This window comes from Cydia splendana, chromosome 16, assembly GCF_910591565.1.
Source record: "Cydia splendana chromosome 16, ilCydSple1.2, whole genome shotgun sequence".
NCBI lineage: Eukaryota > Metazoa > Arthropoda > Insecta > Lepidoptera > Tortricidae > Cydia > Cydia splendana.
Window position 1 is genome coordinate 3,028,003 of NC_085975.1, and position 285,753 is coordinate 3,313,755.

The 285,753-nt window shown below is 37.9% G+C and overlaps 5 protein-coding genes across 5 annotated transcripts; 2 read left to right on the top strand and 3 right to left on the bottom strand.

Moving 5' to 3' along the window:
• Window positions 1–21,059: 21,059 nt before the first annotated feature.
• Window positions 21,060–80,078, bottom strand: LOC134798125 (oxysterol-binding protein-related protein 9-like). The gene is made up of 10 exons (XM_063770467.1): window positions 79,976–80,078; window positions 39,106–39,203; window positions 29,483–29,589; window positions 26,913–26,998; window positions 26,289–26,466; window positions 25,537–25,665; window positions 24,966–25,099; window positions 22,670–22,892; window positions 21,614–21,841; window positions 21,060–21,274 (listed from the first exon to the last, which is right to left on the bottom strand). Exons 1-10 carry the CDS (start codon window positions 80,074–80,076, stop codon window positions 21,188–21,190), a joined length of 1,371 nt encoding a protein of 456 aa, XP_063626537.1. The 5' UTR covers window positions 80,077–80,078; the 3' UTR covers window positions 21,060–21,187.
• Window positions 80,079–80,528: 450 nt separating this feature from the next.
• Window positions 80,529–149,749, bottom strand: LOC134798110 (oxysterol-binding protein-related protein 9-like). The gene is made up of 8 exons (XM_063770450.1): window positions 149,504–149,749; window positions 88,122–88,250; window positions 87,459–87,638; window positions 86,151–86,228; window positions 84,912–84,962; window positions 83,842–83,911; window positions 81,073–81,171; window positions 80,529–80,656 (listed from the first exon to the last, which is right to left on the bottom strand). Exons 1-8 carry the CDS (start codon window positions 149,603–149,605, stop codon window positions 80,544–80,546), a joined length of 822 nt encoding a protein of 273 aa, XP_063626520.1. The 5' UTR covers window positions 149,606–149,749; the 3' UTR covers window positions 80,529–80,543.
• Window positions 93,403–148,442, top strand: LOC134797976 (very long chain fatty acid elongase 7-like). Its single transcript, XM_063770312.1, has 5 exons — window positions 93,403–93,527; window positions 98,896–99,086; window positions 111,897–112,140; window positions 147,172–147,314; window positions 148,212–148,442. The coding sequence occupies exons 1-5, from the start codon at window positions 93,416–93,418 to the stop codon at window positions 148,404–148,406; spliced, it is 885 nt and encodes a 294-aa protein (XP_063626382.1). The 5' UTR covers window positions 93,403–93,415; the 3' UTR covers window positions 148,407–148,442.
• LOC134797975 (uncharacterized) lies at window positions 129,396–133,188 on the top strand. The gene is made up of 2 exons (XM_063770311.1): window positions 129,396–131,913; window positions 133,124–133,188. Exon 1 carries the CDS (start codon window positions 129,489–129,491, stop codon window positions 131,685–131,687), a length of 2,199 nt encoding a protein of 732 aa, XP_063626381.1. The 5' UTR covers window positions 129,396–129,488; the 3' UTR covers window positions 131,688–131,913; window positions 133,124–133,188.
• Window positions 149,750–151,129: 1,380 nt separating the features above from the next.
• On the bottom strand, window positions 151,130–202,165 carry LOC134798069 (alpha-protein kinase 1-like). The gene is made up of 3 exons (XM_063770402.1): window positions 202,043–202,165; window positions 152,083–155,672; window positions 151,130–151,693 (listed from the first exon to the last, which is right to left on the bottom strand). Exons 1-3 carry the CDS (start codon window positions 202,058–202,060, stop codon window positions 151,357–151,359), a joined length of 3,945 nt encoding a protein of 1,314 aa, XP_063626472.1. The 5' UTR covers window positions 202,061–202,165; the 3' UTR covers window positions 151,130–151,356.
• Window positions 202,166–285,753: the final 83,588 nt, after the last annotated feature.

Here is a 285,753-nt window from a genome sequence, read left to right on the forward strand (position 1 = left end):
TTGTTTGTCCTTGTCACAGTCTCACATTTTATTTGTTCCCCACCTTTTTTTTAGTATGGATAATCGTGGGCAACAAATGAATTCGACCAATCACAGTGTCGCATTTGCGTATGTTTTGTCCCTCACGGAGGCACGCGTATACCACTTCTATACGATCCTACCTTCTATGGTTCTACTAGAGTTTTGTATTTGTACTTGCAACACCGCGTATTCCACCAATGTCGGTTTTTTTTATGACTGTATTTTAAAATTTTGTGAAAACAAACAAAACAAGACGTGACTCCTAATATTTTAACTTTATATCTTTTCTGGATGAGCAAGTAGTTATGTACATGAAATATAAAGAATAAAGCCATTGACTTATTTAGTCAGATGTCCACGTAAGTACCACTAAGTAAAAGTCTTATTATCTGTATAAATATTATATTTATTTAATGTAGTTACATATTTATTTTGGGTCTAAAATTGTACAACGTTGATGCCAAATATATCAAACACAATGAACTTTGAAGTAAATATGGGATCATATATTGTTTTAAGCCGTTGTTGTCAATGTGATAAGCTAGAAAAAACATTAGAGAACTAACGGATTAAGATCGAAGGTCATTGGGGCATAGGATCCCCTTAAGGATAATTGCCATACCTTACCAGGGTGCCATGTGATCTTTTTCCATTGTAACATCTGTTGTATTGTACCATGGTTTGTAGTAAACAATTACTTACTTCCTAAAGTCACACAAAAGATTTAGAATCTGGGCACAGCGCAGCATCTAATCTATTACTTACTTATTAATATTTCACTCTTATTCTATCACTAAATAATAAATAATTTTATATCTTGTTGCTCATTCTTTCATTATAAAAAAAAAAGATCCGTGTTGTTTGTAGTTTTATAGTTATAATTAATTAGTATAATTCTTAGATTTAATTGTATAGTTTTAGGTTAAGTTTGATCTCACTGTAACACTTTATCAATGTTATGTACTCCATAATTGTCATATGTATCAGTATTTATTACCTTGTAAATGTTTTAGCGTAAGTTATAATATGTATGATGTGGTTGTACTTTAATAAATAAACATAAACATAAACATCACTAGATAGTCTAACAAAAATTTCATTTGCAGAATACTGGTTCGTGTTATTCAAAACAATAATTTGATGTCAACAGTAGCATTATTTTTTTAATTGCATCAGTCTACCTACTCCATAACAAGATGACTGCTGTAAGGTAAGAACATCTTTCCTTATGTTTTATACGTCTTAGGTACCAATATACTGTATATTTGTGACTTTTCTAGTGCCCTAACCTAGGTTGGTTTCTAAGAAGCTTCTGATCTGGGATAGTCATGGAATTGATTAATACATTTTTCCAGTTTGTAAATTTCAGTAATTGTTAGGTAATTAAAAAGTTAGGGAGAAATGGAAATCAATGGGATGGGAATGGAAATGGATGGAGGGGGAAATGGAGTCTCCTGTCTCCATTTTGTTGCAGTGTGCCACATTTAGAAAATCCACCCTGTATTACATATATAATCTCAGTAATAATTGACTTGTTTGTTTACAGTATAATTTATCGAAGAGAGGGGCCTTCAGCCTTAAAGCTGGTCTACTCAATGACCTGCACAGGTAGAGATGGGTAACTACCCGGGTAAATACCCGAGAGCGGGTATTTACCCGGTAAATACCCGATATTTACCTACCCGCGGGTAAATACGCGGGTATTTTCGTTTTTCTTCTAAATTTCAATTGTTAAATGGTATGTGAGTATAAATAAGATTAATTTAAGTACTTTTTTATAATGTTACATAAAATGCATGTTCAAACTAAGTATGAAAAGGTTGCTATGAGATGAAGTTCGATTTTAACATATCAGTACAATTATGAAAATCGTGTAAAATCATTCCCTGGCTTCCGGAAATGTTTTAAAACGCTTTTAATATACATTAAAAAGCTGAAAATAAAGACTACTTATAAATGATAATAAAAAAAAATTGTGCCGTATCACAACTTGGGAAGCTCATAAGTCAAATACAGTTAGTTTTAGGACAAAAATGTATATAACCTTTTTTGTAGAAAATTATGTCTACTTTAGTTTGTACATACAACACTTTTCGATATTAATGACAGATTCCAAGAAATATGAAAAAGTTCACTTCTACCCCCCTCCCCCCAACCACACCCCCCGCCGACCGCAGTTGGAATGTGTATTATCAACGTATAAGTACGATAATTTACTCGAATCTAAAAAAATACTCTTATGACGGCCTTTTTTTAATATTTATCAAAATTGTACTAAAAATTCCTTAGTTACAACTGCAAGTTTCACTAAACCATTTCATTTTAAATAACACACAATAATTACAACCATTAACTCGGTTTATATCTCCACTTTAACACAAATCGACATGTGCAACAAGAAATGAATCTACCCGTCCATTTGGGTAGATACGGGTAAATACCGGGTAGATGGGTATTTACCGGGTATTTACCTGGGTGGGTAAATTGGGTAAATACCCGCGACCCATCTCTATGCACAGGTGAATCTGAAACCGAAGCCATACAACAGACCATTGATAATTTGGTTGTGCTGAAATTTAAATCCAGAGCCAAATTGTTTCAAGGTAAACTGATGATTTCTGTCAGTTTCTCATCATCAAAACATGACTCAGCTAAGGAACGTCAAAATAAATGTAAACAGTCTAGACTTAAAATATTCTGCATTGAATACTGGCGTGCATAAAAATTGGTCTAAATGGCAAGAAATGGGACTTGGGCAACTATATGACAAAAACAATCAATTCTATTACGCTTCAGTAGGCATTGTTGTCACTGTATATGAGTGTAAAAAAGCAACACTACTTTTAAAATTATATGCTGACAGCGACTTCACTGATTTCAATCTAGTGACATCCGAAGCTGCTGTTCCTGTACACAAGGCGTGCCTGGCCGCTCACAGTGACGTATTTAAAGCAATGTTGAGCAACGAGTGGAAAGAAACGATCAACGGTGAAATAACAATGAAGGGAGTCACTGTAAAGACACTTCAACAGTTAAAGGAATACATGTATTTGGACACTGTGCCTGAGGATGGACTCCGTCCGTTGCTTTTGATTGCCAGGTACTACCTTATTGAGGATTTAAAAGAACATTGCATTAGAAAGCTAGCTGAGAATGTTACAGGGGAAACCTTGTTCTCGCTCCTTGAATTTGCATGTGACAACAATATTCCAGAACTGTCATATGCTATGCTAGTCATAACACAAGAAAATGTTGTCAATGAAGCTAAAAGTATAAAAACAGCTGTTTTGAATAGACAAAAATCGAAAGAATCTCTACAGTAAGGTTTTTCTCATTATGGGACCATTGACTTGAGGCAAGGTGGGCCCTGGTTGATTAGATATAATTTTAATACAATTTTCTATTTCAACTTTAATTAAAAATATCTTTAATTATTTGTCATTGTTACTGGTTAAAATCTCAAACTAGTGACATAATTGGAATTGTTACATGATTACCTACATAAATTTGCCTAAGAGAAACAATTTTTTGTTTAAGGATGGATGGATGATACATTATTTTATTATATTTTGTATTATATTTAAATGGGTTGGTATGGGAAAGCCTGAAATAAGAGAGACACCTATTTAACCCTTTATAAGGCATAGGGTGTCAGAAATTATGCAGAATTGAACCCTATCGCTTTGAAATAAAGTTCAAAATCATGTGGGAAATATATTCCCCATGCTTTATATTATAAAGGCTGAAAGTTCTAAAACCACATTTGTTTCGGAGCAGTACAAAATTTATTTTACTCATTATTGTATTGCCATTGCCACCCATTGAATTGTCTACCCTGTATTGTATTGTAATTGTACCGAGTTTTACTCAGTTATATTAATTAACATAATTTGTACTCAATTCTAACGTCATAAGAATTTTAATAAATAAAACAATTCAAACTAGTTTAAATTTTATTTTCAATATATAACATGAAACATGATAGTAATCACTATTCAATTAAATATTTACTTCTATGTGATTGAATGAATAATATTTGCATGTGTCTTCGCCCGTGGTCGCTCTCGTTTTTAATTTGCGTTAGAACAATCTGTCTTTCAGTAACTAGATATCGTCGTGAAATAAAAAATAATGTCAAATAATTTACATAAGGACCGTGCGCGTTGGAGGGTCTGTCATCTTGTGGCCTGAATCGGAAACATATGTGTACATTACATGTATCAGAGATATATATAACTCCGTATAAGATAAATAAAGTCTAAGAAAAAAACGTGCCTCGGACGGCCAAGAAAAGTCATTCTCGAATGGATGGCGCCATTACCTTTGGCCTATTCTCGGCTAGATGGCGTTAACGACACCGTTTGGTATTTAACAATTTTAACACATATCAGTGAAAGAACATGGGTCAGTATGGAACAATAAAAATTAAGAATCATTTATCCGTAAACATATTTTGATTATTTTATACATTTTCAATTTTATTTTAAGTTTTAATCGTGTGTCGATAGATGGCAGTAAATGTACCGTGACTACAAAATTGACAATGACAGGACCCCTCTATACTATCTATTCTTTTTGCATGTATACATTGCCAAAGCAAGTTCTCGGGACTGGCCTTACGGGTAGTAAAAATGGTACTAGTTCAGCGGTGTCACTCACAATTTCGAGCCAATCGTGCAGCCTAACGCAACTAGTTGCGACCAATCGCGCGCGTGATGCGAACTCATCAACCATTCGCGTGCGTGATGTGAACTCATCAACCAATTGCGTTGTAGCGGTGTCACACCGCTGTACTGGCCCCATTCATGCCCCATTCTTATTGCCCGTAAGACCAGTCCTGAGATATTATACGTCAATGGCACGGGGCCTATAGCAACATTGTCAGGGGTGCGAAACTCCTGACATCGGGCAAACTCGGCTCCGTTCGGCCCAGCATTGCTCCGAGCAATTATTAGGGTTGACACAACTTGACGTCCCTTTGTGTGCACGACCACAGTGGCTTGAATTTTGACAATCCTAAATAGCCGAAAGGGATAGTGCCATATATTAGAAAGGGATAGCATGATTCGACCCTGAACCGCTGTCAAACTTCGGTCAAACTATGGCCGGCTTAGATTCGCGGCTCGTGGCTCGTCTCGCCTCGAGCGCGTAAGCTCGTCGAGCTAATGACTAGACTCTCGCCTCGTGGCTCGTAAGATCATCGAGCTAATATATTTTAAACACTAACGCCACGGCATAAGGTTTATAACCGAATGACAAGCCGAACGCGAGTGTAAACGCAAGCGCGCGTCCCGCGCGAACCCCTTTGGCTCGTGCCCAAAAAACCGCTCCCCCACGCGAGCGCGAGTCGAGCCGCGAGACGAGCCACGACCCCACTGCTTAAAGCGTTAACAGACTATCGCACCGCACCGCGACCTTGGAGCGGTTCTAGGAATAGCTCGTACTGGCGTGGGCTTCCACACTATAGCACCGAACCGTCAAAACGGTGCGATCCTAGCTTACAGACTGCCGCACACGTGCGCCAGTGTTGCCAAGTGTCCCATGTTTCCGTGTTTTTCAATGAATTTTTGCAATGGAATCCTTTAAGATTGAATTTCAATTAATGTGGTTCCGCTTTTTTAGAGGTAGATGAAGGGCGTGAGGTAATATTATGCACCTTTTTCCATGAAAATCTTAAAAAATGTGTGTCTTTTTAAAGCACTGCTTCCGCATTTTTGTTATTTCATCGCCTGGCTACATTGCCGTCCACTGTCATAATTTGAAAATGACAGCTGTCAATCGGTGCGATGGAGCTTACACACTAGGGAAATTGGTACGGAGCGCACCAGTATTATTATTCCACTGTGATAATTTGAAGATGACAGCTGTCAAACGGTGCGATGCAGCTTACACACTAGGGAAATTGGTGCGGAGCGCACCAGTATTATTATTACCTGTCAGTTGGTGCGACGTGCATGCCCACCGCACCGCTATTAATAATAATTATGTGCGATGGAAGCTTACACACTATCGATAAATGCTCCGCACCGCACCAAGGTCGCGGTGCGGTGCGATAGTCTGTTAACGCTTTTACACTCGCGTCTGGTGGCGCGGCTCGCGGCTCGGCTCGTGGCTCGCGCGAGATAGTTGAGTGTGCTCAGAGCATAAAAAGGTCAACCACGGCGTTGCATGAACAAGAGATTTCCTTTGGCAGGATTGGTCCTTAGGACCCAAGGATGGATTTAAGAAGTGGAGCCACCCAGATTTTTGATGCAGGTGGGGGGTGGGGGGGTTTTTAAGCGTCTGCGACGTCTGAGGTTAATAATTCTTTAAGTTTATGTTCGAAGTCAAGTTTAGTATAATTTTCAACTAAATCAAAGATGTAGACATAGATTTCATCCAAATCGGTTCAGCTTTTATTGATTTCCCATACAATCCTACCTTACCTTTCATTTTTAAGGGAGTTTTTTTTGGAATAAAAACTATCCTATGTTCTTCCCCGGGACTCAAACCATCTCTATACCAAATTTCAACTAAATTGGTTCAGCAGTTTAAGCGTGAAGAGGAATAAAAAAAAGTATTTTTTCATATTTTATGTGTTTTTACTTCGGAATGGTGCCGGAATGATATCATAAATGAATTCGGCATCCCCGATTTATACGAAAACGATACCAAACTTGGCCTAGTAACTAAAATGATATAGATATCAAGATAAAGTTGAGAGCCCCCCCCCCCTAAAAATTTACATCAAAAATATCAGTGGCTCCACTTCTTAAATCCATCCTTGGGTCTTAAGGACCAATCCTGCCAAAGGAAATCTCTTGTTCATGCAACGCCGTCGTTTATTAGGGCTTCCATCCTCGACTAAGAATGTAAACCGCTTGTAGGAAGTTTCCTTTTTGTACGGTACCAGGGCTATAACCGCGAAAATCGAAGTTCGCAAATTGCGGGCATTTTTCTCTGTCACTCTTATTACGCCTTCCTTGGAGTAAAAGAGGGATCTTTCTCTTTTACGAATATCGGTGTTCGCGGTAGCCCCTCTGTACCCATGAAACTGTAACTGGATCTGGCATGAGCGGTGGGGGGAAATGACCGAACGGGATAGTCTTACGTATCTTTCAGTAGGAGTAGCAGCGAAAGCGCTATTATTGTTTGTCCTTGTCAGTCTCACATTTGTTTTAATTCCCCACCGTAAATTTAGTATGTATTATGGTCACAAAAGTGACGTTTTTGTTTGAACAAACGTCAATTTTGACACTTGTTTGACACTGACATGTCTAATCCATATCGTTTCAATATATATTTTTAGATTTTTTTAGTATTTGACGTATACGGCTGTGTGACATTGTTAAAAAATCGATATCGATTGAACACTCCCTTCGTAGTTTTGTACTTGCAACACCGCACTTTAAAGAAATTTTTGTTTTCAACAATTACGTTACGACGAAATCGCATCACAAATATCGCAATCGCAAATTTTATTTTGTGAAACAATTTCTCAAGTGCCCTAATAAGATGACTGCCGTAAGGTAAGTAACGACAAAGATATGTAACGAAAACTTTATATATTGATATAATACGAATACTATGGTTTGCGACAAATAAATGATTATAATTACCGTACCATGTCTGGGCAATTTCGTTAACAAAGCACTAGTTGTGTCGTGTTTTTTTTAACCAATAGTTGTCATCGTTTATCGTTACTACATCCATGGTTTATCGTTTATTTGCGTGAAGTGTTCCTTAGTGTAGCTGTAGCATGAACTACATATATTATTAAAATTATGAAAAAGTCTGTCTATTCAGTGGCATAGCGTGAACTAATTTCTTTCTAAGACCCAAGTGTATCCTCAATATAATAAAAAGGGTGCGCTCGCGCGGGGCCCCCTTAAGTGTGAGTCCGTGGCCGAGGCCTACACCCTGTTTAACTCAAATCATGAAAATTGTAGAAGAGAGCTCCTTGCATTTTATGCGCAACACTCACACATTCACTAGCGATAAATGAATATAATATGTGTACCAACCTGTGAATTTGGCTTGTCTGGAAGTCAGCATTTGTCTTACAGATCCTCTCACTCTTACTTATATCTTATACCTTTAACCCAGCAATTCTTGTATATATATTTATATATGTATTTCGGGGATCCCGGAAACGGCTCTAACGATTTCGATGAAATTTAGGTTATTTAGCTAGGTCTTATCTCTGGGAAAACGCACATTTTTGAGTTTTTATATGTTATCCAAGCAAAGCTCGGTCTCCCAGATATTTTATCTTTATATTGACATTAGTTGGAATTGGAAACATAATAATATAATATAACTGATATAATTGCGGTACAACTTTATCTCTTTGTTTACAGTGTTTGGACTACAAGAAGGGGTCCTTCTGCCTTAAAGATTTATGTCTCAATGACTTGCACAGGCGAATCTGAAAACTTCAAAGAATTCAGCATTGATAATTTGGTTACAATGAAATTTAAAAGCAGTGCTAAATTGTTAGATGGTAAAATGAACTTTTCTGTCAGTTTTTCACCATCAAAACATGACTTGGCTAAGGATAAAAAAGTCAAAATAAATGTACACAGTAAAGATTTGGAATATTCTGCATTGAATATTGATGTACCAAATCTAAAAGGGTCTGAATGGCAAGAAATGGGGTTCAAGAAATCATATGCAAGAGACAATCATTTCTATGTTACAATAAGCTTTGTTGTTATTGCATATGAGTGTAAAAAGGAAACGGTACTTTCAAAATTATATACTGACAGCGATTTCACTGACTTCAACCTAGTGACATCCGAAGGATCTGTTCCTGTCCACAAGGCATACGGCAGCACACAGTGATGTATTTAAAGCTATGTTGAACAACGAGTGGAAAGAAACAATCAACGGTGAAATAACAATGAAAGGAGTCACTGTTAAGACACTTCAACAGTTAAAGGAATTCATGTATTTGGGCACAGTGCCTGATGGTGGACTCCGTCCGTTGCTTTTGATCGCCAGGTGCTACCTTATTGAAGATTTAGAAAAACAGTGCATTCTAAAGCTAGCTGAGAATGTTTCAGGGGAAAACTTATTCTCACTTTTGAATTTGCATGTGACAATAATATTCCAGAACTCTCATTTGCAATGCTAGTCATGACAGAAGATGATGATGTAAATGAAGCTACAGATTTAAAAATAGCTTTTATGGGTAGTCAAAAATCTAAAGCATCTCTATAGTAAGGTTTTTTGCCATTATGGGAACCATTGTCTTAAGGCAAGGTGGGTCCAGGTTGATTAGATATATATTATTTTTTGATACAATTAATAATCTTAATTTGTTTTAGTCCGTGGCGCTCACGACAAAAAAGTGTGATATACGGCAAATGATGATGATGGAATTTCCTTTTGCAGAGTTGCTCCTTTCGACTCACAGATTGATTTAGGAAGGGGAGCCAACCGGATTTTTGATGCAAAATTTTGACTTAAGGGGTTAAGAGCAACACACGGATTGTGGAGGATGCGGGTTCAAGTCCTGCCGGAAGCGTAACTTTTTCCATTTTTTCCTTTAATATAAAATTTGGAATATCGCTCGCAGACGTATCTGCTTGTTAAAAAATTGATTTATTTTTATATATACACAAAAAATAAAAATTTCATGATAAAGCCCTACTATTCCTCGTTATAAAAAGTATACACATGGCATATTTATGTCTAAAATATACAAAAAAAAAATTGAATGTAGACCTACTTTCGACCACCAGCTCACTGAATAGTATACAAAGATATGAGTTACAGCTATGAGAATTACGGCGTTTGGTGATGATGAGATACCATTTAGCATAGTGAGTCCTTATAACCCTTAGATCATTTCAGGAACGGGAGCCACCTTGATTTTTGGTGCGGTGTGGTTGAAAGGGTGGGGATGATTTGTCCCATACAATCATAAATTTATGAAAGCATCTGTTTAGGTTTCTGCATTAAGTTTGTATTTTGAATATTTAATTACCTAAATGATCTCTGTCTTTTGATTTACTCGAAAATGTCATCAAACTTATTGCAGAAACCTAAACAGGTGCTTGCGTAAATTCATGATTCTATGGGACAAATCACCCCACCTTTCATCCCGACTGTATCAAAAAGCAAGGTGGATCTCCTTCTTAAAATGATCTAAGGGTTCTAAGGACTCACTATGTAAAATAATTGGCCAAGCACGAAGTCAAGACTACGGTGTTCAGAGCACCGTTCCCTTTCTCTATACGCCTGACTAACTTGTGCTCTATTGTGAAAAAAAAACACACAACGACAGTGAAGAACGGAATTCTTAATTTGAATTTTTTCAGATAAACTGCAATAATAAATATGATTCTTACTGGGCACATTGAGATAGTCAATTGGTTGGAAAGCCTGTTCGAAATTTAAACTTATTTGCAATATAATAAGGTTGTATTTTGTAGATCTCTCTCATACTTATAGTAGGCTATTCAGAAAAAAAAATATCGCACAAAAATAAGCAAGCAGAATTAAACTTTGTATCAAAGACATAAGTCATAAATTTCAATGCCAAAGTTTTAACTAAGGATCTTTCTCGCTAAAACTACTTCCTAATATGAAATGACCAGTGTAAGCGTCAGTTAGCTAGCCCTAAGCAACCAAAGATCAGGCTGCAGTTGAAAAACTAATAAAGATAAAGTTAAGCTGATAATTTTCCCGCCGTCTCCATGCTTCTTTAAGTTGGGTATTGACTGGTCAGCTGCCTGTTAGCTATAGTTTTCACGAAAATCGCCAGGACAGAGGTGAAAATTTTTGTATGAAAACTTGCAACTTTAAATGCATTTTTTATCGAAACTATTGCACTCTAAAATGAAGTCAAAATCAGTCCATCAACTCAATTTTTTGCAAGCTTTCTAATGGTACCCCACACGATTCTTACAAATAAAAAAAAATTCAAGCTACCCCTCTCAACCCCCTAAATTTCCTCCTAAAATCAGAAATAAGCAGTTTTGACTTATTCACAGTGTTAGTGATGGTACTTGCCATAACTATTCCAAATTTTAGGTACCTACATCAAACGGTCTTTGAGAAAAACGCATTTAACCGATTTGCAAGACCGAAGTGATTCCATAAGAGCACTGTGAACAAAGTTTTGTACGGTGCTCTAATAAAAAGGGATCTCATCATCATAAGCTGTAGCTCACATCGTTGTATCTTGTTCAATGAGTAGTCGAAAGTAGGTCTACATTTAATTTTTTTTTGGTCACATTAATGTAAAATAAATATGCCATATGTATACTCAGGGCCGGATTAAGCATGTCGGGGCCCCTAGGCAGTGCAAGGCTCGGGGCCCCCTTACAATCAATTCTGCGTACAGCATGTTCAGTTGTTCAGTACAGGGAAATAAGTTTGCGTTTTTAATTTCAATCTACAGCCGAGACGATCCGAGTCTAGTCAGAACGATGTCTTTTTCGCTCTTATTGCTTGGACATAAAACTTTTTTCTATCGGTTTTTGCCGAATCCGCGTTGCGTCAAGTGTGGGGAGAGCCCTTTAGGCTTAAGGCCAATTCCCAGTGGAATAACAAAGCTTTGAGCTTGAGCGTCACTTTTCTATCTAGAGTCGGACCAAGTAAAGTTTGCAGCGGATTTGATAGCCCACGCAGTGCAAGTGTCATTTATACGTCATAACTTTATAGAAGATTGACGTTTAAAATAACACGTGCACTGCGTGGGCTATCAAATCCGCTGCAGACTTTTCATGGACTGACTCTACCTCTAATGGCAAATTTTAAGCTAGGCTACGCTCAATTAGTGCCGCAAAGTTGTTTTTCTCAATAGTTAATAATATTTTGCGAGGCTGAACAGCCATTGTCCGACCATAAGACAAAACGCCGAGCCACATGATTAGCATCAACCTAGTAATAAAGAATGTCTATATGTTAAAATTATTAGAGTTAGACCAAGATAAGTCTGCAACTGCGAAATTTTTTGTTAACAATATCGCAAATTGTGAAAGCCTGTAAAAGGCCAGGCCGGGTACCGATCTTCACCTGGTCCTAAAAATCCGAAGTACCCCAGTGAGGCGAGCTTTCATGCGAAGTCAAAGCCGTGCTTCAGGCTTCAGGAAAAGTAGTTGAGCACAGACACGAACCAAATTCCATTGTATTAAAAACCGAGACCGCAGGCCGAGCTAGGCGCAGCGAGGCCAAAGGCTAAGCTGAAGTAGAGGAGATGAGGAACACAAACCAATGGTAAATTAAGGTAAAAAGTGAGGCTGAAGTGAAGGTCGAGCTCAGCAATCTCCGCATTGCTTGACAAGCCCGAAGCGTCTTTTAGCGAAGTGAGCTTTCATGCGAGGCAAAAGGCCAAGCTACTGAAATCAATGTTGATATTTGTTAAAAAGCGACGCCGAAGGCCGAGCTGTAACGAAGCAGCGCTCTGACATGAACCAATCGTCGAAAAAAGGTCACCTTTGTGACGCATTTTTAGATTTTTACATACATACATTTTGCATGGACCGTCACTAAACTGACACCCAACTTGGGACACTATTTTTCTTTGTTTTAATCAATAGTCCTCGTGGTTCTGAGTCGAAATAACCCAGAAGTTGTTGATGTTCGAAAAAAAACAAAATGTTAACATTTTTTCAGAAAACCTTTACAACGGGGCCCGATTCTCAAAAGCTTGTAACTTGTAATACCAGCTGATGTCACTTTTGACAGCTTTTGTTAGAAAGGGACTTCCACTTGTATTACAAGTTACAAGCTTTTGAGAAGCGGGCCCCAAGTACGCATATACGCCCCGAAAACTATAACGTATTGCTTCAATTTTATTACAGTTTCATTAAATTAAAGAATTGATCTAAAAAAAAACAATAACAAAACATACTCATTATTTTGTTTCTCCGTTCTGGATTTCACGGGCCTATACATCCCATTTCTAATTTCACTTATTAAATAAGGAGTTCCGCTTGTAATATTAGTTGTAGTTTGTTATGCAATCGGCCCCCGGTCTTTTGATAGGCTTGCGTGGGGATACAGATCCAACACGTAGAAGCCCTTTGGAGAGCTTTAATGTCATGTAGAACGCCTGCTGGAACCCGTTCACAGGCGCAACAATAGACACCCATGAACCGGTCGCAGCAGGCATTGGGACTATTGTAGAACAAGTGCGAGTCGGACTCGCGCACGAAAGGTTCCGTACCATAATGCAAAAAAAAAACGGAAAAAAATGCAAAAAGAAAACGGTCACCCATCCAAGTACTGACCACGCCCGACGTTGCTTAACTTTGGTCAAAAATCACGTTTGCTGTATGGGAGCCCCACTTAAATATTTATTTTATTCTGTTTTTAGTATGTGATTATTATATAAAGCCGCAATCCGATGATTAATTGAAATGATTGTTCTCCCAGAAGGAGGTTCGTGGGGTATTTGACTTTGGTAGGGTCGTATAGGGGGTGGTCTCATGACCTCCAGAAAAATCCGACTTTTGGTCTACCGCTTCCGGTCAGAAAAATGTTGGACGGCCTGACTAAACGGTGGGAGGTAGGCCCGGAGCCTCCACCCCGACTCCCAAAACGCGAGGCCGAAAGCCGAGCTGCGTGAATGCAGTGCTTCCAAGCGTTCTACAAAGTCAACTGTCTTGATAAGCGAAGCCGGCGGGCCGAAGGCCCGACGGCGAAGCGTCGAGGCTGGCGAAGGCCGTAGGCCGAGCTCCGCGTAGGGCCGAAGGCCCGAAGCGTCACACGAGAGGGGGAAGTTGGAGCTTAAACACGACCCAATAGGAAAAGTGTCTTAGACAAGCGAAACGGCGGGCCGAAGGCCGAAGGCCGTAGGCCCGACGTGAGCTTGTCAAGACACTTTTACTATTGGGTCGTGTTTAAACTCCAACTTCCCGCTTAAGCCCCGAAGCAAAACCAACCCTCCCAAGTGTTTTAATAAGCGAAGCGGCGGGCCGAAGGCCCGACGCTGAGCTTCGAAACCCAGCAAAGGCCGAAGGCCGAGCTCCGCGTAAAGCCGAAGGCCCGGAGCGTCCCCTACGATTTCCCAAACACGCGAGGCCGAAGGCCGAGCTGCGGGAATGAAGTTCTCGCATGCGGATCTTTTCTTTCTAGCAAAAGTACAACTTCATTTCCTTTTCCCTCTGGAAAACAAACTACTACACAAAGACTACAGCACCAACAACAGCACAAACAACAGCACCAACAACAACAACAACAACACCACCAACAACAACACAAACAACAACACGCGCACCGCGGGGCCCTCGGGCCCCGCGCACAGGGCAAAATCTAGTTTGTTGTTATAGCGGCAACAGAAATACATCATCTGTGAAAATTTCAACTGTCTAGCTATCACGGTTCGTGAGATACAGCCTGGTGACAGACAGATGGACGGACGGACGGACGGACGGACGGACAGCGAAGTCTTAGTAATAGGGTCCCGTTTTACCCTTTGGGTACGGAACCCTAAAAAGTGAACAGTATATGTGGATATATATGGATTGATGTTTGGGTGGACAACCATCATCGAGGCAGGTGGTGACTCGCCGCTGACTAGATGGGCCCCTGAAACTGCCGTCGTAAAGACGACCAGGAGCAACATCGGTGTGAGCGGCTCAGGGGTGTCGAGAGGTGTGCGCCGCTTTCTACCCAGTGACTGTTACCAGCCACTGTGCCAACTCGCGTCTTATGCATCTTTCACTTCCACCCCTGGAGCATATAGCTCTAGCGACTCCTCTCTGGACGGCCAATGAAGGCAAGCCAGAGCTGAGAGTCCTGCGGGTCCCCTTGGGGTCCACTCCGACCGAAGAAGACACGCCGGAGACGGAGACCCTGTCCGACTCTCGGGAGCACTCGGGTCCGTGGGGTCGTTACTCCCCAACAGCTCGCCACAAGCTGCCCTGCCCACAGTTTCATTAAATTAAAGAATTGATCTAAAAAAAAAACAATAATAAAGCATACTCATTATTATTAAGAATAAAAAATTGACTTGTGAATTTTGACCCTATGAAACAAAATTTTTTTTGGTGCGCGTCAAGCCGCCGGGGCCCCCTAGCCGAGGCGGGGCCCCTAGGCAGTTGCCTACTTTGACTTAGGGTTAATCCGGCCCTGTGTATACTTTTTATAACGGGAAATAGTAGGGCTTTTTCATGAAATTTTTATTTTTTGTGTGCATATTAAAATAAGAAAAATATCTGCTTTTATTTGGAAAAAAATAATTTAGAATTTTTTTTTTTTTCAAAATATTTATATGAAACCGTATAAATTAAATATCAGAAACGAATTTAGCATCCTTGAGTTACACGAAAATGATACCAAACTTGACCACATAGCAAAACTTTATTTTTTACAAATTTCGGGGGGCACCGGGCATTAAGTCAAAATTTTGCATCAAAAATTCGATTGGCTCCCCTTCGTAAATCAATCTGTGAGTCAAAAGAAGCAACTCTGCAAAAGGAAATTCCATCATCATCATTTGCCGTATAATTAAGGGACTATTTATGAATGGATGGATGTTATACAATATACATTATTTTAATTGGTATTAAATTGTTAAGTTAAATAGATAAGTAAGCTCCTCAGTGTTCACTCCTTATAAAGCTAAAAAACCCATTTATAATATTTTTGTTAGCAAGCTTTGCAAAAACTTAGCAAGTTTGAAACTTATACTCTCATACAACATATTATTATTAGAAAATTCATGTATGGAGTGAGCACTCTTAAGTTTACTTATCTGTCTATGGTTCAATTAAGTAATCAGTTAAGAATATTGTTTGTTTGCAAGGGCTTAAATTGTCTAGAGTAAGTTAGTTTTAAGTTTGAAGTAGATTTTGTCAGTGGGGAGACACTCCTGACTTCGGTCGAACTCGGCTCCGTTCGGCACAGCATTGCTCCGAGCAATTATTAGGGTTGGCACTACTTGACTTCCTTGTGCGTGCACGACCACAGATAAGATAATCACTTGAATTTTGACAACCCTAAATAGCCGAAAGGGATAGTGCTATATATTAGAAAGGGATAGCATGATTCGACCCTGAATCGCTGTCAAACTTCGGGTTTGTAGGAAGTGTCCTTTCTGTACGGTAGTACTATAATTTCTTCTGTGATTTTGTTACGGGTGACGTTGCAATCAAAACATCAGAAGGCCAAAATACCTAATGTCTCAACCATCAGATCTACAGTCTAGTCCTATAGTCTGTATTTTTAGGTATTTAAATAAAAGTAAACAAATAATATTACATTTTCGGATAGTTATAACATTTATTGGTTAACCAACCAAATACAAAACCACCTGGATACGTCACTGAACGACCTGACTTTATTTGATCATGTAATACTTTCATCTACCCTCAACTGGCTTAAGGAGCCATTCATGGGTAGATTTTGTTTACTTTTATTTAAATACCTTAAGATATAGACTATAGTTTCAACCATTCAGATCTGCATCAATAGCACATTAAGGGGATGTAAACAATCCAAACCGCGTGGCTCAGTTATTCCGCCAATGAAATACAACTTTTTGTATCTGTGGAATGATGTCATTGGCTAAGCTAACGTAAGTACGACATGGTATTGTTTGTTTAAATTGCTAATGAAATAGAGTATACTGTTGTACTAGTTAATTAAGGGGGCCATCAAAGGGCCTGCAGTAAGTATCGAAAATTTATTTCACTGGCTATCGCTCTTGCATGCCTATTCGAGCGATAGGGATAGTAACGAGATTTCAATTTTCGATGTTTGCAAGCCGGCAGTACTAAGAAAGATTATTTAGTTTAGCCGAACAAAGATTTTTAGTAAATAGATCACAAATGATTATGCATTCAGTATAAGCATTGTGCCTTGTTTTTGTCTTACTGTAATTTCCACGCTCGGACATGTATTATCGTTCCCCTTGACTTTAAATAAAACATTTATTAGGGTAAGTATACGTATGTTAGCAAATTAAATGAGCTGGTAAGGGAAAGCCTAAAATACCTATAAGAGACACCTATTCAAAGCTCTAAAACCACATTTGTTTCGAGGACAGTAGGTACTACATTTTTTACCCACCTTTACCTCTAGCCGCCCATACGTCAAACCTTGCCAAGCAAAATAAAATTTTATTTTGTCACATAGTTCAAATTAGAATGGAACAGGAGACCTTTTTATAGGTCTCTGGACGGCTAGAGGTTAAGTATGCCATATGTTATTAACCCATGTGGATTGTCCAGGCTGTCCACCCTGTATTGTATTGATAATTAGATTGTAATTGTACCGAGTTATACTCAGTTATATTAATTTGTAATTCTAATTTCATAAGGACCAATAAATAAAACAATTCAAACTAGTTTAAATTTAAATTTTATTTTAAATATATAACATGATAGTAATCACTATGCAATTAAATATTTACTTCTATGTGATTGAATGATATAATATTTTCACGTGTGTTCGCCCGTCGTCGCCCTCGTTTTAAATTTTCGTTAGAACAATCTCAGTCTTTTTCACTAAATTAGATTTCGTCGTGAAATAAAACGTTACAATTTCCATATTTTAAATAATTCACATAGCAACATTGTAAAAAAATCGATATCGATTAAACAGTGTTGCTATGTTCACAAAATTACCTGTGCTCGTGTTTGATTTTATTACAAAAGCGTTGTGATTTTTACGATTTAAGGAATATTTACACGATTATTGCTCTTTTTTTTATCATAGATAGGCCTTCTATCGCACCGCACCGCGACCTTGGTGCGTCGCACCCATAAGTGAGAGCAAGAAACAGATGTCTCTTCCTCACTCTCAAGGTCGCGTTGCGGTGCGATAGTGTGTTACTACTTTTAGAGGTCGAGAATATACAAAGGAGGTTAAGAGTAGACTATAGAGTATTAAAAAAAGAGGCCCCTGTCATTGAACGCGATGAAATGCGACTAGAACCAGTGCGGAGGCAAAACATGTGGGATGTAACTTGTGTTGTACCCGTAAAAAGGGACTTACAGCTCCTCGTTAACAAGGTGATAGCGCAGATTACAAGTCCTATTTCCCACTTTTTCGCAATAAGGCCCTTTTTACCGGACGACATAACATGGCCATCTTCAATACAATCTAACGTTAGAAAGAGGATTTAAAAAAATAACCCATTTCTTTGTCAAATTAAGTTTTTCAAGTACTCAAAAATTCAAAACAATATGTATGTAGAAATCGGGACAATATTTACGACAATAGATTTCTTATGCAGAATAAAGGGCTTCACACACCTTACTTAATTCAGTAGCTGATTTAGAAGTGAGATGCAGATATTTCTATCGTGTCTAACGCATAGTTGTGTCCCTGTCGTCAGTTACTGAATTAAATCAAGCGTAAGATGCGCTTTAATCTGAAACGATAAGAGTGACAATAAAATGGGATCACATTAAAACCTGTCTTCTTCATCACAAGCTTAGTGTCAAGTCTACGAGTCTTCATGAAACTGAAGATCATTTACGTCTAACCTTCTACAGCTCTACTAGTCCGGCCTCTAGTCTAAAAGTTGAAGGAACAACAAATAATACTTTATTTATAGTACAAAATTACATATGTGAAGTACCAAGGGGCCTGGCCAAGCTGACAATCGTTGATAGGAAACGTCATTCGTCAACTAAAATGTATGGAAATATAGTCTGTATCTTTAGGTATTTAAAAAAAACCGGGCAAGTACGAGTCGGACTCGCGCACGAAGGGTTCCGTACCATAATGCAAAAAAAAACGAAAAAAATACAAAAAAAAACGGTCACCCATCCAAGTACTGACCACTCCCGACGTTGCTTAACTTTGGTCAAAAATCACGTTTGTTGTATGGGAGCCCCATTTAAATCTTTATTTTATTCTGTTTTTAGTATTTGTTGTTATAACGGCAACAGAAATACATCATCTGTGAAAATTTCAACTGTCTAGCTATCACGGTTCGTGAGATACAGCCTGGTGACAGACGGACGGACGGACGGACGGACGGACGGACAGCGAAGTCTTAGTAATAGGGTCCCGTTTTACCCTTTGGGTACGGAACCCTAAAAAGAGTAAACAAAATCTACCATCAATAGGCTTCTTAAGCCAGTTGAGGGTAGATGAAAACATTACATGATCAAATAATGTAGGTTAAAGTCAGGTCGTTCAGTGACAGATCCAGGTGGTTTTGTATTTGATTGGTTAATCCATAAATGTCATAACTACCCGAAAATATACAAATTATTTGTTTACTTTTATTTAAGTACCTAAAGATACAGAGTAGGTATAGTAACGGAAATTTCGTAGCATCTGTTATTTCGATATATTTCTTCTTTTCTAGAGTTTGTGGATGTACGATTGAGTCGCATAACTTCAAACTCGGGTAAATCCATCTGTCAGATTATGCGATTTTGGTATTAAGAAAAGGTAATAGGGTAGATATTTGATGAGAGGGTCGAATGGATTTACCCGAGTTTGAAGTTAAGCGACACGATTGTAACCTTGGCTAGGCTTTTTTTAGGTCATTTGTAGATACATTAATATAAGATGATATTGCGCATATTAATGAATTAATTCATCTATGGCTACATATGAAAAAAAAATTACATTAGCTCATTCTATTTTATTGAAATTTCATACGTATTATTAAATACTTCGGCTATAAATCTCCTTGTAAGTATACAGTTAAAGCTAGTCGCAGTGAAAATATACAAACATTTTTCGCTTTTTTGCACCATAAAACAAGTATTATTCATTATTCTCATTCATAGAGTATAATAACAGTAGATGTTCATAGAGATACAAAATAATTGCCACATTACTGGTCGGATAATAACATCAGTAGAATATGTTTTACACCATATGGCGCCATACCTTGAGCCTACTGTCGAGTAGATGGCGTTACATTTTGACATTTAACACATATCACTGAAAGAATAAGGATCAAAGTCAAATGGCGTTCTAAAGGTTTTATTCTTCTGTCGAAAGATGGCAGTAAATGTACTGTGGCTACATAATTTACCATGATAGTACTCTATACACTCTATTCTCTTTGCTTATGTCAAATTCTTGTTTTTTTATTAATTTTATGGCCTGGATGCCTATTCTTTTCAGCCAAATCTCAGAACAAAACTAGAGATAGGGAAAACCTATGCTAGCGCCATCTATGCAAACCTTAGACAGTTGCCGACCTCATTATGGTAATCGAACTGTCGTTTTAGTGTCTTAGATGTAAAAACAGGGATTAATTTGACATATTATTGGGCATATATTAAAATAACAGTCAGTTGATGTATATTAAAAATCTAGAATAGGTACTTTATCTTTATGACCAAGTAATGTGGCGGTAAATTCGTTAAAATTATGGCAAATATTAGAACAGCTAAACCCGTATAACCTAAAGCCCAAACTACTTAGATACGTCGGTCTCAGTCAAAAATACGTAACATATTTTGTTGGGGGGCTTTTTTATCTGAATAATAAATAATCTAACATCATTCCTGAAGTACGAGTATTCTACAAAAGTGTAGTAACTTAACGTTACTCTATTACTTTTAAAAATGCTAGAAGTGATTTTTTTGACTGACGATATTTTTATATTCGACGAGCCGAAACCCGATGAGGTTCCGTTATTTTATTACAGTCTCTATGGCCACTCTCGGTATCCATCAAACTAGTTTCATAATACTAGTTATATTAAGCCATTTTTATTATTACTGAAGTAACGAGTGTGTTAACTTTTCGTATGTCTTGTTCCCCAGACAATTTGGGCTGCCATTTATAATTTTAAGGTTATTAATTTAATAACAAATTTTTGACATGATGGGTTGTATTTCAGCTTACACGAACATCGAAAACTCACCATCAGGTCATCAGAGTTTGGGTTAAACAAACCAACACACTGTGAACAATAAAAACAAATCGCCTAAATATTGAACAATTTCAGACCTTTTGGTCCTTGCCTTCTTTAAAAGTATTAAGGTGCTGATGGACTCGAGCATTCACTCGAGCACAGCATCGAGCATTCGCAGTTTTTAAGCAGATTGTTCGACAAACGCTAGTACATTATGTTCGCAGGAAAGCTCATCACAAGTAAATGCTTAAGTCTATCAGCACCTTTAAGAGTATCATTCGTACGAAACTAGTGGAACGCCCTTGAAACAGGCCCAGTCTCCGAGCAACGCGCTGGCAACACGGCGGCAACCTGACGGCAACACGGCGGCAACGCAACAGCGACGTGGCGACATTACCGCTCGCTGTCGTCGCGGCGCTCGCGGCGCTTGCGTAGCGGCGCGTTGAACTCCCACGCGTCCTCCCCCACCGGGCTGAATAGCTGGAATGAAAATGTCACAATAAATACTAGAAAATTTAACACATTTCATACTACAGGTATGAAAACATTTTGCCGCGCTAGGTAGGAAGACATTTAATACATACCCGGATCGGCAATAGCCTACAGAATAAACTTTATGTCTGCGTAATAAGTGTGAAAAAGACGTCGTTTGGCTCTGCTGACGACTTACGACTCGCATTATCAGCTTACTTAAGCATTTGTAGCGTACCTGCGTGTTCCACTTGTCCCCGTTGGCCGCCCTCTGTTTAGCCTGATCCCGCTGCGCCTGCTCGACCCTGCTCTTGGCCAATGTTGCCTGCTCTGTCCTGTGCTACATACCTGCGTGTTCCACTTGTCCCCGTTGGCCGCCCTCTGTTTGGCCTGATCCCGCTGCGCCTGCTCGACCCTGCTCTTGGCCAGCGTGGCCTGCTCGCAGTCCTGCGCGCGCAGCGCGGCGGTGACGTGTCGCCAGACGCGGCGCGCCTCGTGCGGCTGCTGGCGCGACACGGGCGCGACGCGTTTACGACGCGGCTTCATGTTTGATACCTCGAAGAGGACTTCGGCGCGCTGGAATAGGAGACGCTTCTTTGAGTATGGGATGGTTTAATATAAGATAGACTGTAATCAGGCTAAAAAATCGTTAAAATTGTTCGAAATGTCTATGTTTTGCTCTAATTTTACAGGGGTTTCGTGAATGTTAAGTTTAACGAAAACCCCTACGTAAACAGCTCTGTAAGTCCTGCCTCTGTGGTATCGTACATCCCAATCGGACGAACGAATTTGAATGACTGAATGAATGTTTGTTTTTACTCGTAAATGCAACCATTCTTAGACTTCTTAACTATTGATGACACACACAGAACGATTTAGTGAAAACCCCGTTTGTCTTCCTACATACAGTACATACACTAGTAACTTACCCATGATTCTGTACATTACCCATCTACCCTCGTATTCCACTTCCACTGCGCCGTATACAGTTTTTCGCAGTCCCAGCGAAGACTTCGCACGTCACACTATGTTGCCTTCCCAGTTTAGTAAGGAATGTTTTCATTACATACATCCATATACTAGACTTACCCCTGACTCCGTCCACCGTCCGTCCACCCTAGTATTCCACTCCCCCTGCGCCGTATAATACGGTTTCCTCTCCGTCCCGGCGAACACTTCGCACGTCACACTGTGTTGCCTCCCACAAGTTTAATAAGGAACGTTTTCATTACATACATCCATATACTAGACTTACCCCTGACTCGGTCCACCCTAGTATTCCACTCCCCTACGCCGTATACGGTTTCTTCTCAGCCCCAGCGAACACTTCGCACGTCACACTATGTTGCCTCCCCAGTTTAGTAAGGAACGTTCTCATTACATACATCCATATACTAGACTTACCCCTGACTCCGTCCACCGTCCGTCCACCCTAGTATTCCACTCCCCCTGCGCCGTATAATACGGTTTCTTCTCCGTCCCGGCGAACACTTCGCACGTCACGCGGTGTTTCTTGCCTCCGTAGAAGGGCTTGGTGAGGAATTCCACATTTGCCTTGTGGCCGGTTTGTACGCACTCTATGCATACTGAGCCGCCGAGCTCGATCCACGGAACCGTCAGTATTGATCTGTAAAATAAGAGACAGATTTCATTTGTGGGATCAAGCCGAATGCCATTTTTTTAATTTATTAGCAAGGTAATTTTACTGTTGTTTTGAGAAGCGAGTGAACAACTTTAATTGTTTCATACTGTCATGAGTCCTCCTAGGCTCTTAACCCAAACAAACACTGGTTTCAATTTTAACGTCTATAATATATTTAATGGTTTACTAATATGTGGCCGAAAATTGTATGGCAAATTATCACTACCCAAACTATTTTTCCCATAGTATCATTTGGCAAAACTATCAGACGGCAGACCAATGTTTCGCATATATAACATGTCGCAAATGATTATTTACAATATTATTGTATGGCAAAATATTTAGTTGGTCATGTTTCAAAATGTCTTTTATTGTTATGTCGAATGTATTGATAGGCATAAATTATTTTTCGCCTAATATTGTGAATAACCTACCTATCTCTGGGAGCAGATTCGTTTTTAGGGTCACCAAAAAAAAAATAACCCTAACCGACCTATCTCTGGGCGCAGATTCGTTTTTAGGGTCATCAAAAAAAAAAATAACCCTAACCTACCTATCTCTGGGAGCAGATTCGTTTTTAGGGTCACCAAAAAAAAATAACCCTAACCGACCTATCTCTGGGCGCAGATTCGTTTTTAGGGTCATCAAAAAAAAAATAACCCTAACCTACCTATCTCTGGGAGCAGATTCGTTTTTAGGGTCACCAAAAAAAAATAACCCTAACCGACCTATCTCTGGGAGCAGTTTCGTATTTAGGGTCATCAAAAAAAAATAACCCTAACCTACCTATCTCTGGGAGCAGTTTCGTTTTACGGGTCATAAAAAAAATAACCATAACCTACCTATCTCTAGGAGCAATTTCGTTTTTAGGGTCTTAAAAAAATAACCATAACCTACTTATCTCTGGGAGCAGTTTCGTTTTACGGGTCATAAAAAAAATGCTAAATATAGTTGTGATCCAATAATAAGTATGCGAAATTTCAATTTGGGCAAACGTTATTTAACAATAAATAGTTAGGTATAAGAAAACATTTGCTTAGTAACTATTTTTCTAAATAAATCGTGGTAAAATGAACATCTGCTAAATAAAATTGTGTTCAAATAAAAATTATGCTAAATAATAATATGCTAAGCATTGGTTTGCCAACTAAAAGTACTGCAATAAGTTGGTTGGGAAGTGAAATTAGGCGAAAAATATTTCGGCGAGATGGCAGTACACCATATTTAATATGAAGTCTATTTTTATTTTTTAGTACAAAGTTCTGATTTACCGTGAAAGAGGGGAAGGTAAATACTCTTGACAGGACATTATGTAAGTCCATATTAACTTTGTTTATTAATGACATAGATCTACAGTACAGATCTATATGTTGTGGACACCGATCGACAGCCCTAGGAACTTGCTTTTCTAATGTGAACCTTACGCAATACGCTATAAAGTCTAACCTGCCGTATCCGTTAGGGAAGGTGAGCGTATACTCTTATACTCTTCGCCAGTGTCTAGCAGAGTAACTGTACCCTTGCCGATGTTGTGGACACCGATCGACAGCCCTAGGAACTTGCTTTTCTAATGTGAACCTTACACAATATGCTATAAAGTCTAACCTGCCGTATCCGTTAGGGAAGGTGAGCGTATACTCTTCGCCAGTGTCTAGCAGCGTAACTGTACCCTTGCCGATGTTGTGGACACCGATCGACAGCCCTAGGAACTTGCTTTTCTAATGTGAACCTTACACAATATGCTATAAAGCCTAACCTGCCGTATCCGTTAGGGAAGGTGAGCGTATACTCTTCGCCAGTGTCTAGCAGCGTAACTGTACCCTTGCCGATGTTGTGGACACCGATCGACAGCCCTAGGAACTTGCTTTTCTAATGTGAACCTTACACAATATGCTATAAAGTCTAACCTGCCGTATCCGTTAGGGAAGGTGAGCGTATACTCTTCGCCAGTGTCTAGCAGCGTAACTGTACCCTTGCCGATGTTGTGGACACCGATCGACAGCCCTAGGAACTTGCTTTTCTAATGTGAACCTTACACAATACGCTATAAAGTCTAACCTGCCGTATCCGTTAGGGAAGGTGAGCGTATACTCTTCGCCAGTGTCTAGCAGCGTAACTGTACCCTTGCCGATGTTGTGGACACCGATCGACAGCCCTAGGAACTTGCTTTTTGTCCAAACCCACGCCTCGAACTGAAAATAAAATAATAAATATAAAAAGATTCTACAGAATTGTGATAAAGTTGTATGTATACGAATGTGTGGAGGCCCTACCGCTATGAACGAAAATAAATATTTATTTATCGTTGGAATATGCAAGAGTGAGCGAGGCAGATAGCGAAATTTCTATTTTTGTTTCTCGTGGTAAGCCCTCTGCTGATGTGTGTTTTGGGAGTTTTGGGTATACATATACTGCATAGGTAATGTAAATACCTAAGTGGAACTCGTATTCGGATAAAAGCTTAAGTCAAAATAAAGTCAGTACTTTAGCTTTTATGACTACATAACGTTCTGACACTGCTCACTGGACAGAAAGGGCAGCAAGCATATGATGCGTGAAGTTTTGTGACTTGACTGGATCTATAGAATGAAAGAATGATAATTAATGAATCAATAGAATGAGGACAAACCTGTATACGTTTGTTAACATGTTCCGCGTAGAACGCAGAGATGGGCGGATGGTGTGAAACTTGTTCGGCCACGAATGAGAGCTGCTCAGGGGTACACCAGGGCACCGGCCCGTCACCGACTTCTTGTAGCTGAGGAAAATAAATATATTAATATAACTGTTTAACTCACGTATTTGGGCCATTTTGTTAAATTTTTTATGTGAATCAGTTCTACTTAGGGGATCCCAAGCTCTTATTATCCTTATATAACAAAGCTCTCGCGTTTTGTACACATATTTAATTACCATATTCCGTGATCACAGCTGGTGCAATTCAGCTGAAACGTCGGAATTTAAGGTAAAAACAATGAAATTATATCGCGGTAGACCCGTTTGTGTAATTAAATATGACTTATTATTTATTATCCTATTAGGAAATTAAGTGTCCCCAATTCACTATTTTCAAAATCTTATATCTCAAGAACTTATAGACTTTTATTGCCTCCTTTGAGTTTAGATCCCACCAAGGATTGGGTTGTAAGGTTTCTCGGCTACTTGCCACCACCTAATCAGTTGAATCACTGGTCAGTGACCAATCTCTAACCATTGTCCTGGGGTTGTGATTCATTAGCGTCCAGGTCCCAGTAGCATAGGAACACCTCGCCCAGGATGGGGTTGTAAGGTTTCTTGGCCACTTGGGACTTGCGACCGGCGTGGTATGAGTTGAGGTACCACCAGACCACTTGGATCTAGTCATCTGGTCTTATATCTCACCTTGTCTTGGGGTTGTGATTCATTAGCGTCCAGGTCCCAGTAGCATCGGAAGACCTCCCCCAGGATGGGGTTGTAAGGTTTCTTGGCCACTTGGGACTTGCGGCCGGCGTGGTATGAGCTGAGGTACCACCGGACCACTTGGATCATGCGGTCGCGGGGCGTTGGCTGGTCTACTATCCTGGAACAATTAATGAAAGAGTTAAGTCTCAATCTCTACTCTTCGTATACTATCACACCACGCATTACAGCCATAACAGCAACCCTATAGTCTGTATCTTTTGGTATTTAAATAAAAGTAAAACAACATCTACCTTCAAATATCTCCTAAAGCCAGTTGAGGGTAGATGAAAACATTACATGATCAAATAATGTAGGTTAAAGTCAGGTCGTTCAGTGACAGATTCAGGTGGTTTTGTATTTGGTTGGTTAACCAATAAATGTTATAACTACCCGAAAATGTACAACTTCTTTGTTTACTTTTATTTAAATACCTAAAGCAGAGTATTTTAATTTGGGGATTTAGGATAAAACAGCATTTGAACTCGTAATAATCTTCGTAGTAATCTTTAATAGCTATCATTTATTTACGGAAGCCAAACTTCTTTTTATATGATAGGTGCTTACTTGACAAACTGGTCGGGATGTGCGAAAGAGTCCGCGTACATTTCTAGCAACGATCGCCTTTCTAGTATAAATGTGGGGAGGACGACCTGAAACCAAACATTTACATAGTTAATGAAGATAAATATTAAAAATACGCGGTGCTGATGATGAAATAAAACCCAGTGACCCAGTTAGTAAATAATAGAGAGGCACAAATTTACATAGCTTCTTAAAAAACAAGTTTATGAATAACCGCAAAATTGCATTTTTTTCTTGAACTGTTTAGGTATGGCTAAGTTTTTAGTAGTAAAAGCAGGAGCAGCTTCATTCTTCTTCCTCGCGTTATCCCGGCATTTTGCCATAGCTCATGGGAGCCTGGGGTCCGCTTGGCAACTAATCCCAAGAATTGACGTAGACACTAGTTTTTACGAAAGCGACTGCCATCTGACCTTCCAACTCAAGAGGGGAAACTAGGATTAGTCCGGTTTCCTCACGACGTTTTCCTTCACCAAAAAGCGACTGGTAAATATCAAATAATATTTCGTACATAAGTTCCGAAAAACTCATTGGTACGAGCCGGGGTTTGAACCCGCGACCTCCGTCGCACGTTCTTACCGCTAGGCCACCAGCGCTCCCAGGAGCAGCTTCATTATCGAGTCATTAACAAGTTCATTCATGTGTTTTACTTTTCACAGTCACAATAAAGCAACAGTAGTCCCCATTCATCACAGGAACACGAAAGGCTTTTTATATTACCCAAGAGCATACTTTTTATTCCTACAAATTGGTCTCACCGCCAAGGACACAAAAAACGCTAAGATGTTCGGGAAAAGACAAAAATGCTTATTGCGCTAATTGAACCGCGGCCAAATAGGAATCACGTGATAAATTATTGAGTTGAAGATATTTTTCTTGCTAAGGAAATTTATAATGAATATGATATAGTATCTGCTGAAGTTTACTCAAGATGCTATTAAATGGGGTTCTTTAAAAAATGAGTAAGTACAGTAACAGTTTTTAGGAGCGACAACGCGTATGATTTATCCTAGGAGTTGCAAAAATGTATAGGCCACGGTGTCCGACTGCCAGTAATAAGGTAGCTTGTATGCGGATAAATTTATATCATAATAAATGAGCTGTGTATAAAATGCAGAGTTGACGATTGACTCAAGATACGTAACCCTAGCAAATGGATCACAGTACCCTGTACGGCTACCACCAGTTTTGACATTGACAGATACGCTCACGTTTACGTAACTTACTTTCTATGCATCTCGCTCGTACTCGCATATTAGTGCAAGCGAGATGTACAGAAAGTAAATTACGTAGACGTGAGCGTTATGTCAATGTAAAAACTGGTGGTAGACGTACTGTCCAAGATACGTACAGCTTGGCAAAAAAGAGTAGAAATTAAAAAATGGCAACACTGTAGTGTCGTCTCGTTTTCTTATAAATTGGTTTGAAAGGGACGACACTACAGTGTTGCTACTTTTTAATTTCTACTCTTTTTTGCCAAGGTGTAACCCTCGAGTACATGGTTTAAAACTTAAAAAAAACTGAAACTGACGACACTCCCTGACGGCTTTCGTCTTTTTCAGTAACTTCAGTGTCGAAGTTTCGAGAAATATAACAGTGTCGCTGAAGGATTATTTGGAAACTTTGTCGAAGCTCAATATTGTTATTGGACCCGGAGCGGTCGTTTGCCGTCTTTTATAACAATTCTAAAAAGGAATTTAAAATAAACATTTTTTGAGCCAACAAAAAGTTTACTATAAATTTCTATTACGCGATAGTCTTTTGCTATAGCAACATCTCAGTTTATATACGCTATAAATATGTATACTGATTATATAAACCGGTTAAGTGCGAGTCGGACTCAGGTTCAAAGGGTTCCGTACATTATTAAATTTTTAACAATGTATTTTTTTAAGTGGAATGTGAATGAAATGTTTTTAAAAAGCCCGTAGGGGTCGGATCAAAAACTAAGTAATGAAGTCCTGCTGCACTAAATGCTTGTTTCTTAATTAATTTATTGTAAAAATGTAAAAGTAATTCTGTTTAGTATTTTCTCTTCATATAGGCTTTACATAAGTTTCAATTGTATAAACTCACTTGGGTCTAGGTACTTACCCTTATTCATAAACGTCTGCTGAAGTTGACAAGCCGATAATAATCGTTTGTCCCTTTCCATCATACCAATACGTCGGAAAGGGACAAACGATTATTATCGGCTTGTCAACTTTACTTTATACATTTATGAATAAGGGGGTTAGTCTACGAGACAGGCTGAGCCTAGTGTAGGAACCAGAGCAAACAGATTAGTATCTTTCTTAGCCAAGGTTTTTTGATTTTTGTCAATTGTATTTAATTAGGTTAATCTTAACACCCATGAAAATGTTTTTGTGTACCTATAATACATTCTTGAAGTTTGATGTTTTAAATTCATAGACGTGTGTAAAATCTAAGAAACTGATAAAATTATTTTGTTGTTGACTGTCATTTTGATAGAATATTTCAGTTTATTAGAAGGGGACAAAATTTAACGGAGGTTAGTTTTATGAATAAGAGGATTAAACAATGTATAACCATACCTTGGTAAGGTCCATTCCAATCTTGACCTGTGAGAGCAGATGCGTGACCACGGACCCATGGTTCTCCATCGAACCGAGTTCGCTGTCTGACTCCTCCTCGTATAACGCTGCAACAATTACGATTGGTTAATTATTGGATAAAACCGTTTAACCAATAGGGAGCGTGAATAAAGGCACATTTAGGGCTGATTTAGATGGCGCGCGAACTCGCATGCGATTTTAGTTACATTGCGCACTGTTGGTTACGTCCAATTCAACTTATTCAACCGACCGATCAAAACCCGCAATGTAACTAAAATCGCATACGAGTTCGCGCGCCGTCTAAATCAGCCCTTAGGCTTAGTAGGTAAAGGAGCGCCGCGACAGTATTACACCCGTAAGATAGATAGATAACTCGTCCTTCTCTAATTAATACAATTAGAAAAAGACGTCGCGTAGAGTTACACTCGCGGTGCTCTTAAGTTTCCGATTTAGGGAACGAGGTAGAGTTAGACCAAGAACAGTCTGCAGCGATTTAGATAGCCCACGCAGTGCAAGTGTTATTTTAAACGTCAAAGTTCTATAAAATTATGACGTATTATACCTAACGCTTGCACTGCGTGGGCTATCAATATCGCTGCAGACTTTTCTTGGTCTAATTCTAGAAGATCGCGTAAGGCTATTTACGTACACTATGTGGTACATACAGCACCTACTGCGTAGCATGAAATGTTAAATGGCTTTTTTATGTTTCTTTACGCCACAAGGTGGCAGGCCCTCTAAAGGTGACAGTCCATTTCCAACCGCAGCTGCACTACTGTCAATTTTACTATGGAAAATTACAGTAACAGCGACGCGTTCAGTACTAGTAGTGCAGCTGCGGTCAGAAATGGAATGTTACCCTAATGCGCACGATATCATAGATAAATGATCACGGACAAGACAATGGACCGATCACTTTGTTTAATGGTTCAATAAGGTATTGTATGAGACAAATACATAAATATTAGCATTTGCGAGTGGTTCAGGTGTACGACAAATGACGACAATCACACATAAGCCCTCTGTAAAATGGGCCTACATTTCTGCAACCTACTCGTACCTCCAATAGATACAAATCTAGTTAAAACATACCCCGTTATTGATAATTTATTTTCACCTCACCAACTGGTAAAGGCTCTCTTGATTGTTCAAAAACCGATAGCAAAGTTGCATTTTATTCACATACATACATCAAATGCAAATTTTGAGTTGTTTTCTTATATTTGCTGATGAATTGACTTTTAAATGATGATTTTGAATGATAAATATTTAATAACATTCATTTGCTTTTGATTTGGTTTGTTTTTGTTTGATATCTTACAGTTAATATTTTCTTCGGGTTGGTGTGGTGAAAAATATTGTTATTCACTCGAGGGCAAATTTTGTTTAACCCATCCCTCCCCGTGAAACTCTCGTAAAGCCAAAGATCTTTCGCTTGCTCGGGTATCAATATTATCACGAGCGGTTAAACAACAACTTTGCCCCCTTGTAAAACAAATAACGATTTTACTTTTAGCATTTAGCCATTCTTTATTTTGAAACCCAATAGATAGAGCTATATGCATCAAGTGTACGTTAAACCCAATACTCGTAGATAGAGCTATAACCAGTCATAACATTATTAACACCCTGCCTTTCTCGTAAGTCGAAGGCCAAGGCCGCCAATAGTGCCCTGTCATGTTATGTCGATTCTATATAGGGTGATTCAGGAGACGTGACGTGAGCAAGACGAACACTGCGCATTTCGTAAATTATAAGCAATTGTTTCGTACCAGTGTTAGTGAGGTTAACGTTAATTTTCCAGTCGTGTTGAAAAAACGTTATTAATTTATTTACGATATGCATGGTCACCCTACAATTAGAATACTAAACTACCGATATTCTGTGTCAAATTGAATGTCATCATTCATCACGGTCTGGTCTCTTTTGAAAACTCGTATCTCACTCAAGTTTGACAGTTTATTTTCTTCGTAATCAAAATGCTGTCATTACGGTTAAAGAGGTTTTATGTTTATTAATTAGGTCTCTTAGGGTGACCATGATTGTAGAGAATTAAATTTGCCCTCACCAAAAAGTTAAAAAATAGGAAAAAGTGTGGTTGTTTCACCTAAATACGACGGTGATCGATCAATTATTAGTTACTGAGTGTGCAGGATTAGTCCTGCTCACGTCTCATGAATCACCTGTATAGTTATAACAACCCCATCATCATTAATAGATGCTCACTTATACATGTTATGTATACTGGTCGTTTTATAGTTATTACTTAAGTATTGTATAAAATGAGTTTCGATTTTTTAATTTATAGTCACTTTACAGTACTTACAGGTCTTTTTCTCGAAGGTTATCCAGGCACAATAGACAAATTACACATCGATTCGTCACTAATGACCCAGTCTAGATCGTATTGGGTTTAAATACTACAAAGGACAAAAAAAAGTCTCGTGTGGACGAATAAGTGCCAAAGTTAGGGATATTCACATACCACACAAGCCTTATTGAGCTTACTTTAGGCACATGGCAATGTAATAATAGTCTGATTTGTTTGACAAAGTTGAAAGATTGCTGCGACCACGAGCGAAGCGATGACAAGCGGGTTCCGTACCCAAAGGGTGAAAACGGGACCCTATTACTAAGACTCCGCTGTCCGTCTGTCTGTCTGTGTTTCCGTCTGTCTCTCTGTCACCTGGTTGTATCTCATGAACCGTGATAGCTAGGCAGTTGAAATTTTCACAGATGATGTATTTATGTTGCTGCTGTAACAACAAATACTAAAAACACAAATAATAAATATTTAAGTGGGGCTCCCATACAATAAATTGCCGTTTTTTGCGTAAATGGCACGGAACCCTTCGTGCGCGAGTCCGACTCGCACTTGACCGGTTTTTATTCATTACGGTTAAAACGTACATCTATTCTGACGATAAATAGAAACTTAAGAAGAGTTAACAAGGAAAAGTAGAAGCAATTTGAGCCGTCAAACCAATGGAACTGTGCCAAAATTATTGTTTGACCTACGCTTCGACAATTATTGGTCGAAAGGGTTACATAAATATAGAACACTCAAGAAACCTAAGTGGAAGGAAAGGAGTGTATTTTCACATGGCTGTCATGTTCACTCGAGTGTGGAATATTTTAGGCACGTATCGGGGTAACACATGTTGTGTTAAGCCAAATTGGCACATGCCAATTTTGGAAGGATTCGCTTTCAAAGGTGTTAGGTGAATAGAATATATTACGCATCTTCTTTGCTTTGTAAATGTAGACTAGGTATGTATATGATGTTCTAACTCATTCATTTTGAATGTCATAGTGTTGTAATATCATTTGATAAATAGGTTTTGCTTATTAACCCTTCAACAGGCCCCAGATTAAAAAAAAACAATATTTCAAGCCAGATTGCCTCTTCATAGTCGGTGATGTTACAAGGTGCTAAGTTTTGTCTTACAATTACAGATTGAGCCCTATCACTACTCCTTATAAAACGTCCCTCGCCGCGTCTGTATGTTTGCGATAAACTTAGATGCGGTTTTCACCTATTAATAGAGTGATTCTTGAGAAAGGTTTACTGTGTATAATAAGGTTTACTGTGTATAATTTGTGAAGGTTTACCCGTGCGAAGCCGGGGCGGGTCGCTAGTCTCATATAAAAGATACCTAAATAACTACAGGTTTTTTGATCGATGCCGACAGTTAAAAGTCCCTAATTGACTATGGTGTGGTTGAAAATTTGGTCTTAATATAATTTAAAGCTTATCAGATTAAAAGTACCAAGCTAACTGACCGACTAAGTAGTAAGTTTTAAGCATTGACATAGATATCTAGAGACTGGCTTTACGCAGGGGCGTATTTTGAAATTTGGCGCCCCGGGCCAATACGTTTTGCCGCCCCAGAAGTCAAGGAAGAAAAACAAAACGCAATCCGCCAAGGGCGGCATATGCCCCTGGGGGTTGGCGCCCCGGGCCATGGCCCGGATGGCCCTAGGGTAAATACGTCCCTGGCTTTACGGGCAATAATAATGAGGCATGACAGGGGCCAGTACAGCGGTGTGACACCGCTACAACGCGTTTGGTTGATGAGTTCGCATTACGCGCGCTATTGGTCGCAACTTAGACTGCACGATTGGCTGGAATTCGTGAGTAACACCGCTGAACTAGTACCATTTTTAGTGCCCGTAAGGCCCGTCCTGATATTTATACGTCAATGGTTTTAAGGTTATCAAGAAACAGTGCTAGTTCAAGGTCTACTGAATTAATCGGGTCCGATTCAGGCTGACCTCTAGACTTGCGTGTTAGGTTCGGGCCCTCAAGGCTGACACGTAACTTGACCTGTTGGGCTTAATCACACATTATGTTAATGTCATACTGTTATTTTATTGTCCACACTGTTACCTGAATCTAATACCTTTAAACGAGCAAATCTTGTTTATTTATTTATATGTATATTTATATATCGGGGATCTCGGAAACGGCTCTAACGATTTCGATGAAGTTTGCTATATGGGGGTTTTCGGGGGCGATAAATCGATCTAGCTAGGTCTTATCTCTGGGAAATCGCGCATTTTTGAGTTTTTTCTATGTTTTCCGTCTCCCAGATATTATTCCTAATATCATAAGAAAATTAGCTCAAAAATCGTCGATCAGACCGAATAGGTACCTAATTCGTATAGTTTTGAAAATTGCTACAGTTATTCTTTGAGGTGTCCAGATAAACAAACGAGTCCCCAAGGGTGGGAGACCAGTGGGTGGGGGAGGGGGAGAAAGGTATCTCCTAATGTATTGACCCTATAGTAAATATGTATACTTATAAAATTATTTATAAAAGTCACAAATAGCAGTAACCTTGTCATCCGAACATCGTCTTTAAGCAAAATCATCTTGCGGCCCGGGGACAAGGCAAAACCGTCTTTGTGGCCCTCATAAAAAAAGTTTGAGTACAACTGGTCTAACCATACTTAAGATGGTTGGCTCCGAGAGCAACCACGAACCACGTTTGACGTGTTGCCTCCCTGTCACACTAACGTACGAATTTACAAGTGCGACAGAGAGGCAACACATCGAACGTGGTTCGTGGTAGGCCCTCAGGTCTGACGTGCGTCAGACGTTATGAAGGTTGCCATTAGGGCTCAAACAATTTGCATACATTGTTCCCAACAGTTGATCCCGGGCTTATGTTTCCTTTGCGATATGATAAAATGGCGGTGGCTTTGTGTAAGGACATGTAAACATTTTTCGCTTGTTATTTTTGAGAGCAATAATTGTGAATGTGACGAAAAATTCACAGTCGTATGGCTGTACGGTATGGCACTGATTTGCTGCTACATTATACTTTGAGTTAGTGTGGTAGAGATATGTATGCTTAGAGCATTTAGTAACTGGAGACGTCATGGCTGTCATTTTCTGTACGAAACAGTCTGCCGATTTTTGCGGGGGAGGGGCACGTGGCACGTCAGAAAGAAGCGCTGGTGGCCTAGCGGTAAGAGTGTGCGACTTGCAATCTGGAGGTCGCGGGTTCAAACCCCGGCTCGTACCAATGAGTTTTTCGGAACTTTATGTACGAAATATCATTTGATATTGACCAGCAGTCGCTTTTCGGTGAAGGAAAACATCGTGAGGAAACCGGACTAGTCCCAATAAGGCCTAGTTTACCCTCTGGGTTGGAAGGTCCGATGGCAGTCGCTTTCGTAAAAATTTGTGCCTATGCCAATTCTTGGGATTAGCTGCCAAGCGGACCCCAGGCTCCCATGAGCTGTGGCAAAAATGCCGGGTCAACGCGAGGCAGAAGAAGAAGAAGGGCACGTGGCACGTCAAATGTATAACTATTTCGACATGATTGGTATGTAACGTACCAATAGCCATGTCAGATAAACGTCAGTCCATACAAAAGTTTGCACAATTGCTCTTAAAAGCGACTTCAATTATTAAATGCTCTAAGTATGTATTTAAATGTTCAATACAAATGGCGTAATAAACAATCTTCAAACTCTAATGAAACATGCCCTTGCTAGGATATCGTAAGGCAACCCTTAGCATTTTTTGTCGGAAAAAGTTATATGAAAGTAATTATAATTATATTAGTCAGCACAGTCTCTTAGGCTATCTGCGAATGGTATGTCTTACCTTATTTACGTGATACCAGCTTAACGATAACACACAATAATGGCAAGTCAAGTGTAACAACACGAAGCCTTACACACGCCATCACACACGCTCTAGCGGCGTGTCTTCGACCTAATTTATGCAATACGAGTATATCCCTTGATTTGCGGTATACAACGTCATACGGCGCGATTCGGGAAATGATTTACTAGATACGATATAGTAAAGATATGTGGTAAAGGTACCTTATGGCGGTTGGCGCTTACGCTATTATTAACGCCGCTCCAATATTATCGCCACGTAAGCGCCAGCCGCCATAAGGTACCTTTTGCCGTGGAACGTCACATATCTTTACTATTTCATATCTAGTGAATCTCTAATTCATTTCCCGAATCGAGCCGAAATTCGTGAATACACTGTTTGAAATACGTACACTGTCTAATATCTCCAGTGGTTGTGTTTGAATAATGTACATAGTTTACTCCAATCCCAAGTGGTTGTGACTAACGTCACATATGAGTACCTACTTAAGCGAATTTCAGATTCAAGCGAGGGTTTAAGTTGCTAAATGGGTGCACAGTTACAAACTGCTCACTTACGGGACTGCACAGTAACGGAAAGTTTCTTGTAAACCGACACAAATTAAGGAATAAAGTTTCAGTGCCGAAAAGCCAACTATATTTTATGATTTCGTTCCCAGGCCGGACGACCCGATAGTCGGGATCGTGGTACTACCAGCTTTATATGACGAAATTGTTGTGGCCTGGCGCGGATGTCTTGTTTGGTTCTGTATAAAGTCAGAATAGCCAGTGATTTAAGTACATAACAGTGTCGCAGTAAAGCCCAGCCCTGTTCGATAACAAACACGCGACGTCTACTTTATACTGTTTCCATAACTTTTTCCTTTCTAAATTTCTAAATTAAATGTAAGGTATGTAGTAATGTGAATTTGGCGATGAAGGGTACTCGAGGGTAATTTACTTTTGAAAGTTTTGAACCGTAAAGGATATTTTGGAGGGGTAAGGAATTATTTAAGCTTGGTATGAAGTAGTATTAATAAGGTCTTATGATTGTATTTCGATTATAAATAATTTTCTACAATAAATAAAATAAATAAATATTTTTTTCTATGGATTGTGTTTAAGGATTGCTGCTTCAATTAGCAGTAGAAGTAAAAATATACACAACCATATTATATCGTGGTTAATCTTTGTCATTGATAATTACTCTAATAGCCCAGGGGTCTTCAAAATCATTTGACTCAAGGGCCATGACCAGCACTTTGGCTCTCGCGCTACCTTTCCACGGGCTCAAAAGTAAGAGCTCGCATTTCGGACCCGGCCCGTGGGCCTTGAGACCCCTTCTATAACCTAATAATAACAGACTAATATAAATAGTGAATAGAATCAGGCGTTACTTTGCGGAAATCCATACTAATTAAAACCAAAATATTACTTTGCTAATCCGCGAAAAGATAACGTGCTAGTCAATCAGTGCTAACCCGTTATACTTACTTGCGTATTTTTACATGCAATTAATATTCCCACCCTCCCACCGCAAAAATAAATACGCAAATAAATATAACAAACCACCACCAAAAGAATAAACCTCGACACGTGTTTCGCCTCTCTACGAGGCATCCTCAGGAGTTGTTGACGGTCTGACGCCCGGCAACGGAATGACCTGTCTAGAATGGTCGGCCATATTTATACCTTGACCAACTTGCTTGCTTGCTTGTTGATTACGAATTTTTCCATCTCACTCACACTTGCACGGTAGGGGGAGTGGTCAAGGTATAAATATGGCCGACCATTCTAGACAGGTCATTCCGTTGCCGGGCGTCAGACCGTCAACAACTCCTGAGGATGCCTCGTAGAGAGGCGAAACACGTGTCGAGGTTTATTCTTTTGGTGGTGGTTTGTTATATTTATTTGCGTATTTATTTTTGCGGTGGGAGGGTGGGAATATTAATTGCATGTAAAAATACGCAAGTAAGTATAACGGGTTAGCACTGATTGACTAGCACGTTATCTTTTCGCGGATTAGCAAAGTAATATTTTGGTTTTAATTAGACTAATATAATACGTTCACATCCGTGTTATAGCCCTATTATAGACCTATAAGGTGATACGGATCGTTGCTTAACCGATCGTTAACACGTCAGCTGAAATTCGCGGCATTAGTTTATTGACCTATCGTTCGCGGCATTGTTTTCCAAAGTTATTTGCAAATGAAGGACGTTGAATAATAACGAAGTGTATAGTTGTGTTGTGTACCTACTCATGCGGCCGTTTATACCAAACTCAATTAATGTTTGATCTGATAAAAGGGATTGGACGCGGTATATCAGAGATACCTGTTAGGTACTTGAGACCAGATAGATTGGAATAAACGTAGATTATATTAGGCGTTGCATCATCATCATAAGTTAAGAGCATGGCTCTTGTCGGTGGAGTATGTGCCAGTTTTCGCGGTCCTCGGCCAGGTTCTTTAGGTCCCTGTAAGACACGACATTTGCTTTTGCTTTTAGTTGTTGTGTATAGCTTGCTCGTGGTTTTCCTCTTCCTCTCCAAGCTTCGATCTTGCCTTCTAATATAGTTTTAAAGAAAGTGTCGTGTCTTATCAAGTGACCTATCATTTTGCCTCGTCTATTCTCTATGGTCCTCAGTAGGTTTCTCTTCGCTCCAACAATTTGCAGCACTTCCTCGTTCGTTTTTTTTGCGTTGCATCTACTCTCTTAGTTAGGATGAGCATTTCACATTAACTTTGAAATCATAAATATGTAAGCCATCGATTATGGCTTCATATTTGAGCAGTTTAAGGTAAAGAAACTAGGATCCTGGGGGCCCAGAAACCCATACAATGTTTAAGGAGCTAGCAAAGTTAACGCTACGGGTGACCAATTACCAAATTGCTGGGTCTTTCCTTGCTTAGTGCATTAGGAATCATCGTCGGCCCGATGTTATAAAGCTACAATTCACAATTTTAACTGACAATATGGCTCTAAAAACCACCCGTCTTAGTCAAGCAAGTGTTAATCGCACCAAATTTGCCGATCACAACCTGTCAAATGGTAACTAATCTTTTTATCGTGTCCAGCCTGTGCAGGACGGCATCGTCGCCAGTCTTCTTGGCACCCTTTAGTATTGTGACGCATTAGGGCCGTATTTCACCGGGACACCATGGCGCAACCAGGCGGACACCAGAAGAGATACCCTCCATAGAGCTGTACACATTTTGTTGGTGGCCGGCGACTGGTTGCGCCGCCGTGGTGTCCCGTTGAGATATGCCCCTTATTAGGATCACTTGCACCATTCCACTAACCCGAGGATAAGCGGTTAAACCGTTAGCCCAGTGTCAAATTGTACTGGTAACCATGGTTACTGCAGTTTTAACCGGTTAACCCGGGTTAGTGGAATGGTGCAAGTGGGCCTTAGTGTAGTTACTTTGCTGACTTAGTGTAGTTATCCAAGACATCCTGTGGCCCTTAGTGTTAGTTACTTACCGTCATAGTCGATCTCTCCATCTCTCGTCCGCGGCAGGTCGACGGGCGGCGCCGAGTCCGGCTCGGGCGCGCCCTCTGCCGGGCAATTCCGACTTGCACTGTAACAATACAAACAATATGATGAATATGGCATACACCTCATTTTCAAGCGAAGAATTGATTCCTTCAGGTCCTCAGGGCCCTGTTGAAAGGTTCTTTGAGACAAGTTCGGAACAAAAGCAAACTCTAATGGATAACTTTCTGTTACCGTTAGAAGCACTCAGGTCAATTTCAAAGTTGGGTTTCAAATAACAAGAGGGGTCTAGAAGTCAAACACCTTATCTGTGATAGTATAAGGACGTATATTCTCTAAATGCCTGCCTATATATACACGTTAGGTTGCGCTGACACAAGCAATATGCGTTTATGTTACAATAAACCATTGTGTTACTGTTAAACACTAAAAGTGGACATTTACCACATTACAGGTCTTATTCCAAACTATCTTGGCATCAGTTTCATTTGTTGTTAACCCTTTGAACGCCACGCCTCTTGTGCGGCGCGTCATAGTGACCCTTGTCGTAATGCATGAAGTTTGATATTGGAATGTAGCCGCGCGCGTCTTCTGCAGCCAGAGGGTAAAGGCTCAGACGGTGCGAGTTTTTAATCAATTCAACCGATTAATCATGTAACACAAGGTATTGAAACTCGCATACCAATCTTTAAATTAAATTAAAAATGGAAAAGTCACTGCTTCGGGCAAACTTCGAAAGTTCGAACTCGTGACCTTTTAGAACACTGCTCCGATCGCTCTAACCAACTAAGCTACCGAAGTTTGTCGGACAAGTGTGATCATTAGCAGACTTCTTTGGTTAATAGTACCTAATATACACACATTAACTCACATACATTCTCGCACAAACTAACTGAGGCTTTAGATATGTTGTTATGTACAACAACGTTAGAATATAACTATGTGTGTCTTAAGTGTCCTTAAAGGCCTTTAAAGTCCAAATGTCCCAATGAAAAGGTAATACAAATTTGCTTCGTTTTAAGTACGATATAAAATACGTTATCGCTGTTTTCCTTTGAGAGTAACATAAACGTTGGGAAATAAAAAGGGAAATGATGAGAATTAAACGTCTAATTATTGAAGCCATAGCTGTGAGTTTCATTTGATTACTTTGTCTCACATGTGGATAAAATGCAACTTTCTTATCAGTTTTTGAACAATCAAGAGAGCCAGCTGGTGTGGTGAAAAAAATTTAGTAGGTTGGTTAATTTTGTTTTCACAATATTGTTATAGGTATAAATATTACTTTATAACAACTGGGTGCCTAGTGTAGTTTTTCATCAGGTAAAATATGAATTTGCGCAACGTTTAAAGCCAATACACATATGACGTATGCAACACAACTCCTGCTCCCTTTCTAGACACACGCACGTGCAATTTTAAGCCAGTTGTAATGTATAGGATTTTAGGTTTGCTGTTACATGTGAAAACTGACATATCGCTGGCCCGTACAGGGTTCTATGTTCCACTTTTATCGAACAAAAATTGGAACATTGTCATAGTGACATTAAGTCGAATTTCAACTATGTATCTAACTTCAAGTAACTAAATATAACATAGAACTTTGTAATATTGAGCCAGGGTTATATCAGACACTACATATAACGTGAACACGAGCTTGTTTACGGTTTGTAGACACGTTTAAAAACATCAAAGAAAAGTTGAAAACATCGTCTGCATTAAACAGCAGCAGCTAACTATAGACGCCATTTTCAAAAGTGATCAATCGTAAACGAGTAATATCCGGCTCACTCGTCACAGGGCGCACACGATCGGAAAAACTGGATAGCTCGCAAATCAACCTGAACAAGTACTTACATAGAAATTTAATTACACAAACGGGTCTACCGCGATATAATTTCATTGTTTTTACCTTAAATTCCGGCGTTTCAGCTGAGTTGCACCTGCTGTGGTCATGTGGTGGTTCGGAATTTAAGGTAAAAACATGAAATTATATCGCGGTAGACCCGTTTTTTGTAATTAAATATGTGTACAAAACGCGAGAGTTTAAAGTGTTAAACTACATAGATGACAATCTAGCTCTTTCACTAAACGGCGGTTACGATACGAGCGAGCGAGACGCCCCGGGTCGTAAGTCGGTTCAATTTCGAATGGCAAAAATATACAAGCAAGCGGTGGTGGCCGAGTGGATATGACATCCGACTTTCAATCCGGAGGTCGTGGGTTCAAATCCTGGCTCGTACCAATGAGAAATTCAAAGGTCTATGTGAAATCCCCAATCCGCATTGGGCTATCGTGGGGACTATAGGCCAAGCCAGCAGTGGGACGTATATAGGCTGAATTATTTATTTATTTAAAAATATACCTGTACGCTCGTGCTGTGAATACAGCCATTTTGGTGATGTATTGCGTTGTATTTTCAGCCGTTTATCAGTGACCTGAAACTTTCGGCTTATTTACGGTAGCCGATTAATTTCAGACGATACGGCTTTACTTTTGTTTTTATAACAGGGATTTTTGGCTTTCAATTAAGTTTTTAGGGTTCCGAAAAAAGTATAATTACGGCAATTTTTATTGTCTAAGGAAAGACATTCTAAATTCTAAACGTATGATTTAATCGCTACATACCTATTCGCATTATTAACTACTTGCTTCTATCTTCGTAGATAACTACCTACATAATGACAATTTAATAGCCCGTTTTCCCTTACTTACTAAGTAGATGTTGTGAATATCTCTTGCCTTTTTATGCAGGTTATTCAGCTTCTTTAATACCCTACAGTCCTATATAGGTATTCGCTTTTTTACCTAGTATAACATAAATAAAACGGTTAAATGTGTCGCCCCACGCAAAAAAGAGGGTTCCGTACGATAATACAAAGTATCAGACAAGAAATTATAGAAAATAAATGAGGGCACCACTTTCTATGTAACTGTCACATTTTTAACCTAAAATGCTTAAATATGGCAACAACTTAGTATGGAACTGAAATAAATGTCATATACTAAGAAAAAGTGACCAAGGCCTCCAGTGCCCCAGGCTGGAATCGAACCAGCGTCCGCGTTTATAATTTATATAGTAGTGTTTCTACTTGATAAAAACAAATTAAAATATTTTCTGAAAAATAATTTAATTTGTTCAAATACTTCATAGAACTTAGTATGGAATTTTTTCAGTTCCATTTTATTTAATTTCTACTATTTTATGTCCCTCTAGACGTATGATGTATTTAAACAAGTAATCAGTTGTCCATGAGAAAAGCATCACATTTGATCTTCTTGTGAAGAGCGCCATTAACAAATTTTTAAATGTGAATGATATACCTATTATGACAATTGGAACACATACATGAACGAAACGAAACAAGCAATTAATACCCAAGTATAACGAATTGCGTTTTCGCCATTACTTACGCAACGACAGGATATTACTGCCAAGAAAAAAGAATCTGTTCTAAACCACACAATGTTTCCGTTGATTACAAATATAACCTTTATTTCACTCTCATTAAAGTTCATTTTAACGGTTATGCCCCCAAAATTGCAGGGAAGTAAAGGAAATGTAGTGACATAAGATTTGCCGCAGTGCAGGGTCCAGAAACAAAGGAAAGCTTAGTGGGCACATTGATCTCGACCTACATTAGGTTTGCGTAAGTTAAATCGGGATTTATACTCTGTCCCCCTTATTCATAAACGTTTACTAAAGTTAACAAGCCGATAATAATCGTTTGTCCCTTTCCGACGTATTAGTATGATGGAAAGGAACAAACGATTATTATCGGCTTGTCAACTTTAGTAAACGTTTATGAATAAGGGGGTGTATCTTTAGGTATTTAAATAAAAGTAAACAAAATCTAGCCTCAAATGGCTCCTTAAACCAGTTGAGGGTAGATGAAAACATTACATGCTCAAATAATGTAGGTTAAAGTCAGGTCGTTCAGTAACAGATCTAAGCGGTTTTGTATTTGGTTGGTTAACCAATAAATGTTATAACCACCCGAAAATGTAAAAATTGATTGTTTACTTTGATTTAAATACCTAAAAATACAGACTTATAGGTTATAATATGTGACATTTTCAACCAAAAGGTACTACATTGTCGGTTGTCGATAAGGTTGATTTCAAATTGAAACTATATGGAAGTAGCGCCTTATTGACAACCGACAATAAGTACTCTTTTGGTTGAAAATGGCACAAATGTATTTGCGATTCCTGAAAGCAACTTATCGCATGTTTTAAAAATAAAATATATAAAGTTTGAATTTATACAGCTTTGAATATCTCCCAATACACAATTTCCCGCGATTAAAAAAAAGTTAGAGTTAGACCAATATAAGTCTGCAACGATTTTGATAGCACACGCAGTGCAAGTGTTATTTCAAACGTCAAACCTCTATGATAATTATTATTGGTCAAGAAAAGTTGTTTGACTAAAATAAAATTCTATATATCTATGTGTAAAATAAAAACTGTAGCAGCGCATTACAATATTTGACGTTGTCTGACTGCGCTGACTTGAATCGATCGCGGCCTTTTCTGCCATTTTCTGTAAAAACAGTCTGCCGGTTTTTGCGGGGGAGGGGTACGTCAAATGTATGGCTATTTCTACATGATTTGTACGTAACGTACAAAGCCATGTCAGATAAACGTCAGTCCATACGAAATTTTGCACAATTGTGCAAGGTTTTCGGCAGAGGGAAAAGCTCTTAAAGGAGACTCCGGCTATAAAATGCTCTAAGCTCGCGGCACAATACACGTTCGGGTCATTTTTGAGCCCTAGCCATACTTCTATATTTATTCTTGTTCGTTGCTTAATAAATATACGTAGCTGGGCTGTTATCCCTTTCTTCAAACTCATCCAATCTCAAGATTCTGAATAATTACACCAGTACGAATGCCGGCATCATTCCGCCAACCACAATTGAGATCACTTTCACTTCAGTACGAGGCACAAAAACTTCCAACTACTCAGGCATTCGATTTTATCTCGTGCCCTATACCCCAGCAATATCATCAAAGGAATTATTGTGTAGTAAGTCTCAAGGATTCCTTTGAATTATAATAAAAATCCATCCAAGGAAGGCGATAGAAAATACACAAACTTATACGACTTAACCTAACCCTTATTGCAAAGATATATAGTCCACCTACGATCAATTCAGTGTTGCTGTAATATGAAGGGTTTCAAACAAAGGCATTCAGATCAAAGAGATGGTATCGGTAGATAACTAGATAGTGATCGCGAAATCAATAGAGCCATGTCGGAGTGACCGATGCTTGTGTTATAGAGTCTGTTCGGAAAGAGAAGAGTCGTGGAATGTATTGGGCCCCATACATTTCACGACTCTTCTCTTTCCGCACAGACTCTAGCTGGAAACACTGATGTACTAACATAATAGTGATTTTTCCTCCGGCCCGCCGCCGCTTAATAATCTACTAAAAGACATTCAAACATATCAACCAATTTACAAATACTTACATTAAAAACACAAGTGTTAAAAATTTAATAGTAGTGCAGTGTAATAAAAATAAAGACTTGGCTTAAATATCTCGTATGACCAGGCCATAAAATCCACAAAAAAAAACAGTAAACTGACATTGTTAGTACTTATACCGTTGCAACCGTTGTTAACACGAATGGTCTGTTGACTGGGTTGGTAGAGCAAAAAAATTTTAAGTCATTTTTTGTTTGCTTTTCTCGAGTTTTTTCCGCTCTATCCCGCACGATTGAGGATCTAATCTAACCCACGATATTTGATCACCACACACATACGAAAAGGCTAAGTTAAATAACATGTCTATGTAGTAGTATGTGTAGTAGCTTTTCCATATTATTATTATATTCTCCAAAGGCTAGAGTCAGGGGTCACCAACCTACAAAGAGTAAGCAAACTAACCACTGAATGCGTTATGAGCCCCAAGTAAATGTTAAGGTTCAGTGGCTGTGACTTTGAAGTCGCCTTGGTACTTGGAAGCGTTTGCGTTAGTATAAAGGTGCGTTCACTAGTTGCATTCGTGCATGACGAACATTCACTAATCAGTATGCAGCTGAGCGAATGCTTACCAGCGTTGAAAAGGAAAAATAGGAAGAATACTACCTAATTGTATCATCTTTACTACATAATACTACACGATTATGCTCTGCCCACAACTTATCTGCTTTGCCTAAAGGTTGACTGGTAGAGAATGCCTTATGGCATTAAGTTCGCCTTTTATACAATGTGTTTTATTATGTACAATAAAGAAATCGGCTTAAAGGCATAAGGATAAAGTTCAAACTTTAAGATTTTTTTCCAATACATATATCATTTGCAAAACTTTAATTTGTTTTAATGCGTCTTTTCATAAACGATCGACTTTCAGACGGTATTCTCGTACAAAGGTATCGTTAAAACGGTTAATGATTTTGAAAAAAATGATTAGGATTAAGTGTTCCGGTTAACGACAAAGCGGTAGAAAAAGATATTTCGAAACATTGAAAAGTTACTAAAAAGCAAATAATAAATAATAATAGAGACGGGACAACCCTTTAAAATATCTTCAAACTCTTATGACAGTTATGACCTAAAGCGGAATTCACAAGCGCGTCGAAGTTTTCAAAGCAGCTCCTCAAATTTTCTTGATAAAAATATTACCAAGAAATAAAAGCTAAACCGACTGATCTATTATAAAATGCCAACCAAATGATTTCCAAGCGTATCTTTTCAATTGAATGCCTTCAGCTTTCTATTGAAACGATTTCACAGAAAGTCCGCTGTTTGCCATGCGATGACCTTACACAATAATATCGGTCACTGCCAGCCGTCTGACTCAGACCACTTTGTATTCTATATGATATAAAAGTCATAAAGTCAAAGGATATAGCTAGGTACCCTGGCGTTCAAAAGTGCATGGAGATGTTTCAACCGTAATATTAAGGCATTACGGTCGACATCCATGCACTTTTGAACGGCACTGTACAGTCGACGCCAAAGATATGTTAACATTTTTCGCCTTATTACAAAGGAGTAAGGTGTAAAAGTGTAAACATATCTTTGACGTCGACTGTACATAAAATACTAAAAATGTACCTGTAGATTTTCATGCTTCGTCAAAAGGTTTATATGATTGTTATAAGTTTTCTTTTCAGCCCACTATTTTATTAAATAAGATACTGTACAGACTGATGTAGTGCATAATTGTTTTCCATCATATTTTCTCGTTCGTATTTGTCATGCTAGTTCAGTCAATGTCAGTACTTTTTGTACCGAGACTGACTGAAATAGCAAGACCCGTTTGTAAGTCGTAAGTTTCCGTGAAAATACGATGGAAAATAATTACACACTACCTACATCTGTAGCAATTCGGTAGCAATTACAGGGTTCTATGTTTCACTTTTATCGAACTGAAATTAGAACATTGTCATAGTTCATAGTGACATTAAGTCGAATTTAAACTATCTTGAAAATGTAACATGAAACTTTGTAATATTGAGCCAGCGAATTATCGCGACGAGAATCGAATTGTCATTTGTTTCAGTAATATAGGCATTGCATAAAGTCCCATCCACAGATAAAACATCCTCCAGACTTAGCATAGTCGCGCTACCTCCTCTGCCACGCATACGGTAATTTTACTCCATGTTCGAGTCGAAAGTGTCTTTGTGTGACGTCCGTGTCTTTGATCGGACCAATCACGGCACGGGACTTCGCTCACCTCGTCCCGCGCACCCCCGTATTTTTGGCATCATCGGTTGCATGAAATAATGGCTCTAAACTCGGTCTAGAGGATTCCTAGTCTATGGTCCCATCTAAGCACATTACATTTCACTTAACAAACCCTTTCCTATCTCGTTAAGCGATAAACCACTATATGTGTTCAGTGGTTCCCTAAGCACATTTAGTAGGTAACGTTTTAAGAGTCCCCAGCAAGCTCGGTTATCCATACTAACGTAGTTATGCTATCATTTTTTAAAGACTAGCTAGATTGCTCTGAAACTTTGTACTTACAATAGGATAAGGTATATCTAGTCCTGTAATTAGTTTATGTAGCTTCAGATACCATAGTTAAAAAATATAGCAAATTTAAGTTTTTCATACAAAACTTGTTTTTGCTCTATTTCGTTTGTTTTTTTAAACTGGAGCTATATACTTCAACTAATTACAGGACTAGATATACCTCATGTCATTGTATGTGCAAAGTTTCATTACAATCCAACACGTAGATTTAAAATGAGAACGAGAACGAGAATCTCCGTTTGTATGGGAAGGCGAAATTCGGCCGAGCTTGCTGGGGACTCTTAAGTTATCCTAACTAAGAACTACTAAAAGTGTTTTAAACTTTCCCAGCGATTCTATGAAACTTATACGAATTTGATATTATCTCGGGCCGGGAGCAGTTTTTCTCGGTTTACTCTTCGAACGTCAACGAGAACATTAATTTGAAGTATAAAAACTTAAAAAGACACGAAGCATAGGTACTTTTTAACGTCTAGTCGAGTAAAACTTACAATTTTTTTTATAATGTGGACAAAAGAAAAGCAAAAAATATTAGATACACATAAAAAATTATAGCATAAATATTATAAAACATGGCCAATTTCCAAATTAAATATTCTTCAAAATCATGAATAATAAGCCTGTCCAGTGTCCATCATCAAAACGAAAAAAAAAAACAACAACAAAATAAAAATCGGTCCTTTAATGGCCCGTCCATTAAAGGACCTCTTAACTACGACATATTTAACTGACGGACACAGATAGGAGCCCTAACGGACGATGGGAATCAGACGGGTGTTCGGTCAATGCCAGGGTGACTACAAGGCCCTATCGATTTATTGTGCCCTTGGCGACACTTCTCCGGGCACACTGACGTGTACCAGCAAATATGCAGTCAAGGTCAAATTTTTATTAGTCTCTACCGCGACTTCATCCGAATAAAAGTTGTTAAAAACTTTCAACCCCTTTTACACCTCTTTAGGAGTTTCATTTCGAAAAACCCTTTCTTAAGGGAGCTTTGCTAAATTTGAAGAATATAATATAGGTAAGGTCAATATGGAGAAGACCGTCTACAAGCTCTTTCGTTGCTTTCGACTCTTGCGTTTGCTCCACTTATAGAAGGTTATGTATAAAATCCGAGTTGCACGCCTAAGTGACTTAGGAGTACAGAGCCATGGAGCGCGCCATGTTCGGCATCAATCCCCAGTGAGGAATGTAGAGATAAGACGCGACACTACGATGCAATTTGGGATTCCTCATTACCAAACTAAAATGGAGTTGGGCCGGTTGGGCGGTACATGTTGCCAGGCAAAGTGATGGCAATTGGACCAAAAAGTTAGGTAACGAAATGGTGCATGATCGCTTTTGGACGAAAAAAGCGCCAGGCGTCCGTTGGCTCGTTGGGTAGACGGTGGACTACGTTCGGATGATTGCGTATCACTTCTGGATTCTATGCTCAGCAGTGGGCGATAAAAAGCTGATATGATGATGATGAGATTACCTACTCACTACCGAATCTAAAGAGCGATGCAATTGCGTGGCATGCCATTATAATTAAGTTTCATATAAATAGCGATTGTGATTGTAAACAAGTATCTGTTTACATTCGACCACGTGTCCCACGTTACTAACCACACAGGAATTAATTCTTGCAGACGTGAGACGATTCCAAAACCGGAAAAGAACGTAAGGAACATCATTTACTCAAAAATATATGACGTTTTCTATACGTGAAGACACAGATAATTGATGGAGCTTATCCACTTGTATTAAAGTATTTTTTGGCGTGAACAGGGTAGCGTGGGTGTGAATGGGAAGCTGCCAAATTCATCTGATTGTGCCAGACAGTATACTAGTCAATTTTCTGTATGCAAAAACGCGACGCAATTTGTGTAAACATGAAGGTTTTGTTTAAGTTTTCTACAATTATTTCTCTTCTGCAATACTAGGGGGGTTACAACTGCAGAGTCTAGCCGGCCGGCCCCCAAAAGAAGTAGAATTCGTATACTGAATCTGCTTCCGCTTTATATACTACAACCCTAACTTTGTAAGAACAATTTTGTTTCTAGTTAAGAAACCAGCTGATTTTGGTTTTTTTTTTATGTAAAGCTGTCTACATGTATTACTTTATGTTACGAGCGTGCGTTTTATGCCTAGATTTCCTACTGTTCTACATGTACTGTGGCCAGACATTCTGCATCATACATCATGTGAGACTATAACGAAAGTGCTTTAATTCGCCCAAGGTCGAAATGGTTGTCTATTCTACGAAACTATGGCAAAAAATTAATGGACTCCTATGTATTGTTATTTTATTTGTAACACATTATTTTCTCTGATGGATGGACTTAACAGATGAAGTTTACTCGGATATTTGAGATGAATTTAATTTAGCTATTCACAATACAATACCATGCCATAATGAGAGAATAGATACAATTTATTACGAAACATATGTACAGCTATTTGATAGAGAATCACTATTTTTTCAAGCCACGGAATGTTTGTCATAGTAGTGAAAAGTTGAGCAAATTTACTCTCTATCAAAATAGAAGGCTTTGTAAAGTTGTAAGACATACTTGATATGCATGAAGGTGAAGCGTTTGGTAGAACCTAGCCCCAGGTCACCTTACAATATGAGTACCTCTAAGTATTCCCGAAGCTTATAGGGTGCATAATAAAATTGTACTCCATGACTTATTCAAAGGCATAATAAGGAACGGGTGCGTATTATAAGCTTATGAGACGATTTGATAAAGCTCCTTATTTTCCACGAATCGAAATTTCGTTATCTGCCTCTCTGTCAATATTTGTGCGATAGAGAGACAGATAACGAAAATTCCAATTTTCGTTTTTCGCGGTCGGGCGTCTGTCCCTCAGACTAGGTCGATCTGTGTAAAATTGTCATAATCTTTATTTATTGAATTGCACAGAAGAACAACTAAGGCCCACTTGCACCATTCCACTAACCTGGGGTTAACCGGTTAAACCAATAAACCTGGAGTTACCATGGTTACCATTACAATTTGACACTGGGTTAACGGTTTAACCGCTTAACCCCGGGTTATTGGGATGGTGCAAGTATTTAACGTCGTTACGATATTTACGCTTATTATAAATTTTACGATATTAACCAGTTCGGTATTGACCATTATTGTTACGTATATCACATTAATATCAGATAACGCAAAAATGATTATGATTAAAATTAATTACTATTCGATTAAATTGAATACTCGTGCAATCTGGATATCCAACACACAGTTTTATAAATAAAAACCAGCATTTTAACGACGTAAATATTAATTGTCAAATTAAATGAAGATAGTAATTAGTCTAAATTGTAAGCAATTTGAATTCAATTTGAGTTTAAATTGATTCTAAGGCTGTTAGCCCCTGTTAAATAGAATTTGATCGATTGAGAAACTAAACTCCTATATTTACCTTAAATAAATAAATAAACCTCATGCCATTAAGTTCGCCCTTTGTACATTAATTTGTATTCTTATGATACGCAATATTAGTTTTTCAAATAAGTAATCACAAATGATCAGTATACTGTCGTGTCATGTAATTAAATATTTTAGCGTTATACAAGGTGCTCACGAGGAATGCGAAAGATTTTAACGACGCATTTCTGAGGTCAAAAGAAGGAAAAAAAAAGAGTTTAAGTCAATTTCGTCAAAAAAAAAATTCTTTTTTGTTTTGTTATTTCAATTTTTTTAATGTATTTGTACATAAAAAAGTAAATGTTATTCGTAAACTGGTCACTTAAAATGGTTTTTTACTTTTTTTTTCGTAAAACCTAGTTTTTGTAAAGTGTTACTCGTCACTTTTTGACATCTATCAATAAGGATATTTAGACTACGTCCCATAGTAGAAACATCGCCATTAAAAAGGCGTTTTGCACTATACTATAAAAACTAATTTTTTTTTTCATTGGTAATAAATAATAATAACTCTGAAACTAGGCGAATTTCAAAAAAGTTTATAGGTCATTTTTGTCTCTAAATATGATCAGGAATACGCTGTTAAAATTATTCGGTTTCCTCATGTTACACCGCGTATAGCCAACCGATAGTTTCACGAAAATGGTGTCCTAGAACGAGGATGTCTGAAGTAGTGTTTTTTGTTTGTTTTCTCAAAGACGGCCAGCAGGCGTATTATAGATCGCATTATCCACATTTATCCACGTGATAAAATAACTGTCACTTTTTAACTCCGCGGGAAAGTGACGGACACCATTTTATCACGCTGTCACGTAGACAAGAACGACCATCATATCCGTACAGGTCTATTTGAAAAATATTTTTTTTTAGTTTGAAACCATTACCATACTTTAAAGTTAGCTCCATGGTCATTTGGTCAGGATCTGATGATGCGATTCGGAAGAATTAAGGGGAATTTTTCGAATATTGTAGGCACACGGCACAGCTATTATGTATGTTATAAGTATTTTTTAATAATAACTCGTGCATTTTCTCTCAGCGAGCAACATTTAATAAAGTGGAACTGATAATGACAATTAAACACTGGCATACCTACTGTTTTTTGTTAAAAAATATAACTGAAAATAATCCTTACCCATTACCCAATCATTCATATAAATTAGCAAACCTTTGTTAAATTGTGTCCTTTTCTAACAAACACAAATATCAAACTGACGGATAAGGACAAACGATTATCCAGGGCTTCTTAGACTTGACAAGTGTTTATGAAGCAGCTACGAGTAGACTAGTTACTGCCATTGTTCAAAGACTGCACCGAGCTGAATAGGATGCCCTATAAAGTCGCGAAGCGCGATTCCGTTTGCTGCCTCGCTGCGCATTCGATTGTTCGCTGTGAAGGAAGCTTCGGTGACTTAGAATTGTGGTAAAGTTTAATAACCTTTTCACCACACCAACTGGTAAAGGCTCTTTTGATTGTTCAAAAACCGATAGCAAAGTTGCATTTTATTCACATGTGAGGCAAAGTAATCAAATGCAAATTTTGAGTTGACTTTTAAATGATGATTTTGAATGATAAATATTTAATAACATTCATTTGGACTTGATTTGGTTTGTTTTTGTTTGATATCTTAGTTAATATTTTCTTCAGGTTGGTGTGGGGAAATAACCTTTTAACCGCCGTGGACTGATATATAAGACAAACAAAATCGGGCTCATTTCGCCGCGATCTGATAAATAAGACAAAATTTCATGTAATTAACCTTTTAACCGCCGTGGACTGATATATAAGACAAACAAAATCGGGCTCATTTCGCCGCGATCTGATAAATAAGACAAAATGTCATGTAATTAACCTTTTAACCGCCGTGGACTGATATATAAGACAAACAAAATCGGGCTCATTTCGCCGCGATCTAAATAAGACAAAACTTCATGTAACTTCGTACCGCCGGCGACACGAGTACACTAGATGAAAAATTCTATGGCGGTTAAAAGATTAAGTGGAAAAGACCGGCATATACAATTTATTGCTGGGAAGACCGTCATAGGGTAAGAACTCTCGTATTTGTAGACGTACGTGGCTTAGACAAATAGACATAGTCAGTATTCCTATTGTAAATTTCATTCGAGAGCGTGACGTGACGTACCCGTTTGCGTTAAGAGCCAACGGGAGTGGTCATTTCTCCATACAAACGTACTCCTCGTTTTCCTCCGTGGTTTTTGAAGCTAGAGCAATGATTTTTTCAACACAGATTAATATTGTCAATATCTGTGTCGGACCGTTTTGCTTTTTTTGATATTTTTGTTTTTTAAGGCGCTAGAGCCCTTCAAAAATGGCCAAAATGGCCTAATTGACTATGCCGCAATGAGAGGCGTGGCATTCAAAACGGATATCAATTAGCCAAAAAAGCAAAACGGTCCGACACAGATAATTTCATAATCATTTAGATTTCCAAATTTGGTTACGATTGGTTAAGTTTTGGAGGAGGAAACAGAGGAGTACGAAACCTCGATTTTTGAGATTTTTACGCAGGATTTTTCGCCTTGTCCTTATCGCACTACTTTTAGGTGCCGCTTTCGTTAGCGAGACGGGTATATTTACCTAAAATATTTAAAACTCAGCTCCTGTTTCGTCTTAAGTCTAATTTTGTATGGGATTTTGAGTTGCCAAAACGTCCCGCTTGGAGCGTTTTTCAAAATTCCATACAAAATGAAACTTTACGCAAACGTCTCGTCACGCTCTCGAATGAAATTTACAGTAGGAGTTCAGAAAGAAAGAACTTCACCTAGAAATGATAGAGTTAAAAGCGACAAAACTTGTAGACGGTCTTGAAAGAAGTCGGTCTTGAAGACCTTATCATCCTTATCACCTATATAACCAATTAAAACAAAGTCCCCTGCCGCGTCTGTCTGTTTGTGTATGTTCTGTATGTTCGCGATAAACTCAAAACCTACTGAACGGATTTTCATGCGGTTTTCACCTATCAATAGAGTGAATCTTGAAGAAGGTTTTTAGGTGTATAATTTGTTACGGTTTTGTGTAGCCCGTGTGAAGCCGGGGCGGGTTGCTAGTCCCGTATAAACCCTCAAGTTGATAATCGAAGTGATATTCGATTTTAGCAGGCCACTTTTCCCCTCGAGTGTAAACGCGCCTTTATAACACTGAATTCGTAACGTATTAAATGGTGGTGGGTTATTACTGTTTTGTGTTGTCGTAAATATCGTCGTAAACGCCGATAAGGACCATAACCACGACAATTAACATATTAATGTGCGAATGAACTTTCATGTGCCGTTTGAGGGCTTTCCATTTTTACGATAGCATTTTAGTTTCCGGAGAATATGTGAATGTTCACTGAAAGCGCCGAGCGCAGAGGAAGGATGTTTAAATACTTATATTTTGGTGACAATTGAGAATGTCAATACGGTCAAGATATTTAATTTCAGTACCATTTCGTACAATACAACAATACAAATACTCTTTATTGCACACCTCATTACAGAAAACAATACAAATAATACAAGAGGAAGAGGTTAAACAACATTTTATCGCTAAAAAGCGATCTCTTCCAGACAACCTTTAGGTAGCGAAAATTAATAAATTTATGTCATGTCAGTAGGTGTTTTACACGTGTACCTTGTCACAGTGACAATAGTATACTACTTTAAACGACGTAGATTTCTGACCAGCAACAAGTATCTAATAAGTCTAATAACACTTATACCGTAGTTTAAGACAATTTATCTAAATGGCGCCAAGTTCATCAACTGTGAAATGTATCATCGTCAGCAAAGAACTAAGCGTGAAGCGATACCGTTATACCGGCAATACTCTTAATTGATCGCCGGTGGACCTTATGTCTTAGGAATAAGGTTTAACAATTGTCAGTTAACAGTGTGGTGGACCATGGTACCGTCATCCGTGCTCTTTGGTAGACAATGTAATATAAATATAGAATCATTATTATCGTGGGATCTTATTATTATGCGGCATTATTAATATGAGATCGAGTCGTTCTATGCATTTATAATAAGAATTTACTATCATTTTAATGGGATTAGTACAGTCTATAGTCTATAGTGTATATCAATTTTTTAAACATGCAGATATGTCTGCGAGCGATATTCCAAATTTTATATTAAAGGAAAAAATGGAATGGATGAAAGCGTAATTTTTCCATTTTTTTCCTTTAATATAAAATTTATAGTGTATATTTAAATACACCTGTATTTGATTGCCAGTAAAAATTAGGAACCCGGCAGTTGGCAGTATTTTAAGACGAAACAGGAGCTGAGTTTTAAATATTTTAGGTAAATATACCCGTCTCGCTAACGGAAGCGGCACCTAAAAGTAGTGCGATAAGGACAAGGCGAAAAATCCTGCGTAAAAATCTCAAAAATCGAGGTTTCGTACTCCTCTGTTTCCTCCTCCAAAACTTAACCAATCGTAACCAAATTTGGAAATCTAAATGATTATGAAATTATCTGTGTCGGACCGTTTTGCTTTTTTGGCTAATTGATATCAGTTTTGAATGCCATGCCTCTCATTGCGGCATAGTCAATTAGGCCATTTTGGCCATTTTTGAAGGGCGCCTTAAAAAACAAAAATATCAAAAAAAGCAAAACGGTCCGACACGGATATTGACAATATTAATCTGTGTTGAAAAAATCATTGCTCTAGCTTCAAAAACCACGGAGGAAAACGAGGAGTACGTTTGTATGGAGAAATGACCACTCCCGTTGGCTCTTAACCAATAAACTGTAATAAACAAATGAAATTTGTTTATAGATGATCATAACTCATGTCATGACCTTCTTTTGACAATATTTCTGGTACAAACAGCAACACTCCTGACTGTACATCGATGGACCTTATTACAAAAGGCATAAGGCCCACCGATGTACAGTTAACAGTGTGGCCGATGGTACGGTCGGTGCCCTAACATAAAGCAAGTAAGGTCAATGTGGCTAATTCCGTCATAAGGACTATTCCGTCCACTAGCGTTTTTCTCGAACAACGAACAGCATTGATAATTTCGTCGACAAAGCAGCGAGTGCTTTTAGTTTCAGCAATCAAAAGCAAATGTTTTTTTTCCTACGATTGAAAATCAAAGAAATATACGCTCGTAGACGGAATTAAACCCTATGACGGAATTAGCCACATTGATCTTATCCACTTTTCTATACAGCTAGTAAAAGTCCATATCTATATATACAGCGCCATCGATGTGGGTAGCTATTTAAATTGGGGTTGTAGGTACTTACTGTACCTACAACTAAACGTGTAACTTGAGTAGTTATGATACTAAAAGTAATGTATGAACAATGCTCAAAAATAAACACCATGAATGGAACTAACGAGAATGTAGTATTATTGTCAAACAACATAATAAACCGCGAGCTACGAACAGATTTCCATGACCAATCGCCTCCCGGGCGATAACTGATATATTGGTTAACGGCTATATGTATGATGATCCCTCATGGACGTCAGCTGCCGCTCCGTTGGTGGGTTGAGGAATGGCAGCCACCGAAACATGTAAAAAATAAAGCTAACAATTTTTTTTTAATTCATGATAGCATCAATCTATTTGCTCCTGGCCCGCGGTCTATAACGTATGGACGTAACAAAAACATTAGTGAGCCAAAATCACTATGTACTAACGCAGTTATAAATAAGACATGGTAGAGAAATATTTCACTTGGCGAGTAAATGGAATTTTGTATTCAGTAAATACAAGGTCTTCCCAAACAAAATGCCGAAGCATATCCTTACGACGCAAATAATATATACAATATAAATTATATACCTACAGAAATCCAGCCCATGATATACGTATATGAATAAATTGAATCTTAAGACGGAGCCAGAATAATTTTAATACAATAAGTGTGTTACAGATATTACAAGTATTTGTTGTGGTACTCGAACATTAATTATTTTCCTGTTTAAAATCTGTCAATTGTTATTAAACATCTGCGAAAATTTCAATTGCCTAGCTATCACGGTTCATGAGATACAGCCTGGTGACAGACAGACAGCGGAGTCTTATAGTAATAGGGTCCCGTTTTTACCCTTTGGGTATGGAACCCTAATAAGTTTATGTTTCCGATTTAGGCCACAAGATGGCAGACCCACCAACGTGCACGCCGCACGGTCCCTATAGCCACAGGGAACTAAACGTAGTTCCCTCACCAGTCACAGCTAATGGAATAAACAAACGTAGGTGTAACTACGCCGAGTAATCCCTGAGAGGTACTACAGACCAATTTAGTATTTAGCTAAATATAGCTCTCTCATAACCAACTTGCGGAATGACGAGATCAAGGGGCCGCTTTTTCTGTGTGAATGTTATAACGATAAGTAGAAACAAAACACTCCCAGCATTTACAGTACATGTGGTGCAACTTTACCGCCCTAGTGCCGAATATTTAAAGGGCCATATGTACAGTAAAACCTTGTACGATACATGTGCGAATAGGTAATTCGCAACTCGTGTCAATTTAAAACACTCCCTTCGGTCGCGTTTTAATTAATTGTCACTCGTTGCGAATATCCTATTATTCGGACTTGTATCGCAAATATCGTAATGTACTATTTTGCTAAGACTGCTGAATAAATATATCACTTTAGAATTCACAAACGTCTCATAAACCAACTATCATTAACATTAAACTTGAGCTTCAAATCAAGCCTCGTTTAATTTCTTATTAAGAGAATAGATGATAAAAAAACTGCTAAGTAAGCTTTATAATTATGAAAGCACTTTAACTGGCCATTACATGAGTCATAGTCGGTAAAAATTTGAGTCAAAGCGCTAACACAAATTAGTGCGGAATTTAGACCAAATTATGGAACGATATTTATGACTTATACTGCTGAGTGCGAGGGTGACCCCATATTTTGGGAGTGGTATAGTCAACAGAAAAAGTGGCAGTTGAAATTTTTTAAGCTGACCGTTTAGTTTAGGACATATATATAGTAAGTTAGTACAGTGTATATGAGCTCTCATAGTCCTAAAATTTCAACTTTAGGTAAAGAGTCTCCCTTGCTAAGGGCAGTTAGCATCAATAGTAGCGTATGAAACAACGCTCCAAAAGCATCTGCCAACCAGGACACTAGGTATTCCAAATTGGGATATTTCACTATAATTCGTGCTCAAAAGGATCTGTCACATTCTAATTGTTCTACTAGTACATACATATAGAGTTAAATCTATTTACAAAATGGTAGATACTTTTGACGCATAGTCTGATCCGCTACTTTTGATGACTTCGATTGTTGTGTTGTTCGGTTTGTTTTGTTCCTAACGAGCGATATTGTTACCTATATATTTACATTTACCGGTTTTTATTTCACGTGGACTGTGGACTTCTAAAAATCATAGGTACCATTTTTTTATGTTGACCTTTCCATCTCTTTGTCTGTGTAACGTAATTTTACACGAGCGACCGCCTGAAATACTCACGTAAAGGGAATATAAATGGTAGAGCAACCTAACAAAGAATAAAAAGTAAAGGACGTAATCGGATCCCTTTTTAAAAGCACTAAAACATCTCCACTTCTATTGTCCTTATAAAAATAGTAGGAGCGAACAAAATGAATTTAGTAACATCATATGTATGTATACGGCCCTTGGTCGTCAGACACCAAAAAACTAGTAAAAGAAATTTCTACCAAACTAGTCTGAGTGTCTGGCGACCTACGAGCTGGCGCATTTTTTGCGCAAAAACTCAGCCTCACTGTGCAGAGGGGGAACGCGGCCAGTGTCCTGGGAACAATGCCTCAGGCTAATTTAGGTTTAGACTTGTGATCATTTGTTTAATCTCTGTTTTAATAAATTAAAAAATTACATTATACGAGTTGTATACGTTTATTTTATACCACTGTTACTATTGTAAGTATTATGTGAACACCAGATTCACAATGCTAACTAAGCTTCATCTTAGAACGTCAATATAAGTGTGATATCACATTACATACATTATTAGTTATTACGGCCCTCGAGCTCAAGTTAAATTGGAAATGTCATGTCCATTCATTTTGTAAAGTTGGTAGCTGTATCAATTTTTAGGGGACTAAAAGCGAGATTTAATACTGGCAAACTTTGGCGACACCAAAAACTCCAGATTTATTCCTACCTGGTGGCAAATTCAGTAGGTATATTTTTTTTTAGAACACATTGCTATTCAGCACTAAAAACATTGACCCAGAACCTGTGTAGATGTGAGGGATACTTGAAGTTCTTTGTTCGACCTTTGACATTTTCCAAATACAAAGCAGTTATAAATAACGGAGAGCAGGTACTGGGAACAATTGGATCACGGTAGGAGATAAGAAAATACGGTGATATTTAACAGAATTCAAATTGGAAATGGAATCCTAAACGGTATCATCGATCTTTGTCGGCGATAATGTTATAATGAAGTACTTTAGCACTGGTGCTTATTTAAAAAGGCAGTAAAACTAAATTGCAGCCTTTTAGTGTGTATTAGCCGATTTTCTATAAAAAGGAGGGATTCTAAATCGTTGGAATCTGTAAATACATAAATTTCCCAATTACTGAATGGACTTTTGACCCAATTTTAATTGCAGCATCAGCCTTTTGGTGTGAAGTATCAGTGCCAACTTGTCTTATCGATTTACCCCGTTATTCCTAAAACTTAGCAACCTCTTCAACCTCTGTTAAATTTTGTCTCTTTCTAACTAAACTGAAATGTCAAAATGAACTATTATCAACGGTTTGGTAGACAAACGATTATGAATAACGCCATTATGCCACAAATTGTCGGACTACGAGTATCTAAGTAATCAACGCTCACGGTCCCAAATAGGAACATCAATATATGCTGAGGATATATGAAAATGTTAAACAAGTAAAAGCGCTACATAGCCAAAGGTCTATATTTTCTTATTTCAGGACAGAACATATTCCGTTGCAAGCTTTAATCTCACTTATAGCGACCCACGGGGACCGTTTGGACAGTTAGTCTTTATAAACGCCCTGCTACGCGACTCTGGAACTACCACTTTCCTGCATTTCTGCAAGCATTTATAATTATCATATATATAAAATTGAAAAACCAGAACGGGATAAAAAACGAGGGAAGAAGCGAGATGGCGCCTTACAAATTTCGAAAAAAGTTTTTGTCACGTTTCTCAAATACGACGCACGTATGATAAGAAAAAACTGTTCTAATCTATTATCTAAGTATGAGAATATAACTAGAGCATAAAAACTATCGCTTTCGATGCGTATTTAATTTACAATAAGCAAAAGAAATTTTCATAACATTCTTCATTTTACGACTATCGGCTATTTTCGGAAACTCTCGGTTGGTTTCGTTTCGAACTTCAAATAACCAAAATTATGTTTGTTATGTTGGTATGCAGTGATTTCGGCCTTTTTTACTCGAAGTAAAATAAAAAGTGCTGTCAACCTCAACCTTTTACTTTAGTTTATGCCCATACGAGTGACATGCCATATAATGACTTATCAATATCAATAGTAATTTGTATTTTGTTGTTTTAAATTTCTTTTTGAGTTATGTTATTCAGATTTACTTTCACAGCTTCGGCAAACAAATTCGTCCGGGGACCGGGCTGCCGAGATGGGCCAAAAATACAAAGTTGATAGCAAGTTATAATGTAGGTAGATAAAATTTAAGTGCATGTTCAGATATTTTTGAGCGAAACGACCTGGTGAAAATAAGCAAACGTACAGTCAGCAGTCGGCCAAATATCGTAATATAACTCTGTTGCTATAGAAATAAGGATGTGTTCCGATATACTGGCGGAATACTGAGAGACAAAAGCTTACATTGGCTCGGACATTTAGAGAGAATGGGAGAGGATCGTGCCGTGACGAGAGCGTACTCGGGACAACGAAATGGGAGACGCCCAATTGGACGTCATAGGTACCTACCGCTGGAACGACTTAGTTGCTCGAGATCTGCTTATCCTCGGCCATGGGGACTGGCGAGAGCTATCGCAAGACCGAGAAACATGGTGTGTTTTGTTTTGTCTTTTCTCGGAGGCCAGGATTCACATAACCGTAGTAAGTAATGTTAGTATTCAGAAAGGGAAATGGGGAGTACGTACGTTTGTACCAAAAGGCGATTTATGGGCGGTGGTCGTCCATATTCGTCTTAAGGCGGATATTAATCTAATGAACGTTTTTGCAATTAGGCTTATAAAAATAAATAATAATTTTATGTTGAAACGAGTTTTAAATAAATAACTACGTAGATGAAAAAGTATAATTTTGCCTTTTATCAAATCACATAATTTTTTTCAGATATTTTGTGTATTAAGTTATCCAAATAACGGGTACAAATAAGAAATCCCTATCACCGTTATGAACCTTGGCAGGGTTGACACACTCTTTATTTCATTTACGCGAGCGAAGCTGCGGGCCCGTCTAGTTATTATATAATTTTCACATTTTTTTATTTACAGTAATAATATGACGGTACAAAAATACGTACTAGGTTATGTATTTAACTTTTTGTAAATGTTCAATTCATTATCTCGATAATGCATGTGCATTATCTAACAGTTGACAACTGTCAGTGGTAGGGATAAGACCCAGATGGGATATTTGTAGTTACTCGAGCGTGTCACATTAAGTTATTTGTGATAGGCATCTTGCTACTCGTAGTCTACCTAAACCATATTTAGCCGTCTATGTTGGCCCGTCCTCTTAGGCTGCGTTTCGACCTGCGTGCGAGGATGCGTAGCGATCCCATGAACATTTTCCTCAATGCTGTGTCGTTGTATTTCCCCCGCACACACTTCGCACATGGCTACACGCTCACAGCTGAATCTGCATCGACAAAGTGAGGAATTGCCACGAAAAACATAATATCTTCATAAGCATTTGACGTAAATATATGGGAGCACGTTACACTCTCGTAGAGTTAGTTTAGACTCTAGATTTTATTTATTTTGCCTGAAAAGAAATATTTACATTTGATTTTATTAAAAAAAAAATCCGTGCGAAGTCCGTTTCAGCTAGTGGTAAAATTATTTCGTATGTCCGGATGTTCTCCTCTACAGGTCATTTCCCAACAGATTCTTGTGCAACTTGGTGAGCAGATTTGATAATTATATCGATTTTTTTGTCGGATAAGTTTATGGAAATTTTTCAAAATGGCGGTGCCAAGGGGTTCGGGGGGTATACACCTCACAGAGCCAATAGTTATAAAATAGTCCATACCTGCCGCTGTCGCGCCGCAACCATCTCCTGGAAGTCAGCGCTCGAATCATGGTCTCTTCTTAAAACATCACAGACTAGTTCACGCCTTTGGTCATAAGATCGGCAACGCGCAATCGCGCATGTAACACACCTGGAATTGCAGGCGTCCATAAATTACGGTGGCCGCTTACCATCCGGCAGGCATGCTTGTTTGTATTAAAAAAAAAACTTTTTTTTTACCTGCCGCTGTCTCGCCGCAACGACCATCTCCTGGAAGTCAGCGCTCGGATCATGGTCACTTCTTAAAACTTCACTTAAAACATCACAGTCTAGTTCACGCCTGCACCGGCTCAGTCATTGTACGTAAATGCACTTGGTTTTTGTTATTGTTTAGTATCACGTTTTGGTTTTTTGCTTAGTTTATGAAATGCGCCATGTTTGTTTTGTCTGTAGCGATGAAAATGTCACGTTTCTGAAGATAATAGGTTCTTAATTGCTTTAATTTGCGATACCTAATAATAATAGAAAATTACTTCAAATGGTTTTTAAAATAAATACGTGCACAGTGAATAAATTATCCCTAATACCTAATAGGTAGAGTAATTTAATGATTGTTTGCCACCACTGCCAAAAAAAAGCACTTTATCTTTTTTTTTTCTGACTTACTCCTTGCAATTTTGCACAGGGTGAATTTGCCAATGTCGGTGTGTTGACTTTCACACGTGAGGAGAATGTTCGGTCACTTTAAAATTAGAACGAGCTTAAAAATCCTGAAGGGCCCGAAGTATGACAGCAATCTTTATTAAAATTCTTCTGTCTCATAGTTCAAAAAAGGTTTGTTTTATTATATGCGTGTACCTACAATCCTACCTATACTATATACTATATCTATAGAATTACCTATATAATACCTCGAATTTTCTATATTTTCGGGTAGAGCAGGTACTATTGATATTATTTATTTTACGAGTAAGATATAGGCAATCACACTTTAAAAGTTAGCCCACTACGAAATAATATAATGTTATATATCAATTCAGTTAAATAAACTCTTCTGCCTCTATTTCTACTTTAATCCCTACAAATATTATAAATGCGAATGTAACTTTGTCTGTCTGTTTATAAACCGCTGAACCGATTAAGATGAAATCAGTGGGCGCAGCACGGTTCCATTTTTATCGTCTATCACTATGCGCGTCCCTTTCGCACTTACGTACTTGTTAGAACGTGACAGGCATGGTGACAAGGGATAAAAACGCGACCGTGCTAAGCCGCCTGGCCTACATATGGAGATAGTCCCGGGGCGACATAGGATAGTTTTTATTACGGAAATTATCATTCTAATTACTGTAGTTAGTTTTTTTAGCATTAGAAAAAAGGTAAACTACCTTGACGTGTCTTTTTATTGAAAAACACTTTCGAAAAGTAAGTCACGGCAAATATGTAACAATTATGAATCATATGCGATTATTTACATTCTTTTGCTTTCATAAGTAATAGTTACCGATTTTTAAAAAGGGTTTTTCAATTAAAAGGCACGTCGAGATCACGTAGTCTTTATCTAATGCTAAAAATAACGTATGATAGACGTAGTCGCAGTCAAAAGCTAGTTTCTATTACTTTAATAACGAATAAGCATAGCTTTAACCTGGAAACAGAATAATTGGTCCACTCGAATGATCCATGTCCAATCACTAATTATAAAAATAGTATTACGCTGAGTGGGGGTCCTTTTAACGTCCATCTGACCTATATCTTGTTTTAATTTAACTGGTTTTATAACTATGATGACGTGAATAAATGTATTTTCTTTCTTTCTTTCAAATCGGTCCAAGTATCCGAAAGTCAAGAGAGGCCACGAGAGCTCTCGCTCCTCTTTCTGTTGTTGTTCGGCCTAAATGAGGATTCCATACAAATGATATACCCCGGTGACAGTCATAGCCCACCTTACCTTATTAGGGATATCTTATATTTTTCAAATATTGTAGAGGTTCCTTTTAGTTGTTTTTTTTTTTAATTCATCCCCTAAGGAGGTGAAATCGGTTAGAAATGTTTTAACGACCTACACGGACGAACGGCTCGATTCGGAAAATGAATTAGATTTCTACTAGATTTTAACAAGTTACGATACGGATCATTTAAAGATATTTGTAAGATAGATATGTCAAATTTGACGTTTCCGCGATTCTGGGGGTCCTCTTGAAGGATTTCGACAAGTTATGACTTTGATATCCAAGTCACATCTAGTCGATATCTAATGTAGATCTAGTTGATCTATAAATCGTCTCAAGATCTTGTGATTATCTCGAAATCCGAATAGGCCTGGAAGTCGCGGGTAAAGGCTACTAAATAAATAAAAATAATTAAATAGAATATGTTCCATTTAAAGTATTAATACGACTTGGTGCAGTCTGTTGTCAACTCGTCATAGATCGATCACCGTGGTTGACCAAATTATTTCATCAATCATTTTGTTTACCAATCACACAGTAAACACAGTTCCCGTTACTAAATAGAAGGCGAGAAGTAATTCAAGTATTCATAGTAGGTTATTACGTTGAATTTGGTTCGAATTAATAAAATTAATTGATCGTGTATAAGATGTGTAAAGTCTAAGGAAAACTCGAGGTACGGAGTTTGACAGCTAAAGAAGATGGCGCTGAACGTCACCATGTTTTTTTCTGTGATAGCTAAATTGTCAAATGTTAACTTTTGACAGACCCCTAAGTCCCCTGACTCAAGTAGACTTAGTGCCACTTGCACCATCCCACTAAGCCGGGGTTAACCGGTTAAACCGTTAACCCAGTATCAAATTGTACTAGTAACCATGGTAACTCCAGGTTTAACCGGTTAACTCCGGGTTACATACAATGCGTAAAGATACATAATTACGTAATATCACAGAGTGCTATTTTTTATAACCTTCTATTTGAAAACCGCATTACAGCGACATAATATCGGTTTCATTTGTATCTTTAGCCATGTAATTTTGTACTTATACTTCAACAGATTCTTCGCAAAAAACTAGACGATGCATTTTCCGCTACACCTCACACCGCTAGTTTTATAACGTTTAATAGCTCTATAACGGCTTTTCCCGCTTAAACTTAAAACGTCGTAAGTGCACACGTTTATATAGCATACATGTCGTATAGTAGCTGTGTAGACGCGATATGAGTACACAATCGATTGCAGTGAGAAAACGGCATCGGCTGTTCTCAGGGTGACGAGGCCAGAACTTTTATAAGAAACTAATCGTGTGTGGCTCACACAGTAAAATATGATACTTTTATTAGATATGTAGGTATATAAGATGCTAACAAACTAGCCACCAATATTTTTACAGCTGATAGTACTCGGCTCCTGGAGTATGTTTCAGTGTGAAATATTATAGGTTTTATGTTTTTTTGGTGAAAATTGGAAAACAAATTTGCTACGCAAAAACAGCCTGTAAATGAGATAATTAAATGAGACCTCATTGAACAGATTCTAGATCCTCTTTTACCTAAAACTTAACTGGTCACTTCACGTTGATAAATCAAATAACACGTTGGTAATGACATTTAAGACAAAATATTGTTGACATGACAGAAAGTGTCACCTTGTCAGTCAAATGGACATGATGATTATTTTTAGATAAAATCATAATTATTTTTTTTGTCGGTAAATGAAAACAGAAAAATTATAAGAATGAAAAGTATTCTAAATTTCTATTTAAAGTTAATTGTTATAATGTATATGTAATTAGAGTTGCCGCAAATCGTGCTCAATGGCGTGCAATAGGAGAGGCCTATGTCCAGCAGTGGACGAGAGTAGGCTGATGATGATGATGATGATGATGTTATAATGTAGAGTACCATAATTGTATGGAAGAAACGACCGCTCATATTTTCGCTGTAAAGTAATTTACTAGCAGAGTAAGTGAGATATTAAGAATAACTGTTATTATTGTTTTTCTATTCTAAACAATAGACACCAACATCAATAGTCGTTAAAAGCGCATTTTCTTCCACTGCAGTATATTCCTTCACAAAACAAAATACAACTGGCTGGAAACCCCGACTAAGGTGTCAAAATAGATCTATTTTCGACTAACGAGACCAAACACCATGTAACACCATTAAAAAAACAACGTTAACACAATACTCATAGAGTTGCAATTAGAAAAAAATGCACTCCCACCGGCTCTCTACAAAAACAGTTGAAACTAGATTAGACGCTCGATTATAGCTCTTATCGACAAAGATTACAAACACGGACGTTGTGCACACAAACAAAAACAAAGACATGCGTTCCTATTCCAAATTTCTAACGATTAGTACAGAATACGGAAAGTACTCGATTTGATGACGGTTAGTATAAAACACGGAAAGTACAGGACGTACGTAATTTTGCCGGGTTGTACGGGGGTTGGTTCGGTACGGTTGGTGCGGTAGGCGCGTGGTATCGATCGGTCCGGGGAGTGCGCGCAGCGAAGGTGCGCCGTGCGGCACGGTCGGTCGTGCACTAGCGCTGAACGGGAGAGATGGGCAAAGAATCGGAATGTGCAGATGGGGTATTTGTTTTTGCAGTGTAACTTGTTAATTGTCTCAAATAGACGATTTACTTTCGCATTAAAACGACGATTTGTAAATATACTGTCTACCCATTTAGGGCCTTATAAGTGGCAAAAACTTATTGTCAAAGAGCTTTCTCCGGAAAAAGGAGTGAGGGAACTAATACAACTATCGAAAAGACCACGACCACTCGGCCAAGAATAGTCTGTATGTGTGTGAAAGAAGGAAAGCTTTTCCAGTTTGCCAAGAGTCTCCATCTTGCTAGCCATGTCCTTGCTTTTTGCCGCGTCTTACTAAGGCCCTCCTGCACCATTCCACTAATCCGGGATTAAGCGGTTAAACCGTTAACCTAGTGGTCAAACTGTACTGGTAACCATGGTAACGCCAGGTTTAACAGGTTAACCCCGGGTTAGTGGAATGGTGCAAGTGGCACTAAGAGAGCCTCGTGTCCGTTCGGAAAAACCATGAACAATTTTTTCCGAAAGCAAGTGCTATCTGACCATCCAACCCAAAGAGGGAACTAAGCTTTATTGGGTTTGTCAAGTCTGTAAACCATTAAGGCGTATCCAGACTAGTAAATTTTTCGCCAATCTGATTAAATTGTCCGATCTAATCAGGACGTGCGGACGCAAACGCCAATTTGGCTCGCCGAATTCAACCGCCGATAATGACCGATATTACCGATAAAATGAGGTGCGGCCGCAAGAATACCAATTTGTGAGGCCAGTATTTTCGTTCTGGGGCATTTTTTCAATTTAGCGGGTTCTAATATCACCATAAATCTAAAATTGGAGATTGACGCCAATTTTATTTCTGATCATATCGACCGATTTGATCAGTCCCGTCTAGATACCACTTTAGTCTGTGATGGAACGCACCGCGGCGCCCGCTGCGACTGCGCCGAGCCGCGGCGCGCGTCCAATTGTTTATTTATAAACACCATGTATCACCGGTCAGCAAGGCGAAGGACCACAGAGTGCAGGTGAAGGGTGAGGTTGATTGACTTAGGCCCACTTGCACCATCCTACTAACCCGGGGTTAACCGGTTAAACCTGGAGTTGCCATGGTTACCAGTACAATTTGACACTAGGTTAACGGTTTAACCGCTTAACCCCAGGTTAGTGGGATGGTGCAAGTGGGCCTTACCGGATTACAGACTCGGTTATCTCTATAAAAGATAATGATAAGCATGTATCCTATTAATATACGGATGCTGCGGATGACGCTAGCAAAAATGTGTCAACCCACATTAATTTTTCAATAAAATGTCAACTTTAAGCGTCAAAGTTTTGAGTTGACATCTTATTGCAAAATGGATGTGGGTTGACACATTATTGCGTATCAGCAGCATCCAATTTATTACACGTAGGTATATTATGAATGTTTGTAAGTTTGGTATGTTGTTCACATAAAACCACCGGACAGTACGTTGAAATTTGGCACCGAATTTAACCCCTAAGGGCGAGAAATGTTGGTTGCAATTTACTACGAGACTATTAAAGAGGAGGGTTGGGACAGATTAACGACTACACAGACGAAGTCGCGGGTAAATGTGTATCTTAATCATTTCCGGGAAAAACTAACGAGAAAGTGAAGTTATATTCTAGAATGTCTGATATTACAATTTATCTTTCCTAGTGGTTTAAGCTCTTATGAGTAAGTACTTATATACTTTTACTGAACCAGCCTTAGGGTCGGTTGCACCAAACCGTCTGTCACCTAAAGCGTTCGCTAAATTTTATTGTATGGGAAGTTTCATATTACACTGCTGATTGACGTTAATCAGTCCGTTAAATGTGGTTGGTGCAACTGGCCCTAAAGGGGCCCACTGATTAACAGGCCGCCGGACGGTATCGGCCTGTCAGTTAGAACAAAATTTTTACAGTTCCGGACAACTGACAGGCCGATACCGTCCGGCGGACTGTTAATCATTGGGCCCCTTTAGTCTTTATTTAAATAAACATAAACGAAAACCTGACTGTGATTGCTATAGGAAATTGGGCAGTGAAATGGCCATGGGGTATACGTAATGGGTTTTATATGTCAACTGACGGCCTTCCGCGGTCAAGGTTTACGTATGACCTCCTAATATTGTGGAACTTATTCCACAACATTAATTCTGTCTTAACAGCTGTCTGACAGCTGACGGACAGGCTCTGCCTAGTGTCAGAGTCTGTCCTGCCGAGATTTACATCGAACTTAAGGGGCCCACTGATTACCAGTCCGCCGGACGATACCGGCCTGTCAGTTGTTCGGAACTGTCAATTTTTTCTAACTGACAGGCCGACATCATTCACCGTTAGTTAGTCAGCTTTACAAAAAGCATGCGAAAGAATATAAATAAATACATACATACTTAGTCAACAAATTTCCCGTAATATTTATTCATTCATTATAATAATTATACTAACAACATAACCCGTACGGTCCCAGTCGGTCGGAAACTCGATTAAAAAACACCAAACGAATCGTAAAATAAAATACGAGTAAATCCGAGATGGACAATAGATAATGGAGAGTGAAAGCTGTCGGGGGTACAGAATACGCGCTTTCAGGTCATGCGAATTGTATCGAATCGTTTTATTGCGAGATTGCTTTGTGCAGTATGGTGGTTTATTTAAAAACAGATGGAATTATGCCGCGGTTTTAATTTTTATCAGGCTACAATTAGTAGGATTATTTAACGTGTAGCCCCCGATTTTACAACTAGACCGATTTAGAAAATACTTTTCACCACACCAGCTCGGAAAGGCTTACTTTGCACTTCAAAAACTGATAGCAAAGTTGCATTTTATTCACAAATGCAAATTTTGAGTTGTTTTCTTATGTTTGCTGGTAGAATTGACTTTTAAATGATGATATCATCCAACATAAATATTTAATAACATTCATTTGGATTTGATTTTGTTTAATTATGTTTGATTTTTTGGGTTGGTGTGGTGAAAAATTCGGTGTTTTACTCGGGGGCAAATTTTGTTAACCCTCGTGCTTTGAAACCCTCGCAACTCTCAAGATTCCATTTTTCGAACCACTCGCTACGCTCGTGGTTCAATTTTGGAATCTTTCGCTTGCTCGGGTATCAATATTAGCACGAGCGGTTAAACAACAACTTTGCCCCCTTGTAAAACAAATAACTATTATTTTATACAAACAAAGCTGATGGTCCTGGCTGACCTGGGTCTGGGTTCGAATCTCGTCAACTTTGCCTGTGTCAGGGGCATTCATGTTATCTCTTGTGCCTCCCCTTCATTTTAGCATGTTCTTGGTCGCATCCTAAAGGAGTCTAAGGGTCCGGTTTCATTAGGTCTTTATTACGCTCCATTAGGTCTAGTTACCCATAGTGATAATCCTACTTAAATGGATGACCTAATGAAGGTTTGTCCATCAGTTTCTTCATGATGTTTTCCTTCACCAATAACCGACCGAAAATAGGGCTGGATTCGAACCAACGAACTCCGATCTCCGGTTTGTTGTTGCACCTCACGTCTGATTACCGCTAGGCTATCAACGTTTCACGATGGAATAAGATACTTAGTCGCCATTAAATATATCGGAGCAGTCAAGGTGTTCCCAAATATTTGAACGGAACTACTGTTAAAAATACGTTAAATCGCTTAATTGTTCAGATATTTTTGAGCACCTTGCTCGCTCCAATATATCCGAGGGCCTACCGCGAAAACCGAAATTCGGAAATTGCGAGGATCTTTCTCTTTTACTCCAATTAAGGAGTAATTAGAGTGACAGAGAAAGATGCCCGCAATATGCGAACTTCAATTTTCTCATAGCCCTGATAGCGACTGTACATAAACAATAAATCAGATTCGACATTTCCCCGTACAACTTATTTCCTGCATCGTTACTTGGAAGTTACGTTACTTCCTCGCTGACGTAACGGAACTCAATGTGGAACAATACCTTCGGAACCAGGTCAAGGGGCATGTTTGTACGAAAATCGTAATACGGTTACGATTTCACACGTATTTGATTGCAAATAAGTCGAATTAAATCATATTGTCTTCGGTTACCGCGATAGTTACTCATGAAACGGGTAAAGGTTATCTTACGTATAATGAATCAAAAATACATCCTGAGGTTTCGACCCCTTTACAGCTTTCGTGGTCACCGGGACACCGGAAAACGGGAGTCGAGAATTAAATATGTCAACGGATTATATCACGCATAATTATACTGAGTGGAACATTTCTAATAGGGACTGAGCTGAAAGGATAGTGTTATCTAAGCGATCGACAATCGAGTTATTATAATCGTAAAGATGGATTAATAAAAACTTTTTAACAAAAAAAATAACCGCCGAAAAAAACTAAAAGGAAATAAAAAAACCGACACTAACACGAAACGAGTCGACCAACAAAAACAATAGCACACTGAAAAGAAAAAAATAATTATTTTGTCTTCAATAACGCAAGTGAATACCTATGAACTATGTATATACATACTTCTGAAATCAATCACACAAATCTGCGTATTTATATATTTACAATCTGTTATTTTTGGAGTCGGTGCAGGTGCTTCACTAAGGTGCTCAAGTTTGTTTGAGGCTGGCACCGACTCCAAAAATAACAGATTGTAAATATATAAATACGCAGATTTGTGTGATTGATTTCAGAAGTATGTATATACATAGTTCATAGGTATTCACTTGCGTTATTGAAGACAAAATAATTATTTTTTTCTTTTCAGTGTGCTATTGTTTTTGTTGGTCGACTCGTTTCGTGTTAGTGCCGGTTTTTTTATTTCCTTTTAGTTTTTTTCGGCGGTTATTTTTTTTGTTAAAAAGTTTTTATTTTATAATTTTCTGTGGCTATAATTTATACAAATTATTACATGCTTAATTTTTGATTACTTTTAAAATAGCTACCTACCTTGCTTTAGCTATTAACTGTTATATTAATAATCCTACTTTAACTATTATTTTGTTCTGTAATATAAATAAATTACCCCTATTTTCCCACCCTTAGGGTAGGATTTTTTTCCAATTTTTTATTATTATTACGACTACTCTGTAAAAGATTATGCGTGGTCATACGTTACAATCGGTGAGTGAAAAAATCAATCATCCCCTATTTTCCTACCCTTAAGGTTGGTTTTTTTTTCCAAATTTATATGGGACCAACTTCAGGGTATACCCTTTCCAATAAAAAAATAATTATCAAAATCGAACATCTCTGTAAAAAGTTATGCGTGGTCATACATAAAAAAAAAAAATATACGCGTCGACTTGAGAACCTCCTCCGTTTTTTTTTTTCGTCGGTTGAAAAGTAAAACAAAATGAAATATTATTATATTAGTGACAACTCTACAAAGTTATTTACATTTTAAATTGACACATGTCATATCATTCAATAGGATTTTCTTGCTAGGTTTGATACATACAGATTTTTGCACGAATGTTTAACTGTAACTCAAAAACGGTTAGAAATATTAACGTGATTAATAAGTGAATAATGAACGTAGCCTAAACAATTCCCCGTTTGCATTAAAGTCCCTCGTCGTTTTGTTCCACTTCCACCCGATATATCCGTTTTCTAGTTTAAATTCGAATCACTATTGTTAGAAACCATATAGTGAGCGCTTATTTGGGGTTCTCCTGTCGTTTAGAATTTCGAAGTCAGTATGTCGGTAAGCACATGTCTCCGTGACTCATTTCCTTCCCGGGAGTAATGCCCGCTCTTACGACACCGGTTATGTGACATAATGACTCACACAAACACGGTAACAATATGGAGAGCCATTTTTAGGGTTCCGTACCCAAAGGGTAAAAACGGGACCCTATTACTAAGACTCCGCTGTCCGTCCGTCCGTCCGTCCGTCTGTCACCAGGCTGTATCTCATGAACCGTGATAGCTAGACAGTTGAAATTTTCACAGATGATGTATTTCTGTTGCCGCTATAACAACAAATACAAAAAACTGAATATAATAAATATATATGTGGGTCTCCCATACAACAAACGTGATTGTTTTGCCGTTTTTTGCGTAATGGTACGGAACCCTTCGTGCGCGAGTCCGTCTCACACTTGGTCGGTTTTTGTCGTGTTGCTTTATCTAAGCGTAATCTTGTAGTATTCACTGACTTTTCAGGCTTTTTTTTAAGTAAACGCGTAGGTACGTGCAGTAGGTATATACAGATTACTAGTTGGTTAGCTGTTTCTACATATCTGACACCAAACCTTATAACTAGACCAGGTTGCAAACACTCGTAAAAATCGGTACTAGAAGACCGCATTATAATCTGCAGACGCATTGGAATAGAACCATGAATCCAAAATAGTGCCATGATAATAGTGCTCTGAGTCTAACGTCGGCCGCGGCGCGGCGGACATGTCGCTATACACGGTGGCTAAAAAATAAGTGCATTCCCGTTGCCAGGGAGGTTTTGGGATTATACTGAGCAACTTTTACTATGGGGCCAACGCAGAAATCGCGACCCTTTTCTACCCTAAAATTTTCAATGTATATTTGCCTATGTATTATTATACTTATATTAAAATGTTTTATTTGCCAATAGATCGGAAAACTGCGAGAGTTAAAAGTCGGATATTAAGAATATCGCCGACTTTCGATATTAAGAGTAAATCGTTCCCATATGAAACATATTCCACAGTAAGTAATCGTAATAAATGTAGACTTTGGCAAGACACGATGATTTTAATTTCCATATAATTTGGCAAGCTGACAGTGCCGATGTTCTTTGCTGCGTACATTATATTTATCACGAAAATACACAATGTGCAATATATATGCCGGATAAGCCAGACATAAGATTCCCTTTTCTTCTTCTTCCTCGCGTTATCCCGGCATTTTGCCACGGCTCATGGGAGCCTGGGGTCCGCTTGACAACTAATCACACTCATTTTAACAGATTTTAAGAAAACGACTGCCATCTGACAGTTATTTGTATATTGTTGTACAGCCGACTACAAAGAGATATATCCACTTCACCTTACTGCATTGTAATTAAGTGAAAATGTGGATACATCTCTTTGTAGTTGACTGTACCTACTCGTGGTTTCCTTTTCAAAAGCGACCGTTGTATTGCAGTTGAAATCTAGAAAACAATGGTACGAGTATATGTAGTGTATTGTGAAACGGCTTTTTTTTAACTTATGTACAATTTTACCAGCATTATATGTTGAGGTTTGCGTATATTCGCCGTCCGACCTTCAGCCTTGAGGATAACCGTGGCTTCGTGACAAACACGCAACTTTCGGACAATGTTTCGAGGTAACAAATGACGGTGCGTGATTTTGTACCCTAATTTATGGCATGACAACTTTCACTGAGGTAACACTCCTGCGTTCAGTAGGTTCTGTTTATGGTGATCAAATCATGTTGAAGTGGCACTATTATGACTTAAGATATATGTAAGTAATAAAATAGTATTTTATACAATCGTGATATAATAGAGAGCTTCTCAGTCGATTACCGTGTTTGTGTTTAGGCAACGACGCTTGCTGAGTTGCCTAAGTGAGGTACGAGATTGAAAAGCTTGATTATATCACTATTGTATACAATACTTTTTTCACCTCAGCAACTAGAACAAGGGTACTTTGCTTCTTAAAAACAGTGAGCAAAATGCGATTTTGCTCACTGAGTGAGAAAAAATGACATTCAAGTGACCTTTATAGGCAAATGTCATTTCAACATGCGGGGTCTGAGTTCGAAATTCTTGGGTTCTATTATCTCTGTCCCCTTTCACACTGTTAGCAAAAAGAAACAGACAAAAAAAGTTAAAACGACATTTAACGTTATATCGAGGGTTTATAATAGACCCCCGAAAACTTCAGACCGCATCGTTCCAAAACACGTACCTACGAGTATGAATTCTTAATAATTAATTAATAAAAATAAAGGTTAAGATTTGATAAAAACTGATAAAATACTATATTTTAGATATTTTATGGTACAATTAAAATAATGAACTCAAAAAATACACAGATTATCACGCAAAATTAATTATTTTACGTTTAAGAATTTCTACCATAGTTGACAAATAGTACGTATCCGCAATTCGGACCGTATCCTACAAAGTTTTTTTTTACAAAAAAAAGTTGTCGATTGAACTGTCAGTTGATGTTCGTTATTTCCATATTATTTTACTGAAATTTATTATTATGTTTTGTTTTTGTGTCCGATTGCGGTAATTAAACTTAATTGTTTGTAAATCTTAAGAAAACATGAGTGCAGGTATTAAGTGATGAAGAAGGATTACATTTTTCAAGTTGTCTAATAGGTATGTTCTCACTGTTCAGGTGAACAATTTTGTGTACTACACGAGATCAAAGTTATTTACATCTCGTGCGCTTTTGAGTCCCTAACTACGCTCAAGATTCTATATTAGATTCACTCGCTAGAATCTTTTGCTTGCACGGGACTCAAAATAAGCACTCGAAGAAATATCAAACTTTGATCTCTTATTGTACAAATAACTATTCTACGAGTTAACAAACTAATACTTTAAACTAGTAGAATCATACAAACAAACCAAACCAAAAGTATACAGCTAAGATACGCGAGCAGCCGCGATAGTTTCATACTGCTACGCGCCCCGGCCACCGCGGCCCGGCGGGCTGGCCAACGACACCTTCTCGTAACTCATGAGGCCCTGGTACGTGCTCCGCCCTAAATTAAATTTTTAGACAGTTGTTTTCTCGATTTTGGCCACCGACTATGGAGACTAACAAGCAACGCTAAGTGGTTTTCGTAGTCTATGGATGTTGCTATCCTAAGGGTGTCACATGCGCGTTTCTGTCTTATGAAGCAATTGTTTCTACTATACAACCTAAAATAAATAATTAATTTGAGCTATGATTTTGTTTCGTTCTCTTGATCGCGGCGAGCTGTGATTGGTCAATTTCATTATAGTTGACTAAACCGTATCGAAATGAATATTATAGTTGAGTTGGGAGCCCATACATTAAAAATACCCAACTGCAGTTTGGTATACGAAATCTTAATTCAAGAATTACAGTCGACGAGTAGAAAAATACAAATACCCAATCTACCCATTTTGTACTTTAATCGGACTAAATGTAGGTCCGCGAGCATTTGGCAGAGATAAGCATGCTATAAAACCTACGCCGTAACCTAAAGACCTACTTTTCTGTATAAATTCGGTCAATCCGAAAAACGTGTCTGTAAATTGATTCTTCTAACTTTATATTAAAGTCCATAATGTGTAAGTACTTATTGTATGCTAAATGTATGCCTTATAATACTATAATACCTTTAAATACTTCATTATAATCATAAAGTAATTAATCAGTGTTTATTTGCAGTGTTCCATATTTTGGTTTTAATTTGAAAGAAAAAGATAGTTCATTTTCCAAGTAGGCATATTACAATGCGGTTATGAACGTCAAATAAAGCTACGCCGGCTCTAACTCTGCACTTTTGACCCGAGAAGATTTAAACCCCCGCCATGTTTATTAAATTCAATAATGCTAAAAAAAACAGGTATAGTATAGTAGAGGTTATCTTATACCGAACAGAATAATTGGTGAATCCGATATGCAGTGGAACAATTAACCCTTTAGCTGAGGGTTGAACAGCCGAGAAGCGCATTCAGAATGAGAAAATCTATACTTGTGTTGATATTGATTTGACGTTATCGCAGTGCATCTCGTTCTTACTTATACTCGTACAAACGTGCATATGAGGATCACGAAGGATTTGAATTGTTTATTCCCGATAAAATGGGATAAAATGTCATATAAAAACAAAAACACACTTCAAAGTTTTTTTTAATATGAGATATTTTGTGAAATATTTATTATAAGTTATATAAGTTTGAGCCAAAATATCAAAACACGTGTCCATTACTTTTTCATATTCTCCAACATATAATCAAACCTGTAGCCAACTAGCAATTAGCTCGAACAAAACTCTCTACAGAAGTTAGAGGGTTTGGTCACTTTTCAGTACTTTGGAGGACAATTTCTCCCAGTAGGATGAGTTTAGACAGTAAAAAAAAAAAAACGTGTCTGTTATTTTATGCTACTCTATAACATGTATAAAAATAAATCAAATCGGAGCCGGACAATTGGATATGTTTGCTTGTCAGTGAAATACGAATTTTTGATTGCAATAGGCCTGATGACAAATTTTGAAAACCCTTTTAATATTGTCGGTACACTTGTATTAGTTCCGAAAAACACTATATTTCAGTTATACTCATAAGATTTAACATAGATAATTGCATTTTATTATGGCTAGTTTAAACTTCGCGCGAAAACGCCTTGCATGCCATTTGTGACGTCATCATTTAGTTGGTGGTAGGGTGGTAGATATTGTTTACATACTTACAGTTACGAATTTCCCTTGAATCCGAATGATATTGTTAATTCAGCACCATATATTACGATTAGGGATAATAAATACATTACAAAAATTTATCACAATAACTCATTTTACACAAAAACTTTTAAGATGAATTATTTAGATACATGTAAATTTTGAGTGAAAATCACCGAACGCCGGTTTTACTTTTTAATTTTTAATTTTTTCTAGTTACGACAGCCAACATGGCAATGATAGTTCCATTCAGCCAAATAATTAAAAATGTTTGTTGTTGAAATATCGTATTATTTAGCATTTTATTTAAATAATAACAAATAGATATCTACTTTATATCGTGTAATAATATTTTTTGGACGTAATAAATGTTTAGTGGCGAAATAACATTTTTTTTGCACCTTTCGAACTACTTGGTGCCCACGTATAGATTTCGGTCAATGAGGTTGTCTATGTTGCTCTAAGAAATATGTTATGGATTGATGACGTCACTGTTTGGAACGTTTCTGATTGGCGTTTCAGTAAAAATGGCCGATTGGAGAATTATGCACTTTTATTTTATTGAATATATTAATAATCCTTCAGTTTATACTGAGATTGGGCCATGTTTTAGAATCATATTAACATATATGTTTCGTTAAAACCATTATTTCCATGATTCTTTGTTACTTGCAACAGGCCTATTTACCACTATGTGGTCGAGTTTAAACATTCTTATTTAAAGATATTTGAGTGACCAGGAACAATCAGTTATGTTTTTACTTATAAATGTTGCTTTTTACGTACAAGTGTTTACATTTTTTTTTGAGAAATTGACTTGAAGTATTATGATATTTTTTGCTTCCTTTATGCCCTTTATGGCACAGAAATGTATGGTTCTATTCGTGGAGACACAGCGCGAATAATACATATCCAATCAAAATACGGTTATTTTTAAGTTGGTTGCGGCTCGGGTATTTCGGTAGACCCGAGAGAGCCGGAATTAGGACAATATCGATCTGTGGTGCTGCTGTTATTCACTTTTGCCAACCGCACCATAAGTGGACCAATATAACTCTGGACCAGAAATGGCGATAAACTATAAGACGCAGCATATCCGCTCCGTGCATGACCGTGGCGTCGCATGGCGTGGGTGTGGGACATAACTATTGCTTATATCCATTTCCCAAACTATGGGTCGCGAGCGAATATTGAATGGGCCCTGGCCACAGAATAAATAATAGTACTAGGTACAGAAGACTCACTCTCTAACAAAATGCGTCTGTTACGATCAGGACAGATATGGCCGCTAGGTGGCGACAGCGCCACGAGCGGCTTATGGCTAGACACCAAAATTGGTGTGGAACGAATGTACTGTAGCTACCTGTTGCAAAGCGACGAAATCGCGGAGTGAGCCACGCCTGCCCTGGCCGCGTAGCCAACACGCCAATCGCTTACGCTCCATAGCGATCGAAACGCAACTGTCGCTGTCGCACTAATATGGAAGAGTACTCGACACAAAGCGTTTCATTTTCAAAGCGATAGCCGATAGCGATTGACAGCTTGGCTAGGCCGGCTGAAACTACTAGGGCATCTGAGCGTTACAAATAGTTATTGACGATACAAGTGCGGAAAAGAGGAAATTCGAAACGAGTGGCGATAAATTAATCTCGTAATCGTAATCGAAGTGCATCTCGTAATCGAGTGGCGATAAAATAACTCCCTTTGGTCGTGTATTACATCGACACGAGTTGCGAATTACCTATTCGCACGTGTATCGTACGTTTTACAGTACATATGGCCCTTTAAACTTTTGACATACGCACGAAAAGTGCTATTTTCGCACTAGTGCGGGAAAATAGGACCATATGTACTGCAATAATATTTTATGCCCCCTTTTTAAGACGGCCAAGAGGTGGGTTCCGAATTTGGCGGGTTTTGTTAGGTGGGTCGGAGCCCAGTCAACTTTGGGAACCACTGGCTTATATGACAGTTTGCAGTTAGGGTTGTCAGTGTCACCTAGCCGCACGTCACGGTGTTTACATTTTACATGTAGTCGATCGTAGGTAAACATCCAAAAATAAATTATACACAGAAGTGCAGGCGATTTGGCGTAACTGGAGGTCGTTGACCTAAATATAGGGCTGCCACCTGCACCTGCTATGGGTCATTGTGTTAACTGCAGTTTCAGAATGCGAATAACAAGCTAATTGGAATAGCGCTCAAGTTTCAGACAGTTTATACATAGTGTAACATGCAAGTCAGCGTTCAGTGTAACGGTGTAATGCGGGGTTGTTCACCTGGATATAGGGCTGGCACATGGTTATTGTTAAGAAATCACAATCATATCACTATACGATCTACGATGGGATCACTATCCCATCTCAGTTCATGTGAACTTGGGTAAAACTTAAATCATTTTCGCGACAAGTCACCCCAAATTATAATATAACATAGCATTTTAACGTTCGAGTGAGATATTTTTTACCCTCCTTCTCATTTTTAAACGCTGTTTACTGATATTATTATATCGAGACAAACGGTAAAATATTGTAATTTAGGAGCTCCATTTTTTGACAACCCTATAGCTGACCCATTTCAGCCGCTCTCGATGTTTGCATGCACACGGCCTCTCAGGCCAATTCGAGTTTTAGTCATTCGATGTTTCCGATATGATACTGAGCCGTAGGAGCTTTATGCGGTGTACTGCAGCCATCCGGATTCTTCCGCCCCAAAACCGACTAGTCCAATAGGAAAGTACCCGCGCCCCTCCTGACGACTACGTTCGCCCCGCTGAAACGCTTCCCGCCGGGCATAAACAACCGTGGCCGATCTGGAAAGCCTTGAACAGATTGCGCTCCCGGGTCGGCCGCAGCAAGGAGAACATGCTGAGGTGGGGTGCTCTAAGCGGCTCAGACACCCAATGCCCATGTGGGACGGCTCCACAAACGATGGAGCACCTGATATCCTGTCCAGCGTGCCCGCATGCCTGCTCGGAGCAGGATCTCCGTGATGCGACAGACAGGGTGATAAATGTCGCTACCTTCTGGTCCCGCACAGTTTGAAACCATCGACACGAGATGAAGAAGAAGATATGATACTGATCTGTCAATGGCAAAAGTGACATTTCTTCAACCAAAAACGTCACTTTTGACACTGACAGATCAGTATCATATCGCAAACAGATCGAATAACTAAAACTCGAATTGACCTGTCTGTAGCCGCCAGCGAATCACTTTGCAGCCTATTATTTCAGTATGCAATATGCAGTCACTCCCCAGCTATTATTCATCGTTTTCTCTTTCTGACGACGAGTACGACGTGTCGGGGACTAGTAGCGCCATGGCTTGCCCGAACTATAATAAACACTACAGTCTAGCACTTACCTAGGTCCCGGCAGCGTGTGCTCCACCCCGTCGTCCGCGTCGTAGAAGTCATCTTCTCCTTCTGACGACGAGTACGACGTGTCGGGCACTAGTAGCGACATGGCTTGCCCGAACTATAATAAACACTACAGTCTAGCACTTACCTAGGTCCCGGCAGCGTGTGCTCCACCCCGTCGTCCGCGTCGTAGAAGTCATCTTCTCCTTCTGACGACGAGTACGACGTGTCGGGCACTAGTAGCGACATGGCTTGCCCGAACTATAATAAACACTACAGTCTAGCACTTACCTAGGTCCCGGCAGCGTGGCCTCCACCCCGTCGTCCGCATCGTAGAAGTCATCTTCTCCTTCTGACGACGAGTACGACGTGTCGGGGACTAGTAGCGACATGGCTTGCCCGAACTATAATAAACACTACAGTCTAGCACTTACGTAGGTCCCGGCAGCGTGTGCTCCACCCCGTCGTCCGCGTCGTAGAAGTCGTCTTCTCCTTCTGACGACGAGTACGACGTGTCGGGCACTAGTAGCGACATGGCTTGAACGAACTATAATAAACACTAGAGTCTAGCACTTACCTAGGTCCCGGCAGCGTGGCCTCCACCCCGTCGTCCGCGTCGTAGAAGTCATCTTCTCCTTCTGATGACGAGTACGACGTGTCGGGGACTAGTAGCGACATGGCTTGCCCTGCGAAACGCAACTTTGTTAATATGGCGCTCAAATTACAACGGTAAAAACAGCAGCATGTTCCAAACATAACTGTGACTGCGTGTGTGTGTGTGTGTGTGTGTGTGTGTGTGTGTGTGTGTGTGTGTGTGTGTGTGTGTGTGTGTGTGGGTGGTAATAAAGGCGCCGCAGTAACATTGCTTGCTATGCGAAACACTACTCTGTTAGTATGATGATAAAGTTCAAATTACAACAAGAGCAGTGGCGTACATTGTTATAAACAGACCCCTTGGCATGACTTGTGTTGTGGCTTGTATAGAATAGTAATGTATAAATATACATATAGCAGCGATGTCTTCGAAACGCCGATGGCTTTTTGACTTTCCGTGACAATCTGAACTAAACCTTATTTCAATAGGAATAGAGTATCCACTCACTTGTCGCGTCGATGGCTTCCAATGGCAGTGAGTGTGTAGAAGTAGACAGTTCCCGGCATTCGGAGCCCAGCTCCACGTGCGGAGAGACGTCTGATGAACCTGGATGTGGAAACCAATGTATTAAGAGGACTTATCTTAAAAACCGGACAAGTGCGAGCCGGACTCGCCCGCCGAGGGTTCCGTACTGTTTAGTATTTGTTGTTATAGCGGCAACAGAAATACATCATCTGTGAAAATTTCAACTGTAGTAGCTATCACGGTTCATGAGATACAGCCTGGTGACAGACAGACAGACAGACGGACAGTGCAGTCTTAGTAATAGGGCCCCGTTTTTACCCTTTCGGTACAGAACCCTAAAAACAGAAAACGGGTAAATACAAATAATACCGTTGGCAGTGGTATGGGGATCGTGAATGAACTGTAGCGGGCAGCACAGGCGCCCTGATGGACGTGAAGTATAATGGCAAATTTTAGTACTTATTTAGGTCACGAGATGGCAGACCTTGCAACGTGCAAGGAAGCGTGCGTGAATTATAGGGGGCAGCACTAGAGGTGTTAAGCGTTAAATTTTCCATTCTGGTCACAAGATGCTAGGGCCTTCAACGCGCACGGTCCTTAAGATTTAATTGTTAGAGCGTGCTTGGCTCAAGACTGCTTGTAGAGCAACATTTCCCAGTGGATCTGAGAGTTACCAATAATGTGTTCACATCACCTATTCGGAAAAGGTATTTTTCTTTCCCGCTAAGAGGGATCAAAGTGGCACTTTTCTTCCCTACTAGGAGGGATCAAAGTTGTACTTTGCATACTATTTTTTTTTAGTCAAATAATACATATTTTGGAACATAACAATTTCCTCATAGTTGATGTGAAAAGCAGTATGTGTCACACGGTATCAAAATTATTTCGTCTTGGGCGTTAACACTTGAATCCCTCATTACGCTCAGGATTCTACTTTAGAATACCTCATTACGTTCGGAATTCTATTGTAGAATCCATCGCTTCATTCAGGATTCAATGTACGCCCTTGACGGAAATATATCATTTTGATCCCTTGTAACACAAACTACTATTTATGCCCTCTTTTTAAGCGGCCAAGAGTTGGGCCCCAAAAATGGCAGTTTTTGTTGGGTGGGTCGGAGCTCAATGCTAGTACTCTACAACAGTCACTGTTGTTAAGGCATATTCTATTGAGATAAATGTGTTAAGCGTTCGGGAGTGACAGCACGATTCGTAACATTCAGTGGTCGATTATGGGGTTTAGATAATTGTGGGCCAGAATTTGTGTTATAAAATGACCTGACTCACTCACCGAGGCAGCGCAAAACTCAGTGAAGTGGACTTTTGTTTACGTTGGAGGGTCTGCCATCTTGTGGCCTGAATCGGAAACATACGTGCACATGTACATTGTCAAAGCAAGTGCTACCATCTACCGTTCTCGTCGGTAAGTTTCCTTGTGCATAGTAGGTTCTGCCATCTTGTGGGCTACATCGGAAGCATAAACGACATATTTATGTACGCCTCGCGCCAAAAATGTGACGGCTCCTATGCTGTTCCCTATAGTTCATGCACGGGGCCTATTTGTACAGAGAGCCGTATTGAGTTCCAAGAAGCAATGGAAGCACCAGTTACAAACAACGCAACATATGATGCAGTGTTCCCTGTGTCCAACTATGTGCACTACAGAAGACCTCATAAGAGCTACCCCCCGGGGGTTCTTCTTAGTCGGTACACTCTTGCCAGAGTGGTCGTGGTCATCATTGTGAATCTCGATGAGTGATGATCTTGCTAATACGGCGCCATTCGTCGCGGACTGCAGCTTTCCGGGTACATTCGTAAACCGAGCACTTAGTTGCGGCCTTGATCTGGTCTGTCCATCTCATCTATCACGTGGCCTGGTGCCTTCGACCTTTCCCTGCACTACGAGACGCTCTATGGAGTCATTACCACGACGAGAAACATGGCCGAAGAAAGTCAGAATGCGTGACTCCACTGTGGTTGATAGGCGCTGTCTGATGCCGAGTTCTTTTAATATGGAGTCATTTGTACGAAACTCTGTCCACGATACTCCTAGCATCCGTCTCCAGCACCACATCTCCAAACCCCCCCGGGGTTAGAGGTGGCAAAATATTGGCAAAATACAATTTAGTTATGATCCCTTCACACGATAAGAAGAAGACAGGCTGGTGGCCTAGTATCGAGAGTTGCAAACTTGCAAAGTCAGCTGCAGAGAAAAGGTACCACCCCTGCAAAGAAATTTGTATGCAGGGGTGGTACCTTCTCTCGGCAGCGGCTGTACATGAGTTTGCCAGAAAACCTCATCATCATATCATACTGTCCTGGCCGGTTTCGACCACGGTGACTGTTGCACTGATTAATGGGAGCGACGTTCGTGAGTTCGCAGGTGGCTGACATAACCGATTTTAGCAGCAAATAATATGTAACCCAGTATGGTTCCTAAATGATTGTAGTACATAAGGTCCACCGATGTACCTACAGTTAGGAGTGTCGCTGTTTGTATAGGCTCTCATTGTACGGGAAAACAACTTTTCCATAGAACCTTGCGCTGTATGAAGTCTCGGCTAGAACCTTACGCTTTAGGGTGGTATTCTATCCGTCCAATATCTTGGTTCAATGTCATTGCGTCTCACTCTCTCATTAAGAATAATGTGAGACAAAACGCATTGGAGAGGTGGAATACCACCCTTATGACGTCTCGTCACGGAGCGTATTTTAGGCCTTCGGGTTAGAGACAGGAGTGTGATGTTATACCTTGTTTGATATGTGTTTGTGAGGTACTTGTTGGTCCTTGGTAGACACCGTTTACGGGATTTACTGTATTCTGAAAGAAAATAAATGCCATTACAAAGCGAACTTAATACAATAACAGACCAAACAAAATTATGTATCAGTGTATCTCATAGATGGGTGGATCAACTATTACTTGTTATTTTTTGTCTTTAGCCAGAAGAAAATAATAAAATATATATAAAGAGAAAATTACAACAAAAAACCTTTCTAATGGATTATGATGAATTGAATCGTCTTGTTCGCATACCTTTATATGTTTATGTCAATGATATTATATAACAATAGATATATAATATTCATACATAAGGAGCACAAAAAATACTTCCATATTTATTTCTATACCTACAAAGAAATCTGTTATTTTTGCTTTGTTTTCGCATTACATTCATCTCTGTCATAATCGTTGTTAAACATGAGCTTTTTTCTTTCGGTGAGCGGGAGCTCGTTAGCACGTGCACATTTCTCGCTTGCCCAGGTGCGACTAAAGGCAACTTGTACAATTTGTCACAAGATAAGCGCTTCAATTTTGGAACGCCTATAACATATCTTGATTGTTATATACATCATTGGTTTATGTCAATAAGTTTTAATGAAAAGTGGACTAATATACTGTAACAAGCTTATACGTCAGCATCAAAGGGGTCGTTAAGAAATCATGTGATCGTTTAGAGGGGGGGTGGGGGTAAGAAAAATATCACGAATGATCACGATAGGGGAGGGGAGTCAGAGAAGATAACACGTGTAATTTTTTTTTCAAAGCGGGAATCCCAAAAAAAAACAATATTACTCAAAAATTTAATCAGATCAAATAATCAATAAAAAACATTTATCGCACCAACTTTAAAACATTAATAAAAGCTCGCATCGGCGCCATGGCCTTGATTGCTTAGCGTCTAAGGGTAAGGCATCATAATTATCACGTGATATTGTGGCAGTGTGTTAAAATCACCAAATATCACCAAGGGGGAGGGGGGGTCAAATATAGGCCAAATATGATCACATGATTTCTCGACGACCCCAAACTACAGTACCTTAGCTATTTGTAGAAGCACTATGGAATGTTTTATGTTATCCAACATTGCCTGCAAAGAAAAAACATTGAAAATTATAAAAAAAACATAAAATTTGTGTTAAACCAAGCGCGCTGCTGGCGTTCTTGTATTTACGCTTTATAAGCATAACCTATACTTTTATAGTTTTTAAAGTGTAAATAATGTATGTGTTTGGTACTTAGAGCATTTAGTAACTGGAGATGCCTTGGCTGTCATTTTCTGTACAAAACAGTCTGCCGATTTTTGCGGGGGAGGGGAACGTCAAATGTAGGTATGGCTATTTGTACATGATTTGTAGGTAACGTACAAATAGCCGTGTCAGATCAAAACGTCAGTCCAAAGTTTGCACAATTGTGAAAGGTTTCGGCAGACGGGTAAGCTCTTAAAGGCGATTCCGGTTATTAAATGCTCTAAGGTTTGGTAGTAATTGGTATTGATGAGATTCCACCTGTACAATTTCTTTGTCCAATGTGCATTGCGTCTAACTCTCTCATTAAGCAAAATGTGAGACGCAAATACACATTGGACTAAGGTATTGGACGGATGGAATACCACCCATAGTCACAAACGGGAACTAATTACTTTAAACTCAACGTAGATGAACCATTTTCTAAATTATGAAGGTGATGACTTTATTTTTAAATCTGGTACGAATTTTCAAGATACTTCGCTATTAAAAGTGTCAAAATATAATATATAATCTCATCACAGCTTCATGTTAAAGAATATTTACATTAAGTTTACTGTGTATGCTTAGCGATGTGAAGTAAATGGGTTTGGCACTTTGGCTAAAAATTGAGCCCGGTCAATTTGCAACCCTAGGCGTCATGGTATTACTGTAGTGTTTTTCAACCTGAGGTTTATTTTTTTTATTACAAGAGAGGTTAGAGAGGGTTGTTACCGCCAAATTGTTACCATTGGTAACAGCTGGGATTTTTTTCATTAACCTCGTAACACCCAGGGGAATTTTAGTACAGTCAACGTCAAAGATATGTTTACACTTTTGCACCTTGTTCCTTTGTAATAACGCGAAAAATGTAAACATATCTTTGGCGTCGACTGTACTTTAGAATTTAAAACTTTCTTTTATTCCTATAACAGTTCAATTTTGAATTCAATTATACAAGTACCTACACGAAGACTTACGAGAGTGTTCCCATTCGGAAAAGGTTGAAAAACACTGGATATTAGATGTATAGAAAATACGAGGTTACTCACATTGGAATGGTCTAATATAACTTGTCCTTTCGCCTTCTCATGCGGGTCACCCAGCTCTGATACCCTCAGTGTCGTTTTCTGCAAAGAAACAAATTGCACATTCAATTATTATTGAAATGTTGTGTGGCAATTATTAACTACAAACTTGGTTTATACAATTCAGATTTCTTCTGATCTCATTCATAGGTTAAATTAGCAATGTTGAAAAAAGAAAGCTTCTGAGCATTAGGTCCAAACTCGGCCTTCTGGCACAGAATAAATAATAGTACTAGGTACAGAAGACTCACTCTCTAACAAAACGCGTCTGTTACGATGAGGACAGATATGGCCGCTAGGTGGCGACAGCGCCACGCGCGGCTTATGGCTAGCCACCAAAATTGGTGTGGGACGGATGTACTTGTAGCTACCTGTTGCAAAGCGACGAAATCGCGGAGTGAGCCACGCCTGCTTCTGGAGTGAGTAATTAACAACATTGGGAAACATTGCAGACTTTTTAAAATAACATACAGCGCTGAAACAACCCAGGACTTACGAGATTGACGACCGTGGCGCGATACCGAGTGGACCTAGTGTGAGAGAAACAGCTAAAGTGTGCGAGCAGTACCTCCACCAGCTCGATCATGATCTGCAGGTACGCGTCCGCCGCTCAAGGTCGCCGTGCCGCGCGCTCGGCGCTGGAACGATATCGTGTGTAGCGGCTAGTGTGAGAGAGACAGCTATAGTGTGCGAGCAGTACCTCCATCAGCTCGATCATGATCTGCAGGTACGCGTTCGCCTCCGCGATCCGCCGCTCGAGGTCGCCGTGCCGCGCTCGGCGCTGGAACGATATCGTGTGTAGCGGCTAGTGTGAGAGAGACAGCTGTAGTGTGCGAGCAGTACCTCCACCAGCTCGATCATGATCTGCAGGTACGCGTCCGCCTCCGCGATCCGCCGCTCGAGGTCGCCGTGCCGCGCTCGGCGCTGGAACGATATCGTGTGTAGCGGCTAGTGTGAGAGAGACAGCTGTAGTGTGCGAGCAGTACCTCCACCAGCTCGATCATGATCTGCAGGTACGCGTCCGCCTCCGCGATCCGCCGCTCAAGGTCGCCGTGCCGCGCTCGGCTCTGGATCGATATCGTGTGTAGCGTCTAGTGTGAGAGAGACATCTGTAGTGTGCGAGCAGTACCTCCACCAGCTCGATCATGATCTGCAGGTACGCGTCCGCCTCCGCGATCCGCCGCTCAAGGTCGCCGTGCCGCGCTCGGCGCTGGATCGATATCGTGTGTAGCGTCTAGTGTGAGAGAGACATCTGTAGTGTGCGAGCAGTACCTCCACCAGCTCGATCATGATCTGCAGGTACGCGTCCGCCTCCGCGATCCGCCGCTCGAGGTCGCCGTGCCGCGCGCTGGGTGCGGGGACGCTCCGCGACCAGCGCGACCGACGACCGTGGCGGGATATCGTGTCTTCTAGGGCGCGGACCCAGCGCTCGCGTTCTGAGCCGTCTCGGGCCTGGAATTGAAAAGTATTGCGATTATTATTTAAATCGTGCCATTATCAAGACTGAGACCTAAGAAAATTCTCAATAGGTCTGCTACTTTCACAACAAATCTAACCAAATTAAAAATGTTAGTAACTTTTTCTACTACCGTGCCATAATGGATGTGTACTCAGAGGTATCCGAGGGAGGTGTAGAGGAGAGATAGGAGAGGTATATCTTGAGTCCTAAAATATATACCTATCGATCATCACAAATCCTGTTGAGAAGATTAAAGGTGACAGTCCATTTCCAACGACAGCAGCACTACCATTCATTTTACTATGGAAATTGACAATAACACCGACGCGTTCGTACTAGTAGTGCAAGTGCAGCTGCGGTCAGAAATGGAATGTTACCCTAATACTGTTTTGTTGTGAATTTGACACTTGTTCAAAATCAATAAGGCGTAGTCTTATTACAAAGGCATAAGGTCCATGGTGTTGTTAGTACATTACCTGGAAATGAAAAGTCTTGTGATCCACTGTGATGGTGAACGTTGAATCGTCTTCATCGTCTATACCTATGACGGCGGCGCGTAGACGCACGCAGCCTCGCCGAACACCGCGTGTCATCTTCTCTTTAGACTGAAATGAAAGAGATAAAAGATGAGAGAAATTGAGGTTAGCCACATGACCAATGATCACTCCACATTGTACATTCTTTACACTGTTTTTTTTATATTGTTCTAATTTGAATGCCTGTCACAGCAGCAGAAATAGCTAAGTGGGCGCGGTGTCCCTGATCTTAACAACAACGTACTCGTAGGGTGACTGCTATAGTAATTGGCCACTCCATAGTAACTAGCCACTCTACTGGAGACTAGCTTACACTTACTAGCAGAATGTACTAAATATGTAAGCGGCACCGCGATATAATACATCCGGTAGAGACACACTAAAAGAAAACGAACTAAAGGACGTCGAACTCAAAGATGTCCTTCTGTTCTGCAGGAAAACAAGAAGACTTGGGGAGAATAGTGTGGGAATGCCGCCGGGACAGTAACCTGCAGCTCCAACTTCAGGGAACAGGGCTGAATGAACGCGACAAGCGATCGACAGCCCGCCTGCTTCCGGCCGGGCGTCCCTACACTACATCTACATCTACAACTAGCCACTCTTAACAATTAGACTTCTATTAGCTTGTTTTTTTTCTGATTTGTTAAGAGTGGCTTAACTATGGATGGGCAAATAACTATAGTCTCCGAAAATTTACGAAAACTACCTACGTTGTTTTCGTATATTTTGGTCATTTCTTAAAGTAAGATGCTTCTATTGCTGACTTGACGTGTACGTATGTGAAGTGAACCTTGACAGATTTCCATATATTCAAAGACTAGCTTTTGCCCGCGACTTCGTCTGCGTGGAATCAGTAACAGCAGCTAGAGTAAGTATAGCGCCTGGATAAAGTGTAATAGCAATCATATATTTTGAGCATAAGCTTAAGCTTACATCAATTATCAGGCAATTCATTAACTCTCTCAATTTCATCCCTCCCTCATTCATCCCTCTTTAGGGATGACTTCCGACATAAAAACTATCTTAGGTCCTTCCCCGGAACTCAAACTATCTCTATGCCAAATTTAAACTAAATCCGTTCAGCGGCTTAAGCGTGAAGAGGTGACAGACAGACACACTTTCGCATTTATAATATTAAAATAAGTATGGATATATATCTTGTCGTGTCAGTGTAAAAGTTAATGGTCAACCTATCCAATAAGATATCTTGTCGATTTCATCTAATATCCCAAGATTTTTATGAAAACAAATGTGATAACTTGAAAACAATCATGCTGTTCATTTTGCGAACATTAGTCTACTATTTCCAGAAAATGATTGGTTTTTACTGAAACGTTCCCAACAACCTCGAACGTTTCCAGCAACTCGAGGACCATTAATCTTACTCAACGGCCAGAAAAATTGATATTTCCAACCGGATTTCAACGTGAAATTAGTTTTCCTGCCAACCTCAAGCTTACAACTGGATGCTGTTAAGCAATAATGTGTCAATCGACATTAATTTTTCAATAAGATGTCAATAACTCAAAAAATTTACGTACTGACGTAATTTACGTACCATCAGCCGCAAACGTGCATGGTGACTTTATCAAAGAATTCATTCATAATTTCTCCATGCAATTTCGCAGCTCACTGTACAATTCTCAAACTACAAGCAAAGCAAAACTATAAGTTAAAATTTCACAACTCTAAACCGGTAACAAATAACGTCAACGTTCGCGTTTGTGTTATGTCTACTTTTGTGTGGGATTTTGAACAGCGCGCCAAGCGGGACGTTTTGGAAACTCTAAATCCCATATAAAGAATGACAGTTAACGCAAACGCCTCGCTATCGAATGAAATTTACTAGGGGTGTAGTCAACTAATGTATTGACATAATTTAACTTCGATATACTCTGTGTCTGTCTGTGGAAAGAAAAGACTCGTAAAATGTAGGGGACCCTATACATTCTATGACTCTTCTCTTTCCGCACAGACCCTAACTGACAATGACAAGACTGATAAATGCTCCAATGAAACACGATAGAATCACGAGCATTCAAACTGAGCGCTAACTTTGTGCATAGAAGCCAATGCAATACAACTAAGCTGAATGAAATGCGCCAACTTCTCTATTGAGTTTCAAAGGTATTTTGCCGTATACCCCTGACGGAATGGAGGCGGTAGGTATTTGCGTTTAAGGTCAGAGGCTGTTAGAAATGTATATTTATTGTCACACACAAGACAAGAATTTACCCTCGAAATAACCCTTATGGGGCCCACTGATTAACAGTCCGCCGGGCGGTATCGGCCTGTCAGTTAGAACAAAATTTTGACAGTTCCGGACAACTGACAGGCCGATACCGTCCGGCGGACTGTTAATCAGTGGGCCCCTTTAGAACGGATCGACATATGTAGATGCAATTTTGCTGCAAAGGATTAAAGTTCTCAAATGTATAAATAGGTTTAGCTCACAAAAAAGTGCGGTTTTAATTTTTGCGTGATACTTTTAATTATATGTAGGTATATATCGCAAATTTATTGCGATGTTTTTTAATGTAATCATAGTCTGATACCTACTTTGATGATGTTTTTTCGATTAGATAGATTTCAAAACTTTTGCTTCGCCAGATGGTGCTGTTTTCATATTGTCGAAAATATTGACAATTCAAACATCGAATCGAAAATTTGCCAGTGAAATTTGAAATTTGAATCCTATTTCAACGTATTGTCCACCGCGACCCCGCGGTAACCGTATGCGCTCATGAAATTGCAAATTAATAATGCTCAGGAACGCATGCTCGACTTCACGTAATCGTGGCTAGAACTGCATAAATACAGGGCTGTATTAAACTGCCGATCACTTCGTTAATTTAGTCCAACAAATAAAAATAGATCGAATGTTTGCTGGGACTGCATGGGACATGAGTTATCTGCGACCTAGGATGGATGGACGTCTTTCGATACCTCTCGAAAGAGGTATGAGCGGCCGTGCCCGCCTTTCGGCTGCGACGGCTGTGGCGGGTCGCTCCCCACCGCGTGGGGAGGTCAATCGTCATCGATTTGTGGATGATGGTGCTGCTGGTGTGAGCCAGCTCTTCGCTACCGATTGTTTACCCAACCCCACGACCCCTAGCCTGGTGATACCGTTTGTGCGGGTCCAGGTTTGGGGGCCGCGTGGAAGGCGACCGGTAGCTTAGCTGGCGTGTGTGGCGTCTTCGACCAAGATGCGTCGAAATGTCATGTCATTCTCGGCTGTACACACTCGTCGAGAGCCTCTCGCCGAGAGTCTCGGCACCGCTCCGATCCAATCGGAGAAGCGCGAGACGAGACAAGGAACAGCGAGACGAGAAGGTAGCAGCAAGTACACACTCGTTCTCGACCTGTCTCGGGTCTCTCGACGAGTGTGTATAGCCCGCATGAAAAGATACCTAAACAAAAGTTTTCCAAAACTCTCTCCCCACGATCTCTGTAATTACACCTAATATTACGCTTTTAGAAGTTAGTTTGAGGTGTCTTAAAAACCCTGACACTCGCCAAGTCCTCCCGCAATCCTGACAAAGTACCAAAAAATCCTGACATGTCATCACGTCCTAACGTACGGCAACCTTAACATCATCATCATATCAGCCCTTTATCGCCCACTGTTGAGCATAGACCTATCTTTTAGTTTAGTACTCCACTTGTTCCGGTCCTGAGCTAATCTCATCCAGAAGTGACCCGCAATCCGCAATCTTCCGGAAGTCGTCCATCCGACGAGCCAACGGACGCCAGGGGCAACAGTGAACCACTTAGGTGGAGGAGGGTGGACTCAAATCAAAATATTTTAAAAGCGTAATTTCGACTCCTTGTACAGTCTGACCCTTGACCTATGACTCCAACATTGAAATATTAAACAACCAGCCCATATTTCTAGCTACAAGATGCTCCACTAATGATTAAACTCATTAATCAACATCATAACGTATTGCAAAATGAATCGATTTTACGAAGGTTAAATCGATTTTCAGCATCGATCGTAAACGGCCTCGATTACCATAATACACCTAATGAATCTAATGATTGCAAAACGAATCTAAGTCAATTATTGTGATTAAATACTCACTTGAGTGGTTTAATTGATAATTTTAACGGAAATACATTAAGAATGGTTTTAAGTGACGGCACTGATGGCTTAAGGAGTATGTGAATTCGGTCACAAACAATTGAGTTGATTATAAATGATTAATTTAATGTTTAGCTAGTAGGTATAATGCTACTTGTAAAGGTAACTTTTTTATAGTTTTGTATAGTATTTATATAATAATTGATGGGGTGGATCTCTATGTTTTTCGGTACCTGTGTCAATATGTTTCACGTACGTGTCTTGCTATTTCAGTAAGGCTCGGTACACAAAGTACTGAGATTGACTGAAGTAGCATGACATACGAACGTTCCCGAGAAAATACGATGGAAAACAATTCTGCATTACATCTGTATTACTACATTTAGAATTGCAATGTCCAAAGAGGCATCATAAACTGACGTCAGTTTCTTTCCATCTAGCACTGGAGGGCGCTTTAAGCGCGAGGTCTGCCTCATTAGCAAAGCTTTTCACCACTACACGTTGTTTCTAACAGTTATGCAGTGTTGAAATTTGTTGAAAACGGTTGAACATTCTAATGTTATTTCGTTTCAGTTGATATAAGGTAAGAATGGATCATTTTACATCATTACGTAAATTGTAACCTCTTGTATGTGTATGATAAGAATACTGACCGATTTTTTTGTCATTATGCGTATTTCTCGAGGACGATTTCTTCTGCTCTATACTCCACCACCAAGGTCTGAACTACCACATAAAATATGAAAGGTTAATCCTATTTCCAGAATTTACTAATAGCGATAATAGTGCAAAATCGGAGTTATAGATAATTTCTAATATTATTGATAATCAAATAATAAAAAAGGTGGTAACCCCGTTATGTATAAGAACTTTAAACATTTTTATATCACCTATTGGAAAATCGAAATGAAAAATCACCAAAATGTATTCCGTAGAAAATGTTTGAATGTTTTTGTTTTTGACGAATTAAAATATTTTGTCCAGTAAATAAATACAAAAAAAGACGTTGTTTTTTTAAAGCTCTTTTACTTTTCCAAAGCTCGCTTATATGGTACCTGTATTGCCTGAATCGACACTACTATGTTATAACACTTATAACAATATTATTTATAAAACGTCCTGTACACAAAACGAATTCACCATCCACATAATGTACAAGGTCCAAACTCCAAAACATTTGTGCAAAGCAATAGTGCAGTGTGGTCGTGACACAATGGATTATGTCGTGAGAGCGTACGACATAGTGTTCTATGAAAGAGCAGGTAACTACACTAATAAGCAGTTTAATATGCATTGTTTTTTTGAAACTGGGCTGTGGGTCTCACGAGTCCTTTTAGCACCGGCTATCTAGATTAAAAGAATGCGCTGTACATGTGAATTAGTTTGTGCTGTGTGCAATGAACATACATACATCACTGGCTCAGTGACCCAAAAAGGATCTTGGCCTCTGACACAAGAGAGCGCCACTGTGACCTATTCTGCGCCACTTCACGCCAGTTGCGTATTCCGAGGGCGGACAGGTCTTTTTGGGCAAATAGAACGAATACTTTTCGCAAACCAAACTGACGAGCGGTCATATAACTTCCCATTCACACTTGCATAGATGAAGCAAGAGTGAAAGAGGTGGTAATATGATTTCGGTCATCCGTTTGGTTTGCGAGTTTGGAGGCGGATCTGCGGGAACTTCACGTCAACAATTGGCGAGAGGTCGGACAGGAACGAGAAAAGTGGCGCTGTCTTGTGTCGGAGGCCAAGTCTCATTTTGGGTCGCTGAGCCAACGGAGTAAGTAAGTTTGGTTTGCGAATAGTACAAAATATCTATAGAAGTCTGACTGGAGCTCAACAGACCCCATGTAAATTGTGCCGCGAGCGACACAACAGTGTACTGCGCGAAAGCTCGACAACGTCAAATATTAGGTATAATGCCGCGCAAGATTTTTGGCATGATAGAATTAGCTTTTAGCCGATCATAACTTTTAGTGATCTATCACAACTTTTTTTTAAAGAAGGATATTGTTTATTGGGTAATATTCAAAGCAGCGGGCGGGGTATATTAATGAACAAGGGATAACTATTACAATACAATACTCTTTATTGCACACCTCACATACTCGTAGTTTACAATAAATGCTTCCAGACAACCTTTGGGTATTAGTGATACGTGTCAAAATAAGATAAAATTAGTAACAAATTGTTAAATTTGAATGGGCTCCAAGTTGCATGCTTTGTCATTGACAATGAGGAGCCGTACTCGACATACTCGTATAGTTGGTTACTACTCGTATATCATTCGTTTCATACTAAGGCCACACATACTCCTCGCGTTGCCGCGATGTTGCCCGCTCCAGCCACACAGCCACACACTGACCTACTCGCGACGCTCTTTTCCTCCGTCGGTCCTTTGACTCGCGCCAAAAAACCGACAAAATAGGGAGCGGTGGGCACAACGAGGAGCATGACAAGCGGCATGACGTTGACGAGTATAGCGCGGCCACACTCTGTCTACTTCCCTTGGGGGTTGTGCACAAATCACGCGAGATGTTTTCGGCTATTTTTTGACCCGGTCCCCCTTGGTGATATTTGGTGAGGTTTTTGGCTACCCCCCCCCCCCCCCCATAACATAATGTATTTTTTTGAAATTTTTCCATCCAACCGGTCAATGCCACGCGTTCCAAAATGTCGTAAAATAGACTCGCTATTTTGAAGTGCGGAGTGAAGATTTTATGTTTAACGAAACCGAGAAAAAGTATCTACTCATGTGGTTGGTATTTTTTCTTAGTTTCGTTCACTGTAGAAAAATACACGTGAGGTCTCCTTATACCCTTCCCCAACGTGATTTTTTCGTGACCCCCCCACCCCCTATCGAACCTCGCGTGATTTGTGCACAAGCCCTTGCTACAGTGGTATCCAGACGGGCGTCAATCTCCAATTTTAAATTTATGGTGATATTAGAGCCCTCTAAATTGAAAAAATGCCCCAGAACGAAAATACTGGCCTCACAAATTGGTATTCTTGCGTCCGCACCTCATTTTATCAGTAATATCGGTCATTATCGGCGGTTGAATTCGGCGAGCCAAATTGGTATTTGCGTCCGCATCTCCTGATTCGACCGGGCAATTGAATCAGATTGGCGAAAAATTGACTAATCTGGATACGCCTTACTTCCCATGCCACTCGTCGAGTACATACTCGGCCACATGGCCGGGGTATCACACAGAACTACGTAATTGCATCAAATTGAAAAGATAGGGACCCCCGCGGCTGCAGTGGCGTGATGTCGGCATCCTCAAAGAGCAATTGTATAATTAATTCCTGCTGCATTCAGACTATTACCATTTTCGTAATATCGGTACAAATGTCGAGACATTGTTATGAATAAACGGATATTGTTCTGTACAGTCAGCGTCAATTGCTTATGCACTTTAGTACAGAGACAAATGTGTTGTGTGGTACTTGTAATGTACTGTATTTAACTATTTACCTCAGTAAATTATACGATATAATGTATTTCCAACGGTTCGCCAACACAAACATCACTCAGTCCGACCGACTCTGTTCGTAGTCTGACATACGCCCTTATTCATAAAATTTAGCAACCTGGTACAAACCTCTGTGAAATTTGTTCTCTTTATAACAAACACTAATGCCAAAATAACAGATATGGACCATAGTCTAATAAAACATGGTCTTCCATTCCCAGAGTGACACGGGCCTACGTCACAACAACATGGCCGCTATATATAGCGCTATCGCATATTATCATATAGCGCTGTCGCATGATGACGTAAGCCCGTGTCAGTTAGGTGACCTAGAAAAGACGGGAATGGAGTACCAGGCGGAGTATATTATTATACCATGATATGGACATAGGATTATCAATGGCCTGTTAGATTTGACAGACGTTTATGAATATCGCTATAGTGATTCAGGTTGTCTTTGTGGTTGACTTATGCCTTTTGGCGGGGTCGAAGCCGCGAGGCATGCATTTTGCATTTGTTTTTTTCTATTCGTCATTTAAGCCAATTCCAAAAACCCAACTGCACTGCCAACGAAATCCCATGTAAAAATGATGGCGTAGTTGCAGTAAAGTGCAGTAGCTTCTCCTACAGTCAGCAGCAGAAGTTGCTAAGCGGGCGAGGTGTTCAGAATTACCTTGACGCGCTCTTATTCTCTTTACAATAAAGTCGCGTCAACATCATTTTGAACACCTCGCCCGCTTAGCAACTATTGCTGCTGACTGTACATACTACTGGTCGTCAGAAAGTTTCCTGTGAAATTTCCGAGAACATTTTCAACTTATTGGAAACTTTCTGGAACTTGCACATCTACATACAAATCTAATGCTGACTGTACTTTCTTCCATATCATTCTCAGGTCTTACTTTCAAACACTACACGGAACATGTAGGCAGGCTAACATCGCAGGCTGAATATAAACGAGGTAGAAAACGTACTTCATCAACAAACGCTGACCCGCCTTTCTCTGTTTTGCAATGAAACTTAGTCATATTTTAGGTCTAGATTAATCGTCTTACAAAATCTAGGCAACTGCGGTTTCCGGGCTTAAGTCCGTTCACCAGATCAGATGCGCAGAAAATGTAAATCAGAAGATTGACTTACTCGGCAAAATGAAAAAATAGATCATGACCGACGAAAATCACATTTTTTATCTTTCTTCATTAGTTTTTAACTCTATGCCATTTGGGGTTAGTTTATTGAGGATAGTACGAGTATATAGAGAATAGGAGGATAGTTACCAATAGTGTATTGTTTAGTGTTGCGCGTGTAAATAAACTAGGTCGTTTAATGGAAATCTAGACGTGATACCATTTAAAAGGTGGTACAATATACAAGACCGACGAATACGAGTATACCGACTTTGCCCTATATCATCGTGTAAACTTACCCCCTTATTCATAAACTTGCTACAAACCTCAATTAGCTAATAATGTTTGTCCTTATCTGTCATTTTGACTTAAGTATTTGTAAGAAAGGGATAAAACATAATTTATTAAACACGCCCGTAAAGTTTTATGAATAAGGGGGAAACTACCTACTTACAAGTTACAAGCGATTCAGGCCCTATCCGCAGACCTGTTTGAATGACATACGTGACATATCCTTCTTTTAAGCAATGACATTACTATTGACAGTGTAGTGATTTAGTGAATGGCATGAAATGAAGTACTTTGAAACTGGTATACAACGAAGCAACATGCTATTTTCTGTTAGGTACATTTAAAAATTTGAGACAAACGTCTGCGCTATTATATTCTCATGCAAATTCCTTTCACCGTGTGGCAACATCTTCAGAATGTTGTAAACAATTCAATTTTTTAGAGTCCGATCTGAGATAAGAGGCATTAATACGATTACAAATAAGCCATTCTGATTGAATGCGTGAATAATATGAATGATGGCTGCATATTGCCTTAGATAATGCAATTTGGAGTTTTTGTGCAATATGTAAACGAATTGTTTCCTATCAAATGTTATTATGCTTTATGGTTTAATTTTTTATTGTTTATTTTCAGTGCCGTGTCAGAATCAGAAGAAAATAATTAGGTATTTAGATCTGCGGGATTTCAAAAAACGTCAATTAAAAACGATCGTTTATTTTTGACGAGGACCCTAAGACATCAGTCCGATAACAAAAATAATAGTTTACCTTACTCTTCATTATTTCTCGCCAAATTCAAAAATTTACCAAGAACTTTTCTAACCCTATTTAAATCCTTTCGTAACTTGCACACAAATACGTAACAATTAAATCAGATCGCTTCTGCAATCATTTCTCAAATGAACGTGATCTTTTCGAAACTCATTCAAAACTGATGGCTCGCGTCAATCCGTCAGTAATATCAGTATCATGTCAGGTCATCAAGCTTCGCTCTTCTATTGTTTACGATATTACGATCATCATTTGTTTCTTGACCATTAAAATGTAAAAGCTGTTACGATATTTTAGATTGCAGAGATGTATAGAGATTAATATTTTAGATTTGAAAGAAAAATATCAAGTCAACAACGTAAAGATGCATTTGCTCCCCACACAACAAGTGTTTATTCGAAAGTCTTCCCTCTTTCATTTTCAGTACCTACACTACATCATACTATTATAATTATACTTCAAGCCAAATCGCTGGGCCAATATTACAGGGGTCTATCTTACATTTTCAAGATACATAGTTGAAATTCGACTTAATTGCACTATGACAATGTTCAAATATCAGCTCGATAAAAGTGAAACATAGAACCCTGAAATATTGGGTCAGCGAAATATTGCCTGGCTTGTTCTACTGACAGTTCGTCAGTGACAAATGACTGTCGCCATCTTGTTGGTTTATAACAGACAAAATATATGTAAGTGTGCATTCTTGTATTGTTATATTGCTATTTATGTATATTTGTAGTAATGTGTACCTATTCAAAACTTGCATATCATTAATTTTAGTGATTGTACACTTTTGCTTTTGTTTGTCGTTCATCGTTACTTCTGTCCTACTCATTTCCTCAAAGAAGAACAGATCCCATACAGGGACAAGTACTCTGTTTCTCGTGTTTTTATTTCTATGTACAATAAAGTATATATGTACATACATATTTTAATACACCAAAATTCTCTTCTCAGATCCCCGCGTCCTAGACTGGCCGCTCATGGGCTCACCATGGCCCCTCTTCTTCATCATAACCACGTATCTGGCAGTCATCAAGATTATATTGCCGGCCTATATGAAGAATAGGCCACCCTATGAACTGCGAAGCGTCATGAAGTGGTATAACGTGGTGCAAATTATCGCTAACGCCGTTGTTACTTGGGGGGTAAGCATTTATTCTCTATTATTACTTGGCTATCAAGATTATATCAGCGGCCTACATTTAAAAACCGACCGCCTTACGATTTGCTTCTTCTTTCCGTGCCTCTTCCCATTATTTGGGGTCGGCCCTCCTCGTTCTCAAGCGCCAGGTCGGGCGATCCTGGGTTGTCTCTTTGTTCAACTGGGTCTGTTTCAAATCCATTGTGGTGGACCACCACGTAGCAGGCGGGCGACCTCTGCCTCTCTTTATTATTCGGTAATGCAAGGGCTTTCCTCACGACATGGTCTTCGTCGCGTCTCATGATATGCCCGTACCATCTTACGATTACCGCCTTACGATTTGCGATGTATAATAATGTGGTAGGTACGATGTGATCCAAATTATCGGTAGGTAACGCTGTCGTTACTTAAAGTATTCCCTCTTTGACATCATATGCTAGCCGTCATCAGAATTCACCCTCACCACTTTCTTACAGTCTAACTTTACCTGGCCAAATGAATTCAAAAACGAATAACTGCCTGAGGCTGTAATTTTGAAAGCGGTTTTGAAGGTACCTATGCGATTCCATTAAATAAAAGATGGTAGGTATCAGTGGCGGCGCGTCAAACATATCCATAGGCAAGCCGGGGCTAATTTGGCTTAGGTACATATTTCCTTTACAACTCTGCTCACACGTCCAAAAACAGGCAAGCCGGTGGGAATCGGCTTTTATGGACGCGCCGCCACTGGTAGGTATGGGTGGCGTCTTGTGAGTTTAAGCATTATAAAATGTCTACAATCAAATAACAGGCCTGGAGTTCTAAGGGTTCATATAGATACTACAGTAACCGCTTTTTATCATGCGAGCCGTAATTATGTTTGCCATAAACTATAAAATAAGTAATGGAGAATGAGAATAATGATTTATTTTCATTGTCAAATAATTAAAAAGCTTATTTCCAATTTTATCGTCAAAATCAGTGCCTTATTGACAATTTGCGTCCCACAGAGTCGTAAAGTCGGCGGCATAATCTCATATTCCAGTCGCTCGGGCCGATCCGCTGCTAAAATATATCAGAATATATTGCATATCGACAAGTTTCACACAAGACGGCTGGTATGTAATGTAAAATAACCTATCCCGTATGAAGTTTATATGACGAATACCTGTGCACCATATTTTTAATGTCAGACATCTAGAGGAAAAGCCATTAGGCACACAGGTACCTACAGTTGGATACATAGTATAAAAAATATGCGTACAGTTTTTCAATTGCTCAAATTGAATTTTCATAAGCATAATAAAAAAAAAAACAACGGGTTGCACTCCGGGAGTGCCGGCAGAAGTGAAAACTCAACGACATTGTAACTCAAAATATTAATAACAGGGCAATATTGTGCAAAATGTCTGCAGCACTATGTACAGTTGAGGTTAACGCCATCTATCGTTGTATCGTCGCATTACTTGAAACACTTAAGCACATCACTGTTCGGGGCGAACTACTAGTATTAATACCAGTTTGAGGGAAACTCACTAGATGGCATTTAAATCAAAAAACAATGACATTGTCCGTCACACATAACATAAGTCACGCAAGCGCCCTGCGCCGCCTATATGAAACAGCAGGCTCAGGCATACATTTTCGCCGTGCGGTAGAAAGAGAGGAGAGACGCCTTACGCGTTACGCCTTACGCTGTCTCGAGTTTATCCTTTTTGCCCCACCTCAAAAAGTGCACAGCGCCGCTAAAGAAGTTTTCACTTCAAAAACTCAAGTAGTTTTACAGTGACACCTAATTATCTCTGGATTTACCAAAAGTAATCGACGTATAACCTCCTCACTTCTTCACGACTTAATGGCACAATTGAAAACAAAATAAAAACAACGGGTTGCACTTCGGGAGTGCCGGCTGAAGTGAAAACTCAATGACACTGTAACAGTTTTTCGATAAGTACGGTTACCATCAGTTTGTCACTGACATAAACGCCGTCGAGAACGTAATTTACTTTCTATACATCTCGCTCGCACTCGCATATTAGTGCAAACGGGATGTATAGAAAGTAAATTACGTTCTCGACGGCGTTTATGTCAGTGACAAACTGATGGTAACCGTACAGGTCACGTGTCCGTCTTACGAAGCGTCTTACGTCTTACGCTGTCGCGAGGTTAACATTTTTTCACCATCACGAAATCTAACGTCTTACGAATCTTACGTCTTACGGACACGTGTCCTGTCGCGAGTTTAACATTTTTTCCCCAACCCAAAAAGTGCACAGCGCCGCTAAAGAAGTTTTCACTTCAAAAACTTAGTTTTGTCAAGAAATTAATACCTAACTCTTTACACTTCCATGTGGGATAACCCCGTTCCTCGTTTAAGGACGGTTTGATAAAAATTACTAGATTAAGACGAGAATATACTCATAAGAAGCTTAACTAGCTATAACGAGTGCGTACTTTGTGGTTCACTTTAGCAACATGCATAATGATGGATTCTACGAAGAAGCGCTTGTAAACTATCAGTCGTATTAGCCCAATGACAGCAGTAATGTACAACGTACAATAATCATCATCAATCACGCCACGCATTTACCTAACTCACATCGATTTATATTACCACCAACAAAAAATGTCTACGGCATGAGAACCAACTATTATTTGCTTCCAAAAATATTAAACACCCTTCCGAAACATTTACAAGATTTATACCTAACCAATCCTGAATCAACTAAAGATGTAAAAAAATACCTGTTATCATCTAGTAATTATGAATATATTTTATAAAACGTAACTTTAATGTAACATGTGTACAATTTCATAACATACCTATGTAGTGCATTTAGTCCGAACTCTAGCTGTAAACAAGCCATTTTTGGCTTAGCAGTTAAGAAACATGAAACTCTGCGATTCATTTAATTGTTTAGAACTTTAATAAATGAAAAAAAAAAAAAAAAAAAAAAATTCAGGTACTAGTGTAATGGCGTGTTACGAGACTCTTTTTCAATCTTAGATGTCTATGGATGTGGACAGGAAAAATAACTTTATCACATAGTATAAGGTCGTGATTGAAATGGTAGGAACAGTAAGATTCGGTATCCTCGAGAAATGCATGTCGAATAAACGACTCTTAGTTTTGATAATTGAAGCCATTGACGTATACTCAGGACTGGTCTTACGAGCATGTGATGCGAACTCATTAACCAATCGCGTTGTGGCGGTGTCACACTCACACCGCTGTACTGGCCCCACGGCCCCAGTCATGCCCCATTATTATTGCCCGTAAGGCCAGTCCTGACGAGATATGGTCAATGGTAGGAACAGTAACATTCGGTATCCTCGAGAAATACATATCGAATAAACGGTTCTTAGTTTTGATAATTGAAGCCATTGACGTATACTCAGGACTGGTCTTACGAGCATGTGATGCGAACTCATCAACCAATCGCGTTGTAGCGGTGTCACACACCGCTGTACTGGCCCCAGTCATACCCCATTCTTACTGCCCGTAAGGCCAGTCCTGAGATATGGTCAATGGTAGGAACAGTAAGATTCGGTATCCTCGAGAAATACATATCGAATAAACGATTCTAAGTTTTGATAATTGAAGCAAAAGAGGTCTGAATGATGTATGAGGTATGATGTCGATCGAAAACCGGACAAGTTCGAATCGGACCCGCCCACCGAGGTTTTCGTACTTTTTAGTATTTGTTGTTATAGCGGCAACAGAACATAACTATCACGGTTCGTGAGATACAGCCTGGTGACAGACAAACGGACAGACGGATAGTAGAGTCTTAGTAATAGGGTCCCGTTTTACACTTTGGATACGGAAGTACGGAACCCTAAAAATGAGCAATATAAGGTACTAAAACGTCTATCCATGATATACATTACCAGTGACCCCCGCTAACCCGCGATACTATTATCTATATCATGTCATAATAGTTGAGTGTGCTCAGAGCATAAAAAGGTCAACCACGGCGTTGCATGAACAAGAGATTTCCTTCGGTAGGATTGGTCCTTAGGACCCAAGGATGGATTTAAGAAGTGGAGCCACCCAGATTTTTGATGCAGGTGGGGGGTGGGGGGGTTTTAAGCGTCGGCGACGTCTGATGTTAATAATTGTTTAAGTTAAGGTTCTATGTCAAGTTTAGTATCATTTTCAAGTAAATCTAAGATGTAGACATAGATTTCATCTAAATTCAGCCGTTATTGATTTCCCATACAATCTTACCCCTTCCTTTTCACTTTTAAGATATTTTTTTGAATAAAAACTATCCTATGTTCTTCCCCGGGACTCAAAATATCTCTATACCATGAATCTAGTATTAAACTGGATTGGGCATGAGTGGTGGGGATAACTGACAGAACGGGATAGTCTTTCGTATCTTTCAGTAGGAGTAGCAGAGAAAGCGCTAGTATTGTTTGTCCTTATCACAGTCTCACATATTTTTTGTTCCCCACCATTTTTTTTGTATGGATAATGGTGGGCAACAAATAAATTTGACCAATCACAGTGTCGCATTTGCGTATGTTTTGTCCCTCACGGAGGCACGCGTATACCACTTCTATACGATCCTACCTTCTATGCTCTATACCAAATTTTATCTAAATTGGTTCAGCGGTTATTGAATCACCATACAAATTTCCACCTCCCTTTTCACACCCTTAAAGGATGATTTTTGGGATTTAAAGTAGGCTATGTTATTCCCTGAAACTCGAACTATCTCTGTACCAAATTTTAACTAAATTGGTTTAGCGGTTTAAGCGTGAAGAGGAATTAAAAACGCCGCCGCGCAACGCCGTATTTTAGGCCCAGCACCATCCGCTATAAAAGCATGCAAGTAAAACAAGACCTATTATATCACCCAGGAACGAGCCTCGGAAAGATAATAGACCATCAACTATACTGAATTGCTTATAGGTAGTCCTTATTTCATCGAATTAAGGTTCAGGAATGGTCAATTTACTGTGTCAATTATAATAGACATATTAGGCACGGCTATTAGGTACTCTAAACGTCTGTTAACTGTGAAGTGCATGTCAGATCTTCGATTTGAATGTTTTCATCACACTCGCTCAGTAAATGTGGAATTGCACGCAGGTTTAGCGGGAGTTATAGAAAAAGCGTTCTCCCTAGGGAGTTATGAAGTTTCTAGTGCCATAATTAACAGTTTTTTGTCTTTATACTTAAATTTTGTATTGCAAGTGTGATGAAAAACATTGTGTGTAACTCGGGGCGTAATAATATTGCAATCTCGAGTCTATAAATCGCTCCGGCAAGCCGTCGCGATTTAACTTACTCTCGTTTGCAATATTCAACTTACGCCCCATGTTGCACAATGTACTATAACACATTCAGCGCCAAGAACCCGACTGTCGGGTACACTGTCCATAGCGACTACGCGCTCCATACGACAAAGACGTGGCTACGCGCTACGAGCGTAACCTGTAGCACTTAGGAGCAATGAATGTGTTAATAGAGTGTATGTATATTGCAGCGTAGACTATTCTTGTCCCGTGAGACAGAAATAACAGGTTGAAATGTCAAATGTAAAACTATTAATGCAACAATACCAGTATATTCATTGTATGTGTTGAATCGATTAAAGTCAATCGAATCCAAATTTAAATTTCAAAATGATTTAATATAGAAAAACTTAAGAACCTAAAATTAGCCTAAAACCCGGCAAATTTAATTAATTCATTAAAATAGACATTTTATTTGATTATAATTTAGCTTGTTCATACATATTGGCTGGCCCATTTTCTATGGGAGGGTAATTTTTTTTTTTGCGATTTCGGGGTTGGTCCTATAGTAAAGGCCTGGCCAAACAGCCGGCGCGACGCAGCGCCGCGTCCGCGCCGCGATGCCTGTTCAAACAGGGCGCGCGCGGATCGCGCCGGCCTCACGCTCTCAACACGCCCTCATCGCGCGCGCGAACGAGTCCGGCCCCGCGGGAACGCGGCGCACCGCTCGCTGCCTAACGTCCGATCCGACTGATGTGACCTTGCGCGACGCGGCGGGCCGCCGCGTCCGCGCGGCGCAGCGCTGCGCAGTTGCGCACGCGCCGCGTGGACGCAAGGGGCCGCGCGGCGCGGGGCGCGACAGAAGCGGGGCGTGATACCGGCGGGCAGTGTTGCCAACTTGGCATAAATGATGCCAGATCTGGCATATTTTCAGTCGCTTTGGCACCAAAATTTTCCATTTAGCATCTGGCATATTTTTTTGCATAATTTAGTCTAAACAAAATTTGCACCAACTTGGCAGCAACAATATGCGCCATCGCCTTATGTGGTTCATATTATCATATGAATTTAGACTTTTGTACGCGGATGGACGTCGACGGACTATATAGTATATGTATAATTTTTTTTAATGGCAAATAAATTCAGTTAAATTGACCTCTGATTTTTTTGTGGATTGACATATTTGAGTTCCGTTTTGCAGATTTGATAAGACAATTGTATCAGGTTGGGCGAAAATTATCCTATCTGCACTGGCCTTCACTGATCTTGTAGGTACTTACATAAATTTAGCCAAATCTCTGTTTTGCTATTCAGCTGGGATGGGACAGCAGTCGGCATTTTAGTCCTAGCAAAGGTACGTACGGTGTTTTATACTGAATATTTTTAGACACCATATTATTTAAATGTCTATTTTCAAGTGACATTTTAGCATTTTTTTTAGCATAAATCAAAAATCTTTGGCATAATTTTGGCATAATCTAGACATTAGTTCAGCATTTTTTCAAAATACGAGTTGGCAACACTGCCGGCGGGACGCAGTCTGTTTGACGTCGGTAACCTGTTAGCATGTGCGCTGCGTCGCGCCGGCTGTTTGGCCAGGCCTTAAAAGTTGCTCAGTATAACCCCAAAACCTCCCTGCATGGCAACGGGAATGCACTTATTGTTTGGCCACCGTATAAACGCGACTGTACTCGTTACTACCGCCGACAACGCGCATAATCCAACACTGCAATATCAGTGAATTATACTTCACTCCTGGGAATTAAACAAATCTTGTAGGTGTATTCCTATTTTTGGCACTGTTCCATTAAGCCTATTCAGCTTAACAACGAATAATCACATGTTAACTTTCCCGATATCGGATAACCGAAAGTCCACTGCCGCAATATAGGTACAGTCGCCCACACTGTTAACTGTACATCGGTGGACCTTATGCCTTTTGTAATAAGGTCCACTGATGTATAGTCAGGAGTGTTGCTGTGTGTACCTCATTTTCATATTCACCGTGAAATATGAAATATGTAGCACTTTGAAAGCATACATATAGCCTCATTAAATATTTACGGTCAGTGTGCAAGCCTCTTAGCGCCCACGTCACCTCTGTGCGTATGAGGGTTGCGCTTTTGTCGTGTTATCGTGGCTGTCAGGTTCTAAGTCACCCCACACTAGCGTCTCCCAAGCGTCCGCGTCTAGCCAACTTTATGGCTGCTGCTCGACGCCACGTTGGCGCAATTGCTCAGCGACGCCATTTTCCATAGACTGACTAGACGCCGCCGGTCAAAAGACGCTAATGTGGGGTCTCCTAAAGTGCGAGTGTGACGCATAACGCAATATACAAACGCGCAACCATCATATCGCTACAGAAGAGCATCTTTAAACAAGACACGCGACACGTTCATCTCTAGTTAAGGTATACAGTACTTAACATCTAAATAGGTAGTGCCAAAATGCACTAAAACTACTTCATTCCAGATTTTAAAATACTCTAAAAGAACAGCGATTCTAAACCTTTTCTATGAAGTTGTATAGCAACTACGATTTTGATAAAACGTGAACGAATACTAAACCAAATAGTAGACATTGACAGTAATATAAATACCTAATGCCTGACATCAAGCGTTCTTGACCCCTGCCTCTTTAGGTGTTTATACGGAAACTTTCTCTATTTATTGTAAACTACAGAATATTGTACATATTATTTACAAATTATGATATGACAGTCGCTAAAACGATTTGTGGATAACTTGAATGGAAATATTTTTTTTATTAGATTTGGAGCGTATAGTTGAAAAATGTGACTTACTGAACGTGGCCTATTTAAATAACATCTTAAAATGAGTGTACTGTGCTATAAAGAACCATTTTTCCTTCTGTCCAACGCTATATGGAATGGAATATAAGTAACTATGTAGTTGCTCCCCCAATCAGTCACTATCTGACACCAAAAAGGATTGAAAAGACAGGCGGACATACGTTTCAGCACTTTACTATATTTTTTGTGGGGGTAGTGTGCGTATAACTACAACTCATTTCCTTTGAGATCTTTCCCGTCGTTTTTCTGGTACATTATTGACGGGCCGTACAAAGCTGTACATCTCACAAAAGCACAAAAATCCCACCCGCGTCGGGCTTTGTACGGATCTTATTGACAGCGAAGGTTCTGAAGCCTTTGCGAAATAGAATACTTTCAACATAATTAGAGATACTAGTTCAACAATGCTTTATAGTTCAATCGAAATGTTTTTGATAGATCTGTGTATTGTATCTTTATATTTATAGTATAATTTAACCTCCACTCTTGACGTAACTGATACGCATTTTCTTGTAATGAATGAAAAAACAGTAGGAAATGAACTCTTGGAAAGATAAAACATATTAATATGTGTGAGACTATGAGTATTGAATGTGGGATTATTCTAGATTACCTTACATATGATATAGGTAACTTAGTATAACAATTGTAATATCAAATCAATATGCACAGGCACAGGCACATCTGAAGAATGTTTGAGAACTCTGAGAGAAGAAATATGTGTAAAAAAATGTCCTATAATATTTTATAATACATAAAAGCACTATGCTATCTCCATTCCTCCCGCAACGGACGCCAACGTCTGTATTTTCAAACAAACCATTGTCACGGTGAACCTCGACGTAGAATCGCGATACGTCTATCGGCTTCTATTTTTATCGTTATTTTATCGCCTGTCTGTGACATGACAGTGACTTCAAAGGGAATTGTTTATCGAGCTTCGCAGTTCAAGTGGGTGGGGCTTTGTTTTGTATGAAATTTATTTGTTTTTGTATGGACAATGCTTCTAAAGAACTTGCAACAAATGGCATACGATTTTAGATAATCGCTGGCTAAATAGGAGCAACGAATTCATTCGATCGATCAAATACTGTTAATGGATTGCAAATCGCTTCCGATTATTGGTGACGTTGCAAAGGGGTCATCCATTAATTACGTCACACGTTTAGGGGGAGGGAGGGGGTCAAGAAAATGTGACATATTGTGACATGGGGGAGGGGGGAGGAACAAACTTTGTGACGTCACTTTAACTTCATCAGTAACCGAAATTTTTTTTAAATTATTTTATTCGCTGTACATTTAAATAACAAGTTTTTAAAACGATAATCGTTTTTATTCTTTTAATTTTCTTTCCTAAGCAGTTTTGGGTTATAAAATTACTAATATTTATATCGTCAAAAATATTTTGATAAAATATTAATAATACTTAGGTACTTACTTAATTCGATTTGGCGATTTCGTAGAAAAAATGTGACGTCACACTAGGGGGGAGGGGTTTGCCAAATGTGACCAAATGTGACAAGGGGGGGGGAGGGGTCAAAAAACCTAGAAATTCGTGTGACGTAATTAATGGATGACCCCAAAGGCCATTTTTTTACATTGGCGGGTTTAAACTGTTTTTCTTTTTTAAGGTTCCGTACCAAAAGGGTAAAAATGGGACCCTATGTGTCTATATCTCATGGACCGTGACATACAGTTGAAATTTTCACAGATGATGTATTTCTGTTGTCGCTATAACAACAAATACTAAAAAGTACGGAACCCTCGGTGGGCGACCCCGACTCGCACTTGTCCGGTTTTATTAATCACATTGAATTTCAGGAATCGGTTGTAGACAGCTGATTCACGTTTGGTAGAGAATTTTTTTTTTAGATTATTGTTTGACATGTTAGGCAAGAATTAGCACGTTAACAGTATGTGTTTGTAATAATAAATATATTTCATCTATGATAAATGATAATTAAGGAGTTTACAATCTTTAATTAACCATGTAAACTTGGGTAGTAAATTTTCTTTACCCTAGTGTTACGAACAGAGTTGAAGTAAGTATCTTAACACTGTAACATTTCTCAACTGGTATAAATGCTAAAAGTCTAGACCGAGAATTGCATAAGTAACAAACCGCTAATTAAATCAGTCACAGTGACTCAATAGGATGTAACCAACCCGCATCCGCGAGTCGTGTGTCTGAATTAACTTTAAAATCGTTGAACGAAAGCTATGATTCAACTCTGACACGGATAGTGAAGAATGGGTTAAGTACGCGTAGTCAGTAGTCACAGTGAGTGAGTCAAGAGTTCAAATTTTTCCTTTTGAGGTACAGAACCCTAAGGGGCCCACTGATTAACAGTCCGCCGGACGGTGTCGGCCTGTCAGTTAGAACAAAATTTTGACAGTTCCGAACAACTGACAGGCCGATAACGTCCGGCGGACTGTTAATCAGTGGGGCCCTTAAAAACGAGCAGTACGGATATGATGGTCGTTCTTGTCTACGTGACAGCGTGATAAAACGGTATCCGTCACTTTCATTCGCGCTCTGTTAAAAAGTGACGGATATTGTGTCACGTGGATAAAGCCGTTCATAATAAGCCTGCTGGACACGCAAGTGAGAGGACAATACAAATTTAGCCTAGATTGACTTCGTTTACTGTTTGTCCGCCGCTAAGAAGTAGAATTTGTATATATAGATACCTATTACTGTATATAATCTGTAACATTCGGTGATGTTCTGTCGAAAATATAATTTTCTGAACAAAGTCAATAGTAGTCGGCAGTTAAATAGAAGTGCCAAATCCAAGGAAACAAGAATGGACTGTGAGCGAAGTGCGCGCTGGTGAGCTGGTGAGGAATCTAAAAGCGATAATCGATGGCAAAACTTTTGTGATCAAAATATTTGACATCTATCTTGAACGACTGTACAGAAAACCAAACAGCTTATCTAATCACGGATATTTTAATATCCCCATCTGCATCCGCGGATGTAAAAACCCCTGACCTGATATAGTTCCACTAAGACATCAAACTGAAGGCCGCTCTCCGGAAGAGCAGTTTTGCAGTAGTGCATCAAAGGAATAAATGGATTTCAACACAGATTACTGGTCTACTTCTACTAGATGGAGCACTAATCTTGTGGTTACTACGCATTAGTGCTCCGTAATAACTTGTCATGAGAACTCAAAAAATACAAATCGAATACCTTTAAATGAGCAATTCTTGTTTATTTATATATTATTTCGGAGATCTCGGAAACCTGACGATTTCGATGAAATTTGCTATATGGGGGTTTTCGGGGGCGATAAATCGATCTAGCTCACAGATATTACTGTGTAAACGTTTTCCATGAAAACGCTTCCCTATGCGAAGTTTGTAGGAAGTAGTCCGTAATTTAAGCACAGTCGAGCGATCCGCCTAATGCACTACGAACGATTACCTAAAGAGAATTAATTAAACTGCTGAAGACGGCGGACTACAAAGGTTTGCTAATGAACATTCTTCTTATTCAGAAGTTATCTTTATTCTGGCTCTGTATTTCTAGTGGTGGGATATTTGTAACTTAGAATTGTTCGACGATACTTTATTTGTACCGCTATCTTCTTTATTTTTTGAAACCGTCATTTCCTTTTGAGCATTAGAAGTAAATATAATCAATTTACTGTAATGAATGGACGCGTTCACTCGATATGGAAGAAATTATCCCGGTTATTGCACTAATTTCGTCCAGATACATGGCAAAAAAACCGCACTGAATAGTTGTGCTTGTGCAAACAGCAACAGCAACGGTTGTCTATTGTTTGTCCGAAAATTATATAAAATAATACTCATATGCCCGAATTTTATTTGCCCGAATTTCATTTGCCCGAATTGTTTGTTTACCATAAAAATGATGTGACATACTCTTTGTTTACCCGATTATTAGATTCCAGAACGTACGAGTGCCATACGTGTTGTTGTCCATATTATTAATTGTAATAATATTATTTAATAGAATATTTAAACCTCACCTAACCCACTTTTCCAGTAGTATTTCTTTTCTGTAAGGGTCGCAGTTCAAACCTAACCTAACCCATTTTTCTGATAGCATTTCTTTTCTGTAAGGGTCGCAGTTTAAACCTAACCTAACCTACTTTTCTAGTAGCATTTATTTTCTGTGTGGGGTGCAGTTCAAACCTAACCTAACCCACTTTTCCAATAGCATTTCTTTTCTGTAAGGGTCGCAGTTCAAACCTAACCTAACCCATTTTTCTAGTAGCATTCGGTTTCTGTAAGGGTCGCAGTTCAAACCTAACCTAACCCACTTTTCCAGTAGCATTACTTTTCTGTAAGGGTCGCAGTTCAAACCTAACCTAACCCATTTTTCTAGTAGCATTTGGTTTCTGTAAAAAAATTATATTATGGCTAGGGATAATTATGGCTTACAATGATGATGACAAATGATATTATTGAAATTGATTTTATGGGAAACAAAGTTTCTGGCACGTGACTAATATAGTAAACAATAAGTATTGCATATGTAATTATGGGAAACAATATAATGGCTGTTGACTATTATGGCAAATGAAATTATGGCAAATGAAATTCTGGCAAGTGGGTGTATACCAACAGCAACATATCTAACTGGACCGATGTGGACCTTATTATAAAAGGCATAAGGTCCACCGATGTACAGTTAACAGTGTGGGCGATGGTGCATATAATACATGTGCCAGCGTAAAAAAGACTACAATAAAGAGGCATTAACACTTAGTTGGTTTTACATGGACCCTACTCTTCTTCCAGATCATGACCTCTGGCTGGACAACGACGTACCACTTCGGCTGCGTGCTCCCCGACTACTCCCTCAACCCTGAACCGCTAAGGATGCTCCGGTTCCTATGGTGGACCATCATACTGAAGCTCTTGGAGTTGCTGGAGACGGTGTTCTTCCTGATGAGGAAGAAGGACGGACAGGCGTCGTTCTTGCATGTCTACCATCATTGCAGCACGCTCACTATTATTTGGGCGGGGACCAAGTATGTTGGAGGTAAGTAAAATAATGAGAGGTGACGGAGAGATAGACCAAGAAAAGTCTGTGCAAGTGTTATTTTTTACGTCATAATTTCATATAAGTTTGACGTTTAATATGACACTTGCCCTGCGTGGGCTATCAAAATCGCTGCAAACTTTTCTTAGTTTAACTCTATAGGATTTAACCAATAGCATTGGAGTGTAAAAACCGACCAAGTGCGTTATCCAAACTGGAGTTGCCGTAACATTACTGGAGTTTATAAACATCCAAACCAGAGATTATTAATGTTACGAAAAGATAAACTGGATTGAGAGACAAACTTGTCCTTCTCGTTTGAACGCTGTTACTCCCAACCCCTCCTACCCTCGTCGTTTTAGCCCTTTCACGGATTGCATTCTAAAAAAGCCCGAGGTGTGCTTTGTAAGACAATTTTAACAAAAGCCACTGCTATCTTATCTTTCTCTGTGGAAAATACGTAAACATTCCGACTAATTGTCAAACTCTTCCATTTTGAACTATACTCAAAATGACTCGGACTACTTACTTCAAAGAAAATGAAGACTATGGAAGAGTAATTCAGTAATCTTACACAATCTCTGACATTTACAATCATATGACTCAATACAAGTTTACTACAACATTAACGGCCGGGTATTTCATAGCCGAATTCAGTTCTACTGCTTTTACGGCCGCCTGTAACTCCAAGTTAACTGTTAAACGATTCCACTGAATGTATGCTCTGAGTATAGCCGTCTTGTTCCTCCTTATAAAGTATACGTACTCGTAATTGAAGTATTTTTTTCGCATTAAATATCTGTTACCTATACTCTCAGAGAGCGCAAGATCGCCACACCACACATTACTTAATGCAATTTTACATAAAATACTACGCTGCGAGCGGTAGTACACAGTTGCATCCTATATAGTAGAAGAGCCGGCCGCAAATTTTCTAACCGACTTGATACCACGATGAAATGCACAATGGTTTCCCATAAAAGTGATGCTAAGTCCGAATTCGATAGTCTGCCACGGCGGAACTTGCCGAAAGTACGAAAAAGAAGGCCACTTCCGGTGCGAAAAAAGGGGGCTGATTTAACCCATCTGATACCGAAATAATAGTTATGGCAGCAGTTAGAAATTTACATGTAGACACAGAAAAGCGAAGTCTGCCAGTATTTTTTTTGCCGGAAGTGCTTGGCAGACGCTCTCAAAGGTGGCCACCAGGACCCCTAATTTAACCCATCTGATACCACCATGAAACCAATTCCAGTCGGTAGGTATGAACCCTCATGTCAGGAATATATAAGTCTGCCAAGGCTTTTCCTGCCGAAACACCTTGGCAGACGTGATTATGTGAGCAAGGTAACCATCGGTTACCCTACACTAACCCATCTGATACCACCATGAAACCAATTCCAGTCGGTAGGTATGAACCCCCATTTTAGGAATATATAAGTCTGCCAAGGTTTTTCCTGCCGAAACACCTTGGCAGACGAGATTATAAGCAAGATGACCATCGGTTACCGTACACTAACCCATCTGATACCACCATGAAACCAATTCCAGTCGGTAGGTATGAACCCTCATGTCAGGAATATATAAGTCTGCCAAGGCTTTTCCTGCCGAAACACCTTGGCAGACGTGATTATGTGAGCACGGTAACCATCGGTTACCCTACACTAACCCATCTGATACCACCATGAAACCAATTCCAGTCGGTAGGTATGAACCCCCATTTTAGGAATATGTAAATCTGCCAAGGTTTTTCCTGCCGAAACACCTTGGCAGACGAGATCACGCTAAGATAATTTATTTATTAGTAATTTTACTCCTACTATTTAAAAAAAGTACTTTTATTTACTCAATTTTACTTAAATACAAGACACGCTAGTAAAAAGTGGCAACATTTTCTTACCTTTTTGGTCTTGAATTATTTGGAGTTTATGATCCAAAATTGTCTTAAATATCTTCGTTCAGGTGTGACTATTATTGCAATGTCATAGTTCATTCACATAAACACAAATCATAACATGACTTCACAAAATACACAAAGATTACCAGGCACCTTGGTTCCTTAACATATAAGTGTCGCAGTGTCAAATATATGTATACATTTCTCGCCTTATTGCAATGGCACAACGTTCAAAATCGTACGTCTGTGACGTCGACCGTGCATAATGGAACAAGCCCTACGCCTAGTAACCTCAACGCCATATTTGCCCTATTAAACGCTGGGCATACCCACTGTAGGCAAATATTTGTATACAGGCAACAGTTTCACTTGTAGCTGTAGAGGTGGGAAATAATAGTCAATGCTAGTTATTTACTATGCGCGTTACAGGTGTTTCAAGTTGAACAACGACAAATTTTAAGTTCGAATGTTGTATGCTTCCAAAAGTTCTTAAGGAATTCATGCCCATAGATAGATAGCTATACTCTATTTTGTACGCCGATAGACAAAGCATGAAGGATAACTTTGTACAGTAACATATCTGTATTACTTTACCCATGTTTGACAAATAAATTATTTTTACAGTGGCTACTTTAATTCTCTATCCGATATTTTTCATAAAATCAGAGATGCAAATTTAGTCCGCTTAGTAGGAAAAAATAACAAAATAAAAGTGATCTGAATATTTATGTAGGTATTTAACCATGGTTTTTCAATGTGCTATATACAAGGGCTGTTGTAGTATTAAATAGTATTAGTAGAAGAGCCGGCCGCAAATTTTCTAACCGACTTGATACCACGATGAAATGCACAATGGTTTCCCATAAAAGTGATGCTAAGTCCGAATTCGATAGTCTGCCACGGCGGAACTTGCCGAAAGTACGAAAAAGAAGGCCACTTCCGGTGCGAAAAAAGGCGGCTGATTTAACCCATCTGATACCGAAATAATAGTTATGGCAGCAGTTAGAAATTTACATGTAGGCACAGAAAAGCGAAATCTGCCAGTATTTTGTTTGCCGGAAGTGCTTGGCAGACGCTCTCAAAGGTGGCCACCAGGACCCCTAATTTAACCCATCTGATACCACCATGAAACCAATTCCAGTCGGTAGGTATGAACCCTCATGTCAGGAATATATAAGTCTGCCAAGGCTTTTCCTGCCGAAACACCTTGGCAGACGAGATTATGTGAGCAAGGTAACCATCGGTTACCCTACACTAACCCATCTGATACCACCATGAAACCAATTCCAGTCGGTAGGTATAAACCCCCATTTTAGGAATATATAAGTCTGCCATGGTTTTTCCTGCCGAAACACCTTGGCAGACGAGATTTTAAGCAAGATGACCATCGGTTACCGTACACTAACCCATCTGATACCACGATGAAACCAATTCCAGTCGGTAGGTATGAACCCTCATTTCAGGAATATAGAAGTCTGCCAGGGCTTTTCCTGCCGAAACACCTTGGCAGACGAGATTATAAGCAAGATGACCATCGGTTACCGTACACTAACCCATCTGATACCACGATGAAACCAATTCCAGTCGGTAGGTATGAACCCTCATTTCAGGAATATAGAAGTCTGCCAGGGCTTTTCCTGCCGAAACACCTTGGCAGACGAGATTATGTTAGCAAGGTGTACATCAGTTACCCTACATAGTGGCGAGGAAGAAACAAACCGTTGATATGTATAGGTGTGTCCTACGTGAGCGATGTAGACGCGAAGCGGCGCGGCGCGGCGCGGCGCGGCGCGATGCGGCGCGGCGCGGCGCGATGCGACGGCCTTGTCCGACTAGGGAGCCAGTGTTGCCAACTTGGCATAAATGATGCCAGATCTGGCATATTTTCACTCGGTTTGGCACCAAAATTTTCCATTTAGCATCTGGCATATTTTTTAGCATAATTTAGTCTGAGCCAAGTTTGCACCAACTTGGCAGCAACAATTTGCGCCATCGCCTTATGTGGTTCATATTTTCACATGAATTTTGACTGTCGTGGGCGGATGGACGTCGACGGACTATATATGTTTTTTTATGGCAAATAAATTTAGTTAAATTGACCTCTGATTTTTTCGTGGATTGACATACTTATTTGAGTTCCGTTTTGCAGATTTGATGAGACAATTTAATCAGGTTGGGTGAAAATTGTCCCATCTGGACTGGCCTCACTGATCTTGTAGGTACTTACATAAATTTAGCCAAATCTCTGTTTTGCTATTTAGCTGGGATGGGACAGCAGCCGGCATTTTAGTCCTAGCAGAGCGCTTACCACGAACGTTGATAACGAGAATTTAGAGCAACTACCTCTTAATGCGTAATTAGATTATAGTTGCTGGAAATTTTAAATTTTCGATGATCGCGGTTATACGCCTGAAACGGAGAAGCTTTTTGCTCGCATTTTGAGCTCACTTGGTCAATAATAAGGCTGGCCACTGACGCACGGAATTTTCCGAATGAAATGACAGGTGCAAACGAGACATGTATAGTTATGTGTATAGCGACGTCCCGTTCACACCTGACCGTCCGGGAAACTGAATGAAAATTCCGTGCGTCTGCCTGCGGCCAGCCTATATTGCCAAACAACAGCAGACTTGCCTCGTAACCGTCGTAACAATAGTCTGTCAAGCCATTTCCATTAGTAAACAAAATTCCTATAGAAAAATGGAATTTCGCGCCTTTTTCTACTGACAAAGTACGGTGTTTTTTACTGAATATTTTTAGACACCATATTATTTTTAAGTGTCTATTTTCAAGTGACATTTTAGCATTTTTTTTAGCATATTTCCAAAAACTTTAGCATAATTTTGGCATAATGTAGACATTAGTCTAGCATTTTTACAAAATCCGAGTTGGCAACACTGTAGGGAGCGTCAGTAGGCCAGTGTTGCCAACTTGGCATAATTGATGCCAGATCTGGCATATTTTCACTCGCTTTGGCACCAAAATTTTCCATTTAGCATCTGGCATATTTTTTAGCATAATTTAGTCTAAGCCAAGTTTGCACCAACTTGGCAGCAACAATATGCGCCATCGCCTTATGCGGTTCATATTTTCATATTAATTTTGACTTTTGTGGGCGGATGGCCGTCGACGGACTATATATGTATAATTATTTATAAATGGCAAATAAATTCCGTTAAATTGACCTGATTTTTTCGTGGATTGACATATTTGAGTTTTGAGAGACAATTTAATCAGGTTGGGCGAAAATTGTCCCATCTGGACTGGCCTTCACTGATCTTGTAGGTACTTACATAAATTTACCCAAATCTATGTTTTGCTATTTGCTGGCATGGGACAGCAGTCGGCATTTTAGTCCTAGCAGAGGGCCTGCTCCGAACGTCGATAACGAAAATTTCGAGCAACTACCTCTTTTACTCTAATTAAGGCGTAATTAGATTGACAGAGATAGTTGCTGGAAATTTTCGATTTTTGATGTTCGCGGTTATACGCCTGAAACAGAGAAGCTTTGCTCGCATTTTGAGCTCACTAGGTCAATAATAAGGCTGGCCACAGACGCACGGAATTTTCCTTACGGAATGACAGGTGCAAACGAGACATGAGACGTTCACACCTGACCGTCCGGAAACCGAATGAAAATTCTGCGGCCAGCCTATATTGCCAAACAACAGCAGACTCGTAACCGTCGTAACTACAGTCTGTGAAGCCATTTCCGTCAGTAATCAAAAGCGGCAAATTTAAAAAAAAGTAGGCACGAAAAATTATCAGCCCATAGAAAATTTCAATTTCGCGCCTTTTTCTACTGACAAAATACGGTGTTTTTTACTGAATATTTTTAGATACAGTATTATTTTAAGTGTCTATTTTCAAGTGACATTTGAGCATTTTTTTTAGCATATTTCAAAAAATTTGGCATAATTTTGGCATAATCTAGACATTAGTCTAGCATTTTTACAAAATCCGAGTTGGCAACACTGTAGGGAGCGTCAGTAGGCCAGTGTTGCCAACTTGGCATAATTGATGCCAGATCTGGCATATTTTCACCCGTAACTTAAGCACAGTTCGCTAAATTTAACGCTGACGTGGGGGTCTTATCCATTGCTAAATAAAATTCGTTGCACCAACTATAAAATAACAAATAACTATTATAGATGGTCAAGCAAATCTTTTTAGTAGAAAAAGGCGCGAAATTCAAATTTTCTGAGACGATATCCCTTCGCGCCTACATTTTTCAAATTTGCCGCCTTTTTCTACTGACAAGATCTGCTTGACCAACTATATAATAGACAATCATGTTGCCGTATTATGGCTCCTCTACACGATGCGCCAATGTCGGCCAATCCAAGGGACGTAGCTATGCGGTAGAATGAGATAGCAATATCACTTGCTCCCTCTAACGCATAAATGCGTCCCTTGGATTGGCCGACGTTGGCCCATCGTGTAGAGGAGCCATTATGAACGCAATCCTTCCAATTTTTTTTTGAGGGATATATTTATTTATATAGCAACCCAGTCATAAATGCCAAAGTAAGTTGTCAACTTGTCGAAATTCTCAACAACCGACAACGAGATAAGTTTGTAGGCGCGAACTAAACTTTCTGTGCAGATTTTAAATCAACAATTCCTGAATGTTTATCTTAAAAACAATGTAAATCATCTGTAAAGATGCACAAGGGCTAATGTTGATGATGATCACGGGCTTCACGCTTCGAACAACACCGGCTTCTGACAAGGCTTCACGGCACTTTAAAGCGAAATTTCTGACGATTATTTAAAGTCCAAGTACTTTCCAAGCTATAGCCACACTGAAGAAGGCAGTTGGCAACCTGAAGACCAAGAAGCTGGGTTGGTTAGAGTAGGGCTACCTCGTTTCACGCAAAATAGGCACCGTAGATGTCGATTTGCGGAAAATGTCCAGCAAAACTAACTAAGCTATAGCCGGAATCAGACAACGAGCTACATGGCTGGTAAGTTATCTTGTTTGTTTAATACTTATCACTTACTACTTCGCCATGCCTTTAGCTTTATTTACCTTTGAGCTGTGAACTGGCTCTGAAGCAAAATTCATATCCTTTCTGTTTCTGCAGCATTTTTTCTTTCTCACCCAGGCAGTTCAGGCTCAATTTGCAATAACATTTCTGACATAATTGTGCATACCTAACTAGTAGTATAACATTCAGGTTACTTTTGTACTTTAATTTAAAGCTGCTTGTTCTAAGCATTTTCTACCTAGGCGAAGAGAAACACAAAATATTTTTACATAATAATAACATGATGTTGCTTTCTTTTCAGGATTGATTTTAATACAAGATGAAAGGAATGTACAAGTGAATCAACTCAAGAATATGAATGTCAAATGCATATAGGCAGAATTAAATTTTAGTTGTTTAAAGTAAATGGAAGAAACTTATTGTATAATTAAAAATAAAGTATTATAAATATTATCTTATTTTCATTTTTGATAATAAAATATGTTTCTAAGTACCTTATCTAACTTTATTTATCTCACACTGGTATAAGTATTCTCTTTAGACTGCAAATTGACTAATGAAGGTAAGAGATTATCCGGAGAGCTTATTTCAATAACCAATTTATATCAAAATCATAAGTATTTATATTTTGTATCATAGCATATATTTAATGTAATTATTTCCTTTCTTTCTTGGGTGGAGACAAATAATCTATATAAACATTGGTTATTGTGAAGTTTCATAGCATAGTAAGTACAGGTCTACCACTTATGTCATATTGTTGGTTAGGAAGTTGCATGGTGATTTTCTAGCAGAAGACAGTTTTGAGACTGAAACTAGTATAAGCTACTTTATTTATCTTAGGTTAGGGTTATATAATATGAATATAAAAGTAAAATACAAAAAACACTTACTTACAAAACAATAAAAAATACATACATATAAAAACCCTAACCTAGGGTGCCGCCGGCAGCGGGGCAAGGCCCAAGCTGCCGGTGGTCAGGGCTGCAGAGAGAGGAACTGGACTGTCTTGGGGTGAAGATAAATTATCTATGTAAACATGCATGGCCTATTGCTATTGCAGTTTCTGACATGAGGATGGTAAACTAAATAAAATAAATATTTTTTTTTTCTTTTTTAACAATTATGGCCTGGAAATAAAATAAATATAACAAAGGGGTTTTTCTTGTGACTGTACTCATTGAAGTAGGTTAGGTTTTTTAGTGTTTAAGGAATTGTATAGACAAGTGAAAAATATGGGTGCATACATCTTACTCAAAAATATGTCCCTAAAGCTCTTTTATTAGCATATTAAGAACTTTGGAATATTCCTGAATAAGATGTACACATACACACCCATATTTTTACACTATAGTACAGTCAATGTCAAAGATATGTTTACACTTTTGCACCTTGCTCTTTTGTAATACTTAAGGCAAAAAATGTAAACATATCTTTGACGTCGACTGTACATATATCTACATGGCCTGGGTTACATAGGTAGATAATTATGTTACAGTGTATTTTATTCATTTGATTTATATGTAACTTACAAGTCATATTCTATTTAATTTGTAAGTAAGTAAGTAGACATGCTTGTAGTGTGTAGATAGGGAAATTGTTTGCCTAGGTCAAACCTACCAACCTACTCAACTTATCTCATGTATATTCCATATTTCTAGAAATAAGATTGATACCTGCCTCCGCACTTCCGCAGTCAAACTATGTAGTTTTGTGGGCTTAATTGCTACATCTAACTGTTTATTGTTATTCTTATAAATAAAATAATAAGATCATGACTATAAGTAAGTATTAGCTATTGTAAGATCTTAACCCTCTGGTATATTTTGCAATAGACTACAACCATTGTACACTGTAGATGTCTTTCATTTAGAAGCAGCACATGATTAAAACCCCACTACTTTTGTAATGAAATGATTTAGGTATTAGTAATATTGGGTAAAGTCTTAGTATGAAACAAGTTGTTTTAAAATTTGTTTCATGTATTCAGATGTACTTGCAGAGAGTATAGTTATTGTTTCATAGGCTTATGAATAACATATGTTGTAAAAGCAAATAAAACACAAATAAGTAGGTATGAACTGAAACATTATACTTAATCATTTTTGCATCACACATTTTTCTAACCTATTTGGCCGCACTAAGTCTGTAGTTGTCCCAATACTCTTCACACTGAAATACTTGATTTAATATTTCGCACCTTGTTTTATGTATGTTCTGAATTAGGTAGTTCGCTTTTGTTGCGGGTTCCGATTTTGAGAGGTCAACTTTGGGACCATCGTTCACGATTCGTGCCCGAATATAGTTGTCATCTTGCTGTTTTCGATTAGTTCACCAGTGTTTCCAAAGGATTTATCATTTGTATCTTGATTCCAATAAACAGAGAGCCAATTTTAATGACCATTCTGCAGACAAGTAAGTATTGTTCATTACATGCCCTTGGGTTACAATATCTTATGGGACGTATTTGTTAAGCTGCGATAGCATCAATCTGGTCTTATCTTCAACTGAAACTCAATTCTGTTCGCGATTTAGACTTAATAAAAGCACGTTTCTTTTAATATCTGAATAAATTAAGGTATTCATGAAACACAAGTCACACATTTTTGCGTTTAGAAACTTCCACATTATTATAAAGCCGGTAATTCTATATACGCCACGCCTCTAGCCGCGTCATATTCGCGTCTAAAAATCAAATGGATTGATCGCGCCCGTTCCGCGCCGCGCCGCGCCGCCGCCGCGCCGCTTCGCCATCGCGTCAAATTCGCTCACCTAGGACACTTCCATATGCAACAACGGTTTGTTTTCTCCGTGCCGCGTCTCGCCGCGCCGCCGCCGCGCCGCGCCGCGCCGCGCCGCCCGACATTCGCGTGCAAATCGCGCCGCGCCGCGTTGGCAACGAGATCGCTTACGTAGGACACTTCTATGGGTATCAAAGGATTGATTTAGCCGCGCCGCGCCGCGCCGCGCCGCGTTCGCGCGTTGTTCGCCTACGTAAGACGTAGCGTTAGGGTTGACACAACTTGACGTCCCTTTGCGTGCACGCCCAAGTAGCATGGAAGTGTCGGCAACATCAATATAGCAGCCAATTAAGAACTTAGAGTGATTTAAGGGACGTATAAGAGTGTCAGAAAAGATTTAAGCTGTATAAAAGGTACTTTACAGACATTATACAGCTCAAGCTGTATAAAATCATTATAAAGGATTCTGCGGAAGCATGGGGTGCTTTATCAGAATATAAAAAATCTACTATAAAACTAAAAGTGTTGTGAGAGACTACAAGCTAATTCTATCGTAAAAGCTGTATACAGGCTGTATTGTAGTAACACTTGGCACTTTTAGCTGTACAAAAGTATCTGTCAACTCCGTTTTAAATATTAAGTGTTGTGAAACACTACAAGCTAATTTTATCGTAAAAGCTGTATACAGGCTGTATTGTAGTATCACTTGGCTCTTGTAGCTGTACAAATGTATCTGTCAACCCCGTTTTAAAGCTATTTCTTATGGCGTAATCTTACTCTCCTATAAGAATAGTAGTTGTATAACTTCTGTCTGTAAGGGTATTATAAAACCAAATGAATAAATGGCAGCTATAGTACAGCTTTTTTCTGTATTACTGATAGAGTCGCTTATAACAATCTTTTGGCGTAATTTTACACTCGTATAAGTATAGTAGTGTAATGATTTCTGAAAATAAGTGTATTATAAAACTAAAGGAATATATGACAGTTACAGTACAGGTTTTTTATATGTTATACGGATCTCTAAAGAGAATTATAACTTATGTACGGAGAACCGAAATACAGCCAAACGAATACAAATATTCTATTATAAAGCTGTTTTAATTACAAAAGCTGTAAAAGACACTCCATTTATTACACAGCACAGCTACTAAGATTATAATGCTCTCCAACTATCCTGTAGGCTGTTTAAAAATTGTCGCCATTTTACAATAATAAAAAAAACGTATTTGTAAATATAATTAAAGAAATACTTGCAAATATTTAGCAGACTAACGCCGTGTTATGATTACCAGCTAAAATAAATTGTTTAGCCTTAGAATGAATATTTATAAATATTTTTAATACTCTAACCTTAAAAACAAACAGTAACTTTACCGATTTTTGATATTTTCCTTATGGTTTCTCTTTGTTATTTTGCAGGCGCGTAAATATTTTGCCAGAAAAGATACACAGGTTCACAATAAATAATAATCCGCACTTACCAATAATGTAATATTCCATTCAAGTCCTGTATAATATTTACTTTTACTTTTACCATCCACTATAACACTTTATTGTCGCCATTACTATATTACGAATGAACAAGATTAAGACATTTTAGTTTCTTAAATGATTATTATTCTCTTGTAATTCTTTCTTATAACTCATTTAAAACTTATATTCTTATATCGTACTTATAAGAGATTATCTGTAGTGTTAAGGTTTCCTGTTACACCGAAATATAGCTGTAATGCAGCTATTATGCAGCTTATGTATTGCTTATACAGCTACTCTACAGCTCTAATAACGCCAAAGGCTGTATAATTTGGGCCCTTTTTTTTACTTATAAGGGCTGTATAAGCGCTTATACAGCCTTTGTACAGCCTAACTGTACAGCTTATAGTATACAAATAAACTTTAATACAGCTTATATACAGCTTGCAATGCTACTTGGGCGACCACAGATAAGATAATGGCTTGAATGTTGACAACCCTAAATAGCCGAAAGGGATAGTGCCATATATTAGAAAGGGGCAGCATGATTCGACCCTGAACCGTTGTCAAACCTCGGTTTTGTAAGAAGTTTCCTTTCTGTACGGTAGTACTATTATTTATTCTGTGCCTGAAGACCACTTACGCTATTTGGCGCATGCGTGGTGAAACTCGTGTGAGATGCGCACCAATCACCATTGACTATGATCCTGAGATATAAATCTCAAGATATGTTATACACGCTCCAAAGTTGAAGCACTCACCTTGTGACAAATTGTACAAGTTGCCTTTAGTCGCGCCCAGGCGAGCGAGAAATGTACACGTGCTAGCGAGCTCCCGCATACCGAAAGAGAAAGTGACAGGCTTATGTGACGAAGACTTGTTGTTAAAAAAAATTCTCATCCTATTCATCTTACACTTAGCATGACCAAGATGAATAGAATGAGAAAAATAATCAAAAATTGTTATTTCTTCGTATGTACAGAAATAAATATGGAAGAATTTTTTTGTGCGACTTACGTATGAGTATAACCTCTATCTATAGTTATATAATATCATTGCAAGACGATCGTCAAGTTCGTATCATAACCTATTCAAAACGATAAACACTAGAGCCGACCTCCTAGAATCTAATGGGATTGGCACCGGCATGCCGTTTTTGCTTTCTGCCCGGCTCAATGTGATTTCCTCCCTCCGCGCTTCGACAATAACCACCCCCACACCCCTCCCCCTAAGCACTCGTAATCAACGATTGCCATTAATTTAAATGGAGTTCTTACAGCTAGCATGGTACGAGTACACAGACTTCAATGTTACTTATACGAAATATTCAATTTGAATTTTCACTAAGAGACAGGGTAATTTTATGTGGCAAACGCAGTGGAAACCTCGAGGGCTTCACTCCGTCGTCATCACAAGGATATACCTAATCATTATAATTTCACAACATCACCTTATTATGTTATAATGTGTAAACCCGACGAAATCGCGTGTGTCGGATGGTGATTTTCATAAAACCAGTGTTGCACGCGACGTAAGAGGTAATGGCCTGGTAATGGCTTATAACGTAGCTTCATCGTAAATAGGTTTCGTGACAGTTTTGGGCGGTGATGGCACTTGCTATAATATTGACTATCTTTTGGTAGGATCCGTAGGATTGATAGAGCAGTATTGTATCTTTTATTAAAAAGTAAAATATGAAATATTGAAGAATTTCTAATTTCACTTTTCTTTCTCTACAGAGTGCTTGATTCAAACAAGCCTGACCATTAATATATGAGATCATGCGCAATGTTGCGGAATTTCATTGGAACTAATTTCTTACACTGGCAATAATTTTAATGATAGGTTGTCACTGTTGTCAGTGTCATTGTGGCGGTTTACTTGAATAATACTTAAGTGTTGAATATTAAATAATAAATTACAAAAAATGCCCAAAACTATACACAATCAAGAGCGAAACATTGTAAATAATGTAAATAATAAACTGCTGGAAAAGAACCTAACTATTTCGCTACGAAACATTTCCAAATTAACATCAGAGCTGACAGGTAAACAAATCAAAATGTCATTATAGTCTGGTTATTACGACTTGGTTATTGTAGTGTTATGTTATACATAAGGGGTCATCCATTAATTACGTCACACGAATTTCTAGGTTTTTTGACCCCTCCCCCCCCCTTGTCACATTTGGTCACATTTGGCAAACCCCTCCCCCCTAGTGTGACGTCACATTTTTTCTACGAAATCGCCAAATCGAATTAAGTAAGTACCTAAGTATTATTAATATTTTATCAAAATATTTTTGACGATATAAATATTAGTAATTTTATAACCCAAAACTGCTTAGGAAAGAAAATTAAAAGAATAAAAACGATTATCGTTTTAAAAACTTGTTATTTAAATGTACAGCGAATAAAATAATTTAAAAAAAATTTCGGTTACTGATGAAGTTAAAGTGACGTCACAAAGTTTGTTCCTCCCCCCTCCCCCATGTCACAATATGTCACATTTTCTTGACCCCCTCCCTCCCCCTAAACGTGTGACGTAATTAATGGATGACCCCTAAGCGAGGAAATACTTAAGTACAGTAACAAAGATGTGTTTGAAAAATATTTACTATGGGCAAAGATATACATAACATAGATTTTCATTTTTAGTTTTAATCTTGTGTCGATAGATGGCAATAAATTTACAGTGACTACAAAATTTACTTGTTGAGATTTAAAATTGCCGCATAAATGTACATACTCTAAATTAATTACTGAATTGATCGCTAGATGTCTCTTTTTAAAATGCAAACTAGCTAACGGTATGTTTTCTAAAAACAATGGAGTCAAACAGTTTCCATGGTCAAGTCAGTAACCAAAAGTAAAGTGACAGTGATACAGTGAAGTATAGTAGTAAAAGTAACAGTGCTTAGTGATAGGAAAGTGAACTTTAAAGTGCAGTGTTTAAGTGCGGATTTACAACAGCCAGGTGCGAACATTTGGTCCTTCGAGCCGGATCAGGCTGTGACGCGAGTGATAGTGCAGTGCAAAGTGGACTCTATCGGATTGCACTAAGGACTATAATTGAGTAAGATCGTTCCGTTTATTTGAACTTGTAAAATTTTCCGCGATATTTGGGACTTAGAATATTTCGTAGTGTTCTGAACATAGTCTAATTTTCGAGTATCCGAGACTTAGAAAATTTTCATAGAATTTAGAACATAGAAAAATTCTGTGATTAAAAGACTTTGAATATTTTTCACTAACTTGTGTCTTAGAAGTTTGGAACTTAGAAAATTCTTGGAATTTGGACTCAGTCAAAATGGAAGCCTTATTCGTAGTACAAGCGGATAACTTACATCTTCTTCAGAAAACGGCTACAAACTTCAAGAAGTGTCCCAAGGCGAGACTTACCAAGTCATACTTGCAAGTCAGAGTGGAGAATTTAGACAAACTTTGGGAAGTTTTTCAAAACACTCACCGAGAGATAGTGAAGATGGCGACAACAGAACAACGAAATAGTCACGAATATTTTACGCAAGAGATATACGACAATGGAGAAGAGTTGTATATAGACACCAAAGCGGAGATACTTGCGAAATTAGAAGGAGAGCAAACGAGTCATACATCAGGAACGGAGAAGCAATCCATCAGACCACAGAGCCAGGAAGTTAAGCTACCTAAGATTAATATACCACAGTTCAATGGAAATTACAATGATTGGGGGACTTTCAAGGATCTCTACACATCTCTCATTCATAATCAGAGTTCATTGAGCCCAGTGCAGAAATTGCACTATTTGAAGAGTAGTCTTAGTGGCGAAGCTGAACAACTGCTGAAGCACATTCAAATTACTGAGAAAAATTATGAAGTAGCATGGAATACCTTACACAACAGATACAATAACAAGAGGATTATGGTTAACTCAATTTTGAATAGATTTTTGGGTCAAAAGAAACTGAGCGTTGAATCTGCCAAAGGTGTCAAAGAATTGCTGGATATTTCTACAGAATGTCTGAACAGCTTGAAGAACAATGACATTAGTATCGATAACTGGGATCCAATCATAATACATCTATTGGTGCACAAGTTAGATACGGAGTCACACAAGCACTGGGAAGAGGATCTGAAGTCATCTGTGGAAGACTTGCCGACATTGGAACAATTCAGCAAATTTTTGGAGGGAAGATTTAGAGTTTTGGAGATGGTTCAAACTGCGCACCCAAAAGAGAAGCCTCAAGTTAGAGCCAAGACGTTCCATGCAACTGCTACGCCTAGCAGTACCACAGACTCCAACCATCAATGCGGTTTCTGTAATGAAGATCATTTCATCTACAACTGCAAGGAGTTTGCTAAATTGGATCCCGAGCAACGATCCAAGGAGGTTCAAACAAGGAGTCTTTGCTTCAACTGTCTACGGCCTGGACATAGCGTGAGATTTTGCAAGCGTAATACTTCATGCCTGCGTTGTAAGAGAAAGCATCACACACTATTGCACGTTACGAAACCTAACACTGTATCACTCGTAGAAAAACCAGAGAAAGAAAACAAAGAGCAAGCTACACCAACAATCAACATAGTATCTCACTGTGCCTCTCAGAGACGGGTTACTCTTTTAGCTACAGCACTAGTGAATATTATGACAAACAGAGGAGCACAAGTAGTTCGAGCATTCATAGATCCATGTTCGGAAGAGTCATTTATATCAGAGGAGACAGTTAACAAACTACAACTCAAACGAACAAGGGTGGAGGGTCAAGTGACAGGTGTTGCGAAGATGTCGACTCCAATCAAGCACGCGGCGGAAATACAAATAGTATCGAGAATCAACGAGAGCTACAAGCTAAACTGCACCGCCTACGTGACAAAAGAAGTTACTGACATAATGCCTGTTACGAAGATCAATAAAGAACAATGGACTCAACTACATGGCTTGGAGTTAGCTGATCCTACATACTACAATCCTGGAGAGATAGATTTGTTACTTGGTGTGCATGTCTATACAGACATTTTAATGAGTGGAGTCATCAAGGGCAAACCAGGATCACCGATAGCGCAACAGACGTTATTCGGATGGATAATTTCGGGCGGAGCACCCGGTGAAGAGCACGGGAAGAATGGAAGAATTGTTAGCATGCATTTGAGTGTGAGCCTAGACAACATGCTGCAAAGATTTTGGGAATCGGAGACGCTAGATAATGAGAGCAAAGACACTCTGACACCTATAGAGAAAAGAGCTGAAGAGATTTATGAGAAAACACTAGCGAGAGATGAGGATGGAAGATTCATTGTTGGACTACCATTCGTACGAGATACACCGATTGTTCCCGAAAATTCCCGTTCAATTGCTGTCAAAAGACTTGAATGTCTAGAGAGGAAGTTAGCACACAACAGCAAATTGAAAACTGAGTACGATAACGTGATTAAAGAGTACCTTACCTTGAAACACATGGAACCGGTAGGCAAGCCTGAGAAAGATGAGAAAACAGTCTACCTTCCACATCATGCTGTGGTTCGCGAGGATCGGGAGACCACGAAAGTGAGAGTAGTTTTTGACGCATCCTGTAAAGGATCTAATGGAGTATCTCTCAATGATGAACTACTGGTTGGACCGACTCTGCTAGAAGAGCTAAGAGATGTCATCATGAGATGGAGACAAAACAAGATATGTTTTGTGGCAGACATCGTAAAGATGTATCGACAGATCAAGGTTCGAGAAGCAGACACTGACTATCAGAGAATTTTGTACAGATTTGATCCAAAAGAAGAGATTCAAGATTTCAGAATGCTAACCGTAACATTTGGCACAGCATCAGCACCATATTTGGCAATAAGGACACTAAAACAGCTGGCCAAAGAAGAGAAAGACGCATTCCCTAGAGCATCTGAAATTATAGACAGAGACTTTTACATGGACGATGTACTTACAGGATTCGATGATGTGAAGTCAGCATTAGAAGCACACGAAGAGCTGAACAAAGTAATGAGCAAATGTGGATTTGAGTTACAAAAGTGGGCTTCTAACAGCAGAGAATTTTTGTCGGCCATACAACCTGAAAAGAGAGAGAGTTCAAACACTGTAGACATGAGTAGAAAGAGCCAAATAAAGACACTCGGAATAATTTGGAATATCGATGAAGACAAACTCAAAGCTACACAAAAGGAAACCAATACTGAAAAACCTGTTACAAAGAGAAATGTACTCGGACAGATCGCTTCACTTTTCGATCCGTTGGGTTGGTTAGCACCAGCAATCATGAAGGCAAAGATGTTCATGCAGAAGCTATGGTTGGAAAAGCTAGATTGGGATGAGGAACTACCCACAGATCTAAAAGAAGAATGGATCCAGTACCAAGAAGACTTACCCGCGTTATCAGCGATACAGATTGATCGTTGGACTGGTTCTAGTAAAAATTCAGCGATCGAGTTACATGGATTTTCTGACGCATGCCAGACAGGATATGCAGCAGTCGTGTACCTTCGAGTTGTACCCAAAGATGGGTCACTATGTCAAGTGTCTTTAATTACTGCAAAAACCAAAGTTGCACCAGTTGTTAAACCATTGTCTTTGCCACGACTTGAACTATGCGGAGCATCGCTACTTAGCAAACTCATGAAACACGTGATGAGAGTTCTAAATATCGAGTTGCAACAAACCTATGCGTGGGTAGACTCCAAAGTGGTTTTAGCCTGGATAAAAGGAGATCCTAACAGATGGACACCCTATGTCAAGAATAGAGTGATTGACATAAGGAGCAATTTAGACACACACTGGTTATATGTCAATACCAAGGATAACCCAGCAGATCCAGCTTCCAGAGGTCTGTCACCCAGCAAGCTGAAACAAAATCAGTTATGGTTCAATGGTCCGGAATTCTTACATGAACCTGAATTCACCATACCCGTCGACTCCATACCTGAAACAGAATTAGAGAAACGCTTGTTAGTAAAATGTAAGACAACAACCATAGAAACAGACTCTGAAAAGCTTACCTTACTGAAGAAATACTCGTCACTGCAAAAACTTCTGGACGTGATTTCGTATTGTAGAAGATGGCTGAAGATCCTGAAAAGAGAAAAGAATATTAGTAAACATATAACCTGTGAAGAAAAAGATGAAGCACTTACCTTGTGTTTAAAGATGTCCCAAGAGATAGAATTTCCTGAAGAGATTGATCACCTGAAAAGTGGAAAAACTATTAAGAAAAGCAGTCGTCTACTGCAATTCACACCTTATCTGGATGATAAAGGTCTTTTGAGATTAGGAGGAAGACTGAAACACGCAGAGTTGAGTATGGATCAAAAGCATCCTATTATTATAACTAAAAACAACGTATTGTTACCTGTTTTGTTGGAAGATTCTCACAAAAACACTCTTCATGGAGGGCCGCATCTCATGACACCATATTTGAGAAGCAAATACTGGATTATTAAAGGAGGTTCTTCAATAAGGCAGTTTTACAAGAAGTGTATAACGTGTGCAAGATACAATGCGAAAACAAATACTCAGTTGATGGGAAACTTACCGGTAGTTCGAGTGAAGCCTTCCCGCCCTTTCCTTATCAGCGGTGTTGACTTTGCCGGTCCCATCACATGCAGAATGAGTAAAGGTCGAGGAGCTAAGACATACAAGGCATATATTGCTTTATTTGTGTGTATGTCTACCAAAGCCATACATTTGGAACTAGTCAGCGATATGACCACAGAAGCGTTTATCGCTGCTTTCAAAAGATTTGTGTCTAGGCGTGGTCATTGCAAGGAACTCTGGAGTGATCATGGTACAACATTCGTTGCAGCTGAAAAAGAACTATTGAAGATGTGGCAACAAGGTCGCAACGAAATCCCAGAAGACTTACTCAAAAGTTTAGACGACAGAGGAACTCGTTGGAGATATATTCCCCCTGGAGCACCAAACTTTGGAGGACTATGGGAGGCCGGTGTAAAATCGACGAAATATCATCTGAAAAGAATAATGCAAGACGCAACCCTGACGTTCGAAGAATTTTATACGGTCCTTTCGCAAGTTGAAGCGTGTCTTAACTCACGTCCATTGGCTCCATTAGGCGATGATTTAGATTATTTGACACCTGGACATTTTCTGGTCGGCGAACCCTTGATTTGCTTACCAGATCGCAGTAATGAGCAGAGTAACATATCCAGCTTATCGAGATGGCAGTTGACCCAACGAATGCTACGAGATTTTTGGGTTAAATGGCAAAGCGAATACCTTTCTCGTTTGCAATTGCGTCCAAAATGGAATACACCTAAGAAGGATTTAGAAATTGGAGAACTGGTATTGATCAAAGATGGAAGATTTCCACCAGCTAATTGGAGAGTAGGTAGAGTACTTAAGAAGTACCCTGGCACTGATGGATTGACTCGTATGTATGATATTCGCACAGCTTTCGGGATCACACAACGGCCGATTACCAAGCTGTGTCGACTTCCTAACTAGTAATCAAGGAATACTTCCTTGGCGGCGGAGGATGTTGAGATTTAAAATTGCCGCATAAATGTACATACTCTAAATTAATTACTGAATTGATCGCTAGATGTCTCTTTTTAAAATGCAAACTAGCTAACGGTATGTTTTCTAAAAACAATGGAGTCAAACAGTTTCCATGGTCAAGTCAGTAACCAAAAGTAAAGTGACAGTGATACAGTGAAGTATAGTAGTAAAAGTAACAGTGCTTAGCACTGACTTAATATTAGAAATAGACACACAGAGCGGAACAAAAATGTCAACAAAATGTGGATCAGAATGACATTAGCTGCAAATTTGCATTGATGATAAAAACGCTTACGTAAATTTTGAGTCAAGATAAATGTTTTGTACGAAAAAGAACTTACTGTCGTAAGCATTAAGTGTCAAATTTGTAAACATTATTACCAGCACTGTTAAAACTTTAAGTCCGATGGCACTAAACGTAACTTCACCTTTGTATTTACGTCAAACAACGTCAAACGAGAATAATGAACGAATGGAGTCCCTTTGGTACATTTTAATAGGTATTACTGTACAGAAAAACCGAAGTAATAAATGAAACAAATTTAATTTGATCGGGAGTTCAAATAAAATTAATTCATGGTAACAACCCGTGTAAGTTATCATAAAATAAATTTATAAATTTATTATATTTTCCTTGAAATAAATTCAACTTATTAAATAACTGTGTATTTTAGATCTACATAATACTCTTCGCACTTTCGTTCTTTGCAATATAGTGCACGGGGACATTCAGGTCGCTACTGGTACTGATTGGTTATGGTCTTTATCAAAAAAATCCTGTGGTTGTCACTGTGTTCAGACAGGTTTAACATTTACAGTTAGTCGATGTAAGCCCTTATTGGTCGTGTATATGTCGGAAACAGGGAAATGCGCCGAACACACAAGTGCCGTTTTGCCTTGTTTAAAACTGCATCACCCCTATCTCTTGCTATAATAGCAGTCCACTCTGCACGTCGCATAGGTTTTCTTGGAAATCTTGAATTTAAACATAATATTATATCTTACGAATTCCATATAAAAATAAAAAAGTATTGGCCTCACATCGACTCATTATATTTTTGTTCCTTTACATCCCTTCTTTGGTACTAACAAAATAATTTATTCAAAATCATGAAATTACCACCAGATTACATAAATTATGTAATGCTATCCAAAGAACTAACCGAAAGAAATACATTCCATGCTTTTTCCTCGTTTTATCATTGTTGTTTTTGCATATTTTTACGACCATTTTACGACATTGTTGACAACTTCACATTTGAGCGGTCCATACAAGACTAAACGAAAAAGTAACGCGTGATCTGTTTTAACGTTACTTTTGCGGGGCCATTTTTTGCGGCTGATTGGGTATCCAGTTCTTATTCTATATCAATGGTGCTTAGTGATAGGAAAGTGAACTTTAAAGTGCAGTGTTTAAGTGCGGATTTACAACAGCCAGGTGCGAACATTACTCAATGACAATAACTCTCTATACACTCTATTCTCTTTGCTATGGGCTTTGGAGACGATCAATTTTATTCATTGACAATGTAGCAGACCCTATGTAAGGTAATTTTGACCTATGTGTGACGCGTAAGAAAATACATGAATTTTATACGGTAAAAACCGACAATAAAAAAATGTGAACACCGAATATTTGGATACTGATTATGATTAGAGTGAGTAAAAGTATGTAAGTCAAAATAACGAGTTGCCAATCCACATTGTTCAGACTATACTGAACTGTTGCCAAATGAGAATAATAGCGCCCTCTTGACAATGATCATATATTCCTGGTCAAGCTTTAATTGTAAGCGTTTACTTTGTAGATTACATTAAATCTTGAATAGAAAAAAAAAAGGTTTCACTGCAAATCATGTGCTTAGATCTGTGACTCTTATGTCGAAGTATATCTGACGCTTGGGTCGTGGCCGTGGTCTAGGCTGTGCCGATATGGATGACATTTGACCCAACATTGCACCGATAGCTACAACCTGACTCTATATCTACTCTGATGAGACTATCGTAAAAAGTACACATGTTCCGCTAGCGTGACCTCATTCGCGTGACTTTATAGAGACACATTACGTCGATGTCTATGTCAGCGCGGTAAAATCTTCGCCGTGCCGTGACCGTGACGGATGCGATAATGTAGCCGCACGGTGGACTGAAAATGGACTTATACTTTAGCCCTTGTAAGAAATAAATGTAATAGTTTTCGATAGAAATAAAATCTCGTGAGATTTGCCTATGTAATCAGTATCAGTACACATAATAAAACAAAGTCAAAGTCGTCTGTCTGCCTGTATGTTAGCGATAAACTCAAAATATACTGAACGGATGTTCATGCGGTTTTAAACTATCAATATAGTGATTCTTGAGGTTCAGGTGCATAAATCGTTAAGGTTTTATGTAAATTGTTTGAATATGACGATGTTTGCTAATGCTGTCGGAACTTAGAGCATTTAGTAACTGGAGATGCCTTGGCTGTTACTACCCGTGATAAGCCGTGGCGGGTAGCTAATAGTGGGCCCTCCGGCCGTTTTGGCAACCAAGTTTCGCAACCAGTTGTTGAAAAAGAATTAATAATCTTGTTACGCAACTAGTTGCCCAAGAAGAAAATATATTCCTGTTTTACATCCAGTTGCCAATGAAGAATAGGTCTCTGACACTTAGAACGTAGAAATATTTTAAATCAATATTTCCGAGAACATTTCCTACTTACCGAGAGTTGACGGAGCCCCGCTATGCGGGGCTCCTATTTCTGGGCGGTTTGCCCTTCGGGCATCTGAAGCTACCTAACGAACCTAACCTACCTACCTATTGAATTAGTTTAGTGTGACGTCCGTGAAAATAGTACACTTTGGGGGAAAAAGCCTAGGTAAGTAGGTAGGTTAGGTTCGTAGCTTCAGATGCCCGAAGGGCAAACCGCCCAGAAATAGAGCCCCGCGAAGCGGGGCTCCGTCTAGTTAAGTTGTAAAGGAAATGTTTTTTGAAAAGAAAGTTTCGTACGTTAGACTCTTTCAGCTAAGGTCAGCTAAACGTAGGACAAATGTCCTTAGATTTGCCATTGAAATGAGAGTATTATTTGGTAACTATAGTTGTAAACAAAGACAATTATTTCCTTTTCGTCAACTGGTTGCGAAACTCCACTGTCATCTACGCTAGTTTTGGTTCAGGAATATATTTTCTTCTTGGGCAACTAGTTGCGTAACAAGATTATTTATTCTTTTTCAACAACTAGTTGCGAAACTTGGTTGCCAAAACGGCCGGAGGGATAGTGGGAGATAAAACATGGCAAACGAGAGAAAAGGAGGAAGGACTGACTTTATTCCTATATCACGTTGATAGATTTTAAACTATTTAAACTACCTATCTCCTTTGGCGTGATTTTACAGACAAAGAGATACTGTTCGTAAATACGTTATGTTATGTATCTCTTGTTATTTCAATATGAAATTTTCGCTCAATCGTAAACGCGACGAATTCGAAGATGTTGGTCGCGTAGATGAAAAACTGGCCTGTTCCTTTTGCGCGAAGCCGAAAAGCCACCTCAAACAGAAATAGTTATTTAAGATACAAGTGCGGAAAAGAGGAAATTCGAAACGAGTAGCTATAGATTAAAACACGGACGAAGGGAGTCTTTTAAATCGATACGAGTTGCGAATTACCTATTCGCACGTGTATCGTACAACGTTTTACAGTACATATGGCCCTTTAAACTTTTGAGATACACACGAAAAGTGTTATTTTACGCACTGGTGCGGCAAAAAAGGGCCATATGTACTGTAAAATATTTTAAGATTTCCCTATGTAAATCTCATTTTTACGATATCCCAGACACCTTTCGGCGCCCTTTCGGGGTACTAAAAATAAATCCATTCAGCAAAAAGCCCAAGCTACGGACAAAGGGGAGCCTTAATTGCGGACCTAGTTTTAAAGCTTTGGGGCCGGTACGTAGGTTTAAAGGGAGATATGTGTTGTATGCTCAAAGGAGGTAAAAAGATAGTGGACTAAGTTTATATCTCATGTTGGTTTTTAATTTTTGAATGACACTATAATTCGTTTTTTAGGGTTCCGTACCCAAAGAGTAAAACGGGACCCTATTACTAAGACTCCGCTGTCCGTCCGTCCGTCCGTCCGACCGTCTGTCACCGGGCTATATCTCATGAACCGTGATAGCTAGACAGTTGAAATATTCACAGATGATGTATTACTAAAGTACGGAACCCTCGGTGGGCGAGTCCAACTCGCACTTGTCCGGTTTTTTATGATATAGGAAGCAAACGAAGTGACGAATCGCCTGGTAACCAATTACCGTCGCTCATGGACTCCTGCAACACTAGAGTGGTTGCAAGTGCGTATAGGCATTTAAGACGCGAGATCGTTTCGTCGTTCCTTCGTCGTATCGGTTCGGAAAAACCACCAGCGACCTTTTATTCCATAGTTTAGCTGTGCGAGACAGGAACGCACAGATTTATTGCAGATAACTTAACTAATGATAAGCCATATATGTATCAAATTGCATCTAAATTTATTCAGCAGTTTTTGCGTGATTGAGCAACCGCATCAAAACGTAAAAACTTACACATTTTAACATAATAGCCGAAAGTATAAGATATAGATTTTTTAAAGAAAACTTTAACATTTTGACTTTGACATGACAACTAAACAGTTATTTACATATTGGGGGATGAAGTTACTCGCGTCCGTAGGATTTACCACCTTTCCTAGGCCCACCCTACACGTATCCCCTGGGTGGTGCTAAACGAGTAACAACGCCGAGTGTCAGGCGGCGGTAAATAACCTGACGAAGAAGGCCTGACAAGCCCATAACCTAAGTGTTGGTAGGAAATGACCAATGCTACCCGTAAACGTTGCGCTTTGCAAGAATGGGGGTCTTGACTTTACCGTCCGGACCATGAGGAAGAACCCCTCTATAAAAATAACCCTAATCTCACGGTGGGTAACGCGCCAAAGAGATGCATGGCTGGTAGGAGACCAGTCCTTAGCGCCAACCTCGGTGGACCTGGCAAACGCCGTTGTATATGCTTTCTTGCGGGAATGGGCGTCACCCTGCAAGCGACCTACTTTTCGACCCGACTCGTGGGAACAAAATGAATGATACTCCTGAAAATGAAAATGAAAATAAATTAGATGATAAGGTAGATGTTAATGAACCAAAGATCTTGAGCCAACATATATTTCACAAATCAATGTTCTTAGGCCGACCGCGCTCAAATTCGACTAGTAGCCTGGTTGTACCAAACTTCAGTGCTCAGAAAAACCCGGAAGTTAGTAAACAACATCCTAATAACTCAAAAACTTGGCAAGAAGCCAACACCAGACAAAAACGTCCTAGAAATAGCCCAGACAAGAAGAATGAGAATCCTCAAAAGCAAACAAAATTAAGTACATACTGGCTAAGCCAAACGGTGACGCCGGCGCCGATACCAACTTCAAACTCATTCGAAACACTAGATTTGCTTAAAGATGAAGAAGAAACCCAAACTACTGAAAATAACCCAAAACCTCCTCCAATGCTCATAGATGATGTCGAGAACATCAATCCACTAAAAGCATTACTCGAAACATATGCCTCGAAAAATTACGAGCTAAAAGTCTTACGTAACAACAGAGTTAAAATCCATATTAAAACGATGGAAATATACAAGGAAGTTGAAAAACAACTGGATTTGAAAGGAACTCAATTTAACAGCTATAAACCTAAACATGAAAGATCCTTTAAAGCTGTAATAAAAAACATCCACCCATCAACCGATGTAAATGACATAAAAGAAGCCTTGAACGAAGTCGGCCATGAAACAGTAAATGTATGGAATATAAAACAAAGATTTACGAAAAAGCCGTTAGACATGTTTATTGTAGAACTTGCACCGCAAGAAAACAATCAAGATGTATACAAACTTAAAAGCATCCTTAATTGTCGAGTTGTAGTAGAGGCTCCGAGACCAGTACACGAGATACCTCAATGCGGAAATTGTCAACGCTATGGGCACACCAAAAAATATTGTCACCGAAAACCAAAATGCATAAAATGCGCTGGAGACCACCCATCGGCAAAATGCTCAAACAAATTTCTAGGAAATAAAGTAAAATGCACGTTATGCGAGGGACGGCATCCAGCGAACTATAAAGGCTGCAAGGTCTATAAAGATCTCCAAAAACGAACAACGCCCAAGCTGAGGCCAAAAAAAATACAAGATGAAGATGATGATAAAATTCACACCACTAAAAGTAACCCAACACAAACGGATATTGGCCTGTCCAGTCAAAATGGAAATTCTTTTGAAGGCACAACCAAAACAAGTTGGAATACAAAACCCAATAAATCCAATAATGATAATAACCACACAGATTCCGGTGGAAACGCTAATAATGACATGAAACAATTAACGGAGATGTTTAAACAAATATTGAACCAATTAAGTACAATGACAAATCTATTAACAAATCTAATGACCATTATGTGTAAAAATTCAACGAAATAAAAATTGCACAATGGAACGCCAATGGGCTGCCAAAACACTTATTAGAAGTGAAACATTTTCTAGAAGACAATGACATTGACATTATGTTAGTGTCAGAAACTCACTTTACGAGTAAGAGTTATTTTAAAATCCCCAAATATAAACTGTACCACACTATGCACCCGGATGGAAAAGCCCATGGTGGCTCCGCAGTAATAATAAAAGAAAAACTAAAACACTATGCAGTCGATCCATACTGCACGGAAAAAATTCAAGCCACAAGCATAATAACCGAAGATCACAAAGGGGAGATTAACATAACAGCTCTGTATATACCACCAAAGCACAACTTGAAAAAGGAAGACTACTCATCATTCTTCTCGACGCTTGGGCATCGATTTATAGCTGGAGGAGACTATAACGCCAAACACACCAGATGGGGCTCAAGGCTAACTACACCAAAAGGCCGAGAGCTCTTAAAGTCAATTGAGTCCCTCCAACTCGGTATAGCGTCAACCGGTGAACCCACTTACTGGCCTTCGGATTTAAACAAGAAACCGGACTTGATAGACTTCATAGTTACTAAGGGATTTCATGACTCTTCTCTGAAATGCAAATCAAACTTGGACTTGTCCTCAGACCATTCTCCAATTATATTACTAGTAAATTGCGAAATCTCACCTATTCCGAAAAAGTGTAAATTGCACACGAAAGGTACGAACTGGTCATACTTTCGGGAACTAATCCAGCAATCACTGGACTGCCAAATCCCTCTAAAATCAGACGACGATATCACCCAAGCTGTCGAATTATTTAATACTGCCGTACAACAAGCTGCTTGGGCTGCAACTTCTACCCCAAAGGATAAAAACAAAGAACTGCATCTATACCCTAAACATATTTTCGAGCTACTAAAACAAAAACGGCAGGCCAGGAAACTGTGGCAATCAACCAAGTTCCCAGGCCATAAAAAGAAATTTAACTACCTCGCATCTAAACTCAAGGAAGCCCTTGCAAGACACAGAAATAGGGAAACAGAAATATACCTACAAAATCTTGATGCGACAAAAGCCACTGATTATTCACTCTGGAAGGCCACAAAAAACCTGAAAAGGCCCATTGCCCATCAACCCCCGATCAGAAATGAAGATGGCAGCTGGGCAAAAAGAGATTCCGACAAAGCAGAGGTATTCGCGAGACACTTATCCACAGTTTTTACGCCAAATGACGATCTTGATACAACAAAATTGGAAGACATAACAAAAACACTAAACCAGCCTCACCAATTAGACTTACCCATTAAAAAATTTACTTACACAGAAGTCATCGGTGCGATCAAAAGCCTCAACATACATAAGGCTCCAGGATATGATCTCATTACTGCAAAAATCCTCACAGAACTACCGCACATTGGAATCAAATTCCTAACTCACATCTACAATGCCGCGCTCTGGAGAAATTTTGTCCCTCCACAATGGAAAGTTGCTGAAATAATTCTAATCCCAAAACCTGGCAAAGAACCCACAGAAGTAAAATCGTACCGTCCGATTAGCCTGCTACCAATACCTTCAAAAGTTTTAGAAATATTGTTCATGAAACGAATAAAAGCAGAAGTTACGAAAACTGATTTGATCCCGTTACACCAATTCGGATTCCGGCAAGGACATGGTACTGTGGAACAGGTTCACAGGCTAGTGGAGCAAATAAACCTTGCGTTTGAACAAAAACTTTATGTGTCATCAGCGTTTTTGGACATATCCCAAGCTTTCGACCGGGTTTGGCATGAAGGACTCTTATTCAAAATATTAAAAAACCTTCCTATCAATTATTATAAATTGATCACTTCGTACCTTAACGAACGACACTTCTATGTAAGCTATGGCAGTAGCACGACAAACCTACATGGGATAGAAGCCGGTGTGCCGCAAGGAAGTGTCATGGGCCCATTACTCTACCTCATATATACCTCGGATCTCCCAAGTGCCGAAAATGTTCTGACAGGAACTTTCGCCGATGACACTGCTATACTAGCAGTAGCCGACACTCCCGCCGGTGCATCAGGAAAACTTCAAAACAGTCTCGACGATATATCGAAATGGCTTAAAGACTGGAAAATTAAAGCGAATGAGACAAAATCGGTGCAAGTAACATTTGCGCTAAGACGTGAAACGTGCCCGGAAGTAAAACTTAACAACATATGTATACCCCAATCAGACCACGTTCGATACCTAGGAATCTACTTGGACAGGAGACTAACTTGGACGAAACACATCTTTACAAAACGAAAAGCCCTCGGACAGCAGCTGCGAAAGATGTACTGGCTTTTAGAACGCAAATCTCAACTCAGCCTAAACAACAAACTACTACTTTACAAGTGCATACTAAAACCAATATGGACTTATGGGATCCAGCTGTGGGGAACAGCCTCAAAATCCAATCTAGGAATACTACAACGCTTCCAATCAAAAATACTACGTATTATTACTAAAGCCCCGTGGTACATCAAAAACGAGAATTTGCATCGAGATCTCAAAATCAAAACAATAAATCAGGAAGTGTCCGACACCTTAGACAAATATCGCAAACGAATGGAGAAACATCCAAACTTACTCGCGAGAAACCTGATGAAGGAACCACCTAACACTACTTTTACAAGGCTGAAGAGAAGAGCACCCCAAGATCTTATAAAATAAATATAAGATTTTATGAAATTGATGGGCGTATCAAAGGATATCGCACCACGCACGACTATTAAAAATACTTAATTTCCAGCTAAAAGTCAAAGATAGACAGCTTGCAGGATTGAAATGGAATCAAAAAAAAAAAAAAATTTACATATTGACTTATTGGACTCGCTATTATGTATTGTAATATCAATGAAAAAGCAGAAATCATGATGCTACTAGCAACATAAAATACCTAAATGTACATAAAAGCCAAAGGTCCGAACTTGTTACCAAATAAAATACCTAAAATGAGATTGGCCTTTTATACCCAATTACGCGATGCAGGCTTTAAAAGCTTATGTGAATAATTTATATGCACAAATTGAAACAGAGGGAACTCATTAGGCTGCCTTTGCCACCTTAATTAGACCTTTTCTTTAAACATGACGTTTAGAGCATCTATTATATTATGTATTTAAAAGGCAACAAGGCCCATATTACAAATACCTTACAGACTAATATACATATTTATGTATTTTATATTCTCAAAAACTAAACACAATTTATGCGACAAAACGGCGTGGCTCCGTTGAATCGGCTGTTCTTGTGCCTATATTAAAGGTGGTTCGCCTGGAATTAGTGTTATATAAATTAAAAAAAAAAAAACTTGGTGAGTGTCGTGGAACACTCGGTTCGAACGAAGTTAAGAAAGGGTGATGACCTGTTCATGTTATGTTATGTTCATGTATGTATGTATTAAGGGCGAACTTAGCCCTTTAAGGGATTTCTTACAGTTAACCTTCAACATGTTCATGATTTTCGTGTCTGTCCGTGTCAGGCATCCTAATCCTCATTCTTTCTGAATCGTATGGGTCGTGACGCGTTTTCGTGACGGAAAATTCTTACACTTTTTTTCGCTTAGCCCCCCTCCTCCAACCGTCCGATAAGGAACTTCGTTCCAAAAATCTCTCTCTCATACGTCATCTATGTTCCATACTATTTCCTATGAGCATTAACTTATAGCATTTAATAACCGGAGTCGCCTTTAAGAGCTTACCTCTCTGCCGAAAACCGTGCACAATTGTACAAACTTTTGTATGGACTGAAGTTTATCTGACATGGCTTATTGTATGTTACGTACAAATCATATAGAAGTAGCTATACATTTCACGTGCCCCTCCCCCGCAAAAATCGGCAGACTGTTTTGTACAGAAAATGACAGCCAAGGCGTCTCCAGTTACTAAATGCTCTAAGGGCAGTCACTACGACTATAAGTACAAAGTAAAATAATTTGGATAAGACTCAGCGACACCGCTGATTATCAGTCCCCAACCAAAAACAAGTTGACGTGGTTGGATGTTTTCAACAGTGAGATCAAACTTAACTTGAAGTAAAAATCTTGCATTTCGAAGTGTTAAATAAATTAGCGGCTCGACACCGCATTTGCTGACAGTTCCAAACAATACTCACCGAGTGAAAACAGCGAGACTTTGAAACAATGATAAATTACAAATACAAACATCCATTACTTTCGGAGATCGGAAACGTACAGACACGCAAATGGAAAGGGCAGTTTAAATATGTATAGTCATCTTTAGTTTTCTTTATTCGCTCTGTGCATGACTGTGGCGCCGCCCTAGTGGGTGTGGGACATATTGCTTATTTGACAGTTAGCAACTGCCATTGACATAGATATCTAGGGACTGGCTTTACGGGCAATAATACTCGTAATGAGGCATGACAGGGGCCAGTACAGAGGTGAGACACCGCTACAACGCGATTGGTTGACGAGTGCGCATCACGCGCGGGATTGGTTGATGAGTTCGCATCACGCGCGCTATTGGTCGCAACTAATTGCGTTAGACTGCACGATTGGCTGGAATTCGTGAGTAACACCGCTGAAGTGTTTTAGTGCCCGTAAGGCCAGTCCATAGATATATACGTCAATGGCAACTGCCAATACGTTGCTCTGACCAGATCCGCACCGCTCTTGACTCCACAGTTCACATGGCTCTCCACACCGCCAAAGACAGAAACAGACGGAGAAAGATCGTAAGAGAGAAAGTGATACAAAAGGGAGGTCACGACCCTCTATATTGAGGAATACGACGCAAGGAGGAGCTGCCAAATAGTATGAAGATGACGTCCCATGAAATTTTCATCACGTCGTGCGTTGGCGTTGCTTGTATTTCCCCCACCACCAACTCCGAACATAGCCAATAGAATCTGTGCGGAAAGAGAAGAGTCGTGGAATGTATTGGGCCCCACACATTCCACGACTCTTCTCTTTCCGCACAGACTATACAGTTTTATAGTTTGATAAGGTTTGCAGTCAGGGGCGTATTTTGAAATTTGGCGCCCCGGGCCAATACATTTCGCTGCCCCAGAAGTCAAGGAAGAAAAACAAAATGCAATGCGCTAGGGGCGCCATATGGCCCATACGCCGCCCCTAGCGGATTGGCGCCCCGGGCCATGGCCCGGATGGCCCTATGGTAAATACGCCCCTGTTTGCAGTCAACATAAAATTGTATTTGTTTTATAATGACTTTCATCTTTGAGAATCTCGGATTTTATCTTATCTGATAACATAGTATTTTATGACATTGGATAATGGAATTACTGTAACCGGTGTAAAAAATACTCTTATTCAGAATTAGAAAGAGTAAACTGACAATTGCGGGCATGTATTTCATAAGATTATTGAGATTACCACGTTTTCGTATAAACCTCATATTTTTATGACTTACCTACAGTTACTTTTATTTGAGTGGTTTCTTACCAACTCAATCAGATTTTCACGTGATATACACATGAATCTAAAAATATTTATTAATACTGCTACCAGTTTACCCCTCCTATTTAAATTTGGATATAAGGACGGTATTAACCCGTCCTAATTTTATTGGATATAAGGACGGAAAAATACGCGTGTATGAGTTCGTTTAAGCGCGCGTAACAAGTAGCGAAATGTGGCGTGCGTCACGCGCGTGTAAGCGCGTATGCGACGACCTTAGCGGCGACGCCGGCGACCAGCATATACCTACGCGCAGCAAATGTGAAACCGCTCTAAGTACATCCATATCCAGATACATATTCAGTAGCTGGAATCCGATATCACTACGCACAGATTAATGCACCATACAACCTCGTATAATATGCACGTTACAATTAGCAAAGCTTACGTGCATACGATATCAGAGGCATGTACTAATTATTCGGATGGTTAAGTCTGAACAGACATGACTAGTATAATGGCTTGTCTTGTTACAGTTGTTATTAGACACAGGTAATGTAGCTCTAGCTAAAGGCAGGGTCGAGGCCTGAAATGGTTCATGTAATAGCCCGGCCGTTTCTCCTGTTTGCTTTGAAAACTTCGCCTGATACACCAAAACTGAACATTGGACAATGCTATAACTTCATAGATTTTCTGATCAAGTCATATATCCCTTACTCTTATTACCGATTTTTTTAAATAGTTACATAAAAATAACTTTTACAATGAAGTTACAACTACAGTGGAACCTGGATAATTGCAATCTCAAGGGACCGGCCATTTTTTGTCAATTAACCAGGTTTTTCATTTAAGCAGGTCGTGTCAATTAACGAGGTTTAAAAATTCGTTGTGTCAATTATAGAGGTTTTCATTAATAGAGGTTGCGTTCTGACAAAATTCTTTTATGGAGGTGCAAATAACCATTGAAAGTAGATTTACACGCTTACGTTCTGGGTTTCTGGTCTATATACAGGGTGATTCATGAGACGTGAGCAGGACTAATCCTGCACACTCAGTAACTGATAATTGATCGATCACCGTCGTATTTAAGTGAAACAACCACACTTTTTCCTATTTTTTAACTTTTTGGTGAGGGCAAATTTAATCCTCTACAATCATGGTCACCCTACAAGACCTAATTAATAAGCATAAAACCTCTTTAACTTTTTGATTACGAAGAAAATAAACTGTCAAACTTGAGTGAGATACGAGTTTTCAAAAGTAACCAGACCGCGATGACAGTGATGACATTCAATTTGACACAGAATATCGGTAGTTTAGTATCCTAAATTTTAGGGTGACCACGCATGTCGTAAATAAATTAATAACTTTTTTTTCAACACGATTAGATAATTAACGTTAACCTCACTAATAAATAAATAATAAAATAAAAATCGTTCGTTTCAGATCATTGATCCATAGCGTTATTAGTAGGTATAAACTTAAAAACTATGTTAATTACAAAAAATAAAAGAACGAATGAAAACTATACTTAATATAAAAAAAATAAAAACTAATGACTAAAAACTAGTATTTGGCAGATGTGTGGCCATTGCGAGACGAGGAGCGCAGGTTGCCATGCTCTATTTAGCTCTCCCAATTGCCACCTCCACCCAAAACTTTGTAATCGGGCAGTCGAGGCGCTCGGCCAACACCCTGAGAAGACTGTTGCTGCTGCCGCGCACCCGCCTCAGCATGGAGGCGATTCTTTTCCGCCTAATGGCGAAAAAGTCATCTATTCGCGCCTCGGCGAACATGCCGGACGCACTACAGTGCTTCGGCAGCCGCAACAGCATCCTCAAGATGTTATTATATTGAACGCGCAATGCGTTATAGGCTCGTTGTGTAAACTTCACCCACAGGCTGCACGTGTAGAAATTCTGACAGTAAGCTCTAAAGAGCGTCAATTTAACTGATTTATTACACCGTAATACTGATACGAAAGTGTTGCTTATAATTTACGAAATGAGCAGTATTAGTCCTGCTCACGTCTCCTGAATCACCCTGTATAGCTTCTGTCTATACTTGCACTTTTACACTACATTAATTACTACTTTATTTTCTTATTAATCATTTGGGTTTAAAGAATTCCCTTGAATTGTAGAAGAAAGTTTTATTAGAATGTAAAGGCATAGTTTGTTTTTGCTTTAATCAAAACTATTTCACCTACAACAGGCTGTGATAGATACCCAATAAATTAATTGAATTCTGGATGAAGATATAAATAAAATGATCATTGCTATTAAAATATTGTTTCTGCTGTCTACAACTACATTATTTCAATTACAGAGGTAATAAGTAAGACTCGTTTCAATAATAGAGGTAAAAATATGAGCAAAAATAACGATTTTTTTTAGCACAGTGTCAATTATAGAGGTCTTAGTTGCGATGTGGTCAATTACAGAGGCAAAATTACGAAAAGCAATAAAATATAAATTGCAATTATAGAGGTTCTAAAATTTCAATTATAGAGGCCTTTTGGTCTCAAGGGACCGGAACCGGACTTTTGGTTGCAATTATTGAGGTTTTCCATTTATCCAGGTGCCAATTAACCAGGTTTCACTGTATATAGTCTTGACTGTTTTGGGTCATGGGACACTTTGCAAATCAGACGAACTTTATGATATGAAATTTTGCCATTGTTTGTGGACGGGATGTTTTTCGCCAAGGCATAGCTCAAAGACGTTTTGCGAACGGACGGGTCCACACAGAACGAGCCGCCTCGCGACGAAATTGCCGCGCGAAGAAGCTCGCGGTCGGTGTAGACGTGCCCCGGCTTCATTGCCTCGGGCGGTCGGTACCAAGTCCTAATGCAGTATGCACCCTATACGTTTTCTTAGGGTTCCGTACCCAAAGGGTAAAAAGGGGACCCTATTACTAAGACATCGCTGTCCGTCCGTCTGTCTGTCACCGCTGTACCGTGTACAACTCATGAACCAAGCTAGCCAGTTGAAATTTTCACAGATGATCTATTTCTGTTGCCGCTATAACAACAAATAGTATGAACAAAATAAAATAAATATTTAAGTGGCTCCCATACAACAAACGTGATTTTGTTGCCTTCGTGCGCGAGTCAGACTCGCACTTGGCCTGTTTTTTTAGGGTTCCGTACCCAAAGGGTAAAACGGGACCCTATTACTAAGACTTCGCTGTCCGTCCGTCCGTCCGTCCGTCCGTCCGTCCGTCTGTCACCAGGCTGTATCTCACGAACCGTGATAGCTAGACAGTTGAAATTTTCACAGATGATGTATTTCTGTTGCCGCTATAACAACAAATACTAAAAACAGAATAAAATAAAGATTTAAATGGGGCTCCTATACAACAAACGTGATTTTTGACCAAAGTTAAGCAACGTCGGGAGTGGTCAGTATTTGGATGGGTGAGCGGTTTTTTTTTGCTTTTTTTTTTGTTTTTTTTTTTTTGCATTATGGTACGGAACCCTTCGTGCGCGAGTCCGACTCGCACTTGCCCGGTTTTTTTATGCTTTACACTTTGACTACACACACAATCTTTTTCAACAGGTGGCATAACGTCCTTCTCGCCGATGATCAACAATGCCGTGCACGTCATAATGTACCTGTACTACCTTATGTCGGCCGAAGGCAGCCCGGTAGTCAAAGCAACGCTCATAAAATACAAGAAATGGCTCACTATTGTGCAGATGGTAAGAAATAGTAAGAAATAATCCCGACAATCATCTTCCTTGCGTTATCCCGGCTTTTGGCCACGGCTCATGGGAGCCTGAGGTCTGCTTGGCAACTAATCCCGAGAATTGGCGTAGGCACTAGTGTTTTCGAAAGCCATCTGACCTTCCAACCCAGGTGGAAAAATAAGCCTTGTTGGGATTAGTCCGGTTTCCTCACGATGATTTCCTTCACTGAAAAGCGACTGGTACATATCAAATGATATTTCGTACATAAGTTCCGAAAAACTAATTGGTAAGAGCCAGAGTTTGAACCCGCAACCTCCGGATTGAAAGTCACATGCTCTTGCCACTAGGCCACCAGTGCTTTTTTAAATAATCCCAACAATGATATAATACTTTTTTAACTAATAGGGAACTTAAACATGGGACATGGGAGTTATAAAAGTGAAAATCGTGTCAGTTTGTATATTCATATCAATCATAACGTTATATGATTATAATATATTAAATGTTATGATGTTAAGTCAAAAAAAAACCGGGCAAGTGCGAGTCGGACTCGCGCACGAAGGGTTCCGTACCATAATGCAAAAACGGCAAAAAAAAACGGTCACCCATGGATCCAAGTACTGACCCCGCCCGACGTTGCTTAACTTCGGTCAAAAATCACGTTTGTTGTATGGGAGCCCAACTTTAATCTTTATTTTATTCTGTTTTTAGTATTTGTTGTTATAGCGGCAACAGAAATACATAATCTGTGAAATTTTCAACTGTCTAGCTATCACGGTTCGTGAGATACAGCCTGGTGACAGATGGACGGACGGACAGCGGAGTCTTAGTAATAGGGTCCCGTTTTACCATTTGAGTACGGAACCCTAAAAAAATGGTAACCTGGCCACTAAAATGTTTCTCTTTCAGATCCAATTCACATTCATGCTTGTGTACAGCGCTCAAGTGTTCCTGCCGAGCTGCCCGGCGTCAATGGGCATGCCACTTCTATTCTTCCCTAACGTGATATTTGTTTACTACATGTTCTTAAACTTCTTCAGGGAAAGTTACATCAGGAAAGACAAAGCGGAGTTAAATGGGAACGGAGTGAAGAAATCTGAATAACCTATTTATTTTAATGTAAGATCAGGTCAGAGATCCGCATACAATAAGTGCAGTTTATGAGAAGGTTGAGAAACTTTAAATATAAAATAAAAAATAAACTGTTTTTTGACATCTTTTGTCTGTCCTGTATGCGTCCCAGACAATTTGCACTGTAATTTATAATTTCACAGTTATTCATTCAGTAGCACATTTTTGTCAAGGGCATACCAAGGGTTAAGTTGTTTACAATTGTGCAGACTGATTAAATTTTATCATAAGATTATGTTCCATGCAAGCAAATCAATTGTCTGGTCTAAAATAACTACTTATAAATGAAAAATCATGCGTGATTGTCCAACTGGTTTAACATTGATTCCCGTTTCATCCACTAAAATAAATGAAGCAGCCTATCCTCCTAAGGCCCAGCCATACAAATGAAAAACCTAAAATTGCCACTGAAATTTGAACCTATAGTGCAGGGAATAGAGTTGATTTTTACTTGGTAGAAAATTTAATGAAACAAAAGAAATGCAACTGTTCCAATTGAATATGGTTTAAATTTCATCTAACTGAAGAAGTACTATAGGTTGGACCTTGGGCCTTAGGAGGCTAGAGAGTTAGTGACTAGTGTTTATGCTATGTAAGTTTAAGTTCACTCAACAATATAAATATTTTGAGTAGTTGTATCATATCTGTACTCTTCTAATTAACATGGAATTCGGAATGAGTTCATTGTTTAGATTCAATATAGCAATTAAGTCAACAAGTAACCTTTCATTAATGGAATTCTATAATACTCATTATCAATAGTAATTCAATGCAATTAGAAAAAGTGTAAAGAAACAACAAGTGGCTGAGTCATATCTTTACGCATTGATAACCACTGCTTTCTCTAAAATAAATTATTATTTTAGAGATTAAAAACAATAAAACTTTTTAAAACTATACATGTAGTTTTCATTATGATTCTAACTTTAGTAGATATTGAGAAGCATCTATAATGTAATGGGCAATTAATGTGCCGATAACCCGTACTTTACACAAAAAATCTGGCAGTATTTATCACTGTAATCAACTGTAATAGACAGCGGAGAAAATAATAGTGAAACGTCACTTACCGTGTAGTAGGAGAGGAGTCCGGCATTTTCATCCAGAACGAACCACCGATACTGCCAACCTTTCATCACATTCGTCCATTTACTTAAGGAACCCTCCATCATGATTATTTAAAACGAAAATATAATGTCGAAAGTCATGAAAAAACTAAAAACAGTAAATTTTACACTGCGGCAGAGGCCCTCCACCATAAATAATCCATATGTTTGACATTTAGTTGGCAGAATATCAGTGTTGCCAACGTAACAGCCGCTGCTTTGTGCGCTCGTTCGGATTCTAGGTATGTTCAGTAATCGATAGTATCGATACTTACAATTTTCAATCGATTTGACAATACAATCAAAAGAAATGAAGTGACATCCTTTTATATCATAGAATTCATAGATCTTGTAAAAAGCTACTTTAGAAATATCTAAGCGATTTAAATACGCTGAGTAGCGTTTTGTAAAGGCCTGTAACTTTTAATCTCTACATATTTGTCTCTCTTTCTAACAAAAGCAATTAAAGGTATAGGATTACAGGTTTTAATAAAACGTGATTTTGATATTTTTCTACTAAAGGAAAGATTTAGCGAGTATTTTAAAATTACCTATTTGTGTTTTTATAACGAACATTTGTCCCTGGGTTATGGATCTTTTATATGTATTTACGTAGGTATATATATCATACTATCGTCATCGTCTAGTGCCCAAATTACACAACCCACAGCCATGGCGGATTTGCCCTAAGTCCCAGTAGGCCTCTCGGGTCTAGAGCGGCAAGATATTAGGGGCGGCAGCAAGGCGGCAGTATATAGATAGGTGCTGAGAAAGGGGCGGCTAGCGGCTACAGGGCCTGGGATCTAGGGCGACCAACACTGCAAATCCGCCACTGGTCACAGAATAAGTCTTATTCAGCTTAGCTTACAGTGAAGAGAAAGATTGTCACAAAATTATATTTTCTGTAACAATTATCATGTCCGTGAGTACATTTATTTGGCCAATTAGTCTCCTTCCAGGCGCGTCAGGAAAAAGAGGTCGAAAGACGAATTGAAAACGCCTGGAGGAGCTATTGGTCCATGAAACACCTGATGAAAGGTAATCTTCCGATGTCACTGAAACGGAAGCTCATGGACATGTGCATACTCCCAGTTCTAACCTACGGTGCACAGACTTGGTCTTTGACTAAAGCTCAGAAGTCCGGACTCGGGGTTTGCCAACGAGCCATGGAGCGTAGCATATTAGGTGTCAAATTGGTGGATCGAGTCCGGAACACCACGCTACGCTCCAAGACCCAAATCGTCGATGTAGCTCGGAAGGCGGCCAAGCTAAAATGGGACTGGGCTGGTCACGTCTGCCGAATGCCGAATGAGTTGTGAGGCAAAATCACTTCAGAGTGGGAGCCCGAAAACTCAAATCGGGGACCAGGCAGACCCTGCCGGCGATGGCGGGATGAACTAGACTCCTTTTTAAAGAAGTGGCCAGATATAGCACTGGACAGAGATTTGTGGAGAAATTGGGGGGAGGCCTTTGCCCAGCAGTGGGACACGAGAGGCTCCAAATAATAATAAATTATCATTTGAACAAATACGTTAATTTCAAAAACTGTCCGCGCGCTTACCGTAAAAGTAAAATAAATAAATAGCAAAGTAACAAAATACAAATTTATTTAATTGTTACCACAATAACATCATATATTGGGATCACTACGGAAAATCGAGAAAATAAAATGCATTATTTTCAAGTACTTTATATTGTACAACCCGATTATCACTTTCATAAAAAAAATATGGACTAAGTACGTGAAATCACGTAGTTTTAATTTAGTAATACTATTCTACACTATTTACAGGGTCGCACGCCTTGCGGCGCGCTTATTATGAATGCCTTCTTAATGATCGCCCGAGTTTTGTTTTACTATATCCCGATGATATTGACACTTGATTTCTGTTGTCTTGGTCTAGACTGAGGCCAGACAAGTCTACTAATAATGGCACATTTTCTGATCCTTCAGCGATTTTGTCGTCTGTTTCCTTGTCGAAGTTTTCAGGAGTCCCTTCTCCTTCGATAGCGAGTTTTTCAATATCTTTGCTGAGTGAGTTGTTTTCAGCTGCTTCGACAAAGGCATTTGAGAGTTCACCGCTGAGCTTGTTAACATTTCCTGACGATACGTCGTACATGAAGATTTCCTTTTCTTCTGGAGCCGTGTCATTCCTGGAAATAAAAAAGTGTATTTGAAGAACGTTCATAAAAAGCTTTTTCGAAGAATAAGTTTATAAGGGGGGGACTTCAGCATTATTGGTACTTCTCATTTATAAAAAAACAAACTGTATATGTAGGTATCTCTTTCACGTATCAGATCAGAATAACTTTAATTCATAAAGGATAAGAATAAGATAAGAGATTTTTTATTTAGATGATATAAATTACATGAAAACATGCTTTTAAATCTACCTATGACTCAAGTACCTCGAGCGCTCTTGCACAAGATAAACTCGCTTCCATTGAAAGTCATGTTTTCTGATTTAGATTTTGAACCGAAAAGTTTTCTTTTAGATTTTGTACTTAGTACCGAAAAATATTTTAAAAATATAATATCTTACCCGAGCACAAGTAGAATAACTGACTGGAGATCTGACTCTGTCTTCTTTTCAGTTTCAAGCCATTTCTCGAAATTCTCCTTCGATGGCCGTTTCAGCAAGTCATACAGGCTGTCACCAGCGACGAACTTAATGCCTTTTAAGCTAGTGCTAGTTGCGCGTTCGGCCCTGGAATGATCACCATTCAAAGCCTCAGTTTCAACAGGGGCTAACACGACAACTGAAGTTACTTTCCTACCCTTCAAGATATCAGGTAGAGGAAATTGGTTACCACTCACTTTCAGTGGCAAGTACCTGTTATACTTCTTATCGTTCAGGGCCACAGGCTCTAATTGGGTAGCATCTTCTTGGACATACTCTTTCGCAATATTCTGGCCCTTGTCGCTTTTAGGATCGAAGTGGACGACTTTCATTTCCACGGCTTGTTTTTGTGACGGCGGTGGCGCTACATAGCTTGGCACATTTTCAGACGCAGCAATTTCCTGGTCATCCTCTTCTTCGTCATCAATTCTTGATTGAATGAAATCCCCGTTAGGTTTTACTACTATCGGTCTATTTTCACTAGCGGCAATTTGTTGTCCACCACCAGCGCTGAAAAAGTTGGCTAGCTGATCTGGAGGCAAAGATTCCAAAGGAGTCTCTCCAACCTTGTCATAATCTAATATGCTAATGTCAGCGTTGTCTAAGATACCCGATGATAGCAGTTGTTGGCGAAGGTCATCCGGAACTTCGTCGGGAAGTTCTACGGCAGGCTTTTTGTTTTTCTTCTCTTCCTTCTTCGCCTCTGGAGTAGTGCTTATCGAGTTCAATGTAGATGAGACGTACTTCTGAGTGGTTGGCTTAATTTCGACAGTTCTGGAGGTTGATTGGTAATAGGCCGGAGATGGGGTGCTAGAGGAGAACGTAGGTTGCTGTTGTCTGTCATTCGAGAACTGGTACTTGGGTGATGAGCTTTCAAATTGTTGTTGATTGTAGTTGTTACGAGACTGAGTTAGTTGATACTGTTGCTGTGGCTGTTGTTGTTGAGCTTGCAATAATTGAGATTGAAGTCGTTGAATTTCCTCTTGTTGTTTTTTGACGTTTTGAGCTAATTGCAACCTGACTTGTTCTTGTTCAGCGTCATATTGTTGCTGCTGTTGCTGCTCCTGCTCTTGCTGTTGTTGCTGCTGACGTTGGTGCTGTTGTTGCTGCTGACGTTGGTGCTGTTGTTGCTGTTGCTGATATTGTTGTTGTTGTTGTTGGAGACGTTGTTGATCTTGTTGTTGCTGCTGGTACTGTTGTTGTTGCTGCTGATGACGTTCCTGTTGCAGTTGTCTTTGTTGTTGTTCTTGATATTGTTGTTCGGCGTTATGACTGGCTGCAGTTGTAGGTTGATTAGATCCGCTTAGACTACTGTAGTCAGTTGTAGGTCCTGTTACTGTAATATGTTGTTCATATTTGGGTATAGCGGCAACTAATTCCCCACCGTTGGGTACAAATTGTCCAACATTCTGTTGATGTTGAAGATTGGCCTGGTCATGGAAACTAGACTGACTACCCAAGAATGGTCTTTCACTTGGACCTTGCGGTTGAGCGAAATGTGGTCTCTCGGAAGGTGATATCTGATGGAATTGGTTATGTAGCTCTGGTGCCGGAGATGGTTGCGCGTGGAAGTTGAATAGCGGAGGGGATGAAGGTTGAGGAAGGAATTGTGTATGAGGGATGGGAGAAGGTCCAGGGAAGGAATGCTGGTTGCGAATGCTTTGCTGAGTTGGTGATATAGGAGTAGGTCTAGGCTGAGATTGGGGTCCTTGATGGAAACCGAAAGGAGGCTGCTGTGGTTGATTTTGTACCGAAGAGAACTGATGGAAAGGAGGACGATTATCTTCAATCTGTGGAGGCGATGGCTTAAGGTTGAAGAAAGGAGATCTGCTGGGAGAAGCAGCAAAGGAGGGTTTACTGTGAGAGTCTAAGAACTGTTGAGGTGGTCTCTGCTGGGGTATTTGTTGGCTCGTTGGGATATGCTGAGGACGCGACAGATGTTCTTGGAAATGGGAAGGCGTAGGGCTTGGGCTAGGTTTGGGTATGAAGTTAAAGTTAGGTTGCCTATTTGGCGCCAACTGATCTTTTGACTGGTCGATCTGCTCAGTTGTTATAGTGTGATAATTTTCTTGCAAGTATTTGGGTTCATCAAAGAATGTCTGAACTGGACCTTGATGGAATGGTCTCTGTGGGCCAGAATGGAAGGCAGGGGGGCCTCTTGGAGGTCCATTGAAATGCGGCCTAGATGTAAATGGTGGATTCTGACGGGAGTGGAATGATGGTGGATTGTTGGAAGGCCGAGGGAACGTGGGAGAGAAGGTAGGGCCAACAGGTCCTGGAACACTAGGACCATTACCGAAGTGAGTAATAGGTCCAGGGCCGTTATTTGCAAAGAAGGATCCCAGGCCGCTGTTTGAAAAAGAACCAATGGGGCTAGCTGATGGAGAAGGACCCAATGGATTTGGGCGAGGAACGAGAGTTTGTGTTCGGAATGGAGATACAGAAGGACCTTGTCGTGGGAGTTGCTGCTCGTTGGGAATATTAGGTTGTTGGAATTGAATACGGTTTTGCGCATGTTGGGTAGGACGGTATGTCTGCGGAGTAGGACCTGAATGACTCTGCGGTCTTAAAGCAGATTCATGAAATTGAGGTTTTGGTGTAGCTGACCGCTCTAATGGTGGGTGGTTGGGCTGTTGTTGAGGATACGCTATAGCCGGTCTTGGGGCAGTCTCTTCGTGATCCTCAGTTTGAGGACTACTTTCACGCCTGTCACTGTAATGGCGGCCATGACCTTCACTTCCAAAAGTCACTTTTACGCTGCTGTCACTGTGATATTGTTCAGACTCGGGTTTGATGATAGCTCTTAGTGTTGTTGTTTCACGAGGACCGTAAAATGGTTCAGGAGTCACTGTGACATAGTCTTCATGGTGTTCATTTTCATCTTGGTGGTTGGTAGGGGGAGTGATCGCGGGGACCGGCTTTTCATACACAACCTTGTCCTTAGAATGCGGATCCTTGCTGTATTTTACATAGAATACTTGGACCGGTTCCTTCTTCTTTTTCGGAATCAGCTGAGGTGGTGGCGCGGGCAAAGATTCATTAGATTCTTTAATTATAATTTCAATAATAGGCTCTGGAGCTTCATAATACTGGGGGTGACCTCCTTGGCTATATAACGGCGCTGTCGGGAGCGATCCAAACGGAGGGCCATAACTTTCAGCTGATTGGTCGTGAATATTCAAGATCTTAGGCTGAGCGTAGATTTCATTCTTGTTGACTACAGTATCATCAAAGTTATCAAGAGTGGGATCATAAAGAGGGTCCTTTTGCGAATATTGAACTACAGGCTCCATCTGGACGGCATAAGGTGGAAGTTTCCCAGCCCGTGGTACGCCATGAGAAATTCTTCGGCTGCTTGTCAGTGACCGGAAGGAAGCCACTCTCGAGTGAGGAAGTACCAAAGAGTATTGTAGATTTTGCGGTGTTCGGATGTTATCAAGTTGTCGTTTCGGTTTCGCTTTCGTAGTTGAGTTTTTTGCGCTTGTTATGCTGAGCACAGCCAGGGCTGTAACCTGAAACAAATAAAAACAAAATATAAATAAAATTAAAACATCAACAGATTAACTTTTATTAATTGTGATAAGTTATGCCGGCTACATACGTAACGATAAATCGTAGCGATTAAACTGTGCAGTCCGAACTGCGCAGTTTTATCTACCGTGTGTATGACAAATCGTTACGATAATCGACAACGATTTGTCATACACACGGTAGATAAAACTGCGCAGTTCGGACTGCACAGTTTAATCGTTACGATTTATAGTTACGTGTGTAGCCGGGGTTATGGTTCTAAGGTATCGATAAAAAGCATATCGATTTCGGTCTGACAGCAACGTAATATCGATTACTTTTGCTTTTCTCAAGAATTTGAAGCCCCCTCCAGACTATGCGCGTGAATCGCGGGCGAAGCCGCGAACGCGAATGTGGAGTCGATTTCGCTGTCTGCGAAAATCGATTCGCGCACGAGTGTGCAGGGGGCTTAACAGTAATAGGATTTAAAAAAAAAGTTGTAGGCGGGAAAAATACACCAAACAGATTGTAGGTATTGTACTGTACCAATAATCGGAATTAACGTTGGCTCTGTGCAATGCAATTAGAATCTTTTAAAATTTATCTACACTTTAGAAAATACAATAAGATTATTTAGAATTTTAGATCCTCATTTGTTATAAGGTTAAAAACAATTGGTAGTTTCCTATTTACGGACTTTGAAAATACGTGCACAAAACAAAAGTAGTGCAGTAGTATCATCACTATCATCAGTCTCATCACGATGTTATTTTCTCTTTTTAACATTCGGCAGACGAAAGAAACAGATAGTAAAGTAAATGGCCGTCGCCTTGACATTGAGACGGAATCGATTTCACGCCGTCGACTCACGATTCCTAAATTATTGTAGGTCGGCATTTTACTTTTTTTGAGTAGGTATTAGGTAGTTACTGTAATGTTTTTTTTTTTGTGTTTGTTAGACCAAGCTAAGTTTGCAGCGATTATGATAGTCTAAACTGTGCAAGTGTTATTTTAAACGTCAAACTTCTATGAAATTATGACGTTTAAATAAACCATTGCGCAGTCTGTACTATCAAAATCGCTGCCAACTTAGCTTGGTCAAGCAATGGGTGCATTTCTCGAAGACAAATATATGAAACTAACTGTAAGTGGGTACAGGTATAATAACAGAAAATAAACAACATTTTATATTCTGAGGGCCTACCACGAACCACGTTCGACGTGTTGCCTCTCTGTCGCACATGTAAATTCGTACGTAAGTGTGACAGGGAGGCAACACGTCGAACGTGGGTCGCGATAGGCCCTCAGAATCGACCCGGATCGGATGACAACCGAACGTAATACTAAACGGTCACCAGAGGTGTTTGGGGAGAAAGTGTAAAAGCACTAAGTATGAGATAATGTTTACGTTGGAAAGGGGCTGGGCCAAGGTACGAGAGTAGCGGAATTTGTTTTTTTAAATATATTTTTTTATTTGGTGGTGGCAAATAACGCCCCATGGTTAACGAATCGTTAATAGAGCATGTGGGTTGCTGATCATTAATAAGTACCTACTTAAAAAAATTTTTTTTGCAAGCTTTTTCGCGACTGTACTTATTGTTTCCACAGGCAACTAATCGAGACAATTCTAAAAAACCCCAAACACAATTAAGTAGATAGGTACAGGATGGCCCAAAAATACGTTGACTACTTTTTTTTGGAATATTTTTCTAAGACATACTTTTATTAAAGTCATAAAAATTAAAAGGAACTACAATCAGTTATTTAAAACAAAAAGTAGTATCTTCAAAATATGCTCCTTTAGCTTTGATATGTACATAGGTAGGTACATAAAACGTTTGTTAAAATTATCACCAATACCTATGCCGCATTTTTTTTGTCAACGTACATACGCTCGTACCCCGATTAAATCAAAACCGCTACCGCCGTCATCTTAGACCGCCTCTCAAGGAAATTTCGTGGAACCTGTTGACCGGCATTCCAATAAGAATAAAAGTAGACCGAATTCGGCGCGCGCGCCGGTAGCCCGCCTTTAACGGGCGCCTTACAATAGGTAAGGTGGCGACGCTATAGACATCATTGACTATTCGTCCTGGTTATGGAGGTTACTTACCTACTGTTTTAAGGCGTTGTTATGTGGGTAAAGGGGTAAAGTCAGTCTAAGATCACACACACACACACACACACACACACCCACACACACACACACACACACACACACACACACACACACACACACACACACACACACAGGCTTTGCAGCGACAAATTGTGGGAAAGAAAAAACTTGACTCATAAATTAAATAAAAGGAAATATTATTGTTTTATTTATAAACGCGCTACAAGCCTTAATTGGCTATTTTGTTTTTATCTGTAATTATCAGACATCGTAAATTTTATAGCATTTTCGGTGCAGCGGAGTGGTGTTAGCGGAATTGGTATAAACAATTTCAACCCTAATGATTAATTAGCGTTAATTACGTTAATATTAACCTTAATTTACCGTTTCAGTTGGAATTATCTATACCAATTCCGTTAACACCACGCCGCTGCACCAAAAATGCTATAACATTTACGACGTCTGGTAATTATGACACAAGCACTTTGTTAAAAAGGAATAGGTAAAATATAAATTATGAAGATTTTAAAGAATTAGAATTCATTGAGTACTCTTACTTGAGTGGCATAAGTTTCTCAAGATGTAAATTTTTGGAAAATTAAAAAGTAGTGGTTTAGAAAAGCCGCATGTCACAATAATTTGAGCTAGATAAATAAACAAAAAAAGAAAACTGTATCGAAACAATCTAAGCCCACACTAAACTCTTCTCCATTGTCAAAAATCAAACAGTAGGTGTATTGATCCAACCGGAACTATCGTGGGCCATTAGATCGATGTTATAGATTATATGTGGCAGTGTCTCGAAAGTATTGAAACGATCATCGATCATAAAATGATTTAGGGGCCTGAGGCTGTGGAATGTCATCTAGGTCATATAATTTGGGAAATAGATACAGGGTGTAAATTTAATAGTCACTTACACTTGCAATCATTTACGGGGTGAATATACAGGTCATACTGAGCAGCTTTCAGTATGGGACCAACCCCGAAATCGCAAAAAAAGACTCTTCCATACAAAATATTATCAACATCAACCAGCCAACATATGGGAGAGTCAATTTTATTCCGCGATTTCGGGGTTGGCCCAATAGTAAAAGTTGCTCAGTAGGACCTATATATTTACCTCGTAAATTATTCCAGGTGACTAAAAAAACACCCTGCATTTGGGAGAAGATAGAAACAGCTTTCATGAAAACTTACAACAAATACAAAATTCAAGCGAGTCTTCTATTTGAAACCGAATATTTAATTAGAAAAACAAAGTCCTACTTGAATTACAAGTTTTTTTTAATGAAACGCGCTCCTTAAGGTTCTTTAATGAAAAGAACCAACCCTCTCGGGATCGTTACAAACCTTTTGGTGGTAAAAAATAAGGATGCATTAAATGTGACCGAAATATTATCAATTATCATCATTATTTCCTACGACTGCTAATCATATAGCAAATTTCGTATCGTTCAGAGACTGCAGTATCTGCTTACCCTAATCTTGTTTGACACCATGTAAAAAAGACGAACGAAATTTGATCGATGCATCAGACGAATTTCAACTTGTTTTCGCAATAGTAACCTTAAACCTCTTACCGAATTGAGAAGTAAAAGTAACCACTGGGGCTGGTTTGAAGCTATTTAGTAACATGTCATTCTTATAAAAGGTAGTACAATGTTACTGGGCCTGTATTCAGATTGTCATTCAATTTAAATTCTCATATTTTAGTGTTCCGTACAAAACTTTGTTTACGGGACACTTATGGGATCACTTCGGTCTTGCAAATCTGGCTTTCAGAAGGGTCTCAGTGCGTCGTGCTTGCATAGGTTTGGATTTGCGTTAGCGTAAGCGAATGCAAATGTATTACAATTATTTATTAGCAATACGTCCGACTTTTATCTTATTATCATTAATTATATCATTATACATAAATGTACCTACGTTTTTAGTAACAAGGAACCCGATTATCACGCTTAGTTCCTCTAACTAACATGAACTTCACACAGTTTGTCCAATTTATCGGCATATATAAAACTAATGATTCTAAAAACTATAATAGCATGTAAGTATGCTATACAATAAACTTCAAGTTCCCTGGCGTTTGTGAGCAAAAAGCAGCATTTCACTATTATTATACTTTGCATACAATAGCTTACAATGACAAATAGAAATGAAAACGAACGGCCTATTCGCACTTACGATTTCTACCAAAATGAGTATTGAGCATTTATAATTTTAGACTCGGAAACAGGTCATGGACGTTAGGTCAAAGAGATACAATATTTTAGTAAAAGCTAGGTACAAAGGTGACAGCAGTAATACTTACGTAAGTAGACTGAGCATTTAATTGTAAAATATCTACGAGTAGTTAAGTGTTGATTAAATAAAAAACTGGGCTGGAGTTTAGGTACGTTAAAACTATAAAATTATACCTCTAACAATGGAACCTCAATTTAAGTACCTATCAATTTAAGTATTAGTACCTAGTAATTTAAGTACTAAAAAGTTTCTACTAGTAGAAACTTTTTTTATACGAGTAGAGGTACTTCAATTGTTACCTACAGTTAAATTCCGATCTCTATCTTAACCTTTTGAGTTGTCAGATTCGAATAACAAGTAAGTTAACTTTTTGAAACCTTTCGTCTGAATTTAACTTTGTATAACTATTTAATAGCTAAACGTCATTTCCGTCAAAAATGATGGTCATACAATAACATACCGTACCTGTCATATTTCATTAAAAACCCAACGGAAACTTTCCACTGTCAGCCATTTTTTTATTATCAAGTTCTTATCCACACTCAGCATTCTATTGACCCGTCTTCCTCCCAGATTGTGACAAAAACAGCGAACCGTAACAATAAACATTTTATCTGCCTCATCGTGAGAAGAAAAAAACCACAATAGCGTCTGTTACCTCACATTCGTTTGGCACTTTTCTTTTCACGTTTTCGCCATTATTGATTGGTAGCTAAGGTTTAAATTGGCTTAAATTGGAGATACGCGATAATTTCTCCAAACTAGCGGATGTTATGCAAAGCGGATAAGATGCGACTAATTTTGGATGATAGATGAGATGTTAGCGGGTTGTAATGTATTTGATTTATGTTGGTTTAATCGTTTTTAAACAGTGTTATCAAAGTGTAATTGGTTATTTTGTGAAATTGTGCATTGACTTAGGCCACTTGTATTTTTGAGATTACTAGGCTTAGGTAAAATGTATAGGTACTTGTCGTTCAAAGTGTTCAAACTAATTTTACGCAAATAAATTGTGCCACTTTATGATGCGCTGGTTTGTAACGCTTGTAAACGATTAGATTTTATAAATACGAGGATAACGTTTATTGTTTATATCTCCAAAAACTATTATATTTACTTTTATTGCAAAATCGCTAAGGGCCACTTGCACCATTCACTACCACGGGGTTAGCCGGTTAAACCTGGAGTTACCATGGTTACCAGTAGAATTTGACACTGGGTTAACGGTTTAACCGGTTACCCCGAGTTAGTGCAAGTGGCCTTAAATGGCCCCTGTCGCGTTCTATAAAATTTTCAGTGACTTTATATATATATATATGGTTCGCCGATCACCTTTGATATATACACCTATCTAAACGCATACCTATATCTAAAGAATTTAAATTTTTCGTTAATCCATCCAATAATGAGAGCCTAACAGAGATGAGCACATGACAATTACTATCATCACCCAACATATCATAACCTCATTAAATCAAGTGACTCCACAATCCACATAATTATTACATGGTTCACCGAACTGTTTTATTACACCTGCCATCGGCTGTCATTAGACCTGTCGTGTTTGAAAATGACTCTAAGCTTATATCGATAAAACAGCGATTTCAGTGCCCACGTTAAAACTTGCAAAACTTATTGCCATCGGTCGCATTAAATACGAAGATTGGATGCTTGTTTTAAGCTGAAGTAGCCGTTAATTTAATGATGACTACTTAAACACCAATTAGGAAATATATGGCTGATTAGGTACATATCTGTAACGCAATACCCATAGTTAGAGTTTGTGCGGAAAGAGAAGAGTCGTGGAATGTATGGGGCCCAATACATTCCACGACTCTTCTCTTTCCGCACAGACTCTAACATTTATAATTTACGATTCGGTAAATAAAAGTGTACTTAATGAACTTCAGCGCTCTGTAGAGTCATATATTAAAAACCTCGATTTATGGGACATTATTTAGAGTCAAAATTTCATAGAAGTTTGACGTTTAAAATAACACTTGCAGTGCGTGGGCTATCAAAATCGCGGCAGACTTTTCTTGGTCTAACTCTAATAAATTTTATATAAAAAACTCGTATTAAGAGAATCTTAGTAGCTATGCCTTATCTGCCTACAGTATCAGAGGATACGACCGGCGAAGGCCGCTAAAAAGATAGAGAGACGACTGAATAAGATCGCGTTACTTTGCGGAAGACCACGGGATGAGGACAACGCCCGAGCTATTGTAAAGATTTGATTAGATATTTTTGGAGGCCTATGCCGAGCAGTGGACGTCTTCTGACTTTAAATTTAGATAATATATTTGTATACCTTCTCTCCTTTATTTTAATCGAAATATTTGTGTTAAGTATACGATGTTAAACTATAATTTACACAGTCTAAGAAAAAGAGAATAATACAAACATCCTCAGCGATATGTATGTTTGTTTTACAAAGTGGTTGACAGATTGCTTGCACTCGAAGTACGAACAATACTAATCGTGACGGTAAAAGTGGGCGGGAGTCCATTGTTGATGTTTGCTTGTTGTTGGATGTGTTGATGTGTATCTTGGTGTTTTTGTTTCGTACGATCGATTGAAGTGAGGTAACTACTATAGATTATGATCAACTTAACCCTAAAATTGTGTAATAAAAAAGTGCTAAGGAATAAATCATAATACGGTTAAAGGTATTAAAGTCTGATGTCTCTAACTCAGAACCATGGAGCGATTGACTAGACTACCTACTGATTAAGATTAAACAGTGTTTACTTGTACTGATTAATATTAGTCGTGTATTCGATATTAAAACAAATAACGTCAGAACTACTGAGCCGATTTTGGCGATTGTCACGTGTTCATCGATATTTATATGACGAAAAATAAAAGTAGTCAGGGTGATTCTTTTCCAAGCTATTTATCTGTTTAACCACGCTTCCCGTATCACCAAGTATTTTGCTCTACTTATACTTATTCCTACAGAAAACTCCCACTTGTTATGTTCTATAGTGACCAAAGAATAAAGATCGTCCACAACACGCTAACACCATGTCACGCAAGAGCCGTGGGAGAAGAAACGTAAACGGCTGTTCGCTAATCGCAGCCTTGTTTACATTGTAGGCTTTGTTGCAACGGGGAAGTTTAAGTGATATGAGAAGCAAATAAAGAGGTGCGCATGTTCACATTTACCCTAACCTAACCATAGTAGTTTATTTTGAATTGAATTCAAACTTAATTCAAATTAGGCCTAACAAGTTCTCGGCATTAAAATTAACGGCTTTCTAGCCTAGACATTTAGGCATAGTACGAAGGAGGAGGTCCCGGGGTAGAATCCTGGTAAGGACAATTATTTGTGTGTTTTGTAAGCCTGCAGTCGATTAGGTATCATGGTCGCATTATTATCACTTGTCACCCCATGCGTCACTTTCGCACTTACATATCTGTTAGAACGTGACAGGCATGGTGACAAATGATAAAGAGCATATCAACCCTACGGGTCAGACACTATCAGTACAAAAATAATGTCACGTATAATATTCTTACGTTTCATTACATTTTAGTATAATTTCTAATTATAGTGTCTTGTCCTAATAATTTGGCATTCCAATCAAAGTCAAAGTCAAAGTGTTTATTTGTAAAACATAGGTAAAACTGTTACAGTGGTGTCAAAAATTATAAATTTGGTATCACTATGTTTTGCCTATTGGCGTACAAAAACATGTCCTTAGGATAATTTATATAATAAAATAACTTAGCTAACAAATACAAACAAATACTTAGTAAAAATAAAAACATTAAAAATTACAATTAAAAATTAATTAATTAATAATATTGCCAATCTTAAATAATAACAATAAAATCATTCCTTACATAAAATAGAAACATTTCAATACATTAAAAATATTAAAATTCAATTATACATGTCAAGGTATTCATTTTGAATTACCTAAGATAATGTTTCGCATGTTAAGAAATCTGAGATTGAATAAAAATATTTGTCAATAAGTAATTTCTTCAGCTGTTTCTTAAATTGTTGGATTGGCAATGATTTAATTCTATCTGGCAATTTATTATAGATTTTGCTCGCTAAACAAAATACGCTTTTGCGTTTTAGCGCGGTGTTTGCGCATTCTGTAAATAAGTTTTTACCTATCCATTATACCAATTTCCAATCCATTATACCAATTTGATTACCTATCCTTACTTATAGTCTGTATCTTCTTAAGCCAGCTGAGGGTAGATGAAAACATTACAGGATCAAATAATGTAGGTTAAAGTCAAGTCGTTCAGTGACAGACCCAGGTGGTTTTGTATTTGGTTGGTTAATCAATAAATGTTATAACTACCCGAAAATGTAAAAAATATTTGTTTACTTTTATTTAACCACCTAAAGATGCAGAGTACACATATATTTAATTAGGTACAACAATATTCTTAAATTATAAAGCTAAGAGATTCGCCTTAAATAAACTACGAAAATTTAAGTATAAAATTACTATGATCAATATGATCATCTTTACTACCCACTACACAATACACCTGTCAACGGCACAATTATCCATTACAACGGTCATCATGTCATCAAGATGACGCAATGCGACCACAGCTCTCAAGGAACCAAATTGTACACAAAACGCGTGAGGTCTCATCACGTTTTGTATTGGACCGAATCGTAATGCAACGCAGCGTAACATATTCTCAAATTGAATTTCCTGCATAGATTAAGATGACTTGGGATGTATTGTATATTTTGATAGACTAAATTGATTGACAGCTCCATATTGGTAGCGTAAATCAATTACATTTTTATTAAACTGGAACGCGGGATTCTTACAAGTGTTTTATAATAGCTATTCCCTGTTAGGCGTGTTCAGATATTTGTGAGCACCTCGGCCGCTCCGATATATCTGATGGCGACTGTACCTATTAAAATTTACCTACCAGCTTCTGCCCGCAACTTTGTCTGCGTGGAATGATGATGATGATGATGATTGATAAAAACTATCCTATGTCCTTCCTCGGGCCTCAAACTATCTCGTTACCAAATTTTATCTAAATCGATTCAGCGGTTTAAGCGTGAAAAGGTAACAATTACCTATAGACAAACAGACAGTTTACTATCGCATTTAGAATGGTAGTAGGGATAGGGATAATTCCTAGACCTAGAGGTATATGCACACAGGTGTTTATATTTATACATTTGCCATATTTGTCCCCCAGACACATCCACCAGATATATCTGTCTGACAATACATGTTCCTTATGGTATAGTTAAATAAAGCTAAATAAATCAGTTCAGCAATTCATCGCTACATTACGAATATAACGTGTAAATAAATGTATTGTGGTTGTATACCGCCGCTGCCTCGGGCGTTGCTAAAACGCCGTTGATGTCCAAATTACTGACAGACCACTCTCGTTTTCAACATAACACGAGAGCCACAGACATATTAAATAGACGTCACATGTATTGCGGTTTTTATTATATTGAAGCTTGGGCGTCTAATGTTACACCATTACGGTAAATATTTTCGTGGTGGGGAATATTTACGTTGAATAATTCATAAATATTGATTATAACTTAGATGTAGCTTGTAGTAGAAATTGTATGTAAAAAATATGGAGGAAGTTTGAATTTTTTAAGAAATAATTATTAAGTCCTAAATAAGGGACCGAAATAATATGATTAGGTAAGTACATGGTGCATGATTGCAGAGCATGATTGTTATATCGTTATTAGTATCCAACGTGCTCTGCTAAGACACTATATATCTGTGCCACATGCACTTGACGTTATATCATCCATCATTAGCCGATTCGAGAAAAAAAAACAGTAACACCAAAACCTGCACCTAAAATAGCGTCTTTCAGCGCATCGTTACGAAACAGGGTCAGTTACGTTAACGTGAATGTAATAGTAATAAGATAAAATAAAGTGATATGCAATAGTGCATTCACTTTTGGATGATTTGGGTTACATATTGACATCGCAATTTGTTAGCTTATTACATGTATTTCTTGTTTTTATTGTTTGTAATGGACTGGAGTTGAAGTGTGCAATGGCTCATATGTTGTTTATTATGATGGCCGCGATATTGACAAATAAATTTCGTTTTTCATAGACCAACTACGATCAATGATCATTATTATTAATACAAGTAGTACAATAACTAAGTTAGTTTATCTAACGATGGGAAGTAATAAATTGGTATGAACCTACACAGCCAATTTTGTTTTAATTCTTAAATGTTTCAAAACATATAATTAATGCCATTAACGGGTCTAAAAAGTTTTATATTAAATGTCTTAAGGTGTTATATTTCAGGTCATGAAAATAATGAAAAGCATTGGAGCACATAATTTATGAATTTTAAAACAAAAAGCCTTCCTACATTTATGGTTGCTTTCAATCGATTATTAGTAAAAATGTTTTGAAAGCGTCCTAAATGTGTTTTCTAATCGTGATGGGTTAATATAATATAAGTAAATAAATAGAGTCAGGTACTATATGTTACGTTACCTATTAGAAAAAAGTTAAGACATATATGAATTCAATACTCATACTCATTTTTAACACGCTTGCATCACTCACAAACATTATATTACCAGATTTTCACTAATTTCATAATATGAAATTACCATGGACCATTAACTTTTCAAGTATTACCAACTATACAGCAAGTGCTATTAAGATAGCTTCTTCAAAGGCTGACCGTTATCAACCATCTAACCGTCAAGAACTCTTTTTATGGGAATCAAAATGATACGAGTTATGTAACATGAAATTGCGCAGAACGACCTGAGATGGTCAGATCCCACACTGTGAGGACGATTCGGATTAAAAAAAAAGTTTAGGTTTTGATCATATTTTGATACGACCTTGACTCATGTCATCAAAGTGCTAAAATGTCGTATAAAACGAAACCTGTAGGGCTAATATGGTCGGCTCTTTATCATTTGTCACCATGCCTGTCACGTTCTATAACAAATATGTAAGTGCGAAAGTGACGCATGGAATGACAGGTGATAAAAATGCGACCATGATACCGCTGCTGCACGGATATAATGATCGTTCTTGTCTACGTGATATCGTGATAAAACGGTGTCGGTCACTTTCTATCCCGCGGTGTTAAAAAGTGACAGTTATTTTATCACGTGGATAAAACCATCCATGATACGCCTGTTGTATGGATATGATGGTCTTATTTGTTTACGTGACAACGTGCTAATGTCAGTGTACGTGTCTTTCAATCACGTGGAGTTAAAAAGTGACACATATTTTATCACGCGGATAAAGCCATGCATACTACTCTCCTCCCGGCCGATTTCGGCCACAGCGACTGCATTATATTATGCCTAGGAGCGGGAACTGAGCTGGTCCACTCGCTCGTGCGCCCTCATGCTGATTGCACTTCGTAAGCACCAGTCAGTGTCAGCGACTCACGCTAATTGGTGAAGCGGCGCACACTGGCTCAAAGTCATATCAAAACGATTTTTAATCCATATCAAATCGGTAAAACCGAATCGGCCCCCTATTACATTCGGTTCACTGAAGAATGCATCTATTACATTTGGTTCACAAAGGTTGGATAACTTTGATTGTTTTTTTAGCAGCGGATCTGTTAGATCGGAGATAAGCGGTCAAAGTAGGACTTGAGAAATAGGAGATTTAGATTCAGATAAAATTTAAGACAATAAACTAATTTATTTTTTATCAAGCAGATATCATGCGTCTGCAATGGAAACTATACATTTTTAAATTGAAGGAAAAAATCCCCCTATCATTTCTTTTCTTTTAAAAATGGTAAGTAGTATCGTTTGCAGACGTATCTGCGTTTTAAAAAATTAACAAACTGCATTTTGTAAGTAGACCACAGACACATACCACTTTGATTTTGAGTTTTTGACACGACTCTAAGTGCATTTCATGCGCACGAATGAGCACGCGAGCGATCCAATATCCGAGCGGTCAAAAATAAGAAAGTCACGTTGTCTTAGCCATAACGATAAATGATAAAAATTCGACAACCATGAGCGCCGCAAGAAGTCAATCAAACTCTGATGACCCCGTTCACTATAAATGATATGAAATATTTAATGGCTATTTCGTTGACCAATAGGTCACCTGCAATAATATGTTGCACAAAGAAGGAAGCAAAAATATCTGACACGATCTTATTTGTAGAGCCATATGAGCGTGTGACATATTTTTGCGGCCTTCGAAGAGTAACATATTATTGCAGGTGACTGTGCTATCTACACTTTCAAGGGATAGTATCAAACGATTATAGAACGATAACCATAAAGTTCCATAACGCCAACAACTTCGATGATCGAAAGTCGATTAAATTAGTTCCACAATCATTAGACACTTCACCAACATAAGAACATAACACTGCACTTGGCTAAATTTAAAGCCAATGCAATAACATGGCAACTTTTGATGTTGTGATTGAATTGGTAAGTTGGTTTTAAACAATCGGATTCAATACCCTCACTGGCAACAATTATATTGTCATAACATCCATCAACATCATTGTAATGGGTTATCTTTAACATGTAATCGGATGTGAACATATGAAATTAAGCACTATATTTGTCGGCTTTTATGTTATTAATTATAGCGGCTTTTGTTAGTTTTGATTAATTATCGGTCATTTGTGTTTTTGAGATTTAATTATAGCGTTAAGTTTGTTAAACATAATTGTGTTTTAATTGTATTAAAATTAGGTACTTACTCAATATTCATTTGTTATGGTGGAAAAGTCGTTCGGCCAGTGTGTGAGTTTATTAAAAGATGTAAGAGACCAAAAATCTTCTAAGGGCCCGGGCCGGGGCGCCCAACACTTCAGTTTTCTATAGAAACCATCACATCACCGATCACCTGTCAACTGTCATAGAAAAAGATGCGTCCGAAGGGCTTCCGACGCATCTTTTTCTATGGTCCCGGGCCCGGATCGTTCTAGCATGAGTCATCCTTTAGGCAGCAAAATAACCTAGATGCTAGGTAAATTCTTAATGTGAATCTCACAGGTAATACTGTGGTATATAAGTCATATTTATTATTTGGGAGACCGAGCTTTGCTCGGAAAATATAAAAAACTCAAAAATGCGCGTTTTCCTAGAGATAAGACCTAGCTAGATCGATTTATCGCCCCCGAAAACCCCCATATTGTAAATTTCATCGAAATCGTTAGAGCCGTTTACGAGATCTCGAATATATATATATGGTGCTAACAAATTAGTCACGGATATTTTAAGAGATAATACATTACATTAAAACAATTAACTTTTAACTGTAATTAAGGAACCTTTGTATATATATTTTTTGTTTTTATTTACCGGAAAAAAAAAAATAATTTTTAAAATAATCACCCCTATTATGTACTTGTCAAGATGTTTAACACTGTCTGTCATGTCACGTCACGTCAAGTTTAAAAAGGTTCTAGAATGTCTAAAGAGGTCTCATTTAATTATCTTATTAACAGGGTGTTTTAACGTAGCAAATTTGTTTCCTAGTTTTCTCCAAAAAAACATAACAAAACCAATGAGGTTTCATACTTAAATGTACTCCGAGAACCGAGTACTATCAGCTGTAAAAATATCCGTGACTAATTTGTTAGCACCTTATATATAAATAAACATATAAATAAGCAAGAATTGCTTGTTTAAAGGTTAAGTCATATTTATGTTGATTAGGTAATTTGAATAAACATAAATTATGCAGGTAAGACAGGTACAGGTACAATTAATTTTAATATATCTAATGCATTCACAGCATCCGAAATTGTATCAGACGGGGGTTACGTAATATTGCTGCGTTTTATATCGTAACTTAAGATAAACGTTATTTTTTATTAATATGGGACCGGATTGCAAAGACATGAAAGAAATAACCAATCAGATGTTATTACTTAAAGAAACGAATAAATGACGGGAGCTTACATAAGCTTCAATTATCTAAAATTGTCTATAAAAGTAATGGAAATCTTTGATGCCGCACGAGTAACTATATAGCTTTAATCCAAAACTATAGTTTCATATAATCGTACAGTCGCCATCAGATATATCGGAGCGGCCAAGGTGTTCACAATACCTGAACACGCGCTCTAACGCCCTGACAATAGAGGCGTGTTCCGATATTTGTGAGCACCTTGGCCGCTCCGATATATCTGATGGCGACTGTACATATTAACGACCACATATTTTGAACTTACATAGTTTGAGGCTACGTAACTATGGGAGCTCTAAGTATAGGGGTTACAGAAGAACAAAAGGCCAACTTTCGTTTATACATCGTATAAGGGAATGTAATTTTACTTTCAGGAATAATAGCAGACTCTTTGTTATATACACTTTATTTCTTGCGTTGAAAAGGTCGTTTTCGAATGGCAGTGAGTTCATAGTTCTGAAGATGTACTTCTAGGTCTATTTAGGTTTAGTTTGATGATGTTTTCAAGCTGCACAGTTTATCTTAGCACGAGCTATATTGTTTAAACTGTTTGGTCTTGCCTAATAGCTACTAATTGGCTATCTAGACAAAAGTTAGCGCACTGAGGACTAGATAATTAAGGGTTCCAGCTTAAAGGAAGAATTAACATTAAAATTGACTGACCAATTAAAAAAGGAGGATGGTATAACTGATTATGATTTGTAAGGGAAATAAAACAGGTAAGTATATTTTGTACACAAATTTTATAAATAGTGTTCAAAGTAGTGTTTCAGTAACTTCAAAAATCATCATATTATGATTATCAGTACTAAACTTATAATAAATATGAAGAAGATAGAACAAATTATAGCAATACATAAACTAACTTAACTCTCTCGCCATTGCCTCTCGCTTACCCCATGACAATCAATATCACTGTAAATCTCCGTGTCTATGTCCACCATTACCACGGTAAGCGTTGTAAGCGGTAAAGGTAAACGATGGTATATTACAAGATGGTAAATGATGGTAAGTGTCGGCGCTACACGCATCGCACGCACGCTGTCATAAGGTCCGGAAGGTTCGTGTGGTGACATAATGTCTCTTGTAATTGGATGACCAGCGGTTGGTTCCATTTTTATTGCCTGTCACTATGCCCATCACTTTCGCACTTACATACTTGTTAGAACGTGACAGGCATGCTGACAAGCGATAAAAATGCGACCGTGTATCCGCCGAAGTGTTATAAATTATATGCGTTTTAAATTAAATAATTTATAGTATTATGAATTATAACACAGGTCGTTATAATAATAATTATGTAAGTACCTACCAGCACATACTCGTAATGATATTAATACCTACCGCTAGTGTAGGGAAGGTATTATTAGGTAATCATACCGCACTTTGACTTGCCTCCTGCTGATGTCAAAGCCAAACACCAGGTTCTTAAGCAGGGAATATGAGGACACTATTTTGAAAGATAATTAATCACCCAAGAAATAAATAACTCAACGGTAAGGTAAACTAAACGTACTATTAGTGCTCGACATGCTAATGCCCAATAGATGACACCTTGCTGTCACCTCTATTGACAATGACTTAAGTTTCAAGATAAACGTACAGGTGCTCGACGCGGCACCAGTACATGTCATCTTGAAACTTAAGTCATTGTCAATAGAGGTGACAGCAAGGTGTCATCTATTGGGCATTAACATGTCGAGCACTAGTGCGTTTACCTTATTTAAGGTATTGTGTAACACAATCGACATTCCCTAACGAGATTTTAAGCAGTAAGGTAAAGGTCTCACAATAATTATACCGTCAACATAAATTGTTTAAGATTTATTAAAAGCATTAAAGATGACCTTTGACTTCCTTTGAAGCGTAACATTAATCTTAAGTTTAATTTTGGAACTTATGGCATTACAAATAGGGTGTTATATTCTCAAGAGGGGATGTAAAGCCAGGAAAAATATTAATTACCTAGAATGGAGTAAAATTTCAAAGTGTAGTTACTAAGTCATAATGAAAGAGCTTGAATTGAAATGTTGTGCGCTCGCACTTGGTCAATTTGTTTTTCTATCAAGCCCACTTTAACCTAAGTAGTAAGATTTTGATTGGAGTCTGCCCTTTCAATTAAAATATAGTTTCCGTGTGTTTCGAGGATGATTAAAACGTGTAACAATACAATACATATAAAAGCTACAATTTTGTACTAGCCTCCTGTTAATAGACAAGGCAAAGGTCTCCGGTTCATTTGGACAAAAATGCTTTCGTATGTCCGGATGTTCTCGTCTACAGGTCTCATTTAACAACCGATTCTCGTGAAATTTTGTGATCAGATTCGAGAATGAAATATATTTTTTTTGTCAACAGTTTTTGAATTTTTATTAAATGGCAGAGCATGGGGGTTTGCGAGGTCTATAGCTTACAGTTATTATTCGTTAACATGGTGTGCGTATCCGGTAACATTTACCTATGCAAATGCTCTGCAGGTAAAACAGTTACTATTGTCTGAAGTAGGCAGAAGTAAAAGGTGTTATTACGCCTACAGAAGTCTTGGTACGTTAGATTATGCAATTTCTCTTGCAGGATGGTGTGAATTTATTTGCACATCAGAGTTGCAAAACGAGAAATAAAATTTCTGATGCACTAGTACAGGTTCTGATGTACTATTAGTAGGCACGTCCAGTAATCCGGTAATTAGCGACTCTGGTAACCCGCTCTATATTACGGTAGTTAACACAGCCGCAAAAAAAAAATCTATATACCGAAATATTTTATTTCCCATACCTAAAAATACAATAATCCGGTAGTTTTAAAAATCCAGTATAAGTAGGGGGTAAATTTCTAAAGATTTTAACTTATACTGACTTCATCGATGAAGCTGGTGTTCCCTGGTACACATCCGGATTTGATTATAAGTTAATTGTGACATGACCATTTATATTTTCCTACGACTTATTGTAAAATATTAATACCTAGGTATAATAATATGTTAAAGAAATTCTTTTCTGAGGCCACAAACCAGAACTGAGACATATAAATTTATACCAGTTTTAAACATACGCATCTCTAAATTAAACTTAATTTAGAATTTTATAGCATTACGACATTTGGCCCTTTGCAAAACCTCAATAACATTTGAATACTAGTTCAAAAAGCCATGACCAAAGCAGTCTTTAAGAGATCACAGCACTTTGTACTTAATACGTATTGAGTCATAATCCATCAGGCACACTTAATAATAAGTCATCAACATGATTTGCTTACTAATGTTGGATCATATGTTAAAAGAATAAGGTTACAAATGGAATGCAAAGTAAACTTGACCACAGAAAATGCGATGCTCATTACATGAAATAACAAAAGGCGCAATTTCATAGTCTCTTGCGCCGCTTTGCATGTTCACCGGTTGTTTATTTTAAAAATTGTTTTAGCCTTTATTGCTTAACGATAAAGCTTATAGTTGATTGAGTGTTGAAATAGATACAGTGACTATGAATTCAGAGCTAGAAAGGTTTTATTTTAATTGTGATTCGAATCCTTAAATAACACGTCGAAAAACAATATCACAACTTACAATACAATACTACAATACAATACTTAGCTTACAATATCTAACTTGCTTAACAAACATAACGAAAAGGACAAATCGCCAAATGTGCGTCCTTGAAGAGTTCCATTCTGACCATCATCAGCAGTTCCACTTCACCAAATGTCTCTTTTTATAATGTAAATGCTTTGCAAATTTGTTGATAAAAAGACAAAACTCACTATATGTATCCTTTAACATTTGAGTAGTTCCCTCGATTTCTCATGGGTTCCATCATCATAAATGGGTTTTGACAAAAACGAGACCAATCTGTATATATGTATACTTTCAATCAAAAAATAATTTACAAAATCGGTTCAGAAATGACGGAGTTATGGAGTAACAAACATTAAAAAAAAACATACAACCGAATTGAGAACCTCCTCCTTTTGAGATTTGGAAGTCGGTTAATAATGAACGTTTGCAAGACACAAACTAAATAATTTATGACCAAACCGCTAATGAAACATTTGTGCGTAAGAAAATCCTTGAAATCTTGCGTTTCAATGGAAAATAAAATTAATGGTTTTAGTAAATTATCGTCTAATAGTTTTTGTTTTGTTTTATTTGAAAAGATGCCTGTTTAGAAAGGACCGACGAAATGTAGAACCTTCAAGGCTCATTACGTGTAGATTGTGAAGCAATCAATAGGTACATTCAACTGCAGAGAAAAGGTACAAACTTCTATGCAGGGGTGGTACCTTTTTTTGGCAACTGATTGTACATATTTGTTTTCTTTGTAAAATATAGATTTGACTGTACCCATTCTATTTTAAGAAACTGATTAAGCTATAAAGAATGAGAGATGATTCATGTAGTTTTTATAATGTGATAGCAGTAGGTACCTACATAGTAGAGTTAAAAGTAGTATTTAATTTTTGTTTACGTAATCGCGAATAGCCAATCCTTCATTTGGTACCGTATTTATTCTAGTGAGTCTCACGTCGATTGACTATGACAGTTCATTTTTATATGGAGTAGGTACTGCATGTTAGTAGACATTTTTTGCAAGTTCAGCGCATTCATTAGTCGATAAAAAATATAGTATAAATGAATTTTGTGAATTTCTTAAATTAAGCCCAACCTTATGAGACTTGAAGAAACTGTCATACGTACGTGAGATGTATAGTAAAATCATAAATTCGTACCAACCGTTCTGAGTCAAGTGTACCTATAATGGGCGCGAATCGCCCGGACCAAGTTCACCGGCTGACACTTTCACCGCGCACAATGCTCGCGTTTGTGCGCGCGCTCATCGCTTCCGTCAGACCGGTTCTGGTGGTCTTCCGCGAACATCGAAATTCGAAGATATCTGCGATGTTATCTGCGTCTCTAGTTAATCATACATATTCGAGCAATGAAGAAGCAGATTACGAAACTTCGATTTTCGAGACTCTGACATCGAAATTCGAAAATGTTCTCTACGCCATCCTATTCAAACGATAGAGAGGGAATACGAAACTTAAGTGTTGGATAACAGCCAGCCCGTAGGTAAGTATTTAGTAGGGTACATATACCCTTAAAACATTAGTCGGGAACAATTCACATGCTAAGTGTATGCTGCATAATGTTCTCAACTATTTACTCATCTTACGAATGTTATTGATAATATTTGGGAGATCGAGCTTTGCTCGGGAACATATAAAAACTTAAAAATGCCCGTTTTCTCAGAGATAAGACCTAGCTAGATCGATTTATCGCCTCCGAAAACTCCCATATAGCAAATCGTCAGAACCGTTTCTGAATTCCCCGAAATAAAGGTATTAAAGGTATTAGATATGTCTGTGTTTTTTTTCTGATTTGTTACAGTCGCAAAACTCGCAAAATATTAACATTTACATGCAGCAGTTATGTATTGTACCTTCACCCGATGCGTTTTCACCAAGTTCAAGTTTCATGTCGCTATTTTTCTCAAGCTTGTATGACATGAAAATTATACGTTACATAATGCAGGTATCGTAAACCATTATATATCAGTTCAATGATCTTGTTAACAGTCACGCTTTGAAAATTATATCTATGTTTAAACTTAAACTTGAACTTAAGCATAGAGAAATTAGTAAGTTTTGAGTGTTCACTCAATACATTGAAGAAAAAACCCATTTATACTAAGTTTTAAGCGAGTTTATTTAATTACACAAACGGGTCTACCGCGATATAATTTGATTGTTTTTACCTTCAATTCCGACGTTTCAGCTGAGTTGTACCAGCTGTGGTGTGTGGTGGTGTGTGGTGACACACCACCACACACCACACACCACCACACCGTGTAGTGTGGTGTAGTGTGGTGGTGTGTGGTGTGTGTGGTGAAATTATATCGCGGTAGACCCGTTTGTGTAATTAAATATAAGTTTTGCCATACAACTTATTATTAGTAAGGAAAGCCACCATGTATGGATAAGCACTCTACTTATTTCTCTATGACTTAAGTTAGCAGAGTTCCTAGTAGAGGCTATTTCTCTATTTCTATTTAAGATCTAGGTTAGTCTGATTCAAGTCTGAGCTAGACATTGACATTAAAGCGAATAGATCTGCTACCGTTATCCATGAAGTGTTAATTACGTGGTGTGACAATTTAACGAGCTTTAATGTTTATAGAACAGGAATTTCTCCTAGAATGATAAGTAGAAGGAAAAGGGTTAATAATCTACTTGTAGCTAAAGAAGCAGATCGACCGGTTGATTAATAGGGAATACTACGCGAAACTCTGCGTAGGGGCTACCACTATATCCATCAAAATCTGGGGGTCTACCGCGAAACAGGAAAATCGAAATTTCGTTATCTAATCACTCTTGCATATTCGAGCGATAACGAGCAGATAATTAAATTTCGATTTACGCGTTTCCCGGTAGGCCCTTTTTAACAAACCGCCTTGATGCATCAATGTCATATTTTATTGTCTGTGGAAACTTGCCAAAAAAACAGTTTAAGGCACAGTATGTATAAGTTTGGTTTACTAGCTAGTTTAGTGCTGCACTCTGGCGGCAGAACATTGTAGTAATACCCCCTATTAAGCGTATATCGACAAACGCCGATCGAAAAAACATGTGCCAGGATGACAGATGCTGCGAAAAGTTACTTGACTATTTCCCATACATTTAAGTTTCGATTGTCGTTCAACGATTGTCATCTTGACTAAGCCCCCAGCTCTTGGTTTTCACACTCCTTACTGTCCAATGGTGAACCATAATCTCTTTACAAATAAGCTTACGAATTATCAGTTACCATTAACATGGACGATGGTCTTACAGCAACATTCGGAACTGACCATCTGTGGACCTTAACATCTTTGAAATAAGGTTTAGGATCAGTTAACAATGACGACGGCGCAGACAGGTTGGGCCGGAATGCCGAGAAAGCGGCGGGCGCGCATCGCAAATGTGATGTCGCGTTTTGGCGCATCGATCGATTTCGACCTTTATTACTATGTAGGAAGGGCTCAAGGATAATTGTTTTTGATTAGTTTTCTACATTGTAGTTGATTTTATTAGAACTGACATCGCACGTTATGCGGTTACCGTTATGGCTCCTCTTCACGTTGGGCCAACGCCAACGCCAACGAGGGACGCATTTATGCGTTAGAGGGAGCAAGTGATATTGCTATCTCATGGCTGCGTCCCTCGTTGGCGTTGGCGTTGGCCCAACGTGAATAGGAGCCATAATGTTTTGGCGTACCGACTGATAGGTACCTAGTGTACCTACTGATTGTATATATTTATAAATACATAGCCTGTAGATGAAGATCCCAAAGAGTTTATACCTACATTGTATACATTTTTCTATTATTCTATTGACTATTTTTTTAATTAAAATATATTTTTATGTTGATCTAGCAAAACCAATAGTAGCATTTGCAAATGATTTTTACTGACTACGAACTAGGATTAATCAAGTTATACCTAAAAATATGGTGATAATGGTTAAGGATAAATTGATGAGCTTAGTTTAGGAGGGTAGATCTGAATCTCCCCTACTAAAATAATCGACCGTTTGAATTCTATAATATCTAGCTCATTTCCTCTTTAGATCGCAGCTTAGATAAAAATCGCCATATCATTAACACAGAACATGTGTTGTAACACAATCTCAATATTATGGGAAAATCACAAAGACTCCAAAGCATACTATTAGCCTCCTTTCCTTTATAATATATGCTTGTCCCTCCCACTCCACCCAAATCATTGTCACTCCAGGGGCCAGATTACGATTTAACAACTTTATGGGTTTAAACTGGTTTTGACACGACCTTAAAGATCCCAAACTCACAAGCGGTATTGAACCTTTAAGTCTAAGGAGAGACTTTGCCTCCTTGTACAATGGGCTGTGCTCTGAGGAATTATTTGACTTGATGCCAACGGCCGCTTTCTACCACCGCACCGCTCGCCGTCGGCAGGGTGTTCATCCTCACACCCTAGAACCTAAATGGTCCCGTACTGTGCGATTTAAGAGGAATTTCCTCCCGCGGACGCTCCGGCTGAGGAATGAGCTCCCTTCCGAGGTTTTCCCGAGGGTCTACAGTATGGGGTTCTTCAAAAAAGGAGTGTACAGGTTTTTAAAAGGTCGGCAACGCGCATGTAACACCTCTGGAGTTGCAGGCGTCCATAAGCTACGGTGACAGCTTACCATCAGGCGGGCCGTATGCTTGAGTGCCACCGATGTGGTATAAAAAAAAACGCAAATTGGTCATGCGAAATGAAATCACCAAGACGATCGTCACGGTCGTATCAAAACTATAAAAAAATGTTAAATCGGAATTGGGCTCCAGGCCTACAATACTAGTTTATTGACAATACAATATTGATAATGTTGTACTATGACGTTTGATTATGTACTTTGATCCAGTTTTGTTTACTAATACTTCAACTCACAAATGTTTGTTCGGTGAAAGTTTTGATTGAGTGCGGAATATTTGGATAACTTTTCAAAACTTATTAAATTACCAATTGGTTGTATAGTGCCTAAATGCAATACAGGTTCAAGGATGACTCAGGCTAGAACGGTCCGGGCCCGGGCCTAGGCCTGCGACACTTCGTTTTTATCACGTGATGCTTTGTATAGAAAACGAAGTGTTGGGGGCCGTCCTAATGAATCCTTTATAGTGCGTAACAAAGTCATCTTGATCTTTTTGTCTATCAACAACGAGATCGGCAAGTAAATCTAACTTAATTGATTTTTTTTAGATGTATGGGAAAGCTGAGTATCTCTTATCGATTTGTAGTTGGTCATTATTCAGTAAAAATGCCAATTAGTCTAGCAAATAAATTTTAGGCAGTAATAAAAAAACGTCTTTACAATCAATACGCTACTTAGATTGTAATGAAAACCGAAGAGAAAGTAAGTTATTGGGGTCAAGTCCTGTCCTTAATTCAAGATGATAAGATAAGTACCTTATAGGTATATTGACATACTGTACAATGGAGAATGTATTATGATGGATCACAGTTAAGATTATCAGTAGTCATCAAGAATCTTTGTAGGGAAGTATTCAATGAATCAAAGAATTTTGCGTCTGACCAGCACGGTAACAAAGTAGGCCTGTCATAATTTAATGAGTTTAAGCTACGATAAACATCTCAACAGCATTTTAAACATTTGTTTGATTCACTCATTGGCTACTAACTGATGAAGACATCGTTTGTTAACAAGAGCTTATTTGTTATTCAAAATTACAGATTCATTTTATGCAAAACTATTTTCTCGATTGTAATCTTTGATGTGACTAAGAGGAACTTACTTTTGGAATAGGTATCATTACTATTAGGTACTTAGATAAATACGTAAATAGAAAACAATACATCCTGAATGATTTCTTTACATGTTTCTACGTAAATATTTATATTTCGTCGTTTATAATAGGTATATTAAGTACCTAAACTACAACACAAGCCATATATGGAGCTTACTGCTTGAACTTGGTCAATTTGTTTAAGATTGTCCCCTAATATATATTTATTAGGTTTTTTTCATATGGTAGTCGTGATTATAGGTAGGAACCATTACAAACAAAGAGCGTTTACTTTCGTTGGTTAAATTTGCATGCTGAAACCACAAGATATTGAAGACAATGGCACTGAGCCACTGCCAACTTTTTGTCAGTAATCTAGCAGACTTCTAACCACAGACAAAACAAAGGACTTAGTTGCGGTTGTTTAAACAATTGTTTTTAAGTTGATTGATTTAAATAGCTTACTAGATATACCTACTATAGTTGGTCAAGCAGATCTTGTCAGTAAAAAAAGGCGGCAAATTTGAAAAATGTAGGCGCGAAGGGATATCGTCTCATAGAAAATTTGAATTTCGCGCCTTTTTCTACTGACAAGATTTGCTTGACCATCATCTATATGTTTGCTAAATATAAATATGCCTTGCAGTGTTATAAATAAAAGGAACTATGGCCGTATAATCCGAAATAAAAAGTGAGTTTCGGAATTATATGTATAATCATGCAAGCAAAAGTAAATTTCGTAGATAAACCGTATTTTTTTTGAAAATCTTCAGAAATTACTATACAAAAACTCCGTTCCCTCCGTCCGTCCGTAAAACAAAGCTGTTGTGTCAAAGTAACAGAGGAAACGGTTGATATTTTATAATAATTGATCACCAAAAGAGGTTATTAGTTACGAGTAAAGATAGATTGTTTAAGAAAATCTGACGATTTGAATTAATGATCTAAATCGATAATATAATATTTAAAACTTTCGCGTTTTGAACACATATTAACTCATATTTATAGACTTTGCGAATCGCGAATTTGAAACCTGTGTCGAAACGTCGGTAAATAAAGGTAATAAAATAAATTCGCGATAAATGTGAGTTAATATAAATCCATAATGATCGAAAATCAACAAACATAATCTTGTTCAACGTCTTGCTTGCTAATCTTGAGTCTACATTACAAGGTGCGTATTCTATCGTATTATCCTCTAATTGTAAACCATGTAAACAGGCAGCACGAGTTTTCTCCAGCGTGGGAAAGCCCTGAGGATGCCGGCGGTGGAAATGATAGCTTAAAGGTAATAACTTTAGATCTGGGGAGATATCTCGATTAATTGCATGGTCAAGTGATCAAGTGATCATTGGTCGTTTGAACGGGAGTGGAGTAGAGCAAAAAGCTGGTTAGTGTTACAACTTGGTAAAATGAAAAGCTAGTTGAACTCTGTGTTTATATAGGTTAATTAAGTAGGTACATTTGCCACATTTGACATCAAAAGCGGAGGAGGCTAAGCCTCAATAGTATCTACAAGTATTTGATAGGTTTACAAAAAGAGATATAACATATAATAAAATCATTGTTTGGGAGATAGAATGAAAACTCTAGGCTTCCAATCTTTATTCTTTAGCCATAAAAGCATGTGAGGCCTTTTCTATCTACCTCGCAAAACATTCGCAAGAAACAAGAATTAAATATATAGGTACCTATATATAATTATATTGTATTGTAGTACCTCTCTATATTTAATTATATAATAAAATGTTAAATTAAATCATATTTAATAGAAAAAAATTGAAACTTTTAATTTGCTGAGAAAGACTTACCTTATATTAGACTTACTTTTTTAATACCTCTTGTAAAATTATTAGAGGGTGGGCGTGGGTGGAGCGTACTTTTGGTGCGTTGTTCTATCCGCTACTATTGATGTTTAATACAAAACTGTTTATATATTTTGGTGTAGAGGTGTGGAGTCTCAATGAAGTGTAAAGTAGCAGAAACAAGTTTCATTACCGATTCTATACGCTTATTAATTTTTTAAACGTTATGTGACTATTGTTTTTCCATGCTTACAAAAGTTGCGTAAGTACAAATTTAACAACAGTTGTTTATTCGGTAAACCGGGTCACAACACAGCCTATCATGTTCAATTCTAAGTAAGTAAGTGTTTTATTTGTAAATATAGGTAGAATTACAGTGGTGGTCAGTTTATATATGTACAGTTTCACTATATTTTACCAAACGGCGTACAAAAGCATTGGACTTAATACTAGAAACTAAACTATCATGCTCATCGCGTACGAGTAACAATGTAATCCTACTTACAGCTATGTCAATTCAATAATGAATATCAGGTACAAGTACATAGTTAAGAATTATAGATTCTAGTATCTACACTTTACCGTTTTCTACAAAAAAATGTATCATCGTAATGTTCGTCCTAAACCACGACTTAACAAAATTTACAGTTTTTTTTTACAAATTTGGAATTCAAATATATTTTATGTATTTTCGACGCCATTTTTAGATCTGTTTGTTATTTTAGTTAAGATTTATTTATCAGACTATTTTATGTTTTTTCGAATAATTTCTCATTCATCTTAGAAGACATATTATTTTCTTAAATACAAAAGAAAGGTTATTTTTTAGGTTTAAGGAAATTTACATACATAATGTACTTATACCATTTTATCACATAAAATTAGGAAAGTACCTACACTATAGTTCCGGCTGCATCCGGCGTACATTGCGTTACGGTCTTTTCTACGTTGCTCCAAACGCAGATTCTTAATTCACTTTAATCACATTTATATGATAGCGGAACTGTGTAATGTTAGTAATTTAAAAACAATTGCTCCCACAAAACCAAGCGCTGTGGTTGGAGCGTTTTGCCAGAGTTGATTATGTAAATATTCGGAGTATTCTATATTGATAGAAGGTTGGATACGAGAGTTGCGCGTCAAGAATAAGTAGCTATAACCGTTACAAGGCAATTGAGTTGGTGCAACGACCCAACTATGAGTTTTGGCCTCTTGTGCAGATCGGCCTGAACTCTATTCACCTTTCGATACGTGTCCGTCGACCGTATATTCTTTTTGTACGTAAGTTCTTTTTACTGGACAGTCTTATCTCATCTTTGGAAGCACCATCAAATAACCATCAGCTTTATGCAAGGCACAGGATCTGACTGATATTAAAAGTGAAAAGTAGTAATTTCGTCTGAGATTGAAATGCCAAAGCGATGTTAGAAGAATTAATTATATAGCCTAATATAAATAGTTTACTGTTACTGTCCTTTTACTGTGGTTTTGTTGACCGCGTGTAACGCGCTGAAGCTGGAAAATGATGCGTTTTTTCTAATGACGAGCAAAATTGCTTAAACCAATAACTTTGCTGGAAGTAAATAATACTTATGTTAGCAGGAATAGTAGTAAGTATTTTCAAAATATTAGTTTACTTGGTAGGTGTAACCGCACAAGTTCAATTTTTTTTGTAAAAATATTCAGAAGTTATGGGAGGCTACTCATTTGTATTTTGTTTTATTATTTAATAGGTAATTTGTATGTTTTGTGATGGGTAAACCAAAGATGAATGTTTTATAAATAAAGAATAATGAGAACAATGAAAATGAATAAATATTAAATTATTAATTATCTATTGTAAATGATGTAATAACCTAATAACATACAATTTTAGCTTCCACGTCTAGAACTACATTATCGTTAGTTAGGTAATACAGCAAATATAATAAACGAAGCTATAAAATAAGTCAAATTAATTAAGCATCCTACGACCAAAATTGGCCTTAAATTTCTTTTATTGACTAATTCGTAAACAAAGATACGCTCGGTAAAACGTATACACCGTGTTTACTTATACTTTCCCTAAACGTCGTTAGCATTATCTGTATGATGTAACTATTTGTGGTGTACTATTCCGTAAGAACTGACCAATTTACATAAATCTTAACTCACTAAAGAATGTAGTACAGATTAATGTCATTCATTCTGGTTTAAAACGCGTTATTAATTGACGTGATTATTTACTGTTCACTATTTATATTTATTGGGGTATTTATACATATTTGTTATTTTGTCGTTACCAAAGTGTAGGAGAAAGTTTTTCGATAAATGTCAGTGGTTATCTCGACTACTTTTAATACTTTACCAGCTATTAGTTAGATGGTTATAAATGTCAAAGGGTGTTGTGGTTCTTGGTGATGAATGATATTTTGATAGGTTAGAGTTACCAATATTTATATGTAGAGATTACTTTAAATTGTAATCCAGATGAATAATTAAAAGGTGGCCCCTCCCCCTGGAGATAAAATATTATACACAATAATCACCTAGATAATATACAATAGCAGAGTAAAATGTACAGAATGCAACCGACATTCCATATTTGTTCAGTTATTGACATCGATGTACATAAATTAAAACCAAAATACAAAATAGTGCTTTTTAGCGATAAGACCGCCTGTTGTTACCGGGTTCTATTTTTCCGTTACAATTTCTTTGTAGTTTTACATGTATGTAAAATGTATAATTATTGGTGTAATAAAGAATATTTACTTACTTACTTTGCTAATCCGCGAAAAGCAAATCTTTTGGTTTTAATCAATATGGATTTCCGCATAGTAACGCCTGATTCTATTCATTATCGATGTACATAAATGCCTAAAGTGACTTGAACTGTCAAGCTTGTCATCCTAAAGCCGTGTTCCCACTATATCATGCGACGTAGCCTATACATTTAAATGGAGGTGTTCACACTGTTCACATATAGGTAATCGTCCTGTATTTACTCAGTTTACTCACGACTATTTGTCGTTACGACATAGTTGGTACGCGACCTAAGGTGTCATAGCAATAGGTAAGAACATTTTTTCCCAACTGTTATCGGTTAGCACCCAAACAAGTGACGCCCGAATTATCATATCCGCCTGTTGGCTTCACAAATTGACATAATGTGAAGAATCCCACTTGGGTTCCGTATATGAATATACCTACAACTAGTTTTTAGGTGGTCGATAGTAAGGAAATTATGAGTTTATTTATACACCGTGTTTTTATTGAATTCCGTTAACTTCGGGGTACGGTTAAGTACGTTTAAGAGAACTAAATGGCATAGTTAATTTTCAAAAAAAAAATGTTTTGATGCTTTTTTTGTAAAACAAATTAAGTTTAAAAAGTAATTAAATGTAGCATATAGCGTTGTTGTAACACGGGCATTAAATTTAACTCAACCAAACAATAGAAATCTGTGACATATCAATGTTATTTCGAACATTGATCAACCGAGATTGTACTTAAGTTTAGTAGCAAATGTATGAACTCATTCTAAACACTAATCAATTACATTTAAGTACGTTTAAGAGAACTAAATCGCATACTAGTTAATTAAAAAAAATATATTTTTTTTTCTCACTTTTTTTGTAAAACAAATTAAGTTTAAAAAGTAATTAAATGTAGCATATAGCGTTGTTGTAACACGGGCATTACATTTAACTCAACCAAACAATTGAAATCTGTGACATATCAATGTTATTTCGAACATCGATCAACCGAGTTTGTACTTAAGTTTAGTAGCAAATGTATGAACTCATTCTAAACACTAATCAATATGTAAACCGGCCCTAAGGCAAGTGTACACGCCTCTAGGCCTTATAGGAAAAAAATTTTTTATTGATTATCTCCGAAATGCAGTTAATTACAATATCAGTGTCTTAGAAAGTTACTTGATTTAAGCTCAGGAATGCACCCTTGAAATTAACGGAAATCAAAAAAAACACGGTGTATATTTATTCTTTAGACACAGAAAAGGAAAATTCATATAGCTCATCCCTAGTAGTACCCCTACGAATATTTATATCGCATCACCTCTGATGTGAACTCATAATATACACGGTGGTTAAACAATTGTATTTAGGCAGTTATAAAAATAAACAAAAAATGCCTGATTTTTTTTCTGTACGTGAAAGGGTCTCAGTTACGTCGATTTAATACCTCCATCACTAAACTTAAAACTTCCATCACTTTATTTCTTAACGAACTGCAAACAATGTAAACGAATGACTTTAATTAGAAGGTGTCGGAGAGCCGCCTTAAACCGTATCATTATTTCATGCCCTCGAGGCGAAGGAAAGGTAACCATTATACTTACCTGTCAATTTAAGTTCACAATCTAGCTACTGGGTTTAAAAGAGACAGAATAAACTTTCCGACGACTTTTACTTATGTAATGACTATAAATCTTTGACAATGTTGAATAGTGTTTCTTTGTATGTAATATAGGTACATAAGGTATGTACCTACCTAACTTTTAACTCTCGGGTTACATTGAACCAGATTTTTGAGAATTGTTTTAGAATAACAGGTAATATAATATCTAATTTTCTTGCATCGTACATCAATTACCTATATTATGATACTTAGTATCTACATTATTTCTGGACTTAAATTAAAATAGTACTTGAGAATGACTAGGTTTTTTAAACAATATCTTATGGTAATCCATTGCATTTACAGGGTGATATTATATTCTAAAGGATGATGTTCCGCTCTCATACAAGTTTGGCCCAACACTCGCTAAACATGGGTGGTATATTATCAGGCTCTAAACATGAAATGTCTCAAAAAGAAGGCAGAGTCTGTATTTTTAATTTAGACCAAGACTGACAGACATTTAATGTTAGATAATATATTATATATACTTTTACTTTCTTTAAGAATCCGATAACGACCATTAACATAATTATCTAGTACGATTTAATATCTCGATTAGTTTGAGCGCGAACGAGATCACAGTATTTAAGTGGTTACTTCTGCTTTTAAATAACCATTTCTATTTAAATTTGAACATCAAAAATTTGAAGATTTTAGGTAAACTTTATTTATAGAAAGTGTTTGAATTCATTTTTGGAGACTGTGGGCGATCAAACTCATCTGCGTATTACGTATAGCCGGTAAAGCAAGTTGGTTAGTAGAAAAAGGCGCGAAATTCAAATTTTCTATGGGAGTAGGATAACCCTTTGCGCCTACATTGGTTAAGTTTGCCGCTCTTTTCTACTGACGGAAGTGACTTGACAAAGAATTAATACCTACCTACTATAAAGCATACTTATTTTTTTTTTTTTACATATTTAATAAATGTAAAATGTCACAGTTCTTGACGCTGCCCCAATAGTTATTTACTATTTTAATTCCTAGTAGTAGAGGCTGACAATAATTGGGTTTTAAAAATCTGTCAAACATTAAGCTGCAAACGTTAACCCTTATAAAATGTTGACCTTTTTCTCATAGTTAAAATATCAAAGTAAGTACCTACCTTATTTCATTCAGGAAAAGGCGTTTCGTAAGTTAATGAAAATACGACATCTTAATGAAAATAAAGCAATAAAGATATTTTAACATTTTCGTGATTAAATATTCGCATAGCGGGTTAAGTTAAGAGTTTTGTACAGTACATTTGGATAACCAACTTAGCACTTAAAAAATAAAGGTGATTAGGTGTACCTATTACAATCCAAAGGTTCAATGTCTATTTACATTTTTCTGACGTTTCACCTGAGTTGCACCAGCTGTGGTCGCGGAAATACAGTCTTTCCGTGACCACAGCTGGTGCAACTCAGGTGAAACGTCGGAATTAAAGGTAAAAACAATGAAATCATATCGCGGTAGACCTGTTTGTGTAATTAAATGTGAACAAAACGCGAGAGTTTAAAGGGGTTGTACATTTTTCTGGTTACATTTTTCATCTAACTAAACGAAGTATAATTAACAATTTTATCTATTGCCATTTCCCATATTCTTCAAGGAACCCTGATCGTAAACGTACTCGAAAGCGTATTTGCCAGTGTGTTAGCGCCATAAAAGTAAAAGTTTCCCGTAGCACCTACTGCGTAAGCCTCAAGAGCGAGTATGGCTTGTAATTGTTGTTACATCGTACGTCAAATACTTTTACTCCCAACGTAAGTCATGGGCAGACGTTACTTGGGACTTTCTCAGAAGGTCGCCAAGGACAGAGGAGTGGAGTTGTTATTCATCTATTACTTTTTTTAGTGCGAATCACTCTATTGAATAGATTCTATGATATCGAAGCGCCGGAAGCTCCGTCCCGGCTCCGGCCCGGTCTAGCGTGAGTCATCGTGTAGGCTAGCTTTAGGCTTTTTGGCCAATATTTTAGGCAATGAAGTCAGTGCAGGTCAGTGCACTCTTTGCCTTGTCGTGACCTGGATTAACTGCTCCGAATAAAACTGGAAATATAATTCAGTTTTAGCTTCATGTAAAGATATTTACGAAACTTTGTCTAGTTCGGTATATTCATCAGTTCATCACTGACATACTTAATATAAAAATGTATTATTTTTTTACCATCAGGTTCAAATTGAATAGGTAATGATTTATTTATTAGTCAACAAAACTGTTTTACTATTTATATTTTTTCTATCTGCATTAGCATAATAGTTATCAGTAAATATGATCACTACCTTTTACATACATATTTACAATTAGGATTTTTTTTTACAAATTGGCGATGTGGCTATTTTATAAACAGCATCTCCATAGACTCCATGTTTTATCAATAATTAGATAACTAGTTACACTCTCATAGTTGACCGGCACCGTACGCATGTATGGTTGAAATTATCTATCCAATACTCTTTCAAATATAAACCTTACTGGCTTACAATAAGTTTCAGATTTTAACGACAGTATGTTACTGCTAATCTTAAATACTTAAACATAAGAATATGGCTCGTTGATGATGCTTATCAAATTATCGGCTGATTGATTTGTTTGCGTCACTAATAGTTCTCTTATGGAAATTAATTGTTGGCAGATTCATAGTTTCATTGATGAACACGATGTTTAGAAGAAAGTGAGTAATGTTTGTAATGGTTAGTGATATATGGATAGAGTTAGACGAAACTTCTATGAAATTATGACGTATAAATAACACTTGCACTGCGTGGGCTATCAAAATCACTGCAGACTTTTCTTGGTTTAACTCTAGCTAGAGCTGTGGATGGTACAGTCAGCAGCAAATAAGTAGTGACAGACAAAGTGTCCATTTGGTCACTTGGTGTTGGTCATTTGGTGCTATTTAGCAACACACCTTTGTTACCACAGAAATAAGGATGTATTTCGAATATAATAATATAATATTATATAGTTATGTGAATATGAAAGAAACTTTTTGAAGCTATAAATGAAATGAAAGCTTGATTCTAGATAATGGTTCATCAAAAAATTTGCATGCGATGACTAATTTTGTTCACGAGTTTGGAAAGACAAATTTACTAACGGGGAAGACTGATTTGTCCAGATATAAACTTTTGCTTGGTTAAACTGACATTAAAATGATACAGTCCTTTGCTATTTTGAAGAATAGGTAACGTAAAATAATATTTAAAACTTTGAACCACTTTTTTTTTAATAGTATTTACTTATATATAGAAATCTAAAACGTTTTAGGAACTACAATGGAAACATTTTTAGGGTTCCGTACCCAAAGGGTAAAACGGGACCCTATTACTAAGACTTCGCTGTCCGTCCGTCCGTCCGTCCGTCCGTCCGTCTGTCACCAGGCTGTATCTCACGAACCGTGATAGCTAGACAGTTGAAATTTTCACAGATGATGTATTTCTGTTGCCGCTATAACAACAAATACTAAAAACAGAATAAAATAAAGATTTAAATGGGGCTCCCATACAACAAACGTGATTTTTGACCAAAGTTAAGCAACGTCGGGAGTGGTCAGTATTTGGATGGGTGACCGTTTTTTTTTTTTGCTTTTTTTTTGTTTTTTTTTTGCATTATGGTACGGAATCCTTCGTGCGCGAGTCCGACTCGCACTTGCCCGGTTTTTTTTTAAATATATTTTTTTTTTGTAAATGCGCATCGGTTAATAGGTACCTATTATATGTACCTATTCAAAATTTGAGCCAATTGTGAGATGACAATGAACTTAACCTCCTGAGACCCAGAAGCAATTGTTTTGTTTTTTTTTTAATTGGAACCTTTAGTTACACAATAAAAGATCAAAATAGATTTTGGAATATGCACAAAAAATTGTACGCAGGGACTTAGGAAGTTTAGGTAAATTTTCTTTTCATACTTTTTTCTTGAAATTGAGTAAATTTATATTTCTAAATAGGTGCCGCTAGATATCTTTCCCACGAATATTTTTATTTTCGCTGAATAACTTACAGCCCGTATTATAACAGAAGCTCTTAAATGATTTATATGTATATATAAGTAGGTATTTTCAAGGTAATTAATTACATAAAAGTGGGTTGTGCAAGCAGCCTTCACGGGTGAATGCAAATGTAGCATATATCGCTATTTTGTAACCATATTTACATATGACGTTGCAGCTTGCAGCTTTAGATTTTTGAAAGAATAAAGGTGACAGTCCATTTCCAACGACAGCTGCACTACTGTTCATTTTACTATGGAAATTGACAGTATCGCCGACGTGTCGTTGGAAATGGACTGTCACCTTAAGTATGTTTTTACTACAGGCTACAACGCTCCGGGCCCGGGCCAGAGCGCCAGACACTTCCGTTTTCTACTTCCGTTTTCTCTAGAAAGCACCACGTGATCACCAATTACCTGTTATAGAAAAAGAAGTGTCGGGCGCCCCGGCCCAGGCCCGGACAGTTCTAGCGTGTGTCATCCTTTACTTTAGTCAAACTGCTTACCATCAGGCAGGCCGTATGCTAGTTTGCCACCGACGAGGTATAAAAAAAGCTAAAAAGCGCAACGTATCTATGTATGTATATACAATAGATATCAACACACGTACATTTCGCAAATCGCATAGGACACGACACGACAGTCAAGAAGCGACTAGTTGACACCCTTTCACCACAATATCGTTAAAGATCACAGGCCAGCGACCCCGACCATCGCGATTTACATATAACATCGGATCGTGTGTACGAGGCCTAACGCGTGTGTAATTAGTATGGGCCACGCTTCACATGTGTTTACAAGAAAACTCTTTCCACTGTCTATCATCCTTAGTACCTAAAGTTTCACACGATTGTACAATTTGTACCTACATGTATTAGGGGCGCCCGGATATAAAACACTGATCATCGCCAGTTGACATACAATCTTTTTAGGACCCTATTACCAAGACTCCGCTGTCCGTCTGTCTATTTGTCTGTCTGTCACCAAGCTGTATCTCTTGAACCGTGATAGCTAGGCAGTTGAATTTTTTACAGATGATGTATTTCTGTTGCCGCTGTAACAACAAACACTAAAAGAGTACGGAAGTGGGCGAGTTCGACTCGCACTTGCCCGGTCCGGCTTCTGAGAGCCAGACTCGCCTAGTACTATTTACTATTAAGACGAAACAGGAGCTGAGTTTTAAATATTTTAGGTAAATATACCCGTCTCGCTAACGGAAGCGGCACCTAAAAGTAGTGCGATAAGGACAAGGCGAAAAATCCTGCGTAAAAATCTCAAAAATCGAGGTTTCGTACTCCTCTGTTTCCTCCTCCAAAACTTAACCAATCGTAACCAGATTTGGAAATCTAAATGATTATGAAATTATCTGTGTCGGACCGTTTTGCTTTTTCGGCTAATTGATATCAGTTTTGAATGCCACGCCTCTCATTGCGGCATAGTCAATTAGGCCATTTTGGCCATTTTTGAAGGGCTCTAGCGCCTTAAAAAACAAAAATATCAAAAAAAGCAAAACAGTCCGACACAGATATTGACAATTAATCTGTGTTGAAAAAATCATTGCTCTAGCTTCAAAAACCACGGAGGAAAACGAGGAGTACGTTTGTATGGAGAAATGACCACCCCCGTTGGCTCTTAACCCCCGTTATCAATGATAAAGCACTCCATTCACAATCTTAGTCAAACGCACGGCCCACTGCACCCAGCCTTGACTTTGCTTTGTGCTATTGATCCAAATGCCAATGACTGACAACCGGCACAATAAGGCCTCTTGGATGGGCCGTGTATGGTTGAAGGCCCAAATAATAGTCGTAAAGGTCAACCACGCGTTGACATGTGTGTGATAGTTTGACAATAGCAAACAATAGGATGACAGGTTCGGATTTAAATGTACCACTAGTATTGAAATATGATGCTTCTTTGTGAGAAATTAGTATTAAATGTATTCAAACGGGTCACACACGTATTCTAAGTCAAATCTTGCTCGATATGTTTCGCTTCATATCGAGGATCTAAGAGCTACAATGAGAGCAAGCAGGACCGACGCAGACGCAGAGAGAAGCCAACGCGTGCTCCCGTTGAAACTCCTCAATCAAGCTTTAATCTTTGAAGCTTGAACACTACATTGAAGCGGTACTGGAGAAAGTTGCACAAATACACATCGAGAGACAACCTTTATAGGGCCTGGATGTAGGTAGTTATTGGTAATGAAGCCTAACTTTCATTCATATTAATGCGTCATTGGAAAGTCCAATTTCATTATCTAAGTGCATAAAAATAAACGTCATATTTTGTCATATATTTTAATGCTCGTGTAGTACGATTCCCACCAACCGGACAGACCCCAAGCGCAGCCGATGTTATGAGTAAGGAAGTGTATACCTACATAGAAGGGTTAATCATTTTGACCCTAGTTAGGTGCACACCGTCTCCGCCCTGTTGTTGGAAATCGTATATTAGCGTAAGATTTCTAGAATAAAAAGTGTGTTTTATCCTTTTCCGGAACTTAAACGATTTCCAAAAATATATACACACACACGTAAAAAAGAATGTGTCATTTTAAGTAATCTTCTACTATAGATCCTTTAGGTGCACTCACCTTAAAGGTACATATAAAAGGAAGAATATTAAGTAAACAGGAAGATTTTTTCCAGTGCATTCGCTTATGCCCGTTGTTTTTCCCATAGGTTTCAATTTCCGGGATAAAATATCTCCTATGTAGGTACCTAATCCCGTTTATAAAATTCAAAAAATTTTAAACTACCCTAACATCTCGACATACAAACTTTCACATTAATAATATTAGTAGTATTGACCAGTAAGCATTACCTAATGAGACGACACGGAAGCCAGAAACACGATGCCGACTGAGCATACATAACTCACTACTATGTTGCAGTGAGTGACATAATATGTATCACTTTCAGTGCCCTATATAAAACATGAAAAAATACTCCTATCTACCTTTCTATAAGGTAGTTTGATAATGGCACATGTAATCTAGCCAACTATTACACAGAAAAAGTTCTTGGACCAAGGATTTTTTATTTTTCATGATTTTCGTCTATTGCAGATGATTTATGGTGGTCGGTAGTAAACACACCGGAGAAACACCGTTTTTGGTGGCTGAATAGACCGATATGAGACCGACATGGTGTACCACAGGTCTGACAAGAGAAGTTTGCAGAAACCGGTACTGAGACACCTTGTCGTCGTTTTTATTTTTCAAGATGTGTAGAATTACGATAAAAGTAAGCTCGAAACTTCATCCAAGAAATAAAATATCTTGTATTATTGGGCCAAGAAGAACTACTTTATTGTGTCAAATAACAAATTATCAAGTAAAAAAGATCAATTTTGATCCGAGTAAAAGATTCTTATCACAAGACTTTCAATTGAGATCTCAATGGTTAATGGTTATAATGTTTCTTAATAATGGTGATACCCTGAACAAGGCATCGTTATTGAAATTATCGTGACCAATAGGGTCAATTATTTATGTATTATTTGTGGGTCACGCCAAAACACCCACGCTTGGCTTTCACTACTCATGAACGGACAGTGACTCACAAAAATCATCTGTTAACATTTTATGTTACATCGTCCTCGTACAAAAATGCAGACATTCTTTAGAGTTGACTAAGTACTTACATAACAACATATAACTCATTAATAGCTAATAAATATAAAAGATTTTATATTCTCAAAACCGCCTTCAAAATGGATAAATTAAAATTCCATGTACAGTAAACGTACTACAACATTTATGGGTAGATTAGGTAGTTTGGAGGATAATTATTATTAGTTAAAAAATACTTCTGCTATGCTATTTTATTTTCTGTATAAGTAGGTACTAATAACTTAATTAAAAATACTAACTATTTATGGTACCTAATATGTATAAAATGTTAACTCTTTCTTACTAAATACCTACGTAATTAAGTAAAATGACAGATTTACGTATCTCTTTCTTACAAATACCTACATAATTAAGTAAAATGACAGATTAAGACAAACGATTATTAGTTAATTGAGCCTTGTAGCACGTTTATGCATAACGCCAGAAGTTGTTATCTCTTAAAATTTAAGTTGCTCGTTTAAACTTAATCTCCCTCAAAATCGTCTCCTCGAAACATTTTTTTATCACCCTAATAAAAGTTACATATGTTTATCAGGCCAATTTCAGTTTTAATTATGCGCATCTGTTTCCGATATCATACTGATCTCATGATCTATCAATGTCAAAAGTGACATTTCTTCTACCAAATAGGTACGTCACTTTTGACACTGACAAATCAGTATCATATCGGAAACAGATCAAATATAACACTTTAAACTCTCGCGTTTTGTACACATATTTAATTACACAAACGGGTCTACCGCGATATAATTTCATTGTTTTTACCTTTAATTCCGACGTTTCAGCTGAGTTGCACCAGCTGTGGTCACGGAAAGACTGACGTCCCAACAAATGTCAACGGAGACATTAATAAAACACCACTAAACTACCCGAAATTAGTTTATAAAAATGTTCGGGGTAGACAAAGAAATTGCAGCTACCCGTTAAAGTTCAATGTTTATTGTCCACGGCACGACACGCAACACTCACAGTATCCGTACACTGGTCCGAAGATATACCCCGGTAGACCCGTTTGTGTAATTAAATAACAGATCAAATAACTAAAACTCTAATTGGCCTGTTATTCTGCCTTAAAATCACCTCGAAACATTTTTTTATCACCCAACCCGTCCTAATAAAAGTCACATATGATGTCGGTAATTGTCAAGGGTCGATCGGGAGGCGCGTCACGCACCTGCCCTAACGGGCCAGGTAGGCTACTAACCGATTGAACTACATTCTTGTACTTTCTTTAGGACCATTTGCATGTCGTCAGGTTGTCCTTTTTATGGTGTGTTCGTAATCATTGATTGATTTGATATATATATATACCTACCTACCTATTTAATATCTGGGAGACCGAGCTTTGCTCGGAAAACATATAAAAACTAAAAAATGCGCGTTTTCCCAGAGATAAGACCTAGCTAGATCGATTTATCGGCCCCGAAAACCCCCATATAGCAAATTTGATTGAAATCGTTAGAGCCGTTTCTTAGATCCCCGAATTATATAAATAAATAAACAAGAATTGTTCGAACGGGTCAATCACGTATTTTAAGTCGAAAAACGCTCGACGACCGGATACGTGAGTGACCCGAAGTTTTGTAAGAATTGTTCGTTTAAAGGTATTAGAATATACATACATATTACAAATAGTATGTATATTCTACTTCGCTTTCAATATTACAAATAGCTGTGACCACACGAGGTGAAGTGGAGTCCACCCCGATTAGTAACGAGTTTCATCGAAGGTACGAAACCCGAAGCGCGCGCGCCGGAAAACTACCCCTCGTACCATCCAGACTTGCGAAATCAAAAAAACTCGCGCACGTCATGGGTCGCAAGGTTTATAATCACCTCCCAAGCGAAATAATTGCTGCTCCTAGTGCGTCAGTATTTAGAACAAAATTGAAAAACTGGCTTGTCGAGCAGGCCTTCTATAATCATAACGAGCTATTTTGCTTTAATGTAGGATAAGATTATACATATCCTGTTGTACTGTATTTTTTGTGTTAAATTGTAAATTATGAATATTATATACATTATGTACATATGTACTTAAGTGTTAAATTTATTGTGACATGTAATATGATATTACCAATAAATATGATTATGATTATTATCTATGAATAAACAAGAATTGCCCGTTTAAAGGTACCTATTAGTAGTTATAGTATTAGTAGTTAGTTAGATAGATTAGATAGTATCTTAATTAATGTAAAGTCATCTGAGGTAAGAAACACAAGTACTTTATTTTGCTCAGGGTAAGAAAAACACTATGAGGATTCCCTACAAGTGTTTTTCTTGCCCCAATGTTTCTTTTACCCCATCCAACCTTAACCTTAACTTAGTGTTAAAATTTTAGTAATAACAAACGTTTAAGTACCTATACCGATGTAAGTATAACAGGGTCACTTGCCGGCTTGGATTTTTTACGTTTTTAGGGTTCCGTACCCAAAGGGTAAAACGGGACCCTATTACTAAGACTTCGCTGTCCGTCCGTCCGTCCGTCCGTCCGTCCGTCCGTCCGTCCGTCCGTCCGTCCGTCCGTCCGTCCGTCTGTCACCAGGCTGTATCTCACGAACCGTGATAGCTAGACAGTTGAAATTTTCAAAGATGATGTATTTCTGTTGCCGCTATAACAACAAATACTAAAAACAGAATAAAATAAAGATTTAAATGGGGCTCCCATACAACAAACGTGATTTTTGACCAAAGTTAAGCAACGTCGGGAGTGGTCAGTACTTGGATGGGTGACCGTTTTTTTTTTGCTTTTTTTTCGTTTTTTTTTTGCATTATGGTACGGAACCCTTCGTGCGCGAGTCCGACTCGCACTTGCCCGGTTTTTTTGTAAACGTGACGTGAGTACGTGACGCATCAGAATAATAATTTTTCGTCCAAAATTAAGACTTTTTATATCACGATTCCGGACAACAGCGGCACAAACGAGTTCCTTCACAACATTTGGAAATTTCACTCAAACACCTGTTAAATTTAACTTAAGCCAAATATATGTATAAGTTTTTTAACCTTGCTTTCAACATATTTATAATTCCATATTATCCAATAAGAACAAGGCCGCTTACTGTTAAGAAACTTAACGTGTCGCAGTTATTTGTTTCTTTCCATTGTAAATTACATTGCAATAGTGACGAATGATAATTTAATAAGTTTCAGCTATTAATGTACAAGTTGCAGAACATTCTCAAAAATTCAGTAACATTCTCGGGAATTTCCGTAAACTTACACGAGAATTTAAATTAAATTTCCAATGAGAACATTCCCTATGCGAATTATCAAAAAATGTACTATTAGTATTATTTTAATAAACTCGTAAATCAGGCAGTCAGTTAAAATAATTGATAACGGCGGTGTCCAGCGACTTCCTGAATATTTTTTATGGTTCGTAAAATATAAGTTCTGAGAACATTCCGTATGGAAAATTTCGCAACATTGGAAACTTCTCCTTGGTGCATTGCTAGTTTCAGAGCCATCAAATCGACTCAAGGATGCCATTTTGTTCAATAGCATTGAAGTCGGGATATAACAAAGTACTTAAGAAATAATGGTTTTCAATAATACTATGTACAAGCCTTTGGCTGTCTCTAAGATTCTCGAGGTCTTCAGTTTGTCCTTTGTATGACTATGTATTTCAAAATCACGATTTTAAGTCTGCACATTACCACAACGCATAGAATAGAGGCTTACATGACATCAAGGGATTTGCAGTCTTCAATAGCATTTGCTTAGATAGATAAGTAAACTTAGAGCGCTGACTCTATGCATGGATTTCCTTACTTAATAACAATAAGTTGTATGGGAGGTATGGTTAAACTTATTCTTAATAAGTTTCAAAAATGAATATTTACTAAGCTTGAATTTTATACTAGGTTTTATCTATGTAAAGAGCTAAGGAGTAAACACCACAACTACTACTACTACTATAAGGACTACATACACACACACACACTACTACTCTATTACTACTACAAGGTACTATACAGGGTGGAAAGATGTCGGGCCCTGGATGGAAACTACCTTAAATCCTTATTAAGCTGGCTCATTTTACTTAAAGGAGACATTCCTTTATTTTTAAAAAGAAACAAAACTGCATTCAAAGTTTTTCTAAAACTCGCTTGCCTCGCCCGGGACTGAAACCGACGAAAAATACAAAAAAATAAAACTTGCAATTTTATTCTACTACTCGATACAGTTAATGTTAATGATAACATTTTTCCAAGAAACATTCGTTCTTACACTCGTCTGTCGTACAAAGTAGCCATACAATCTAATATTTAGTACTCAAGATTTTTATGGACAAGCCAAATTGAAGAAAAAAATAAAAATACTTTAAATGCAGTTTTGTTTCTTTTTAAAAATAAAGGAATGTCTCCTTTAAGTAAAATGAGCCAACTTAAGGATTTAAGGTAGTTTCCCTCCATTGCCTGACTTATCTTTCCACCCTGTATACTATAAGGAGTGAGATATAAGGTTACTTATATTTCTATGGCCTTTGTTACAAAGATATTGCATTTTCATCCTGAACTCACGCGACGCTCAGGTACGCAATATTACAAATTCAACAAACGAAAATGTAAGTCTAACACACAGGCAATCATACAAATGAACGTAAATAAAAGCTTAATAAATAATTACATTCGTACAAACACCAAACTTGGAATGAAACTTTCGTTATCTCACAGATTACAAAAAAAGCTTAAGTAATCATGCAATCTTTCAATGTCAGATGGCATTAATATTAGTCTGTGTCCGAATTCATACCCTTCGGCAGTGAATGTATGAAGCGTGCACTTTGTCTGTCACTGTCACAATTGTATAGCTAAAGAGCTAATATAATTATCATAGTTTACATCTGAGTGGCCGAGCGAGCTTAGCACGAGACCGGTAGCGATTGGGTGCTTAATTATAATTACTTTAAAAAAAACCGGCCAAGTGCGAGTCGGACTCGCGTTCCAAGGGTTCCGTATATTACACAATTTTTAACAATCAGTGCCAAATTTAATCGAATTTTTCGATATAAAAACGCAATATGATAGACAGTTGTACATTTTTACTTTTAGTATGGAAATCAGTCACATCATTTTATCACGGAAGTTGACAGTACTGCAGCAGTAACGTTGCAACAGAGTAATGTTGCTGCAGTCGCCACCCGAATGTCACCTTTATCATACCTTATAAAGTAATTGAAAACGCGAGCGAAGCGAGCGCGAAAATTTTTCGATATAAAAACGCAATTTTAGTTTTAGTCCCAACCAGGCGCAAATCCAGGATTTCATACAGAGAAGGGATGGGACAGTTTTCTATCAGCCTAGCTTCGCATAGGGCTCGATATTTAAGGGTCTCAGCGAGGTTGTTTTCATGCATAAAATATGCAAGAAAGCAGAGAGCTTGGAATTGAATTGGCGAAGTGTGAGAAAGGCAGTAGGCCCAGCTGCGAAAGAGGAAAGCTTGGATTTGGATCCACGCCCAAGTGTAATTAAGGCAGAAGATCAACTTTGCCGTAAGGCAGAAGGCCTCGCATAAGACCTAACGCCGAACCGCAAAAGAGTGGTTTGAAATCGAATCTATGCATGTAATCACGACTCTTCTACTGCTACCGATTGTTTCCCAAAGAATTACGCGCCATTATTTTTGCAAATTAGCTTTTGGACAGCTAAAAAAATCGTGTGGTAAAAACGATGTGTCTGTCCCTAATTTTAAAATTTGTTCACCTTTTTCAACCTGGCATTTTGGTGCCCTCCCTGAACGTGGTGCGGTAAGCACGTGCTTGTTTTGCTTATTGGTTACAAAGTCTTTATTAATTCAACCATTAAAGTCGACGAGTACAAAAAACTTTAAGCTAGCTCTCAATTTAACATTTTTTTTAAACATTATTTTTAATTTGACCTTACAATTACTCGTAAGTAGGTAAGACCGTTAAATATTTAAAATGATTATCTTATCAGAAAATTATCACCAATTACTCTAAGAAAACTACTACTCTAAGTAATCCGGCACTGTTAACAATGTATTTTTTATGTGAAACGTGAGTGAAATCTCTTTAAAAAATCCGTAGGGGTCGGATTAAAAACTGTAATTAAGTCCGACTCACGCTTGACTGTACATTTCTAATAGGTTTTCCTGTCATCTATAGGTATAGACCTATTTTATGTATTTTTTTCAAAATTTTAGACCTAGTAGTTTCGGAGATAAGGGGGGGAATGGTCATCTTTTGCCTATTTTCTTGAATAACTTCTAAATTGTTGATACGAAAATTATAGAAAAAAATTATTTGAAATCCTTACAATAAGCTCTTTCATTTGATATGTAACATGATATAATTTGAAAAATTTTTTTTTTCATTTTTTCATTTACCCCCCAAAAGTGGCCCCCATGTTTAAAATTCATTTGTTTACGTTACATGTCCGTATTCGGGTCACAAACTTACATATGTGTACCAAATTTCAACTTGATTGGTCCAGTAGTTCCGGAGAAAATCGGCTGTGACAGACGGACAGACAGACAGACAGACAGACAGACAGACAGACGCACGAGTGATCCTATAAGGGTTCCGTTTTTTCCTTTTGAGGTACGAAACCCTAAAAAAGCAAGATTTTCTAAATAAAAAATCCTAGGAAATTGTATTTTCATTTCATTTCGTCCTCAGTTTATAAATTTCGTCGAAATAGCTTTTTTTTAATAAGCAGTTTCCTACCGTGTGCAGTACCAGGGGGCCTAGCCTAGATGATAATGACAATCGTTAATAGAAATCGCTAATTGAAACTTTTAAATAATACATATATGGAAATAGTGACTCTTCGAACCGTCTGTCATCCCGATACATTTTTTATTTGGCTCTCATCCTGGCTACAGGATGTAGTGCATAATTGTTTTCCTTCGTATTTTCTCGGAGACATTCGTACTTGTCATGCCACTTCAGTCAACCTCAGTACTTTTTGTACCGAGACTGACTCAAATAGCAAGACAAATTCGTGAGTTTCCGTGAAAATACGAAGGAAATTAATTATGCACTACATACATAACTCCAATTGACACGCTTAAGCGCAGTGTTCCGTCACGTTCGGCTCATCTTTCACTTTTCTCAGATTCGCTGAAAGCTAATTAAAGCCACAACGTTAATTGTTACGTAATTACGCCGTAATAGCCATGGTAATCTGAGGGTCTACCGCGAACCACGTTCGACATGTTGCCTCTCTGTCGCACTTGCAAATTCGTACTTAAGTGTGATACCTAAGGGTTTTTAAGGGCCGGCAATGCGCAAGTAACACCCAGGGCTGTAGTTACAGGCGTGTATAGGCTATGGTGACCGTTTACTAGCTGCAGTCAGTATGCTTTTTTGCCACCGACGTGGTATATATAAGAAAATAGCTTTCCCACAATTTTTACGTCAAAGTTGGTGGAGAGTAAGGGACGTATAAAGGGACTGATATTCTAAAAATAAAGTTACACTTGTTAATTTTTGGCACGGTTGTGGATTAGATTTTTGTAAAAGTATAGCAGTAGACTTTTAATGTACTTAATCTTAATTAAAAAAAATATCTAACATGTTTAATTTGTTCAATTTGACCCTCTACAATTTAAATGACAAGTATTTACTTGAAAACAAGCGTAAACACGCAATTACATAACCCACCATTGTTTCAACGAATTGCGATTGTACTGTAATGTATTGTATTGTAATGCCGTAGCAATCGCGTTAGCTACGTGTATTCGGCTAAGTTGACCGTTTAGCCATGCTCACACGGATGTCACACGCTTTCCTATGTGACATATAGAGTTGTCATTGTCACATTGGCGTGCTAGAGAATTGTTATGGCTGTGTAATTGGTTATATATTTTGGTGTCAAATATATAGGTATGGTATAGTTTTCGTCAGCATTTTATGTAAGAAAAAAAGTTTGTAAACAGTTTTGCAATTTGTTATCACAAGTCATTAAGGGCCAGTTGCACCAACCACATTTAACGGACTGATTAACGTCAATCAGCAGTGTGGTATGAAACTTCCCATACAATAAAATTTTGCGAACGCTTTAACGGTGACAGACAGTTTGGTGCAACCGACCCTAAGTATTTTAAATCATTGATCACCATTACGTAGTAACTATCACAACATATTCACATCACACATCTCATTTTTAGCATTTACAGAATGTATGTATAGGTGTCAAAAAAGATTTAACCTCATAAACATACTTGCTAGGCCATGTGCCGTAGTGACGACTAATACCAATAATAATTCTCCATAATAAATAATTATCTTAGTTTTTTTTTTCATTATCTATCTAGCCATTCGAACATGTACCTACCTATCTATATGATATTAACAGATGTAAGCAATTAAGCATATTTAAATTGTAGAAATACATTTATTCCAATATGTATTAAAATTGGCTAGGCCAGTGTAGTGGAAATACTGGCTAACTTGCCAAGTATAAGCAAGGCAAGTGCGAGTGGACGTAAGAGAAACGGAAGCGCATGGAAGTCTGCGCGCGCGTCGATGTCTTGTCCGCGTGCGCGTGCGGTCCTTTCGCGAACACGTCACTATGACCTACTTATTTATAATATTTATATTTGTTACATCTTATAAAAAATATTACATATACACAACATATTTTTTAACATATCTAAGACTGTATTTATTGGTATTTTCACTTGTAAAAAGTGTATTTACATTTTGAGAGTGAATGCGTCCACGTAATAATTACAGTAAGACTGTTATAAAATTGAAGTAAACGGCACTCTACGTCAAAATTTCCGCTCATTACACGCAATTAAAACAGTTAACACAAACATACAAAGCGCAAAATTATGCATAAACGACGAAAAGTTTCTAAACTATCGTTTTAAACTTTACTGGCAGTTTGATTGCTAGTCAGAAGATCGATAAAAAGATGCGAAAAACTTTCACTTAACAAAAACTGACCTATTTAAATAAAAAAAAATACTTACCCAAAAAATTAGCCTCATTGTATCCGAGTGCACAGCACAATTAAAAAAAATAAAATTAAAAAGTAAAACAGCACAGCACAGGCGCGTCGGCGCGCGCGTCACTGGGGACTGAACTGAGGCTGCGCCGGCGACGGTCGGCGAAGAAAGTCAACCTTCACATTCGGATTATGTAAAGATGGTAAAGTTTTGGGCGCGGGGTTGTGGAGGTTAGAGTGCGGGGTAATTAGTTGATGTTAGAGTATGGGTTTGATTGTTCTGATTGCAATTATTGATTGATGTTGTGCGTCTTCATTTAGGTGCAGATAACTTTATTCGTGTTGGGCGCCTTAGGTGAAGATAATGATTTATAATAAGTTAAGGCTGTAATATGGCTTCGGTTGTTCTAAATTATTGATGTTTGGTGCCTTCATTAAAGTTAATTAAAAAATAGAATTTGGTCGTAGACTCTCATATTCTCTGCTTATTATTATTTATATTAAATTATGTAATTAATTTAACATGCAAGAAATCAAATGAGAAGACGAGTGAATAACCTTTATATTACGATTAGGTATTTAGAACGTCATAAAAATCATGGCGAAATTTTAATTTGAATAAATTATAAGTCCATAAATATTGAAGATATTGACTAGTGAGTATTTATAGAATATTATTTAAATTGATTTGTTTTATTTAAACAACTACTTACTTACAGTGAAAATAATGATGCTTTATTTTTTTTTCATCTATCTATGCTATGTACCTAGTACCTACTTATAAGATAAGGATTTCTTGGTTAAGCTTATTTTGAACATATTCTGTAAAATGCATAAATGATTAAATTACAAACTCATTTACCGCTCTAGCTAGCCGGTTACAAGTTAAGAACCCATCAACGTGCACACTAGCGCCACTGCTAAATAATCGTGATTATTTAAATTTAACGAAATATATTAATAAAAGGGGGCCGCTACGTAATGTATTTTGTATTTAAGTAGGTACCTTTTGAATGCATCAAACTAATTTTTATGTTGCTGGATTCGTCGATCTGTGAACTCAAAGCAAAAACGGCCGTTTTAACTTTGGACGCATAAATTGACTAATCCAGCAACGTAAAAACTAGTTTGATGTAAGTATTCAAAAGGTACTTAAATACAAGATACAGTACGTAGCGGCCCCCTTTTTTAAATACCTGTCATTAAATTTAAATAATCACGATTATTTAGCAGTGGCGCTAGTGTAGGTACATGTTGATGGGCTCTTAATACGTGTAACTAATAATGATATTTATAATGTATATGCTTGAACTCCGACCCTGCTGTAGCAATATTTTATATCACGGAAAATGTTGGAAACTATTTTGCAACACATAAGGGACATGGCAAAGGCAATTAATTTTTATTCAAATATTTTTTATTAGGTAATTTACCCACTTATCAATTGGAAACATGTTTATCGACCGAGCGAGGTGCGGTCTTTGAATCTTAGAATGCACATTGTACATACATAGAGGTATGTTAATGTCGTGAATTCCAAAATGTTTCATGGATGGTTTCTTGAGTTTTATGGAATTCTGCAGAAACATAGAAATGTAATTTTTAAGTTTGAACAAGAGATACATGGTAAAATATAGCAAGTATTGTAATTTTTGGGTACCAGGAATTATAGGAAACGTGAAATAGTAAAAAACTCTAAATAATGGAACTCTAATCTCCATACACATATACCTAATCCCCAATATTTTTTGATGATAGTCAATTAGCATACACGGCCGTAACTCCGATTTTATTATCTATAATTAAAGTTGCGCAATGCATATTAAGTTATTAAGAGATGTTTGTTTTTATTAGCGACAATAAAACTCTTGAGTCCGACGTTGGACCATATAGGGTCCAGTAATGTGCGGTAATGTGGGGTCAGAGAAATGTTATGCGATGATGCGTGCTTTATGAAAACAGAAATATAAATAAATATATTTAACACAGAAATAATTATACTTTGGTCCAGATTTTCCCAGTTTTTATCCAAATATGTGGCCGATACTTGATTTCAAAATCGGTTAGGTACGGTCGAAGTCAACTACTATATGTTGTAAATTTTGCCTTATTACAAAGGTGTAATGTACCTAAGGTGCAACAGTGTAATGTAAATATATGTTTGACGTCGATTGTACCTACACATTTTTACTATCAAGGATATTCTTAAAAACGATTTGAAACTCCTAGAACGAAACATGTCGAGCAATCTTCGACTTAAAAGTCTTAAAACACGCTAGTGTTCCGTTAAATATGTCAGTTCACAGAATTGTTTCCTAGGTTTATTTGCATTGATTCACTGGAATGGCTTATTTAGCTATTAAGCCATATATTGCATAGTTCTACAATCTATGAACTGTGACCCCCCACGTATGAATGCAGGTTATAAATTTAAGGAACCATTTCATAATAACACATCTGTTCATGTTTATTAACATTGCTCTGCGAGCGTTGGAGCGGCATTCAATCAAACATTCGATCTTATCGTACAATAGGTATTCAACCTTCCAAGTCCCTGCGTAAAATTTTGACATTGGAAATGTCTTTTCGTTCGCTCCAGTATAGGGTCCAATTTCGCGAAAAAGTGCGATCCCCTTATATCTCGGAAAGTTGTGAAGATATGATATTAAAAAATAGGCTCAAAAGACGCATAATCATGAGAGCTGTAAGGTGCAAAAATAATTATTCGAGAAAGTCAAAAACAAAAAAAGTTATGGTCGAAATAGTGAAAATAAAATTCAATTTTTTCCGAATTTTTGATTTTGGTGCTCGATAATTTCAAACTGCTGTCAAGAAAATTTCATATCTTGCAGCAAATGGGCCGCTGCCGATCAAGACTCGAGTGACGATAACGGCGATGTGGCTACCACTTCTCGAGTTGACTATGGATTTGCCGTGTAATAATTTTCTTGTACTTTGAACATTAATATATCCTGCTTATTAATCGAAAAATGAAATATGTACCTATACTTATGCGCCACGGCGACAATTATTCAAATTTCGATACGCGTGTGGAAATTTTGCAATTTGTTTGTTCACATGCGTTATGTCCAGGATACTTGTGTTTATCTAAGAATAAAATAATTATCATTCAACGTTGTAGTTTTATTTTGTAACTTTTTCCTTATTCAGACTTTCTCGTCGCTCAGCGACAATATTTTTTCGAATTCCGTAGATTCATTTCCAATGTGCTCGATAGTCGTGTGAGGCACGAAATCTGTGAATTTTTTGTACATATTCCAAAATCTATTATGAACTTTTATTGGGTAACTACTAGGGTTCCAATTTTAAAAACATAACAATTGCTTCTGGGTCTCAGGAGGTTAAGTACAGTTGCCAGTCGCTACTAATATCGAACCCTTTCGAACCTATAAAGAAAAAAATGGTTCCATAAATTTCCATACATTTTTCAATTATTTTATTCCTTTACCGTCATGCAAAAGTTTATGAAATATGGTAACGGAAAGGAAGTAAAAATCTTAGGACTTTTTTCTTCCAGTAGGCTCAAAGGAGCTCGCTATTCCGAGTAGAAATGAATATAAAAATATTTAAAAAATGTGTGCAACTATTGTCAAGCCGGATATGTCAGTAGCAATGTAAACCAAACTAAAGTATGGTGTCTCTAGAAAACGAACAAAACGCAGCAATGTACATCTAACAACGATGAAATGTAAACCAAACAGTTCCACAGATAAGATATAAATGACACGCGATTTTCGAATAATTCAAACGTAGTGTGGCTAACCCGCAATTTTTCAAATTTGCCGCCTTAATCTACTGACATGATTTGCTTGACCAAGTATAAATAAAATAGCCCAGACGTTCGTCTCTGCCCTGACAGAATAAATAATAGTACTATCGTACAGAACGGACACTTCCTACAAACCCGAAGTTTGACAGCGATTCAGGGTCGAATCATGCTATCCCTTTCTAATATATGGCACTATCCCTTTCGGCTATTTAGGGTTGTCAAAAGTTAAGTGATTATCTTATCTGTGGTCGTGCACGCAAAAGGAAGTGAAGTGGTGCCAACCCTAATAATAGGGTATTATACTGTATTTAAAATAAATTATTTTACACCATGCATGAAATAAAGCACCAGATAATTATTAGAAAAACACAGATAGGAGTTATTTTTAAACACAAGTTCTATTTAATAAATCGGATAGAAATATAAAAAGTAGGTGAGTTGACCGTGACGTCACGATGTAATGTTTCATATAAATTCCATATTAGCAAATCGTTTTGACAGTTCAAAAAAAGTAACTGATTTGACTAGTAGGAAAATACCCTATTGCTAGGAGCAATGCTGAGCCGAACGGAGCCGAGTTCGACCGAAGTCAAGAGTGTCTCCCCACAGGTCTATGTAAGCGGCAGCAATAGCACCCGCACATTGCGTATGAGTTTGCAAAACAGTTTATCTCCAATTATCAGCAAGATGCGCGCGCAGTCCGATTTAATTCATTAATCCCGTACCATGGTAACTTGGAATGTTTATTACCATATATTATTAAGGTTGAGTTTGGAACTGAGCAATAATGTTATGAGGTTAAGAAAGTATTTAGTTGTGAGGCAATAGGATTATTCTTTATTAGTAATAATGTCTAATTCATTTACGGTCAAGAGGTGGATTAGTTAGTTTCGTAAATGAAAAAAGAGGTGATATTTCTTATGTAAATCGTGGCCGTTCTTACTGCTTGCATCTTAAAAGACGAATACCTAATGTTTATAGGTACTTTAGGTATTGAGCAAGTAATATTAGAAACATGCATGAAAAAATTGATCATGTCTTACAAAACCGCAAATTAATAAAAAGACAATCTACAAAATTTAAAACTAAATGCAAATTATGAAAGATCCGCCAAAAATTAGCATATTTTATGATTTTGAATGTAAATGAACGAGTTGTTACATAATCCAGCTATCTGCGACTTTATTAAGGACTTTCTTAAGTCTGATCTATAATAACTAAAATTAGAATGCTAAAATGTTATAAAATATAAATTGTGTAAGTACCTAAACATCAATTGTTTTCACACTGAAACAGATAGAGTATATGCGGAAAGATTACCTATTCTACGACTCTTGTAGAATGTATGGGTTCCCTGACATTCCACGAGTCGACTCTACATACATAGATGTCCGGGATGTCTGGTACCTACGTCAGGAACACGGTGTATTCTCACATCGCAGGCTTTGAAGCCGTAATATCTAATGATACGGTTGCTTGATTAGACAGCTAAACGCTTATGCCTATAATTATACTAATTAAAACAAAATTACTGTCAGTTTCGTCTCGGGTCGGCGGTTAACTCATTACTCAGTATAATGCTGGCCATAGCCCATAGCTAATATGTGTCGGAGTCAAGTCAAAGGTCCCAGTTTGTCGCTTAAGGACGAGATTTGCTTGTATCTTTATACGAATAACCTGTCAATTCGTCCTTATGGCAAGCGACAGATTGAGACTCTTTGCTTGGAAACAACACATATAAACCATAAACATGGTCAATGTTTTCGATTATCATCACCGGGAAGAGATCTCGAAACTCATTAGTGTCCGTCCAAGCGAACATTACACGCACTTAAACAGAACAAAGGAACAAAGTGATGGAGTGTCATTATAAAAGTTGCATATAATGAACATCTCAGAAGTGTGAAAGAGGCAGACTACAAATGAAAAACGTGACCACTTTTGAGCTTCATAGTGGCCGTCAGTGGCCGCATGAATGTAAGTACAGTCAAGTGTAAAAATACGGGTGCATACAACTTACTCAAAAATATGTCCCATAGTTCTTAATTAGCTGATATAAGAGCTATGGGACATATTTTTGAGTATGATGAGTGCATCCATATTTTTACTTGACATTACCAAAACGTAATGTTAGCGGACTGGAAAATAGGAAAAGCTATTTTTAGGAGAGACCTACTGTGGGTGATATGATTATATCTTGCTACTATTAAGTAATGTTACAAAATAAAATAATTTACGCAATCCCATATAAGTACTTCCAATGACACTTGACATCATTCAGATTTTGGTCGCACATTTGATATTTGACAGGCAATCTGTGTTTGAAACATATCAAACTGTCATTTTCCTCATCATGTAATGTCGTGCTAAGTGCAATGTAATGACCACAGCCACGGGCGATGGCGATGAAAATGATCGCATATTCATAGTAGGTGCGGGGGCGCAAGTGAGGCATTATGTCGGCAAACCATTAGCCGGTTTCAAATATGTTTTAATATGATCCATTGATCCATTATCTAATCTAATACCTTTAAACGAGCAATTCTTGTTGTATATATATATATATATATATATATATATATACACCGTGTTTTTATTGAATTCCGTTAACTTCGGGGTATGGTTAAGTACGTTTAAGAGCAGTAAATGGCATAGATAATTAAAAAAAAATTTTTTTTTTTTCTTTTTTGTAATAAAAAAAAATTGTTTAAAAAGTAATTAAATGTAGCATATAGCGTTGTTGTAACACTGGCATTACATTTAACTCAACCAAACAATTGAAATCTGTGACATATCAATATCATTTCGAACATCGATCGACCGAGATTGTATTTAAGTTTAATAGCAAATGCATGAACTCATTCTAAACACTAATCAATATGTAAACCGGCCCTAAGGCAAGTGTACACCCTTGTAGAGGCCTTATAGGAAAAACATAAATTATTGATTATCTCCGAAATGGAGTTAACTAGTGGCTCTGTGAGCTGTAGACCTCGCGAGCAGAGCTTGAAATAACATGGTGCTAAGAGCTTTAAATACACCGTGTTTTTTTTGATTTCCGTTAATTTCAAGGGTGCATTCCTGAGCTTAAATCAAGTAACTTTCTCAAAGACACCGATGTTCTAATTAAGTCCATTTCGGAGATAATCCATAATTTATTTTTTTACTATAAGGCCTCTACAAGCGTGTACACTTGCCTTAGGGCCGGCTTACATATTGATTAGTGTTTAGAATGAGTTCATACATTTGCTACTAAACTTAAGTACAATCTCGGTCGATTGATGTACGAAATGACATTGATATGTCACAGATTTCAATTGTTTGGTTGAGTTAAATGTAATGCCCGTGTTACAACAACGCTATATGCTACATTTAATTACTTTTTAAACAAAAAAAAAACAAAAAAGAAAACAAAAAGAATTTTTTTTTTTGAAAATTAACTATGCCATTTAGTTCTTATAAACGTACTTAACTATACCCCGAAGTTAACGGAATTCAATAAAAACACGGTGTATAGTAAATTAAAGAAAAACAATACGAAATTTATGTGTAAAAAAATACAAAAAGTTATAATATCCCAGCATACAATTACTGGGGATCGAACCCAGACCCTCTGTGCAAACAGAAAAAGCGAACGTTTACAAACTGAGCCAAATAGTTCTTAGATGGGTTGACGAAATTTAGCTACTCCTTCTCAAATTAAAATTAGTTAAAATTAAATATCTAAATACCGCCTAAACCAGCGATAATTTTTTTCTGCATTTTTTGCTATTAACTCTGTAAACATGTTTCAAAAAGAAAAAAGTCTTATGATATCGATACGACTATTTGTTTAGGCGCCAGGTATCACGACTCCGCCATTTTTTAAAATTTCCAAAAACCGGATTGACAAAAAAATTTTATTTAGTCATAAAATTCGGTCACAAAATTTCACGAGAATCGGTTAAGAATTGCGACCTGTAGAGGAGAACATCCGGACATACGAAAGCAAAATGCCCGAGTCAAAACGTAGACCTTCGCTTCGCTTCGGTCAATTAGAATACCGGTGTCTTTGAGAAAGTTACATGATTTAAGCTCAGGAATGTACCCTAGAAATTAACGGAAATCAAAAAAAACACGGTGTATATATATATATGTTTCGGGGATCTCGGAAACGGCTCTAACGATTTCGATGAAATTTGCTATATGGGGGTTTTAGGGGGCGATAAATCGATCTAGCTAGGTGTTATCTCTGGGAAAACGCGCATTTTTGAGTTTTTATATGTTTTCCGAGCAAAGCTCAGTCACCCAGATATTATCGAACGAGCGAGCGAAGCGAACGAAGTTCTTACATTTAACTTTGAACACGCGGCTGGCTAGCGGCACGTCCCGGCATTTCGATGTTTTTAAGCTGAACTGTCAGAAGATATTAATGTAAGAAATTATGTAGAAGTAAATTTGTTCTAATTTAAATGAAATTGGGTAAACAATGTAAACATGTAGGGCATTATATTTTAGTCATTAAATTATGAGCAGGCTCGATCAAGAGGTTACTGAGCTAGAAGAGCTTAGAAGGCCAAAAAGCTGTTTGTGAGGGGGCTTGCTATTCTGGTCATTTTATTTGCAAGAAAGTATGGTCGAGTTTGGTATCAAATGAAAATGCTCGGCTTACACTTTTATAATATCGTTTTTAAATTTACCATTGTGAAATAATTAACAAGATAATAATAAACATAATAAACTGTATCTGTGGTAAGCCGAAATATTCGGCTTACCACAGATACAGTTTATTTTAATCTATATGGTGACTTAAATCTATCAGTTAAGGGCTCCACAGACCTTGCAATAAATCCACGCGATTTTTGATACATTATTTTCTACTATTTTATGTCGCACTATAAAAGTAAGTAGGTGCAACAAAATCACTCTATATAATTTTTGCCAAACGCGAGTTCTCAGTTCGGGGCGAACTACTAGTTATTTAATCTAAGTAAGTAAGTATATGTTAGACCCAGGGCTGGCAAGGCCTTAATTAATCTATGCACCCCTGCAACCAATCGAGCCCTGCTCAGGTGTCCACCTATTAGTGATCGTTTCTAGTCTTAGTCCTTCTTTGTCAAAAACCTGCAAAGGTTTATTCGTATTAGCATGGCATAAAGTTGCACAAGTTGTAAGTACTCGTATAAATTGCTACAATTATATTGTAAATAGATGCTAAGGGTTTATATAGTAGCGTTTTGAACTCAATTTGGATCAGTAGGCCGAGGAAGGGCGCCTATGGCATTGTAAATTGCCATATTTAGAATGAAGATGGCAAAGAGTAGGTAGATATATCTTGTAATACATAGAAGTGACACTGTGTAAGTAAGTATTCTTTATTGTATTGTACATGACTGTGTTTGAGTAACTAAGTCTTATTTTAATAATTTAAACAAATTGTATAACTTAATAAATATCTTATGAATAATATGAGTAGAAGACCTAATAGATAGTTAAATATGCCTATAATATGTTTTCGATCATGATATTTATGTTCAATGTTACATTCAGAATGTATTTATTTACCTAATAGATCGAAATCTCGATGCGAATGTGTCTAAATCATTTAATTGCATTTTAATAAATGTTTGCATAATATTTAACCTTAGGAGATAATCTCGCAACTTAACAAGCAAAAGTGCTTAATTGCATACTAATAAAATTATAAAGGTGTAGTCAAGACGAATATTAAATAAGCAACAAAAACATACATAAATATCTACCTATATGTGCCACTTTTTTCGAGATTTGTATAAAACGAAATCGAGTTTGATTCACTTAGGGATTGCACGGGCTCGAGCTATGAAAATCAATATTCCATATCATATACCTAAATGTAATTTTATAAATGATAATTGATAAAACCTATATTGAAATAAGAATATGTTCTATTTTGGCTTGTGAGATTTTAGGTACCTACTTCCGAGCAAAATTTTTTTTAGAAAACAGTCCCTAAAATTCTCCAATCTTTTTAAGTACCTACTTATACCTAAAATTCATGATATTTAACATATTAAGTATCTGTTTTTATTTTTCTATGCCAACCCAATACGCCACATCGCTGTTGGGCAAGGTGTCGACCTACGTGCACATGTGTAGGATTTATATGAGTCAATATGACCATTTCGATTTCATTACACATCACCATTCACTAAAAACAGAATGGCTTACACTCAACCATTTGTGAAAGAAGATACGACCTTTTAATCCCGATGTAAATACATAGCTTCAGTTGTGTAAGGCCGTAGCTACCCAATTATAGTAAAGGTCTTACGTCGTTTTAGAACTCAGGTTGGAGTTACATCATGTCCACTAGAGTAAGTAAAATATTGACGTAAACGATTATTAAACGTAAATCTAAATATACAAATTGTCAGTTACTGCAATTATTGGTTCAATGTAATTGCACTAATTGTGAGTTTTGAGGTCGTTTGATGCTTTAAAAAAATTGGTGTCTTCTTTACGACACCGTTCGGTCTGCTGAAGTGCACATAATGATGCAATCGCAGCTGGAACACCCACAGTTCGTAACGGGATTTGAAGCTGACGACGTAAACTTACTAATAGGGTTTCGATTGTCACCGCTCGTGTACGGAACCCTTTAAAAGGACCGTAATGCCGGTCGGTCGTAATAGCGCTAACTAAGCCAGGTGGGATAAGAAGAACTATGGGGGAAGGTGGACACTTGTGGGGGAAAATAAACAGTTAGAGATACTTAAAGGTACCTAATCAAAACTAAATTAAATAATAATACTAAAAATAAAGCTAATTCATAAATAAAATTAATTTAAAAACATTTACGTAGAAGGACTTTTCTCATACGCTCTTACCCCGAGTAAAATAAAGTTGTTTCCCTTACCCCACCTAATACTTTCCATTTTTCCAATAATAGGTAAACATCCTCCATTTGAAATAATGTAAATAAGTAAGGCTGATCAGTTAAATGTTAATTGGCGGATGTTAGCACATACATTGCGTGATTTGCGTGTGAATATGGCTGAGATAGGTATTGCAGAAATCCATAACAAAGTAAAAGTACCTATTGACTTAACAGCTGTACCTAAATGTAACACCAAAAACATTCAAAATGGTCAATTTTAATGTTTTCGCTCTTTGTTAAATGTTGTTTACAGTTATACAGATTACAGAGTATCTTAAGGTATTTAAATAAAAGTTAACAAAATCTATCCTCAAATGGCTCCTTAAGACAGTTGAGGGTAGATGAAAGCATTAAATGATCAAATAATGTAGGTTAAAGTCAGGTCGTTCAGTGACTGATCCAGGCGGTTTTGTATTTGGTTGGTTAACCAATAAATGTTATAACTACCCGAAAATGTACAAATTGTTTGTTTATTTTTATTTAAATACCTAAAGATATATACTATACATAGTCAACTGATCGACTGTCAATCTCTTTTCTGTATATCATAAGGATCCTGACCGATTTTTTAGTTCTCTTTTTGTATTTTATTCGAGAACGATTTACTGTACAGTTCTATCGGCACAGCACTACCGAGGTTTGAAACCACGATTTTATACCCCCATCCACATAGTTTGTACCTTTTCAAATTCCTCTAAAGTTTAGCATTAGAATAGAAAGGTCCGAAGTAAACTTAAAGATTTTGATTTGCCACTTTGTTTTATACTGTACCTACCTGATTATACCTATATTGATGAAATAATCTCAACAAATATGATTGTTACCATTGCTATTGGTATTTTTACAATCAAGCAGAAACATCTGCGAGTGGTACTACAAATTTTTATATTACTAGTAGTTCGCCCCGAACTTAGAACTCGCGGTTTGCCAAAAATTACTTTATACCTACATTTAATGGTAGGTAATCATAGTGGTTTATTTAGCTTAGGTATCAGTGGTTTTCCGGGTCAAGGTCCGAGTCCGGGTCCGGGTCCAGTTCCGGGTCCAGGACCAGGTCCAGGTTGAGGTCCAGGTCTAGGTCTTGGTCCAGGTCCAAGTCCAGGTCCAAGTCCGGACCCAGGTCCGGGTTCAGGTTCAGATAAGAGCCCGGATCCGGGTCAGGTCTGGCTCCAGGGCCAGCTCCGTCAAAATTGAAATTCGAAATCGCCAAACGTGTAGTCATTGAAGAGTTCTGTTCTGATCATCATCAGCAGTTCCACTTCATCAAATACGACAGTTTTTAATGTAAATTCTTGATTTTCTGATGAAAATACACAAATACACAAAGCCATGCGTATAGAACGCATGCCTTTAAGATTTGAGGAGTTCCCTCGATTCCTCCTGGATACCATCATCAGACCTCGAGCTTGAAAAAAATGTGGCTTAAAAACTTAACTTGCTTAACAAACATAACGAAGAGGACAAATCGCCAAACGTGAACTATGCGTCGTTGAAGAGTTCCGTTCTGATCATCATCAGCAGTTCCACTTCATCAAATGCGACAGTTTTTAATGAAAATACTTGATTATCTGATGAAACTACAAAAATCTTTATACGCATGCCTTTAACATTTGAGGAGTTCCCTCGATTCCTCGTGGATCCCATCATCAGAACTCGAGCTTGACAAAAATGTGGATAAAAACTTAACTTGCTTAACAAACATAACGAAGAGGACAAATCGCCAAACGTGAACTATGCTTCGTTGAAGAGTTCCGTTCTGATCATCATCAGCAGTTCCACTTCATCAAATGTCACTATTATATGCTTGATTTGTTGATAAAACACATAAATCACTATATGTACCTATGCTTTTAAGATTCCCTCGATTCCTCATGGATCCCATCATCAGAACTGGGTTTTGACAAAAACGGAACCAATCTGTATGCATATACATACAATCAAAAAAATTTCAAAATCGGTCCAGTAATGACGGTTACATATCAGAATACCGAAAGTTGATTTACCTAATGTCGAATCACCTATGCTCGATTCACCTATTTTTTGAAACACCTAATGGTTTATTAACCTAAGCTCATATCACCTAATGAACGAATTACCTAATGCACGTTTCACCTATAATTGTTTTACCTAAGCTCAGAATACCTATGGTCGATCTACCTAAACTTGATACACCTAATGCTTGAAATATCTAAAACCGATTTACATAATACATGAAATACCTAAAGCTGACATACCTAATGGATGATCCACCTAAAGCTGATATACCTAATGAACGATATACCTAAAGTTGATTTACCTAATGCATTGATATAGAATAAGAACTGGATACCCAATCAGCCGCCAAAAATGGCCCCGCAAAAGTAACGTTAAAACAGATCACGCGTTACTTTTTCGTTTAGTCTTGTATGGACCGCTCAAATGTGAAGTTGTCAACAATGTCGTAAAATGGTCGTAAAAATATGCAAAAATAACAATGATAAAACAAGGAAAAAGCATGGAATGTCTTTCTTTCGGTTAGTTCTTTGGATAGCATTACATATTTTATGTAATCTGGTGGTAATTTCATGGATTTGAATAAATTATTTTGTTAGTACCAAAGAAGGGACGTGAAGGAACAAAAATCTAATGAGTCGATGTGAGGTCAATACTTTTTTATTTTTATATGGAATTCGTAAGATAAATAAATAAAAATAAAACTAAAAATCATTTATTTCAGGTTCCAGGACCCATATTACATTTACAAAAAAATAAAATAATAATAATAATATAAGAATAAGATATATATATTATGTTTAAATTCGAGATTTCCAAGAAAACCTATGCGACGTGCAGAGGACTGCTATTATAGCAAGAGATAGGGGTGATGCAGTTTTAAACAAGGCAAAACGGCACTTGTGTGTTCGGCCCATTTCCCTGTTTCCGACATAGGGGCTATTCATAAATTACGTCATTTCAAAATTAGGGGGGGGGGCGGGGGTCTGCACATCGGATGATGCCAGCATGACGTAGGAGGAAACAGGGTCATTCGAAGCATGATTTTTGGATGATTTTAGGGCGGGGGGGGGGGGGGGGGGTCAAAAATAGATGACGTAATTTATGAATAGCCCCATATACACGACCAATAAGGGCTTACATCGACTAACTGTAAATGCTAAAACTGTCTGAACACAGTGACAACCACAGGATTTTTTTGATAAAGACCATAACCAATCAGTACCAGTAGCGACCTAAATGTCCCCGTGCACTATATGCAAAGAACGAAAGTGCGAAGAGTATTATGTAGATCTAAAATACACAGTTATTTAATAAGTTGAATTTATTTCAAGGAAAATAGTATTTAAACACGTATACTACTTATTAAAAATAAATTTGTTTTATGATAACTTACACGGGTTGTTACAATGAATTAATTTTATTTGAACTTCCGATCAAATTAAATTTGTTTCATTTATTACTTTGGTTTTTCTGTACAGTACCTACCTACCTATTAAAATGAACCAAAGGGCCTCCATTCGTTCATTATTCTCGTTTGACGTAAATACAATGGTGACGTTACGTTTAGTGCCATCGGACTTAAAGTTTTAACAGTGTTGGTACTAATGTTTATAAATTTGACACTTAATGCTTACGACAGTAAGTTCTTTTCCGAACAAAACATTTATCTTGACTCAAAATTTACGTAAGCGTTTTTATCATCAATGCAAATTTGGCGCTTGTGTCATTCTGACCCACGTTTTGTTGACGTTTTTGTTCCGCTCTGTGTGTCTATTTCTAATATTAAGTCAGTGACCTAATGGCTAAAATACCTAAAACTGTTATACCTAACGAACGAAATACCTAAAGTCGATATACCTAAAGGACGGAATACCTAAAGTCAATATACCTAATCCACGTAATACCGAAAGTCGACATACCTAATGTACGATATCCCTAAAGTTGATTTACCTATTGAACGAAATACCTAATCCACGTAACACATAAAGTTGATATACCTAATAGGTACAGTAATCTGTAAAAATGTGGGTGCACAAATCATCTCAAAAATATGTCCCATAGCTCTTATATCAGCGAATTAAGAACTATGGGACATATTTTTGAATAAGTTGGCTACACCCATATTTTTACTGTTGACTCTGTGTCTCTGTCTAATGAACGAAATACCTAAAGTCGTTATATAAAATAATTTACTGCAGATAATATAAGTAAATATAGCATTAATAATAAAAATAAAAGTAATATTATATGTAATTAATAGATACCTATAATAAAATTATTAAATTATAAAATCTATACCCAAAGTGGCAACAGTGACAGCTCGCTGAGACACCGTCTCTATATATTATAAGTCTATGGTCGCACCCAGAAAGGTGGGCCAAAATGGTTACTGAGTGGGACCCACGGAACACAATAGACGGTGCAGGCCGGAGTTTAGGCAGACCGAAAAGGAGATGGCGGGACGACTTGGACGCATTCTACCCCAAATGGTGGGAAAATGCCGATGACAGGGTCGAGTGGAAAAAACGAGGGGAGGCCTTTGCCCAGCAGTGGGACACCAAAGTAGGCTAGGTAAAAAAAAAAAAAAATCTATACATTTATTGATTAAATTCAGATTTAAATTAAAAACCCTAAAACAAAAAGAAAAAAATAGTTTAAATCATATAATGTTTATGCGCAGTCAAAAATAAATTAGAATATGAAACTTAAAACATGCAGTAAGAAAAAACGCCTCTTCTTTGACAGGCGTTTCGACAGCTATTCCGTTCCATTCAGACAACTTATTAAGAACGGTTTTTCAATATTCAATATTGAAAAATAAACGTATTATAACTCGGAGTAATTAACAATGGAGCCGCCATTAACAGGCGTTCCCCTCTGTCGAAAAAAGGCGGCCAATGGTCAACCACATGTCAACCATATGTATGGACTGACGTTTATCTGACATGACGTACCTATACATTTGATGTGCCCCTCCCCCGCAAAAAACGGCAGACTATTTTGTACCGAAAATTTTAGACATGGCGGCTCCATTGTTAATTACTCCGAGTATTATAATGATGAAGAGGTAAGTAATAAAATATGTATATTTTTTTACATTAACAGTAGGTTTTTATGCTGATTACGACGTTTTAAGGAATTAATATTAACACTCATAAATAAGTAGTCATGACTTGGAACAAATATAAACTTTAAAAAAATTGATTAGTGAAAAGCACTAGTTCGCGAAAACCAACTTTCCGCACACTAAACGGCTACGTAAAGTAGCACTTTTTGAGCAACTGTATTAAAAAGATTTATTTAATTACATGTAAACTTATTTTTTTATCGCGTTCTAAAAAAGCTATGGCCTACTATCCTGAAATTACTCTAACTACAACATTTATGGTCACAAGTTCAAACCCTTAATAAAGAAATAAACTATTAATACCTATTTTCTTTTTGCTGATGTTGTCTGAGTTTTTTCATCACTTTATGAAAACATTTTCCTTAAAACTCCAGCATTCAATAATAGTCACACCTGATTGAAGATATTCGAGTTTATTTTGGAATGTAGGTACCTAGATTTATGGTACCTACAATAATGTAGGTACCCTTCGTGTTTGAAGGTAGTTAGGCATAATCTTAGATAAAATTAGCTATAGGTACTTCGTTCGTTAAAACATATACCAGCCTTAGGTGTTTCGTGCATTAAGTATATCGACTTAAGTGTTACGTGCGTTAGGTATATTAGCTCTAGGTATTTCGTTCAATAGGTAAATCAACTTTAGGCGTATCGTCCATTAGGTATATCGACTTAAGTGTTACGTGCGTTAGGTATATTAGCTCTAGGTATTTCGTTCAATAGGTAAATCAACTTTAGGCGTATCGTCCATTAGGTATATCGACTTTCGGTATAACATGCATTAGGTATATCGATTTTAGGTATTCCGTCTTTTAGGTATATCGACTTTAGGTATTTCGTTCGTTAGGTTTAACAGTTTTAGGTATTTTATCCATTAGGTAAATCAACTTTAGGTATATCGTTCATTAGGTATATCAGCTTTAGGTGGATCGTCCATTAGGTATGACAGCTTTAGGTGTTTCATGCATTAGGTATAATAGTTTTAGGTAAAACGTGCGTTAGGTAAAATGTGCATTAGGTAAAACGTTCATTAGGTGTTTCATCCATTAGGTTAATTGAGTTTAGGTATTATAAACTTAGGTCATTCAATGTTTAGGTAAAATGATCGTTGGGTAATTTAAAAATAGGTGAATCGAGCATAGGTGATTCGACGTTAGGTAAATAAATTTTCGGTATTCTGATATGTAACCGTAATGACAGAGATATGGAGTAACAAACATAAAAAAAAATCACAATCAAATCTCCTCCTTTTTGAGATTTGGAAGTCGGCTAATAAATGAGGGCGCCACTTTCTACGTAGCTGTCACATTTTTGACGTAAAATGCATATGTAAGCAACAATTTATAGTCTGTCAAGCCATTTCCGTCAGTAGAAAAAAGCGGCTAAAAAATGTAGGCGCGAAGGGTTATCGTCCCATAGAAAATTTGAATATCGCGCCTTTTTCTACTGACAAACTTGTATGACGAACTATAGTATAAGCCGAAATATGTCCTGTCAAATGTCAAATACAGCTTGGCAAAAAAGAGTAGAAATTAAAAAGTGGCAACACTGTAGCGTCGTCCCGTTTTCTTATATATATTGGTTTGAAAGGGACGATTTTTTATCTTGCTAATTATTTCAAAATGGTAAATATAAAAACGATATTATAAAAGTGCAAGCCGAGCACTTTCATTTGATACCAAACTCGACCATACTTTCTTGCAAAAATATGACCAGAATAGCAAGACCCCTCACAAAAGGCTTTTTAGCCTTCTAAGCTCTTCTAGCTCAATAACCCCTTGATCGAGCCTGCTCATAATTTAATGATTAAAATATAATGCCTTCAACTACACGTTTACCCAATTTCATTTAAATTAGAACAAATTTACTTAAGTTCTTGAGTATCAAACTATCCTCTGATAGTTCAGCTTAAAAACATCGAAATGCCGGGACGTGCCCCTAGCCAGCCGCGTGTCCCAAGTCGAATGTAAGAACTTCGTTCGCTTCGCTCGCTCGTTCGAAAAGAAAAATGGAAAAATTTGTACCTACGGCAAGACTCGAACTTGCGATCATTGGATCACCGGTCCAATCGCTTCTGCCAACTAAGCTACGGAGGATTACCATATTTTTTTTCCATTCCTTTTCTTAATGCTATACATGCCACCCCATAGAACTAGTTACGTCTTTAATATTTTCTGTGCGCAACCCTAAGGCGCAAGTTCGAGTCTTGACGGAGGTGTAATTTTTTCCATTTTTTAGAGCTCCGCACAAAACTGTTCGCGGAGCTCTTGTGGGATCACTTTGGTCTTGCAAATCGGTTAAATGCGTTTATCTCAAAGACCGTTTGATGTAGGTACCTGAAATTCGGAACAGTTATAGCCAGGGACAGGAACCGGTTACCTTAACCGGGGTTTTTCATAGGGTTATTTTAGAGGTGTTTATAAAAACCCCTACCATAACGGTAACCGCTTAATAAGGTAACACTTTGATTCGGTAACCGTATCAGATCGAGTTAACCTCTGTTACCGGTAACCGAAATAAAAACCCAGTCTATTCAGTTACCTCATTATGAGGTTTTTGACCAGTTCAAACGATTGTAATCTTTACGCACACTTAAATTCAACTTATTATTGAATAACCGAGGTTGGCATGGGCGGTCTATGAAGCCTCCAGCACAAACAAGTTTTTTTGCCTTTCCTTTGTTTATCTTTATACCTACCTGTGTGGTGTGTTCTTATTATAAATATTATTATATTATAACTAAAATAATTAAAATAAATAAATTAAATAAGTTTAATAAATTAAATAAATTAAATAAATTAAAAAAAATAAATAAATTAAATAAACGAAATAAATTAAATAAATTAAATAAATTAAATAAATTAAATAAATTAAATAAATTAAATAAATTAAATAAATTAAATAAATTAAATAAATTAAATAAATTAAATAAATTAAATAAATTAAATAAATTAAATAAATTAAATAAATTAAATAAATTAAATAAATTAAATAAATTAAATAAATTAAAAAAAATAAATAAATTAAATAAACGAAATAAATTAAATAAATTAAAAAAAATAAATAAATTAAATAAACGAAATAAATTAAATAAATTAAATAAATTAAATAAATTAAATAAATTAAATAAATTAAATAAATTAAATAAATTAAATAAATTAAATAAGTTAAATAAATTAAATAAATTAAATAAATTAAATAAATTAAATAAATAAACGAAATAAATTAAATAAATTAAATAAATTAAATAAATTAAATAAATTAAATAAATTAAATAAATTAAATAAATTAAATAAATTAAATAAATTAAATAAATTAAATAAATTAAATAAATTAAATAAATTAAATAAATTAAATAAATTAAATAAATTAAATAAATTAAATAAATTAAATAAATTAAATAAATTAAATAAATTAAATAAATTAAATAAATTAAATAAATTAAATAAATTAAATAAATTAAATAAATTAAATAAATTAAATAAATTAAATAAATTAAATAAATTAAATAAATTAAATAAATTAAATAAATTAAATAAATTAAATAAATTAAATAAATTAAATAAATTAAATAAATTAAATAAATTAAATAAATTAAATAAATTAAATAAATTAAATAAATTAAATAAATTAAATAAATTAAATAAATTAAATAAATTAAATAAATTAAATAAATTAAATAAATTAAATAAATTAAATAAATTAAATAAATTAACAAAATTTAAATAAAGTAAATAAAATAAACAATTTTTTTAGTATTTTTTTTAGTTCTGACGGCACATCACTAAAACTTTTTTAATGTAGCAAACCAGTAAGCAACCGATAATAAAGGTTACCATAACTGAATGAAAACCTGTTAAAAACCCTTAACAAAAACCCTATCGCGATGGGGTTTTGAGATTAACTCGGTTAAAGGTTAGGGTTACCGTTTCAATAAGGTTACCATTACAATCAGGTAACAGTATGATAGGGTTACCGAATGATAAGGTAACCGAATCGATTGGGTTACCGAATTGATAGGATTAAGCGTAAAGAGGGGTTTTCCGGTCCTTGGTTATAGCAAGTACCATCAAACACTGAATAAGTCAAAATTGCTTACTTCTGATTTTCCTTTAATATAATAATATTAATAATTGTTATTAGTATTCATTATTAGAGCGTTTCTTAAATTTTTTGCCAGTTTTATATATTGTGACCTTTTTTGCCACTTTTGTGTTATTTCTAGTCAGGATCGCGAGCCCTTTTCGTCCTTATAGGGGAAAAAAGTGTCCTAAAATTTCCATACATTTTTCAAACTTTCCTTTTGTTACCGCCATACAAAGTATATGGGGAAATGGTAACACAATAGGAAAAAAACTCTGGGACATTTTTTATCCCATTAGGATCGAAAGAGCTCGTGATTCTGAGTAGAAATAACACAAAAGTGGCAAAAAAGGTCACAATATATAAAAACCGGACAAGTGCGAGTCGGACTCGCCCACCGAGGGTTCCGTACTTTTTAGTATTTGTTGTTATAGCGGCAATAGAAATACTGCCCTCCTAAGCTAAAAGGCAGTTTTTCGACATTTTGCCAAAATTGACTTTTTGTGATATTCGTAATGTAGAGATCGAGATGCATCGACCACTTTGGCCCGTTTTCCGATAAGTGGCTTAGTTTTCGAGAAAAATATCCTAAAAAGACCGTATTTGCACTAATTTTCTAAGCGTTCCTAGTCTAAAAAGCGACTATTTGACAAAGCCAGGCTAAAACAACGTATATGCAGCTATACGTTTTTTTACGCTCTGGTTTGCGTAAAATCTTATCCACCATGTCTAGCCTAAAATAACGTATAAGCCAAAAACTAGGCTAAAAATATGTAAAAGACGCTATACGCGCTTTAAGATTAGGATCTTTAGCAAAATTTTAGATCTGATACTAGTCTAAAAAATCGTATAGTATTTTTTTTTGTTTAAATGTCTCATACGTCATTTAAGCCTAGTATCACTTAACTTTTTTACGTCACCATAATAGTCTTTAGAAACGTATAAATGTTATACGTTCTTCTTATTTTGTATGGACGTCGTATTAAACGCAAACAAACTTTTATAATGGTTGAAAGTGCGTCTAACTAGTCTATAACGCAGTATATGCTCCAACCTTCGTCATGCTCCCCGCGCGCCGAAAGACACCCTTATGCTAAGTAAAAGCCGTCAGCCGCAAGCGCAGGCTTGTGGCTGCCGATATGCGAGCGGAGGTGGCATTTTGCGCGCGAAATATTGACCGAACGCCAAAGTAAGAAAAATACTTTATTATTCCATTACCATCATATGTTATCAATAATATGTAGTGTTTACAATCAGTACCTTCGAGTATTATCATTTTTATCAAGGTATATACTTTTAAATTGCCTCGCAAATACTTACGCTCGACAGCAAATACGTCTTTCTAGCGTAGTTTGTGATGATGAAATTGTTCATACGTACTTTTCTACAGCAAACGTTGTTTAAGTTTTATTTTTTCATTCGACGGTTTGACTGCTTTTATTTAAATAAAATCAAATTTATATTAGAGCTAATTGTATCGGGTTTAATTCCCTATAAGCCAAGTAGGTATTTGACATTACGAAGAGTTTAAATCTTATTGAAAAATGTTTTAAAGGGAAATTTAATGAGAATTCTTATGGACAGAACAACATTTTCCGCCTAAGTATTTAGATAACCAGGACAAAGGACCATGGGCATCTTTGTATGGAATCTGGGTCCATCCAAAAACCAACTGAGAGTTATATATATATATTAGGCCATTAAATACCTAAGTGGGTTTTATAAAAAAACAATATGTATCTTAAAATAAGTTGGTATGTTTGTGTATTAGGTAATAGTTGTATGTTAAAATAGTAAAAGCTATGAGTTTGTAATCTAATAGAAAAATAATTTTATTAAAATTTGAATCTGATTTTTAATTAGGTACAACCGCTAAAATGCGTTTTAGAATTAAATAAATGACAGAGTATGTGCAGGAATTAATACGAGTTTAATTTTATTGCTAATGTAGACTACACAACTCGCTAACGTCTTACCGTGCGATGAAACTCTCGATGATTCGATGCCTATTGATAACAAACTAAAATAACTATTAGAGATGCCACGAATTCGGTAAAACACTATGTATTATTGTGAGTTACGTGTATGCGAAAACTGGTCACCTACAAAGATAGATGGTTGCTAAGATTTAAGTCAGCAGCAAGCTGGGATCTCCATACAAACGTAGTTACGCTCTCATTTTAAAACGATTAGGTAGATTGCTCTAAAACTTTATACTCACTAAAGGATATAAGGTATATCTATGCCTGTAATTAATGTGTAGCTACAGATACCATAATAAAAAAAGTACAGCGAATATAAGTTTTTCATACAAAACTTATTTTTCCTGTATTTCATTAGTTTTGTTGGAATATAAACTAATTAGGTACTGGTATAGATATACCTTATGTTATTGTATGTGCAATTTATTACAATCCAACACGTTGTTTTAAAATGAGTACGAATCTCCGTTTTTATGGGAAGTAATAATTCGGCTGAGCTTATTGCGGACTCTTTTAAGTTTCGTTGCTCATGCTCATTAGAAGTACATGTAATGTCATTAGTAGAGTCGAGTAAATCTAGCCTATGATACAAATAAAATCAGAAAGACACATACATTACAAATACATTACAAGTACATTAAAAATTTGTACATATTATGGGGTTATTCCCACTAGTTAGGTATCTACCACCAAGTTGTTACCAGTGGTAACTACTGGGAAATTATTTCCCACCTTTCTTCCCAGTAGCTACCACCAACTCAGTTTTGTGGTAACTACTGGGAAGTTTTTTTCCAGTAGTTACCACTGGTAAATGGTGGGATTTTTTCCCTAGTAGTTACCACCAACATTTTTTTACAGTACAATTTAAATGTCTTTTATTATATGAACAAAAACCACTATACTACTAAGCTTTTATTAAAAAAACGAGGTCCAGCGATTACTTTTTGGATTATAATCTTAATTACCATACAAAATTAACATATAAATCGGGTTATTCCCACTAGTTACCATCAAGTTGTTATAGTTAAATAGTAATAAAAACAGTATAAGTAGAATACTATAAAAATAGAGGCTTTATTGAACCCTAACAAAATTGTAGTAACTACTGGGGAAAAAATCCAAACTTTTACCAGTGGTAACTACTGGGAAACAAATCCCATTAGTTACCACTGGTAACAACTTGATGGTAACTAGTGGGAATAACCCAATTTTTGTGTTAATTTTGTATGGTAATTAAGATTATAATCCAAAAAGTAATCGCTGGATCTCGTTTTTTTAATAATAGCCTAGTAGTATGGCGTTTTTTGTTCGTATATAAATAAACATTTAAACTACGTGTCTATTTTTTATTCCCATTTCTTCCATAAATACTAATCTATAAAACCGTATATTCGGTGTTTTTGGAGGTATACGTTTTTTTACACTAGCACGCTAGTCGAAAATCTGGACAAAATCTTAATTCTTCCTAGTATACTAACCAAAAAGGCCGAATAGCTGCTATAAGGTCTTTTAACTTAGGATTTCAAGTGCGAATTATACATTGTTACTAAGCAAAAAGGCAGCATGTGACATATACGGCGTTTTTACCTAGTTTCTACTTCGTAACTAAGTTAGAACACCGCATAACGCATGTTTACCGCCTTCTTGACTAGTACGACCTACACATTTTTAAGCTTAATACTAATCTAAAGTGTTTTTTATAAAATTAAAAAAAACTGAGGTGTTTAGAAACATACTATAAATACCTAAAATAAGTACATATATATATCTACCACATACAAAAAGAAAAAATGGAAAAAGTTTCGTAGAAATTCAAGAAAGAAGTTTGGGTTGGTTTTTTGCGATTATCTCGAAACTAGCTTTTGTCGAAAAACTGCCTTTTAGACTAGGACGGCAGAATACATCTGTGAAAATTTCAACTGTCTAGTCTAACTCTATCACGGTACAGCCTGGTGACAGACGGACGGACGGACGGACGGACAGCGGAGTCTTAGTAATAGGGTCCCGTTTTACCCTTTGGGTACGGAACCCTAAAAATGGCAAAAAATAAAAGAAACGCTCATTTACTGTATTTTTTTTATCGCATAATAAAGGATGACTCACGCAAGGCCGGGCCGGAGCTTTCGGCGCATCGTTTTATATGTTTTCGTATCTTGCAAACTTGCGAATGTTGCATTTACATAAATTATAATCTTGTGAGGATATAAACAGTCTGTGGCTTAACCTTCCGTTTTAATTTACTGCAATCTTCACACATTTAATATGATAATATCATGTGACAAAACCAATGCCCCGGCCACCGTTACCAATACACAAGGTTGAATGTGTATTTTATTTTCTCTTTCTATTTTATTGATTTAATCCTTCAAGACTTTCACACTTTATTTCAATAAAACAAAAACCCACCAAACGATTTAAAATGTATTTTATTGATTTAATCCTTCACGACTTTCACACTTAAATTAAAAACTCACCAGACAAAGATTTAAACTGGTGTGCACTGTGCAGTTTAAAATTGGTACCACTAACGTTGGTGTATTTTCAATAAATCTTTTGTTTCCCTTATGAGTTGGTTAGATAACAGTTGCTCATGTAAAACCAGTGATTATTCTTACTTTTCGGATTAATTTGCTAAAAAAGCCGAGGCTTTAACATGAGTGATACGCTTTTAAATAAGGAAGACTTATAATATTATATTCGATTATTATATAGTGAACATCCTTACTTTTTAAAATCGATTGATCATCATCGATTGGTTTTATCGTAGTAGCACTTAGCACTTCTAGTTCCTTAAAAGGCAAGAGAGCATCTCTACCATCGCATCGTCCCGTTGTCATAGACCTCAAGGCTACAGAAAGTTGCGCAAATTCAATACATTCGGGTTACCTAAGATCGTCTCGCACAGTTCCGGTCACCATACACACTATACACAGGTGTTCTAGATGTAAAGATCTAACCCCGACATGTTTTCATTGACGTAATAGGTATGAGTAAAACGTATTACTGACGCTAGAGCCGTAAATAATAGTACTAGGTACAGAAGATTCACTCTCTAACAAAACGCGTCTGTTACGATCAGCACAGATATGGCTGCTAGGTGGCGACAGCGCCACGCGCGGCTTATGGCTTTCCCCAAAATTGGTGTGGAACGGATGTACTTTTAGCTACCTGTAGCAAAGCGACGAAATCGCGGAGTGAGCCACGCCTGCCCCGACATGTTTTCATTGACGTAATAGGTATGAGTATAATTTTCTAAGTGGAAGACAATTTTGTTCTAAAATACATCGGAATATGGGAAAACAAAGAAATGTTTGCCATTGGCCGAACCTTTTTGTAGCAGTCTAATGTCTTTTGTATCGCACAATGGTATAATATTATACAGTTAACATCTATTATCAGTGTAATTCGTCACTACTTTGAAAAATAAATCTCACTGCTAAAATTTTGTATCTCACACTGCCACTCAAAGTTGCAGTAACTCTGTATGCATCCCACACAAAATGACCACTTTTTGCTTTTGATTGACAGAAGAAGATACGAGTTTTTTTCAAGTAGAATTATAAATAAATAAATAAAATAAAAATCATTTATTTCAGGTCTCAAAAACCCATATAGTAGAAGAGCCGGCCGCAAATTTTCTAACCGACTTGATACCACGATGAAATGCACAATGGTTTCACATAAAAGTGATGCTAAGTCCGAATTCGATAGTCTGCCACGGCGGAACTTGCCGAAAGCACGAAAAAGAAGGCCACTTCCGGTGCGAAAAAAGGGGGCTGATTTAACCCATCTGATACCGAAATAACAGTTATGGCAGCAGTTAGAAATTTACATGTAGACACAGAAAAGCGAAGTCTGCCAGTATTTTTTTTGCCGGAAGTGCTTGGCAGACGCTCTCAAAGGTGGCCACCAGGACCCCTAATTTAACCCATCTGATACCACCATGAAACCAATTCCAGTCGGTAGGTATGAACCCTCATGTCAGGAATATATAAGTCTGCCAAGGCTTTTCCTGCCAAAACACCTTGGCAGACGAGATTATGTGAGCAAGGTAACCATCGGTTACCCTACACTAACCCATCTGATACCACGATGAAACCAATTCCAGTCGGTAGGTATGAACCCCCATTTTAGGAATATATAAGTCTGCCAAGGCTTTTCCTGCCAAAACACCTTGGCAGACGAGATTATGTGAGCAAGGTAACCATCGGTTACCCTACACTAACCCATCTGATACCACGATGAAACCAATTCCAGTCGGTAGGTATGAACCCTCATTTCAGGAATATATAAGTCTGCCAGGGCTTTTCCTGCCGAAACACCTTGGCAGACGAGATTATGTTAGCAAGGTGTACATCAGTTACCCTACATCAACCCATCTGATACCACCATGAAACCAATTCCAGTCGGTAGGTATTAACCCCCATTTCAAGAATATATAAGTCTGCCAAGGCTTTTCCTGCCGAAACACCTCGGCAGACGAGATTATAAGCAAGATGACCATCGGTTACCGTACACTAACCCATCTGATACCACGATGAAACCAATTCCAGTCGGTAGGTATGAACCCTCATTTCAGGAATATATAAGTCTGCCAAGGCCTTTCCTGCCGAAACACCTTGGCAGACGAGATTATGTTAGCAAGATGTACATCAGTTACATGAAACCAATTCCAGTCAGTAGGTATGAACCCGCATTTCAGGAATATATAAGTCTGACAAGGCTAGGTCTTACCCATCTGATACCTTGTTTGACAAGTCCAGTCTGCCAAGTCAAGTTTGCCAAGGCCTTGGCAGACTTATATATTCCTGAATGCGGGTTTATACCTACTGACTGGAATTGGTTTCATGTAACTGATGTACATCTTGCTAACATAATCTCGTCTGCCAAGGTGTTTCGGCAGGAAAGGCCTTGGCAGACTTATATATTCCTGAAATGAGGGTTCATACCTACCGACTGGAATTGGTTTCATCGTGGTATCAGATGGGTTAGTGTACGGTAACCGATGGTCATCTTGCTTATAATCTCGTCTGCCAAGGTGTTTCGGCAGGAAAAGCCTTGGCAGACTTATATATTCCTGAAATGGGGGTTAATACCTACCGACTGGAATTGGTTTCATGATGGTATCAGATGGGTTGATGTAGGGTAACTGATGTACACCTTGCTAACATAATCTCGTCTGCCAAGGTGTTCCGGCAGGAAAGGCCCTGGCAGACTTATATATTCCTGAAATGAGGGTTCGTACCTACCGACTGGAATTGGTTTCATCGTGGTATCAGATGGGTTAGTGTACGGTAACCGATGGTCATCTTGCTTTTAATCTCGTCTGCCAAGGTGTTTCGGCAGGAAAAACCTTGGCAGACTTATCTATTCCTAAAATGGGGGTTCATACCTACCGACTGGAATTGGTTTCATCGTAGTATCAGATGGATTAGTGTAGGGTAACCGATGGTTACGTCGCTCTCGTCTGCCAAGGTGTTTCGACAGGATAAGCCTTGACAGACTTATATATTCCTGACATGAGGGTTCATACCTACCGACTGGAATTGGTTTCATGGTGGTATCAGATGGGTTAAATTAGGGGTCCTGGTGGCCACCTTTGAGAGCGTCTGCCAAGCACTTCCGGCAAAAAAAATACTGGCAGACTTCGCTTTTCTGTGTCTACATGTAAATTTCTAACTGCTGCCATAACTGTTATTTCGGTATCAGATGGGTTAAATCAGCCCCCTTTTTTCGCACCGGAAGTGGCCTTCTTTTTCGTACTTTCGGCAAGTTCCGCCGTGGCAGACTATCGAATTCGGACTTAGCATCACTTTTATGGGAAACCATTGTGCATTTCATCGTGGTATCAAGTCGGTTAGAAAATTTGCGGCCGGCTCTTCTACTAATATTACATTTACAAAATAAAATACGAAATTACGACACGATAAAAAATCTTAAAAGCCTTGTGTGAGGCAGCGGCCTCGCTCTCAAATGTGCAACTGCACTGCACTCTGATTCACTCTTTGAGCATTTACTGCTAATTGCAATTGCTGCCATTTCGGTTTCCGGTGCTTTAAGGACGACTGACGTTAGACCGGGCCGTGTCCGGGCCGGAGCTTCCGGAGCTTTCTTTTCTATGACATGACAGGCGATCACGTGATGCTTTCCATAGAAAACGATGCGCCGGAAGCTCCGGGTCGGACACGGCCCGGTCTAACGTGAGTCATCCTTTAACTTAACGAGATCGAGATACTCACGATACGGTCATATCTTAACACTTTCGGAGTTTCGACAGATTCGCACGCTTTGTTGAGATACAGTTGCTGAAAAGTTAAATTAAAGGCTGACGAAAACTTACTTCATACGGGCTATTTATATAGGTACAGTCACCTGCAATAATATGTTACACAACGAAGGCCGCAAAAATATCTGACACGAACTTATTTGTAGAGCCATAAGAGCGTGTCACATATTTTTGCAGCCTTCAAAGAGTAACATATTATTGCTGGTGACTGTACCTACACAGAATGCATTTTTTTAAATTCTACCTGGAGGGATACTACTTTAAATTATGGAGATACCAAATTTCACTAAAAAAATATTCCTAATTTTTGAAAATAGATAAAACTCCAGGAATCGAACCGTTTGAAAAAAAACAAATCACTCTGAACAGATTACAGTAAAATTTAATTTAAAAGTAAAGTAAAATATGTTCAACAATGTTAATATTGCGAGAGGAAAACTGGAACGAAGGTATTCGTCTTACTCTAAGCAGTAGGTACCTATAAGTAAAATTGGTAGGTATGAGATCATCCGCAGGGCAAGTATCCTTAACCCTCTCATCGTTTCACACTTTTGTAAACCAATACAATTAGTAATTTCCAACCGTAAATTCTTACGATACTGCGTATATGTTTTACATATTCTTGTTGCTTCTGTCTAGGGATAACTGAGTTAACTCACATCAATTTACTGAACTATTAACAAAACGTTGATTAATGATACCTTTTGCAACCGCACAGCGTCGAGGCCGTATTTAAGGGCCACTCCACACTAGCGTCTCTCGAGAGTCGGCGTCTAGTCAACTCTATGGGCCCGATTCGGATTTTGAAATAGACATCTATTAGACATCACCAAGATACGATAACGATATAGAACAGAATATAATTGATTTATTCGTAAGCACAAACAGTCGGTACAATACATTATATAAAAGAAAACACAAAATAAGATTAAAGTGCCACGAAATGGCCCCAACTCAGCATGTTGCTGGTGGCTTCCAGCGCTGATCTTCCGATGAGACCATCAAGTGAGAAGAATCACGGGAAGTAACAGACAAGAAGAAAAAAGACATAGAAATAACATACAGTAAACAAATAGTAAAATAAGAAAAAAAACAGCAAGAAGTTACAACATAACGACTATTTACAACTAAGATTATTTAATACATAAAACAAGCATCGTGCTCGCAATCGCTGTATCGATCCGGTCCGACCATACCTTGGCTGAGCATTACAGCTGCATATACTACTAGCGCCAACAGTGGCTACACTAACTAAAAAACCGGGCAAGTGCGAGTCGGACTCGCGCACGAAGGGTTCCGTACCATAATGCAAAAAACGGCAAAAAAAAAACGGTCACCCATCCAAGTACTGACCTCGCCCGACGTTGCTTAACCTCGGTCAAAAGTCACGTTTGTTGTATGGGAGCCCCACTTAAATCTTTATTTTATTCTGTTTTTAGTATTTGTTGTTATAGCGGCAACAGAAATACATCATCTGTGAAAATTTCAACTGTCTAGCTATCACGGTTCGTGAGATACAGCCTGGTGACAGACGGACGGACGGACGGACGGACAGACGGACGGACGTAGTAATAGGGTCCCGTTTTACCCTTTGGGTACGGAACCCTAAAAAGCAATGACAGACCAATATGTTTAAGATTTAACCTGTCAAATTTGACATTTGTGCGATTCTGGAGATACTGTTGAACGATTTCCACAGGATATGACTTAGAGATCCAATTCACATCTAATAGATATCTTACTCTATCTAACGTAAAAGTGACATTGGTTGCCCGAATTGCGCTGCAAAAGAGAACTAGTTGATATCTAAACTATAACGTATCTAGAATTCTAGAATGGATCTAGTACGTGTCGTCTCTTGTGAATATCTTGAAGTTCGAATACGGCAGTATGCTGCTCGACGCAACGTCTAGTCGACGCAACTGCGCAGCGACGCCATTTTCCATAGCGCTGACTAGACACCGACGCTCGAAAGACGCTAGTGTGGGGTGGCTCTTACTGTGAGAGCATCGAAATGCCCGCGGCAGCCGTACGAGGTTTCCAAGAACGCATCTTTATTAGTTCAACTTAAATAAATTGAGTTAATGGATCACGAACTCTAATATTACTTGAACGTAGTGACGGGAAACGTGTGTGAAGTTACCTCAACCTAACTCAAAGTAAAAGTTAATTAAAATACACAGGTTTCTAGACGGTTGCTGTTCGAAGAAAATCTACGTCGTCAATATCATCATAGACAATTTTTGATTTTCAATGTTCGCAATACCTTACCTACCCCTTTTAACTTCGGATTCAATTAGATACCTGGGCCATTTTATTTAAAGTTGTCCCCTAGACTTTTTTTTCAAAATTGGGATTTTTTATGTAATTTCTACTCAGAATCACCAGCTCTTTCTATCCTAATAGGAGAAAAAAAGTGACCCAAGGTTTTTTTCCCATTCCGTTGCCATTTTTAAAAACGGAACCCTTATAGGATCACTCGTGCGTCTGTCTGTCCGTCTGTCACAGCCTATTTTCTCCAAAACTACTGGACCAATTAAGTTGAAATTTGGTACACATATGCAAGTCTGTGACCCAAAGACGGACATGTAATGAAAACAAATGAATATTAAATATAGGGGGCGCTTTTGGGGGCAAAATGAGAAAATTAAAAAACAAAGTTTTGCAAACCATATCGTGTTACATATTAAATGAAAAACCTATTAGAAATCTACAGTCAAGCGTGAGTCGGACTTAAGAAAAAACGCGGTTGGGCTGTTTTAGGGACACAGCCGTTATGGGTTACGTGAAACGTGGTGTGGACAGTAGGGCTTCCAATACCGGGATCCCGGGATCCCGAAATACCGGGATCCCGTATTTTTAAACGTATTTTTCAATACCGGTATTTTTAAATAGAATACCGGTATCCCGGTATTTTTAAAAACAAGGAAAATTTGCAGTATAAACCATTTATATCCATTAGAATGGTCATATTCGGCTGTATTAAGAAGCTTACTACATGTCAGACGCATCTAACTTGCATCTAGCCCTTATTTTATTATTAAAATAAGATCGTTGCCTGAACGTCCGATAAATATTTGGTGGTTGGTGGTGGATGTATCCTGACAGTGAGATTAATATAGTTAGTTCATCAATTTTTTTCAAGAAAAGAGCAAGGAACAAGGAGATGTAGTATGGCAAAACTAATTTAGGCGGAAATTAGAAAAAAAGTTGGCTGGTGGATTGTTGGACTAAAAATGTGACTGGTGAAGTCAACAAGTTGGATAAAATTATTGCCAACCTGGAGTGTGAAATAAAATTAATGCAGATAGCGAAATTGATTGTTTATTGTTCTAAAAGCTTTTAGGACATATCTGGTGTTACAGTAACCCTTTTTAATTCTCCTTTTTAATCAAACTATATTTTTTTAAGCGATTCATATTCATATCCCCGGATCCCGGATCCCGGGATCCCGGTATTGATGAAGACAGTTTCGGTATTAATACCGGTATTGTGAGAAGTCCGGTATTTGGAAGCCCTAGTGGACAGCTATTGCGAAGGCCGAAGGCCGAGCTACGCGTAGGGCCGAAGCCCCGAAGCGTCCCGCAGAGGCTCATTGAAACGCGCGGCCGAAGGCTGAGTTGCGGGAGGTTAGTGCTCAAACAGAGAACAGTTATAGTGTAAAACCTATAAGAAGTCTGCAGTCAAGCGTGAGTCGGACTTAAGAAAAAAAACGCGGTTGGGCTGTTTTAGGCACACAGCCGTTATGGGTTACGTGAAACGTGGTGTGGACAGCTATTGCGAAGGCCGAAGGCCGAGCTACGCGTAGGGCCGAAGCCCCGAAGCGTCCCGCAGAGGCTCATTGAAACGCGCGGCCGAAGGCTGAGTTGCGGGAGGTTAGTGCTCAAACAGAGAACAGTTATAGTGTAAAACCTATAAGAAGTCTGCAGTCAAGCGTGAGTCGGACTTAAGAATAGAAATTGCGGGTAGGCTGTATCAGGGTCACAAGTCACAACCGCGATTGTTTACGTGAAACGTGGTGTGGACAGCTAGTGCGAAGGTCGAAGGCCAAGCTTTGCGTGGGGCCGAAGGCCTGAAGCATCCGAGAGAGGTGCACCTCCACCCAAGGTCGAAATAGCTAAGATCAGTACACCGAAAAGATTATTATAGCGGGAGATTTCAATATTAATTTTCGGGATAAGTCAAAAAATGAAATATCAGAATACCTTTTATCGCTCGGTTTCAGCCCACAAATTAAAGAATACACTACAAGGCAGAATACCACAATAGATAACATATTTAGTAATTTCCCACTACATTCCGGCGCTATACATACTTTTTTCAGTTACCATAATCAAATATGGGTTAGATTTAAAAAAACCTTTGTAGAGTCTGTGCGAAAAGAGAAGAGTCGTGGTATGTATGGGGCTCAATACTTGCTCAATACATTCCACTATTCTTCTCTTTCCAAACAGACTCTAACTTAGTTAATTTTTTTTTTTTGTATTAATTATTAAAAATTCAATATTCGAAGTTCAAAAAATTATTCTGCAAGAAGACCTGAAGGGCCCTTTGACAAGTTCAGAACTAACCATATATTTAAAACAACAATTTATCATTATAAAAATCTTAAAATAAATAATTATTACAATACCGGTAACAGAGATGTATAGTCTGAGATTATACATCTATTTTAAATTAATGTATAGTAAATATTAGTCTTAATGGTTAATAAAATAACACATTTTTTTTTAGACTTAGATTCCTTATAGCGACGTACGGAACCCTCTCCAAGCGAGTGTAACTCGCGCTTGTCCGGTTTTTTCATAGACTTTGTATGGCGGTTTCGGAATGGAAAGATCGAAAAATGTATGGAAATCTTGGGACACTTTTTTTCTCCTATTAGGATCAAAAGAGCTCACGATTCTGAGTAGAAATAACATAAAAAATCGCAATTTGAAAAAAGTGTATGGGACAACTTTAAATAAAATGGCCCACCTACTTATTTACACCATTTATTGACGATCAACTTGGGAGTTGCGTGCAAATTCTAATTAAATTGTGTTTTTGTTTCAGAAGACCTAGCCAAGATGACAATCATACCTACAGCGGCAAACGCTAATAAACGAAAAGTAATAATGTATCGGGATGACAAATGCTATACGAAAAGTCACGAGACTATATCCATACATTATTTAAGTTGGCGTTTTCTATCGACGATTGTGATCTTTCTCTAGGCCCCCAGGCAGACCACCGATTGACTCTAATTTTACACAATATAAAAGGCGTTGATGAAGGGTTTGCATAGATGGCGTCATAATAGCTTGCCTCTTTTTCTAGTTTTGTTCTATGAAATTTGGCTTAAAGGGCTGGCATCCAGGCCATAATGTTCCATAAAAAACAGATTTTGATACAATTCTAGGGATTGACAGGACAAGCGATGCTGGCGCCATCTCTTATATACTTTGACCGGCCAACCTCATTGTCGATCGAGTCAATATTGAAGCGCTGTGGTCAACCTCAACTGGTTTACCCTCATACCCTCATTTCCACCGGCCATCTCTACAAATGTAAAGAGTAACCGATTTCCCGGAATTACACATTCTCTATTATGTAACTTATGTAACTGTTACATAAGGATGCAACTAACGATACCGAGCATTGTATGCAAATGCTGGACATGATTGGCTTTTTTTGGTCAGTAAACCATTTATAAATTAGCAAACAATTTAACTGGGTCAGAATAAAATTAATTTCAATGTCAGAAAATATTGTAAAATTTTGTATGTAATTAGAAAAAAAAATACAACACTAACTGCAAATAATGGTAAGCATCAAGTCATCTTAGTTTTTGGATTAAAGCTATCAAACTATTTGGATTTAGGTGTCGTTATGGTACCGATCTGTTTAGATCTCTCTCTCTCTCTCTCTCTCTCTCTCTCTCTCTTTCTCTCTCTCTCTCTCTCTCTCTCTCTCTCTCTGTCTCTTGGTTTTGTGTTCTTTAGGAAAACCCCATTAAATAACAGAAACACAGCCTGACCATTTGAAAGGGATTTCTCTGAAATCATGTCATGATTTACGTACCTAAGCCATTGAAAATTTTCGACGAGCTGCAGTATGGTGGTTTTCAAGATAGAAGTCTTAGTTACAAGCGTACGTAGGTGAGCGTTTCTTTTATTTTTTGCCATTTTTAAATATTGTGATTTTTTTGCCACTTTTGTGTTATTTCTACTCAGAATCACGAGCTCTTTCGATCCTAATGGGATAAAAAAAATGTCCCAGTGTTTTTTTCCTATTGTGTTACCATTTCCCCATATACTTTGTATGGCGGTAACAAAAAGGAAAGTATGAAAAATGTATGGAAATTTTAGAACACTTTTTTTTCTCCTATAAGGATGAAAAGGGCTCGCAATCCTGACTACAAATAACACAAAAGTGGCAAAAAAGGTCACAATATATAAAAATGGCAAAAAATAAAAGAAACGCTTAGGTAGTGAATAAACAAATATAGTGGTCTGATAAATCTAGACTATAATAGGTTAAATTAGACCAACTACTCAATACATTGATAAATAGATTTCCAAGTCAACAATCATCGAAATCAAGGCCCTAACAAATTAGGGTAATAGTGCTTTTCGACTCAGCCGTGACATACATGGTCGTTCAAGCTTTTAAAATGATTAATAGTTTGTATAATTGATCATACTTAGGAACCGCAGGCTAATAGATTCCTGTCCATTAGTGTTGAACCTTGATTCAAAAAGAGTATGAAGTAATTTTAGCATGCTTAGGTAGTTCGGGTAGTATTAGCTTAGTCATCAAGAAATATCCATTTATATGATAGTTTATAAAACCTCTCACAAATACATATGATGTAAGGTGATTTAGGGAAACTTAGAAAACGAGATAAAATTGAAGATTAAATATCATCTATAGAAGCACTTTCTGCTGTAGCAACTGCACTGTAGCATTTTCTGCTGTGTGTAGAGGCCGGACGGTACCACTGGAGGGATTGGTCACTTTTTCTTTAGTATATGACATATATTTCACTTTATAGTGCATGAAATAAGACTTAAGAAGTTGATTTGCCGTAGTCAGATAAAAAATAAAATCTCTCAGCCAGAGATTATGTTGACAGCCTTTACAACACACAACATAACGCAATACACACATAGCATAAACACACAAAATAGGTTCAACTTTGACTCCGAAAGTGAACGCGCGCGTTATAACCCATACCGTAATTAATTGAGCAATAAACAACCAATGATGTTTGTTTCTAAATCTTCTAATTAATATTCTGTGCCTTGCCCAAAACCTTTCTTCTTAATCTAAACATGACCTCTAGTTACGACAAAATTACTCGTGATCACGGTTCAAGCTTACGCTGGTTATATTAAGATGGGCCTTTGCCCAATGTGCCTAATCATCAGGTCAGTGACGATCTGGTTAATTAAAAGCACATCTTCCGCACGATAGTTTGAGTTCATCATCATGTACTATAATTGGTGTATGTTTCCATTATGCACCGATATGTGTAGATATCGAACTTTATTTCAGTTTGCGATTTGTTTTTATGCAGCGTTGTTACATCGCTTTTGCTTGACATGATCAGGAAAGAGATACAAATACCCTGAGAACAAAACATGAGGTTAATTGAATCGCAGCCAGGGGTAATGGAATAAGTACCTGAATAAACGAGCAACATTTTCCACATTGTTTGGCTTCTAATATGTAGTAGGTACTTAAGCAAGGGGAAGGTGTGTGTGTGTGTGTGATCACTTTTATATCCAACGGGATAATTTTGGCAGAATTTAATGGACGATCTCTTTGACGAATTAAGGTCTCTGCCCACTACACCGTAACATACCATGACCGTACCATGAACGTATCGGGCACGGAATGTTACGCGACACGGACTACTGTGCCCACTACAACGTGTCCACATCGTTTCATATCCGTGCATAACGGGTTTAGTGCCCGTCGTAACCGCGTATCATCCCCATAGCATCCGCCTATAATCCCCGTAGCATCCGCGTTTTATCCCCTTAGTACCCGCGTTTTATTCGCGAGAGCAAGACTCGTCAGAATGAGCGACCGAATAGTTATCACTGTTATCAGACTGGCAAGAGCGAGCAAGAAATATGGCAACGCGTTTATAACGGGCTTAGAACGGTCACCATACGCGGTTATAACCCGTATGCTCACCGTTTCGCCGCCTGCACGCACCGTTCTGGCAACGTTGCGTGCCGTACACGGAGCGTTTCGGCACCGGCAAAATATCCTCACCGACAATTTTTGACGGTCCGTGCATGGCACGCGACGGGTATCGGTGACGGAACGGGCTAGTTGGCATAGTCTCATACTTTTTAATACAAAGAATATTTTTTTGCCTGAAACGTTCCTATTACGGTCATGGTATGATACGGTGTAGTAGGCAGATACCTTTATCCGATAAATAGCGTAAACCGTATTAACCTAATGGAACCAGAGACGGAGATGCTCTCAGCGTTTCGTTTTGTAACGCACCACATGGTAATAAGTTACCACAGGCGGGTTAGGCTTGGGCAATGTTACCAGAGATTTGTGGTAATCGCAGTAACTTACCTACACTTAGTAATTGTTGGAGCTTTTGGGCAATATGGGCCTGCATGATATTAGTAGGTACATTACAATACAAGTGCGAATTACCTTTACAGTACATGTGGTGCTACTTTACCGCCCTAGTGCGGTAATTAGCACAATACGTGCTTATGTAGAAAATTTAAATTTAAATTTAAAATTTTACCTACTGTAAAACGTACAATACACGTGCGAAACGTTACATCCCCCGTAGAAAACATCGACATCTGATCAGGCATTCATAGTTTTTGTATGAAGTATAGTGTTTACTATTATCGTGACGAAGGGTATTGAGTATACCAGAGTCACAAGAACTAAAGGATGACTCACGTTAGACCGGGCCGGCTCCGGGCTGGCGCTTACTTTTCTGACAGATGACCAGTGATCAGATCACGTGATGCTTTCCATAGAAAACGAAGCGCCGGAAGCTGCGTCCCGGCCCCGGCCCGGTCTAGCGTGAGTCATCCTCTAGGCGCCAGCATACAATCGAAGTTACGCTCATTTTAAAGCGACATGTTCTTGTTTCGTATTATTTCAGCATGTCCTTAAAAATTAGAGCTTAATTTATTTAGCGGTAACCAAGTCCTTTGTGACTCTTAAACTGGGAACATGACACATCTGTATATAGCGAAACCTACACACACAGAGAATAGGCTTATTACGATATATTTGCATTTAAAGTAGACATATTTGGGGTACTATAATTGTGTTGTGAAATTCAGCGCAGTTGAAGGCACATCTTTACGTGGGCGGAGGTGGGGGCTGCAAGGGTTTGCTAAAGCGCATCACACACCTTACTTAATTCAGTTACTAACTGTGTGTGTTTATGTTTTAATTTTAATATTAGCTGCATGTTTGTTTGTTGTTGTTGTTGTTCTTGTAGTTTTAAGTTATTTATAACATAATTCAAACACAATGTAAAATTGTTTTATGAATAAATGAATAAGAATAAGAATAACGGGGACTCAGCTACATGTACAGTCGCCATCAGATATATCGGAGCGGTCAAGGCGCTCACTAATATCTGGACACTCCTCTATTGTCAATTGCGTGTTCAGATATTGTGAACACCTTGGCCGCTCCGATACCGACTGCACATCAGACACAGTAGATATCTGCATCCTACTTCTGGTTATTGCTGCGTCCCTGGTGGTCACCGGCTTTTGGGGTCATCCATTAATTACGTCACACGAATTTCTAGGTTTTTTGACGCCTCCCCCCCCCTTGTCACATTTGGTCACATTTGGCAAACCCCTCCCCCCTAGTGTGACGTCACATTTTTTCTACGAAATCGCCAAATCGAATTAAGTAAGTACCTAAGTATTATTAATATTTTATCAAAATATTTTTGACGATATAAATATTAGTAATTTTATAACCCAAAACTGCTTAGGAAAGAAAATTAAAAGAATAAAAACGATTATCGTTTTAAAAACTTGTTATTTAAATGTACAGCGATAAAATAATTTAAAAAAAAATTTCGGTTACTGATGAAGTTAAAGTGACGTCACAAACTTTGTGTCTCCCCCCTCCCCCATGTCACAATATGTCACATTTTCTTGACCCCCTCCCTCCCCCTAAACGTGTGACGTAATTAATGGATGACCCCTTTGTGTTATTCGTTCCATTTTAAAACGAAACAAATTCAATTATATTTTGTAATACCATTGATGGTTTGGCCATCTTGAGAGAATGGATGAAGATCGGAATATGAAAAGAGCGTACCTGGGCCGCCCAGGAGGAGGATGTCATGTCTGACGCCCCAGGTATCGCTGGGGCGACATGGTGGAGGCGGATCTGCGCGAACTCCGAGTCAACAAATGGCGAGAGGTCGCACAGGACCGAGAAAAGAGCCGCTGTCGTGTGTCGGAGGCCATTTTGAGTCGCTGAGCCAACGGAGTAAGTTTGTAGTACCATTGATTCGAATTAGAATGTAATTTTTTCTTGTATGTTGAGTCGCTAGAAGTTAAATCTAAACTAGAACAGCTCTCGAGCATTAGACTTCAACGAGTGCGTGTAGAGTTAGACACAATGGAATCCAATGAATGCTATTAAATTTAAAAAAAATATATAAAATGAATCTACAAACTTAAACGTTAGTTAAAATTAATAACAATGTCAGTTAAAACATTTGTAAACTTATTCTTGGGCCACCTACACAATACATCAACGTTAAGTGCATTAGATACATTTCGCAGCACTAATTACTATGTAGACTATGCGGTCAATTTAGAGCTTATCTAATACCTGATCTAGATTTGCCAAACCGCAGTTGTAATCAGCTGTAATCAGCATTAGGCCAAATTATAAGACGTATCAGACGTTACGCTGACGTAATGGCTTGTTAGTGTCCTATATTACGTGCGTGTACGTACATGTAGCGTGATTTAAAAAGAATATGCCACTATGACCTCTCATCAAGTAAGAAGATTTGTGTGGTTGAAGTTGAGAACGGAGGCGAGGCGTATTTGCTGCTATGTCGATAGCTATATAGCTATACAATAAACATGTTACAGCACAAAACTTCCGTCAGACGTCAATGATACGGGTCAATTTCACCAAACGAGCATTTTTGTCTAATTCCCATGGAATTTTGAAATATCAACATTACCCAAAAAAAATATGCTGATAATTTGATAAAAAATATAATAAACATAAATTTTCTTATGGGGTAAAAATATTCATAAAACTATAAAAGTTATTACAATTTAAAATTTTGGTCAGGGCACGGGAATTAGTGTGTCCATGGGAATTAGATTTTACTAGCACGGAAATTAGAACATGGCACAGGAATTGTTTTCTTAACTTATTTTGGTAGTTAAAACTATTATTTATGTATATTTTAATCTACAATAATATACTGCAACCATACTGAAGCGGCATCGAACATATTTAACTTCTTTAATTTTAGTTTCGGACGACAAATCTACGAAAGTATGATACACTAAAAACTACGTACTTGACTAATCGTTTCCTTTATTTTAATGGCAACTAATCTCTCTTTCTTAGTAAAATGTACATATTTCAAAACAATACTTTGAGAAGTTGCATAAACTTGTCCGCCTTACATACAAAACTATTCATTAAAAAGTGTCAGTATGTATCTGCATGTAGATAGGCACAAGGTGTATGATCTGGTATATGGCCGTATAGGAAATGATACTAAGAAATAAATAGGGGCACAGTGAGAAGAAGTTATTGTGTAAGTTAATCTGAAGAAATCGAATATGCTGCCTTCATAAATTCATAACACAAAAAATTGTTTGACCACATATGAGGTAAGGTGGGGTAAGACTATCACCGGGGTAAGACTATTACTTGTATGGAATCCTCGTAGTGTTAGTCTTGCCCCGATCAAAATAAACTAAGTTAGTCTTACCCCGCCTTACTTTACACATAGGTATACGGGGTGTCCCTGCCCTCCGGGAAAATCTTTAAAGTGTAGGTTGGTTAAGTAATTTCTCAAAAATATCATAATCTTCCTAGAAAAAAACTTCAGGTAGGTAGTTTTTTTAGAAACATTGAGACATAATATTATTATTGACAATTACAATAATTTATTGACATTTAGTTCAGAATATTTCTTTTAGAACATAGAACTTTGTAGCTTTTCCACTTTCTAAGCCGTAATACTACGGAGCGACTTATTAGTTTGTCAGCGTTATAGGGAAAATTTACATTCTACATACCAAAAAAAAAATACCAAAAACACAAGGCATTGATTTATTAAACAAAATTTCAATCAAAAATATGGTTTATCCATTGCTATTTAACAATTATTCATTGAAGTTAGGGTCAGGTATTATAATATGTAATAATTCCAAAAATAATTTTAAGTTTATATAATATTTTATTTAATGTTATATTACGATCAAGGTAAGGTGGGGCAAGACTAACACACGAGGATTCCATACAAGTGATAGTCTTACCCCGGTGTCGTCTTACCCCACCTTACCTTACGTATTAAAATTGCCCGGGTTATTCGGGTTCACCCTGTATGTACTATAGTACTTATACTAAAAAACCGTACACAGACTTTTGTGCATTCTTTAAGATTTCCTTAAATGTAAAATAGAAAGATATACGTCATAATATATATTCAATGCCAATATATATATATGTAATACTTATATGACGTAAACATTGCCAATTAACTTACAGTGCCCCCAATTAAAGATTTGTTGACAATATATGTAATACTTTCTAATTCCCGTGCCACTTAATCAGCTGTTTTAGGTAAATATTCCATGGGAATTAGGGCACGGAAATTAGAATTCGTAGTAAAAATATTCGCCAAAAATTTAAATCGTATTTGACCAAACTGTTATGTTATCGCTTACATAAAGATACATAAAGGGCTCCTAAATATGACAATTTTTATTGAAAAGCTATGTGGGAAATAAAATTTAAAAGGGGCATCGAAATTAGAAAAAAATTGTCGCCCACCCGGATTCCGAAATACTTACGCGATTTGCTCGAACACGCCGCGGCTTAACGTACATCCGCTTGCTTTGAGAGACAGCCGAATACTGCCAGTACAGGTGAGGCAGGACACGAGGCGGTTCAAATACAGACGTCGGCTGTCAGAGCCCTTTGAGTTTTGCCGACGAAATTGTACTCGCGCGCTCGGACAAAATTTAAGCATCGATCACGAGTTATTTACCACAATGAAGTTAATAGTGTATGTGCTCAGTGATAGTAAATATCATCTAGTTTAAGTATTTGATACTAAATTAGTGATACTAATGTAGATTTTTTCGTAGGATTTTTCATTATGCTCAAAAGTAGATTCCGGACAGGGCACGGGAGTAGTAATTTGAGCCTTTAGGTATTTTTAAGTGTACTCTAAAAACCAATTAATAAGTGAATTCATATGGAACTCGGTGTGAAAGTGTGACTTCTTTGTGTAAAAAAAAAAATGGTAAGTATTATCTGATGCTAACCCGCGATTTTCATCACGGACAGAAAAAAAATCGTGTTCAGAAATTGACCCATACGTGATATTTAATACTATAATAACTCACATGCAGAAGGCGGTAATATTGGACACGGCGCGTATAGTAGGTACGTCGGTTCCTCACTTTGCGGCCCTGACCACCGGCAGCTTGGGCCGTGCCCCGCTGCCGATGAGTTTTGTTTTGTGTTTTTATATTTTACTTTTATATTCATATTATAAATGACCTAGCCTAAGAAGAAAAATAAATATATAAAAACTGAAATGCATGCTGTGCAGAGTCAGCTTGCCCGAATCTATTTAATACCCCGCTCTCTTTTAACTTGTGCCAGCCACAAACAAGTTGCATTATTTTATTTTATATCGTCCCGAACACACGGCAAGCTTTCAAATGTGAACGCTAATGATTGTATGTAATGTAATGTAATGTAACGATACACACGTGCTGCGCGACGTAACATCAATTTGTAATATACCAAAAATTGCGGTTTTTCATCAAACACGGAAACTTGAACGTTTGTTATGATCTAATTCAGGTAATTTGCAATTTTTTTGGGTCTTTTGTTCTTAATTCTTTGCCGCGTTGTTACTTAATATGTATAGTAGGTATTGTGTATGTTTGTAAACTAGTAAAGGATGACTCACGTTAGACCGAGCCGTGTCCGGGCCGGAGCTTCCGGCGCTTACTTTTCTATGACATGGCAGGCGATCACGTGATGCTTTCCATAGAAAACGATGCGCCGGAAGCTCTAGCCCGGACACGGCCCGGTCTAACGTGAGTCACCCTTAAAAGGGGCATTGTCCATAATCTTGGTTAGCAGTAAGTAGATGCTTTCTTTATGCTTAACCACAAAACGAGTCATTTAGGAACTCTTCCTATATCAAATGAACATAAATACTAAAATCATAGGTGATTGTATAAAAAACATTGGCCTGTTCTATGTATGTATATTACCTAGGTATATCTTTTATTATTTGACTAATATTTGCTCTAATAATTATGATATTCTCTACTTAATAAAACACTGCTTTATGTAAATCCACTATTTAATTACTTAGCTTGAGATCCGCCATTGAAACATACAATCAAACTCGTGTTGTTATTATCTTTGCGCACTAAGCGCTATTTGAGTTACATGGATACACGTTACTCGTCCCCCTTTTAAAGGGAATGTACCTTATTATCTAATTTACAAATCTAATCTATCAGGTGCTTTCCTGATTCTCGTAGACCGTCTCAGATCCGGGTCAGTCGCTGGTGATGTTAGTCTCTCAGGAGCGCCTGCTGCTAATTGTGGTGGTCCAGTTACTTCCACTCTTTCTGGTGGTTCAGCTGAAGGTCCCACATCTTCTAATCCAATTTCATCACTCTCCCCAGTACCCTCATTTCGTCTATCATCTTCATTTTGTTCTACTTCTGTTGGGACTGGCGGTGTTATTATAAGAGGATGTGCAACCTCCACTGATGAACGTGACTCATTTTCAACCGGAATCTGAGCCAGTTCTACACATGGTCTTAAATCAGAAACATGATAATATTTTTGTATGCCACTTATGCTTATTAAATACCTAACTGGACTTAAAATTTTGACAATAATAGCTTTGGTCCATCCTTTTCCTTCTTTTAAATTCTTTGCCCACACTTTTTCTCCTTCCTTAAAAGTCAAAACCTGTTTCTCTAAATTATTATCTTTTATCACTTTTTTAGACAATACATTGGATGGCTTTATTAATTCGAATCGAGTTCTTGGTTTATATTTAAATAACATTTCATTTGGAGACATGCCAGTAGAATTTGGACTGTTTCTATATGTAAATAAAAAGTTTTGTAACAAAAGTTCTTGTCTAAAAGAGGGTCTGGACTCATGTTCTGCTAATAACCTATTTAATGCTTGTTTGACTGTCTGAACAGTCCTTTCTGCCATTCCATTTGATTCAGGATGGTATGGAGGGCTCTTTAAGGGCACACATCCATTGTTTTTTAAAAATTGTACAAATTGTTCAGAGGAAAAGGGTGGGCCATTGTCACTGACAAGGTATACAGGAATACCAATTATAGCAAATGTTCTACACATTTTTTCTATTACTTGCGAAGCTGAAGTGCCATTCATTATGTGCACATCAAGCCACTTTGAAGTTGAATCAACTATTAGCAAATAAGTTACAGAATTTTTCATGAAAAAATCTACATGAACTCTTTCAAAAACATTTTCACATTTTTTCCAACTGACTGGTGGACTTACATTGGTAAAATTTCTTGATGATTGACATATATTACAACTGGCTACAACTCTTTCAACATCTTCATTCATATTAGGCCACCAGCAATAACCTCTCATTAACATTTTTGATTGAACAATTCCCTGGTGGGACTCATGAAATAACCCTAATACTTTGTCTCTCAACTTGTTAGGTATAATAACTCTATTTCCCCACAGTACACATTTCTGCTCAGTACCTAATTCAGCCCTTTTATTAAAATATGGTCTTATATACTCATCATTTATTGAACTGGGCCATCCAGATAAAACATATTCATACACTTTACTCAATGTCACATCTTTTTGTGTATATTTAGCTATTTCCTGAAAGTCAAGTGGAGCATCATCTTTAAAATTAAAATAATTGATGCAGTCAGCTACATTGGCTCTTTCTGGTAATGGTAATCGTGACAGAGCATCAGCATTTCCTAGTAATGTGCCCTTTCTATAATTTATTTCATACTGATAACCTGACAGTATTAAAGCCCATCTTTGCAACCTTGCATTAGCTGTAATAGGAATTTTTTTTAGAGGATCAAATATAAACTTTAAAGGCTGATGGTCTGTCACAAGCACAAATTTTCTGCCATACAAAAATTTATGGAACTTTTGAACTGCAAAGATAATTCCCAGAGCTTCTTTTTCCACTTGGGAATAGTTCTTCTGAGCCTCATTTAATGTAGCCGATGCAAAACCTATAGGTTCACTATCTATTTGGTGACTTAAAACCGCCCCGACGCCATATTGACTCGCATCTGAGGTCACAAACACTTCTTTGTTACAATCATAATGCACCAGTAAATTACAATCTGTGATTAACCTCCTACTCGCTACAAAAGACTCATGACACTCCTTGGTCCATTTAAAGGGAACATTTTTTTTTAAAGGGAATGTACCTTATTATCTAATTTACAAATCTAATCTATCAGGTGCTTTCCTGATTCTCGTAGACCGTCTCAGATCCGGGTCAGTCGCTGGTGATGTTAGTCTCTCAGGAGCGCCTGCTGCTAATTGTGGTGGTCCAGTTGCTTCCACTCTTTCTGGTGGTTCAGCTGAAGGTCTTTAGTAGGTAGAAATTGGTTGAAAATATTATATATCCCATCCTCGTCGCCAATATGATATTCTCTACTTAATAAAACACTGCTTTATGTAAATCCACTATTTAATTACTTAGCTTGAGATCCGCCATTGAAACATACAATCAAACTCGTGTTGTTATTATCTTTGCGCACTAAGCGCTATTTGAGTTACATGGATACACGTTACTAATGTAATAATTTGTTTCATTACATACCGTATAACGGGGTGAGTAGGTTTCGCGGGGAGAGGTGAGTTATAAATGGGGAGAGAAGGTTTGAGAGGGGGGTGAGAAGGGATTTTAAGGCTACTGCTACAAAAATAATGTATTCCGATTTAAAATGGAGCTATAGTAATACGCATAATAAAAAAAATCGATCCAACAATCTTCCAAAATCACCTTTGTATGAAAACCCCTCTCACCCTAAATACGAGGCACTACGGGGTGAGGTAGGTTTTCCTCTTTATCGTCAAAGTTATGAAATGGAACTACCCAAAATAAAATAAAAACTAAAATACAAACGTCCGGAACACTTATTATATACACCATTCAGTTTTCATATGTAAAAATAAAATGATATCGAGGTTTGAATTTCATTTTTGACCCTACTCACTCCATTTTACGGTAGATCGGTATCTATTCGGTACCGACATTTACATGTTTCTATCATTCAAGTAAAGAATTTGATTAAAGAGGGACTATATTCTAAAACTATTTTACAAAAAACAAGTAAAACACCATTTATCGTCTCAGTAATTTCAATGTTACCTACGGAGGAACATAACTACAATACTTACAACGAAGTTGCTCTCCGTAGTCGGGTAATAAAGGTCCCAAATAAGTTCTAAAAGCTCCTATATTCATATTCATATTCAATTCTTTATTGCAGATAACAAATGATCCATATTAAATTAAAATAATTAAAATTACGCCTATATCTATTATTTATAGCCTAGATCTAGATTTATAAACTAATCCTAGATACACTCTAAGTATAAATAAACCTAAAACTAATCTAGAGAATACTATGATCCCACAGTGACCTCTCTCCAAACAGCCAAGGTTCGTATTTAGAATTTAGAACGGACATTCCGAGTGTTTTAGGGTTCCGTACCCAAAGGGTAAAACGGGACCCTATTACTAAGACTCTGCTGTCCGTCCGTCCGTCCGTCCGTCTGTCACCAGACTGTATCCCGCGAACCGTGATAGCTAGACAGTTGAAATTTTCACAGATGTATTTCTGTTGCCGCTATAACAACAAATACTAAAAACAGAATAAAATAAAGATTTAAGTTGGGCTCCCATACAACAAACGTGATTTTTGACCGAAGTTAAGCATCGTCGGGCGAGGTCAGTACTTGGATGAGTGGCCGTTTTTTTTTGCCGTTTTTTGCATTATGGTACGGAACCCTTCGTGCGCGAGTCCGACTCGCACTTGCCCGGTTTTTTCTCAAATCATCTCGGGACCTTGACTTGATGTATGGATCTCTTTTATCTCGCTTTACCTTATTTGTCAGAGGAGGCGTTTCTAAAGTGTATTAATATTGTAAAATATGGTTACGGATGATGAATGTTACCTAATTATCTCATAAACAGAGATCGTAAATTTTATAGCATATTTGGTGCAGCGGAGTGGTGTTAACGGAATTGGTATAAACAATTTCAACCCATTAATTAGCGTTAATTACGTTCATTGCAACCTTAATTTACCATTTCAGTTGGAATTATCTATTCCAATTCCGTTAACACCACTCCGCTGCACCAAATATGCTATAAAATTTACGATATCTGCTCATAAAGCATCTCATAGAGCGATAAGCGTGAAATGAGTTAGACAAATGTACACGGTGGCCAAAAAATAAGTGCATTCCCGTTGCCAGGGAGGTTTTGGGATTATCCTGAGCAACTTTTACTATGGAACTAACCCTGAATCCCGAAAAAAAAAATTACCCTCCCATAGAAAATGAACCAGCCAAAATATATGGAAGAGCCAATTTTTTTTTCGCGATTTTGGGATTAGTCCCACAGTAAAAGTTGCTCAGTATAATCCCAAAACATATATGAAATTGGGGGACCCCCCAAGTCTGTGCCCTGCGGAAGGGTGCCCACTGCCCATGAGGCTGTCTACATTACCCCGCTGAATGGCTATGTTCGTATAGGTACTATTAGACAGGGCTTGAATTGAGGATTTGTTCAATCTTGCCCGTTAAACCATTTCTTTGTAAGTAGGTGTCGATCAGCAATCTTGCCATATCGCCGTGTAGTGTGCGGTGCAAGCAAGTGAGTCAAGGGCGCGCGAAAGTAGCCCCGCGGCTTCTCGCGGCTAACTTTTACACTGGCCGGGTAAAAATAGACAGACGGACAGACACCGAGTAGTCGCACCATCTTTAGAATGGAGCGTACGTACGCGCATTTCATTTAATAGGGGACAGTGAGTCTGTACCTACATCGAGCCGTTTTATAAGTATTGTACCACTACACGTTTTTTTTTGTTATTTCTACCTAGAATCGCGAGTTCATCCGATCTTAATAGGAATTATTATTTTTCATTAACTTTGTATGATGATAACAGAATAGAAGGACGGTTGTATGGAAAACTTGGGACACTTTTTCTTCCCATTAGGACCTGAAATGGCCCTTCTGTTTCAACCTTTTAGCACGATTTGTACCTTGGATCATCTGATCTAATATCTTTTAGCCTTGAAATTAACTCCTGGCAACCCCTCTCTAGCCAGTTCATATTGAATTAGTCTAGTCATTAAAGGGAAAATTAAGAGTGGGAAAAGACGGGTCCGGCGGCGGTCCAGTGCGCGCTCTATCTCTGCCTATCTGTCATTTTCAGGTCAAGTTTGGTCTCATTTTCGTAGAATAACTCACGCTAAACCGGGCTGAGGCGTCCGACATATCATTTTCTATGACGGCTGATCGGTGATAACGTGGTGCTTTCCATAGAAAACGAAGCGCCGGATGTTCCGGCCCGCCCCCAACCCGGTGTAGCGTGAGTCAACCTTAATTAACGGATGAGAAATTCAGTTATGAAAATATCATTTTACCTTTTTGTATCGCGTAATACTTGTATAATGTGAGATAACACACAGATAAATGCCCTTACTAGAACTTGGTACCACCTGCCTCGTAGGCAGAGTTACTGCTCACGTCTAGGCTCGGAGGATGTTAAATTCTGTGGAAGCATTAGTAATTAAGGGGTGCAGTGCACAGTGCAGCCTACTTGATCTATACTGCAGTCGGCAGATGGCCCGAGATGCGTGACCTCCGCAGTGAAAGGATGCTTAGCTTAGGTAATCGCCTCAGACATATATGCGCCTGATATGCGCAGTCTGTGTGTCGCTTGAATATAGGTATATATTACATACATACATCACTGGCTCAGTAACCCAAAGAGGATCTTGGCCTCTGACACAAGAGAGCGCCACTCTGCCCTATTCTGCGCCACTTCACGCCAGTTGGGTATTCCGAGGGCGGACAGGTCTTTTTGGGCTTCGTCACTCCAGCGGTATCTGGGACGCCCCGACGGACGTTTTTCGCCCGGGTATAGGTATATATTAAGACTTTAAATTACATACATAATAAAATACACACTATAAAATAAATTAAGAACTAAGGGTCACATCATTTCTTCAACAGCCATAGTCTCCTGACCGACTTGGCATAGAGATGGGACAGCACCCCAATCAGGCCCTGGAACTCTCAAAACACTTAAGTTTATTTAACATAATTTATTTAGGTGTGTATTTAACATAATTTGAAAGACGTATTATTTTAATGAGATAAATAACATAAACAAAACAAAAAAAAATAATAAGCAAGTCATAGGTGTAGTATTTGGACTATAGTTGGTTAGTTTTACGGTACCCGGAAAAGGCGAAAAATATAATTCGTACATCACAAACGTTTGGGAATATAGAGCAAAATAATTGGCACACGCGTGGTCTTCTAAGTTATGTCTGTGGTAACAGGTAACCGCATTACTAAGTGCAGGCCTGTCGATGGACCAAACCTGGCATTTACAAAGATAGCAGCTCGGCGATAGGTTGTAAACTACCTATCTGTCAATCTAGATGGCAAATTAGGTTATAAATTGAGGGTGTTTTTTACTCCCAGCATTTGCGATGTGAATATACATAAGTCACACTGAGCAACATTGAAGCAATTCAGCTCTCCCATTAGAAAACATCAAAATCTGACCAGTCTAAATGTATGAAACAGCCGATTTCTTCTTGATTTCGGGGTTGGCTCCTAGTAAAAGTTGCTCAATATGACCTATATATTCACATCGCAAAATATTGCCGGGAGTAAAAAGAACACCCTGTATAAATACTTACCAAATATTACATTAGCGCAACAAGTAAAACGTTTAATGATATTAAACAAAAGGCAACTTTAATATAACAGGTTTAATGTTTGTATCAACAACGCGTTGCAACATTCCTCGCATGTGAAATCTAGACTAAATTATTACAACCGTGTAACAAAGTACGCGGTACGTAATACCATGTTTTTGATAGTCCTGACCCTAACTGACCCTAAGATTGTAATAGATGCGATTGTTTAAGAAATGAAGACATTCAGCGCGAACTCATTTATCATCTTGTCGATCTCATCATTTGCCATCAGCATTAATGTTCTGTAACATGAATGCTATTAGATAATCGTACAATCGTATTTTCACATGTTCACAAAGAGAGTAGATGAGGAATTAAGAAAAAGCATGATCGATTAGTGTCTTTGTCATTTCTTATGAATCAGAACGTTAATTGTACATATTTACGAGTAGACCCCTTCTTTGGTCTCTTTAAGTATTTACCAGACTATGGGAACTGATAAAGGGTTATGGTTTTTGCAGTCCTTGAATGTTTGCATTATTTGTTTTGTGTGTTTCACCAATTAATGGGGAGTCTAGTTGTCAGCTAAGACCTTAGGAAACTAAATGTGACTTCGGGCTTCTTTAGCATGCAACCGGGAAAACCGCGTCCAGGGCGTTAGCCGCGTGCCGCGTACGCCGAACTGCCGAAGACGCCGGTTCGAAATGTTCGAATCCGGACCCCGCCACTGGATAGCTTAGCCACTCTTGCACCAATCAATCACTAACCCAGGGTTAACCGGTTAGACTTGGAGTTACCATGGTTACCAGTACAATTTGACACACGGTTAACGGTTTAACCGGTTAACCCCGAGTTAGTGGGATGGTGCAAGTGGCGCTTCGTCACTGTTTGTTTAGTATTACAGTCTATACTTAGTAGTGTGACTTAGGTACTGAAAGAAACACAAATTAATAATAAAATAATTAGATTTGTTCCCAACAGTTACCTTAGAATATTAATTACGACGTACATTGAAATAACTTTTAGGTTATTTAATATCAAGCAAGGACTAATCAACTCAAGGTTAATCTAAGACCTTTTTGAAAGCACTAGCATAAAAGAACACTCAAAAGAGCGTTATAATAACCTACATCTATCACTCACAAAATTAAATACTCTATTGTCCAGATTACATAAAAGTATTATTTAATATGCCGCTTTACATGCCAATATAATAAAGACTTTCATACAAGCGTGTAAGGTATAAGTTACATTGATAAAGTCCGTGAGAAAAAGCGAAATTTTTAGTTTTATAAGTGTCAGTAAAAATGATGATACCACAGTGGAAGCAATTAAGTAAGTACGTGGCTGGTACTCGAGAGAAACGGTTTTGCTTTCTTTTTCCTTAAGTTATTCGATATTCTTATTATTTTTATTGCTTCCTAATCATACTGGAATTATGTGTTACGTAGGTAAAATATGGTTATGCGGATTCATAAAATTGCTTGTTACTTTTACTGTCTTGTTACGACTATCACATACGAAATTACTAAAACATAATACATATTTTTTATGTGCCAATATAAAATACTAACTTACTTTTTTCCCTACATTCACTACGCTGAGACTTTTCCGTTGTCTTTTTTTAGCGCTCACCAGAAAAGCCTAATCGTTGACATTACGAGTAGTCAGGCTAACTTTGCACCGTATTTGATAGAGTCTGTGCTGAAAGAGAAGAGTCGTGGAATGTATGGGATTTAATACATTTTACGACTCTTCTCTTTCCGCACAGACTCTATTTTAACACAGACTGTGGAAGTGTTATCAACTTATCATAGACGTCAAACTTCTATGAAATTATGATGTTAGAGTCAAATTCTCAAACACACGCATCAAATTCTGTAAAAATATTTTCCATAATGACAATATCCAGGTAGAAAAATGGGGATTACGTTTGTATGGAGAACCGGTCGTCCGCTATCGTCTGAAAAACTTCTACTTTTTTAAATTTTATATGATGAACTTCTTAGTAAAATGTATCCAAGTCGTTAACTTGTGTAACGTCCACAGAGAAAACGTTTGGGAATAGTTATTTGTTTTATAAGAGGGCAAAGTTGTTGTTTAACCGCTCGTGCTAATATTGATACCCGGGCAAGCGAAAGATTCCAAAATTGAACCACGAGCGTAACGAGTGTTTCAAAAATGGAATCTTGAGCGTTGCGAGGGTATCAAAGCACGAGGGTTAAACAAAATTTGCTTTCGAGTGAAACACAAAATTTTTCACCACACCAACCCGAAGCAAATATTAAATGTAAAATATCAAACCAAATCAAATCCAAATAAATGTTATTAAATATTTATCATCCAAAATTATCATTTAAAAGTCAATTCAACCAGCAAACATAAGAAAACAACTCAAATATTACTAAATATTACTTTGCCTCACATGTGAATAAAATGCAACTTTGCTATCAGTTTTTGAAGTGCAAAGTAAGCCTTTCCGAGCTGGTGTGGTGAAAACGTTTTTGACCCACGAGCGTAAATTGGGCAGGGCCGTAGAATCTCGACATTTATGCGCGTAGAAAGCAGACGGTCAAGTCACAGTCAAGTGGAGTGTAAGTAATATCGGTCATTCATAAGTGACGCAGGCGCATTCCGCGCTTGCGCAATATGAAAGGTGCGCGGATCAAGACGACCGCCGGTGTTAAGGGGCAGTAATTTCCTTGGAAAATTTACAATAAAATATATGAAAAAAATATTGGTTGTCGACCAGTTTTATGCGTTTTATAATACCTACTTATTACCTTTTTCAGAGAAATAAGGCCAAGTAAACTTAAACCCTACAATGTCAGAAGTACATAAATATGGTGTAAGTACCTACACAAAACATAATTGAACTTGGAAGTATTAAGGATTAAAAAATCATTGCTGTAGATGCTAAGTTTGAGAAAAGTTATGAATTTAAATAGGTACTTACTATATGAAAGATGAAGGATTGTTAATTATAATGAGAGATTAATCATAAATATCTTATTGTTTCAAACCAAGCAGTTTCGTAATTAATAGCCTAAATATGTACTTAACAAAAACCTATAAGGATCTCTGTAAGATGACACGAACTTTTTGGGGTTTCCAATACCTCCACATATACAGGGTGATTCAGGAGACGTGAGCAGGACTAACACTGCGCATATCGTTAATTATAAGCAACTGTTTCGTATCAGTATTAGTGAGGTTAACGTTAATTTTCTAGTCGTGTTGAAAAAAAAAGTTATTAATTTTTTTACGACATGCATGGTCACCCTAAAATTAGAATACTAAACTACCTCAATTCTGTGTCAAATTGAATGTCATTACTGTCATCACCGTCTGGTTACTTTTGAAAACTCGTATCTCACTCAAGTTTGACATTTTATTTTCTTCGTAATCAAAATGCCATTACGGTTAAAGAGGTTTTATGTTGATTAATTAGGTCCTGTAGGGTGACCATGATTGTTGAGAATTAAATTTGCCCTCACCAAAAAGTAACAAAATAGGAAAAAGTGTTGTTGTTTCTCCTAAATACGACGGTGATCGATCAATTATCAGTTACTGATTGTGCAGGATTAGTCCTGCTCACGTCTCATGAATCAACCTGTATACCTCATTGAGATGAATAAGGTTTTCTAATCGTAGTACCTATTCATTTAACTCTGCCAACAATGGAACCCACAAAAAGGCGAAATATAAAAGGTGTAATAGAACTCCCCCTTAACTGCAACCGAATTCATTACAAGGGCCATCGCTTATCGCCACTCTATCTGATGGTCCGATACCGCGAAATTACGGCCAGCCGATGTTCTATCACCACATTATTCGTAATGAGGAGTAATGGATATTTGGATAACTACCAGTTTGTGGTAGCGTTGCTTAATGGCAGGGCACATCGGAATGTGATACCAGAGAAGATGGCCACAGCGGAGAGTCATTTTAGAGAGGTAGAGTGTAGGAGACTGCAAAAAAAAATTATAGGATTTTTTACACAAATTGACTAAACCCCGAGGTAAGCTCTAAAAGGCTTGTGTTGTGGGTACTCAGGCAGCGATATATATAGTATATAAATACTTAAATACGTAGAAAACAACCATGACTCAGGAATATATATCTGTGCTCATCACACAAATGCCCTTAACGGGATTCGAACCCAGGACCATCGGCTTCACGGATAGGGTCACTACCCCAGTGGGTACTAATTCTACTAACTCTACTTACTAACTAATTTTACTAACTAACTAATTCTGCCAGACCATACGTCAAAGACTATTTTCAATTTAATATTTAAAACTTTCGCGTTTTGAACACATACGAGTATTACCTATTATTATTTCACACTTATAGATACGTCGTTAAATAAAGGTAATAAAATAAATTCGTGATAGACCAGTCTATAAATGTGAGTTAATATATTTTTTAATTTGCCAAATATATCTACATATATATAGGTACAACAACACTCCGGAGCAATACTCAGGTATGCATACGCCTAAACGCCTGTGGGTTACCTGTCAACGACGTCCAGGATAGACCGAAGTGGAAGGAGAAAAGCAGGAAAGCGCACCCCGTTACAGTACGGGACCAACGCTAGGAGAATGATGATGATGACCCGGTCCGGCCCGGATCCGTAATGGCTCCTCTACACGATGGGCCAGCTCCGGCCACTCCGAGGGACGCATTTATGCGTTAGAGGGATCAAGTGATATTGCTATCTCATTCTACCGCATGGCTGCGTCCCTTGGAGTGGCCGGCGCTGGCCCATCGTGTAGAGGAGCCATAAAACACACCGCCACGTGCCACCAATAGAAAGGCAGTGAAAGCGCGTCCTTGCCATGATGGCATCGCTTCCTGCTCCGTGCCCGTGGCTCTGAATGGCTTCAACTACAATACAATAGGTAGACCTTTATTGCCACGGAGGTTAGGGGTTCGAATCCCGGTAAGGGTATTTATATTTATGTATTCCTCACAAATGTATTATGTATTATGTTCCTGAGTTATGGATGTTATCTAACTATGTACCTAATATGTATTTATCTTTATCCTCTAGCCCTATTAGACATACCCTAGACCGATAAAAAGGTTTCCAATTCCATTCCATTGTGAATCTTTATTTTGAGAAATCACAATTGTCTTTGTATAAACATTGCCTAACGCCCAACGGTAGGTTTCCAGGCCCTTAATAATGCAACCAGAAAAGCGATTACATTACGAGATAATACTTTGCCTTGTCACTACTTAACTAGTAACTACGACAAAAAGGAAAAAAAACACATGATTCGGTAGGCACTAGGCAGATAAGCCAATGAGATAGAACTTTTTGTAAGTACCTATCTTATCAAATAAATGGAATTAGTTCATTGGCCGTACTGAGTCACGTGATTTTATTGTTTACATGCCGGAATAGACTAAGGAGAAAAGTGGAGATGAGAGGACACGCGTGGGAATCAACCAATGGCATTGGTTGTATTACAATGGATTACAATCCACATCTCTTCCCCCCTCCGCTGGATTAGTTAAAACTAAAAACCAGCGCTATTGTTGTTTGATTCTCATCTCCTCCTTAGTGGAAAGGCAGCCTAAAGCAGCGGTCGGCAGCAGGCTATTTTGTATGTAAAAGTGCTAACAGACTATCGCACCGGACCGCGACCTTGGTGCGGTGCGGAGCATTTATCGATAGTCTGTAAGCTTCCATCGCACATAATTATTATTAATAGCGGTGCGGTGGGCATGCACGTCGCACCAACTGACAGGTAATAATAATACTGGTGCGCTCCGCACCAATTTCCATAGTGTGTAAGCTGCGTCGCACCGTTTGACAGCGGGGCTACCTCGAACTACATTCGACGTGTAACCTCTCTGTCGCACTTATAAATTCGTACGTAAGTGTGACAGGGAGACAATACTTCGAAAGTGGTTCGCGGTAGACCCTCGGCTTTCATTTTCAGTGGAATGTTAAACTTAAACGTCAATTATACTACTATGACGGGAGTACAGCGATTTTTCTTGCTAAGTTTATAATTAATTTTGTTGATATTCTCTACCTGTCACCATTCTCACTGACTCTGGCAAAGGCCCTAAAGGCTGCCATTTCTCCAATATACTATATATATCATGTGATCAACATGGAGCCCGAGATCATAGGTGACGCGGAAAGACAATCCATCATTGAAATCTTGGAATTGTATAAAGATTTCCCGTGGTTATGGGACTTAATCCACGCCAAATATTTTGATAAGGACGCTCGCTCGCAATCATTCGAAGTCCTTTTAGAGTGCTACCAAAAATACTTTCCCAATGCAACGGTCACCAGGATATCAGGAAAAAAATTGAATACTTAAGATCATGTTACCGGCGGGAGCGAAAAAAGGTTGGTAAATAAATCAAGTTTTTTTTTAATTGTATTCAATAATGTACCAAATAAAAACAAATCTTGCTAACTTCAGGTGGAGTCCAGCAAGACTACAGGAGCTGGCTCAACGGAAATATACCAACCGAATCTCTGGTACTACCCATATTTAAATGTATGAGTATATTCTGACCATCCTAAGTTTTCATTCCAAGTACTTACCAAGTATGGATAGCTTATAGGGATGTGTATGCATTCTTATTGCAATGTTTGTGCATAGTTAGTGTGGTCAGAGTCTATTCAGAGGCAAATAAAAAAAAAGTCAATTAAAGATCTGTTTTTTATAAAATAGCCCCTTGAGATGATATATTATGTTAGGTATATGGGACAGTAAGCTGCAGAGGCTACCTTTTCTCTGCAGCTTACTGTACTATTTACACTTTTAATTTTCAAGTCCAGTCAACCTATTTGATTTCGGTACCCCTTCATAATGTGGCAAGTTATGAAGTGGCCCCGAAACCAAATTGGTTGACTGCACAGTTTTCACATTTTGTAACTATTATTTGGAAAGGGTCTAGTGATCCTACAAATGTTAGCCAGTTTAGTGAGTCATGGGGAGTATGTATTTTTCTGACACTAATATTATTGTTATAAATAACATATATTTCTTCCCTTTAATACTGCCAAAATTGGTGTGACAGAGAGGTGACTGATAATAAAATTATTGTTAATTATTATTAGGTATTTAGTATGATCATTCTAATTAGGTGCCATAAAAGCTGTGATTCATAAATAATAATAATTAGATTATTAACAGCATATTGTTTTATTTCTCACATTAGGTACCTACACATGTTTGTTGTTGACACAAAAGTTGCTGTTTTATTTTTTTATTCCAGATACTAAAAGGTTTTCTAAAGTAAAAGTAAGGTAAACATACTAGTACTCCACATGCTATTGCCCAATAGATGACACCTTGCTGTCATCGCTATTGACAATGAGTCAATGACTTAAGTTTCAAGATGACATGTACTGGGAAAATATGTACACATTACCTAAATATATAGCAATCTGTCTGGCCTAGTGGTTAGTGACCCTGCATATTAAGCTGATGGTACCAGGTTCAAATCCTGGTACCGCCATTTACTTGGGTGATGACAAGGGAAATGAATTGTTTCATTTGTTATACACAAAGTTAACTACATAGGTATGACAAAAGATACAATTGTTTCACCTCTATATAGTCTTTGAGAGCTTCAAAGATAGCTTGGCAGGTCTCTGGTATTATTTCTGAGAGCAGTTGGGATGATATGGTCGTGCAGAATTTCAGTTCTCTTAGGTCTCTGCCAGACGCTAGATATTTTAACGTCGCCTAAAATTTGTGGCGATTGTAGCCACTACCAAGGCGATTTTAGTTTGTTTAGATAACACTGGAGGCATTCTTTTTTGAAAACTTATACATTTTCGTGGTGTCATAGCAACTGGACGGCAATGTAGCCAGTTGACGAAATAAAAATATGCAGGTACTTACAATGCTTCAAAGAAACTGATTTGCAAAGATTTTCATGCAAAACTATGGATTGTGTTGTCTTAGGCTCTCTACCTACCTCTAAAAAGCAAAGTCGCATTGAAGCCCTTAAGATTTAATTTAAAATTATAAAGGATTCCATTGCAAAAATTTGATGAAAAACACGGAAATATGGGACACTTGGCAACACTGGCGCACGTGTGCGGCAGTCTGTAAGCTAGGATCGCACCGTTTTGACGGTCCGGTGCGATAGTGTGGAAGCCCACGCCAGTAAAGCAATTCCTAGAACCGCTCCAAGGTCGCGGTCCGGTGCGATAGTCTGTTACCACTTTAATATTGGTAAACCATAAAGTCATAAATACCTATTAACAAAGTGCAGCCCGCGTCAACTTCGTTTAAAAACTACTACGTGGCCTTTGGCTGCTAAAAGGTTGCCGACCGCTCGCCTAAAGTATTAATAGCAACACTCAAGATAGTCGAGATAAGTCAATTAACAATAACAGCATTAGCGTATAACGTGGCGAGACAAAGCTGTCGACATTGTCGACACAATGATCTAATTAATAACTATAATGTAATGAATTACGTAATGTCCCAGTAATTTAATAATAGCCTTTAGTCCTGTTGTTGTAACTCAATTTGCTCAACCATTTGATGGCTATCAGCTATCACTGGTACCTACAGGCGGATACAAAATGTGATACACATAATCAATATTGCAATGGAAGTTAATAGGCGCGATTGGATAATGGTAAGTAGATAATATTTTTTATGCTCCAGTATAGGCTGAATCTTTAGGTATTTAAATAAAAGTAAACAAACAATTTGTAAATTTTCGGGTACTTATAACATTTATTGGTTAACCAACCAAATACAAAACCGCCTGGATCTGTCACTGAACGACCTGAGTTTAACCTACCTACAGTCAATGTTGCATTAGACTGTACCAGTATAATGTCTTGTTCAATGCACAGCTTTGCCCAATATTTATCAGCAACAATGGCGTATCCTGCTTTAAGATTACGAAAGTTTTGTCTAGTCAAAAACACAGACAGAGCAAATTACGGCTTCTAAACGGATCTTACAAAGTAAAAGGATAAAACTGTTGTAGGACTTTGGGGCCTTGACCCCTACTGCGGGTTTATCCTAACGCAACTATTTAAAGGCTGTCCATCGCAATCCAACGCGGCTACGCAGTGAGTGTGAATAGTGTGATGGGCACTTTTGCGTCTGGATCGAGCGGCGCTGCGCGGCGGGGCGGGCGGGTTAAAAGTGAGATTCTCCTAACTTTGCAATGTCTCCAGAAAAGACCTAGTTATAGGGCTAAGATGGTCGGCTCTTTATCATTTGTCACCATGCCTGTCACGTTCTAACAAACATGTAACTCATGTAAGTGCGAAAGTGACGCATGGCATGACAGGTGATAAAAATGCGACCATGATACCGCTTCTGAAAGAATTAAGCATACAATACAATGTTTTAGGTGAAGACGATTTATAGACAAGTTTATAAAGGAGCTTAAGTACTTGTATTATTATGCGAGTACATATGTGAGGTGTGCAATAAAGAGTATTGTATTGTATTGTATTGTATTATGGCGAACGAATCTCTAGCAACAAATCTACCATTAGAGTTTTGACATTATCTGTTCATCTTAATAGAGGTCCCAAATTCAAACACAGGCATCCAAACTTATTATGTGTGAGCCAACAGCTTTCACTGGATAAAAAAGGGCTGACACATACCAAACATTTCAAAATTCGAAGCCCGTGTGTTCCCGTGTTAAAGGTTACGTCATACCGGACGGAGATCCTTAGGTCACGACTTAGTCCGTTTGTTACTTAGAGGATATAACCAAACGGAGTAGCTATTAAAGGGGCCCACTGATTAACAGTCCGCCGGACGGTATCGGCCTGTCAGTTGTTCGGAACTGTCAAAATTTTGTTCTAACTGACAGGCCGATGCCGTCCGGCGGACTGTTAATCAGTGGGCCCCTTAACAGGCGTTCCCCTCTGTCGAAATTATAGTTTGTCAAAGGAATGTCTCATTTCAATCATAGACAGACAGAATCATACTATCTTTGTCTTACACTAGTACTGCACCCAAAAGAAAAGGATGATTTTTTCCTGGTTCTTACTGACTGACAAATTGGTTTCACCAACTATAGGCGGCCAATGGTCATACACATTGTATGGACTAACGTTTATCTGACATGGCTATTTTTACGTTACGTATACATTTGACGTGCCCAACCCCTCAAAAATCGGCAGACTGTTTTGTACCGAAAATTACAGACAAGGCGTCTCCATTTGGTTATAACCTCTAAGGTTTATTACGATAAGGAGATTAGTAAAGCTTTCCACTCGTGAGTTCTTTACAGCACATGTTTGTTAAAAGATAATTTTTAGAATGACCTTTTTTTTTTAATTACATACTGACCAGTGTCGGAACTTAGTATTGCCACAGAATAAACTAGTGGCTCTGTGAGCTGTAGACCTCGCGAGCTGAGCTTAAAACTGAGTAAATGTATGGCTTCGTTGTTTAGAATAATTTAGAGAATCTAATTTGACAATTAAAACCTTAACTATCGAACCTGCTTACAAAATTCGGGAATTGGTTTAGAAATGCGACCAGTAGAGTAGAACAGATGGACATACGAAACAATTTTTGGCTAACAGGCCAATTCAAACGTACACTGATATCAGAATTACGTCTAACTGATGTCATTTAGTTATCGTGCATTTCGCTGGTTCTTGTCCGTACATGTATTGGCGCAAGCGAGACGCACGATGACTACTAAATAACATGATAAAAATATCATTCCGATGTCAGTGTCACAGTGTTTTCAGTTCAAAGAAGTATTGAATCCGATGTACTCGGATATGCTTGGGAAACTTAACGACAGAGGGCGTGAAAACCAATTTTATAAGTCTTTCAAATCTTGTATAATCTGTGATGCCGCATCCATCTTTTTCGTTATGCGCAATTAACAAAAGAAAATAAATAACATAATAATTTAGTTTTACTTATTGGGGGTCATCCATTAATTACGTCACACGTTTAGGGGGAGGGAGGGGGTCAAGAAAATGTGACATATTGTGACATGGGGGAGGGGGGAGACACAAAGTTTGTGACGTCACTTTAACTTCATCAGTAACCGAAATTTTTTTTTAAATTATTTTATCGCTGTACATTTAAATAACAAGTTTTTAAAACGATAATCGTTTTTATTCTTTTAATTTTCTTTCCTAAGCAGTTTTGGGTTATAAAATTACTAATATTTATATCGTCAAAAATATTTTGATAAAATATTAATAATACTTAGGTACTTACTTAATTCGATTTGGCGATTTCGTAGAAAAAATGTGACGTCACACTAGGGGGGAGGGGTTTGCCAAATGTGACCAAATGTGACAAGGGGGGGGGAGGCGTCAAAAAACCTAGAAATTCGTGTGACGTAATTAATGGATGACCCCTTGCTTGCCTGTTAAAATATTTTTGGTTCATATATCTAATAATAAAATATTCATTGAATGTTTTTTCTTTAAATTAGTCCATTTTAAAATCATAATTTGCACAAATTTTAAGATACAATTTAGATAAATATGAAAGGAACGGAACGTTATTGACAGACCCGCCATAACGTTTTTATTTCAATATTTTACTTTCTTGTTATCCTCGATGCTTGAAAGTGCTCTGAAACGATTCTCTTGTGATTTTATACGACTGCGCTTGCCCTGGACTCTGATAAATCTGTTTTTATGTGAATATACCTGGTGTGCTCAACGGACTCTGATTTGCTGCTTGGATTGGTTATTTGCGACAATGGTTCGAAACAGTGCGATGTGTTGTGTACCTAATTGCGGTAAAACGCGTAAGTATTCATATGAATATTTTTCATTTTCAAGTGTGGGGCAATAATATTTAACCCTGAAATATAAATATGGAACTATGACCCCAGTAAGGCCTACTTCATGTGCAATATAACTTGGCGTTTTCGAATATAACTTTGACAAAATTGTCATGATTTATTAGCACTGCATGGTATTTTATTGACATGTAATAATACTTAGATTATATTTCTTTAATACATATAACACTATCAGTATATACGCAGTCTGGGTATTTTTCCAAATAAGTGTTATAAGTTATATAGAGTAGAGGTATTTTCCTATTAAGGACCGGGTCCTTCGAAGGCTTTTCTTTAGCATTGTTAAAGAACAGAATATCAACACTAGGTTTTTATCATTTCTTACCTTGACTTAAGTGCAGTTTCATATGTGATATTTTTTTAACTTATTTAAGTTAATATAGGTATTCATTGAACATCTAAAGATCATTCTGATAGTGTACCTACCTACTTAAGTCTGTACTAGTGTTACTGTAATTATACATATACATTTCTTTTTTTTTTCAGGATTAGATAATGTGATTCTTCACAAATTTCCCTGCCCAATTAATGAGGCTGATCGGTTTCGTACTTGGATATACTCTGTTGGTGGAGATGTGTTATCTTTGGATAACCAATTTATTCATAAGTACCGAAAAGTGTGTCATATTCACTTTGAGGAAAAATTTATTACTCGAAGCGGAAGACTCAGCGCTATTGCAGTTCCAACACTGCATTTAAAAGGTAAGATACACAATTTTAGCCGCATTGCACACTTGTACGATTTAATCGTTGTGACATTTAGGGTTCATATTACATTGGACATATCATAGTGTTAATATTAGCCCCCAATGACAAAAAAAGGTCTGTCATAAGTTCAATGTGTATGTGTATGTAGTAGTTAGTTATCTCTGTGTATGTAGTTGTATGTCTGCCTGCGGCAATGTATGTAGCACTCGAACGGGTGAACTAATTTGAGTGCAGGTTTTTTATCAAAAGCCTTGTTTATTGGAATCTTCACTTACATTACAGATCACTTACTATTCTAAAATATGGCTTAAGTTTCATGTACTACCTATTATTTTAAGGTGTTTTAGAAAAAAAGACCCGTTGCCCTCTAACTTAACTTTTGGTCTTTCATTGTTATGACTTATGACAACACTTTTTAAGAATAAATATTTCTGTAATAAATTTGTTAAATTTTCAGGAATGGCTACGCAAACCGCATCGGTGCAAATTGCAAGCAATTTCCAACAACCATTGCAAGATGATCATGGACCCCGAGCCCCACTGATCAACATCACGAATCAGTACAATGCGGGTGGTGATGACACTTCTCGGCCCTCAACTTCAGGTCAGTTTGAAAACCTATTAATTTTCTTACAATAATATGTGACGTCCCACGGATAAAGGTACCTTATGGTGGTTGGCGCTTACGCTATTATTAACGCCGCCCCAATATTATTGCGGCGCTATGCGACGTAACCGCCAGCCGCCATAAGGTACCTTTTGCCGTGGAACGTCACATATATCAATTTTTAGGGTTCCGTACCTCCAAAGGAAAAATACGGAACCCTTATAGGATCACTCGTGCGTCTGTCTGTCCGTCTGTCACAGCCCATTTTCTCTAAAAGTAGTGGACCAATAGGGAGTATGTACTGCAATGTTCTGCCGCCAGAGTGCAGCACTAATTTGTTTAGTAAATCATAAAGTAACTTATACATACTAGGCCTTAAACAGTTGTTTGACAAGTTTTCACTATGACATTGATGCACCAAGGCGGTTTGTTTACAGGTGGCATACCGCGAAACGCGAAAATCGTAATCTCTTTATCTGCCTCTCTATCGATCGAATAAGCAAGAGTGATAGAGAGGCAGAAACCGAACTTTCGATTGTCGTGTTTCGATTTCGATTGTAGGCCCAGTACCGTCTTTACCATAAGGGCACACGGGGCCCGTGTCCAGGTCCCCCATTCTCAGGGGGCCCCGAAAGACAGACAGTAACAGTATATTTGACTACCCCATAATAAATAGAAGGTCATAGTAGAAAAATGTTAGTTCAATTTTGCTTTCTTTACTTTCCAAAAGGGCTCCAAATTATTATGTGCCTAAGGGCCCCAGCATAGATTAAGACGGCCCTGGGTAGGCCTTGTGATTGACCTAGTGACGCATGATGTGTCATTGATAATGTCAATGAGATTTGTTTACTGTATGTGCTAGTGGTGCCACAAATGAGGACTATGTTTGTATGAAAAGGCGATTTCACACGGTTCCTCCGCTTTCGTCTTAACTTTACAAAAAAACAAATATTCTTTAGGTATTCAATTGGTTAAATATATGATTTTCAGGAATGGCTACGCAAACGGTATCGCTGAAAATTGCAAGTATTATACAAGAACCATTGCAAGATGATCATGTACCCCGAGCCCCATTGACCAACATCACAAATGCGGCTGCTCACGACGCTTCTCGGCCCTCAACTTCAGGTCAGTTTGATAATAAACCTGTAAAGTTTCTTACAAATAATATATGCATTTTATTATACTACGTCGGACCGTGGGTGTCAAACAAGCATACGGCCCGCCCGATTGTAAGCAGTCTCCGTAGCCTATGGGCGCCTGCAACTCCAGCGATGTTACATGTGCGTTGCCGACCTTAACACCATAGATAGAGTAATATGTATAAGTAAAGATTATATCAGTACTGCTAGTCGACAATAAATGTCGCGGCGAACAAATCGTCGTTGAGAATGCCAAATACGGTATGTGCGCGATTTTAATCAAATTAATTAATACCTTATGTATTTTGTTGCTAGGTAACTATTTGTCAATCAAAAATCGTGCACATAACGGATTTGGCATTCTCAACGACGAAATACTCTAATGCTCAACAATTTTCAGCTAATATTATGACCGCATTACTCGAAACTCTATTTTCAACTCCTTCTGCTTCTAATATTAGTTGTAAATTGTTTTAGCAGTACATTTTTTCGTCAGTAGCGACACTCGTGCCATCTGGTGTCAAATAGCGGTAGTGATAGTTCCACTACTATGACGTTACATGTCGACTGTGAAATAAAGCGCATTTTTGTAAGAAAATTGATGTATGGAGTTACCACACTTTCTTTATTTATATTACCCTATGCTTAACCCTCAGCACTTTTTCGCTTACCATAAAGACGAAATTTGCTTGTATCTTTATACGAATAACCTGACACAGCGTCCTTATGGCAAGTGGCAATGTGGTACCTTTTGATTGAGAACGTCACACCTTATGAATAAGTGCTAAGACTGCTAAGTATTTCTTCCTATACTTCTAAGTATTTACTTATATTATAAAATTTATTTCAGATCATAAGCCACCCTACACGACTTATATTATAAAATTTATTTCAGATCATAAGCCACCCTACACGCCACAATTTTGCTCTGAAGCTAGTAGTTTGGCCAAACATATAAAAAAACTTACCGAGACGAAGGACAAATATGCCGTCAGACTAAAAAAAGCTATGTCTCTCTCAACCAACACAGCTTTTCAGAAAGCCATCGGTAAATTTACCACAATGGCTTTGCTATTTGTCATGATGCAATTTAGAGAGATAAATAAAAAGAAAATGGGAAGGAGATTCACAAAACAAGAAAAAATAATGGCATTATCTCTTTATAAGCAAGGACCTAAGGCGTATAGATGGCTGAGGCACATTTTTGTACTACCATCGCCTCTCACATTATCAAGGATGATATCCGCTGCAGCCTTAAAAGCCGGTATAAACGATAACATTTTCGAAAATCTTAAAAAAAAGGCCAGAAAAATGTCGATATCTGAAAGGCTGTGTATTTTATTATTCGACGAGATGGCAATTAAACCTCATTTTGAGTACAATTCAAAAAAAGACATGATCGTCGGATTTGTTGACAACGGAAAAAGGAGGGTCAAAAAAATCGCTGACCACGTGCTAGTATTTATGATAAGAGGCATCACAAAAAATTATAAACAGCCTATTAGTTACAGCTTTTGTTGTGGAGCCACCGAGAAACACGAATTAGCGCAGGCCATAAAGGACCACATAAGAAAATTAAAATTCAGTGGATTTCACGTGATCGCAACTGTCTGTGACCAAGGCTCATCAAATATGAGTGCCATCAATGCACTCATTGCAGAAACGAAACATGAAAATAAAAATTCGACAGGTTACGTGTTTGACGTGGATGGTGATGAAGTAATACCTCTGTATGACCCTCCTCACCTTATAAAAAATATAAGGAACAATTTAATCACAAAAGATTTGACTTGTTCCATTGATAACGAAAAAAAAACTGCCAAGTGGGAACACATCGTTAAATTATACGAGGAAAATCCAGCTTATAAAGGCATAAGGTTAATGCCCAAGTTAACAGAACTGCATGTAGATCCAAAGAAAATGCCAAAAATGAAAGTCAAATATGCAACACAATTACTTAGCAGTTCAGTCGCTGTCAATATGGGATATTTAGCAGGTAAATATGAACAATATTCAATTTATTTATCACATCACAGCTACACTAGGTAACACTATTTTTTATTCAGTTCCTACGCATCAAACTGCGAACGGTATTTTGACCAGATCACGTTAATTAACTGACAATTCGTAAGCTTTAGTGCAAGATGACGTAAGGGCTAAGGTTAAGCGTTGCTGACAATCCACCTACGCTGTCACGATTTAGCACTGCAGCTTATATTAAGAAAATGAGAAATCTTTTATATGCTCCCGATATCACACATTGCATCCTATTAAAATTTGTTCTTAGACGTACACTTTTCAAGAATATTATTTTCCAGTTAAACTTTTCTTACTTAGGTATGCTACATCTCGATAGTCGATACTTCATCTTTATTTTACGTTATTTTTTAACGCTGACACTATAAGTCTTATCACTATTTTTCAGAGAAAGGAATACTAGATCCGTCAAGCAAAGAAACAGCCGACGTTATTCTTTTTTTTGACGAATTATTCGACTCTGTCAACGGAGGATTCATGAATGAAAAGAAAAGACCTGGCAAAGACTTACTGGGTCCACTCACACCCAAATCAAGCCATCAGAGTGTTTGGACGAAAAGTAAAGAGGTTTTAAAAACAATGACATTTGTAACACCCCAAGGACGCAGAAAAAGTCATGTTTCGACCGTGCCTAACTGGCTACGCACCTTAGAAAATTTGGAATATTTAAAAAATCTGCTGTTTCAAAAGCATGAGATAAAGTCCATATGGTTACGTCACTTTAACCAGGATCCACTTGAAAACTTTTTTGGCTGTGTGAGGAGCCATGGTGCAAGAAGCAACAACCCGACGTGTGTACATTTTGAGGTTGCCTTCGCGGCATTGTTAATCAACAATTTAAATTCGTTGCATTCTCCAGGATATAATTGTGAGAAAGACCAGGGACGTGGATTTAAGTCTTTAAGTAAGATCTTTTTTGACAAACCTGCACTTTATCGCGCTCCGGAGAAAAATGACATTAATTTTGATCATGTCAGTGACCATGTCTTGGTGGGAATAAATAATAAGAAAGCTAACGTAAAAATTTTGGCTCAAATTGAGTATGTTACAGGATATATATTAAGGAAAACTAAAATTATATTCAAAGATTGTAAGACATGCAACGGCTGCCTTTACGATTGTAACAAAAGCAGCCGATACATAAAATTAAAAGAATTTAACAAAGGAAAATCATATTTATCATATCCTTCAGATGCTTTAGCTGAATGTTTCTCTAATATTCAAGATGTGGTCACGAACATATTAAAAACGGACTGTGACATGGTCAATATAAAACAATATTTAGAAGATGCTGTAAACACAGTAGTAAATTTTAATTGTTTACAATGTGCTAACCATAAAAGTGCCCTTACCAACAAAATCATAGACTTATCTTGTAGGTTTTTCCTACATAACTGGTGTAAAGACACAAATAAAATATTAAAAGGAACGCGATCCGACTTCGATACAGAAGACAGAATGCGAGAAATGACGAGGAACTATTATTTAAAACGAAGGAAATGCTCCAATCGATGAACAGTGAGCTAAATAAGTTTTTCCATAAGAGTGTAGTCTAATTTGATAGAAGTTTTTACTTATTTCTATACTTTTAATAGATAGCTTGTCTTAAAAGCGATGATTATGAATGAATATTGTCAATTAGCATTGATTTTGTAATGTAAAAATAAAACTGTAATCACATTTATTGTTTTTCAATTACTGGTCTGGGCAAACTGAACGAGGTCACATCATTGTGTGATCTTCGTTAGCGGTTTTCTGGCGAGGACTACAATGAAGGTTCACACTTGATGTGATCTGGTTCCGTTTGCACGGACTCAGAACGCAAACGTCAAACCTTAGCTATTTAAAAAGCCCGCCACTGCTTGTATAGCTGTATTAATAGGTATGGATATATACACATTTGAAAAGTTGCAGTGAACTATCAATAGATGGCGCTGCATTCGAAAACCTTGACTGATAACTCTATACCCTAATATTCAATATACTCTATGGTCAGTGTACGCTCGGTGCCCCAACATAAGTATCCACGTCGCCATACTAATTGTATAGAAAAGTGGAAAGAGTTAGACCAAGAAAAGTCTGCAGAGCACACGCAGTGCCAATGTTATTTGTGCCAGTGTCAAAATCTCTGCAGACTTTTCTTGGTCTAACTCTACTTATGTTAGGGAACCAACATTACCTTTTAATTAGCCTGTAAACTGCAACTGAGAAGCTTCGTGCGCGTTTGGTTTGCCAGTCTTTTCAGTCTTTGTTCCTCCTCGAGTCGCAATAGAAGGAGTTTCATGCTTTTAATTTTAGTCGAGTAAGAATTTAAATATCTAACTAATCTAAATTCTAAAGAGAATAGATTGTATAGGGGACGTGCATGAACTATAGGGGGCAGCACAGGAGCCGTCAGATCTTCGGCGCGAAGCGTAGATGTGTAGTTTATGATTCCGATGTAGCCCACAAGATGGCAGAACCTACTATGCACAAGAAAACGTACCTACGAGAACGGTTGATGGTAGCACTTGCTTTGGCAATGTACATGTGCACATATGTTTCCGATTCAGGCCACAAGATGGCAGGCCCTCCAACGCGCACGGTCCCTATAGGGGGCGTGCGTGAACTATAGGGGGCGGCATAGGAGCCGCCAGATTTTTGGCGTGAGGCGTAAATGTGACGTTTATGCTTCCGATGTAGCCCACAAAATGACAGAACCTATACTATGCATAAGGAAACGTACCTACAAGCAGTACGGTTACCATCAGTTTGTCACTGACATAAACGCCGTCGAGAACGTAATTTACTTTATATACATCTCGCTCGCACTCGCATATTAGTGCAAACGGGATGTATAGAAAGTAAATTACGTTCTCGACGGCGTTTATGTCAGTGACAAACTGATGGTAACCGTACAGAACGGTAGATGGTAGAACTTGCTTTGGCAATGTACATGTTTCCGATTCAGACCACAAGATGGCAGACCCTCCAACGCGCACGGTCCCTATAGTAGAGGGTTATTGTCGTACTAAATTTTGTAGTCACTGTAAATCAGTGCTGTAAATTTACTGCCATCTTTCGATACAGGATTAAAATGAAAATGAATAAAAAATATCAATAAATGTATATATGTATGGATAAATTATTTTTTTTATTTTTAGAACGCCATATGATTTTGACCCATGTTCTTTTACTGATATGAGTAAAAATTGTTAAATATAAAATGGTGTCGCCATCTAGACGAGCATAGAGGCGAAAGGTATGGCGCCGTATATTCAAGAATCAAATTTTCTTTAAAGCGCAAAAAGCCATCATCTCTTGCAAAAATTAAACGAATACGCTTAGCCCGCGCTTTTCAAAATAAAATAATAAAATAAAAAACAACAATTGATACGAAATTTAAGTATAAAAAAATACAAAAAGTTGTGTAGCAGCATACAATTACTGGGGATGGAACCAGGGACCTCCCGATGCAAACAAAAAAAGCGAACGTTTGCAAAATGCGCCATGATAGTTCTTACTAAAGCTGACGAAATTTAGCTACTCATTCTGAAGTAAAAACGAAATATCTAAATACCGCCAAACCCAGCGATACAAATTTTCTGAATTTTTGGACATTTAATCTATAAACATATATCAAAAAGAAAAAACTCTTATGATATCGATACGATTATTTGTTTAAGCGCTAGGTATCACGACTCCGCCATTTTTAAAAATTTCCAAAAACCGGATTGACATAAAATTTTTATTTAGTCATAGAATCTGGTCACAAAATTTCATGACAATCGGTTAAGAATTGCGACCTGTAGAGGAGAACATCCGGAAATACAAAACTAAATATCTAAATACCGCCTAAACCAGCGATAATTTTTTTCTGCATTTTTTGCTATTAACTTTGTAAACATGTCTCAAAAAGAAAAAACTCTTATGATATCGATACGACTATTTGTTTAGGCGACAGGTATCACGACTCTGCCATTTTAAAAAAAATCCAAAAACCGAATTGACAAAAAAAATTTATTTAGTCATAGAATCTGGTCACAAAATTTCATGAGAATCGGTTAAGAATTGCGACCTGTAGAGGAGAACATCCGGAAATACAAAACTAAATATCTAAATACCGCCTAAACCAGCGATAATTTTTTTCTGCAATTTATGCTATTAACTCTGTAAACATGTCTCAAAAAGAAAAAACTCTTATGATATCGATACGACTATTTGTGTAGGCGACAGGTATCACGACTCCGCCATTTTTAAAAATTTCCAAAAACCGGATTGACAAAAAAAAATTATTTAGTCATAGAATCTGGTCACAAAATTTCATGAGAATCAGTTAAGAATTGCGACCTGTAGAGGAGAACATCCGGACATACGAAAGCAAATTGCTCGAGTCAAAACGTTAGACCTTCGCTACGCTTCGGTCAATAATAGTACTGCCGTACAGAAAGGAAACTTCCTACAAAACCGAAGTTTGACAGCGGTTCAGGGTTGAATCATGCTGTCCCTTTCTAATGTATGGCACTATCCCTTTCGGCTATTTAGAGTTGTCAAAATTCAAGCCATTATCTTATCTGTGGTCGTGCACGCAAAGGGACGTCAAGTTGTGTCAACCCTAATAATTGCTCGGAGCAATGCTGAGCCGAGCGAAGCCGAGTTTGGCCGAAGTCAGGAGTTTCGCACCCCTGGTATTGCTGGTGGAAAGTTGGAAAGCAGTGGCGACGATATACATATTCAAGTATTTATTACTATTGCAATTTTTTTGTCAGGACACGGGATTGAATTCCATTCTTCAGCAGTACTCCGCAACAAGGGGGAGACCTATGTAAGGGGGAGGCCTATGCAGCAGAGGACATCTTATGGCTGAGATGATGATGATTATGATGACTCCGCAATAAGAGTGAAGTGAATCGCTTTGCATGAAGAAATGATAAATCAACAACATAGAGGATGACTCACGCTAGACCGGGCTGGGGCCGGGCCGGAGCTTCCAGCAGTTCGTTTTCTATGAAAAGCACAACGTGATCACCGATCAGCCCTCAGAGAAAATGACATGTCGGACGTCTCCGCCCGGGCACGGCCCAGTCTAGCGTGAGCTGCGTGATCCTTAAGGATGAATCGTCTGAATGTAAGAAAAGATGTTCACAAAATTTTACGATAATAAATGCGACCTGTAGAGGAAAATTAACATCCGGAAGCACGAAAGCATTTTTGCCAAAGCAGAAGCGGGGACCTTCGTTTCACTCGGCCAATTATCTTTATAGTTAGAAGATCTTGCGTTTCCATTTTATTACACATAAAAAAGCGTGCTGGGTCCATAACCTATTGTATGGGTTAATTTAAACACATAATTATTTATCACAAAAAATGTAAAGCAGAGTTTATTCAGCACAAGAATCACAAGTCAATAATAACGTCAATCACATTTTAAGTGCATGTCGGCCAGGATTACAGTAAGGAGTATCAACATACTACTTTACAAATGAATGAAACCTCTAACAAAATCTTAACCTTACTCTTTCTTACTCATTCATGACGCACAAAACTGCAATATGTCTTCCCAACTTCGCAATATTTTCAAAGATCAGCAACCTTTGACAAAATGTGGAAACTGGTAACAAATAGGTTGGCGCTGGCGTCTAGGCAATTAAGATATCACCTTAATTAAATAACCTCGTACTTTTCCAAGCGTACCATTTTGAAATAAACCTTATCTCGAGTACATTAAGTTTGATTTTCAATGCGACATTAAAGGCAGATATGAGGTTGTTAAAGTTGAAAACGTTATGTAAGTTGCCCAGAAGCCGCTCAGACAACTGAGGTTTTGTCTTTTGTCATTTATTGCGAGAATTGTGCATTTGTGTAACTTAACCGCAGAAAAGTTGGCAAAATTGGGCTATATTGTGTGTATTTCAACTTAGTTTTTGTATCCTAATAGGTACTAACATAACAGTTCGATTGCTCCTATTTATCAAACCGGATATAGGATGACTCACGTTAGACCGGGTCGTGTCCTGGCCGGAGTCATCGGAGCTTACTTTTCTATGACATCACAGGTGATGACGTGATGCTTTCCATAGAAAAACGATGCGCCGGAAGCTCCGGCCCGGACACGGCCCGGTCTAGCGTGAATCATCGTTATAGCGGTAAATAGCTGCCGGCTATCGTGAAACCAATTTTTCGTAAATCATCCTAATGAACGCCTAAAAAACCAAAGTCAAATAGATCATAGATTCCGCCCTAATAAGTAGGTACCTAACTAACTCTAGCAGCAAATCTGGGTGACGAAGACAATCTTGGGTATTTAGCCGATAACATCTTATTGTGAGAGTGTAACGGTTAATTTATCTGGATAACTTACTGACATCAAAGACATATGTAACTATCTATTCTCATTGCTGACACTAATGAGAGAATTCCAGTAGTTTTGCAATAAACTGGCAGTTCAGGAATTTTGATATTGCTTTGATGTGTTTACAAATATGTTGTTGTGTCGTGAGAAGTCTATCCACGTCAACCCATTATATTGCTATAGGTACCTACTGTTAGGTTCATTTGATTGGGATTAAATTGTATGGGTTGGCATCTGGGACCTCGCCGTATAGCAGCGAGGCGGCAACAGAGGGGTTTTAGTGGGTAAACGTGGGGGTCTCATTAGCCCACAACAGGGTCCACATAATCATCCCGGCCCGTCCCCGCGCCGGGTGGTATGCGTAAAGCATTGCCCCTCTTTACCACTGCGCGTTACGTTATAAATGTATAAATATGTATCCTTTGAAGTGATATTTTTCAAATCATACCTAGAATAAATGGGCTAAATTGTCCAATTTATTATTTATTGAAAATCGCTATTCCATCACCACCATAAAAAAATACTCTGGCAAACCAAGATTGTCAGTAGAAAAAGGTACGAAATTGAAATTTTCTATAGGAGTAAAACCCTTCGCGCCTACATTTTTAAAGACTGACTTTTTCTACGGCTTGCCAAACTATAATTTTTTGCGAAAATCCGATTTTAGCATTGATCCCTTGAATTATCAACACTGCGAAATTTAGCAAAACAGCCATAATAAAAAGTCTGCAATGCTCTTATGAGTATGACACATTTATAATTGAAAGCGTCTATAGGCTCCCGTGATGCTTACCATCAGACGGACGGACGTTTGCAAAAAAGTTGAAGGCATTTCTTGTTAGTAAAAACTATTATAGAGTTGACGATTTTTTACATGATTCCGATGTTTGTACCAACTAAGTGACGATGTAAAATATTATAATTTTTTTAGCATTTAATAGCACTAGTCCTAGTTTTAAGTTTTAATTGCACTACCCGTTCCGGGTCCATGAGATACTATTTCATGTTTTAACATCCTGTAATTACCATGGACACCATGGTGCAATAAAGAAATACAGAATACAGAAATACAATCTTGTTTGCCACCGGTTTAGGTAATAATAATTCACAACAGACTCCTGTAGGGCTAAGATGGTCGACTATTTATCATTTGTCACCATGCCTGTCACGTTCTAACCAATATGTAAGTGCGAAAGTGACGCATGGCCTGACAAGTGATAAGTGATAAAAATACGACCATGATACCGCTTCTGATTTATTAGCAACGAGTGAACAGGCCTTAACCTCGTGTGACGTCTTTGGATTTTGAAACCCATTGTTTTACTGTACGTATACCGCTCCATTTTTCTATTTTGTAATAATCAGTTTCAAATTATTGAGCGCGTGTGATGCGATCGGTATCTCGCGAGGTTTCATCCTTGAATAACTAGATCGCTTTAATTGCTACAAGCAATTTTGTAAAAATTAATAGACTTATACTTATTTGAAACAGATAGCTATGGGAAATTGATCCAAAACGACGACGACGTATTATACCTTCTTCTTAGTCGATACACTCTTGCCAGAGTGGTCGTGGTCATCATTGTGAATCTCGATGAGTGATGATCTTGCTAATACGGCGCCATTCGTCGCGGACTGCAGCTTTCCGGGTACATTCGTAAACCGAGCACTTAGTTGCGGCCTTGATCTGGTCTGTCCATCTCATTGGTGATCTACCACGTGGCCTGGTGCCTTCGACCTTTCCCTGCACTACGAGACGCTCTATGGAGTCATTACCACGACGAGAAACATGGCCGAAGAAAGTCAGAATGCGTGACTCCACTGTGGTTGATAGGCGCTGTCTGATGCCGAGTTCTTTTAATATGGAGTCATTTTTACGAAACTCTGTCCACGATACTCCTAGCATCCGTCTCCAGCACCACATCTCCAAACCCCCCCGGGGTTAGAGGTGGCAAAATATTGGCAAAATACAATTTAGTTATGATCCCTTCACACGATAAGAAGAAGACAGGCTGGTGGCCTAGTATCGAGAGTTGCAAACTTGCAAAGTCAGCTGCAGAGAAAAGGTACCACCCCTGCAAAGAAATTTGTATGCAGGGGTGGTACCTTCTCTCGGCAGCGGCTGTACATGAGTTTGCCAGAAAACCTCATCATCATATCATACTGTCCTGGCCGGTTTCGACCACGGTGACTGTTGCACTGATTAATGGGAGCGACGTTCGTGAGTTCGCAGGTGGCTGACATAACCGATTTTAGCAGCAAATAATATGTAACCCAGTATGGTTCCTAAATGATTGTAGTACATAAGGTCCACCGATGTACCTACAGTTAGGAGTGTCGCTTCGCACTTCGGTGTAAGAATTATTCTACCAACATGTTTTATAAATAAAAATGTTATCAAATGTTAAGTACCTACATAATTCTTGAATTCTAGAGCATCTAATAGCCAATAATACCTTATTATAGTGCAATAATATAACCTGAACCGAGTAAATCTCAATGGCCAAAGTTACCCTCCAGGGCTAAAGTAAACCGACTTTACGGAATGTAATGTCCCTTCGTTTTTTTTTCATATGTTTAATTATATGTTAGGAACATTTTAAAATTTGTATCAAGACAATAAGTTTTGTTATTCGCTCTTAACTCTTATAATTATAAATAATAGTGACATTTCTTCAACCAGACGCCGCTGTTGATAACTGACAGATCATATCAAAAACAAATCAAATATGGATCAAATTCATAACTAGTTATGACAGTCAGAATAAACCTCCACGAAACTCATTTTTAAAGACTTCCTATGGCCACACAGCGAATCTGCGTAGGTTCCTCAGTATTAAAAACTATCATTAAGCTCAGCTTCAATGTGAGACCACATAGCACGTTGCGTAATACAGACGGACAGATACATATCTAGGAAGTGTAAATAATGGGTACAAAACGCTTGTGTAAGCGTCCGCTATTGTGGTCTTCCGTACGACACATTTCTTTTTTAATTAAGCTGTCCGACAGTCGGATTCAGTCGGACGAAGTGTAGGTAGGTAACTTATTCAGCATACTTTTATCGAAAGACGGGACAATTTTTCGCCAATCTGATTAAATTGGCTGATCAAATCAGGCCGTGTGGACGCAAACGCCCAAAAATTTGGCTCACCGATTTCGACCGTCGCGTTTGAACGCTTTTTTTAGCTTTAAGTACTGTAACATTGACTGTAACAAATATTTTACACCATTAAGATGGTAGGCTATGGTTTTAGTACCTATGAAACCTATGATGATTATGATATTTATGATTTAACGATATTACCGATAAAATGGAGGTGCGGACGCAAGAATACCAATTTGTGACGCTTGTATTTTCGTTTATTTAATGTAGAGGGCTCAAATATCAGCATAAATCTAAAATTGGTGATTAAATTGGAGATTGACACCAATTTCATTTCTGATCAAATCGGTCTATTTGGTCTTCCCGTCTGGGCTCCACTTAAATCGTGTAAATAATTGACAAAGACCAGTGTCCCGGTAATCGACACTAAAGGAGTACCTCAGGTCAATGTTGTGGAGAAGGCCGAGCTACTCGTGACATACCTACCTACGAGCAAAAAATGGATACAAAATGTTTTATGAATCATGTTGCAGCTAATTCCGGCGGATACGATATGAGCTTCCCAAATACGATGAACAAACAGCTAGAAACTATTAATTTTCCATAAAAAGCGCAAATAGTTATCCTGGAAAAGTAGTACGCTGTAGTTGTATGACGTAACTTGTTAGTTTACAAACAAAAATTGCAAAAAGATCTATGAAACTTGGTTGTCATTGGTCGATGTGACTTTATGGAATTGTGCACAAAATAGTCTTGTTGTCCGATTTACTTGTCAATTTCGGAGTGCTGCGAAGCCCACACAGCACACGAGTTTGAAGCAAAGTAAAGTGTAGTTAAAAATGGCAAAGATTATTTGTTAAAACCAAAATATTACTTTGCTAATCCGCGAAAAGATAACGTGCTAGTCAATCAGTGCTAACCCGTTATACTTACTTGCGTATTTTTACATGCAATTAATATTAACAAACCACCACCAAAAGAATAAACCTCAAAGAAATGGAGGTTTATTCTTTTGGTGGTGGTTTGTTATATTTATTTGCGTATTTATTTTTGCGGTGGGAGGGTGGGAATATTAATTGCATGTAAAAATACGCAAGTAAGTATAACGGGTTAGCACTGATTGACTAGCACGTTATCTTTTCGCGGATTAGCAAAGTAATATTTTGGTTTTAATTAGTATGGATTTCCGCAAAGTAACGCCTGATTCTATTCACTAAAGATTATTTGCATAAAAACATAAATGCTAGAAAGATCATCTATAGCAATCTATAGCGTTGGAGGTGTGTTCGTATTTGTACATACCTAATTACCTACATTAAGTCGCATATTCACGTAACTACAAAAAATGGCACGCTGCGTCTCATACTCATAAGTATAGTAAACAGAGACACCCATTTCTGACGAGATATTTTGGCGCTCGAGCGGGGTGAGGGCACCAATAGTTCGAGTCAGGATGGGTATTTTTCCCCCGAGTTAAACACTGTAATACTTACTCATTCATTTCGAATAAGTACGAGGAAAGTAAAATAGATGTACCTACCTAAATAAGAACAATTAGGTACAATCGCCTGCGCTCGCGGTGATCCACCCTTAGGGCGATAGAACAATTAGGTACAATCGCCTGCGTTCATGGTGTTTCACCCTTAGGGCGATTCTCGTTTTGCAGGTTGCAAGGGAATTTTTTCTTAACTGGAACACCGCGAGCGCAGGCGATTGTACTTAGGTACTTAATTAAATTAATGTGTGAGATCTGAGACATTTTTTATTTTACTGCCGTAGGACTGGTTATTATGCGAGGGCGTGTTACTAAAGTCGCTTCTGTTGTACAAATCCATGCCTTACAATGATGGAGTTCTAAGCAAACACTACAGAATTGCGAGACTAACTTAACAAGTGTCGTGTGAAATGTTTCATTTGAATAGCCTATCAAATTGCTGCGTAGGAGGCTCAATGTCGTGTCATAAGTTCACAATTCACTTAATAAGTGTACATTAAGGCTACTTACACACTAACAGGGACAGGAACCTACTTTGGTAGGAGGCGCGACCTTAGAGGATATAACCAAACGGAGTAGCTATAGGGAATATTAGGCAAAGCTCTGCGTAGGTGGCACCTTTGTGGCACATACAGTAAACAAACCACATTGACACATCACACGTCACGTCAATTACATGACCTACCGCGAAACAAGACAATTTCGTTATCTAATCTCTCCTTCACGTTTGCATATTCGAGCGATAAAGAGGCAGATAACTAAATTTCGATTTTTGCGTTTACCGGTAGGCCCTTGTTAACAAACCGCCTTGATGCATCAATGTCATATTTTAATGTCTGTGAAAACTTGTCAAAAAACTTAGTAAGCTTATAAGTTAGTCTATGAATTTATTGCGTCGGTAGTGCTGCACTCTGGCGGCAGAACATTGCAGTAATATCCCCTATTAACAGGCGTTCCCCTCTGTCAAAAATAGGCGGCCAATGGTCATACCGCAAATTACAGACATGGCGTCTCCGTTTGGTTATATTATCCTCTAAGGCAGCGGTCGGCAACCTTTTAGCAGCCAAGGGCCACATAGTAGTTAACGAAGATGACGCGGGCCGCACTTTGGTAATATTTGTGACTTTAGCAGACATTTGTCGTTCGTCAGTATTACATACAAAATAGCCAGGGAGGCTCGCGGGCCGCCAGGGAGAGGTTGGCGGGCCGCATGCGGCCCGCGGGCCGCTGGTTGCCGACCGCTGCTCTAAGGACACATCAGAAAGTCTATCAATTCTACCAAACCGCGAAAAACGAAATGCTTCTCTGTCGCTCAAATATCCCTACGAACGATCTAGTAACACACATGTGATAGTATAGGTACCTCTACATAACTTAATTTGACTCGCAGCGACTCAGTATCACACATATATGAGTAGTGCAATACCTATACCAGGCTTTTTCATGTGGTGTCGGTGTGTGCATTGCCTTATTAGGTGCATATTGTGAGATCGAAGAGTAAAATGTCGATTCTCATACAATATTAGTAATATTAGTATTAATTGCAGGTCAATAAGTTACATTATACTTAGGTGTCATATACCTGTAATATTACAGCAATAAGTCCAAAATTGAATAAGTAGGTACCTATGTATAAAAAATTGCAAGTCAATCAAAAAACCGGGCAAGTGCGAGTCGGACTCGCGCACGAAGGGTTCCGTACCATAATGCAAAAAAAAAAAACGAAAAAAAAGCAAAAAAAAAACGGTCACCCATCCAAGTACTGACCACTCCCGACGTTGCTTAACTTTGGTCAAAAAACACGTTTGTTGTATGGGGGCCCCATTTAAATCTTTATTTTATTCTGTTTTTAGTATTTGTTGTTATAGCGGCAACAGAAATACATCATCTGTGAAAATTTCAACTGTCTAGCTATCACGGTTCGTGAGATACAGCCTGGTGACAGACGGACGGACGGACGGACGGACGGACGGACGGACGGACGGACAGCGAAGTCTTAGTAATAGGGTCCCGTTTTACCCTTTGGGTACGGAACCCTAAAAACGATACGCATATAACATGATTTAGTAGTCCGTCTGTGCGTCTATCACCAGGCTGTATCTCGTGATCTGTGATAGCTAGACAGCTGAAATTTTCACAGATGATGTATTTCTGTTGCCACTATAACATCAAATACTAAGAACAGAATAAAATAAAGATTTAAGTGGGGCTCCCATACAACAAACGTGATTTTTGACCGAAGTTAAGCAACGTCGGGCGGGGTCAGTACTTAATTGGATGGGTGACCGTTTTTATAGATAATGGTACGGAACCCTTCGTGTGCGAGTCCAACTCGCACTTGCCCGGTTTTTAATGTCAAACTTCTATGAAATTATGACGTATTAATAACATTTGCACTGCGTGGGCTATCAAATCCGCTGCAGACTTTTCTTGGTCCGACTCTAAGCTAGCAAGGGGGCACAGCTATGGTGAATATACCTACATCGAACGGTGTAAAATATTTTCTATATCTATTAAGTCGCTTTGGATATCCAAAGAGGAAAATGAGGTCCACTTTGTATGGTGATGCGGTCGTGCGCGGTCGCCCAGTTTCCTCTTAATTCTTATACATCGTCGGGTGACAAGCAAAAGTCACTAACTAACACCATTGAAATTATTGGACAATAAACTGTGTTACAAGTGTAATAAAGTGCATTATTACTTTAATTTTTTGATAGTACTTAGTGACTTTTGCTTGTCACCCGACGACATATAGAGTAAATCTAAATAAAAACAAATCATGTTTTGTATTTATATTTTCTATATTATGTACCTACCTAACAATAACAATTAATTAAACAATCATTTGCCTCCACTATCATTAACTATTGGTATGATTTAGCACAGATCAGTCTACATAGCATCACTATACTATTCAAATTAAACCTGTCAATATCACAGTCCTTTTTTCAACAAACAACAACAATATTTAGTCAGTAACATACGAAACATTAAATAAGGCGATTTATTCACAAGGCGCAATGCCATCTAAAAAAATTAAAATTAGAATTTGATCTCTATTTTCTCGGTGCTTACTTAACCTTTTGGACGCCAATGACCGATATATCCGCACTGCAGGTTCAACACCAAAGACCACAGAGCAACATAGATCTACTTGCATATGCATAAAGTTAAATTTCAGTTTTGACACTTGGGTGACGTGGCGTCTGAGTGACAGCTTTTGTGTTTGACACGGCGTCGAAAAAGTTAACACATTCGAGTGATCTACAAAGCGGGATAACGCTGGGATCGTCTACGAGCGTAGCGCTACGAAAACGTTTGCAGTAAATGCGTTATATTATGTATAAATCATCAGTCTTTAATTACTTATACTTACCTACTTACAAAGATAAAATTTGTATTAAAATGAAATAAGTCTTTTACAGGACCTTTTACCATATTAAGAGTCCCCAGCAAGCTATCGGTTCTCCATACAAACGTAGTTACGCTCTCAGTTTAAAATGACTAGCTAGATTGCTCTGAAACTTTGTACTTACAATAGGATAAGGTATATCTAGCTCTGTAATTATCATTAATAGCTACAGATACCATATTTAAAAAATTATAGCTAATTTAAGTTTTACATACAAAACTTGCTTTTGCTCTATTACGTTTGTTTTATAAACTGGAGCTACATAAACTAATTACAGAACTAGATATACCTCATGTCCTTGTATGTGCAAAGTTTCATTACAATCCAACACGTAGGTTTAAAAAGAGAACGAAACTCCGTTTGTATGGGAAGGTGAAATTCGGCCGAGTTTGCTGGGGACTCTGAAACTAAAAAAAATATAACAATAATATTTAATATCGCCATAAATATTCACGAAGGATATAATAAAAATCAATCAGTAATATAAAATTCTTCACGTCAGCAACAATCCTTATCAATGGGTCTGGTTGTTCGAAGTTCTTTACAGATGGCGCCACTGGCACCAATTGGTATAGTTGATAGGTTTCCCTGTTATTATTATCTATGCACCGAATTTGATACAACAAAGTGTAAAGGTATCATTATGAACGTCATATTTTCATAGAAATAAGACATTTATGATGACTTTCCCACACTTTGTCATACAATACAAATACATGAAAAATCATCAACTAGAAGATAGGTATGTAAGTATTTGATTTTATATATCCAAATTATTAGCTATTATAAATTATTAGGTATTCACTATTTGCAAAATCATTTTTTTTTAAATGTGGAATCAACACGTTCATATTATTAATGATCAATTGGTCATCAGTCAAATCAAGCTCAACACAGATGGCGCGGCAGTGAAACGGTTCCATATCACAAGTGCCTCCAAATTCCATATTAGGTTTTTAAAAGACCCATGTTTTGATTTAATGGTGTTACATCTCTCTCTCGCGATCCTCAAAATTTGCTAGTTTATAGTTATTAAAATATAAATATTTGTAATACCATAGAGTAATATACCTAAGTAAAGAAAGAGTGGTAACTCCATACTTGCATCAGTTTTCTTACCAAAACGCGCGTTATTTCGTAGTCGACATCTCGCGTCATGTAGCGGAATTTATCAGTACTGCTAGTTGACAATAGATGTCTCGGCGAACGAAAATCTAATCCTCACTGGAAGTCTATTTTCAACTCCTTCTACTTATAATATTAGTTGTAAATTGTTTTAGTAGTAGCAAAGACATATGTAACTTCGTATAAGATGAATAAAGTCTAAGGAAAAAACGTGCCTCGGAAATCAAGAAAAAGTCATTCTCGGATAGATGGCGCACACACCTTTGGCCTATGGTCGGCTAGATGGCGTGACGACACCGTTTCATATTTAACAATTTTAACACATATATATCAGTGAATGAATATGGGTCAAAATGATATAAAAATTATAAAATCATTTATATCCATATATATATTTTTTTTTGATAATTTTATACGTTTTCATTTTGAGTTTTAGTCGTGTGTCGATAGATGGCAGTAAATTTACTGTGACTACAAAATTTACTATGACAGGACCCCTGTATACTATCTATTCTCTTCGGTAGTAGGTACATTTTTCTTCAGTAGTAGTCGAAATAACGCGCGTTTTGATAAGAAAACTGATGTATGTTAACTGATTTCTTTACCTACTTATATTAATCTATGGTAATACTAACAATTTTTTGGACCTATGTAGTCTGAAAAATAAATATATTGAAATTGAAATTATTTTATGATCGCAACACTAAGAGTCTGTTTGAGAACAAAGTGAGGTCGTTTCATTATAAACGACATTTTTTCCTAGAAATTAGACATTAATGATGACATTACCACATTATGTCGACCAAATCCCGTGCAGAGTTAGCTTGGTCCGACTCTAATAATAATCTAAATCAATAGCTCAAGTAGTTCTCGAGATATTTAGCTATACGACAGACAGTCACACCATAAGGGTTCCTTTTGTACCTTTTTGGTATGGAAACTATGGAACAATAAAAACGTCTTAATAGATAGCGGAAAAATCCTGGAAACTTATGTCTTGGAACCATTTAACTATAGCACCCTCTGTACAGAGCAATTGGCAACATTTAAACTAATGATTTAAGCCCATCAAGTCTCATATTCAGCTGTACGTTTAATCGAAAAGGCTTCATTGACAACAGAATCCTGAGTCATCTGCAGTATTGCAAAAGGTAACTCGGGAATCTGGTGCTGACATGCAAATTCGATGAGTGAAAATAATTTTTCCGGCTTGACTGTTTCGGCCAGGATTCTAATGCATTGTTTTTGAAGATCTTCAATGAGATAGTATCGTGCGAGCAGCAGCAGTGTTTGGAGCTCTTCATCATCATCAAAGAATACGTCGCCCTTGTACATGTAACTTTTTAACCGCTCAAGAACCTTGATGGTTACACCCTCCATATTTACTTTGCCTTCCGCTGCTTCTTTCCATGGGCCACTCAGCATTGCCTTGAACACGTCACTATGAGCGACTAGGAAATTTTTGTGCACAGCAATTTTATCTTCTCCAGCACATAGATAGAAATCAGTAAAGTCTTTATCTTCATACAGTTTAGAGGACATAGCATTTGTTTCAACCGCATATAAGTTAATCCAAAAGTGTACTTGAATACAATATGTTGAGGCTCTAGTTAGAACTAGTTTTATGCTCCCCATGGGTTTCCAATCTGTCCAGTCTGTAGTAACAGAAACTTCATACTCAGAAAAGTTTAATTCCTCACATGCTATATTAATTTTGAGGTTTTCTTCATTGTCAAAATCTTTGGCTAATGTATACGCAAAAGTGACTTCCAGTATGCCTGTCTCCTTACATATTTTTGCACTCCATTTAAAACGCAGTTTAACTGTAATGTCAACCAAAAATTCTTCAGTCATAATGTCTCGACATTCTCTTGTACATGTTATTGCATATACCAGCTTTAAAGTTTTATCTCCATCCTTGACAATTGTCCATATCCTGTAAAGTATGTATACTTAATAAATTAATTTATACTTAAATATTATGCATTATGACATAATAAATTAATTTACAGTCTGAAAAAAAAAGAGTAGAAATTAAAAAGTGGCTATTGCCAGTACTGTAGCATCATCCTTTTCAAATCAATTTATAGAAGAAAACGGGATGACACTACAGTATTGCCACTTTTTAATTTCTACTCTTTTATGTCAGACTATTATACTTAAATATTATATATTATGCATTACAAAGCCTGATTGGTTAATGAAACTAGTTTGTTACACCTCTTTGAATTTATTAACTGACAAGAGATATGCTGCAAAATGTGACATGATAAAACTTTTATTCTATCTTTATCAGTATCACATATTGAGACATCCTTCTCAGTTACTAAATTTAGGAAGCTGTAACAAGCTCTAAGTATATAAAGATAGAAGAGTAGCAAACACAGGTAAGTTTGTCATTTTTAAGGGTAAATTTCAACTGATTTTTATAAAATACTAGCTTTTGCCCGCAACTTCGTCTGCGTGGAATCAGTAACAGCAGCTAGTGTAAGAGTAGCGCCTGAATAAAGTATAATAGCAATCATTTCCACCCCCCTTTCCACTCTCTTTAGGGATGATTC

What these genes read in the sequence shown, in the direction of transcription:
- LOC134798069 (XM_063770402.1), bottom strand. An exon ending in GTTATTCTACTTGTGCTCGG is followed by an intron (nt 151,694 to 152,082) that starts GTAAGATATTAT and finishes TTTTATTTCCAG; the next exon opens with GAATGACACGGCTCCAGAAG.
- LOC134798110 (XM_063770450.1), bottom strand. Translation starts at nt 149,605, where the DNA reads ATGATGGAGGGTTCCTTAAGTAAATGGACGAATGTGATGAAAGGTTGG. An exon ending in GACTCCTCTCCTACTACACG is followed by an intron (nt 88,251 to 149,503) that starts GTAAGTGACGTT and finishes CTTTCATTTCAG; the next exon opens with TCTAAAGAGAAGATGACACG. An exon ending in TCATGATCGAGCTGGTGGAG is followed by an intron (nt 86,229 to 87,458) that starts GTACTGCTCGCA and finishes GTTTCTTTGCAG; the next exon opens with AAAACGACACTGAGGGTATC.
- LOC134798125 (XM_063770467.1), bottom strand. Translation starts at nt 80,076, where the DNA reads ATGTCGCTACTAGTGCCCGACACGTCGTACTCGTCGTCAGAAGGAGAA. An exon ending in TTCCCTAACGGATACGGCAG is followed by an intron (nt 22,893 to 24,965) that starts GTTAGACTTTAT and finishes CTTATTTTACAG; the next exon opens with ATCAATACTGACGGTTCCGT. An exon ending in GACGGTGGACGGAGTCAGGG is followed by an intron (nt 21,842 to 22,669) that starts GTAAGTCTAGTA and finishes CTCCTATTCCAG; the next exon opens with CGCGCCGAAGTCCTCTTCGA.
- LOC134797976 (XM_063770312.1), top strand. Translation starts at nt 93,416, where the DNA reads ATGTACAAGGTCCAAACTCCAAAACATTTGTGCAAAGCAATAGTGCAG. An exon ending in ACGCCGTTGTTACTTGGGGG is followed by an intron (nt 99,087 to 111,896) that starts GTAAGCATTTAT and finishes CTCTTCTTCCAG; the next exon opens with ATCATGACCTCTGGCTGGAC. An exon ending in GGGGACCAAGTATGTTGGAG is followed by an intron (nt 112,141 to 147,171) that starts GTAAGTAAAATA and finishes CTTTTTCAACAG; the next exon opens with GTGGCATAACGTCCTTCTCG.
- LOC134797975 (XM_063770311.1), top strand. Translation starts at nt 129,489, where the DNA reads ATGAAGGCAAAGATGTTCATGCAGAAGCTATGGTTGGAAAAGCTAGAT.